The sequence below is a fragment of the Dipteris shenzhenensis genome, chromosome 4, assembly GCF_047967505.1.
Source record: "Dipteris shenzhenensis isolate YYH24624 ecotype China chromosome 4, Dip_SZ_1.0, whole genome shotgun sequence".
NCBI classification, from domain to species: Eukaryota; Viridiplantae; Streptophyta; class Polypodiopsida; order Gleicheniales; family Dipteridaceae; genus Dipteris; species Dipteris shenzhenensis.
In genome coordinates, this window is record NC_141599.1 from 10,648,800 (window position 1) to 10,937,157 (window position 288,358).

General features: G+C 45.1%; 3 protein-coding genes across 4 annotated transcripts; all 3 read right to left on the reverse strand.

Moving 5' to 3' along the window:
* Window positions 1-2,259: 2,259 nt before the first annotated feature.
* LOC147902444 (uncharacterized) lies at window positions 2,260-25,879 on the reverse strand. 2 transcript variants are annotated; one of them, XM_087373480.1, is made up of 3 exons: window positions 25,823-25,879; window positions 24,499-25,229; window positions 2,260-2,805 (listed from the first exon to the last, which is right to left on the reverse strand). In XM_087373480.1, exons 2-3 carry the CDS (start codon window positions 25,144-25,146, stop codon window positions 2,518-2,520), a joined length of 936 nt encoding a protein of 311 aa, XP_087229606.1. In that variant the 5' UTR covers window positions 25,147-25,229; window positions 25,823-25,879; the 3' UTR covers window positions 2,260-2,517. The 2 variants fall into 2 exon arrangements, with proteins under 2 accessions (XP_087229606.1, XP_087229605.1); XM_087373479.1 differs by lacking the exon at window positions 25,823-25,879 and adding an exon at window positions 25,434-25,712.
* Window positions 25,880-58,249: 32,370 nt separating this feature from the next.
* LOC147902445 (rop guanine nucleotide exchange factor 3-like) lies at window positions 58,250-62,767 on the reverse strand. Its single transcript, XM_087373142.1, has 8 exons — window positions 62,053-62,767; window positions 61,471-61,842; window positions 61,158-61,274; window positions 60,886-61,040; window positions 60,707-60,781; window positions 60,331-60,606; window positions 59,791-60,153; window positions 58,250-59,472 (listed from the first exon to the last, which is right to left on the reverse strand). Exons 1-8 carry the CDS (start codon window positions 62,156-62,158, stop codon window positions 59,002-59,004), a joined length of 1,935 nt encoding a protein of 644 aa, XP_087229268.1. The 5' UTR covers window positions 62,159-62,767; the 3' UTR covers window positions 58,250-59,001.
* A 42,014-nt stretch (window positions 62,768-104,781) lies between these two features.
* Window positions 104,782-239,410, reverse strand: LOC147902446 (uncharacterized). The gene is made up of 10 exons (XM_087373491.1): window positions 239,078-239,410; window positions 230,280-230,511; window positions 189,170-189,253; window positions 188,812-188,981; window positions 159,930-160,072; window positions 159,664-159,841; window positions 158,970-159,549; window positions 158,740-158,852; window positions 157,613-157,859; window positions 104,782-105,155 (listed from the first exon to the last, which is right to left on the reverse strand). The coding sequence occupies exons 1-10, from the start codon at window positions 239,197-239,199 to the stop codon at window positions 104,847-104,849; spliced, it is 2,178 nt and encodes a 725-aa protein (XP_087229617.1). The 5' UTR covers window positions 239,200-239,410; the 3' UTR covers window positions 104,782-104,846.
* Window positions 239,411-288,358: the final 48,948 nt, after the last annotated feature.

Genomic DNA, 288,358 nt, shown 5'->3' on the forward strand with positions numbered 1-288,358 from the left:
TCGCAAGAATTCGAACACACTGCACAAATGAAGTAAGAGCGCACAAGTTCTCCTTGTTTGCATATCTATCTAGATGGTTCCAAGAACATGCCCAAACTCATCATTTGAAAACACAACACAATCTGCGATATTGATTTCATGACAATTGACAACCACAAACTCCGTCACGCATAGCCCATCAACATTATTAGCATAGGCCATAAACATTATTTATCATCCGTGACAAAGGCTAGCACTTAACGAGATGGATGAATTCAAGCTAGAACAGCTTGTAAAACTCAGTTTAGTCTCTCCCAAACGAGCATTTCTAAGCAAAAAATGAATCTAGCTGAAAGGGCAATGCACCCCTTTAGATCGAAAGATTTTATTGCAATATCAGCAAGCCTAACATGGACGAAAACTTAAATTTGTATGTGCGCTAACACGGCACGAAGAGATATCTAGATGAATCCAAGCACATGCCCAAAGTCATTCTCTAAAAACACAACATAATGTAGCATTTCAATCTCATGACAATTGCTCACAAGGTAGAAAACTATACACTCCATCACACATGACAAGGACTAGCTACTATGTCATCCCCACCGACACCATTAGCACCCAAAAGTGGGTGTGTATTAAAATTTGGGGTGACTAATGGGGAAAGAATGTGGCATGGTTTCCACAACATGAAACCGATATATCCTCTACCAATGTTGGATCCATAACATCTTTAAAAACCCAAAACAATCACTCATATGATGTTCCAAATGCATCCATTTATTATGGGATTGATTATATAAGGATGATGATCTGAAAGTTGGATTCCAATTCTTTCAGGACTCTCTATGTGAGGCAGTGAAGCCTTTGAGGAAAGTTTGCATAAGCCAGAAAAAATTCCTAATCCATACCAAACCTACTTTGCACCTTTGGATCATCCATGGGAGTAACAAGACCAAAAAACCACCTTGAAACCCAAGACCAATCAAACAATTTCTACATCATCAAATTTGAGACCGAACAAATCAGCCTGTAATCCAGGACAGCATTGAGCGATTTCCAGAGGACCTGGTGTTCCACTATCAGTTAACATTGGAGGTTTTTGCCACATCATCGAGAAGCAGTACAAGGAGAAGCAAGATGTGTAGCTGTACAGTGCTTAATGCATGATCCATGGCAGCCTTGAATGCAGACCAGCAATGCTATCACTTGGGCAGCATCTTACTGCCACGGGCGGACTCAGAGGCATGACTTGGCTGCCACGTGAGCAGCAGCAGGCGAGCAGCACATGGGACTGACACATGGGCAGAACAGGAACCCAGCCAATGGGCCCAGAAAGCTTTGCATATAAGGCTTTATACTAGTCATAAGCCCTGGAAACAGACCCAATCAGGAGCCTGGATTGAGTGAGTAGAGATAGGAGCTTGTCGACCCATTTGGGGTCGGCCTTCTACAGACATCAGGTCGGTCGGCCAGATCTGAAGGGAGTCCTGGGGTTTTGGCTGGAGCCCTCATGGGCGTGCAGCAAGGAGAGAGAGTACAAAAGTTGGAGCAGATCTCGGTGCTCAGTGATTGCAACCTCTTGCCTGTAGGTAGGTCAGCCGTACACGTGGAGTATTTTGTGGGTCCCTTTTGTGACAGTTGTTCTAAGCCATGTCCATGTTTTGTGGAGCATGGTAAATGACAAATTTGAGGAAGATCAACAAAGAGACATAAACATTTCTGATGATTTTCTTAAACTTCAAAGGCAGATTTAAACTTGTGTACTTGCATTCCTTAGTTGCTAGGACTGAAGCGTTCATAAAAACTGGCAGTTGAAGCATTAAAACAATAGCAAAATACTTAACACAGCAGACAGCTTGAGACCACCTAAAACACAACTTTCGTGAAGAAAATCTTGTAATTCCAAAAGTTCTGACATACGACTTCTATATGACCACTTAACAAGCGAACTGGATAGAAAATGGAAGTGAACATTAAGTGGCTGTCTCTATGAAGACCAAAGTAAAAGAGCACCCTCAAACATCTCTACCTACTCCCATGCAAATATCCAAGAGTTACACAGCAAATATTACAAACTCCCAAAACCTTTGGAAATGCTCATATTAACAGTAAGGTTATTAAAACTTCTTACATGCATCCCTGCTCCACATGCCAGAAAACAAATTTCATGAGGACTGCAAAGTGGTCAATTAATGGATGCAGCAATGCTTTTGACACTAAATCTTGTTATCAAGAACAATGCGTTTCAACTTTACCAACATCATAACCTCCACGCAATTATAAATCTAAAAAAGACGTGGTAGTAGATGGTATTTGTGAGCACATTGTTCTGTAGAACTGAGAGGCCAACGGCCATTTAAGAAATGAATTGAAAACCATCCGCCGATCCTGTTATTTTTCAATGGCCATATAAAAGCTTACAACACACTCTTAAGAGCATTAAGAAACTATGCCAAAGTACTGTACTCATGATAAGACCTGAAGTTGTACTAAAAGCCATGACAAAAGCTCCTTGATACAGGCACATTGCCAAATCTATTCTTGTACCCAAATCTTGACAGTCTTATCATTCTCCAGAGCACCAGATGCTATCTTATTTTCGATTGGGTGACATGAGACCGACAACACTGTGTCAGTGTGACCCTCTAGCTTTTGGATGATGTTTCTAGACTGAAGATCCCAGAGATATATGCAGCAATCCTCTGAACCACTGACTATGTACTTCCCATTTGTCACAGAGAACGTAGAAAATAGACAGTACTTTCTATTTACGTGTCCTGTGTATATCTTCAAAAACTTCCCAGTGTTGTAATTCCATAGTCGCTGCACACAAACCAAAGACAAATCCATCAGCTCTAGCTCTGTACCTCCATCCCAAGGAGCATTAAAAGCTCAAAAAAAAAACTGGAAAAGAAACAACTTCATTGACGAGCACTCAATCACTGAAGCAGAGGTTAAATACCAACGCATTTGTGCCTGGCTTCCATATTTAGTTCAATCTTAATATTACATCTCCCCAGTCCCCTTGGTATAAATTCCAGGTGCAAAGATACAAAAGCCTCAGAAGAATCTGCCAGAGCCCCACACTTTACCAGCTAAAACAACTGAAAAAGTAAACCAGCTCTGGCCCATGTCGCCTTAGTTATGTTGACAAAACTTTAAATGTATTACTTGTTGAAAAGGTTACGATTAGGTGGAGGCCCAGCTGGGCTTTCCTTTCTGGCCCTTTTAACGCACAAAGTGCTGCTTGGCCTACCCCTTGAAGTAAGCATCCAGCGCTTGTGTGAGGTATCTACATGACGCTTTACACCATTTTCAGTTATTTTTTAGATAAAAATTGCCATTTCTGAGAGTTGGTGCAGCAAAAGGAAGCCCCAAGCTCCCATGTATATTTGCAGCGTCGAAGCTCCTCAACATCACACAATTCACTTTCCCTAAAAGCACTTGGGGTAAAGCAATCGCAATCTATTTGTAGAAAAGAGGTAGGTGGAGATTTTAAGAAGGGGATAGAACTAGCCAGAGGGAGAGAGCGGTGCCCATGTACTGGAGACAAGAACTGTAAGGGTGTGTTGAGTATGGCCAAGCATGTGGAGGAGAAGCCAATGGGGTTTGAGTATGTGGATTAGGGGATGAGAACCCCGGTCTATGTTTTTGTATAAGTACACACATTTGGCACGTGTGTGTGTGGAATGAGGTCCAATAGTTCTTGGTCTCTCTTGCTCTCTCAACCAGATTTCTTCTTATGAGCATCCTTCTTTGGGCTTTTACCATCATAGCATCTCTCTTTTGCACTCCCAAAGCCAGAGGATCATGGGAGTCTGTTATGTACAGGGGACTCTGTTTATCTGCTGAGCATCATGGAAATTTGTGAGAAGGGGCTCTGTTTCTTCACGCCTTACTGCCAGAAACTGGCTATTTATGCTGCTGAAGCCACGGTTTTTTGCTGGACATCTTCAACGTTTCAGGAGGAGCTCGTCATATAAATGCCATTGCCGTTCGTCAGTCCTCAAAAGGGTGGCGAAATGCATAGAAAGTGGGCTGGGCGAGACGCCTTTTATATGCAGCCTGAACCCCCTCCTGGTCTGCCACTAGGGCTGGGCAAACAACCCGACCAGCCCAGCCAACCAGCGAGCTCGCTGGTCGGCCAATTCAGGCTGGATGGGTCGGCCAAATGTGGGCCTTTCCAGCCCCTTTATAGAGAGGCTTTTCCCCCCCATTTCAGCATCCAGCTAGCAGCCTCCAGCAGCCCCTTTCAGCCATCCAATGGGCGAGGTTTGGGTGTCCTATTTCCGCAGCATTGCTCCATCTCCCGCATGTCCTAGTTAGGGGAGTGATCTCAGTGCAGTATGCCGATTTGGCAATCATGTATAGATAAAGCAGTATACTATAGTTAGGTAGATATCTGTTGTATTTTATGCTTCACTTCTTCCGTGTATGATTCATCTAATTTCCACAGAGCTAGTCCCCGCATGTTACAATGAGTGAGCTGACAGCTATGGAGGATGGAAGATGAGAGTGTGAGAGAGTATAAACCACGAACAAAACTTCTACTACTTTATTTACACGGAGAAAAGCTCATATATAGGCTTAATGTACAAAGCTACACATCTCTAGATCCACAATTATCTCCACCTTCCCATGAATATCTGAATTAGCACGAATTCCTCCACCCACCCATGAATCTCTCAATTAGCATGAATCCCTCCACCATCCTTATGAATCTGTGAATCAGCCTATTATTGGACCTGCAAGCAAGGCTGTGACCAGTAGCAACAGTGTGCGCAGAATCCAGAACCAGTTTGGAGTAAAGCTGCTGGTTGGATCAGCCAAAATGACCTTTCCAGCCCCTTTATAAAGAGGGTCCCCCTGCCCCCCCAACCCTTTCAGCATCCAGCTAGCAGCCTCCAGCAGCCCCTTTCAGCCATCCCATGGGCGAGGTTTGTGTTAGAAATCAACCAACAGAGGGTACGCACAGCCGAAGACTGATAGAATAGCGCAGGAGCTCACACAGTAATAAAGAAACCACCAAAATAATATATTTCCGTCCAAAGCCATGGACACACTACAAAAGAGATAGATCCAGAGTCCCACCACCGGTGTGGTCCTCTGATCTTACCACAAGGTCCTCCTCCTATCTGCTGTCCATCTCTAGACTCTAAAACCACATGCTCCACCTTGAGCGTCTGTAGACTCTGTCCAGAATGATCCTCTCCACCTTGTTGTCTGGAAACCAGCCTAGGTGGGAAGCACTCACTAGCTTAGTCTGCAGTTCTCTTTAGGTCTCCTTCACCTCCTGGGAATAGGCCCAAGGAAGCCCAAACTTCTACTCCTGTTTGCTGTAGATCTGCTGCTCCAAATGATGTCAAATGAGGGCCTGGAGGCCCTCCTTCTATAGCCCCCAAGGGCTGCTGACAAAAACCGACCAGGCAGACCTAATCTGGCCGACCAGGTCTGCCAGATTAGGTCCATCTCTAGACTCAAACCCACGTGCTCCACCTTGAGCGTCTGTAGACTTTCTGTCCAGAATGATCCTCTCCACCTTGTTGTCTGGAAACCAGCCTAGGTGGGAAGCACTCACTAGCTTAGTCTGCAGTTCTCTTTAGGTCTCCTTCACCTCCTGAAAATAGGCTCAAGGAAGCCCAAACTTCTACTCCTGTCTGCTGTAGATCTGCTGCTCCAAATGATGTCAAATGAGGGCCTGGAGACCCTCCTTCTATAGCCCCCAAGGGCTGCTGACAAAAACCGATCAGGCAGACCTAAACCGGCCGACCAGGTCTGCCATAAATGCCCCTTTGGGGCTCTCTTTTGCAGGGCCTTTTGGCCCACACTTCGAGGCAGGGGTACAGCCCCTATGCAGGCCTGCCTGGCTGTCATGTGTGGGCTATAAATATGCCACCCCAGGGTCAGTCCCTTGCAGCCCTCCTTGCTGCTGCTCCTGCCCACCTAGGTGGGTGCCCACTCTCCAGCCCAAAATCTGCTACACATCTGCGATTATCCATCCTGCACATCCCGCCATAATTGCACCTCTGCCAGGCCCTTCTCCAGCGCCATACAGAGCCATACACCCTGCAGTTACTAGGCTGCATATATTCTTGTTTATGCCTCTTTATGGCTGAGTGCTTTTGAGCCTTGGATCAGCCAGTTTATTTGGAGACCTGATTGGTCTGGACAACACTATATTTTTTTGTCTTGCACAAGAGAGACAGGGGTGAAAAAAATCTCTCGACTCAAAGCCACAAATGGTATCATCACAGAAAAAGACATGGAGGAGTTTGAAGAAATAGTCTCAAGGCTTAATAGCAAAGATGCTAATAGGGGGAGGAGATGAAACCAAAGAAATACTGAGAGTATATTCATCCACTAAATGTGGGAAAACTGAGCTCAAGGTGAGCACAAAACATCCCTCAAATCTAAGATAAACCCTACTTCCACAGCATTGCTCCATCTCCCGCATGTCGTAGTTAGGGGAGTGGTCTCAGCGCAGTTTTGTATGCCGATTTGGCTATCATGTATAAATAAAGCAGTGTACGGTAGTTAGGTGAATCTCTGGTGTCTTTTATGCTTGATTTCTTCCGTGCATGACTCATCTAATTTCCGCACAGCTAGTCCCTGCATGTTACAATGAGTGAGCCGATAGCTATGGAGGATGGAAGATGAGAGTGTAAGAGAGTATACACCACAAACAAAACTTCTACTACTTTATTTACATAGAGAGAGACTCATATATAGGCTAAATGTACAAAGCTACACATCTATAGATCCACAATTATCTCCACCTTCCCATGAATATCTGAATTAGCACGAATTCCTCCACCATCCCATGAATCTCTCAATTAGCATGAATCCCTCCACCATCCTATGAATCTCTCAATCGGCCTATTATTGGACCAGCAAGCAAGGCTGCGACCAGCAGCAACAGTCTGTGCAGAATCCAGAACCAGTTTGGAGAAGAACTGCTGGTTGGGGCAGAGGAGGAACTAGGCACAATCATCAGGGCTGCCATGCTGCAGCTAGGGGGCCCTTTGGGCCAGATAAAGTCTACAAGACTGTTGGCAGACTGTCTACATGCTGGTCGGGAATTTCAGAGGGCTTCCAAGACCTATAAAAGGGCCCCCAGCCCCTACTGGGGCCCATTCTATTCTACAAGGTCTCTATTCTGGGCTAACTACCAGGGCAGCAGAGAGAACAAGGATCACCCTGTAGATGATCTGCACAGTCTGCAGATAACCTACAGGTGAAAAGCAGTACCCTGCAATTAGGGCTTACAGGTTATCAGGTTGGCTGCAGGTCCAGAACTGCAAACAGATCTGAAGTTTGTGGATCACTCATCTACAGGTCTTCATCAGGAAGAGCAGCAGCAGCGAGTGTCCACGTAGCACCACTACCTGAAGCTCTAGGAGAGCATACAGGCTGAGAATGTTTTGAAAGTGCCACAAGAAGGTAGGAGAACAGTCCTAGAGTCGCAGGGATCCATCTCTAGGCTGCACCCTACTACTAGATATTGGCACAGGCGTGTGACATTCCCTCCTGCTTAAATTCTGGATGATGATAACTGTTGAGGGACTAAATGAATCTGCCAAGCGAACGTGATCTTGATAACCACAAACTGCTGCTCGAAACTTGATTGTCCTCCCAATGAGCTGGGGAATAACAGTCTGGCACTGGGACTGATCTGGTACCGCTCCAAGAGGCTGAGGAACAAATGCTCCACTATGATAACACGGCGGCTCAATAAAAACTCCTGAGAATCAGTATTGCCGCGAAGACTGGAAACCGAAGTATTGAGACTAGTCATCCCACCAGGCTACTACTGCGAACTCCTGATCCTCGAGTGGTATGGCACTCTGATAAGCTCCTAGAAATATGAACTGCATGCTAACCTCGTGAACTGACTGGGCTGCTGATGTGGAGGCACTGCACTCTGTAAGGAAAATGGGATCAAACTGGCTACTAACTGTTGGCATGCACTCTCCCCACTGTGGAAGATCCACTGACATAGAAATGCTGGTGCCACATCAGGAACTGCTGGGGTGATGATAAAGCCACTGAATCTAGGCAACCAAAACTAAAAATCAGGTAACTCCAGAAATTAGAATACTCACATGCACTCCTGGAAACTGTGATACTGTTGTCTGCATGAATGTGGAGAGGGAAAGCTGGAATACACCTGCCTCCTTTGCAAGTGTGATACCAGCTGACGGTGCCACCCTCCTAAAATCTGGAGCTGTGTATATAAATGTCTCCCGAAAAACCTGAGTGATGCCAGGAGCTGTTAAAACTGTAGATGTCTCTTTAAGAGACTCTGAGAGAGATGAAACTGTGGATGTCTCCCAAAGCAGCTGAGAGGCATCTGGCACTGCAGAGCACCCCTGTTGGAATGGTCACCTCCCCATCTATAAGCCCCCATATGAGGAGAGCATGGGGGAGGTAGACCTGGAGATATTGGGGCTGTCACATGGGCAGCACATGAGCTGCCATGTGGGCAGCTGTCAAAGCAAAAGACAGGCGTACGGCCTGCAACAGGGCCCTGTGAAGGGCGTGCTGATGTCAGCTGATGTACCGACCTGTACAGCCTGCACACGTGGCTGGAGAGAGCCTGGCAGAGGGCAGGAGCACATGGCGCAGCATGGCAGGGCAAGGGCACCTGCAAGAACGGCCTGTTGATGGCGGAACAGTTGTAGCCATCCATCCCTAGAAGGACTCAAGGGTAGGGCCCTATATGGGTTGCCCTTAGGGCCTGGCAGCAGCCCAAGAGAGCCGCCCCAGGTCGGCCAATCAAGGGCTGTCTGGAGGTCGGTTTATAGACTATAAAGTCAGGTAGGGAGGGGCAGTCTGGTCGGCCCATATTCCCCTACCAGGTCAGTTTTTTCCAGCCCCCTTGGGGCCTATATAAAGAGGCCATTGGGCCTCATTCATTCATCACTTGGAGCAGCCCTCAGGACAGCAGACCAGAGCAGCAAAGGGGGAGCCTTAGGCCTACATTCAGGAGGACAAGGTGACCTAGGCAAAGCTGCAGACTGAGCTAGAGTGGCAGCCCATGAAACTGTAAACTCTCGCTCTCATTTCTCTCAGAAATCTTACTCGTAAAGAACAGCAAAGACACTCTCTTTTCTCTCCCTCTCCCCCTCTCTCAACAGAAACACTAGGGCCCAAGACAATCGTCGGGCTGGACCCCCCCCAAAGGTTTTTATTACTTGAGAGAATACTGAGTACATGAGTTCAGCGTAGAAGCTGTACAGACAAATTCAAACGTGAATGAATCATTACATGAACTCTCAAGCTCTCCTTCTTGGCAACAAGCCACTTGTCTTTTTCTACTTTACTTTCCTAATTACATGCCACTAAGGGCAACTCTAAGGCCTTCGAAGCACTTGGTCACGCGAACCGCCTCCTAGACTCTTGTTAGGCTCCTGTAGCGCTTAGGAAAATAACTCTTCCTAGTACCTACAACAGTTAATTAAAGCACACCACCATGGCACCCATTAATTGTTAGCGCTTTGCATGAAAATAACACACTGTGGACTAATTCTGGGCGTCCCCATTGAACACATGTGCACACATAACAAATATAAAAATATATTTATTCTCGGGTCGACTGAAGTCAATGCTCTTGATCATAATTAAGGGCTTTGACCAAGGGTCGAGGCACCTTAATTATAGTCAAGTCTCTCCAACTAAAGTTGGCACAACTCTCCAACCGAAGTTGGCACATCTTGGTTAACCGTAGTTAACCCTCTTGGCGCATGCCAAGTCTCGTTGACCGAAGTCAACATTCTCTGACCGTAGTCAGCTCTGTAGTTCTCTGATTAACCGCACTTAACCCTCTTGGTAATAAACCAAGTCTCCCCGACCGAAGTCAGGTTTACTTGACCAGAGTCAAGTATCTTTGACCGTAGCCAATTTTTTGACCATTAAAAGAACTCTTTGACCATAATTAACACATATGAAAACTCTTTAATTATGATCAAATAAATGGTCAACTGTACTTTGACTTATGATATTTACATTGTGGTGACATGTAGTTAACCCTCTTGACGCATGCCAAGTCTTGTTGACCAAAGTCAACACTCTCTGACCATAGTCAGCTCTATAGTTCTCTGATTAACCGTAGTTAACCCTCTTGGTAATAAACCAAGTCTCCCCGACCGAAGTCAAATTTACTTGACTTCGGTCAGATTTACTTGACCAAAGTCAAGTATCTTTGACCGTAATCAATTCTTTGACCATTAAAAGAACTCTTTGACCATAATTAACACACATGAAAACTCTTTAATTATGATCAAATAAATGATCAACTGTACTTTGACTTGGGATATTTACATTGTGGTGACATCCCCTCGGCTTCTATTCAGTTGACCTCAATTGAAAAGCTTCCTTGTAAACATCCAAAAGCTGTGGATGATCGGATAACATGTCTTCATCCATCCACTTGGCATCTAATGCCGTATAATTCTTGAATTTTACAAGATACCTGTAAAGCTTCTTGCCCTGAGGGCCTTTGCGTACAGTATGGTACACAATCTGCTCTGGCTGAAGAACCTCCTCCAGCTCATCCACTTCTGGTGGATCCTCTGATACTGGCTCTGTAGGCTCTGGTCCCTGGAATTTCTTTAGGAGGCTCGCATGGAATGCATTGTGAATCCTCCAATGCTCTACCAATGCTAATCTGTATGCAACCTCATTTATTCTTTCCATCACCCTGAAAGGGCCATAGTACCTGGGAGATAACTTTGCATACACTTTATGTTTGCCTTTAAACTTGCGGAGCCTAGCTTTCTCAAACTTTAAAAGTACCCAATCCCCTTCCTTGAGATTTAACTGTCTCCTATGCTTGTCTGCAGCTCTTTTATGCTTCTCTTGAGACCTTTCAATTGCTGTCCAGACTTGACTATAAGCTGTCTCGAGGTCTCTCACAAACTGATCAACTACCAATATTTCATCCTTGGTCCTCAAGATAGGTGGCAGAATCACCTTCCCATAAATAACCTCAGCTTTCCCTGTAGAGCTGTGTATTGTATTATTGTAAGCAAACTCTACCAATGGTAGCTACTTTTCCCAGTCTGAACCTTGGTCACCCACATAGCATTTCAGCATATCCAATGCTGTCGAATTCGCTACTTCACTTTGATCATCTGTCTGGGGATATCAAGAAGAAGAAAAATTCAGATTCGTCTCCATGTTATCAAATAAAGCTCTCCAGAATAGACTAGTCATTTTGGGATCTCAATCATTGACAATGGACTTAGGCATACCATGATGCTTAAAGATCTGTGCCATGAAAAGCTTAGCCATATGATCTGCCTTTATGGTTTTGCGAACCGGAATGAAATGAGCTTGCTTGCTGAATCTATCAATGATAGTCCAAACTCCATCATTCCCTGACTTTGATCCTAGCTAATCAAAAATTAAGTCCATTGTAATACTTTCCCACGGTGCCTGAGACTCGGGAAGAGACATAAGTAGGCCAGGTGCCTTCTGTCTATCATACTTCACTTTTTGACACGTAAGACATTTAGTAACAAACTAATGTATATCTTTCCGCATCCCTGGCCAAAAGAAATACCTGCCACGTGCTAGAGTTGTTGCTGTAATTCCTCTATGTCCAACATAGGGAGGTGCATGGCATTCCTCCAAAATCTTTATCCTCATCTCTTGGGTGATGCATAGGCAGTCATCTTTCATTAGATACCCATCTTTCAGGGAATAGCGACTCGTGGACTGCCCCTCTTGCATTTGCTGTAAAATCTCGCCAAAATCTCCATCATTAGCATATTGCTCCCTCATGCCTTCCAGGTCTTGATGATAAGCAGTAGTAAGTAGTCACATTGTTGACCTGGGGTCTTCGGGACAAGGCATCTGCCACTCTATTCCGAATTCCAGGGGTATGGACAATCTGAAAATGATACATTGACAGCATATTTGCCCATTTCATATGCTTCTCTGAAAGTTTTGTCTGAATTAGAAAATATCTCAAACTTTTCTTTCTTTCTTTTTGTGGACAGTAACTAGATGAAGTAACCAGCTGGTTACTCTAGCCAGACTAACTGGCTCTGGTCTGGTTGGCTCTCAACTAGACCTCAACCATCTGTAGTCTAGTTAACCAATTATGGTCTGGTTAACTAAAACTAAGGTTAGTTGGTCACACCTGGTTTGACTAACCAATCTAGTTTGGTTAGACCAACTAACTGAACCTCTAGCCAAGGTTAACTAACCAAAGTTAGTCTAGCCAACTGGTTTGCCACCTCAGCAGTCCAGCTGGCTGCCACAAGTCAATGCCACTTCAGTTGTCTATCGGGCCTGCCACATCAGCACTTGCCACGTGTCAAGTGGCCAGGTCAGGGCCACGTCAACCACCTGCATGCATTGCCACGTCATCACCACATGTGTTGATGCCACGTCACCTGCTGACCTGCCACGTCACATGCTGCCTGGCTAGGCGCCACGTCAGCACAGTGCACTTGTCTGCCACGTCACAAAAGCCATGTCAGCTAAGGTGGCGGGTTTGGTTAGCGTCGGACATCGTCGGAACCTTCTACGTGCAGCGCAGAGAATCGAAGGCAAAGAAGGAAGAAGTTCCCTTCATAGCTCACCTCTGTCGTTGCACTATGACTCGCTGCTTTGCACCTTCTTCACAACAAACGCCTCAGAAGCTCTTCTCTTTTTATTCACCCCACGCTTACCAACCGTCAACGCACACGTCGGAACACTGCTTTGGGGTCTTCAACATAGCGTCACGTGAATAATTCACTTCACGGAGAGGCGTGTCGCTGCGTGGAGATCTTCGTCATCCAACTCTTCATCAGACGCACAGGCCCCTTGTGAAAGCGTATCTACAGCTTCACGACGACTGACTTCAGATTTGAACTCCCAAATCTCTACTTGTGTCACAATAGCTTTGCTGCCCATGCGATGGCTTGCGGTTCTTTTCCCCTTGATTACTCCCACCGTGGAAGGTAGGGAGATCCTTACGCTCTGATACCAATGAAACTGGAACCTCTCGCTCTCATTTCTCTCATAAATCTTACTCGTAAAGAACAGCAAAGACACTCTCTTTTCTCTCCCTCTCTCAACAGAAATACTAGGGCCCAAGACAATCGTCGGGCTATTACTTGAGAGAAAACCGAGTACATGAGTTCAGCATAGAAGCTATACATACAAATTCAAACGTGAATGAATCATTACATGAGCTCTCAAGCTCTCCTTCTTGGCAACAAGCCACTTGTCAATTTCTACTTTACTTTCCTAATTACATGCCACTAAGGGCAACTCTGGAGTCTTCGAAGCACTTGGTCACGCGAACCGCCTCCTAGACTCTTGTTAGGCTCCCGTAGCGCTTAGGAAAATAGCTCTTCCTAGTACTTGCAACAATTAATTAAAGCGCACCACCATGGCACCCATTAATTTTTAGCGCTTTGCATGCAAATAACAAACTGCGAACTAATTCTAGTCACCGTGGGCGTCCCTACTGAACACATGTGCACACATAACAAATATAAAAATATGTTTATTCTCGGGTTGACCGAAGTCAATGCTCTTGATCATAATTAAGGGCTTTGACCAAGGATCGAGGCGCCTTAATTATAGTCAAGTCTCTCCAACCGAAGTTGGCACAACTCTCCAACCGAGGTTGGTACATCTTGGTTAACCGTAGTTAACCCTCTTGGCGCATATGCCAAGTCTCGTTGACCGAAGTCAACACTCTCTGACCGAAGTCAATTCTCTGACCATTAAAAGAACTCTTTGACCATAATTAACACATATGAAAACTCTTTGATTATGATCAAATAAATGGTCAACTGTACTTTGACTTAAGATATTTACATTGTGGTGATAGCCCACCTAGGCTGGCTTCCAGACAGCAAGGTGGAAGGGATCTAGACAAAGAGTCTACATATGCTTGAGGTGGAGCACACGGGCTCAGCGATCTAGAAGTGTCAGGCTTATAGTAGAAGGACCTTTTGGTATTGTATCCTGTCCTACTTTGTGGACGGACGGAAATATAAAGAGTTGCTTCTATATTTGTCTCTGAGCATTGTTTATTTACTAGCTTGCACATCTATGCACATAAGTTAAGAAGTTTGTGATTCCACACCCCACATCACACTGTGTGAGCTCCTGGGCATTACTATCAGTCTTCCGTTGTGCGTACCCGCTGTTGGGTAATATCTAACCACCCCGCCAAAGGAGAAGACCATATTGGATGCTCCCCGAAGGAACAAAGGGGCTGCTGGGCACCCCTCTAATGAATCTACTGAAGGGGATGATGCTTGAAAGGCCTGTGAGATGTCTGGGACTGCAGAGAACACCTCAATTATAATAATTGATTGATATGCCACTCGAAGGAACTAAGAGATGGATGGCATGAACTGAGCCTGGTGCTGCAGAAGGACAAAGACTGATGAGCACACCTCTGATGTCTCAACCAAACTGCTGTCATCACCACGAGAACTGCCGGTGTAGACATTGGTCACTGCCACTGCTGGTGGCTCGCGTCTGATGAAGAGGAAACTGCATGAGGTTAGACCTCCCGCAATGGAGGACACAATGATGGGAAGGTGTTGTCATTCTCTCTGCTGACTAGTACTGCAATTGCTACCTCCCTAAAGAACTGAGGAAGGGGAATTGCAGAGGGAACTTCATTACTATCCTCCCGAACTACCAGGGAATCGTTAACCTACGTACTACTAATAGCTACACTTGCTCCTCCAACTACGAGCGTATTCCCTCCTACACTCGTCCGGCAACCTCTTGAAACGCCCTCTCCTTCTGAGCATCACGACCAACGGGACTGGAAACTGAGCCCACTAGTCCTGAGCACTCATTATGAGAAGGTGAAATGTGAGTCATGCCAACTAAAACTGATGCGGCCAACTGGGCTCCAAGGGTGGAGGAATTGACTGTAACTGATGAAGAGGCTCGATGGGTGGAAGACTCATCACACCTATCCGTTGCATCCCGAGCGTCCCCTTGGGTGGAAGTCCCAAGATGACTAGCTATGGGGAATAAACAACCCCCTCGGGTGGTGGACCCAAGAGGCTCATCTATGGCAACTGCTGATGGGTCTGACCTATCTCCAAGGATGGAAGACCCATCACTCATAGCTGTGAAAACCATATGCTCAAGTTGATCTAGCTGACTAAGCTCTCAGGGTAGAAGACCCAGTGAAACTAGCTGGGCATGATAAAGCTGTTGGACACGTAAAAGACCCATCAAATGTACTCGCATGAGTTGAATGATCCCCTCGGGTGGGGACCCCAAGAGAATAAGCTACTGAAGCTAGATGATCCCCATGGGTGGTAGACCCAAGAAGCTCATCATCTACTTATGCTCACTGAGCTAAGCTGGTCCCAAGGATGGAAGACCCCTAAGAGGTGGCTGTAGAAATGGCTAGTGCTACCACTAGTCCGGGGCAAGGACAAAATACAAAATTAGAAAGTATCCCAGCCATTCTCCCTCCTCTGCTAATTGAGTCCCCATTACTAAGTTTTGCTGCCAAAACTCCCTCCAACCTAATTCAGATCACAAGGACCGTATTGAAAAATGTAAAATGCGGGGACTAGTTGTGCGAAAATTAGATGAATCATAGAAGGAAGAACAAGTATGGTGTCTTTGAGATCTACCTAACTATATTACACTGGTTTATTTATACATGATTGCCAAACCGGCATACAAAACTGCACTGAAACCACTCCCCTAACTACAACATGTGGGCGATGGAGCTATGCTGCGGAAATAGGATACCCAAACAGCGCCCATGGGAGCTAGATGCTAAAATGGGGGCGGGGGGGGAGGGGACCCTGTTTATATATAGGGGCTGGGAAAGGCCTGTTTTGGCCAACCCAACCAGCCTGAACTGGCCTGGTCGGGCTGTTTGCCCAGGTTGAGGCTGCCTATAAAAGGCCCCTCCCCCGGCCCACTTTCTATGCATTTCACTGCCCTTTTGAGGCCCCAATCGTGCCAAATCTGCTGCGTAGGAGCTGCAATTGGCTGACAAGGTACCCAGTTGTCACTGCCACCTAGGCCCTGAAGCAAGTGATGTTAGAAAATACCCAACAGAGGGTACAAACAGCGGAAGATTGATAGTAATGCCCAGGAGCTCACACAGTGTGGTGTGGGTGTGGAATCACAAACTTCTTTACTTATGTGCATAAAATAGATGTGCAGACTCATCAATAGACAATGAACCAGCCAGATAGAGAAACCACCAAAATATATATTTCCGTCCAAAACTATGGACACAATACAAAATAGATAGATCCAGAGTCCCACCAATGGTATGGTCCTCTGATCTAACCACCAGGTCCTTCTCCAATCTGCTGGCTATCTCTAGACTCGAGCCCGCATGCTCCACCTCGAGCGTCTGTAGACTTTCCGTCCAGTGTGTTCTTCTCCACCTCACTGCCTGTGAATCAGCCTAGGTGGGCAGCCCCTGCCAAGCTATGTCTGCAGCACACAGGTCCCCTTGGTCCTCCTGAATGTAGGCCCCAAGATAACTGTTCCACTGCTCCAACCTGCTTGTGAATGCATGCTCCAAAAGATGATGATCTCAGCACCTTGCTGCCCTAGAAGACAGCCAAGGTCCAGCCCCTTCCTGGCTACGTCTGCAGCCCTTCAAGCACCCTCTCACCTCCTGGATATAGGTCCAGAGGGTGGCTTCCTGCTGCTCCTTTCTGCCTCCTGGAATGCTGGCTGCTGGATGATTTGTGAGGCATCAAGCCTCTCCTTTTATAGGCCCTAAGGCCTGCTGTAGAAAACCGACCAGCCAGCTTCATACTGGCCGACCAGTCTGCTGCTGGTCCAGCCCTTTAAGGGCTCACAAAACTAGGCCTTTATGGCCCACACTTTTAGGGCTTTTGGCCCTCCAATCTAGGCAAGGGCCCAGCCCCTAGGTCAGCCCTATATAAGGCCTGGTTGGCTGCCTCAAAGCAGCCACGTGGCACTGCACCACTGGCCCAGGCCATATGCACCCTATTGCAGCGTTCCTGCAGGCTCCAGCCTGCCCTGTTTGCAGCGCCATGATTGTGCCTCTCTGCTGCAGCATCCTTGCCTCCTGCCAGGTCTATACCAGCCCCGTACAACCACATATGCATCCCATACCTTCTCCGTACTAAAGCGCCGTCTGTCCTTGCTGGAAATCCCTGCGCAATCAGGCTGCTGCAGGTCCCTGATGTCCACATGTCTCTTCTCTGGGCATCTTCTACCCTAGGTCTCCCTCCCCCACGCTCTCCTCATTTGGGGGCTTACAAATGGGGAGGTGACCTTTCCAACACCCCCTCTCACAGACACATCTCGGCCCAATGCCAACACGTCGATGAAGATGCTCCAGTAACTCCCTGGTCGTAGTCCTCTGGAACCTTTCGGTGTCGAAATCTTTTCCTGGCTTTTCATCCAGTGGCTCCTGCTCCACCAGGTCCGGTTCCGCTTCCGCACACCATCCTGGTACATAGGTCCATCTCTGGTAGCACCTCCTTGCACCACCTCCTTCAGTCACGTTCCTGCCTTCGAACTCGAGCAACCCAGCCTCTACGATCTTCCAATTGTGCCCCTCATAATGAGTGAACAACCTGGAGTCTTCCAGGCACCATGCTCTGAGGGTCTATTTCAACCCGTCCTTCCTTTGGAAAGGTCTGCAACAAAAGTACATCTCCAGATAACCTAGACCGCGAACTTTAAACGCACCTGACTGAACCTAAGTCACCCTCCTTCTCGCAAGGACACAATCCTCCAGTCGTAGAAGTCGATTCCCAAGAGCTTCTGAATCAGGGTCGTCCTTCAACAAGGTCCCTACCTTCAGGTTCCCACACCTGTGAGCCTCCTACTTGGGCTCTGATACCATGTTAGAAATCAAGAGGGAATGAATCACGCAAACCTCCACCCAAGATCTCTGTCATCCTACTTCAACATGTATCCACTTGCTTGGTACTATTTCTTTTTGTTTTTCAATAGTATGCTTATTAAGAAATGAAATGTTTTCCTACTGTTCAGTTACGGACAATGGGGACTAGGTCTAGCATTTGAGGGTGGACCCTCTTGCTTGGGGTTATGGGCATTAGTGATCCACAAGAGTGATGGCCTCTCTTTGAGAGGGACATCTGGAAACCACACCCCACCTGAGTACCCAAACATGGGACCAATCAAATGCACAGATTGCAAACCAACCTAGGAACCATTCAAGAGAATGTTCCCTGAGCTTTGGGTGTGGGCCTGGCAGCATGCCAAGAGTGATGGAGATACAAGATAAGACAACAAACAAATAAGCTCAGTATGGCTCAATTATGACCTCAGAGTACGTCAATAGATAGTCTAAGCTGTTAGGAACCCGTGGGTGCGATCAGAATTGAATTCTGACAACTTTGAAATTTTAGGGTTTTTGGGAGTGACACGTGGCAAACTGCCACATGGAATCTGAGCTAGCAGGTCAGTCCACCTGTCCCACACATGTGGTAGCATGCATGGCAAGTGGCAGGGCATGCAGGCCAAGTGTTTGGCCCCAAATCTGGTAGATTTGGGACACGTTGTGGGCTGTCCTCTTTGGGACTACAGCCCACCAAAAATCTGGGACAAGTGTCTACCTTCCACTCTAGGCCTTGGGGGGCGGGGGGGCTGAGCCTATAAAAGAAGGCCTCTCCCCTTCATTCCTCACATGAAAATTTCGTCACTTTTCTTCTCCCTCCTTTTGGATGATGCCACAGAACCTCTCCAGCTCCTTGGGTGCAGCCAGCTTCTCCCCACGCCATTCTCTCACCTCAGCAGCACTTTCTCTCTCTACAACAGCACATGCTCTCTCTACAGTTCCAGCCCCTCCTCCTCAGAAATCTGCCACCTCTCAGCTCTTTTGGAACAGCAGCAACATCCTCTCTCCTTCTCCTAGCCTGGAGCAGCCACAGCCCCTTTCTCTCTCCTGCTGCAGTCTTTCTCTCTCTACTGCAAAATTTCTCTCTCTACTATTCCAGCCCATTTCCCTTGCAAAAATCTGCCTTTCTGTGCACCTCTGGAACAGCAGCAGCTCCTCTCTTACATCCCCTCCCTTGGACTCTCAACACTCTCCCCTCTTCATATTTTGTCACACCTATTACTTTGAGTTCTACCTAAAGTTTGAAGGTCAATCTAACACTGATATTTCAAGCTATTTTCTAAAGTTTTAAATAAATTGACCATACTTCTTACGTAGAATGAGTTTTCTTAGAGTTTTTAAGTCTAGAATCTAAGGATAACTATAACACATATGTTTATATTTCCTTGGAGCTTTCTCTCTCTAGCCTACGGGCTGTTTTTCTAAGCTGTTCTTATTCCAGCTCCATTTCCACACTCTCCTCACCCAAGGTAGCTTCAGAGGCATCAAGGACTTCATCTACAAAAGGGATCAAGTCACGAAGGGAGCCTGTATTGTCAAGTTTATCTCATTTACAGCACTATTTCATGTTGTTTCTACTATCTTTCTAGAAACTAGTGCTTGCCTCTAATGTTGGATGTAAGTGGTGATTGTTGCAGGCTTCTTCCTTGTGGATTGGGCAAGCCAAGAGTTGAAACCTGAGCTTGGAGTCCTCCTTTTTGTTGTCTACCCTACACATATGCTCTTGAGTCTTGTATCTAGGTCCTAGGTTTTCACTGAGTTCATCAGTTTGGAAGGTGCATTGCACCTTGGTCTTGTATCTCCATTTTCAAGAATAAAGTGAGCCTGGATAAGGGGGGGGGGGCCGTCTTGGCCCCTCAATCATATTGCATTTTCCAATGATGTCACTTTGTGTTTAAGCTGTATAAGTCTTAATTCCAGCTTAATTGCAAACTCTTAAGTTCAAGTATATGTGTTTGGCAACTCGCAATCATCTCATTCAAATGCCTCTGCAAAATCCGTTGTCTGAATTGATAGAAAGCACCGAGTAGTTTACAATCTCTCCACTCTTACACACACTCAACTCAGATAGATGGTCACAGATGCAACAAACACTCTCTCAGAAATAAATATGGATGGAGAGAGAAAGAGAGTATATTCATCCACCAGATGGTGGGCAGAAAAATAGCTCCAAAGGAGCAGTATAAAACACAGCAAAGTGCTAGAGAATATTGATGGACTCTCTCTCTCATCAACTGATCCAGTGCAAGACTGAAAGCCCCTCTCCAAGGCTGTGTTCAGCACTCAGATCTGGAGCAGTTGGTGAGAGAGAGAGTCCATCAATATTCTCCAGCACTTTGCTGTGTTTTGTACTGCTCCCTTGGAGCTATTTTTCTGCCCACCATCTGGTGGATGAATTTACGCTCTTTGTCTCTCCGTCCATATTTATTTCTGAGAGAGTGTTTGTTGCATCTGTGATCATCTATCTGAGTTGAGTGTGTGTAAGAGTCGGAGAGATCTTGGGTGGAGGTTTGAGTGATTCATTCCCTCTTGATTTCTCACAAGTGACACTCATCTCCATTTTTTAAATTTGGTATCAATAGAGAAGCGGCTTGAACAGGTGTCAAACCTCTGAGGTGACGTCTCCAACAGGGGTAGAACATCAATGTTGCTGCTGAAGCTCGGTGTAGACCGAGGCAATAGCTCACAATAGCAAATGAAGCTGTTAGAGCAAGGCAGCAGCTCAAAGAAGCAAATGATTGGCTGTAGAAGCAATGTAGCAGCTAACGACAAGCTCTAGAAGCAACGTAGCAGCTTACAGCTGCAGACGGCAAGCTGTAGAAGCAATGTAGCAGCTCAGTTGACAACACCGAGCTGTAGACAGCAAGGCAGCAGCTTACAGCTTCGAAATATGCGCTGCTGCAGCTGATATCACATGTAGAGGCTACTATCTCACTGGTGGAGCAGTGATGCAGCTGAGTAGATCAGAAGTCAGCTACTGTAGCACAATGTTGAGGTGGTGGCAGAGGCAGCAAACGAGATGATCTCAGGCATTTGTGGAGCATGGGCAGTGATTGATGCAGTAGATGAGGCAGCTCACAAATGATGAGATAAGCTCAAGGAGAGCTGTATTGGACATTGTTGCAGGGTAAAGGTGGTTCTGATACCAAATGTAAAAAATTGAGATGAGATGAGTGCTCCGTGAACTTATGCTGAAAGTAAAAGAGTAAAAACCACGAGCACAACTTCTACTCATTATTCCAAGGGAGCGAACCTCATACATCAGCTGAAGGTAAAAAGTTAGGCATCTGTAGATCCACAATTATCTCCAACTTCCCATGAATCTCTCAATCAGCTGATCATCTAACTCTTTAGCATTGATCGCATCACTTGGAGACATGGTGCCCCTTAATCACATAGATGACTAGGGACATTTCCAACAAGAACAAAGCCCTTGCTGCCAACAAGGTCATCCTTTGGAAATAAAACGACTAACAAGGGAGAGGCAAAGGAGGGAAGAAACGTACAAGAAAAAGGCCCCATACAAGCCCGAAGTGGGAGCCAGTCACAGCTTCCCCAAAAACGCACCAAAATTATCAATAAACTGCTCGCATATCTGCTCTTGTAGCCTTGATGATGCACCTATACGGTCTGATTTCGTGCTTTAACTTTCAAGCAAAGAGCTCATGACCCTGTCAGCATTCTCCAACCATATTGGGTAGCTGTGAGAGTATGTCAACGTCCATGACCATCCTACAAACTCACATAAATGTGGAATTGCCTTGGATACAACCACATAGACAAAATGAGCTTTGAAAGTAACAGGGAAAACACACTTGAGAAATGGAAAGGGGAGGTGGAATCTTGGCCTCAGAAGGAGAGCACGGAAGAAGTGGGCTGAAGCATAAGAGAGGAAGGAAGAATGCAAGGGGCTTAGACTAAGAGAGGGAAATTTTCTTTTGATACGCATTCTTCGTCTTGTGGAAGAGAGTAGAGAGAGAGGACATGAGAAACAAAGTGTGAAAACACCCGCTATGTTTTTCATGTCATATAAAAACCCGAGACAAAGGCAAGGGTAAGAATGTAAAATCATATAAAAGAAAGATGTGTGCATGCATATGAGGCTTGGTGTTTCTTTGCAGCTGCCCACTACCAAAGGCATTAACAGCTCACTAAATTGTTCATAAGACTAGACCATATGCAATCAAATTAGATTACAAAATGACAGCGCAATATACCTGATTAGTTACGAGTTTACTGCATCATTGATGTCAAAATGGCTTCCACTTAGTAACCCCTCCTTTACTCACACAATCGCTTGCAACTCTCAATCCCTTTGGAGCTAACCCATCCATCATGGATATCAAAATGTTAATTCCTAATTCCTCTTTCAAAAAAGCCAATAACCTCTCCCATCAGCATCAGAGTCATTACATGAAAGTGCTTACTGTTTCGCACAAAATTTATTAGCTTTAAGCAAACTTAGCATTCACAACAAATATACCCGGATGACTCCACGAACATTCCCAAACTCATCCTCTAAAACACAACATAGTGCAGTTTCAATCTCACAATAGTCACTCATAAGATTGAAAACCATAAACTAGGGACTAGCTACTATGACATCCCCACTGACGTCATCAGCACCCAACAGTGGGTGCAGACCATAGTATAAAAGATCCTTCAGAGCTGTGTTTTGCATCTGTAAGTGAATTGCATTTATAGTGCTCTCTCCCAATTGAGCATCTAATGTTTGAACCTTTACCCTGTAATTCTTGATTTTTCTTCTCTATGCCATCATATGCAGACATTTAAACACTTGTAGCTTGCATGGATGATACCAAATGTTGATTCCAAGCCTCCAACATTGCGATCCTTTTGTCTCTTTCATTAAGCAAAGATTGATATCTATTGGCTGTGAAGGCTACTTGCTCCATGACCAATCAACCTTCGACAATATCCTAACAAACATATATTGCTTTAAGCAAACATAGCATTCACAACAAATCCTGCAGCCAACACCCTGTCAACTTGGACTGATCTAAGCCTTGATGTTAGAACACATATAACCAATCCCCGCAATGCATCCTCAAGACAAACTCAATAGTAAGAATGCACAATCAATTGATTTGACCAAATAGAAGAAAGAAGAATGCACATGTATGAGGCTTGGTGTTTCTTTGTAACTGCCCGCTACCATGGGCATTAGATATCTGGAAATAGTCAATTTTCCTGACTGCAGATATCGCAATGGCTTTCACATGTGAATCCCTCCTTTACTGACATGAAATCACTTGCAGCTCTCACTCCCTACCATATCGATCATGGGTAACCCAAGGTTCACTGTTGAGACCTCTTTCAAACAAGCCACTAAGCTCTCGTTTTCATCACTCTAACATTGTTTTGCATCCTTATTCCTTCAAGCAGCCTCCGCATTCACAGTAAATCCTACCCTAGTGTCGAGGTAGTTTGAAGATGCAATTACTTCATCAATAGAGCGCACTTTAACAGAATAGAGGTCTGAACTAAGACCATTATAACATATTTGATCAACTAAAGCCATCCTTAAGTACCAAAATTACTTGTGGAATGTTTTGTCAATATTGGTCAAATGCACCTTTGACATTTGGTTTATTCTAGCTGGATTACCGAAAAACGGGGTTAGAAATAAATTTGTAAGACTAATATATATCTGGTGTTATCAATTTAGAACTCTTAGTCAAATGATGATAGAAAAGAAAGAAAAGAAAAAGAGAAAGAGGGCATGAGGAAACTCGCACTTCATAAATCATGCATATGTCGAGGAATAACCCACACAAACACTTTTTGTGTAACCAACAACAATTAACCATTCTTACCTCCATAAGGGCAAGAAGGCATAGAACAACCCAACGCTCAATACATGAAGCATAGGATAGGAATTGAACCCACCCATTAGATACAAAGAAGGCGGGAGCGGGGGGGGGGGGAGAGGTCTCGAGTGGCCTGAAAAAAAACTAAGAAACAGGAAAGAAAACCACTAGGTGACGAAGCTATTGTTGTGTTCTCTTAGTCCCACAACAAAGCTGCCACCTAGCTTTCAGACTATGTGGCCTCTTGTAGGCATGCTCAGAATTTCTTTAAACAACACGTGGTTTCAAAAAAAAAATTGTGCATGTAGGGATTGATAGTAAATTGTGGTTTAGTACTAAGGGCATGGGAATTGATATAACATCCACATAGAACTGTTTTTCCCATTATGCAATGCAGGTGTTAATCCTATATCAGCTTCCATCGAGGGCATCCAGTTTGTAAGCCCTGATTAAGAGGGATCTTGGAGACCAATATCCTCTAGGATAGAATAGTCTGTTTAAGGTACGGCATCATCAAGACGGAGTCCTGTCAATGGAACATATGGGTTAACAGCCTGGGGTGCACACGCTTTCTCAAAAACCTTCAAAGATCAATTAACAGGTTTCTGCTTGTTTCGAGTATCACTGACACCATAACGGCATGCTTGTTGATAACCTACCATTTATTGCAACCACTACGGGGAGGCACATCACATATAATATATTATGTCTCTTATGGACCATAGACCATTTGTGCGCCCCCCCCAATCTCTCTCTCTCTCTCTCTCTCTCTGGCTTTCATTCTTACCTCTGTAAGCACACAACAAACCATGCTTCAGAATGATTACTTACCAGTGTATCATCCAGTGTACCAGCAAGAATAAACTTCCCATTGGGTGAAAATTTCACAAAAGACACCGGAGGATTCTCATCATCAATCAGTGTCTTGAGGCAGTGTCCTGTGGCGGTGTCCCAGATTCTACAAAGACCATCGTAGCTGCTAGAAACGATCAGTGAGCCATCTCTGTTGAAATGCACTGCTGTCACAGGTTCTGAATGCGCTGGCAAGGTCTTCAAGCATTTCCCCGTTTTTACATCCCAGATTCTGACCGTTTCGTCAAACGAACCTGACACTATCAAGTTGGATTGGGGATTGAAGTTCACACAAAAAACAAAATTTGTATGTCCTTTCAAGGTCTTCACGCAATCTCCGGTCTGGACATCCCATATACGCAAAGTTTTGTCGTCTGAGGCAGAGCATATGTAACGTGAGTCTGAGGACCACGCAAAATCGGATATCCCTTCACTGTGTCCCTCCAGCTCCCTCCGAAAGGCTCCATCTGATGCACTCCATATCCTGACGGTCTTGTCAGCAGAGGAGCTACCTAGCAGTTTCCCATCCTGAGAGAACTTCACGCTGGACACGGCTTTTCTGTGCCCCGTTAAGGTGTGCTTCAATTTGTACGGTACATACTTCTTTTCCTCTTGAGGAGCTTGCATGGTTGAAACTTCCAAGCATCTAAGGTCCCGGACTGCAAATCGTTGCTCCTACCTTATGGCGTAAATGAAATCACAGGCGGAACCTGCACGAAAGGCATACTTTATTTAAAAGCGAAAGAAAAGAATGCTTCTCAGAAGATGGAAGAAACCTGCAAGGTAAGAACAGAGCAGGTAAGGGCTGCAGGAAAGAAGGCAAGCAGGGAAGCCGTCTTGCGGAAAAAGCAGAGAGATTGGGGAAAGAAAGGTGGGAAAGAAGTGAAGGAGGGAGGAAGGAGAGGGAGGATGACCTGCATGAGAAGCTCATTCGCTGTAAGATGAAGATGAAGTTGAAGCTGCTATTTCTGTTTTGATTTTGCTACACACACACACACAGAGACAGACTTCTTGGAAGCCTATTCAAACCCAGAGTTTTCATACCTCTGGTCTAACTATAACTTTTCTTTACCCTACATATCCCCTCCTCAGAAATGGATAAGTTTTCGGCGTCCTAATAGGGCCTCCCCCCGCAGGCCAGTAGGGCTTCGATAGCCCTACTTAGGTTATGTCGTCACTCTCTTAAAGACATCGTTTGGAGGAAGCTCGATATCTTTAGAACCCAAATCTCAATTCCATCCATAGAGTCCCAATACCATGTCAAATGCATCCATCACCCAAATGTGATTAGCAAACTTCCCACCTTCAATGGTTATGTTCATGATGACTCGTGAAGCAAAGTTGCCACCTACGTGTTGCTCCTCCCCATGCAAGTTTGTCAGTTCCTTTGCCTTCAAACATGGCGATCACTTTTCCAGGCACCAGGGCCTCCTCGAAGCCCTTCCCTACTCCATCAAGCCATATCACAATCACATAAGTTTAGCATTGGCATACTGTCCATGATTGCAACCATAGACTACAACAAAAGGATGTAGGTAATAGGCTTGGAACACATATTAATTTCAAGCTTTGTCTAAATTGTAAAGTCCACTTTAAATCACACTTGAAATGATATGTTCTTTGATGTTGTAAGTACTAAGCCCTTCTGGTATACGATACCCTTAATTTTAAACCTAGACTCGGCTTTAAAATACCAAGTGCAATGACATATCCTCGAGTTTTATAAGGCCCTTCCAATTCAAGTCTTTGGAACAATGTCATTAAGAGTAGAATTTATGCAGCCTTATCTTCAACCATATGCAATTTTAACATCTTCCTTCATGACAATCTCTAACAATCCACCATTAAACCTAGGGAACCAGCTAGACTCAAGGACTTATCTACATCAAAACCAACCTTCCATCACTATTTGATTCATGCACCTCCCATGAACCTAAAATTAGATGTAGTTCCTCTAAATGAAATCCTTTAAATGAGTGTGTGGATGCTTTTTAAATGTAATGTATATATTGGTTCTCTCGACTATCTTACTATTGTATTTTTAGATACCTTTTGCTTCATTGCAATTTAACTCAAGCGTGTTTTAGGCCACGAGCATGGCTACTTGTATCATCTACCTTTATTACAACAATCATTCCTTCATATATAGTTGAGATCGACCATTAAAACATGCATCCTTCTTTAAAGTTCCTAAATTTATGTTTGTTGCAACTTTTTTTTTTTTTGACTTCTTATATAAAGAAGCTAGGGTTTCCCACACCAAAATCACCATCAAGAAGCATTTGACATTTCTTTTTTTTGCAAGGGAAAATCAAAATTGTATTCAAACCAAAAAGAGTAAATACAATACAAAGAAAAATGCAATGTCCTATAGAAAGGATGATGTATAATTCAATTCAAAATGGCTATGAGTTGATAAAACAATTTATTTTTCTTCCCAAAGTGCCTGAGAGTCCTTAAAGGTCTTTCACAACCTACCCCTGCAGTAACATTAACCTCTGACCCTTCTTAAAAACAATAGCATTTCTGACTTCCCAAATGTGCATGATGATCACTGCCCTTATTAGCTACCATGCATTGTACAAGACCTCATTTAGCTTACCTTTATCACCCAAAATAGCAGTCCTCCACATAACCCGAATACCATGGAGAGGAAATCTAGCCATTTACGCATCTTGCACCAAAGGCACTTGACTTGAAAACATTCCCAAAATAGATGCAGAATGATTTCTTTCTTATACTTACATAGAGGACATGGAGATTCTGATCTTATAGGCAATTTACAATCAACTATCCTCCAAAGCAAAAAATTGAGTATCATTGATGGAGTCGCACTCCAAACCCTCAACAATCTACATCTCCATCCCACAAGGCTATCCATAGGGGCATATGGCTTCCACAAATCTTAGTCTCAAGGACTACCCATTGAGAAGGTTCCATTTTGAAATCCTTCATTGCATAATTCTGTAGAGGTTTACCAGATGCCATCACAAATCCCAGAAAGGCATCTTTCGTTTTAAAGACACTACTAGTGGGCCAGTCATTTTTAATTCTATTTAAAAGGAGTCTCATTAGTCCATACTTTCTGATAGGCAACTAATAAGCGATCTCAAGTAATTGAATAGAAGCCACCCACATGACTCTAAATCCCATATTTGCCTAAACTTTTTCAGTCCTTTGCGGAACAACTTCTTCACTAGCCTTGGATGAGTTGAGACAAGGGCTGTGGTCCTCCTCTAAAAGACCAATTAGATAGCCAGAGAGATCTATGAAGAGAGAACTATCCCGATATAAAGATCCTAGTCTCATCTAGTGGCAACTCTTATTTCTCATTTTCAAAATTTGAACAAACTTGGTAAGCAGTTAGACTAAGGATTTTTGACAAAGATATCTACAAATATAAGATCTTGCCAAGGACCATCAATGCCACAAGTTCCATTTTTATATATCCAATGCCTTACTAGTATAGCCCATGGCTTATTGTTGCAACCTAGCTTTAGAAGCCACTTAGAGCACAATACCTCACATATATCCCTCATATTTTCTAGACCTGCACCACCCTCTGATTTACGAGAGGATAAAAGATCCCAGGAACACACATGCCATTGTTCCTTCTAGATAAAGTCACACATTAAGCGATTCTTCACGACTATAATTCTTCAAAATCAAGGATAACTTATTTCCTTTCCACTCATCGTATTTATCGGAGAACTTTTAAGCATACAATTCATATTTTTCTTTAAGAGAAATACTAATTTCAATCGGGCAAACCAGATATCTCAGAATCACAGTTGAGAGTGCTCTCAACGGAAGCAAGAACGGGAGAAGGAGAGAGAGAGACAGAGAGCCACACAAGTTTGGTGGGTGCAGAACCACCCTAATCTTCTTTTTCATTCATTTATATATGTGTTTGAGTATTGTACATAACTGGGGTTAAGGCACAGTGACCTTTAACCCCCACAACCTCCCACTTAAAGGACAATGTGCCTTTAAGAGAGAACAACTAGTGAGCATACTATCCAATGCCCATCAATACACGACAATACTCAAACCGCTGACTAGGTAGACTCTTCGTCAGCATATCTGCAGGGTTATCATCTGTATGAACCTTGACAAGCTCTATGCGCTTGTCCTCAAGTACCTCCCTGATGAAATGGTACCTGACCTCAATGTTTTTGGTCTTTGCATGAAAGACCGGATTCCGTGCTAGCTGAATATAGCACTCATGGAATCACTATGCAATGTCGGTACACCTGTATGAATCCCCAAATCTCCCACTAGCCGATCAAGCCATATAGCCTCCTTGCAACCCTCTGTGGCTGCAACATACTCAGCCTCTGTGGTAGACAAAGCCACGCACTTCTGTGCGCGAGACATTCACGACACTGCACCACCTGCAAAGGTGAACACATAACCAGAAGTGGATCTCCTACTATCCACATGCCCTGCATAGTCTGAATCTGTGTACCCAAGTACACGCATGTCTCCTTTACCAAAGCAAATGCACATCTCCTTGGTACCCTTCATGTACCTCATGATGCACTTAACTGCCTCCCAATGCCTCTTTCCTGGATTAGCCATATACCGGCTAACAACTCCCACTGCAAATGCAATGTCTGGTCTAGTAGCTATCATAGCATACATAAGACTCCCAACTGCTGATGCATAAGGAACCTTGGCCATCATGGCCCTCTCCTCATCTGATTTGGGACTATCTGTATGACTTAGTTTCACATATGGAGGCAATGGAGTACTCACTGCCTTCCCCCCCTCCATATTGAAACGCTGCAATACTTTTGTAACATACTCTTTTTGTGAAAGCCAAAGGAGTTTCCTACTCCGATCATGCATGATGCGCATACCAAGAATATGACCTGCAAATCCCAAATCCTTCATATCAAAGGCCTCATGCAACTTGGCCTTTAATGCATCTAGCTCATAAGTATTCTTGCTAGCCAATAGCATATCATCCACATATAGTGCCAAGATTATCAGGCTATTATCCTTAGCCCTTTTAGTGTAGAGGCAGTGATCAATTTCACTCCTTCTAAAACTCTGGGACCGAATGAAAGCATCAAACTTCTGATACCATTCTCTAGGTGCTTGCTTAAGACCATAGAGACTCTTCTTCAGCTTGCAAACTAAATGCTCTTTGCCCTTTTCTTCAAAGCCTTCCGGCTGCACCATGTAAATTTCCTCATGCAAATCCCCATGCAAGAAAGCTGTCTTGACATCCATTTGCATAAGCTCCATATCCTCTACTGCCACTAGTCCAAGGATGCATCTAAGTGTGGTCATCTTCACAACCGGAGAGAATATCTCATCAAAGTCCACACCCTTCTCTTGCTTGAACCCTTTAGCAACCAAACGGGCCTTGTACCTAGGCACATCATCACCTGTGACCTTCATTTTGTAGACCCATTTACATGGCAATGCTTTCTTTCCATGTGGCAAAGAAACCAAGTCCCAAGTCTTATTCTTCATAAGTGAACTCATCTCTGATTGCATAGCATACTCCCACTTGCGTTGATCCTCACGCATCATAGCCTCTTTGTAGCAAGAAGGCTCCCCGCAATCAGTAAGCATCACATAGTCTACCCCTGGAACAAACCTATCAGGTGGTCTAGACACTCTAGATGATCTTCTCAAGGGCATTTCAGCTTGCTGTCCCACCTGCATATCAGCCACATTTGGCTCATCATTTCCACCAATAGATGATCCATCATCTACCCTTGATTATATACCTGTGGGAGTACTTGGTGGCACCATTTCTTGCACATTTGGTGCATGGACAGCTTGCTGTCTATCAACATATGCAAGTGGATTCACATCCTGGAAAGTGATTCTCCTCATTTCCACATCCCTCATGGGTGCCTTATGCATCTTCTTCTCATTGAAGACCACATCATGGCTGCGTATGATCTTCTTTGCTTCTGGATCCCAGAGACGATAGCCCATCTCTCCACTTTCACCATAACCCAGAAAGATGCATTTCCTAGACTTAGGATCTAGCTTCTTTCGAAGCTCTTTTGGCACATGTGCATATGCCTCACACCCAAATATACGCAAATGAGAGTAAGAGGGCTTCTTTCCACTCCATGCCTCTTCAGGAATACCACCATCCAAACTCTTACTAGGTGATCTATTAATCACATGCACTGCAGTCTTCATTGCCTCAGCCCAAAAACCACCAGAAAGACTTGCATTGGAAAGCATGCATTGCAACCTTTCTTGAATGGTACGATTCATCTTTTCTGCAATTGGATTTTGCTCTGGAGTACGAGGGGATGTGAGCTCCCTCTTAATCCCACGTGTATCACAGAAATGCTGAAAGTCATGAGAGAGATACTCTCCACCATTGTCAGTCCGTAGGCATTTAAGCATTCTACCTGACTGATTCTCAACCAAGGCCAGCCATTTCTGAAATACCTGGAATACATCACTCTTCCGAGCTATAGCATAAGCCCACACTTTCCTAGTTGCATCATCAATGAATGTCACATAGTATTCGGCCCCGCCTAATGACCATGTAGGCATGGGACCACATACGTCTGAATGCACCAAATCAAGCATTTCAAACTCTTTCTTTCCCCTTCTTTTATGGGCTGATTTAGTCTGCTTCCCATAGAGACAATGCTCACAAAATTCAAAATCAGAGAAACTCAAATGCGGTACATAACCCAAACGGCATAAGAGTTTCATTCCATTCTGGCTCATGTGCCCCAACCTGCAATGCCACAAAGAAGTGCTTGGCTGCTCGGTTATTGCAACAACATGATCAAATACCCCTGATACATGTAAGGGATACAAAGTCCCACACTTGGCACCCCTAGCCAAAAGCATAGAGCCCTTTTGAATTTTCCAACTTTGAAAGCCAAAAGTGGTGTGAAAACCAGCATCATCTAGCTGACCCACTGAAATAAGACTCTTGGTCAGCTTAGGCATATGTCTCACATGTTTCAAAACAAATGCAGACCCATTTGCAAAAGAAAACTTTATGTCACCTGCTCCCACTCTATGTCACATGCATAGTCATTTCCAAGATGCACACAACCTGTCTTTCCACTATCATAAGTGGAGAACCATTCCCTATGGGAGTAACATGGAATGAAGCACCAGAATCCAAAATCCAATCCTGGGAATATGCATCATCTGAAGTGGTAAGCAACTCTGCAGATAAACTAGACATGAAGAGAACATCATTGTCACTATCACGTGTGACTGCATTGATCTCCTCGATCTTCACTTTTCCTTTGTCCTCCCTTGGACTCTCTTCCTTTTGATTTGGACCCCAATTTGCATTCTTTTTCTTATCCTTTTGCTCTCTTTTCAACTTGTAGCAATCCTTTTTCATATGGCCCTTCTTGCCACAATGGTAACACTCAATGTTCCGTGCCCTGGATTTGCTACGAGACTTCCCTCTTTCTTGGGACTTCCCCCTGAACTGTGATCTGCCCCTTTGCACATTTAAGGCTGCATCTTGCTTGTTGCCATCCATAGACTTCCGTCTAATCTCCTCGGCCAACAAGCTACCCACAACATCATCAAATTTCAGTACTCCACCAGGTGCAGAGTTACTGACAGCTGTACGGAAGGTATCCCATGAGGATGGCAATGAACATAAGAGAAATATTGCCTTAGTCTCCGCATCAAAATTCATTTTCTGAGCCTGAAGCTGGCTGAAAATAATATTGAATTCATTTAAGTGAGAAGCAATGGAGACCCCTTCCTTCATCTGCAGCTCAAACAACCTCTTCATGAGGTAAACTTTATTAGAGGCAGTTTCCTTTTCATAAGTGGCACACAGTTTCTTCCACAAATCTTCCATAGTCTGCTCATTTACTACTGTGAAATAAACTGACTCTGCAAGATGAAGTCTAATAGTAGACTTTGCTAATGCATCCAACTCATTCCAATCATCCTCAGACATATTTGCAGGCTTAGCTTCAATCCCTGCCAAGGGTTTAATCTGCTTCTTTTGAATAAGCACATCCCTTATCTGTTCTTTCCACAAAGAAAAGTTTGTCCCATCAAACTTTTTAATGCTGAAAAACTCCTTTTCAGGCATGGAAGAGGATGCCATGATGCAAATAAAGCAAAATCCCAAATGCTAGTGCCTGCAAGAGAGAATCACACCAAATACCAGGTGCACCCAAATGTGTATGCCACAATAGACTGAAATATCACAAAAGACTCAAAGCTCAAAGCATCAAAAGATGCATCTGACTCATGTGCATATACTATGCATCCATATGAGCAAATCTGGCCCAAAAGAAAATGCCAATAAGTGCCAAATGACTCAAGCATAAACACTGTCCACTGGCATATGCATCAATAATATCTCATCCAAGAGAGCATAGCACTATCAGTGCATCACTTGCAATGTGTCAAAGCTGTCCCTCAGCTTAAAATAGCATCCATGTGCAAAGCGTCCATAAAAAATAGCATCCCACAAGGCAATTTGGGCCTATCAGCGCATCCAACAAGGACCGCAATGCATCCAAATGGCCTATAAATCATCCATTGCAACCCAATGCATACCACGAATGAGCGCACACTGCTCAAACTGCAACCAGAGTGATCTCCATAAGGTATGCTCAAGAAATCATAGTCCCACGGTAATGAGCGCTACTGAAAATAGAACCTGAGATGCTTCAAAACATGGGCGCCATTGCATAATCGGACTCAGCAAGAAAATCTGCAAATATCTCTCTTCTGCCAGAACTCCAAAATCCTAACCGATGAGTGAGAAATGGGAGTCAATACTTATCCACTGCCATGTGGCATAAATCTAAGGTTTCAAAACCTTAGTATGAAAAATGCATAACAGAGAGACGAAATCGAATACACACAGATTTATAACTCTGAAAATCCTCCACCGAATCGCGCAAGAACTGACAGGTAGGGGTTTTTGGGCGTCCGGAACGCAATGGGACAGACGGTTTTGGAAACCGTGGTCTCAATCACTGGGTCCAACACACGGACTGAAAAACGTTTTTGGAAACAGAGCTATCTGTAAACTCCACCGGAGTGCGAATGATGAGCAACATAGAAGTTTTAGGACCTCCTGAGTCCACCGGAACTGACAGATCTGCAAATGGTTGCTCCAAACTTGAGTTCCAACACCCGGGCAAAAAACGCAGGAACTGACACAGTGACTCAGAAATCCAATGAAATGATCCCAGATTCAGGAATGAAGGTGTTTCCAAGCTCCTGAAGTAATGTGGACACCAAAAGAAAGCAATAGTTGCCTCTACAAGTCAATATGGAGTCTCTGTCATCGAACGGAACAGGGAAAAGCTCAAAAAACGACTTTTTCTTTCAAACCACTTAACAGGCTCTCAAAACCACTTCGTAAAGCCAAAGTGACTTTTCCAAAGGTTTCTCCAAGGTCTCTGCACACTCGGATGCAAGTAAAGTCACCCACAAAGCTTCCCACAAAGCTTCTCCTTCCTCCCACAGAGATGCTGAGCTTCAAGCATTCACGCACGCTCAGCTAGATCACCCGGGCTCTGATACCAGTTGAGAGTGCTCTCAACGGAAGCAAGAACGGGAGAAGGAGAGAGAGAGACAGAGAGCCACACAAGTTTGGTGGGTGCAGAACCACCCTAATCTTCTTTTTCATTCATTTATATATGTGTTTGAGTATTGTACATAACTGGGGTTAAGGCACAGTGACCTTTAACCCCCACAACAGTCGTGTCTTGACCCATTTAAAACCAAATCTCCCATTCATATTTTTCTTTAAGAGAAATACTGATTCCAATTAGGCAACCTAAATATCTCAGAACTTGTCTTCATTCATTTAAAACCAAATCTACTAGACCAATCAATAGGGTTTTCCCAATACAACGAGGTTGCTGTCATTTTCAATGCATTAATTTTAGAATCTAACATAGTATCAAAGCCTTCAAAAACCTTAAGTACATATCTGATATTCTGGTCAATGCCCATTAGGAAGCTTGTGCTATCATCCACAAAAGCCTGTGAACAAAGCATAGTGTCATCTGGTAAAGGGAGGCCTCTCAAGACACCAAGTTTTTGAAGATAGTTAAGCTGACATAGAAGAGGTTTGGTTGCAACAGCAAATAAGAGTGGAGCAAGAGGGCAACCTTGCCGTATAGACCTTTGCAAATGAAAGCCCTTATAGTGATAACCATTCATCGAGGTCCGATAGTTTGGCAGAGGCAGTAGACAAAAGCATCTAAGTCATCCTACAAATCCCCTCTCTAAAGCTAAGTCTATTCATAGTCAAAAGAACAAATTGCCAACTAATTCTATCGCATGCTTTTTCTAGATCAAGATTTAACATAACAAACCTTCCATTTTGGGTGACTGTATAATCAATGGACAAGTGAGTATTAAGCATTGCATCATGTATGTCCTACCCTATAAGAATCCATATTGTCTTGGATGTATAATCCTTCCCAAGATGAATTTCACCCTGTTTGCCATAGCTTTCGCTACCACTCTGTAAACACAGTTGAAAAATTGGCCTCTATTGGCTAGGAGGCAATCTAATCTTCGACTTAGGAGTCAACTTAATAACTGCAACATTCAAGCTTCTAGGAATCTTACCTCTCTGTTGACATTTCTTAATGAAGGCAGTCATGTCCGTTCCACATACATTCTCTCTATTGACATTTGTTAATGAAGGTAGTCATATCTGTTCCACATACATCCCAATACTGTTGAAAAAAATTGATTGGAAAGCCATTTGCTCCTGGTGCTTTACCTTTCTCAATGCTCATCATTGTATACTTAATTTTAGATCTAGAAAAGGATCTTTGAAGTTGCAATGCTTTGTGTGGCATCAAGAATCTTTGAAGATTACCTACAAACTCCTCTAATCAATCCTTGAAATCAATTTGTATCTAAGGCTTCTAGCTAGCAATACTAGACAAGTGCTCAACAAATACTCTTAGTGATATTCTCATCTCAAACAACATGATTTCCATCACTATCGAGAATGACAGAGATATTTTCCGCGATCTTCTTCTCTTTAATTGTATGAAAGAAAAAGTTAGTGGGTCCATCACCTTCATCTATCCACATAAGTTGAGCTTGAATGTGCATAGCTACCAACTTACTATGTTCTTATCCCTTAAAAATAGCTCTGTGGTTTTAGAAATGTTGCTATGTGAGCGTCATCCATAGCTACCAACTTACTGTGTTCCTATACCCTTAAAAATAGCTCTGTGGTTTTAGAAATGCTGCTATGTGGGCGTCATATAGAGCAATACTCAGTGCTTCCAATAGGCAGTTCGAAGGTCCACTCCCAGTTAGCTAGTCCCTCCAATTGCTTCCTTCTCCTAGATTTAGCTCTTCTAAAGCCTTTTTCTATGCTGGTCACTATCTTCATGCAATACTTTCACCTTTGAAGCAAACAAGTATTTGCACGATCACCATGAATGATGTCTTGAACTTGAAAGAGATAGGGCCCTTGTCTTCAGAACAGAGAGCAATAAGCCCAAAATTCAACTAGTATGAAAAATAGTCCAAAGTGAAATAGTCAAAGAGAACCTTGCCTTTCATGACTGGCCTCAACTACCAAGAGCTCATAGTGAAGTAAAATCTATCAAGTCTCACAAGTCTCCAAGTGTTATCCCTAGTTTTTTAATGCCGTGTGAAAGCTCTAGCATCATTCAAGTTCCCAAAGCTCGACCAATCAACCAACAAACACCCATCGAAGAAATCATTCCAAACACTACGTTCTTAAGCATACATCTTGCTTCTTGCATGTGAGTGTTATCCCTGTGGCAACAAGGGCTAGAAGTGAAGTCTAGGAAAATAACTCTTAAAGCATTGTGTGTGTAGAGTAGCCAGCAAAGCTCCGCATGAAAGATGGTATGATAAATCTTAAAGGATGAGGATAGCCAAAATCCTCTCTAGAAAAGATCCAATCATACTTGCAAAATTAGGATCTAGAGAGAGAAATACTAAATATAGAGAGAGAGAGACTAAAAGCCTACACTTTCGGAGGTCCCTCCACTTTGTGTAGAGACCCAAAAAGTCCTTCCACTTTGTTTAGAGACCCAAAGGTCCCTCCACTTTGTGTAGAGACCCAAAAGGTCCCCCCAAAAAGTGGAGGGACTCCTATCCAAAAGGTCTCCTAGAAAAGGGGTCCCACCACGGAGGTACCTACGAATTGTGTAGAGACTAACATGTATAAATATCTCTCAATGGAATGAAGCTCCCACTCTTTAGGGTTCAGTGTTCAAGCTCACTATTGTGTTCATGCGATTTATCTCCATTGTGTCCATGCTCTCTTACACTATCGTGTTCTAGCATGCCCTTACCCTTGCACTCTCTACCCTTGTACTCCCTTCCTCCTCCCTCCTCCTTCTCCTCCCTCCTCCTCCTCCTCCCTCCTCCTCCTCCTCCTCCTCCTCCTCCATCTCTTCTCCTTCCTCCTCCTTCCTCCCTCCTCCTCCTCCTCCTCCTCCTCCTCCCCCCTCCTCCTCCTCCCTTCTCCTCCTCCTCCCTCCTCCTCCTTCTCCTCCCGCCTAATACACCTACTTCCACCCCACCTCTTCCCACCTAAAGTTCAACTAACCTAAATACACAACCTACTTCTACCCCGCTTCTTCTCGCTTGTGCAGCAGCGACCCCCCCCAACGCCCACTAGCTCGACCACTCTCTGTTGCCACCAGGCCTCTAAGGCCTTTGCCCTCTCTCCCTCCCTCCAAAACCTCCTACCCTCTAGCCCCCCCTCTCCATTCGTGCCCCCCAAAGGTCCCTCCACTTTGTGTAGAGACCCAAAAGGTCCCCCCAAAAAGTGGAGGGACTCCTATCCAAAAGGTCTCCTAGAAAAGGGGTCCCACCATGGAGGTACCTACGGATTGTGTAGAGACTAACATGTATAAATATCTCTCAATGGAATGAAGCTCCCACTCTTTAGGGTTCAGTGTTCAAGCTCACTATTGTGTTCATGCGATTTATCTCCATTGCGTCCATGCTCTCTTACACTATCGTGTTCTAGCATGCCCTTACCCTTGCACTCTCTACCCTTGTACTCCCTTCCTCCTCCCTCCTCCTTCTCCTCCCTCCTCCTCCTCCTCCCTCCTCCTCCTCCTCCTCCTTCTCCTCCTCCTCCATCTCTTCTCCTTCCTCCTCCTTCCTCCCTCCTCCTCCTCCTCCTCCTCCTCCTCCCCCCTCCTCCTCCTCCCTTCTCCTCCTCCTCCCTCCTCCTCCTTCTCCTCCCGCCTAATACACCTACTTCCACCCCACCTCTTCCCACCTAAAGTTCAACTAACCTAAATACACAACCTACTTCTGCCCCGCTTCTTCTCGCTCGTGCAGCAGCGACCCCCCCCCAATGCCCACTAGCTCGACCACTCTCTGTTGCCACTAGGCCTCTAAGGCCTTTGCCCTCTCTCCCTCCCTCCAAAACCTCCTGCCCTCTAGCCCCCCCTCTCCATTCGTGCCCCCCCCCCTCTTTGTTTGCATCCCCCTCCTCCTCCTGCATCTCCAAATCCATCGTCGTCCCCCCCCCCCTTATTATTATTATTTTTTTAAATAAATTAAATTAAAAAATTGAAAATTTTTATTATTAAAAAAAACTAACCCTAAAAATACTAACCGTATTTAGGTTAGGTTAACTTACCACTGGTTAGGCTAGTTGTCCATAGGTTAGGTTAATTGACCATAGGGTTATATTAAGTTAATTGTGGATCAGGTAATTAACTTTAGTTAGTTGGACTAACTACAGTCACACTAACTGATATAGTTAGATAAACTAGGTTAGGTTAAGGACCAGTTATAGTAACTGAGTTCAAACTAACTAGCAGTTAGTGCACAACCCTAGTTAGGTCAAAGGTCTAGGACCATTCACACTTGGCCCTAAAGAAAAAAGGGCCTCTAAAATCCCCTAACTTTGAGGGTCCATATCTTGCCCATTTGGGACTCGTTTGGGACTCGAATTGGACCCAGATTGAACCACAACTTCACACATGGAACCATTGAGCTATGGGAACTTTTTCCAGCCAATCCCACACCATTTAGGCATCCATAAAACATGTCAATTTGCACCCCCATGTGGGCCCCTTTTTCGCACTAATTTGCTCATAAGATTCTTCTGTGATCTTCGATTGACAATCCAGATTGACAATCCATCTACAATGCCACATCTTCCCACTCACGTGGAACAATCCTAAGCACATTTATAACACGACGGTCCCTACAACACTAATGCATCTCTAACCCCCCTAACAATTTTACTCCTTTAGAAACTCGTATCATGGCCGTTTGAAGACCAAATTGCACCCAATTGACGCCAAGATTCACTCATGCAACATCTAATCTCAAACGATAATTTTCAAGTCTTTTTACCATCATTTTTAATCTCGGTAGTTGCCATTACATAGGCACTGATTTTGACTCATCGATTGCATATTTTTTGCCATTATCAGCTATGAAGGTCGAAATCAATTGCGAATTTCAAAGTCAAAGGCACTCACTTAAAGGATACACTTAAGCATTGTGTATGTACCTCAGTTTTGGATGAAGACTAGCCCTTGCATACTTTCGCAAGCTTTCTTCGACCCTCGACGCTCTTTAAGGATTCAATCTCTCACCATCGACAAGCAGCATGGAGGAAATAACAATTGAAGAAGCAATAAGTAGCGACAATCAAAATCCTTCAGAACACCTTAAAGACAACCGCAACACAACATCGTCTGCAGACCGAACCATAACCCGAGACGGGTAATCAGATTGGTCTAAGGGAGTTGTTAACCTTGTGGCAACAAGGGCTAGAAGTACAGTCTAAGAAAACAACTATGAGAGCATTGGGTGTGTAGGGACCCAAAAAGTCTGTCCACTTTGTGTAGAGACCCAAAAGGTCCCCCAACTTTGTGTAGAGACCCAAAAGGTCCCCCCCAAAAGTGGAGGGACTCCTATCCAAAAGGTCTCCTACAAAACAGGTCCCACCACGAAGGTACCTACAGATTGTGTAGAGACCAACATGTATAAATATCTCTCAATGGAATGAAGCTCCCACTCTTTGAAGTTCAGTGTTCAAGCTCACTATTGTGTTCATGCGATTGATCTCCATTGTGTCCATGCTCTCTTACACTATCATGTTCTAGCATGCCCTTACCCTTGCACTCCTACCCTTGTGCTCCCTCCTCCTTCTCCTCCTCCTTCCTCCCTCCTTCCTCCCTCTCCTCCTCCTCCTCCTCCTCCTCCTCCTCCTTCCTCATCCTTCTACTACATCTCCTCCTCCTCCCTCCTCCTCCTCCTCCTCCTCCCTCCTCCTCCCTCCTCCTCCTCCTCCTCCCATCCTTCCTTCTCCTTCCTTCCTCCTCCTCCTCCTCCTCCTTCTCCTCCTCCTCCCTCCTCCTCCTTCCTCCCTCCTCCTCCTCCTCCCTCCCTCCCCATCCACTCTCCTCTCTCTTCCTCCTCCTTCCTTGCCCCTCCTCCTCAACCCTTACCCCTCGAATCCGTGAAGGAGACTAGCTCTCCACTCCTTAACCTTGGACTCCTCCTAAACCCTGCAACCCCCTCTAAACACTGAAACTCCTAACTAGCTCTCTCAACCCTGTCCCCCTTTCAAACCCTAAAATCCCCTTCTAAACCATTGAACTCCCATGGAGGTGACAGCCTCCATCAATCGTTATGATCAAGCCCTCTTTCTCATTCATGCGTGCATGAGATCTCCTTTCCACGCTTTAGCCTAAACCTCTCACTGAAACATGACCCCAGGAACTATGGTACACTTGTGAACACCTATGCTACAATGAGCAATGACACAACTATAGGTTACCAACACCCTCAGAACCTGCACTTGGGAGAACAGACTGCACTTCTGGCCCTTGTTGCCACAGGGTTAACAGTGAGTGATCTTCCGTGCTAGTCACACTATTCAAGTCACCCATGCAAATTGCCTATTTACCAGTGAATATAGCCTTCAATCTACTCTAGAGTGCATAGTTTGGTTAGGGGCATATACAAAAACAACAAAAACGTTAACTGCAGGCTTCAACCATAATAAACTCTCCCTCCTAATCCATAGTACATAGAGTTGATAACAAGCTCACATTTAATTAAAAGGGTGGTCCCTCCTCTTCCTGCATATGGGCAATTAATGAAGACCTGATAACCATCCATCTATAATCTTATAACATTAGCATTTCCCATCTTTAATTCCTGAATCATGCATGTGGCTTATAGAGTCTCATAATCTTTTTAACAATAGCCTACTTCCACCTTGAGCATACTCTCGTAACATTCCAAGTCATTACAACAACCAGATTGTAGCACACCTTTGAAACATTACTTTTCATCGTCAATGTCTCTTGGTCCATTTCTTTAGCCAAAGGAGTGAATAAATTAATGAAAGATTTCCCTTTCCATGCTTTCCTCTTGGGCATTCTAAGCAAAAGGCCTTTTGATAGTTTACCACCACCTTTATCATGTTGTCCACATCAACACTCAGACTGAGAGAAACATGATCAATTTGCATGTTTGCCACCTCTACTTGTAGGTTGTGAGGAACGGGGGGGTTAAATTTAGGACACTGTGCCTTAACCCCAGCTATGTACACAATACTCAACGTATATATATGAATAACATAGAAGGTAAGGGTGGTTCATCACCCACAAATCTGTGTGTTCCTCTCTGAGCATAGTGAAGAGATCGCGTGAGCTTTCCGGTTAGGCATTCATGAGGCAATGAGCCAAGAGCAGTTCTCGAAGCAATGCTGATATCCAGAGTTTGAGGCAAAATTTTGACCTGAAGTCTAGTAATGTTGTAGAGGACTTCAAAAGCTTCATTTTTTCTTTTTACTTTGTCTCGATCTAAGCTCTCTATCAAAAGATACAACTTCTGCAAAAACAAGCATGGAGAGGAGAAACGATGTGATCCGTGTGTTGGATCCGCACTTCTGTGGATCATCATTTTGTGATTCGTCTATTCCATCACATTCAGGACGGCCTAAAACCTCAGCTTGCAAATTTTCTCCCGATTCCGTGAAGTTTTGTAGCTGTGATGAACCTCTGTGTGTAGGCATCTTCCTCATTTCATTTTTTCTTCTTTTTGTGGGATCTCAAATTCTAGGCCACCATTCTCTAAACCGTTAGTTCCGTTGTATTCAAAGCGGTCCGAAACCTCTATCTGCAAATGCACTCTCAATTTTGTGCAGGATTGATGCCTTGGTGATTCTCTGAGTAATCGTTTCATCTCCTTTGTTACAAAAATTTCTCCAAAGTTCTCCAAGGATTTGGTTGACTGCCATGTGGCAGCAGATAAGGCTTCCCCCTTATGATTATTTGCCTAAGGTTATATTTGCAAGTCACATGCATGGTTTACAAGGTTGACTGGCTCTTACTCCCTCACGGGATGAGATTTTGGAGTTGCGACAAAAGGGAAAAGTGTGCAGATTGTGCCATTGAGTCTAGATATGCAGTGACATTCATCTTTTGAGCCATATCAAATTTGCTTTGCAGTATCAGCCATTGCCTTGAGGCCATGATTTTGGACATACTCTATGCAGATCACTCTTATTGTAGTTTGAGCCATGTGTGCTGATTCGTGGTTTGTATTGAGTTACAATGGATGCTTTATTGGCCATTTGGATGCATTGTAGTCCTTGTTGGATGCGCTAAAAGACCCAGATTACCTTGTGGGATGTTATTTTGATGGACGCTTTGCACATGGATACTTTTTTATGCTGAGCAAACTACCTCTAGTAAAGTTTACCTCATGAAGAGGTTCTTTGAGCTACAGTTGAAGAGAGGGGTCTCCATTGCTTCTCATTTGAATGAATTCAATATTATTTTCAGCTAGCTTTAGGCTCAGAAGCTGAATTTTGAAATGGAGACAAAGGCAATCTTTCTTTTATGTTCATTGCCATCTTCATGGGATCCCTTTCACATAGCTCTGCACTTGGCGAAGTGCTAAAGTTTGATGATGTTATGAGTAGCCTATTGGCCGAGGAGATTAGACAGAAGTCTATGGGAGACAACAAGCATGATGCAGCCTTAAATGTGCAAATGGTCACATCACAGTTTAGGGGGAAGTCCCAAGAAAGAGGGAAGTCTCGTAGCAAATCTAGGGCATGGAACATTGAGTGTTGGCAAGAAGGGCCACATGAAAAAGGATTGCTACAAGCTGAAAAGAGAGCAAAAGGATAAGAAAAAGAATGCAAATTGAGGTGCAAATAAGAAGAAAGAGAGTCCAAGGGAGGACAAGGAAAAGTGAAGATCGAGGAGATCAATGCAATCACTGATGATATGACAATGACATTCTCTTCATGTCTAGTCTACCTAAAGAGTTGCTTACCACTTCAAATGATGTATACTCCCAGGATTGGATTTTGGGTTCTAGTGCTTCATTCTATGTTACTTTCCATAGGGAATGGATGACAATGGAAAGACAAGTTGTGTGCATCTAGGAAATAAGTATGCATGTGACATAGTGGGAGTAGCTGACATAAAGTTTTCTTTTGCAAATGGGTCTGCATTTGTTTTGAAAAATGTGAGACATGTGCCTAAGAGCCTCATTTCAGTGGGTCAGCTAGATGATGCCGGTTTTCAAACCGTCTTTGGTTTTGGGAGTTGGAAAATTTAGAAGGGCTCTATGCTTTTGGCGAGGGGTGCCAAGTTGGGACTCTGTATCCCTTACATGTATCAGGGGTGTCTGATCATGTTGTTGCAATAACCGAGCAACCAAGTACTTCTTTGTGGCATTGCCGGTTGGGCCATATGAGCCTAAATGGAATGAAACTCTTATGTTGTTTGGGTTATGTACCGCATTTGAGTTTGAATTTTGTGAGCACTATCTTTATGGGAAGCAAACTAAAGTAGCCCATAAAAGAAGGGGAAAGTAAGAGCTTGAAAAGCTTGATTTGGTGCATTTAGATGTATGTGGTCCCATGCTTACACAGTTATTAGGCGGGGCTAAATACTATGTAACATTCATTGATGATGCAACTAGGAAAGTGTGGGCTTATGCTATGGCTCGGAAGAGCAATGTGCTTCATGTATTTTAGAAATGGTCGGCTTTGGTTGAAAATTAGTCGGGTAGAATGCTTAAATGCCTATGGACTGATAATGGTGGAGAGTATATCTCTCATGACTTTCAGCATTTCTGTGATACACGTGGGATCAAGAGGGAGCTCATGTCCCCTCATACTTTAGAGAAAAATCCTGTTGCAAAAAAGATGAACTACATCATTCAGGAAAGTATGCAGTGTATGCTTTCCAATGCAAGTCTTTTTGGTGGTTTTTGGGCTGAGGCAATGAAGACTGTCGTGCATGTGATTAATAGATCACCTAGTAAGAGTTTGGATGGTGGTATTCCTAAAGAGGCATAGAGTGGCAAGAAGCCCTCATACAATCATTTGCGGTGGATATTTGGGTGTGAGGCATATGCACATGTGCCAAGGAGATTTGGAAGAAGCTAGATCCTAAGTCTAGGAAATGCATCTTTTTAGGTTATGGTGAAAGTGGAGAGATGGGTTATCATCTCTGGGATCCAAAAGGCAAGAAGATCTTATGTAGCCACCATGATGCATAAGACACCCATCAAAGATGTTGAAATGAGAAAAGTCAAGTTCCAGAATGTAATTTCACCCACATATAATGGTAGATAGCAAGCTGTCCAAGCACCAAATGTGCAAGAAATGGTGCCATCGAGTACTCCCACAGGTACACAATCAAGGGCAGATGATAGGTCATCTATTGGTGGAATTGATGAGCCAAATGTGGTTGATATGTAGGTGGGACAACAAGCTGAAATGACCATCAGAAGATCAATTAGAGTGTCTAGACCGCTTGATAGGTTTGTTCCAGGGGCAACTATGTGATGCTTATTGGCTGCAGGGAGCCTTCTTGCTATAGAGAGGCTATGATGTGCAAGGATCAACACAAGTGGGAGTATGCTATGCAATTAGAGATGATTTCACTCATGAATAATAAGCCTTGGGACTTGGTTTCTTTGCCACATGGAAAGAAAGCATTGCCATGTAAATGGGTCTACAACATGAAGATCACAGGTGATGATGTGCCTAAGTACAACGTCCGTTTGGTTGGGTTCAAGCAAGAGAAGGGTGTGGACTTTGATGAGATCTTATCTCAGTTGTGAAGAAGACCACATAGATGCATACATGGACTTGTGGCAACAGAGGATATGGAGCTTATGTAGATGGATGCCAAGATAGCTTTCTGGCATGGGGATTTGCATGAGGAAATTTACATGGTGCAGCCAGAAGGCTTTGAAGAAAAGGGCAAACAACATTTGGTTTGCCAACTAAAAAAGAGTCTCTATGGCCTTAAACAAGCACCTAGGGAATGGTATCAGAAGTTTTACGCTTTTATTATGTCTCAAGGTTTCAAAAGGAGTGAAATTGATCACTGCTTCTCCATTAAAATGGCTAAGGATAATAGCTTGATCATCCTGGCTAGCAAGAACACTTATGAGCTAGATGCATTAAAGGACAAGTTGCATGAGGCCTTTGACGTGAATTATTTGGGACTTGTAGGTCATATTTTTGGTATGCGCATCACACATGACTAGAGTAGGAAACTCCTTTGGCTTTCACAAAAGGAGTATGTTTACAAATGTATTGCAGTGTTTCAATATGGAGAGGAACAAGGCACTCCATTGCCTCCATATGTGAAACTAAGTCAGGCAGATAGTCCCAAATCAGATGAGGAGAATGCCATGATGCCCAAGGTTCCTTATGCATCCGTGGCTGGGAGTCTTATGTATAATATGATAGCTACTACTAGATCGGACATTGCATTTGCACTGGGAGTTGTTAGCCGCTATATGGCTAATCTAGGAAAAAGGCATTGGGAGGCAGTTAAGTGCATCATGAGGTACCTGAAGGGTACCAAGGAGATGTGCATCTGCTTCGGTAGAGGAGAGATGCATGTATTTGGGTACACAGATTCATACAGGTGTACCGACATTGCATAATGATTTTATGAGTGCTATTCAACTAGCATGGAATCCGGTCTTTCATGCAAAGACCAAACACATTGAGGTCAAGTACCATTTCATTAGGGAGGTACTTGAGGACAAGTGCATAGAGCTTGTCAAGGTCCATATAGAGGATAACCCTACAGAGATGCTGACGAAGAGTCTACCTAGTCAACGGTTTGAGTATTGTCATGTCTTGATGGGCATTGGATAGTATCTCCACTAGTTGTTCTGCATATTGACCTTTAAGCGCGGTTATGGGGATTTAAGGACAGTGTGCCTTAACCCCAGTTATGTACAAAATACTCAACATATATATATGAATGACATGGAAGATAAGGGTGGTTCAGCACCAACAAATCTGTATGTTCCTCTCTGGCTCTCACTCTCTCTTGTTTTCCGCTTCTGTTGTGAACTCACAAGGAGCAGAGTTGCACCTCTTGCATCAACTTGTTTCTTGGTGCGACCTTGGGCTCTAACGAGACTAAAGATCTTATCTTAGCTTCACCGAGCTGCATTTTAGGATTTCTACCCCCTTGAGTATCCATCTCCATTTCCTTCCTTTTACATGACACATTCATCTACTCTTGCATATCCATGTGAGTCTCAGCATTGGTATCCTAGCAATTATTAGCAGTTGAGTCATGAACTCCTTTCTCATCCCCCAAAAATTCAATTGGAGAGGAGACCGCAGTGTCAGACCCTGTTCTATTTGGACACTCTCTCATAAAGTGGCCATTGCACTTGCACACATAGCAAGCATCGGGAAAAATACCAAATCTAACCTCCATGAACAAGTTCCATCCATTGGTGGAACCAGTTCCAAACCTTCCAGAGGCTCTTCCCTCCTATAGCAAATAACACATACCTTACGAGAGGATCTTTTAGCTTGTATAGGTGGCATGTAGAGGACTCTCCCCAATCGATAGGCAATCTTCTATAGCTCAAAGACCAATGGAAGAAAATGGAGAGGGAGAAGGAAGAAACTAGGAGGGGAGAAATATATTATCAAAATGAAAGGGGGGGTAAAGTGAGGGTTGAATGATGGGATAGAAATGAGAGAATAAAAGGTCACAGGTAGGAATAGAGAGGGAGGAGAGATTTGTGATGAGGAGGGGGTGGATGAAGTTCATGAGAAACACCTTTATGGGTAGGAATAGAGAGTGAGGATGAGAAGGAGGGCTGAATGTCACAGGGTAGGAATAGAGAAGTGGGATGAGCTAGGATAGAGAGGGAGGATAATTGATTTAGGATGAGGGGAGGATAAAGGTCACAAGGTAGGAATAGAGAGGGAGGCTAAGAGATTTGTGATTTTTTTTGGGGGGCGGATGAAGACCATGAGGCACACCTTCATGAGGTAGGAATGGAGAGGGAGGATGAGAGATTTGTGGTGATGAGGGGGGGATGAATGTCACAAGGTAGGAATAGAGCAAGGGATGAGAGATTTGTGGTGATGAGGGGCGATGAATGTCACAGGGTAGGAATAGAGCAAGGGATGAGAGATTTGTAGTGAGGGTGGATGAATGTCACAGGGTAGGAATAGGAAAGGTGGATGGGAGATTTATGGTCAGGGGGATGAATGTCACAGGGTAGGAATAGCAAAGGGGGATGGGAGATTTATGGTCAAGGGGATGAATGGAGTAAGGGGTGTGACTAGGTTTATTTACTTAGCGATGATTTACCACCAGTTAACTTAATTAATCACATGAAAACATCTAATCATTCATAACTTCACATGGTTAGGTCTCATTACTAAGCTATAAAATTAAAAAGCGCTCGAAATTTTGAGCTCTTTATCATTGTGCTTTTTTTAAAGGCAAAAAGTAGTGCTAGTTATATTGCTTGAAAACGAGAGTACAAGAGGGCCTAAAGGCTAGCGGGCTGCAATCGCAAAACGGATATAGCCCGAGTAACAAAATACTAATTACAAGCCTCTCAGGGCATAATCATCGGAGTGTGGACAAATAGCCACGGTGGGGGGGAGTAATGCCACTGAAGACTCTAAGCAGAGTGCTGGAAGAATAGCTTTCGATGGTCCCAGTCACGAAGGAAGTGCCATCTCTTCTCCTTCCCTGCCCGGGACTCCCCCTGAATCTGATCCCACTGACCCTTGAGCGTGTGAATGATCGTGCTCCAAATGTCCGCTAGGGTCTGGGTAGCAAAAGAAGCCTGATCTCCTAAGGTCTGCGCGCATCTGGAAGTCCAGATATGCCAGCCTGCAATACTCCCTATGATCTCCCAAACTGGGTGCCGAGTCATCGCTCCTGCATCTGTCTTTGTCAGATGCCAAGGGTAGCTGTCCATGTATGCCCAGGTGGCATGCGTGATGAAGAAGACTGGATCCTGCCTAGAGAACTCATAAGCCAAGTGATGTCCCATCTCGGTGCTGCACCAGCAAACGGCTCCCCAAGTGACCAGTCCTAGCTCGGGTGCAGCCCTCACTAAGATCCCCATGACTCCCTTCCACACTGTCTGAGCATGCGAGCAACTCCAAAGGCAGTGCTTCAGGGACTCCTCCTCCTGAAAACACATATGGCAGTGCCCCATCTGCCTCAGCCAGCTGCCAACTGGTAGCCCCTTGTGGGCTACCATCCAAAGAAAGTAAGAGATCTTCCTCGGCCGCCAGCTTGCCCAAAGAGTCTTCTAGAATGTGCGAAGAAAGACCAGAGATATCCCTTGGGCATACCAACTATGTGCCTGTGTGGGTAGCCCGTGCTGGAGAGCCCCAAGAGCATGCCTACCAGTACGCACACTGTAAGAGAAGAAGGGGGTAGGGTTCTCTGAGGTCTCCAATGGTGGCCAGCACCACTCCCCTAGGTCCCACTCCACCTCTATCAAGGAACGGCCCTCCCAGATCTAGAGTCTCCAGTCCTGGTCCTACATAATCAGGGGGTCTATATGCCACGTTTTCCCTTGCAACCCTATGATGCGAAGGTGCTACCAGGGAAGCTAGGGGTCGATCACGGCCTCTCTGCTCTGGAGACGGCTATCATCGGCGACAGAGAAGAAGTGAATCGAGGAGTCCGAGAAAAGGTCTGCAACCACCAAAGGAATGCCACGGGGTGTGAACTACCCTAGCCACCTCTCATCTCCCGGGAGGAGCTGTCTGGTGATCATGGGAATCCTCCAACCTGCAGGAATGGCAGCATCGATCTCCGCTCGTTGAGCTTGGATCCCACGTGCCGTACCTACTGCTGCTACCAGCTCGCCTGGGCTCAGCTGGCTGTAGACGTCCCTCTAAACCCAGAGCGAGCATGCGGGCCCATGCACCCAGAGCGCCCAAGGGATATGGGATCTCTCTCCAAGCTGGCGACCTGTATCATCTGTCACCTGGCTGCTCCAAATCAAGGGCTGTCTGTCTATCTCCTCTCGACAGCTAGGGGGAACCTGGGAGAGGCTGTGTCGCAACTTCCTCCAGACTGAGACGAGGCTACGGAGGAAGGGGGAACGGGGCCGAGTCAGTGGTGCAGAAGTGAAAATCCACCAGATAGACGGCTACCAATCACCCTCTCTCTAGGGGGTACACGCGCTAAGACCATGCTGAAGCAAGAGCTTCCACGTCTGCCCTCTTGGGGTCAGACCGTGGATGACTACTAACTTGCCAAGTAATGCTTGACTCCGCAGTTTTGGATCTATGATGCCAAGGCCGCCCTCTGTCTAGGGGAGAATGACCGTCTGCCAAGCGACCCGGGCTCTGGTGGTGCGCCGGAACCATCTGAGCCAGACCAAAGGAAGTTTCGCACTAGTTTCCTCAGCTGGGCTACACACGATCTCGAGAAACACCAGCAAGAGGCCACATACCAAGCGGTGGCAAGAAGGACCTGGTTGACCACAAGGGCCCTGCCTGCCAAGGATAGTCGAGCCGTGCTCCAGAAGGCTAGCTTCCATCGTATGGAGACTAGGACCGGTAAGAACTGCTGAGCCGGCGTGATATCCAGGCCTACCTCGAATCCCAGGTAACGTGTCATCTATCCTCTAGGGATCTAGCGAAACTCCAAGAAAATACCCCACTGTGAGCTGGCTCTCGGATCTGTAAGAAAACTGACTGACTTATGCCAATTGATTTTCGCCCCAGCGGCTAGGCAAAAAACCTGTAAGGATAGTCTCACTCGCTCCAGTGACTCGATATCATCCTGCATATACAGGGCTGTGTCATCTGCATACTCGGAGTCCGAAAGTTCTGCATCGTCCTGAATAGGGAGGCGCATCCCTCAAAGACCAGTGGTATGGGCTCGTAGAAAGTGAGTCATGGCCTCCGCAAAAAATAGGAAGACGTAGGGCACAAGCGGGCAGCCCTGATGCACTGAGCACTCGAGGGTGAATCTCTCCCCCATCCTGCCATTGATGATAACCTGGCTAGAGGCCGAGGACCTGTAGAGGCTAGCAATACCTCTGATCCACTCGTCCGGGAAACCGAACCGAGAGAGTGTACCTTCCAAGAAGGACCAGTCTACCCTATCGTACACCTTCTCAAAGTCAAGGAGTATGGCAAGCTGCTGGCCACTGTGCTGGGCCCACTTCGTCGCCTTTGAGAATGTGAAAATGTTGTCCAAAATGCTGCGATCTGGGACAAAAAACCAGTCTGGGTGTCATGGATCAAGTCATGTAGCAGGGGGCGGATGCGGCTACTGATCATCTTGGCGAGGATTTTGTAGGCAGTCAGGAGGAGGGTGAAAGGGCACCACTGTCTGATCTCCTAACAATCCCCCCCCTTTGGGGATGAGGCAAATCAAGCTTGTTGCAAGGCTCTCTGGCATCTATCTGCTGGAGAAGATATGTTGGAAGGCTGCGAGCAAGGGCTAGTGGACCTGCTCCCAGAAGGTGGTGAAGAAAGCTCTAGAGAGCCCATCCTCACCTAGGCATTTCTACCCATCAATAGCGCTCACCGCATCCTGCATCTCTGCCTCGGTGAAAGGGGCAAGAAGGGAATCACTCATGCTAGGCTGCACGAGCGACGGTGTATACCTCCACACCTCCTCTCTATAACGGCGGGCACGAGGGTCTAGGGGCTCCTGCTGGAACAGGGATCTATAGAAATCTACCACCAAGTCTCGGGATCTGTCCTGAAATACCATCCTACGCTCTAAGAGATCGGAGTTGTTCCCCTGCTGACCTCTGGCCATGAGTCCTAAAGAACTCTCTGCACATCCTGTCGCCTTTCCTAGCTTAAAAGGACTTGGAAGCATGAAACGAGAACTCTGAGCGTCGCAAGTTGATCTCCTCTAGCATGGCTCGGGCTCTAACCTCTTGTCGTCTGAGCTCCTCAGAGCCTGGAGAAGACTGCTGCATCTGATGTATCGAGGCAAGATCTCGTCTAAGACCCCTCTCCTTCGCCCACCACTACTGCCTGACTTGAATCACCTCCTGCTGACAGATGAGACTAGACTTGGCAAGAGCCTGAGCTACCTGTGCTACCATATCCCCCATGGGGTCCCAATCTTGCTCCCACAGGTCCACTATCCTGCTGCGAACCGCTGCTCTAGAGTAGATGGAGTCTGGGATTTGGCATGAGCGTGGAGGTAAGGAGTGAGAGGCTGAGTCCAGGACTAGGATGACTGGGGCATGGTCAGAGAGGGTCGTCCCTGGAACCACTCTTGACTCTCCACCTCTGCCTAGCACCCAATCGCTGACATAGAAACGGTCCAATCGCTCCATAGCTTTGCCTCCCTCCCTCCTGTAACCCCAAGAGAAGTCCAGACTCCCTGTCCATTTGCAAAAGGAAGGCTCCCTCCAGCTGTCCCAACCTCCCACAGCGAACATGGAGTCCCAATCTGCCTACTCCGCCTGAGCTATACCGAGGAACTCTGGGCCCCGTCCCTGCTGATCCTCTAAGGTCTCAAGGTTATTGAAGTCCCCTCCTACAATCCAAGAATCCATCTCTGGCAATAAGTCTGTCAAAGAGCTCCAAAAAGCGGCTCTCCGTCTGAGGTCGGTCGGGGCATAGATATTGAGGATGCCGATGCAGGATCCCTCAATATTCAAGCCCACCCAAAGCGCTCGTCTTGGGATCAGGGTGCCAAAACGACACACATGCTGAACTAGAGAAGCATCGATGGAGGTACAAACACCCCCGCTCCTCCCTTGCTCGCCAATCGAAGGTTCCCAGTAGGTGTGGGAGCGTCCTGTGAGGACCTTCCCACAATTACTAGTCTGAGAAGCCGAAAGCTTGTGTTCCTGCAATAGGAGCACATCTACCCTTCCCACCAAGGCTGGCTGGAGCTCCTATCTGAGCACCATCTTCCTAGGGCCATGGGTTCTTGATGAGTGGAACCCGTTGACGTTCCAAGAGATAATGCGTATACTCATGAAGAGGGGAGATGGGCCACAAACAGCTGTCTGCTTGCGGTCGATGTCGAGGTGGTCGGAGGATGTCCAGTGTGCAGACGAAGGCGCTTCTGTGAGGGTTTCGAAGGAGAAGCCGGATCATCGGACCCATCCTCTAAAACCTTCAACAGAGGGGAGAGGCCCTTCATCCCATGGTGGTAAGCTCTCTCTAACCAACTCGACGCCTCTGCCAAGGAAATACTGTAGAAGCCCGCTACCTCTGAGGTCCTCCACAGGCAGAGCCCTTCCGCGTAGACCCACTCCAGAGGCGGTCGAATAATGACCAAAAGGCGGAATTGTTTGGCGCTGTGGCGCCATCTCAGACGAACGTCACCCTCCTTCCACTGCTGCTGAAGAAGCTCCGCTGTGCTTTGCTACCGATCCAGTCCTGCATCTGCTCCTGGGACTAATCTCGAATCGTCTCCCAAACATTTTCATTCGTCCATTGCTCATTCCCGTCACTGGTGATAGTGAAGGAATACCTAGGACCATCGTGGGCGGCAAGGACGGACACCTTACCCTTCGCCCCCTTTCGGAGGAAGAAGATGGTGATGTCTAGGCATGCAGGGAAGGAGCCAATACCCACTGCATCCAAATAATCCCAAGGTCCTGCTCGGTAAAACTCCAAAGGTAGAGCTCTAGGAGCAGTCCTTGGGTGTGGGGACGAGGATGAGGAGTCTGAAACAGAGAGAGGGGTGCTGGCTATCGAACAAGCTTGAGTGGTGCTAGCCATCTACGGGGAAGGGCCTCTCCCCTCCATCGGGCCAGGAGGGATAGGTGCGGGGAGGTTTGTGCTGGCTTCGGGGCCGTAGGTGGCACAGGCGGAGGGGGGGGTTCCCTCGAGATCATGCTCGAGGGAGAGAGGGGGGCTGAAACCAATGGTGCTGGGGGGGATCTTGGAGGGGAGGAGGTAGGGGGACCGAGGAGGAGGGTGGAGGGGAGGGGGGGCGGGGTGAAGGATGAGGGGGAGACTGGCTGACCTTCTCCTTCCCTTTCTCCTTCCCCTTACCGGGTTGCTGCTGATTGGTGACCACAGGGGGCTCTTGCTGTAGATGGGAAGGATTTTTTGGTCCTGTTTTGTTTCCTTTCCGTTTTCTTTTGACTCAGTCCAGCCTTCCCCTTCGGAAGGGGGTGTCGATGCCTGGCGGGGGGGATCCTGAGTTGCCTGGATGGGGGCCTTCTGAAGTTCTGTCCTCGTGAAGCAAGGGCAGGAGCGCACCTGGTGCCCAAAGCCGTGGCATCTCAGACATTGATCTGGGTGACCAGTGACCATAATGCGCTGCATCACCACACCTGAGTCTGTCTCAATCTCGAACTCCGAGGGGATACTCTACGGATCTAGGACTGCCACTTTGACACGTGGCACCCCTTGGGCTGCCGCCGCATCAACGAAGGTGTCCTACATGAGCCAACCAAAGTGCGCCCCCAGGTCCTTGATGATTGGGCGAAGCTCGGTTGCGAGGCCTGGGAAAATGAGGGTAACTAGATGGTGAGGAATGCGGAAGCGGGCATCAAAGTCCGCTACACTGAAACCCCTATACCATGGGACCATAAGGATGATCTTCCCACCCACAGAAGTAGGGGACCGTTTGACCATATCACTCGCAGCCTGTGCTGAGGAGAGCTCAAGCCAGAAGATACCACGTCCCATGAGTGCAACCTCCTCAATGTGGCTGTCCTCAAGGTAGAGGGTGGACTGCAACCAGTTCCCTGATGTCTGCTCGTGAAGGGGCGTAGCCAATGACTCTCCCATAATCGGATGTCTGGGAGAAGTCCGTGGCGGCCTGCTTCACCAAGGAGACCTGATGCTCTATCAGTGTTATGCGGTAGGCTGATGGGAGGGGGGGGTCCGTCTGGGCCATCGGTTCCAGGCTCATGGCCGCCATACCACACCGACAAACTGTGAAGCTTCAAAAGGTGGGGGAATGAAAAGGAAATGGTAGAGACGAAGGAGGGGGCAGTGGTACGGAGGCAGGGGAGGAAAGAGGGAGGGATGGAGAGGTACGGGGAAGCGGGGGGGGGAGAGGTGGTGGAGAGGGAGCGAGTCGCGGAGGGGGAAGGAAGGAGGAGGGAGGGGGGGGGCAGCGCAGCACAGGGCGGGGAAGAGGAGGAGGGAAAGGGAGGGGGTGTGGTAGCGCAACGTGAGAGGGGGCGGGGAGGAGAGGTGAGGAAGGAGGGGAAGGGGGGGCAGCCTTGTGCAGCAGCGGGGAGGGGGAGGAGGGGGCGAGGGGGGGTGGTAGTGCAATGCGAGGGGGGGGAGGCGGGGAGAGGATGGAGGGGCGGAGAAGGGAGGAGAGGGGGGGGGATGGCGGGCGGAGAGGGAAGAGAGGGGGACGGAGGGGCGCGGTGGGAGGCGACAGAGAAGGAGGAGGGGGAGGGGAGACGGGAGCGGGGGAGGGGAGGGGGCATTTGCAGGAGCTTTCCTAAGGCAAAACTTTTATCATTGTGCTAAGATAGCAGCTTAGCTTGATAAAGAGGGTGTTTGACTAATTAGTGGAGTTTGGATATATTGGAAGCATTTTCTTACTCATTAATCTTGAGAGATTTATCAATGATACTTTTTCTATGGTTTCTTACTCACTCATACCTACACATAACCCAATTTCACTTTAGCATTAATATCCTTGATAACATTGCCAAAAGGTTGTCACGATTTCTTATTCATATGTATTCAAAGGTTTTAGTCACCTATAAGTGTTATGTTTCTTGTTGTAACTTTTGTGTTCACAATGTAGCATTAGGGACCTAAGTTATATTTTGTGAGATATAGTTGATTGAGAGTGGGAAAATAGGATTGTAAAAGTAAAATTGGGTCTAGAGTGAAGGGGGAGAGTAGATCTCAGAAATGGAGAGTAGGGACAGAGGGAGAATGCAAGGTTACAACATGCTTATCACTTGTTGATAATATGGAGAGTAGATTTTACAAATGAAGAAATCTACCCAAATGATGTCTTGAGAGTTTTGCACTAGACATTCCTCAATAATGTAAGTGGAGATATTTGCTACTCCACACACATAGTGATCTCATGTTTGTTGCACTTGGCTAATGATTTCACATAGGGCTAACACAAGGTTGGACGGGTTTTGGACATTGAACAAGAGCCTTTTAAGATAACACCCTTTATCTTAGTTTGACTTTTTCACTAATTATCGAAGTCTACTTTCACTTGGATTTAAGAGATGGACCTTGTGCTGTGAGCCTATTAACATTCATCTTTATGGACTCATGCACAAGGTTGGATGAGCTACTGATGTTGAACAATAAATTTTTGGTCAAGTCCAAATCCTTCATCATAGTCTTTGTCTTTTGCTACTAATTGTTAAAGACTACTTCCATGAATGGGACTATTTTCTAAAGTGTATTGCTAATAATCTACAATTTCATTCTTCAAGGGAGTTGGAAACTCCACTTGTGGTATGGGATTGAGATAGCCATTGACTTCTCTTGTGACTTTACACCCACTACTAATTTTTAGTTTATCTTAGAAGAATACTAAGATTTCTATAGTAGGAAGTTGCATCTCAGGGTTAAATTTTTTACTATTGTTTCTTTTGTGGAGCTATATTTCCTTTCTTTATGGGATCTTCACTTATGACAATTAGTGGCATGGGCTTAAGTTAGCCAATGATAGAGATGCTTTCTCTTGGGATTTTACACTGTTTCTAATTTATCTCTTGGGACTTCAAGAGTAGTAAGTTGCATCTCAAGGCCAACCATTTTAGTATTGGTTTTTTAAAAAATATTTACTTGGGAGGTGATTTATCCATCCTCTAATCTTTATAGTGCATTTCAATCCTACCCTAGCCTTCCATTGCCCATTTTCAATTCTTTAATAAACTTTGCTATAGAGATTCTCCTCGGTATTATTTTGAGGTATTGGTTTGGTGAGTTTACATAGTCCCATCCGGGTTGCTTCTTGCCTAGTTATTACACTTATAAGTGCGAATATCTTAGTCAACTAGTCATGCATCCTCTCTCGTAAATGCATGCTTAAGGCCATGGTTTATTTGAGGTCATTTTTCATGTGATTGCCTTTAATTTCTCCTTTAGTGACAAGAGGATAAAAAGCCCCAAAAAAATGCCCAAGTCCATAATCAAGACAAAGTTGTGGGACTATTATGCCTTGGATAAAGATTGGGTGTTTTGCCACCTTATAGGAGTCCTTCACAGTCAAATAATCTTGTTCTCATTCTTGTATTTCAATTATAAGTTGTGAGGACAACTAAGTTTACAGCTCTACTTTAAACTAACACCTAGTTTTCCAATGCGATCATGCTAATAATACAATGCAAATTCTTGTAACTTACTATTAATATCTCCTTTCTTATGATGCCCCTTAGATGTAGTCAAGTCTACTATAAATACTAACAAGTTACTCTTAACTGTAGTTGAGAGAGCAAAGGAGGTGATGGAAATCATAGAGGAAGAAGCCCAAAATTCATGATCTATGATGAGTACCTTCCTAGATCTTAAGTTCATTAATGGTAGAGCATTAATGGTAGAGCTAATCCCTATCAAAACATGGTCGTGAATCCACTAGAAGACATTAGGTTTAAAGAGTGTGATGGATTTATCGAGCAAGATCCTACCTCCCTTTGATTGACATATCAAAGGCAAAGGGGACTTATATCATACACACTATGAAGGTGAATCTAGGACATCCACAAATTGTTGAATAGCCACCACAATAGGTATTGAGGAAATTTTACAAGTGGTCGTTTGTTGTTTTAAGTTTGGATTATGATTATCCAAATATACTCACATGGAATCATGTTTTGCTAGGTAACATCGAGGGCTTCACCTCATACCATGTAAGTTTAGTAAACGATGCATGGCATATAGCCCTTACAACAGGCAAGGTTGGTCAAATTATCATCCAAGCAAGAGACTTGGATTCATATGCCAAGGTACTTAGCAAATGGTGCATGGCACAATCCTTGGAGCAATTTGGAAGTTGAGATGTTGGATAATATTCCCATCAAGGAGCATGACGAGACTATTTTCTAATCTATGCCAAAATACAATGCAAGTTGAATAATCTAATGATTAAGCCAAGTGGAAGAGAGTATCGAAGAAGTCTAGGATAGATGGAGAGCATCATGTAGATCTGAAACTTATGGATCTTCTATAGCTCTACCATAAGTAGAGATGGGCTACAATTTTAGATGTTATGGCAAGGTGGTGAGGTTTGGATACATACTATCACAATGCATTTGATCATTACCCTATTGTTTTGAGATCAACTAAGGCACATGGCATGGCCATAAGGTGCAATTACAACAAGGGAAATCACTTCTTGCATTAGGTGGAGTTTGAAGATACTACTTTTGTGCCAACATTGTGTAGAGCTAGCAAATTATACAAAGATATGAAAGAACATCATTTGTTGCTTCTCAAAGGATGAAGGTTGCTAGGAGGATTTTTAGAGTGTATGGTTTCATTCATCATCCATGTGGTATGGAATTTAGGAATACCTTTGTCACATCTTTACTCTGTTAAAGCTTCATGGGTAGTGGGGATAGATTAAGATCCTCTTAGAAGATCTACTTCCTTGGCTTTTATCATACTTTTGTTCATTTTTCAAAATGCAACATTTGGGAGGTGATATGGCAGGATATCAATCTTAGACGAGTTAAGCATGATTTTGTATGGTGAAACAATGGAGACCATTTTCAACTCATCACTTATAACGTCACGACAAGGCGGTGAGATTTGACTTGATACATTTCATTGTGTTACTGTTTCATTTTTTGGCCTACCATGAGGTAGGTCTAAGTGAATGGCAAGGTGGTGAGATTTGTCCTTATACATTTCATTGTGTTACCGTATCATTTTTGGGTCTACCATGAGGTAGGTCTAAGTGAAGGCAATTCAAAAGAAGCTTAATATCTCACCATTTTCAATTTTCAAAAAATCATTGTTTACTTTATGATCCACTTGCTACTTTCTTCTCTACAAATCCTCCATATTTTTAGACACTCTCTTCCTTCCCCCGCCCCCCCCCCCCTCTCTCTCTCTCTCTCTTTCATGAGCTATCAATTCATCATCTCTCCACCCTCTTTTCTCGCTACAAATCCAATTCATCTTCTTTTTGGTATTTTAGATTTTGGGCAGGCCTTATGAATGATTTATTATCATCACCTTGTTAAGACTTTATGAGCCAACTAAGGCATATAGCATAGTAGCATTCTAATCAAGGATGCAATGGATGGAAATGTTCTCTTCTCACATTTTCTCACCGCAGCACACCTCAAGGACATCATGCACAAGCCTAGCACCCACCCAAAAGGCAAGGAAGTGAAGGAAAATAATATGGTTTTCAGGTGACTAAAAATTCACAAAAAAAGTCGTGAAAATTTAAATGATGTGACTTTTCAGCATTTTCCCTAAAATTCAGAATCTAACTCTTTACAATGCTCTTAACATAAGGCTGCTCCTCTTTTGATCCGACTCAAAATGCTTTACATATCGAGTAACAGCATCAGTCTCAGGTATTCAGGGCATCAGCTTCAGAATGAGTCAGCTGCCAACTAATTTTCCAAAAGCACACTAAATTCCCTCTGTGCTAAGTTAAGCACATATCAATGAAAAGGCTGGGTTAATCCGCATACTTCTTATTAGAACCAAAACACATACCTGTTTTGACTACATTGCATGTCCACTCATAAAACTTCAAGCAAGAACTCTATTACATATAGCATGGACTGCAAACCATGAGAACCCTGCATTCATCAGCACAGAAAATTAGATGGAGGTCACATGTACAGGTCCAAGCACACTACATATTTATGCATTCAGCATGTTTTAAAAATCCTTTCTCAAACGGGTAAAGAGATATTAGCTGAAGGCCACATGCAGAAGTACAAGGAAACTATGCTATTCATGCATTCAGCATGTCACGAGCCTGTCCTCAAGAGGACAAGGGAAAACTCCACCAGAGGCTATGTCTTGACTCTTGAGAACGACCAAAACAGAAAATTGAAGCGATAGTCCACAGGAAAAGCTTCCTTCCATTGCTGCTTTGAAGACTGTAACCATAAGACTTGAGTTAACATCAAGCAAGCAGAGCGCTTGTCTCAATCCTAGGCTTGCCAAAAATCCTTTACAGGCCCAGCATTGAGAAAGCAGTTTTGCTGAAATCAACAGCTGCAAGCCAGAAGCTTACTACAGATAAGTCTGAAATTAGGAGGGTCTAAAATGTACATTTGATCTAGCAAAAAATGAAGAATTTCTCAATCCCTGCTTGGGGGGCTTCGCATGCCATTGATGTTGCCTGTGTATGACCACTTCTTATTTGAGCCCAGTGATGAGGGTACCTTGCCGGGATACACTAACTCTTGCTTTGTTTGTGCTGCAGGTGCCTTGACACTCCAGCCTATGAATTCAGAGATGGTCTTGTTTTGTAAAGATCGTGCAGGTGAAGAAGGCCTGCTGGCATGGGTACTCGAAGACTTTGAGAGACTCGGAAACTGTAATAGATGCACTGGATGTGCTGGAGCTCCACGTGGGCTGCCTACTTGCAGCGGGGCATACAAAGTAGAAGAGGCCCCTCTGTTTGTGGAAGGGTTTCTAGATAAATTGGAAGGCTGATTACCCTTGGTCACGTCGTCTACATGTACAACGTCATCGATCCGTGCCTTGATATTGAAAGCCAGACTCTCTAATACCCTTGAGTAACTCTCTAGTATTGATTGACCAACATCCTGTAGCAGACACCCAAGGCCAATCAGAACCAAGTGAAGATGAACATTCACTGATGCCTTCTCATGGTAAACTACAATTCTGTGCAACCGCATTGCACATTACAAAGCAAGACCAGGGTGCGTTCAAATCATGTTTGAGGAGTGCACAGTTCAGAGATTACGTTGGAAAACAGTTAATAAACAGTCACATGCATGGTTACATAGCACAATCAAACCGTGATAATCAACAGTAACTTGAATTAATCACACAAGGTGAGGTGCGCTGCAGATGTATGTGAACTAGTTCTGAGGCTGAAGGCATGGACACATTATTTATACCCTGTTGTATTGAATCTTAGACATATCGAGAATGGACTGGGGCAAGCCTGGAAACTTTTGTCTCAGCAGTAGCAGAAGGCTTTGAGCCCTTTCAGTAAGCCCCTCCTTTTTCTCCGAATCTATCACCACATCTTTGGGGAGTCCCCAAGAACCCTTTGAGCCTGCCTGAGTTTTTAACTGCATCTGCATTTGCATGGTTTGCAGTTTTCTTTGCCAGATATGCATAGCTGCTTCCACACGATTCACCAACTCTAAAACAGTATGCTCTTGAGTGGAATTGATTGAAGAAATCAGAACATCGGGGGAAAAATGCTCCCCAGTCATTGAACGATAAAGTGTCTCCCCTAGGCTCGATCTTCCATTCTACACACACAGTGAATTGGTAATCAGAAGACCAATAAACACAGAAACATATCTTCTTGTTCCAACTTCACTTGAAGCAAAAATGGCACCACACTGGAAGAAATGTCCTCTCCTATGGTCATCGCTTGGTAGTTACGATCCTGGTTAGCACACTGGTAGGTTTTGAGAGTTCCATACCTTAGGCAGGGAGTCCAAATAAACTGCAGGCACTTCCATCTCAGAGAGGACTTGAGCATTGATTGCTAATGCAGCTTTCAATATCTGGTTAACACATTCCCTTTGGTGCTGCAGATGTTTCCTTGCATCAAGGGATAGACCTTCCGCAGGAACTCTTACAGTGGGAAGCCACCATTTCTCCTCTTGTCTCTGAAGAGTGTTTGCGTCCTTCTCAGCCATGCCTAGTACTTGGTCGCTATACCAAAATTGTGTGTGACTGAATGTGTCTAGGGTCTCCTGTCAAAAGGCAGCCAACAGGGATGGTATTGAGCACACCCGTTTATTGTTCCCGTCGAGTGAATAGTGGTGCCCATCAGAACAAACTGCAAAAACTTACAAGTAACATTGCATCCAGTTTCCGCAGCGCTGGAAGATTAACGTGAAGATCTGGGCGAGGCTTTGTTACCATGACCTAGGTCACAACAGCCGTTTCAAAGTTGAAATTACGGGAGAGCCTGAGGGAATTAAAACTCGAGATCATAAAAATATGTATACGAGATGACTGCATGTTTCTACCTCCATAGTGCTTCCGTTAGGCAATGGCTGCGATGAAGGCACAAATTGAACAATGTAATCACAGACTGAGAGAAGTCCTGTCATCTCTCTTCGCCACCTTCCTTTTCGTTCTCGAGACAATGGCTCCAGCCGCCATAGCTCCCCAAAGACAGAAGCTGGGAGGCCGATGAAATGTCAGAGCATTGTTTCAATGCAGAGCACAAGGACACTGATTGATCTCATTTGATGGTTCAAAATAGAGTTAATCTTTAAAAATACAAGGCATGGATTACCAGAGAGATTTGTGATCGCATTAGAGATAGCAAGGGCAGTGGAAACTCCTTTCCCTCCGCCAGACAAGTCTTCTCCGAGCAAAAGTTTAGCGAACCTCTCTTTTATCATCTGTACTTCTGTTAAGAGCACAAATTTTTAGACAAACATGTAATCGACTCAAACATACGACTTGTAGTTGGGTCAAGAGTTTTCAGATGACGAAACAAAACATTGGTTTCGGAAGTGGCTCTGATACAAGGTTGGCTGAAATGCAAGTGCAGAACAATACCCACGAGCAGTGAACAAAGAATGTCCAAGCGCAGATAAGCTCACCCGAAAGCTCAGGATCCTCGGTCTTTTTCTCTTTTTTACCTTCCCATCCCGGAGTTTCTCCGCTATTGATAATCCTTGGGAGTGAATGCAGCTTTCCCAAGCGAGACCTGTTCCTTGTAGCAACCGGCCATTCAAACGGGGACGAGTCCGCAGAATTGCTAGCCGTGGACTCGTCTCCATCCTCGAATGAATCACGCGGGCTTCCCAGCAGCGATCCTTCACCGAGGATGTCTGAATACAATCGATCAAAACTTGCACTGGAGCTGGTTCCGTCAACACTCTCTTGCTCCGCAAGTCGCTCTGGAAGAGCATCGAGAGCTACTTTGTCTAGTTTCGGCATCGAAGAAGCGTGAAATTCTCTCATGAAGACATCTGTGAAGGGAGAGGCAAGAAGACGGTTCTAAGGCGCAACCTGGGCGAACTTGAGCATCTCTTGGCCCTCTATAAGCAACGTTCTACACGCTACAGCGGAGAGGGAAGCGGAAAAAACGTGAATGGTGCTGAGGGTGGAAGGAAGGAAGTGCGGGATGATTCAAACCAGTCGAGAATGAAATGCAAAGAGGAGGGGAAGAGAGCACAAACCGTTGAAGGATGCAGCAGCAGGACGTGCATAGGGAGGAATTAAAGAAGGCACTACGCGTACAGGAGTTCGGTATGCAACGATGCGACTTGCCAACGCCGACCGCATACCTGAGAGCTTCCAAATCCAGGCCAGTCCATTGCACTCCAATTTACTCTCACTTACTCACTTCCACTCCTGCATGCGCACCACGAAGAAAAGGGCAGCCCATGGGTTACATCAACGAGCTTGCCGTGCAACCGCAACAATCAACGAAACAATTGTTTCATCTTGCCCATTGCAGTTGGTCAAAATTGCTGTCTTTGTGTTCGCAATTGTTGTGCTAGGCAAGGCCTGCGTGAGGTGAATTCGGCAAGCTCACACGAAATGGGTGCTTGAATGTTGTTTTTCCTGCTGTTGCCCCTCAGTGCTCTCCATGATTCCTGCGCATCCTCAGCCTTTCCCCCGTCCCAAATTCAAGCACCCAATTGAAGATTCAAGCACCCATTTCGCAGGAAGCGAGGATGATGAAGGACCAGTGCATCCTCAGCCTTTCCCCGTCCCAAATGCAAGCACCCACTTGGAGATTCAAGCACCCATTTGGCAGGAAGCGTGGATGATGTCTAAGAACCAGTGCTGCAACAACGGCAGCAGCAGGGGCAAGAGCAGGACGAGACTGAAATAAAATACATTGTTCAAGCTATCCAATTGAAGATTCAAGCAGCCATTTCGCAGGAACAAGCGTGGATGATGAAGCAGGATCAGTACGGGAAGGCTGCAATGGCAGCAGCAGCAGCAGGATGAAAAATACAGTGCTGAACATTCCTCACACACAGAAATCGAAGCAGCGAAAGGCCCGATGTGTCATAAGTTGCGCAGCCGCTGCACTAGAGCTTCTGATAAATGCGTGGATCATCATCGATTCCTATCATCATTGTCAACCAAGGCTGCTCAAGCTTCCTTGAATGTTCCTCGCAGACTTTCTTCCTCACACACAGAAGAATTAGCGGCCCGTTTAAAGTCTCAAATTTTCCTCCATTCATCATAGATTTGTCCACATTCCACAGGATTCCTTAATTCAATGCCTCATCATTTTTCCCTATGAATCACTCTAGTATCTACCGCTTTTGCTTAGATTCAATCTAGCAACTTCAACTAAGGCAAATCAGTTTTACTAATCTTGGAGTTTAGACGATGCATACATTGAAATTTGCATAGATTCAATCTGGTCCTGGGTCGATACATTTACTGATCCATATCTCCCTCTCGTGCATGATGTAACTACCAAAAGCGAGTAAACCAAACTCAAGCTTCAAGATCTCAACATGAGAGCCATTCCATCATCGCCTTCCCACCAAGTCACTAGTTCCTCCTCCGCTCTCTCTACTTAGGTCGGTTACACATCAAACCCACCCCCGCCCAGAAAAATATATTTTAGTGATGGGCGGGGCGGGCCAGGTTACATACACATCACCATGTCTCAATGGATGAGTTGTTCAAATGTGTGGCAGGAGGTAATGGGTTCGGGCCACACCAAACCTACGCATTAAATTTTTGGGATAAAATAAATCCCCCACTCGGGCGGTTGGACAGGGGGTCTTGCCCGCCCAAAGTTGGACAGGGGCCTAAAAATACGAGACCAGTTGGATGACCAATTGGATGCCGCCATGTGGCGCTTTGCAATAAATCTTTTGGGCGGGCGGGCGGGCAACTGGCCAATGTGTAACCAGCCTTAACCTTCCGCTACATATCCGAGTCTCCATTGATAGGCAACTACATTGTGTCAATTGGTTGCTTGCCCATAGGTGCCTTAGCCAACCCCTTGAAGTCCCTCAAACAGGTGACAATCTCCAAGAGGAGTGTCTACCAAATGCATGTGTAGTTGGCTCGCTGGCTGGCTCGAAGACAAAACACGCACAACGTAGAAACTAACCACCCCCGCCCCCCCAAAATTGCCCCAACTCCAACCTTGAAGGCCTTAGAAAATTGTAAACCACTACGCCTCCAAAATACACAAGTCTTGATGGGCAATCGACTCCAATACTAGCTATTTCTAGTCATCCTCACTCAATGACTGTCCAGTGGCAATGCACTCTTACCCAATGGCAATTCACTCTATTGGAATAACCTTGGTGCCCTATCACATAAAAGAGCCAACTACCATGAAGACCTTTCATCTTGTACCGAGTTGTGTGTGCCCTCACTTGTGAATTCTAGCTCATAGCTCCAATGTGCTCTCATTGGTGGCTTGACCCCATAGAACCAAGCCACACACTCATCCTAGAGCACAACCCAAAAAAAGAGAGTGCACCCCTTACGTTTCTCATGAAACCCTGCATCAAGCAAGGGTCCAAGATGCAAAGCCAAGGCTTTTGTTGATGATGATGGCCAAAACCGGGTCTCCTATCTAGCCGTAACACTGCAAGAGGCGCCAAAGAGAGATGCTCTTAGGGGTCCTAGAATCTCCATGTGTAGCTCAATATGCTAAATAAGAAACATATACAAAATCACCTTGAGGTACCATGAGCTACCTCTATCTACCTATTGCACACCATGCCCACAATGGACAAATCAAGGCAAGAAGGTAGAGCTTAATCTTTGACTCACCCTTGAATATTGAAGGTTGTGAGTGCAAGTGTTGGATCTAGACAACCGATTGTCACCAAGTTATGGATGTACTCAGTAAAAATCCAATACATGGGGAGTTGCTCTTAATACAAGTATATAGATGGCCCTCCTATGGGGTTTTGAAGATTGGATCATTTCCAGTCTTCCTTAAGCACTCACATTTTCAATATAGACATCTACAAGTTTTAGGGTGAAATAAAGAATCCTATCCTATAATCTCAAGTTGAATTGGGTTCACACTCTTATTGGAGTGCCTCTAAGAGCAAAGCCTAGATACAATTAGACCTATCTACATAAATTCCAACAATGCCAACAAGTTTGTGTGTGGAATCCTATGACAAACTTAGGCATTACCTTTCTCTAAGCTAACTAGCGTTACCTTGAGAATTCAATTAACATTCCATGATAATGCATAGCTTATAATCCTTGCCCACCATAATGCCACAATAAAAGCATTGGCCATTCAAGGCATAGCATATTCACATGTGTTTTGGAGACTCAGGTACCTCAATTAAGCTAGCTCATGCGGCCTTTAAGCCCCATAAACGTTTTCACCAAGTAGATCCATAGCATGGCTAAAATGCAACAAGTCCTATAGAGCTTTATGCCCATGACCTAAAGCTTCTAGGGGGCCAAAACAACAACCATGTTATAAGTAGAACTGGTTATGCAAAATATTGATAAGTAAAAGACTACTCAAAGGAATAACACCTACTTGAAGTCAAGGAATAACACCTACTTGAAGTTGAAGCTATTAGATCCTTTTAGAATGAGATTTCCAAGCACTCCAAATAGTGGTCAAGCATGCTGCTCTAGCACCTCCATCCTTCACATGCTAATTCCTTTTGGTAGACATTAAGCAAGCTTTACACTTATTGTGGCAAGATTCGGGATATGTTGAGGGTTCACGAGTCTAGGAATTCTCATGGAACCCCATGTGTTTTAGGTGTAGAATAAATGTGAAGGGAGCGCACAATGGAAAGTAGAGGGATTTGGACATACCAACCTTGCTTGTTCATTCCTTACTAAATTCATAACTTCCAAAAGCCTCCTTCCTTTCTAACCATTGTAGCATGCAACACCCACAATTTATGCATTGCCTCTTTATCAAGAGGGTAGCTATCTACAAATCATTATGTGGCAAACCTTATGTTTCCCTACAAATTATCAAGCTCCCAACTATCTTCTACCTTTTTGCATAACCTCTTAACCAATATTATTCTTTCACCCCCAAAAAGAAAACTTTGATCGAGTGGATTGATGGAAAAGTGCCGTTGACATCCAACTAGGGCATTATACTTCATTTTGAAGCTAGTCTAAAAAGTAAGGCTAAAATATTGTATTGATGATGGGATCGTGTGCAAGTGGGTTTTGTAAAAAGCATGAAGCTTCGACAAGATGGAAACATCTCTAAGATGGCCTATGCCTTTCGATGTAGAATAGAATAAGGTTATATTGTTAAATATTCATTGACTGTTGTACTGAGCAAAATAACATATATGATTGATGAACTTAATGTTTTATATTATATATATTCATATGCTACCTTGCAACACACACACACACACACAGAGGCAAGGTAGCACATGAGTAGTCATTCATTTATTTTTTCAAACATATCCTTCTCAAGTTTTGGTATAAAGCAATTGAGAAGGACATGTTTGAAACAAATTCTACATGACTATTCGACTACTACCTTGTACAATATATTAGATACACTGTAAACACATCTTGAAAAGTATTAGTTGATATATGGGGCCTATAAAATAGTTGAACCTTAAATTTGCAAACTTTTATGGTAAGCTTGCACGTTTGCTCCAACATCTCTAAATAAGAATATCATCATTTCACAACCCCAAACACGTCTCACACTAACTATGGAGTTTTTTACTACTAAGCTCCCATGATGAGTTTCTTAATTTACTTGAATACTTTGACTTTACTTGTTTTGGAAATCATTCACATTTATTGAGACAATGAATTGCACAAAAATGCATATCGTCTTATATTCCTCAGGAAGACATTCTCTTAGATTCAATTATGATAGTGAATGTTTAAAGTTTTTGAATTAATGTTTTAAAGTGCATCTTTTCCTTTCTCATCAAAATTGGCCACCCAAATCCCAATGGACATGTCTAATCAATGGTCAAAGAGCAAACCTAAAGAAACCAAAATTATAGCTACATCAATTCTATGAATGCAACCTAGTCTTTCGTTCTTTCCTTCAGAGCTTGTTGGGAAGAGATGGTCCATTGCATAACACTCTTGATATAAAGTAGGCAACACTACGCACTATTAGCCAGAAAAGAAATCAGGACAAGTGTCTAGATACTAAGCATGGTGACGCTCAAGGGCCATAGAGGAAAGGAGAACGAGAGGGCAAAACGTTCACATAAATCAAGCCCCATATCTCAAGTCTATGATACTCCCTTGGTCTCTTCCCAATTTTATAATATGTTCAAACCTCTAGGAGGACAAGTGGAGGGTTGGCACAAGGAATCTTGCCACCTCATCCTACTTTCCCCATTATTTAACTTGAATTCTTGGAGCTTCTATACCTCCCCCACATGGGCCTATCCTATATGGATGGAATAACCCAATATAATATCCATCTCCACCTAATTTATATTACTTCTCCCATGGACTTTGAGCCATATCTCACTAAATGCACGCATGGGACCGCCTAGGTGGAGGGGTGGCACATGGAGGACCATGCCACCTTACATTTTATAATATTACTACCATGGATTATGTACAACACACCTTATGGGTCCTCTTACGTGGAAGGGTGGCACATGGTCATGCCTTGCCACCTCAACCCTGGGTCCTATGCACACCATATTTTATTATACTATTGCCACACATACAAACACACACACATATTAATGCCTTTTTGTGTTCTATGGCAGTCACATGGCGAAGGTGGTAGTAGCTAGTTGCGAAAAGGTCAGGGAAATCTCTGAACATTTCTAGGAACTCATCTTTCTCACTTGGAGTGAGGTCTGGGGAAAGCATAGATTCAAGCTGTTGAGGACTATCTGTTACCTTTTCTCCCCCCATCTAATCCTTCCATTGATTTAGACATCGAGGATGAGAGAGTATCACTGTCTTGCTCCTCTTCTTCTTCTGGTTCCGTGGCACCTGGTTGTACCAGGATCTTCTTCTTAGAAGCACCAAAAGACATGCGTCCTGTCTTCCAATAGCTAATTGCATCACTCTTTATCAACCATGGTCTCCCGAGTATGGCTGGGTAACTCTTGCCTGTATCTTCGATGTCCACTACATAGAAATTGACGGAAGTGGTCAACCCATTGACAGTGATGGGCAAATCCTCAATGACTCCCAGGGTGGCGAGTCATCGACCATCTGCTACCTTGATTCGAGTGGAGGAACGCCTTGTGCATTTCAAATTCAATTTCTTCATGATTCGGGGCACCATGATATTATATGCAGCTCCCCCATCAACACACACATTTTTGACACGGCAATTATCTATGATGACATCTACTGTATGTGGGTGCCGATCAATTTCTTCAGAGATAGAAGATACCTCTCGTACCTTTCCCTTTTTCTTGCTCCTCCTTATTGAGAGCCCTTGCTGCAGCTCACTTCTCACCTTAGGGCTTAATGTTATTAGTTGAGGGAGCGTGATGCTCAAAGACCGATGAGCAAGGTCCTGAACGACCGAATAATCCTCTTGCCCTAAGCCGATGGGAAAATCCGAGAGCGACCACTTACTCCTGCCAGATCTTTTAGTCTTCTCTGTTGGTGGGTCTGCCATCTCAGCATCTGAGGGCTCTGAGAAGGACACCTTCTTCCTGGGGCGGCCTGGTCCACAGTTTGGAGAGGGGTCTGAGGTGGTACGACTTCTTTTCCTGAGGTCAAGGATCTCTACGTCAGAATCCTCAGTGCCTGATTCACTTAGAAGATTCACCCTTGGAATATTGGGACATTCCATGCGATAATGACCCTTCTGGTGGCACTCGTAGCATACAACATTAGCACGGTCTCTTGGAGGGCGGTTGGCTTGATTTCTGATGCCCACCATCTCAAGCCGAAGATCATTCAGGGCCTTGGCTAGGTCATTGACTCCAGGTTCTATTGCAAGGGGGGCCGCTTTAGTTGGAGGGGCCGAGGGAGTAGAAAGGAGGGGGGCTCGTGGGCGAGGCTGGGGAAATCTTTGAGGCGGAGGGTGAGAATATACACCTTGTTGAGGGTAAGCATCTAAGGGAGGACCATACATTTGAGGTGGAGGCGGTGGATACATCCGTGATGAGGGGTGGGGGTATGCCCCTGAGTTAGACCCCCCAGGTGGTTGTTGCAAGAATTGAGGGGGTTGCAGAGGGACAATCGTCTTCTTTGAAGCGGGGTCAGACTGAACTTTATCAAACTTTTGAGCAATCTCATGTGCTAGCACCATAGTTTCTGGATTCTCCCATTTAAGCTTGAGGCGGAATTTATCACTTGCTCCTGCTACAAGGTAGCCCAACACATACTGAGTCATTACAGCTCAAAATCCGGTATTGTCCTCCTGCGTGGCAATTAAATGGTCCAGGAGCACGACCGCGCGATCCACATATCGACGTGCCGTCTCACCTTCTGACTGCTTCAAGTTTGCCACCTGCAGGTACACATTCTTCGACTCCTCTTCTTTGCTGAAATACTCAATCATCGCTGCTGTCAACCTTGGCCAGCTTTGGCAAACGTCTTCGGCCTACTTCTCATACCACACTTGAGCCAAACCCTCTAGAAATGTGGGAAGAACCAACAGCCATCTGTCTTCAGTAAGAAAGTTGAGAGAAACACAACGGCACTTGAAGGCCACAAGATACTCATTTGGATTTTCTTCCACCCATCCACAAAACACGGGAATGTCAGCCATGCTTGGAAGATGGAAAAGAGAGAGGCAAGACGAGGCTTATCTATGGACAAACAATAGAAAGAGGAAGCTTGAACTGAAAATCGAGTGAAGATACATCCACAAAGCACACATAGGCAGGGTAGGGTGTGACTAGTGTATTGTGAAATACTACACGGGAAGAATCTTCAGCATAGAATAGCACATAGACAATCTTAAAAGGACCAACCCTCATGATATCACATCCATCTTTACAAGCGAGGGTTAGAGACACGGCGCTGCATGAGGTTGTTCATCAAGGCAAACAAGAATGCCATGACAAATGTCAATAGTTGGAGAGCTTGCACATCACCTTAAGCTTCTTCCAGTTCTTGTAATCGCCATGCTATTTCTTCAAGGGGTGTGCGGTCTGGCATCCTTCTTTTGAGAAATGCCCTTGAGGACCTTTCTGATGATCTTCCAAAGTCGGTAAACTCGTATCAAATATGCCCAACACTTAGTTTCATGATGACCACAACCTTTGCATTCCTTACAAATGATCACCCTCATTCGTGGCTTGCAGCTTTGTTGGGGCGGTGCTTCCACTTGCTTCATGCATGATTGAAGTACAAGCTTGACGTGCTAAGAAATTAGCAACTAGATTTTGAGCTCGAGGGATATGCTGAATTTTTACCTCTTCAAATTGGTTGCAAAGTTCCAATGCTTGTTGATTTTTTGGAACCAAGCCTTTACTCCACACCTTCCACCTTCCACTAACTTGTTCACACACTAGTTGGGAATCTCCTTGCACCTCAAGTTGCTTGATGTGATGTTCTTGTGCCTTTTGTAGCCCAAAAATGAGTGCCGAGTACTCAGCTTGGTTGCAAGTACTTGCAGGTGCAGACTTGCTATAACAATACTCCTCACCACCTAGTGAAGTGAGCTTCACACCCATGCCAGTAGCCTTGGTCAAAGGTTTGTAAGCTCCATCAAATTGAAGGATCCAAGATGTCATCACACCAAGACTAAAATTCAGACATCCCAAGTTTCTCAGTAGTCCAAGATAGGTAGAAGGAGAGGGTGGGGAGAATTCAAGACTTGAGCCAAACATTCAGCACCAAATAAACTTGCAATCCTTTGTTGATAGTTTATCTTTAGACAAAAAAGAATTACAACTTGAAGGTCGAAATGAGGCACAAAAGGTTGATTAGGTACAAATGGATTCCTTGGTCGAAACATTACCAACCATAGCCGAGGCCTAGAAACCTTTGTAGTGAGATTGAGAATAAACCATTCAAGACGAGCTTATCCACATGAATTAACAAGCAGATGCGCCAAATCTCCCCCCAAGCTTGGGGAGCATCCCACCCTTCGATGAAGGACACCCTTTTAATTACCTCCGAAGTAGCTCGATCATCGCATAATGTGTAGAATTAAAATTAAAGTTCTCCCAGCGTATCAATAGTTTTTCACCTTGAATCAACCATGGTGTATCATCCCACCCGTTGTCTCCTTGAACAATGCACTGGGACAATCAGCCGTTGAAGGTCGACATGAAGATCAAGAAAGAGATCTCGCCAATAAGTAGCCGTAATGAGCGGAGGACTAGGCACCAAAACCTTAAACTCGTCGAGAAGTGACATAAATATCCACCCTCCTCGTGTGGCGTTCGTCTATGAAGTGGACATAAATATCCACCCTCCTCGTGTGTGCGCGCGATGTGTGCGCGCGATCTGTTACAGTTTTGCAGAAACTCAAAAAAAACTGTCCGTGACAAGAAGATGCAGGAACCCAGAAAACTATCGCGTGGGTGAACACAATGGACGCACGGACCCATAAAAACTATCTGCAACCAGAAGACGCAGGAACCCAAAAAACTATCGCGCAGGTGAAGCGCAGGTGAACACAGTAGATGCGCGAATGTGCACGCTGGAACTCAGAAGGAGCATAGATGTTATAGTTCTGCAGATGCGACTGGTACGAGTAGAAGATTCGTCAGCCAGAATACACATAGGAACCGCGAGTAGAGAGCAGGCAGACTGAAAGTGTAGAAGCAGGGAGGTTTTGCAGCTGTAGAGACAGAGAAGGCACACAGTTTGGAGGTGTAAAAATAGAGAACTGTGCACTGAAGAGGCTGCAGAGCCGCACCAAGTCATAGGAGTAACAAGTTTTACACCACTAGCCGTGGAGATTTCGATCCTAGTAGCCACACCAATTCTATTAGTCAAAAAAGAAATTAGGACAAGTGGCTAGATACTAAGCATGGTGACGCTCAAGGGCCATAGAGGAAAGGAGAACGAGAGGGTGAAACATTATCATGAGGGGGGAAAAGGGATTAGAAGGGGAGGGAATGAAGAGGGAGACTATGGCACAAGGGGAAAGGGAGAGGGGAAGAGAAGCATGTACATGATGGGAGGAAGAATGTAAAGATGGAGACATCAAGGGAAGAGGGCCATGCTTTATTTGAAAGGAAGGGAAGGGGGAAATCAAAGTACTAGCTAGGTGGCTTTACAAGAATGAGTATGTCTCATCAAGGAATAGCCCCCTCCTTTTATAGCCAAGAGAGGGGGTCTCTCCCAATAAATGCATCCTCCCACATGCATGGTGTGTGTGGAAAAGTCTCCCATGTGGGCTAGGCGGTTATGCACTCTCAATTGTGTGCGACAACACTTTGCCTCATTTTTCCACATAAATCAAGCCCCATATCTTAAGTCTATGATACTCCCTTGGTCTCTTCCCAATTTTATAATATGTTTAAACCTCTAGGAGGACAAGTGGAGGGTTGGCACAAGGAATCTTGTCACCTCATCCTACTTTCCCCATTATTTAACTTGCATTCTTGGACCTTCTATAGCTCCCCCACATGGGCTTATCCACCGATTTTATATTACTTCTCCCATGGACTTTGAGCCATATCTCACTAAATGCAGGCATGGGACTGCCTAGGTGGAGGGGTGGCACATGGAGGAGCCATGCCACCTTACATTTTATAATATTACTCATATGGATTATGTACAACACACCTTATGGGTCCTCTTACATGGAAGGGTGGCACATGGTCATGCCTTGCCACCTCAACCCTGGGCCCTATGCACACCATATTTTATTATACTATTGCCACACATACAAACACACACACATATTAATGCCTTTTTCCTTAGACAAATTTATCCATAATAGGACATACAAGAACTAAATGGAATCTTCCTTTTTATAAGTAAATTTGAGACTTTTTTAATCATAACTAAAAACACTATTGCAAAGTGTCACTATAAGAAAAAAGCCATGCAAAAAGAGGCCTAAATTTAAGGGTATTTTTCATAGCACTTTGGAAAATCACCAACATTTATGTCATTCTAAAAAACACAATACATAATAAAGAACACTATTGTATAATATCAAAAAAATCATGCAAAAAAGAGGACTAGATTTAAGAGTATTTTTCATATAAATTTTAAAAATTATAGACATTTACATAATTCTTAAAAACGCAACACATGTCCCTAACATCATCAAAGGAATTGAAAAGTTGGGCAATTTATTGGCACAATGATATTCCAAAAAGATGAACTTTTGGTATAGCTACACAACCAAAAGTGCATGTGCACTCTCTCACTCTATGAGTGCATCCTCTTCTATATCAACACTGATAGTTTCACCATTTCAGAATTGGATGAAGAATTGGATAATCCATACTCCTCATCAATATCAACACACACATTCTCTTCATCCCTGTGAAGACCTAACGCTCCTTTCACGTGCAACTGCGTCAATCTAGAGGAGGAGCTAACAACATGTGAGGCATTGGATTGAACCATCTCAAAGAGGATGTCTGTTGACTTCTTCATTAGGTTTCAATTATTTGTAAGTTGAAAATCATAAACGAGTGTGTCTTCTTCTTAAAGATTAAGAACACCCAATCGTTGGCTAGTTTTTGGTACCCCTCCTTGCCCTTTTATTCTTTGGACATGCAACTAATTCAGAAACATATTTCTCTTTCATTCAATGGATTAGAATGTGTAGTCCTACACCATTGCACAACAATGGAAGTCACTTGCCCATGCATATTAGAAGTGCATATTAGAACTTCTACCACTTTGCAATCTAGAATGGATGGTCTAGAGGGTCGGGTCCAACCTTTAAATCTTGTATGGAGCCTACCCACATTTTAGTGAGCCCTTCTCATCTTTGCCATGATCATCGTAAATCAAGGTACATCTTTTGTGCAAGTATGTTGATTGAAGCTTCTACCTCAAGAGGTTGCACTGGCTATCTTGAAGGAGGAGAAGATGTTGACCTTACAAATGAATTGTACGAAGTAGTAGGTTTAGTCTTGAACCGATCAAGGATGAGGACTTGGAATTGAAAAAAATTATTACACCACACTCCATTTTCTCCATTCTAGAGTATGTTTTTAATGCTCAAAGTTAGGCAAAGAATAGAAGAAATTGCTTGAAGAATTGCAATAAATGTCTTGGATCTTATGGATGGTATGGATCAAATGAGACCTATTAGCCACACTTAAAATGTGAGGAAAGAAATATTTTTGCAACTGGACCTTGTGGGATGCCTTTTGTATCACAAAGAGCTCCAAGCTATAACATTTTTAAACTATCCAAATTTGCACAATGATCCAAATCTATTAGCCAGGATAATTGATCACGTTATCACATCTCAGGAAGGCTCAATTCCAAGATTACCATATATCTAGCTCAACAATACAACAAGAGAAAATAAAAACCAGATATTTTTTGCATACATGTGTATGCTTTTAGAGAAGGAAAATTTTGATAAGATCAAATTTGGATTCCTCTAGGTTTGTCATACTCACAGACACAATCAAATAGATCAAATGTTCAGTACATTCCCCAAGGATCTTTGAAGAAGCAAGGAAAAAAATGCATTTTTGTATAATAAATGGCTAATCTCACCTACTTTCCTAATCAATATCATTTTGTAAACTTCTAATAAAACATCATACGTGCATTTTTGAACGTAAAAATACATTTAATTGAAGATCAGAGGTATGTAAGTCCATGTTAACTTGTATACAGTCCAGAAATACAAGGCTTGTCCTAGATTTAAAGTAGACACTGGGATATTAAATCAATTGTAGCTACCTCATTTTATGTCATATGATCACCTGAATTTATAGGAAGAAATCTCACAGTGTGTAGAGCCTACACCAATTCAGTGGTATTTTCTTGAAATTTACATAAAAAATCATTTTAAAGTGTTAAAAGAATAGAAAAATATGAACTTTTTGTCCACTAAATCAAAGGCTCTTGGACTATTATTTATAGAAGTTTGATTATACAAGGGGTTCATGGATACATAGGGTTTTGTACAATCTAATGGTCAGACCTTATGAGCTCTACTTTTAGTTTTTACCTCAACTTGTTTGAGGGTTAAGTGAAATTTTTAAAAAAGTACTATGTTTGTAAACAATTCCTAAGCATATTATACAAATTCACAAGGATAGTAGTCCTTGATGTGGTAAATCTATAGAAAAATATTTGGTGAAATTTTAACAAGGAAAGGATACTTTGTGCCCTTCCTACATGAAAAATACTCCATAAAATGTAAAAAGGCCATAGTAACCAAATACCAAGGCTACATAGGCTTGGTATTAGGCTTGGAAAGATAGATTTGAAAGAATATTGGGGAGAGACCAAGGGAGTATCATAGACTTGAGATACGGGGCTTGATTTATGTGGAAAAATGAGGCAAAGGGTTGTCGCACACAATTGAGAGCCCATAACTGCCTAGCCCACATGGGAGACTTTTCCACACACACTATGCATGTGGGAGGATGCATTTATTGGGAGAGACCCCCTCTCTTGGCTATAAAAGGAGGGGGCTATTACTTGATGAGATGCTCATTCTTGTAAAGCCACCTAGCAAGTACTTTGATATTTCCCTCTCATCCTTTCTTTCAAATAAAGCATGACCCTCTTCCCTTGATGTCTCCATCTCTACATTCCTCCTCCACCCATGTACATACTCCTCTTTCCCCTCTCCCTCTCCCCTTGTGCCATAGTCTCCCTCTTCTTTCCCTCCCTCTTAATCCCTTTTCCCCACCCATGATAACATTTCGCCCTCACATTCTCCTTTTCTCTATGGTCCTTGAGCGTCGCCATGCTTAGTGTCTAGCCTCTTGTTCTGATTTCTTTTCCGGCTAACAGAAATGGTGTGGCTGTTGGGATCGAAATCTCCACGGCTAGTGGTGTAAAATCTATTACTCCTACGACTAGGTGTGGCTCTGCGGTCTCTTCCGTGTGCAGTTCTCTACTTTTTGCACCTTCAAGCTATGTGCCTTCCCTATCTCTACAGCTGCAAAACCTCCCTGCTTCTGCACTTCCAGTCTACATGCTTTCTGCTCACGGTTCCTACGTGTATTCTAGCTGGCGAATCTTCTACTCGTACCAATTGCATCTGCATAATTGTAACATATGTGCTCTCTCTGAGCTCCTGCGTGCGTCCACTGTGTACACCCACGTGCATCGTGGATAGGATCACCACGGTTTTTTGGGCTCCTACGTCTTCTAGTCGCGGACAGTTTTTCTGGGTTTCTGCAAAACTGTAACAGATCCCGCGCCCCCCCTCCCTCTTCTCTTCCTCTACTTCTCTTCTCCTTCTCCTCTCCTCTCCTCTCCTTTTATTAAAGAGTGGGATTTGAACCCAAGACCTCCCCTTTCACAAAAGGGAGACTTATCATTGGGCCAACAAGTAGGAAGTTATGAAAATGTAATGATTTTTGCTTATATATTGAAATCTTGGGAACTATAACTCTCTAACCGTGGGGAGTTTACTCTTGCTGTAAAAAGCAAAAGTATTTCATGTCATGTGCTCTATTCACATATCCTATAGATCGCCAATTCGGAACTTTTCCAAGGTCACTTCATGGATGCACGCCACACGAGGAGGGTGGATATTTATGTCACTTCTCGACGAGTTTAAGGATTTGGTGCCTGGTCCTCCGCTCATTATGGCTATCAATTGGCGAGATCTCCTTCTTGATCTTCATGTCAACCTTCAACAGTTGATTGTCTAGTGCATTGTTCAAGGAGACGATGGGTGGGATGATACACCGTGGTTGATTCAAGGTGAAGAACTATTGATACGCTGGGAGAACTTTGATTTTAATTCTACTCATTGTGCGGTGATCGAGCTACTTGTTGCTACGGAAGTAATTAAAAGGGTGTCCTTCTTCGAAGAGTGGGATGCTCCCCAAGCTTGGGCGGAGATTTGGTGCATCTGCTTATTAATTCCTGTGGATAAGCTCATCTTGAATGGTTTATTCTCAATCTCACTACAAAAGTTTCTAGGCCTCGGCTATGGTTGGTAATGTTTCGACCAAGGAATCGATTTGTACCTAATCAACCTTTTGTGCCTCATTTCGAGCTTCAAGTTGTAATTCCTTTTGGTCTAAAGATAAACTATCAACAGAGGATTGCAAGTTTATTTGGTGCTGAATGTTTGGCTCAAGTATTGAATTCTCCCCACCCTCTCCTTCTACCTATCTTAGACCACTGAGAAACTTGGGACGTCCAGATTTTAGCTTGGTGTGATGACATCTTGGATCCTTCAATTTGATGGAGCTTACAAACCTTCGACCAAGGCTGCTCGCGTGGGTGTGAAGCTCACTTCATCGAGTGGTGAGGAGTATTGTTATAGCAAGTATGCACCTGCAAGTACTTGCGACCAAGTTGAGTATTCGGCACTCATTTTTGGGCTACAAAAGGCACAAGAACATCACATCAAGCAACTTGAGGTGCAAGGAGATTCCCAACTAGTGTGTGAACAAGTTAGTGGAAGGTGGAAGGTGCGGAGCAAAGGCTTGGTTCCATGACATCAACAAGCATTGGAACTTTGCAACCAATTTGAAGAGGTAAAAATTCAGCATATCCCTCGAGCTCAAAATCTAATTGCTGATTTCTTAGCACGTGAAGCTTGTACTACAATCACGCATGAAGTGAGTGGAAGCACTGCCCCAACAAAGCCGCAAGCCATGAATGAGGGTGATCATTTGTAAGGAATGCAAAGGTTGTGGTCATCATGAAACTAAGTGTTGGGCATATTTGATACGAGTTTACTGACTTCAGAAGATCATCAGAAAGGTCCTCAAGGACATTGCTCAAAGGAAGGATGCCAGAACGCACACCCCTTGAAGAAATAGCATGGCGATTACAAGAATTGGAAGAAGCTGAAGGTGATGTGCAAGCTCTCCAACTGTTGACATTTGTCATGGCATTCTTGTTTGCCTTGATGAACAACCTCATGTAGTGCCATGTCTCTAACCCTTGCTTGTAAAGATGGATGTGATATCATGAGGGTTGGTCCTTTTAAGATTGTCTATGTGCTATTCTATGTTGAATATTCTTACCGTGTAGTATTTCACAATACACTAGTCACACCCTACCCTGCCTATGTGTGCTTTGTGGATGTATCTTCACTCGATTTTCAGTTCAAGCTTCCTCTTTCTATTGTTTGTCCATAGATAAGCCTCGTCTTGCCTCTCTCTTTTCCATCTTCCAAGCATGGCTGACATTCCCGTGTTTTGTGGATGGGTGGAAGAAAATCCAAATGAGTATCTTGTGGCCTTCAAGTGCCGTTGTGTTTCTCTCAACTTTCTTACTGAAGACAGATGGCTGTTGGTTCTTCCCACATTTCTAGAGGGTTTGGCTCAAGTGTGGTATGAGAAGTAGGCCGAAGACGTTTGCCAAAGCTGGCCAAGGTTGACAGCAGCGATGATTGAGTATTTCAGCAAAGAAGAGGAGTCGAAGAATGTGTACCTGCAGGTGGCAAACTTGAAGCAGTCAGAAGGTGAGACGGCACGTCGATATGTGGATCGCGCGGTCGTGCTCCTGGACCATTTAATTGCCACGCAGGAGGACAATACCGGATTTTGAGCTGTAATGACTCAGTATGTGTTGGGCTACCTTGTAGCAGGAGCAAGTGATAAATTCCGCCTCAAGCTTAAATGGGAGAATCCAGAAACTATGGTGCTAGCACATGAGATTGCTCAAAAGTTTGATAAAGTTCAGTCTGACCCCACTTCAAAGAAGATGATTGTCCCTCTGCAACCCCCTCAATTCTTGCAACAACAACCTAGGGGGTCTAACTCAGGGGCATACCCCCACCCCTCATCAGGGATGTATCCACCACCTCAACCTCAAATGTATGGTCCTCCCTTAGATGCTTACCCTCAACAAGGAGTATATCCTCAACCTCTACCTAGAAGATTTCCCCAGCATCGCCCATGAGCCCCCCTCATTCCAACTCCCCTGACCCCTCCTGCTAAGGAACCTAGAGTCAAGGCCTTGAATGATCTTCAACTTGAGATGGTGGGCATCAGAAATCAAGCCAACTATCCTCCAAGAGACCGTGCTAATGTTGTATGCTACGAGTGCCACCAGAGGGGTCATTATCGCACGGAATGTCCCAATATTCAAGGGGTGAATCTTTTAAGCGAATCTCGCACTGAGGATTCTGATGTAGAGATACTTGACCTCGGGAAAAGAAGTCGTACCATCTCGAACCCCTCTCCAAACCATGGACCAGGCTGCCCCAAGAAGAAGGTGTCCTTCTCAGAGCCCTCAGATGCTGAGATGGCAGACCCACCAACAGAGAAGACTAAAAGATCTCGCAGGAGTAAGTGGTTGCCCTCGGATTTTCCCATCGGCTTGGGGCAAGAAGACTATTCGGTCGTTCAGGACATTGCTCATCATTCTTTGAGCATCACGCTCCCTCAACTAATAGCATTAAGCCCTAAGGTGAGACGTGAGTTGCAGCAAGGGCTCTCAACAAGGAGGAGCAAGAAAAAGGGAAAGGTACGAGAGGTATCTTCTATCTCTAAGGAAATTGATTGGCACCCACATATAGTAGATGTCATCATAGATAATTGCCATGTCAAAAATGTGTGTGTTGATGGGGGAGCTGCATGTAATATCATGGTGCCCTGAATCATGAAGAAATTGAACTTGAAATGCACAGGGCGTTCCTCCACTCGAATCAAGGTAGAGTTCCCAAAGTAGGTGACCAAAAAGTATTACCTAAAAGAATTTGATCTGATGCTGAGGAATCTCTAGCATCCAGTTTGAAATCTTATATGAAAAGAATGTCTATGCCATATGGATCTCCCTAGTAACACCTAAATGAAGTTGATTATTCTAGATTAGCTACCTACCACAACAATGTGGTACATGACCTAGGCCCTGGATGTTCCAACTAATAATCCTCATCGATGAGAGGAAGAGTGAAAGACCTTACTCGGCAGCCAGGTGGCAAAAATAAACCGTCCACATACCATGGGTCTCCTAAAGTAATGAAAAGTAGGGAAATCTAGAGGAGAAAGAACTCCCACTCCTATGGAAGATGACACTCTATTAATAGGAACACCAAGTACAACGTCATCAAAAGTAGATGGCACAAACTCAGTCTCTCTGAAATCAGTTGCCATCAGAGAGAAAGAGTTCCTTTGAGCCAAACATGACAACATAGTGTGTAATATCCCTTCCTAAAGCTTAGGTGATGAAGTTTGAAAAGCCTCCTTTCCTTTGGAAAAAGATGAAGACTAGAGAGCTGAGATAGAAGAAGGCTACTCTGATGAGTGATGAGAATCTGGAGAAGAATGTGGATCCAAAGTACCACTAGCCTCATCCAAAGTCACACCTAGGGGATCACCCTAATAGATGAGGGGGTAGAGGCAAGAGTAGAGGACTCCACATGATGTGAAGGTGATAGGACTACCACTATAACCACCACCCAACAGGGGCCAGTAGCTGCTAGGGATGCAGGTGGTCCAGCTAAATGTCTAGCTAGTACGGATTGCATGTTACGCATCATTGGAGTATGACAATGACGAGGTGTTGAGGGAATGGTACAACGAGGAGCTACACCATAGCCTTATAGGGTTTTTACTTCTTCCTTGGGCAATCTCTAGCAAAATGCCCAAAAATCTTATAAATCCTACACTAATCCTATCTCCCCTCAATCTTAACTCTCTCTGGTGAAAGACTAAGCCATCAAGATATTGAAGCATAATGTGGTCATTTGTGATGTTAGGGTTTAAAGACAATGACCCTAACTTAGGCACCCCATCAGAATTGATCGCCTCCATTGCAAAAGAGGGCAGATTAGGGAGGGGGGGAAATCTCTATGACTAGGCCAAATGTAGCTCCAATGGTAGCGAGAAGTCATAGACAAACCTATGGAAGATTAAGAAATCTAATAAAGAGAGAAGTGATTTATCTGTCCTCCTCTATAGAAAGATGGTGCTAGAGCCAAGTGCCAAGGGGTTAGCCTTGAGCATAGTATTGTGGTCTATAGAGAATCAAAAGCCACTTGGAAGAAGCCCCATCCCAATAATTAGATGTTGGAAAGGTGAGAAGCAAGGTCTTCAGGTAAGGCCATCAACATCAAGCCCCTGGCTTGTGATATGGAAGGTGGGACCCATGAATACATGCGAAAATGTGGGACCCATGAATAAATGCGAAAATGTGGGACCCATGAATATATGGAGGGTGGGACCAATGAATACATGAGAAAAGGGTGGTGGAGCTTTCCAGCTTTACATCCTATTTTAGCAGTTGCGAGAGGGGGAGAATAGCTGAGAGGATGAGAGGGACAAAATTCAAAGAACTCCTCAAAAAATGGACACATTATTGATTATTGCATGAGTGTCCAAAGTTCAACTTTTTGAAAGTGTATATGCTACAAGCATTTACTAGTTGATCTTGACTTTTCATAAGCACAAACCCATCTTGAATCTTCAAGAGATTGTATGCACACATCAAATTTCATTGTCTTTGTCTTAGCTATAGTGGTCATGCATTTAGTTTTAGTCTTGCTTCCAGGTTGTTCTTTGAGTGAGAATTGGTATAAAGTATTAGTTAAATCTTAGAGGCATGGCAGGCGGACCTTCACGATGAGATTTATAATCGTAATATAATGAGACAAAATGATATACTCTTTGATACATATCTATACATTGCTAAATGATTATTGCATGTTTGAAGATCCTTGGGACTAATCTTAGATCATTAAGAACGACAAGATTTAAGCACATAGACAAAAGTTTTAGGCTCAAGATAATAAAGACATTCTCAGCATAAAAATGGCACTTTCATCTCTCACAAAGTACATCTCAAGTGGAGAATGCCTATCAAATATTCTTACTTGCTTTTTTACTTTCAAGTGCCATGAGACAAGAGACCTTTTTTTTCTATCCCATCGACTTTTTCTTCTATTATACTTACATCATGGCTTGGGATGTAACCAACATCCTACTTGCTTTTTTACTTTCAAGTGCCATTAGACAAGAGATTTTTTTTTTGCTATCTAGTCGGCTTTTTCTTCTATTAGACTTACATCATGGCTTGGGACGTAAAGATCACCTTCCTCCTATGGTCTTGTTTCACATTGATCTTTATTTTCAAATTTCTTTTCCTCTAATGTCTCATCATTTTAAAAAAAAATAAAAAATAGAAGGGTTTTGAAGCGTTAGGGCATGATACAAAGTTTCTGACATCTAGCATGATTCTTCTATTGCCATCATTGATTCATAATCTTTTTCTTTATTTGCTTCTTATCATTTTAATAGAGTCTTAGTCTCTTGGATTATAAGTTCATCTTCAAAAAGATGCTACAGAAATTCTTGTGATCCTTGCACATTCATTTCCAATTTTTGTAAAGCATTACTAAAATCACTAGTTCTTCTTTGTACACTAGTTGTTCCCTTGTAATGTATGTTGCTCTATTTCTTTCTCCTTTTCCCTATCTAAATTTTTGCTCTTTAAATTTTTTCCACTTCTTTTTAACAAACACTAACTTAAATTTTTCAATAGTAAGGACCTGCACTAGCACAAGGATTAAATAAAGATCGTCAAACTTTGATTTTCTATTAAGGATTGACTGTAAAGACTTTTAGGAGTAGCAAGTATCTATACAACAAGAAGATAGACTAAAGAAACTTGAGAATAGAAGGATTATTTTTTTGTTATCATTATTATAAAATTTTTGTAGAGTCTTTATGTGCCATGCCATTGGGAACATCAAACCAGATTCACAAACATAAGGGAATAGTGATTTTAGACTTGGGATTAGTTTATCAATACATGGAGTCATGTGAGAAATAGTTAAATAGATAACTCATCATATTGAAGATTTATATTGTATGTAAAAAACATGTCAACTTTTTTAATTCATTTATTCAAATGACTCATTAATAATTTTTATGTAATACTTGTGTTGATATAATAAAGAATTAGAAGTTCTATCTTTATTTGTGTTGATATAGCATTTGTGAAATACTTTATTTCGCTCTCCTTTTCAACTAGAAGGGTAATCTTCAATAAATGCAATTAGCACATTAATTTGTTTGGCCATGGTTTTGGACATAGTGGGCACTCAAAAGAGCTACCATGAGGGAACGTTCTTCGATGATAGTATTTTCATCAATGATGGCATTTTGGGAAACAACTAATTTTCCCTTAATGGATCATAAAGTTTGTATCCGGTCATTAGATACTTATCAATTAGGCTAGACTTATGACACTTTGACCAACTTTCCATCTTCCACTTGATAGACCTTCACTCAAGTCTCAACTTTCCAACTTTCCATCTTTTACTTGATAGACCTTCACAAAGTCTCCTTATAGGTTCACTCAAGTCTCAAAGACTTCAAAGTGGCTTTGATACAACCATTGACTAATCACCACTTTTCAATCTAGATACTTTATTAAAAAAACTTACATAAAATATTGCATGAAATGAAGCAGCTCAAAGGTCATCAACATATATAGAAACATTACATAAAGCTCTTATATTAATGTATTCAAATACTTAGACAAAATATTGGCTTATTGTTGCAACGTCACAAACTTAAAAGATGAAAAAGAATCACAGCTAGATTCAAACTCAAAAGATATATGAAGCTTCCATGCCAACTATTTTGATAGAGAGGAAAGACGACTTTAGAAGATGTCCAAAAGTTGCCATAGTCTAGTCGACACTACCGCATGGAGAGAAGAAAATTTCCTTCACACAATTACTGCTTTAACTACATGGCATACTAGTGAGTGGCAAATACCTCTAGTATTCCAAACTTTACAAGACCCCGCTATGAGATTTACACAAAAGTCCCTCAATTTTTCCAAAAAGCTTTAGGTCATAGCAATTTAACATGATGATCTCATCCTTCAAGATGTACAATATGGGCTTTGAATTGGAGCATTATTATTTTTCATTCTATGTTTGAGCAACTTCTGTAACTAAAGCGTTGATGGACCATACACATTCTCAAGAGATTATGATATATTCAGAATTCTTGAATTTGGTACCAAATAATTTTTGAAGCATCTACCAGTCAACATGGTGGAAGTAATCCACACCAAGAGCCCAACCGAAGCCTAAAATTTTCACTTGGTTTCTTCTTAGATCCTAATGCATCTTCTCGAATCCCATTTTGAATGTGAGAACCAACCTGACAAAGAGTTACCATGAAAGAAGATTCTTAAAAAATGGTAGAACCGATTAGGCCAGAATTATTGAGCTCGTAGCCTCACAAGGATCAAATTATACTACATTGCTTATGAAAAGCTTCAATCCTTGGGATCGAGTATGCATGAGCCTATGGGATAATCCAAATTTGATCACTTGGATCAAATTAGCTTTAGGTTTCATGCTAATGCAAATCTAGGATCATAGTTTCTTCAAGAATGATATGTAGACTCTCCTTAGGCATCATGCTATGATGATCCACAAGATCCTTAGAGGCCACCTATTGATGGGGGCACTTCATGCTTCATAATGTGTCCTTTGTGTCAACCTATGAGGTGTTGAGATATCGAGCTCCACTCGTGATATGCTAGGGTGACTGTTGTGCATTTATGTCACCGACTTGTTAGCTGCAGATGCGGTTGGTACACCGCCCATGAATAATAGCTGGATGACAGCTATCCTTATGTACTCTAGTTCATGGCTCAGTTAGTATGCCACCTTAGTTAGCTGAGTTTGGTTTGAGACCCACATATAGAGTTCTTCTATTTCTTTATACTAGAGTTCTTTTGGCTTACACAACTAAGAAGAGAAAAATTGTTTTCAGCCTCCACCTTTGTGTGTATTCCCCCATTGTGTATGTGAGAAAGCCGCAAGTGAGACTCCTTCCTTCTCTCCCACTATCTTCACATGGTATCAGAGCCTAGTTCGTGGTAAGGAGCTCAAGAAAGCAAACCAAGTTCGCAGTGTCCTGGTAAGAGGACCAGTGTTGCTTTCCGTTTTCGAGTTGGAAGAGTACATTGTCTCAGATTGAGACGTCCTTCGCGGTGTGATGAGAGGGAAGTATATGCTGCGAGATAGGGCATTGCCCTGGGTGACTTTATTTTTCTGATTTGAGGCCATTTCGGGGCCCATTTTGGAGGCGAAAGTTCTTCATAAGCACTGAGAAAAAGGCCCCGTTTTTGCTATGCGACCACTACTCTGCAAGTCGGTGAAAAGTTGCCATAGAATTTGCATCGTATGCCTATGTGCAGAGATATTGGGAGTTACAGAATCATCCTTATTGCTTGTTGATGCAAAATCATCACTAAGAAGTGACTGTGTGGTCAAATACCACTTTTGTCAGTTTTGCAGATTTGCCCTTGTGAGGCAAAAGCTGTGTTTTTTGCAGTGAGAATATTTTACAGTGTTCTGTAATGGCGTCTGATTCTCTTTCACAGATTGTCACTGAAAAGCTTGACAAGAACAACTTCCAAGCATGGAAGTTTAGAATGACGAATTTCCTTATGGGAAAAGGCTATTGGGAGTTCATACAGGACATGAAGAAGAACTAGTTCTTCCTAATGTTCCCAATCAATAGGAAATGCAGGCATTTAAAGGATGGGATGAGAGAGCCAGAAAAGTTATGTACTGGCTGTCTATTAGTATTTCAGATTCTATGATTGTGCATATTCAAGATGCAAGTATGCCAAAGGAGGCATGGGATACTTTGGCAAAAATGTACATCAAAAATTTGCAAGCCAGGAAAATGCAGCTCAAGCAGGAGCACAATGTGCAGAGAGAAAATATGAGCATCAATGACTACCACATGAAGGTGAAGAAAATTACAGATGCACTTGCTTCCATTGGGTCACCAGTGGAAGATGATGATTTAGTTTCTGTAACCTTGAATGATCTAAGAAAGGATTATGCACAGTTTCGGACATCCATTGTCGTCCGTGAAAAATTTCCTGATTTTGAGGAGTTGATTGCTCTTCTAATTTCTGAAGAGCAGAGAAATGGTGGTGCATCTTGTTTAGGAGGAACTTCAAAATAAACTGTCTTCTACTCAAATGCTGGAAGAGGTAGAGGTAGAGGTAGAGCAGGCCGATCTGGAGGCCATGGTAGAAATTAGAATATGCAGCAAACTCAAGAAAATCAGTCCTATGGAGGAGGATGTGGTAACTCTAGAGGCAGGGGGAGGTCGTGGTGGATGGCAGAGATGCCAAAATGCAAACAGCAATGTTGAATGCTACTACTGTGGTAAAATGGGTCATATGGCTAAAGACTGCTATAAAAAGCAGAATGACATCATGAATGCAAAATTACAGCAAGGGAATTATGCATCTTCTAGTAGATAGGGTGATGACAAAAATGAGCATCTGTTTATGGTGCAGCACATGACCAATTTTGTGACAAGTGCAGAAGAAAGCAATGATGTGTGGTATGTTGACTCAGGTGCGTCAAACCACATGACAGGTCATGCAGAATGGATGCAAGATGCAAGGAAAATGGAAAGACCAAGATTTGTGGAGACTGGTGATGATCCTGCACATCCTATTGTGCAAATTGGTAAAATTCCTTTGTCTATGCAAGATGGGAAAAAGAAATACCTGTCTGATGTATTTCATGTCCCGAATATCACCAAGAACCTAGTTTCTGTTGGTCAAATGGTTGAGTAGGGCTTGCAGGTCAGATTTAATCCTCATGGATGCTTTGTTGAGGATATGAAAAATAACGGTTGCTTGATAGCAAAAGGAAAGAAGAAGGGTAGGATGTTTACGTTGGATGCGGACATGCCTGAATTGAGTACAGCAATGTTTGCATATGGGACCGGTGTAGTTGTAGATATTGATATCTAGCATAAACGCATTGGTCATGTTGATGTACAGCGACTTAAATCAATGCAGGCCCAAAATATTGTTGCAGGATTGCCTAAATTCAAGGTTGCAGAAATGCATAAGGTATGTGAAGCGGTCAATTTGGAAAACAGGCAAGGAAATCATTTCCTAGACATGTTCAAGAGAGTAAGAAGCCATTGGAATAAATCCACTCTGATGTGTAGACTACTAAAGCTACATCTATTGGAGGCTATCATTATTTTATCACTTTTATTGATGACTACAACAGAAAAGTTTGGGTGTATTTTATGAAAAAGAAAAGTGAAGTGTTTGGGCATTTCAAAGCTTTTAAAGCTATGGTTGAAAAAGAAACAGGCCTGCAAATAAAATACCTAAGGTCAGATGGAGGGGGAGAGTACCTCTCAAATGAGTTTGCAAGGTTCCTGCAGGAGCATGGCATAAAGTAGCAATATTCATGCAGTCATACCCCACAGCAAAATGGACTTGCAGAAAGGAAAAACACGCATATTGGAGAAGTATCTCGGGCCATGCTAAATGAAAAAGACCTACCAGATTATTATTGGGTTGAAGCAGTTGCTACAGCAGTTTACATAATGAATAGGACTCCCACTGCAGCAATACATGGCATGACGCCAGAGGAGATGTATACTGGTAGGAAACCAGATATTTCTCATTTGAAAATTTTTTGTTGCATTGCCTATGTTCATGTGCCAGATGAGTTGAGGTCCAAGTTGGATCCAAAAGTTGAGAAGTGCATCTTTATTGGTTATTCTCTGCAGCAGAAAGGGTATAGATGCTATAACCCTTCTACTCGTAAGTTTACAGTGAGAGCAAAGATGTTGTTTTTTATGAGATGAGCAGCTGGTATAAACCAGTAATTGTGATTGATGATGTAGATGCACAAAATGGTAATGCTGCACAGAATTCACAGCAGCAATCACAAAATATTAGTGGACCTGTAGTGTCCTCTAGCAATGGTTCACATACTTCTCCATGGACAAGCAAATTGAGATCAGGAGAATCTCCTCAAAGCAATGCAGATAGTGGTATGCAGGTATCACGAAAAGGAAAAGAGAAGGTAGATCAGCCCATGTTTGATGTGAATGCAGGTCACTCTTATGTGGATGGTAAATCCAGTGGCTCAGAACAGAGCATTGATGATGAGTTGGGTATTCCTTCTGTTGTTACACCTAAAGGAAAACCAGGGATGTGAGCCTATTTTGCACAAGTCTACCAGAGCTAGGTATCCTGTAGATAGGCTAAAATATGATGGATTTACAGCCATTCACTATGCCTATATGGTCAAAGTGATACAGGAATCAGAACCCACTTCTTTTGAGTAAGCTATGGGAAAAGAAAAATGGGAGAAAGCCATGGATGAAGAATGGATGCCTTGGAAGCAAATGCTACATGGGAATTGGTGCCTTTGCCAAAAGACAAGAATGCAATTGGCTGTAAGTGGGTTTATAAGGTGAAGCACAATGCAAATGATTCTGTGAACAGATACAAGGCAAGATTAGTTGTCAAGGGGTATGCACAGACATATGGCATTGATTATGAAGAAACATTCAGTCCGGTTGCAAGGATGGCAACCGTAAGAGCAGTCATTGCTATGGCTGCATCAAAGGGATGGTCTTTACATCTGATGGATGTAAAGAATGCCTTCTTGTATGGTGATTTGCAAGAAGAGGTCTTTATGGAGCAACCACTAGGTTATGTTTATGCTATTCATCCTGAGTTTGTTTACGGGTTGAAGAAAGTCTTGTATGGCTTGAAGCAAGCACCTAGAGCATGGTCTGACAAGATAGGACAGTATCTTGTGTTAGATATCAATGCTCCACTCTCTTGTAACTACGCGGGAACCAGCTAACTCTACTTGTAAGCCCCCCATATGAGGAGAAGGCATTTGAGTAGCTCGGTTATCCGGTGGGTCCTGGTTTGGACACCAGATGGGGGCCATGTGTGGCTTGATGGTGTGGGGGTTAAAGGTCACTGTGCCTTTACCCCAGTTATGTACAATACTCAAACACATATATAAATGAATGAAAAAGAAGATTAGGGTGGTTCTACACCCACCAAAAACTTGTGGCTCTCTCTCTCTCTCTCTCTCTCCTTCTTCCATTCTTGCTTCCGTTGAGAGCACTCCCAACTAGTATCAGAGCCCGAGTGATCTAGCTGAGCGTGCGTGAATGCTTAGAAGCTCAGCAGCTCTGTGGGAGGAAGAAGAAGCTCTGTGGGAAGCTTTGTGGGCGACTTTACTTGCATCCGAGTGTGCAGAGACCTTGGAGGAACCTTTGGAAAAGTCACTTTGGCTTTGCAAAGTGGTTTTGAGAGCCTGTTAAGTGTTTTCAAAGAAAAAAGTCGTTTTTTGAGCTTTTCCCTGTTCCGTTCGATGATAGAGACTCCGTATTGACTTGTAGAGGCAACTATTGCTTGCTTTTGGTGTCCACTTCACTTCAGGAGCTTGGAAACACCTTCATTCTTGAATCTGGGATCATTTCATTGGATTTCTGACTCACTGTGTCAGTTTTTGCGTTTTTTGTCCGGGTGTTGGAGCTCAAGTTTGGAGCAATCATTTGTAGATCTGTCAGTTCTGGTGGACTCAGGAGGTTCTAAAACTTCTACGTTGCTCATCATTCGCACTCCGGTGGAGTTTACAAATAGCTCTGTTTTCAAAAACGTTTTTCAATCCGTGTGTTGGACCCAGTGATTGAGACCACGGTTTCCAGAACCATCCGTCCCATTGCGTTCCGGACGCCCAAAAACCCCTACCTGTCAGTTCTTGCGCAATTCGGTGGAGGATTTTCAGAGTTATAGATCTCTGTGTATTCGATTTCGTCTCTCTGTTATGCATTTTTCATTCTAAGGTTTTGAAACCTTAGATTTATGCCACATGGCAGTGGATAAGTGTTGACTCCCATTTCTCACTCATCGGTTGGGATTTTGGAGTTCTGGCAGAGGAGAGATATTTGCAGATTTTCTTGCTGATTCCAATTATGCAATGGTGCCCATGTTTTGAGGCATCTTAGGTATTATTTTCAGCAGCGGTCATTACCATGGGACTATGATTTCTTGAACATACCTTATGCAGATCACTCTGGTTGCAGTTTGAGCAGTGTGCGCTCATTCGTGGTGTGCATTGGGTTGCAGTGGATGATTTGTAGGCCATTTGGATGCATTGCGGTCCTTATTGGATGCGTTGATAGGCCCAAATTGCCTTGTGGGATGCTATTTTTTATGGACGCTTTGCACATGGATGCTATTTTATGCTGAGGGACAGCTTTGACACATTGCAAGTGATGCACTGATAGTGTTATGCTCTCTTGGATGAGATATTATTGATGCATATGCCAGTGGACAGTGTTTATGCTTGAGTCATTTGGCACTTATTGGCATTTTGGATTGCCATTGCAGTTGGCATTTTCTTTTGGGCCAGATTTGCTCATATGGATGCATAGTATATGCACATGAGTCAGATGCTTTGAGACATGAGTTTTGGTGATATTTCACTTTATTGTGGCATACACATTTGGGTGCACCTGGTATTTGGTGTGATTCTCTCTTGTATGCACTAGCATTTGGGATTTTGTTTTATTTGCATTATGGCATCCTCTTCCATGTCTGAAGAGGAGTTCTTTAACATTAAAAAGTTTGATGGGACAAACTTTTCTTTGTGGAAAGAACAGATAAGGGATGTGCTTATTCAAAAGAAGCAGATTAAATCCTTGGCAGGGATTGAAGCTAAGCCTGCAAATATGTATGAGGATGATTGGAATGAGTTGGATGCATTAGCAAAGTCTACTATTAGACTTCATCTTGCAGAGTCAGTTTATTTCACAGTAGTAAATGAGTAGACTACGGAAGATTTGTGGAAGAAATTGTGTGCCACTTATGAGAAGGAAACTGCCTCTAATAAAGTTTACCTCATGAAGAGGTTGTTTGAGCTGCAGATGAAGGAAGGGGTCTCCATTGCTTCTCACTTAAATGAATTCAATATTATTTTCAGCCAGCTTCAGGCTTAGAAAATGAATTTTGATGCGGAGACTAAGGCAATATTTCTCTTATGTTCATTGCCATCCTCATGGGATACCTTCCGTACAGCTGTCAGTAACTCTGCACCTCGTGGAGTACTGAAATTTGATGATGTTGTGGGTATCTTGTTGGCCGAGGAGATTAGACGAAAGTCTATGGATGGCAACAAGTAGGATGCAGCCTTAAATGTGCAAAGGGGCAGTTCAGGGGGAAGTCCCAAGAAAGAGGGAAGTCTCATAGCAAATCAAGGGCACGGAACATTGAGTGTTACCATTGTGGCAAGAAGGGCTCTATGCTTTTGGCTAGGGGTGCCAAGTGTGGGACTTTGTATCCTTTACATGTATCAGGGGTATTTGATCATGTTGTTGCAATAACTGAGCAGCCAAGCACTTCTTTGTGGCATTGCAGGTTGGGGCACATGAGCCAGAATGGAATGAAACTCTTATGCCGTTTGGGTTATGTACCGCATTTGAGTTTCTCTGATTTTGAATTTTGTGAGCATTGTCTCTATGGGAAGCAAACTAAATCAGCCCATAAAAGAAGGGGAAAGAAAGAGTTTGAAAAGCTTGATTTGGTGCATTCACACGTATGTGGTCCCATGCCTACATGGTCATTAGGCGGGACTGAATACTATGTGCATTGATGATGCAACTAGGAAAGTGTGGGCTTATGCTATAGCTCGGAAGAGTGATGTGTTCCAGGTATTTCAGAAATGGCTGGCCTTGGTTGAGAATCAGTCAGGTAAAATGCTTAAATGCCTACGGACTGACAATGGTGGAGAGTATCTTTCTCATGACTTTCAGCATTTCTGTGATACACGTGGGATTAAGAGGGAGCTCACATCCCCTCGTACTCCAGAGCAAAATCCAGTTGCAGAAAAGATGAACCGTACCATTCAAGAAAGGTTGCAATGCATGCTTTCCAATGCAAGTCTTTCTGGTGGTTTTTGGGCTGAGGCAATGAAGACTGCAGTGCATGTGATCAATAGATCACCTAGTAAGAGTTTGGATGGTGGTATTCCTGAAGAGGCATGGAGTGGCAAGAAGCCCTCTTACTCTCATTTGCGTATATTTGGGTGTGAGGCATATGCACATGTGCCAAAAGAGCTTCTAGATCCTAAGTCTAGGAAATGCATCTTTCTGGGTTATGGTGAAAGTGGAGAGATGGGCTATCGTCTCTAAGATCCAGAAGCAAAGAAGATCATACACAGCCATGATGTGGTCTTCAATGAGAAGAAGATGCATAAGCACCCATGAGGGATGTGGAAATGAGGAGAATCACTTTCCAGGATGTGAATCCACCTGCATATGTTGATAGACAGCAAGCTGTCCATGCACCAAATGTGCAAGAAATGGTACCACCAAGTACTCCCACAGGTATACAATCAAGGGTAGATGATGGATCATCTATTGGTGGAAATGATGAGCCAAATGTGGCTGATATGCAGGTGGGACAGCAAGCTGAAATGCCCTTGAGAAGATCATCTAGAGTGTCTAGACCGCCTGATAGGTTTGTTCCAGGGGTAGACTATGTGATGCTTACTGATTGCCGGGAGCCTTCTTGCTACAGAGAGGCTATGATGCATGAGGATCAACGCAAGTGGGAGTATGCTATGCAATCAGAGATGAGTTCACTTATGAAGAATAAGACTTGGGACTTGGTTTCTTTGCCACATGGAAAGAAAGCATTGCCATGTAAATGGGTCTACAAAATGAAGGTCACAGGTGATGATGTGCCTAGGTACAAGGCCCGTTTGGTTGCTAAAGGATTCAAGCAAGAGAAGGGTGTGGACTTTGATGAGATATTCTCTCCGGTTGTGAAGATGACCACACTTAGATGTATGCTTGGACTAGTGGCATCAGAGGATATGGAGCTTATGCAAATGGATGTCAAGACAGCTTTCTTGCATGGGGATTTGCATGAGGAAATTTACATGGTGCAGCCGGAAGGCTTTGAAGAAAAGGGCAAAGAGCATTTAGTTTGCAAGCTGAAGAAGAGTCTTTATGGTCTTAAGCAAGCGCCTAGAGAATGGTATCAGAAGTTTGATGCTTTCATTCGGTCCCAGGGTTTTAGAAGGAGTGAAATTGCTACACTAAACGGGCTAAGGATAATAGCCTGATAATCCTGGCACTATATGTGGATGATATGCTATTGGCTAGCAAGAATACTTATGAGCTAGATGCATTAAAGGCCAAGTTGCATGAGGCCTTTGATATGAAGGATTTGGGACTTGCAGGTCATATTCTTGGTATGCGCATCACGCGTGATCAGAGTAGGAAACTCCTTTGGCTTTCACAGAAGGAGTATGTTACAAAAGTATTGCAGCGTTTCAATATGGAGGGGGGGAAGGCAGTGAGTACTCCATTGCCTCCATATGTGAAACTGAGTCATACAGATAGTCCCAAATTAGATGAGAAGAGGGCCATGATGGCCAAGGTTCCTTATGCATCAACGGTTGGAAGTCTTATGTATGCTATGATAGCTACTAGACCAGACATTGCATTTGCAGTGGTAGTTGTTAGCCGGTATATGGCTAATCCAGGAAAGAGGCATTGGGAGGTAGTTAAGTGCATCATGAGGTACATGAAAGGTACCAAGGAGATGTGCATTTGCTTTGGTAAAGGAGACATGCGTGTACTTGGGTACACAGCTTCAGACTATGCAGGGCATGTGGATAGTAGGAGATCCACTTCTGGTTATGTGTTCACCTTTGCAGGTGGTGCAGTGTCGTGGATGTCTCGCGCACAGAAGTGCGTTGCTTTGTCTACCATAGAGGCTGAGTATGTTGCAGCCATAGAGGGTTGCAAGGAGGCTATATGGCTTGATCGGCTAGTGGGAGATTTGGGGATTCATATAGGTGTACCGACATTGCATAGTGATTCCATGAGTGCTATTCAGCTAGCACGGAATCCGGTCTTTCATGCAAAGACCAAACACATTGAGGTCATGTACCATTTCATCAGGGAGGTACTTGAGGACAAGCGCATAGAGCTTGTCAAGGTTCATACAGATGATAACCCTGCAGATATGCTGACGAAGAGTCTACCTAGTCAGCGGTTTGAGTATTGTCGTGTATTGATGGGCATTGGATAGTATGCCCACTGGTTGTTCTCCCTTAAAGGCACATTGTCCTTTAAGTGGGAGGTTGTGGGGGTTAAAGGTCACTGTGCCTTTACCCCAGTTATGTACAATACTCAAACACATATATAAATGAATGAAAAAGAAGATTAGGGTGGTTCTGCACCCACCAAAAACTTGTGGCTCTCTCTCTCTCTCTCTCTCCTTCTTCCATTCTTGCTTCCATTGAGAGCACTCTCAGATGGCTGGACGGCTTCAGATAGAGTTGGCACACCGCCAACTAGGCTACATGCAAGTGCGGGAAGGCATCCCGTGACAAACCTCACTGAGGGTAGACGGAGCATTTCTCAGGGCAACCCACTCTCGGGTTGCGGGGCCCGTTTGGAGCCTCAGATGATCCCGGATGGCTCTAGGCCGAATGGACTCCGTAGGTTAGTTGCTCTGATTTGCACACCAGTTCTATCGTATGGTCGGTGGCCTCCAGTCGACCATTTTGGGTAGACTGGGTCGGTCACCCAATTGAGCCTAACCGACTACGACTAGTGGCTATATAAGAGCAAGCCTGTGAAGCCCATTTCATCACTGGCTACAGTGACCCTGATTCCTTAGCATCCAGCCTCCGTCTTCTACTGTCTCCAGCTTGCCATCGAAGCTTCTTTCACAGGAGCGCACGGTTGGGAGGTAGCGCCATCTATTGTATCAGTTCTACAGTAATCAAATTTTTGATTCTCCATACTATCTTGTTTTCTCTCTTGCGTACGAGACCCTGTTATCTGTTGAGCATAGACGTTGTATTATTTTCTTACATGGTATCAGAGCCTAGACTCTAGCAAGAAGATTTGGTAGTGTGTTTCTGTTTGCGAGCAGATTGTGAGAGATGACCCAGCCTGCAAGACTGCGAATCCCACCGTTCGGCGAAAGCGAAAAGTTGGACGGCTCTAACTATCCACTCTGGAAGTTCAAGATGAAGACCATCCTAAGCGCATATGAGCTTTGGGACACTGCTACTGGGGTGGACGTGAGGCCGGTTTCGAGACCGGATCCAGCCAATGTAGGACAACAGATAGTACCAACTACAGATGAGATTCTCGCATGGACAAGAAGAAATGCAGATGCGCTGTGTTCTATTGTCTGCAGTGTTAGTGATTCCATCATGGCGTTAATTCAACATGTCATCACAGCGGAGGAGGCATGGATGGTCTTGAAAAATCAATACGAGACCACGAATTAGACGCGGATTCAGAATCTAGAGACTCAACTCACGAACGAGAAGTTGTCTGAGTCTGAAGCGGTAGAGAAGTTCATCACCAGGGTGAAGAATCTGTGCGATCAGATGACTGCAATCGGCATCACCATCACTAGCGAGAATCTAGCACGAAGGTGCATACGGATTCTCCCACCAAAGTACAACGATCTTGTTACGGTGCTGAATACGCAAAACAAAAATCTGCCCCTCAACTTTGAGGATTTCAGCGCGATGCTTCTGGAGGAGGAGATGCATCAAAAGACGAGGACTGGAGAAGATTCGGCTTTTTGGACCGGATCAAAGAAAGGTAATGGTAAGGACTCTGGTAACCCATCTTCTTCTGATGATAAAAAGAGAAAGAAGAAGATCAAGTGCTTCTATTGCAACAAGGCAGGGCACAAGCATAATAAGAGCCAAAAAAAGATTGCAAATGAGGAGAACGGAGTAAAGAAAGAGTCCAGCAAGAGCGCACAGGCATTACCAGTAGAGCTATTCGTCACAATTGAGGAGATTTGCATGGACGCAGTTCATGTACTTGCGGATGAACCGTGGATCATTGACAGTGGTGCATCGTGCCACATGACCAGTCAGAAGGATTGGTATACCTCTCTACAGCCGGTAGGGAATGACAACTTGGTAGCAGTTGGCAATGATGCAAAATGTCCAGCAAAAGAAAAAGGTACGATTGCTCTCAAGTCAGATGGAGTTGTAAAACAATTGTCCGATGTTCTTTATGTGCCAGATATCAAGAGGAACTTGTTATCTATTTTTGCGATCACGGATCGGGACCTCAAAGTTCAATTCGATAAGAATGGTGCACAGATCCTGGATCTTCAAGGAAAGGTCGTTGGTAAAGGTACACAGCGCAACAACATTTACGAACTCTCAGCTTTCAGTGCTCGAGTGGATGTGAAGAAAACTAAGCTGTGGCATGAGAGGTTTGGTCATCTAAACCTTAGTTCTTTGAAGGAGATGCATAAAAGTAGAATGATTGCAGACCTACCAGAAATTTCAGATCTGCCCGATGTATGTGAAGCTTGCATGATGGGCAAGCAGCATCGGCAGCCCTTTCCTAAAGAGGCCATCAGGGCAAAGGCTCCTCTAGAGCTCGTACACACGGACCTCTACGGAAAGATGGAGACGGAAGCTTTGGGTGGTTCCTACTACTTCATGACGCTAATTGACGACTACACTAGAAGGATATGGATATACTTCCTGAAGACTAAAGACGAGGCTTTTAGTAGGTTCAAGGAATGGCATGTAATGGTCGAGAAAGAATCGGGGAGAAAGGTGAAGAAGTTGAGATCAGATAGAGGTGGAGAGTTCACATCGACTAAATTCAAAAGTTACTGCAAAAGTCACGGGATCAAGAGGCAAAAACCCCCACCACATACATCACAGCAAAATGGAGTAGCAGAACGCAAGATGCGCGTCATCTATGAAATAGGCCGGAATATGATGAAAGGGAAAGATTTGCCAAAGTCTTTCTAGGCTGAAGCATGTAACACTGTAGTTTACATCCTGAATCGTAGCTACACGAAGGCTGTGTGAACGGGATGACTCCATTGCAAGCCTTTTCTAGTAAGAAACCTTCAGCTGCACATTTCAAAGTTTTTGGATGTGACTGTTTTGTGCATGTCCCTGATGCTACCAGGACCAAATGGGAACCGAAGAGCCGGAAGTGTATTTTCTTGGGCTACAGTGAAGAGGCGAAGGGTTACCATCTCTATAACCCTGTTACCAAGAAGGTAATTGTAAGTCACGATGTGGTCTTCTCAGAATAGCCGCATCAATTGGAGGAGGATGCTTCCTTCCCAGACAACCAGGACCAGGATATCCATCCAGTATCACCACCAACAGCAGACCGAACTCCCCCAACGGTGCTTGGGAGGATTCAAGATAAAGAAGACGAAGAAGAGCCTGCAAAACCACAACGGCAAGGGCCATTCCCGAAGTGGGTAAAGCAGCTTTTGGACGGCAGAGAACCTCCAGCCATTGAGGAGGAACCATCCGAACACCGCCGGTCCAAGAGATTAGAGGAGCAAAGAAGGGCGCAGGAACACTTGGTCAACTATGCTTTGATGACAGAAGTGATCCATGCTGATGAACCTAAGTGTCTTGAAGAGGTACAAGGCAATGATAGGTGGACGGAGGCTATGCAGTCGGAGTATGGCTCCATAATGAAGAACAACACTTAGGACCTTGTGGATCGACCACCAAAACGCAAGGTAATCAGAACCAAGTGGGTGTACAAGACCAAGTACAAGTCCGCGACGGCACGTTGGATAAGTACAAGGCTCGGCTCGTGGCAAAAGGATTTGCATAGGTACATGGTTTTGATTATCAAGATACTTTTGCTCCCACAGCTTGACTAACCACAATTCGCAGTGTTTTGGCTTTAGCTGCCTAGGGAAGTTGGCCCGTGTTTCAGATGGATGTGAAATCTGCCTTTCTGAATGGAGATCTCAAGGAGGAGGTATACGTGGAACAACCACCAGGTTTTGAGATCCCCGGTTGAGAAGATAAAGTCTGCAAATTGAAGAAGGCACTTTACGGGCTGAAACAGGCCCCACGAGCATGGTACCAGCGAATTGATGCCTACTTTCTGCAAAACGGGTTCAGGAGGAGCCCATCTGATGCAAATTTGTATATCTTCAGAGAAGGAGGCAAGTGTATGATCGTAGTCCTTTATGTGGACGACCTTGTCATAACAGGGAACCATGAAGAGAAGATCTCCAGACGAAGCATTTACTAGGAAATGACAGATCTCGGACTGATGCATTTATGTTTGGGGATTGAAGTTTGGCAGGAGCCGAAACAGATCTTCATTTCACAGCTGAAGTATGCTGGAGAGATACTGAAGGCATTTGGCATGGCTGAGTGCAAGACAGTTGGTACCCCTATGGAGGTTGACGCGAAGCTCTCAAACGAGGATTCATCACCATTGGTGGACGAAGCGAAGTACAGCAGGCTTGTGGGCAGCTTGATTTACCTGTGCAACACATGGTCGGACATCAGTTTTGTGACTGGTGTACTAAGCAGGTTTTCCAATAAGCCCCGAGAGAACCATTAGAGGGCAGGGATGCGGGTGCTGAAATACATCAAAGGCACACTTGATTATGGCATCACCTATACCAAGGGCAACATCTTGACCGGATTCTGTGACTCGGATTGGGCAGGAGACGTGGATAGCAGGAGATTAGTGACAGGGTACTATTTCTCACTTGGATCTGGAGTTGTGTCATGGGTCAGCAAGAAGCAACCCACAGTTGCTCTTTCTTCTACTGAGGCCGAGTACAAATCTGCATGCTTTGCTTCTTGCGAGGCAGTGTGGTTGAGGAGGATTTTGGGAGACATGTGCGCAGTGTAGAACAAGCCTACGCAGTTATCATGTGACAATCAGAGTTGCATGGCGATTGCAAAGAACCCTGTGTTCCACGCTCGCATAAAACACATTGAGATTCAATATCACTTTGTACGCGAGTTCATCATGGATAGAGAGGTCGACTTGGTGTACTGTCTGACTACAGAGAATGCTCACGAAGGCTCTTGGAAGAGACTTGCTGGAGAGGCATCTTCATCGACTTGGCATTGGGCCGAAAAAGTAAGTTCACTTGCAGGTGGACATTGAGGGGGGGTGTTAGATATCAATGCTCCACTCTCGTGTAACTACACGAGAACCAACTAACTCTACTTGTAATCCCCCCATATGAGGAGAAGGCATTTGAGTAGCTTGGTTATCCGGTAGGTCTTGGTTTGGACACCAGATGGGGGCCATGTGTGGCCTGATGGCTGGACGGCTTCAGATAGAGTTGGCACACCGCCAACTAGGCTACGTGCAAGTGCGGGAAGGCATCCCTTGACTGACCGCACTGAGGGTAGATGGAGTATTTCTCGGGGCAGCCCACTCTCGGGTTGCGGGGCCCGTTTGGAGCCTCAGATGATCCCGGATGGCTCTGGGCCGAACGGAGTCCGTAGGTTAGTTGCTCTGTTTTGCGCACCGGTTCTATCGTATGGTCGGTGGCCTATTTCGGGACCGACCCCCAGTCGACCGTTTTGGGCGAACTGGGTCGGTCACCCAATTGAGCCTAACCGACTACGACTGGTGGCTATATAAGAGCAAGCCCGTGAAGCCCATTTCATCACTGGCTACAGCAACCCTGATTCCTTAGCATCCAGCCTCCATCTTCTAGTGTTTCCAGCTTGCCATCGAAGCTTCTTTCACAGGAGCACACGGTTGGGAGGCAGCGCCATCTATTGTATGCCTTTCATGCACGGGAATCCTTTTGGATTCAGATGGGTGGCAGGGTCAACAAACACTTTTTCTCTACTCAAGGGCCCAAACATAGTAGAGATAGTGTTTCGCAGCTTGTTGACTTAGACGGGGTATTACAGTCAGATCCTGATGCTGTCATGCGTGTAGCTTCAGATTTTTTTGCATCCCTTCTTACTGCAGATCCAGGCACACAGGCCATTGATGATGCCAGAGAGGTTATTTGGCAATGTATCCCTGTATTGGTGAAGGATGAGATGTATGTTTCTCTGGATGCACCTTTCACCAATGCACAATTCAAGACTGCATTACTTGCCCTTCACAAGGGCAAGTGCCCAAGTTCAGATGGACTTACCCCCTCCTTTTTTATTACTTTTTGGGAGCAGATTGGTGATCACATTACATCAGCCCTGCAGGGCGTGTGGGACTCTGGTGAGATGCCGGACTCACTTACAGATGGTCTCATTCATCTCATCCCAAAGGGGGGTAATAGGAATCTTGTGTCTCAATGGAGACCCATAACTCTATTGGGCATTTTTTACAAGATTCTGGCAAAAGCCATTAGTCTGCGGCTAAAATTTTTTCTTCCAGATTTGATTCATGACACGCAGACAGGGTTTGTGCATGGCAGAAGTATTTTTTATAATATTTTCTCATTTTGGGAGGCCTCAGAATGGGCCATGCGGAGCCGCCAGAGATTGGCCATTCTACTCTTGGACTTTGAGAAAGCTTACGACAGAGTAGACTGGGATTTTTTAGAGGGTACTCTATCTCGCTTTGGTTTTTCATATGCATGGATTAGAGGAGTATCCTCTCTCTACAGATCAGCCCATAGCCAGTTGCTCATTGGGGGGGTAAGAGGGGACAGGTTTCAGATTTCCAGATCCGTCCGCCAGGGATGTCCTCTTGCCCTGTTTCTTTTTTTGTTTGTGGCGGAAGCTATGAGTATCTACATTAGATCTCAAGCTGATATTTATGGGCTGAGGCTTCCTATCCGCCAGGAAGAAGAGCTCCTGGATAGTGAGTTGGCAGATGACACGGCTGTTTTTTTGGATGCCTCCCCTAGGACACTCACTTCCTTCCGGACAGCCTTTGATTTGTTTTGCACGGCTGCAGGTGCACACATTAATTGGCATAAATCCAGTGGTTTTTGGATTTGCGAGGATGACACCCCGGATTGGGGTAATGATATTGGCTTCACTTGGGTACAGAGGGGCGTCCCATTTGGGCTGCCCGGTTGGGGTGGGCATCTCTCCTTCACAACAGTTTGCTCCGTTGTTGGAAAGCATCAGAAGAAAGCTCCTTTTCTGGAGCTCAGCCAAACTTGACTTGGCCTCCAGGGTGGTGGTGGTTAACCAGGTTCTTCTAGCCACACCATGGTTTGTATTCTCTTGTTGGTGCCACTCTAGGGATTGTATCACTCAGCTTAAGAGGCCTGTACGAAACTTTTTATAGAGTGGTCTAGATGGCACAACTGATGTTACAGCCACGGTGGCTTGGGAGACCTTGATTCTTCCTACAAGAGAAGGGGGTTTGAATATCATCGACCCAGATCTACAGTGCAGAGCTTTACTCTGCAAGCTTGTTGTGAGAGGGCTTATGCCAGGGCAAGAGCCTTGGAAGGATTTTTTTATCAGATGCATACAGTCTCGCACGCCCACTTCCGGAGAGGATTGGACACACAGTACTAGATGGGTTTTCACTACAGCCCACCTCAGGTCTCCCTCTTCCCCTCTTATGGTTGCTATCCTGAAAGCATGGGCCAGCTTCAGGAGTACTCAGGTGTGCCTAGATTCCCGAGACGTCACAAGAGACTTGCTACAGGTTGGGTTTCTACTTCTAGGTTACAGGATCTTTTTGTTTCCCTTTCAACTGGGCTTTGACCCAATTGAAGAGGACAAGTAGGGAGTTTCTGTTTTCATCAAGTTCCCTGGTCTCCCCTTGATTTATCACTAGCTTCTTTCAGTTATTGGCGAGAGGTTTGGTGTGGTAGCAGAGATCCCCCCTCTTCCTGGTTGGCGAGCCCTCTTCGGCTGCTGAGGCAGTCAAGATGGATGGGGTACCTAGGGCTAGGGTCATTGTCTAGGACCCTAATATTTCAGATGACCACATCATGCTACAACGACCCGATGGGTCATTCTTTCGCAAAGATTTGAGGTTGCAGGTCGGTAGGACCAGTACAGGATTTGCAGATCCTCGGGGCACTTCGCCAGAGATTGCCCAAAGAAGAAAAAGAGGCCCAGAAAGCAACCAGCTCGTACTAGCTTATGACAGAGAGTAGGAGTAGGACCTACCGCTCCATAGGCACTGCCTTAGACACGGGCTCCCCCTCCTCCTAGGGTTGCTCAAGTCCCTCCTGCACCCGCACCACCTCTGGCCCACGGTGGGTTATGCCCTCTACTTTAGATCATACTTCCACTGCTTTGGAGGCTACCCCCTAGTGCGACATTGCCTTTGGGACTACAGTCAGGCAAGGATTGTTTGGGGTTGCTCGGATACTCAACATTTTTCATACTTCCCCTTTCTTCATGGCTTGGTGCTCCATTGCATGGTTATCCCTTACTAGGCCCCAGGTGTTTTATGAGGGTGAGCCTTCTTCTTGGGCACTCTCGGTCTGCCGGCAGGTGATAGAGCCCTGCTCTCTTCAGGATGTACCATTTACTCCCTTCAGAGCTTCTCATGCTTCAATGGACACCTCTTGGGAGATTTTGGCTAGCATTTCCTCTTGGCACATTTGGAGAGCCAGATGTATAGAGGCCTTGGATGGCACCCAGATACACCCATCATAGGTGTTCACAGGTATTTGGACTGACACGGTTCACACTTTGATAGCCATATGGGCTAGCATGCAGGGCCCTTCACGGGCAGCCTCTTCTAGAAGGACTGTTTTTCTTCAAGTTTGGAGGGGTTCTCCCTTTTTCTCGGAGGTTTCTACCAGATTGAGATGGCACTATCAGCCCCAATCCTTTCTTTTTGGCTCTTGAGCATTTCATGCATTGCATGGTGTATCCCGTATGGAGCTTGCTCTAACGGTTTTCTTTAATACTTAATAGAAGTCTCTTTTTGCCAAAAAAAAAAAGCTCATTGCTCAGAACTTTGAATAACTCCAGAGACTTGCCCGGCATTGTGAGGTGCATTTCCTGATTGGGAGTCCTTCCATTGGACTTGGTAAACATACTTTCTTGAAGTGATCTTGATGTGAACTACAGTTACTTCTCCGATTACCTCTTCGAGGGCTTGTTGTGCCCATAATCCACATTGATTGGCTTCTCAAAGTGTTTGTGACACCTCTGGCATCTATCTTGACATCGGTGACCCTCACTCATCCATTTTGAGAGTCACCATGTGAGTGCTCCATGTAGCTACCCCATGGACTTCACCGACACATATTTTGGGGCATCTATGCCTAGTGCTTCATTGACTCACAGGGATGTGCACACATATGCATTAGCTACTTGGAGGACATCATCTCTTACTCCTAAGAGATCTATTTTTATTATTCCTACAGGTTGATGTATTTTGGAGTCCTCTGTCTTAGGTAGTCCCCCTAAAATGATATGTATTGAGTGTTTGGTTTTCATTGAGTCTAAAGGTCCTCTGCCTTGGATAGTCCTCCTAAAAGGATGCATTGCTTTTCCTACTTTTTTGGTGTGTGGCTTCCTAACATGTCCTGCTATGAAGCCAAGGGGGGATGTATTGTGGGAGCCATATGTATTAGCTTTGATAGGTCTATTTGTTTATCAGGCCTGGCTTGAGAGTTCTAGGATGTTTGTGCATTGGTCTCCTAGACCTCTGAGTTGGTCATGCATCCATGCATGATGAGCCTCTGAGCCATGCTAGATGAGATTTCTATGTTATGCTCACTAGCCTCTAAGCCATGCTCACTTGCCTCTGAGATTGTTTGGGAACCATATCTAGTTCTAGATTGGCATGCACAGTTTTGATGACCATCATTGTCTTGGTTCCATTCCAGCAGTCTCTCACCTTGCCTTCATGGGGGGGTGTTGGAATATGAAGCCAAAGTGAGTCAAAAATGAGTGTACTAGGTGTCTAGGGGGTGTTTTATAGTCTAGTGAGTCCTAGACATGCCACGTGTCATATTGGGAGTTATCCCATATACACTATGGCTTTCTAGAGTCTAGTGTCACACTATATAGTGTTGTACTTGTCTTGAGTCATTCACATCAGTCAACATCAAGCTTTATATCATGTGAATATTTTGGTTATCATTGCCTAGCACTTGTTCTTTCATTTTCTTTCCATTTTGCCATTATGCTTTCCATATTTCCATTCCGTTCCTAGTTAGCTTGGCATTCTCCTACTGCCATGTCTCTTCATATGATTCACAAGATAATGTGGCTACCCCGGATTATCTAATAGTCAAAGTTGCATTGCCACTGTGGAAAATTGCATCTTTCATGCTTGCATAAAGCACATTTAAATCATCATCAATACATTCGATGATGGCTTCATAGACCTCATCCTATCCATCTATAGACAAAAATGTCAAGGGGGATAGTAAAATGACTGTTTCTATGTGCTTGGGTTACTCCCATAGGTGCTATATCCCTTTAGGATGAATTTGTGCAACTAGCTACACTTGAGACGTTTCTATGGGTACTTAATACATAACATTGAGGGGGGAGTTGTAAGGATATTTACAATGGTATGTTAGTCACCTAAATGTTTCACTTTTTATGGGTTTCCTATACAACCCAATTCTTCCTCGTATATTAGTTTTTGGAGCATTGTGGAAAACACACTTTTGTGTCTTGCATTTTTCACTTGTTTACTACCTTGCACTTTCCAAGAAAATACAAGATGGAATTTGTTAAGCAAAAGCGTAAGATAGCGTTGCAACCCCTCAACAGTAGTTGAACAGTAAGCATCCAGCAGAAGATGTGTTTCATGAAGGTAGAGATGCTCAAATACAAGGAAGTTTCTCCATGAATGTTGGAGCAGGGGATGTAGAAGAAGAAAATTTTCAATGCAATACTCAAAACAACTACAGGATAGGCTGTCTTTTACTCAGGACAAACTGCAACCTGAAAAAAGATTTGCAACAAACAAAGGTAAATGCACGGTTTGGATTACTTTGGACTCTCAAGAGGCTACTTAGTCCACTGTTCTGGAATCCAACTCAGCAGATGGTAATCATGGAAGCACAAATTGACAAAAGGATGACAGGCTGTGAGTGGAAGGGAGGAGGTGCTGGGTAGAGAGGATAAGGGGGGGAGGGTAGAGAGGATACAGGGGGAGAGGTATTCAGACATGACTCAGGGAAAATGCTGGAGGGAAAGAAAGAGCAGCACGAGGGCTGCTGCACTAAAGGGGCTACCAAGAAAAAAAAACAAGTTGACTACAGCAGTATATACATGAAAACCATTATGTTAAGGATGTCACATCCATAAAATCATATGGCATGACTTCAAGTCGGTGACAATTAGCAGGAATGAGAAATGCGGGAATTCTACATATGATAAAAGCATGAGAAGATTCTTTGCAACTTGTGGTAAAATCTCTGGATGGATGCTCCAATATTTATTCCAGGTCATAACGGGCATGTTCAGTGGGAATATAAGTACAAGATATCAAACCCATGATCACATTTTATTACAAAAGTTAGCATATGCAATGTGCTCTTCCATAGCATTTGAGGTTCTGTAAAAAGTCGAGTCATCTGAAAGGACTTTCTTAATGCCATTCCCTTGATTTACAAAATGGATTGGAGCAACAGGTACACGAAACCACCATTCTTTCAACCTCCTCATGTAGCTTTCTGTGATCTCTTGATGAAGAGGCAAGTGCCTGGTGAACGTGGCCCAGAATATTACAACTAAAATAAGCTTGCCTGGGAGAATGGCTAACAGAGATGCCAAAATAATGAGAGATAAGATAACCTGATCTGTAGCCTGCAAGGGTAGAAATACAGAAAAGGAGGATCATATAACATTCCCTTCCACACAGGAGATGTTCAAATTTTGCAAGATACACGAGAGTTCATTACAGATTGTCAGTGGATCTATTTTATTTTGCAGTTAGGAAAACATCATATTTCAAATAAAAACACAAAGGAAAAAAATCCAAAAGATAAGTCTCAACCTAAAACAACATAGAGCTGCACCCATCCTGAAGGAACTGATAGAACCAAATGAAAACAAACAAGAAAAAAGACCAAAAGTTCCGACACAAGTGGAGCAGCTTGGGCTTCAACTGCTCACCATATGTGTATGTCTTCCAGGACCATGAAATCAAAACCAAACTTTAGAAGCATCTTATGTATCAAATCACTTTGAAGATGGGAGCACGATAGCATTAGTGAAAGTCTTCATTACATATCACACAAAGTGTGACTCCAACATTGAGCTTGCTTTGAGGGTCTATGGAGCGACTATAATCAAGCAGCTCTGTAGGCTTACATACAATGCTAAAGACAGCAGGATGATGGTGGACCAGGAGAGCTTACAACCATGTTAGCACATTCCGAGATACCACAGAAGACAATATCAATAACCAAAACCTACAGGTGCAAGACCAACACCTATAGGTGACTCATAATGGGATCAAATGGTGTTATATAGATGTACACCAAGAGCAATAAGGAAAAATGCAGGGCTGCACAAGTCAAGCCAAAAGCTAAGCATGAACTCTATACAAAGATGGGAGCTTAAAAATCTGATCTTTTAAGGTGACATAATGATGATAGAGAATAGAAACGTGACCTACAGGTGCAAGGCCAACACCTAGAGGTGAGTGGTAATGAGATCAAACAGTATTATGTAAGTGGTCACCAGCAGCAATAAGGAAAAACTGCAGGCCTGCAAGTCCTTTTTTTAAAAAGGAACCTTCTATTAATGCTTGAAAGATTTCATACAAGACAGCAGCCCCAAAGGTGCTGAGTATGGAAAAAACCGGAAAAGGCTGAAAGAAAGAAAGCGGCCTGTTCTAGAGAAACCCAGCTCACTGCCTAGGGGATCTCTAAAACTGGGGCTAACAGCCAAGTGGGAGGACTATACAGCCAGTGAATCCCTCGCAGAGTGAAGATGTAGAAAACACCTACAAGCCAAGCCTTGCAGAAACGAGCATGCCTCTCAATAGTCGCCCTAGAGCCTGGAGTCCCACACTCCTAGGTGGACCGTAGAGTGTAGATGATATCCTGCCAAATGGCAACTAAGGTAGCCGAGGGTGGAACCGGGTGCTCTCCCATCACAAGACTGCAGCGAGCCACCACCCAAATGTTCCAAACCGTGATGCTGGCTACCACCTCCCAAACACTGTCTTCCCTAGGAGGAGGAGCTAGGGTGTTAATGGGGACTGCCTCGTGGAGTGCAATCCACTGAATGCTCTAACCCTGTATCCGGTCAGCTGGGGAGATCTCATTGATTTGAAACGCGTGTCCTCCCTCTGTCAACCAAGCCACCATCCCCTAAGTGTGGTCTCTATGCAGACTCTGCATATGTGTCATGATCCTGAGGGCTCTCATCCAGATCCTCATTGCGCTATGATAGCTCCATAGGCAATGCGGGATAGTCTCCAAGACACCATCAGAGCAACAATGGCACTGCCCCTCCACTCGCATCTGCTCCAACCATGGGCCGATGGGCAGTCCTTCGTGGGCTGCCAGCCAGAAGAAGTATGAGATCTTCCTCGGCCGCAAGCTGGACCACAACAACCGCGTCCACAACCTAGAGCGAACATCCCTGGGCACTCTCTGGGTCACCTAGCGTCTCTCCCTTGAGGGGGTCCACCTCGCCGAGTCCATCTGAAGTCTCCTACCAATCCATGTGGTGTAGGAAAAGAAGGACACCTCATCCACCGTCTCAGCTCGGCCGCCCCTAGAGGGCCAGAACCACTCTCTCGGATCCCACTGGACCTCCCTCAGGGGTCTACCCTCCCATAGCCAAAGGCGCCATCTAGAGGCGTCCTGCTTTGAGATACTGGGAGGATCAATGTGCCACTCCTTCCCCAAGCGTCCTACCACTCTAATCATCTTCCAGTGTATCCCATCAAGACTCCCATCCATCTCAGGGTCGCTCCCAGTGCGGGGCTGAAGTAGGCCTCCAAGTCCTACACGGAAGAAGCCAGGGTGCGTGCTGCCGTGCTGCATCAATATCCTCAAGGGAACACCAGTACGGGAAAACTGCCCCAACCATCTGCTGTCTCTCCAAATGTGAAGTCCTTCCCACCAAGACTTAGGAATGGCTAAGTCAATCTCGCCCATCCGCTGCCCTGCCCCTCGCAGATGCGCTAGGGCATCAGGCCTCGCCTCTGCCTTCATAGGTAGTCTTCTCCAGCGACCAAAAGACGCTGCTGGACCACTGTCCCACTGTGCCCAACCAATGTGATTTCGCTGCCCGAGCATACATCCCTCCTGATCTCTGACCTCTGGGTGCCACATCAGGGGCTAGCACTCAAACTCCTCTCTGCATCTGGGCGGAGCACATATGAGACCCCCTGCTAGTCTCTGCCAAACCTTGTGAAGACTCCTCATCAGGGGGGAGGCCTTCCCCGTAAGGGTGGCCTCTAAAAAGATCCATCTATGTGAAGGCCCCCAGTGCGTGGGGTGTTCCTCAGAAGCCCTCGCTACTGTAAGAGGAGCTTCCAAGGCTATGCACCTGGGGTGAGGCCACGAACCACTAACTTGCCCAAAAGGGCTCTGCTCTACATCTCCGGATCAATGATACCCAAGCCTCCCAATGCCTGTGGCATGATCACTGTCTGCCAAGCTACTCAGACCCTAGTGTTTCTCGTGCCGTTTGTGACACAACTTAATCTATTTGCTCCTAACTGATTCTTGATTCACGGGCATAGGCACCTCAATTTTCCTCCCAGCCAACCTTGGTGGTAGCAAGCTCTCAGCAAAATCAACAGTTATGTGAAGCTCCTGCCTACTAAATTCCACCAAGCCCCAAAATTCTCTAGATGGATCTAGTATGCCACATGTCTTCATTTTAGGGTCCTTCCTTAATGCATCATTTACCCCTCTCTTGGGATATCATTGAAACCATTTGCCCCTAGGCACATTTAATGCATTTAGGTCCCTTTAGTCTTAGGTTCACCTAGTCTAGTGCCATATCACCCTCACCAAGGACCTTGACCTTTATTCCTTTTTTATCATTTACATGAAGCCCAAACAAATATAATACAAACATTGATCCTTTAAAGGAAAATGCCGACTGACCCTTCCGAGGTAATGTTACCTCGACTTGAGCATAACATTCCTTCCCTCTTTAGGCATCAACTTCCTCGATGATAAAGTATGGGAACACTCTCCGTAACTGGTATACGGATTCCCAGGTAGCTTCTGATAGAGGTAGACCATGCCATATAACCAACACCGTGGGTATCTTCCGATTGCGCACTTGCATTGTTCCTCGGTCCAGGATTCCTATTGGTTTGCGTCTTGCATTATCCTCTATCTCCTGAAACAAAACAACACCCTCGATTAGTGAGTCACCTATATGCACAAATTTCTTTAAACGAGAAACGTGAAACACTGGGTGCACCTTACAACCCTGTGGTAATTCTAATTTATAGGCTACCTTGCCTATTCTTTTTAGAATTAACCATGGCCCACAATATTGAGGTGATAATTTAGCACACTCTCCTGCAAAAGTGCGAAGGAACTCTGAGAAAAACTTTTTCTCCTTCCTTAAATTCTCTAGCGGATCGGTTTCATCCGCATACGCCTTAGCTCTATCCATAGCTCGGCGGATGTTAGCTCTCGCAAACGCTAGCATATCTCGCATCTGAACCACAAAGTTCGCGGCACTAGGCACTTTCTGAGGTATTCCAACTATAGTTGGATTCGCTGGTCTATAACCATAGTTCAGTTCAAAAGAACTGAATCCTGTAGAGGAATGTTTTCTATCATTGTAGGCAAATTCTAACAGTGGCAACCACTTGTCCCATGTATGTTGCCTCAATGACACATATGCTCTAAGCATATCCTTTAAAAATTGGTTGATTCTTTCCGTCTGACCATCCGTTTCTGGATGATCCCCACTACTCATTCCCAACTCAGTCCTTAGTGTCTCAAACACTGCAGTCCAAAAATGACCGGTAAATTTGACATCTCTGTCTGACACTATGGATTTGGGTAATCCATGCAAACGAAATATGTCTAATTAAAAAATCCGCCACTTGTGGGGCACTATCAGACTCTCTACTTGGAATGAAGTGAGCCATCTTGGTAAGACGATCAACCACCACAAGGATAGAATCATATCACAAGGATAGAATCATATCCACCTTGTGTCGTAGGCAGACCTAAAATAAAGTCCATGGAAATGCTCTCCCACTTACCTAGCGGTATCTCCAAGGGTTGTAAAAGTCCGGGTGTCTTCACCCGATCTGCCTTACTTACTTGACACGAAAAACAGCGTGTCACATATTCATGAATATGCTTTTTCATCTTTGGCCAAAAGAAATCTCGTCTCACGAGATCATATGTCTTCTCGACTCCTGGATGTCCCGCACATGGGTTATCATGGCATTGTTGAATGACTCTCTGCCTGAGATCATTCTGATTAGGTGTACTACTGCCTTGCCATTTCTTTTCAGCATACCATCCCTTATGGCATATCTTGCATAAGTTTGGCCTTTTCTGGATGCCAGGTCATCCTTTTCCCCGGTTTTTAATACATGAGACTTAGGCCAAAGGCTCTGGACGAACTCGTCCACCTTTTGAGTTTCTCTAATCTCGGTCATTAGAGCACTGTCTAATACCGTGAAACTCATATTATGCATAATGCGTGACAACGCATCAGCAACTGTATTATCCTTCCCTCTTCGGTACCAAATCGTCAAGTTAAACACCTGCATGAGTTCTGCCCACCTAGCTTGGCGGCCTCTCAAGTCAGGTTGTTTACAAAAATATTTCAGAGTATCGTGATCAACATCAACATAAAACTCTGACCCATACAAATAATGTGTCCATGTTTTCAGAGCATGGACAACAACATACAACTCTAACTCATGAGCTGGCCAATTTTGTTGAGAGGGAGAAAGCTTCTTGCTTTCAAAGGCTACTGGCCTTCCCTCTTGAAGGAGAACTGCTTCTGCCAATGCCACTTGCATCGGTTTCAAGGAAAAACGGTTTCTGGGGATCAACTATTTTTAACACCGGTCCTGAGACCACAGCTTGTTTTATGGTGTTAAAACTATCCTGTTGATTCTACCCCCATATAAAAGGTACTTTATCTGAGGTTAGATCAGTCAATGGGGATACTATATCCTTTGATATGCCTTCGATAAAATTGAACAAATCCCAAGAATGATCGCAAAGTGGTCAAACTCTGAGGGATTGGCCAAGTCAGTATCGCAGCCACTTTCTTTGGATCCATTTCTACCCCCACAAGAGTAATTATGAATCCTAAATATTCAAGTTTTACCATGCACAGTATAGTTTTCTTTTTATTTACATATAAGATTGGCTTTCCTCAAAGTACTGAACACTATTCTTAAGTGTTCATAATGCTCAGTAATACTCTTACTGAATACCAGAATATCGTCAATAAAATGTACTACAAACTTTCCAATATACGGACGTAGTAAATTGTTCATAAGCATGACGAATGTAGCTGGAGCATTGGTAAGTCCAAAGGGCATTACCAAAAACTCATAATGTCCAAACCTACTTCTAGAAGTGGTTTTATGCACATCCTCGGCTCTAATACGGATCTGATGGTAGCCACACTTAAGATCTATCTTACTGAAAATTATGGCCCCATGTAATGCATCTAGCAAATCATCGATCCAAGCCATCGGATACCTGTGCTTAATAGTGATATTATTCAATGCTCTGTAATCTATACAGAGGCGAAAAGTATCATCTTTCTTCTTCTTTAATATCACTGGCAAAGCAAAAGGTGAGAAACTTGGTTGAATCTGCTCCAACTTGAGGTATTCTTCCAGTTGTCTTCGCACCTCCGCCTCTTCAGTAAAACTCAACCTATAGGGAGGTCTATTTACAGGTTCTGCCCCCGGGATTAGTTCAATCTTATGCTGAACATTCCGCTCTGGAGGTAACCCATAAGGTAGCTCATCCCTAAAACAATCAGAGAACTCCTCTATTATTTGATCAGCCAGCTTGGCCATCTCTTCATTTTGGACAACATCAGTGCCAACCGAAGAATCATCAACCGGCTCTACCGATGCTGTACAAAGAAACAAAAACTCTTCTTGAGCTTTTTGAATTTCCATCACGGAAACCAATGGTCCTTGAGGTATATCCTTTTCACCTCGTAAGACATACAACACATCATTCATCTTTTTTTTTTTTTCAAAAAAGAGACTTCTATTAAGTAAGAAAGAAACCCGCTAGAGCAAGCTCTGTGCAGAAATACACCATGCTAAGCATGTAATAAAAAACACCTCAGAGGAATGAGGTAGAAAGAAACCAAGGCTGAGGCTGAAAATGCCATCTCAACCCTGTAGAAGTATCAGCAAAGAAGGGAGAGTCTCTCCAATCTCTGAGAAAAGTAACTCTCCTGGAGGAGGCTGCTCGAGATGATCCCTGCATGGTCGCCCAAATGGCCATCAGAGTGTGTATCATATCTATCCAAGTACTGGACAAGATCCGAGAAGGGTGAACCTGAGAACCCTCCAAAGCCTCAGTGCATTTGGCTCTCCAAATGTGCCATGCTGCAATGCTAGCTAGCATCTCCCATAGGAGTGAGCAGCCCTGAAAAGAGTGGCCGGAACATCCTCTAGAGAGCATGACTCCACAAGGTGTCATCGGATGTGAAGAGCCCAAGAGGAATCAAGTCTCCCAAAAAATACTTGGGGCCCTGAAAGAGCAATCCAAGCCACTGATCCCCAGGTCATATAGAAAGGTAGGCGAACAAAAGTGCTGAAAAGTCTTGCAATCCCCTTCCATATGATTCTCGCTTGTCTGCAATCCCAAAGGCAGTGTTGTATTGTCTCCAAAGCAAAAAGGCAGCGAGGGCAAGAAGGGTCAGCTTCGAGAACCTGGATCTCCAATGGTTTACTGCTATCCCACCATGAATAGAAAGCCAAAAGAAGAGAGTGAGTTTTCTATTCCGGTGGGATTTCCAGAGTCTCTGCCAAAAAGTTTTTTGCAAGTCAGCAGGAATCTGAAAGTTCTCCCAATGATGAGCTTTGGTGGGCCTCCAACCCCTACAGCTGAGCTAGAATTTCCTGGCATTACTGACCGTGTAACGAAAGAAGGGGAAGCCCTTCTCTCGGTGCCCTTCATCTATCCATTCCCAGGAGCTGACCCTTCTTGCCCTCACTGCCTTTCTGCTTTGGAGACAATACAACATTGCCTATGGGATTGCAGACAGGTGAGAATAAGATGGAAGGGGATTGCAAGAGTTTTCAGCACTTTGGTTCGCCTACCTTTCTATATGACCTGGGGATCAGTGGCTTGGCTTACTCTTTCAGGGCCCCAGGTATTTTTTGAGAGACTTGATTCCTCTTCGGGTTTTCACATCCGACGACACCTTGTGGAGTTGTGCTCTTTAGAGGATGTTCCGGCCACTCTTTTCAGGGCTGCTCACTCCTCGGTCGACTCTCCATGGGAGATCCTATTGCAGCATGGCACATTTGCATTGCCAGATGCACCGAGGCTTTGGAGGGTTCTCAGGTTCACCCTTCTCAGATCTTGACCAGTACTTGGACAGATACGATACACACTCTGATGGCCATTTGGGCGACCATGCAAGGATCATCTCGAGCAGCCTCCTCCAGGAGAGTCACTTTTCTCAGAGATTGGAGAGACTCTCCCTTCTTTGCTGAGACGTCTACAGGGTTGAGATGGCATTTTCAGCCTCAGCCTTGGTTTCTTTCTACCTCTGAGGTGTTTTTTATTACATGCTTAGCATGGTGTATTTCCGCACAGAGCTTGCTCTAGCGGGTTTCTTTCTTACTTAATAGAAGTCTCTTTTTTGAAAAAAAAAAAAAAAAGAATGGTATTTCACCTTATAAATCCATTTCGTGCCAACACATTTTCCCCAATGGGCACATCAACCAAGTCCCACATGGCATTCTTGTCAATGGATTTAATCTCAGCTTCCATAGCTTTCTGCCATGCCGGATTATGTAGAGCATCCTTGAAGCTCTGAGGCTCATTTTCAGCTTCCATCATTGAGGTCATCAAAGCAAAATTGACCTTTTCCTGATTTTTCTGACTGCTGGCCCTGGTTTTCCTCAAAGTAGGCTGATCTTTAGCATCTTGAATGGTCAACCTTGCCCAACGTGGAATAGATTTCTCTGCTGTACCACTCGGAGCTGCATCAACATCTTTAGTGGCCTCATGACGTTGATAATACCTCCAACTGTCTATTCTCATTAATTGGCTGCAAATCTGAAACATTTGAGGGAGAGCCATCCTCAACATGTGGCAAGCCATATGAACTATGAGAAGTAGGGAAGCATCAGGAGACTCCATCTCATCATCCTCAAACTGAATGATGTCCAAAGAGGTGTCATCGTATGGTGGCAAGTCTGCACTAGCGGGCTGCATGCACTCATTCTCAACAAAGAGAACATCTCTGCTGATTATTACCTTCTTGGTAGCGGGATTATAAAGCCTAAATCCCCTGCTTTCAGTGCTATACCCCACGAAAATGCATTTGACACTCTTGTCATCAAGCTTTGTCCCATGTGCATTTGGAACCAAAGCATATGCCACTGAGCCAAAAATTCTGAAATGACTAACCTTTGGCGTAAAGCCATACAAAGCCTCAAATGAAGTCACATTAACCAAACCTTGGATAGGGCATCTGTTTTGAATATAAGTGGCTGTCACAATTGCTTCTCCCCAAAAAGCCTTTGAGACTCTCTTGCATTCCAGCATGCATCTCGTCATTTCCATGAGAGTACTGTGACACCAAAAATTGATATTCTTTAGTTGGCATTGGTATTGTTTTCTTCTATGTTTGATAAGAGCTTGAGTATCAAGTGAAAGCCTAGCGGCTCTCACTTATTTCTATTTTCTAAGATATTGTATGGTATTGAGAGGATGAGTGGAATGGATCATTGTAAATACCATGTGTATGAATGATAGATACCTTGGTATTGATTCCTCTTGGGCTCTTCACATCCGACGACACCTTGTGGAGTCGTGCTCTCTAGAGGATGTTCCGGCCACTCTTTTCAGGGCTGCTCACTCCTTGGTCGACTCTCCATGGGAGATCCTAGCTAGCATTGTAGCATGGCATATTTGGAGAGCCAGATGCACCGAGGCTTTGGAGGGTTCTCAGGTTCACCCTTCTCAGATCTTGGCCAGTACTTGGACAGATACGATACACACTCTGATGGCCATTTGGGCGACCATGCAAGGATCATCTCGAGCAGCCTCCTCTAGGAGAGTTACTTTTCTCAGAGATTGGAGAGACTCTCCCTTCTTTGCTGAGACTTCTACAGGGTTGAGATGGCATTTTCAGCCTCAGCCTTGGTTTCTTTCTACCTCATTCCTCTGAGCTGTTTTTTATTACATGCTTAGCATGGTGTATTTCTGCACAGAGCTTGCTCTAGCGGGTTTCTTTCTTACTTAATAGAAGTCACTTTTTTGGGGGGGAAAAAAAAAAACCTTGGTATGGGGTGAGAGTTATTTGTGTATGGGATATTATGGGGTTTTTAGAAAATAGGAAGAGTGAGTCATATAAAGAGGTGGGCTCATGTCCATGTGTTCCAATAATATAAGAGAGGCCACATGCCAAGCATGTGGAAGGCATGTGGAGGAGTGTGGAGTCAAGAGGATTCCTTTTAGAATTCCTATGTGGACTAAGGAGGATGTGGACATATGGAAAAGAGAGGGTCCCTATGGGCTCCATGTGGGGAGACTCTTGACTTTCTCAATATTTTAAGAGTCTTGAGCATCTTTTGATGGGACACATGGCAAGATTAGCCAAAAAGGACATGGATGGTGACATACGGGCTTATGTGATTGATGGGGAAAGGAATCTACAGGCAGCAATTGTAAATGGGTGAAGGAGGGTGACAAAATCTCTATAAAAGGAGCCCTCCTCTCCCTTGTTCATCATCTCTTCCACCATTAGGCCTCATGTTGCTGTAGCTCTAGTTTCCTCAAGCCTCTTCCATGAGCCTTCGCTCCCTCTTGTAGAAGATATTCTCTTAGGTAGACTCTTGAGTCCATCTCTCTCTAGTTCATTCTCTCTTTATGAGTAGTCTTGGAGCTTCCGCTCCCTCTTGTACGTATGAAACCTCTTCTTCTCCCTTGTGTTTGTAGTATTTAGTCTCACTATATTGGTGATGAAGGTGACTTCAGGTTCTCTCTCTTGAGTGTCCCTTCCCTTTTTCCATTGATTTCTCTTCCAAAGTGCTCAGAAGTGTTGTCTATTCGATCGCTCATTGCGCATACATGGTTTATCTATTTCCCAAGCCACAAAGGGGGCTCTTCCTTACCTCCTAGGCAATGTCTATGGGACTTGGATCATTGATTAAGTCTAATCATGGAGGTAGTATTCTCCCAAGTCGGCACCAGTAGAAGGAGTAGGTGTTTTTCATGACAGTCTGACCCCCTGTCAGTATTTTGCTCATAACTTTTCGCTCGGTGGTCCGATTTGGACGAAACTTATATCAGCGTGAATCTCTCTTCAAGAAGCATCATCATATGTCTTCATTTATTGTATTGTATGTCAAAAAAAAAATCTATGACTCTGTGTGTGTGACTGTTTCTTTTTTAGACAGTTTTTACACCCGTCCAATAAACTGCCCATATATTTCCAACCGCTTCTCTGTTTCTTACGAAACTTATATCAGAGCGAAGCCCAATTTAAGGTGCATCTCCATATGTGATTGAATATTTTATATCATGGCTTTCATGAAAGTTATGGGTCTCTGTGTCTTATGACAGTTTGGAGAGTGTTTTGAGCTAAGTGTAAAGGTGTCTTTGAAGGAGGTGCAATGTTTCCTCAGAACCTACCCATCCGACCCAATCAGCCCCTTCAAACTCCTTGATATATATCAGTTCATGTCATGTTGAACCGCAAGATCTTCTTTCAACAACGTATCGCTCTTCTCTTTGGCGTAGACTCGGCTTGCTGAGATTATGGGCTCTACTGATCCTTTCCTTCTCCCTATGCTTGAGTACAATATCACTTGGGATGTTACCATCTTCATTCTCATCTAAGGGAGGATAGTATGGTGTGGTCTCTTGGTATAAGCTTATTTTTAATGTCCCTTTTCAAATAATGAATATGTCTATCACCTAGTTCAAAAGCAGTAGGAAGTGAAGAGGTGCGTAAAGTTATTACCCCCAACTCATGTCACAATACGATTCTTCCTCTCAGGGAGTGGATTCTGCTGTGGCGTGTAAGGGCATGTCAAGCGATGTTTAATCCCATGTTGCTTCAAACATCCCTGGAATGCATGTGACATATACTCTCCCCCTCTATCTGAGTTGAGTGTTCCAATTCTAGAATTGGTTTGGTTCTCAGCCATAGCTTTGAACTCCTGAAACCAATAGAACACCTCAGATTTTTCCTTCATGAGAAAAAGCCATGTGGACCTTGAGAAGTCATCTGTAAAGGTCACAAAGTACCTTGCTCCTCTATGAGTGGGAATAGTCATGGGGCCACATACATCACTGTGCACTATCTGCAACACTCTGGTTGCCTTGACCTAATTCTTGCCTTGTTTACTGAATGGCAAGCGATGCAATTTGCCAAGTGCACACCCCTCACACACTTCCCTGAGTCATATTATTATTGTACAAGTAGGACAATGCCTTGTGATGGACATGTCCAAACCTGGCATGCCATAAATCAGCCTAGGAAGTGTTTGCTACAGCCAATACCTTCTGATCATAAGGCTGAGTATCAAGCTTGTATATGCCTCTGTCATATGTGCCTGTTGCTACAACCTCATACCCTTTCTTTGGATCCTTGATCCTGCATTGGTTAATAGAAGGGATCGTGGTAATACACGATAGATGATACCACGGGTCCTCCATGAACCACGGAATAATGGAAAGCTTTTCGACCAACATATGTTGATCATGGGCAATGTTTGAAATTGAAATTAGATTTTTCCTCAAATCTGGAATATACCAAACATCTCGGATATACTTAACTTTCCCATTATCAAGCTGAATAGGAATGTGCCCAACTCTGATGATGTCTTGAGAAGCATCATTGGCACACGTAACTTGTATGCTATGAACAGGTGTGATGCTCTCAAACCACTCCTGGCGAGGAGTCATGTGCTTACTAGCACCACTGTCGATATACCATGTATCACTTGCAACGAGATGCTTGCTTCAGTCCATATAGAGCCTTCCTGAGCTTGCATACCTTGTGCTCTTGTCCCTTCACCTCCAAACCTTGGGGCTGATGTACATAGACCTCCTCTTTAAGATCTCCATTGAGGAATGCGGTCTTGACATCGATCTGGTACACTGACCAACCATAAAACACAGCAAGAGAGATGACAGAACGAATGGTGGTCATCTTGGCCACTGGAGCAAAAGTCTCCTCATAATCTATCCCCTCCTCTTGTGCATACCCCTTGGCAATCAAACGGGCTTTGTATTTCTCAATTGTGCCATTTGAATGGTATTTCACCTCATAATCCATTTCGTGCCAACCACATTTTTCCCAATGGGCGCATCAACCAAGTCCCATGTGGCATTCTTCTCAATGGATTTATTAATCTCAGCTTCCATAGCTTTCTACCATGCTAGATTATGCTGAGCATCCTTGAAGCTATGAAGCTCATTTTCAGCTTCCATCACTGAGGTCATGAAAGCAAAATTGACCTTTCTCTGATTTTTCTGAGTGCTGGCCCTGGTTTTCCCCAAAGTAGGCTGATCCTTAGCATCTTGAATGGTCAACCTTACCCAACGTGGAATAGATTTCTCTGCTGTACCACTCGGGGCTGCATCAACATCTTTAGTGGCCTCACGACGTCGATAATGCCTCCAAACATGAGGCTGTCTATTCTCATCAATTGGTTGCAAATCTGAAACTTTTTTTTTTCCCCCAAAAAAGAGACTTCTATTAAGAAAGAAACCCGCTAGAGCAAGCTCTGTGCGGAAATACACCATGCTAAGCATGTAATAAAAACACCTCAGAGGAATGAGGTAGAAAGAAACCAAGGCTGAGGCTGAAAATGCCATCTCAACCCTGTAGAAGTCTCAGCAAAGGAGGGAGAATCTCTCCAATCTCTGAGAAAAGTAACTCTCCTGGAGGGAGAGCCATCCTCAAATCTGAAACATTTGAGGGAGAGCCATCCTCAACATGTGGCAAGCCATCTGAACTATGAGAAGTAGAAGGGGAGTCCCTCTCATCATCCTCAAACTGGATGATGATGTCCAAAGAGGTGTCATCGTATGGTGGCAAGTTTGAACTAGCAAGCTGCATGCACTCATTCTCCTCCTCCCTTCTCCTTCTCCTCCTCCTCACCCCTCCTCCTCCTCCTCCCTCCTTCTCTCCCTCCTTTCAGCAAAGAGAACATCTGTGCTGATTATTACCTTCCTGGTAGCGGGATTATAAAGCCTAAATCCCCTGCTTTCAGTGCTATACCCCACAAAAATGTATTTGAAACTCGTCATCAAGCTTTGTCCCATGTGCATCTGGAACCAAAGCAATCTCACTGAGCCAAAAACTCTGAAATGACTAACCTTTGGCTTAAAGCCATACAAAGCCTCAAATGGAGTCACATTAACCAAATCTTTGGTAGGGCATCTCTTTTGAATATAAGTGGCATGCAGCAAAAATCAGAATTGGTCATGTTGGTACTATATGTGGATGACATCATACTCACTCACTGGCAATGATTTGCAGCAAATTACAGCAGTGCAGTCCGCTTTATGTCACAACTTTGACATGACAGATTTGGGTCTATTGCACTATTGTCTTGGCATTGGGTTTTGGCAGACCCATGATAGTATTTCTATGTCACAGACAAAGTATTCGAAGCGGTTGTTGCAGAAATTTAAAATGGAGAACTGTAAGCCTGTGGCTACTCCATTGGAAAAGCGACTCAAGCTGAGTAAGCATGATGCTGCTGAAAAGTTTGATGGCACTTTGTACAAGCAGTTGGTTGGCAGTTTGATATATCTATGCTCCACATGGCCTGATTTTGCCTATGCCACAGGGCTTTTGAGCCAGTTCATGGATTGTCCCACGATCACACATTGGAATGCAGGAAAGAGGGTTCTCAGATATGTCCATGGCACTCTCTCTCTTGGCTTGCATTATGCTTCAGATTGTGATCTAAAGCTGAGTGGTTTCATAGATTGGTCAGGGGACATTGACGACAGACGATCCACTACTGGCTATTGCTTCTCATTGGGTTCAGCCTGTATCTCATGGCTCAGTAAGAAGCAAGAGCGAGTCTCTCTTTCCCCCGGTGAAGCAGAGTACAAGGCTGCAAATTCAGCCACTATGGAGTTAATGTGGTTAAGGAAGCTTTTGCATGACTTGCATCATGCACAGGATGGCGAAGCAAACTCTATCTCATGGCTCAGTAAGAAGCAAGAGCGAGTCTCTCTTTCCCCCAGTGAAGTAGAGTACAAGGCTGCAAATTCAGCCACTATGGAGTTAATGTGATTAAGGAAGCTTTTGCATTACTTGCATCATGCACAGGATGGCGAAGCAAACTCTATCTTCTGTGACAGCCAGAGTTGCATTGCCATAGCCAACAATCTTGTCTTTCATGCTTGCATGAAACACATTGAAAATCATTATCATTATGTACGGGATTGTATTTCTGATGGCTTCATTGATCTCATCTATTGTGCACCTGAGGACAATGTGGCGGATATCTTCACCAAAGCCCTGTCAACAGATCTTTTCTTATGACTCAACATGGCTTGGGGATCAGAGACATTCTCACAATGTCAAGGGGGGTTGTGAAGTGATTCACAATGACATTGTTTTCATGTACTCCCATAGGTTGCATATCCATCTGGATGAATTTGTGCAACCATGGTACTTTAGGTAATGTAGGGTACACCTGAGATATTTCCAGGGTACTTTGAGTCATATCTTTGAGGGGGGATTTGTAAAAGATTACAAAGATATGGTGTTGTAGGCATAAAGTCAACCCTATGGTTGACCAATAGTACTTGGGTACTATATATACCAAGTACTTGTATTGTTTCATTTGAACATTTCTATTGGAGCTTTCTTGTGTGTGCACTCTTGCTCACTTGTGTTCACAACCTGTCTCCACTTTGTTCCTACACTTGCTGGCCTCATCTCATCCCCACTAACAATATCCCACAAGCCCTTACCAACAAAGATGTTCTTAAGCATGAATGACCAGAAGGCATAGTTTGGTCCATCCAACTTGTCACCCTTGGACAAATTGCCAAAACTGTATGAAAGAGTTGACATGATGCAAAATGGGATACCCACAAGTTGCAAATGTACTCGCAAAAAGAACTGCAAGTCCCAAAAGTGCAACTGGCTGCAAATTTGCCTGCAAATCCCAAACTAATACTAGCTGCAAATGCAAAGTACAAGTGGCTGCTCTGAAATGCCACTGACTGCATAATGCAATCACTGCAAAAATTGCATCAACCAATCACTACACTCTACTGCAATCTGAAGTGCAATCCCAAACTGAAAATGCACAACCCAAATCTGAAAGAGCGCACCCACGAGTGCTCAAATGCATCCAACGGAGCTCAAAAGCATCCACAACTTTGAAGTAACTGCAAATGCGCCCGACAATGCAGAGTATCTACAAATGCACCTAAGATTGCAAGAGTATGGGCTGCAAAAACAGTCCCGAAGCGAAATACACAGCTCAAAACACTTACTGAAAGTGCACCTTGGCCCGGAATGCCTGCAAAACAGTCCACTGACTGTGTGGGCAAGCTGGAGATGAAAAAGGAGTTGAAATGAGTTGTTTGGAGTTGAATGCAGTTGTCGGGAGTACTTCTGAACACAATACACGTGTAGAGAAGAGCTTGGAGAAGTATGGAGATGCCTGGAGCTGCTGGAACACACCCGAGAGAGATTGGAGCTGAGAAAAGGTCTTGATCTAAGTAGAAACGCCCAAAAACAGCCGAAAACTGCTCGAATCGCCTTCTAACAAGTCGTACGGGTTCAAAATCAGGTTCCGACAAGTCATACAGACTTGCGGCACTGTCGCGCAATTGTACAGACAGATCCGTACGGACTGTACGGATGGGGGAAAAAGACAGGATTTTTTTTCCCCCGCCTAAAATGATGTGGGACAGGCTCTTTTTTTTTTTCCAAGAAAGAGACTTCTATTAAGTAAGAGAAAAAACCCACGAGAGCAAGCTCAAAGCAGAATACATCATGAAATCATGAGGATAAATAAAACCTCCTCAAAGTGAGGTGGAAAAAAACCAAGGCTGAGGCTGGAAGTGCCACCTCAACCCTAGAGGAGTCTCAGAGAAGAAAGGAGAATCCTTCCATTCCCTGGCTTGTTTTTTTTCAAGAAAGAGACTTCTATTAAGTAAGAGAAAAAACCCGCGAGAGCAAGCTCAAAGCGGAGTACATCATGAAATAATGAGGATAAATAAAAATCCCCTCAGAGTGAGGTGGAAAAAAACCAAGGCTGAGGCTGAAAGTGCCACCTCAACCCTATAGTAGCCTCAGAGAAGAAAGGAGAATCCTTCCATTCCTTGAAGAAAGAAGCTCTCCTAGCTGAGGCTGCACGGGAGTCTCCCTGCATACCCGTCCATACGGCCATCAAAGTATGTACGGTGTCTCTCTAGATACTAGCCAATGTGCGCGAGGGATGAACCTGAGTACCCTCCAAAGCCTCTGTGCATCTGGCTCTCCAGATATGCCAGGATGCTATGCTCGCTAGAATCTCCCAGGAAGTATCCACAGAGGCATGTACAGCTGTAAAAGGAAGGTGTGGTACCACATCCAACGAACAGGACTCAATCCGATGACGTCGAACCGAAATGGCCCGAGAGGAGTCAAATCTCTCATAGAAAACCTGAGGTCCTGTAAGAGAAAGCCAAGCCACTAAGCCCCATGTCATAAAAAATGGGGAGTGGGCAAAGTGACTGAAAATCTTGGCTACCCCCATCCAAATCATCCTCGCCTATCTACAATCCCATAAGCAACGCTGAATAGTCTCCGAAGCAGAGAGGCATCGAGGGCAAGTAGGGTCGGCTCTGAACCTGGACCTCCAAAGGTTCACTGCAATCCCACCATGGATAGAAAGCCAAAAGAAGATAGTGATCTTTCTATTCTTGTGGGATTTCCAGAGTCTCCTCCAGAAGCACCTCTGCAGATCCACAGTGATATCAAATGTCTCCCAATGAGGAACTCTGGAAGGTCTCCAACCTCTACTACTGAGCTGAAATCTCCTGGCATTACTGACCGTGTAACGAAAGAAGGGGATGCTCTTCTCTCGATGCCCTGCATCAATCCACTCCCACTCTCTGGGGTCCCACTGCAAATACCTGATGGGAACTCCCCCATAGAGCCAGAGCCTCCAAGACCCGGTGGAGAGTAGCCGGGGGCATCTCTTCCAACATGCCATATCACTTAAACTGTGTCTACCCAAAGCTCTGGAAGGGCTGCCTCAATCTGCAAGATCCTCCCTACACTCCCTCTGAGATGTCCTGTCAACCTTGATTTGGTCTCCTCTGGAAGCCTGCAGAAAGCTTTCCAAGACCCCGTAGATGATGCAGGTCCCCTCTCCCACCTGGACCACTGCATGTAGAGGAGGCACCTAGTGGTCTGCCATGATCATCTAAAATACTTGCATTCCACATGATGGGTTGCCTATCAATCTCTTCACGAGAGGAAGGAGGAATCCTCCCAAGAGTGCTTCTGAAACTGGCCCAAGCTTTCAGAATGGCAACCATGAGAGGGGACGAAGGTGATCTGAGGTGTGCTGTGGTGAAGATCCACCTAACACTGCTCATCCAGTCTCCTCCTGAAGAAGGTGTGCACCTCTGTATGCTGCTGATAAGAAAGTCCTTCCACGGTTCTTGCCCTCGCATAAGTCCCCGCACCACCATCTTGCAAAGTAAAGCTCTGCACTATAAATCTGGATCAATAATATTGAGACCCCCTTCCTGTGTAGGGAGGATGAGGGTCTCCCCAGCCACCCTGGCTAAGGCATCTGCTGTGCCATCAAGCCCACTCCAGAGAAAGTTTCTGATTGGTCTTCTGAGCTGAATAATGGAGTCGCTAGAACGGCACCAGCATGAACAAACAAACCAGGCCGTGGCCAAGAGGACCTGGTTGACCACCACAACTCTAGAGGCAAGATCTAGCTTGGCTGAGCTCCAAAAAAGAAGCTTCCTTCTGATGCTCTCCAAAACAGGAGCAAAATGCTGCGTGGTAGAAATATCCAAGCCGACGTGGCAGCCCAAATACCCGATAGGCTCACCCCTCTGAACCCAAGTGAATCCTATGTCAAGCCCCCAAACTGGAGTGTGCTCATCACTGATCCAAAAGCCATTGGATTTATGCCAATTTATCTGCGCCCCTGCCGCCAAGAAAAATAAATCCAATGCTGTCCTGAAAGAAGTGAGCGTCTGTGGAGTGGCATCCAAGTAAACTGCTATGTCATCTGCCAACTCACTGTGAAGTAGCTCCTCTTCCTTTCTGATAGGAAGTCTCAGCCCAAAGATGTCAGCTTGAGATCTAACATAGATACTCATAGCTTCAGTCACGAACAAAAAAACGAAAGGAGCAAGGGGGCATCCCTGACGGACTGATCTCGAAATCTGAAATCTCTCACCCCTTACCCCACCAATAAGTACCTGGCTGTGGGCTGATCTGTACAAAGAGGAAACACCTCTAATCCAAGCATCAATAAAGCCAAAGCGTAGAAGGGTGCCCTCTAAAAAACCCCAATCTACTCTGTCATAAGCTTTTTCAAAATCCAAAAGTAGAATGGCAAGATTCTGGCCACTCTATATGGCCCACTCTGAAGCTTCCCAGAAAGAGAAAATGTTATCAAAAATGCTTCTGCCATGCACAAATCCCGTCCGAGTGTCATGAATAAGATCAGGGAGAAGGGGCTGCAATCGGAGGCAGGGTGGCATAGAAATCTGAAGCTATGCGTAAGACATCATCAGGCTCTGTCTGTAAAACCCCATGTGAGTCAATAAGCTGGGATACACTCTCTCTACTATGTCTAGGGCCAAGAGTAGAGAAAAAGTGTTTATTGACTCTACCACCCATCTGAATCCAGGAGGACTCCCATGCATGAAAGGCATACTCTGCTCTCTGATCAAGCAATAACTGCTGATGAGCCCTTGCTGCAGCAAGGCGCTCCTGAATCCAAGCATCTGAAGGCCGTTTCTACTCTTCCCTCTGCAAAGCTGCCAACTGCTGGCGAACACCAATCTCACGTCTGAGAATATCTCGTCTCTTGGTATAAGCAACTGAGCGATAAAAGTCGCTAATACCAGAAAGGGCAGCGGCTACATGTGATGGATATGGCTGCCCACCCTGGACATGAGAAACCCATATCTGCAGGGCTGCCTTTGTAAGGTCCTCCTCTGTGTAAAAGGCATCTGGAATCCTGATGCTGGCAGGCCGGCCTCTCAAGTGAGGCTTTGAGATAGCCAGCACAACAGGAAAGTGGTCTGAAGTGGAAACCCCAGCAGCAATGCATACTGATCCACCTCTGTCTAGTGCCCAGTCATCTACATAGAATCTGTCAATGTGTGCATGAATAGGCATCTGCTGTCTCCTGTTCGACCAAGAGAATAGGAGGGACTGTGGCTGAATAAGAAAGGCATCATCCCACCAAGTATCTCTGCCACAGAAGTGAAAAAGGAAGGCATCCCAAGCTGCTCTCTCCAAAGAGTGCAGTCCGCCTTCTCTACCCCCTTTTTTGTCTGACGGTAACTCGACCATGTTAAAGTCACCTCCAATCACCCATGAATCCACAATGGGGGCCCAGGAGAGCAAAGTCTTCCACATAAGGACACGTTCCCCTCTAATGTTGGAGGCATACAGGTTAAGGAAACCAACCTTACGCCCTCCAATCAAAAGAATAATCCACTGAGCTCTAGAGGGAATAATGACTCTGTGTCCAACAACTAAGGGGAGAACTGACTACAAAACTGAAATAGAAGTGTCCCCCCTGGTGCCCAAGGCAGGCGACCAAAAAGTATGGCCAGAAAGCAACTTGCCTGACTTGGCACAATCTCTAGAATCCAGCTTGTGCTCTTGAATAAATAAGATATCAATGGAACCCCCAGTAACACCTGGATGAAGCTGATCCTGAATCAGCTGTCTACGGCGGCGATGTGGGACGCCACCTAGGCCCTGTATGTTCCAACTAATAATCCTCATCGACGGGAGGATGTAGAGTGGAACACCTCACCCGACCTAGTGGTGGAAACAAACCCCTCAACAGGGGAAGACCTCTTGCTCGAGGAGGGAGGGATGGAACCAAGTGGCGGAAAATCAACAAGGGAAAGAACCCTGCCACCTGAAGAAGAAGCCCTGTCAACAGGAAACCCAATCACTGGCTCCCCAAAAGTAGCGGGCACAAACTCCTCCTCTGGGAAATCTGAACCATCTGCTAGGGCTGAAAACGAGTTCCTGTGAAGCAAGCCAGACACCGGAGTGCGAAGGATCCCTTTTGAGGGAAGAGGATCAATAGTATAAACCATCCCCTTCCCCCTATCCAAGGGAGGAAGTGAGGACTGCTCTCTATCATGTGTCTGCCCAGCCGCGGAGACCTCTACTGCCTCAAGAAGAGCGTCTGGCACCGCTGGATCTAGGGAAGAAGCTACAACCAGGGAGGAGGTCGAAGCTTCAGTGTCTCGAACTGTGCGAGGTGAGACTGGAGGGATAGCTCGAGGTGGAGCAGAGTCCACTAATGTACCCTCGTGAACTGAAGGAGGGATCTACACACATGCCGGAACCCACTGGAGAGCATCGCGTGCCCCTGAGGTAGGTGGGGATCAAGGAGCAGGTGATGGATCTATACCACCCCCCTGTCAAGGCCGAGGAGCAGGTGTTGGACCTGTACCACCACCACCCTGAGGAGGACCGCCATGCGAAGGTCGAGGAGCAGGTGCTGGACCTGTACCACCCCTCTGTCAAGGCCAAGGAGCAAGTGCTGGACCTATACCACCCCCCTGTCCCCCTTGTCGAGGCCATGGGGCGGTAGCTGTACCAGAGTGCTTCTTGGGCCTTTTCTTCTTCCTGGGGCAATCCCTGGCAAAGTGTCCACCAATGGTCCTGCATATCCTGCACTGGTCTTGTCTGCCTGAAATCTCTACTCTCTGGCGAAAAAAGGAACCATCCGGGCGTTGGATCATAACATGATCCATCTTGAGGTTAGGATCCTTACAGAGGACCCTAACTCTAGGTACCCCATCAGCCTTGGTTGCCTCTGCTACAGTCAATGGCAACCCAAGGAGGGGTGGGATCTCAGCAACTGCACCAAAATGCTCTCCAATAACAGAAAGAAGTCGATGGTAAACCTGGGGAAGCCCGGGGAATCTGATGAAGAGTGAAAAGATTTCCTTATCTGCCTCCACTGGGTCGAAACCAATATGAAAGGCTTCAAAGAAGATCTTCCTGTGTCCCAGGTGTAAAAACTCAGCCTTGAGCATAGTGCTCGCAGCCTCTGGAGTGTCAAAAATAACCTAGAAAAAACCTCGTCCCAGAAGACGAACATCTAACAATCGTGGAGTGAGGTCTGGGGGGAGAGCCGCAAGCATCCAGGGGATCTGGAGGGGTGAGACCCAAAGATGCGTGCTAGCAACGTGGTAGACATTCAATCTCTACATCCTTCTTGAGTTGCTGCAACTCGTCTTTAGAAAAGGTAATAGTTTTCGCGGCCGGTGGAGGTGGAGTAGGATTGGCTGACGGAGTAACCATCGCCAATCGAGGTGAGGAGGCCGACTCTGACAATTTGAAGGCTCCTTCCGCTCCAAAAAAAAGCTGCGGGAGATAAGGGGGTAGAAAACAGGGAAAGGAGGTGAGGAGGGAGAGGGGGGAAGGGGCGAGGAGGGGAGGGGTAAAGGGGAGAGGCTGAGAGGCTGAAGGGGATGGGCTGAGGGGCAGGGAGGGGGCTGGCTGAGAGGGAGAGGAGAGGGAGAGGAAGGAGAGGGAGGGGCAGGGAGGGGGCAGTGCAGGCTGAGAGGCAGGGAGGGGGCTGTTACCTTATCACACGACCACCTGTCGACAGGCGTCGACCACATGACGACATCTGTTGACCACATGTTGACCATGTGTCAACACAAGTTAGCCACGCGATCACACGGGTTCATCCAGGAGTACTGTCCGAGGCTGTCAACCACAGGTCGACACATGTTAACCACAGGTCGACACATGTCAACCACAGGTCGACACAGGTCAACCAGGAGTACCGTGTCCAAAGTGATCTCATCAAGAGCTACGCACATGGAGAGTGAGCTTAGCACATGGAGTAGTCAGGAGTATTTATATTACACAGTGGTTCAGTGATACAGTGGTGCAGTGGTGCAGTGAACCAACTCACCTGCACATGGAGAATTTACACCATTGGGCTGGCGAGTCAGGGAGTCAGAAAGTCGCCGAAGCCATCAAGAGGTGCGGTGAACCAGCTCACCTGCACATGGAGAATTTATACCATCAGGTTGGCAAGTCAGGGAGTCAGGAAGTCACCGAAGCCATCAAGAGAGCCAGCGGCGCAACGGCTATCCTCAACAGCTAAGGCGATAAGAGGATGACCAATGGGAAGAAAGGGGGGGATTCTCAGCGAAGAAGGGACCCTCTAAGGCGGGGGATGAGGATGAAGGAGAAGAGAGAGAGAAAAGGAGGCATTCGGCATTCGGCACGAGAGCGAAAGAGAGGAGAGTGAGGAGAGATAGAGGCTAGAGCTACGAGCTCGCCAAGGAGAGAATGTGGAGAGACTTGTGTGTACCTTTTGTCTACTATGGGGATAGACCTGTGTATTCTGGTGATTTGCGACTTGTGTATTCTTGTGACTTGCGACTTGTGACCTGGGGACACGTCCAGTGATATGTACATTGGCCAACTCGGTCACTCTCGCATCTCTCTTGTCTCTTCCGGATATGGGGATTGTTCACCAGTGTAGGATTTTCTTATTTTGCTTATGTTGTGGAGTTCACCGGTGATTGTCATTTAGCATAGTGCACTCGTACGACGTCGTCGTTCACTGCAGTATAGCATACGACACTCGCACACTACTGCACGGTGCACTCTGCACGATCCATTGCATTAGAGCCTTGCAAAACTCATGCTTCTCACGCCAGTGGCCTTTGGCCTCCGGTAACACCTCCGGAAGGATAGGAACCCCTCCCCTCAAGCAGTTTATGGCGATCACGGTGGGACACTACTGGTATTGAGTAGCACGAGTGAAGTGGTGATCTAGGGTCCTAGAGAGAGGTCTTATGCCGAGTAGTTCTGAAACCTTTGAAGGAGCTAGTGAGAGAACTAGGAGGTACTTGAGGAGAGTGGAGAAAAGACTTCCGGCAGACCAAACTAGGTACAAGAAGCATTACGTGCGACGTAAGTTTGCGAAGCCCTCAACTCGAGCACAAAGTGAGCCCACTGGAGCAGTAGCCCGAGCAAGTAACTTCATCGACACTCTCATTGACTTGGATCAACAGGAACCCTGGTGGTCTGATCCAGACTCCGGAGAAGAAGAAGTGCAAAGCGGAGAACAGGTGAAAGAAGAGGGTACTAAGGACGAGGGCTCCTCAAGGACTCATCAAGGTCAAGGCAGCCCCTCTCCTCCTCCTGCAACAATGTCTTCATCAACCACCTCTTCTACCGGAGTGGTGACTCCATCTGCTCCCGCCTCAACCTCTTGTGGACAAGCTGCTACCTCATCTGTTATGCATAGCTCCGGGCTCCTAGCTAATCCTTCTTCTACATCTATTCCATTGGGGGGTACTTTTGCTCCGGCCATGCCTTTACCTGCTATGATGGTTTCATCTCCCTTTCCATCCACACCGGTGTTGCCTTTTCCACCACCTCCTTCCTTCCCTTCTGCCTACTCATCCATGACTTCAGCTCCGTCCGTCTCTTTCCCAAATGCTCTCCCATCCTCTTTCACCCCCACATCTTCCATGTTCTCACCCTTTCCCTCTGCAACACCGAGACCCCCCACTTACGCGCTACCATCTGGGTACGCTCCCTCTATGACTACATCAGTAGTGACTTCCCCATTGTGGTCCTCCACAGGAGGAGTTGTCGGGGTGGTCTCCTCCTTGGGAACACCAACACTCATTACAGCCCCATCGGGACTCCCTCCAACTCTTGCATCTTCTCCAACCTCTCGGGTGGGGATGGCCGTTCTCAGTCCCCCAGACAGAGCTAGACTTCTTGAGCTACTCAACAAGGTCCACGTGAAGACTCAAAAGTTCAAAGGCCACCTCCATGAGGATGCGGAAGCTCATGTGAGGAAGTTCCTCACAGCATGTAAAGCTAAAGGTGTGGAGAATGAGCATGCGTTCCTCCACATCTTTCCTTCGTCATTGGAGGATGCAGCGGATGTATGGTACAGTCAATTTCCTCCGGACCACTTCTAGACGTGGACAGACCTAAGGGAGGAATTCTTACGCACTTTCAAGTTGGAAAAATTCGAACACATGATTGTCCAAGAGTTGTCCCCACTGACACCATGAAGCCTGGAGAAAGCATCTCTGAGATGTACACAAGGATGAGGGTCTTGGCGGCAAAGATGTCTGTGCCACCTAATGATGCTGTTATGAAGGGATGGTTTTTGAAAGCATTACCCCCTTCCATTGCTATAAGGTTGGTGGATAAACTCCCTGAACATGCCTCACTTCAAGACATCCTAAAAGAAGCTGTCAAGATGGAACGGTCACAGTTAAGCTTTGCCTCATCAACGAATACGATCACCCAACTCCCAAGAGAGGAGGGATCATCCGCATGGCAGCAACTCAAGAAGGAGTTAGAAGAAATCAAAGAAGGCCTGAAAGATAGAATAAAGGTGGATGGCCAATCGTCCTTTGAGGCCCAAATTCGAAGTGGCCTTTGGTGCACCAAATGCAAGGGTTCTAACCATGGTTACTGGGAGTGCCCCTCCAAGCGAAAGGTACCTACTTCTACCTCATTTTGTACATTTTGTGAGATCCATGGACATGATGCCTCTGAGTGTAGGTACCTCAAAGGATTAAGGAAGCTTCTTCCAGAGTATACCTCGGGGGAACCTCTAGTTGCTGCAGTCAACAGAACGGTACCCATAACTTCTGGTCCAGCAGAAGTATCTTCTGCTCCCCCCCTTGCACGAGCATCTGAGCCACCTCCTCCTCCTGTCATGCCACCTCCATTGCTTCCGACTCCCCCTTTGCTCCAAGCTCCTGCCCCCAATTCAATTGGTTCCCCTTATTTCTATCCTCAGCCATACTATGCCCCATACCAACCACCTATGTCAGGAGGTGGCTATGGACCCTCTTATCAACGCGGTCGAAGGGGTGGTTTCAGAGGTGGACGCGGAGGTGCAGGAAGAGGTACAAACTTTAGAAGACCCATCATGTGTTACAGATGTGGCGAGTACGGCCACTACCAAGATGATTGCACACAGCCGTTCGGGGGACCCTCTTGTACACAGTGCAACACAAACGACCACTACACCAGAGATTGTCCCAATAGAAGAGTGGAACCCGCATCCCAAGTGAATATGGTTGATGTAGTAGTGGTGGGGGAGGGCAACAATCCCCATTTGATTGGCGCAGTGTTGGGCGCTGTGACACGGTCACATACAAAAGGTGACAAATGTAAGGGTGACTCAGAGTCAGCACCGGAGACCTCAGCACCAATGAGTTCGACAAGTGTTCCCCCACGGAGGTCATTCTCCTCCTCCAAGGTACACAGTACGCCCAGGAATAGACCACCCATGCTGGCTTCTGATAGTGATTCAGAAACAAACTCGAAGGGCCCACAGCCATTAAGGTCAACCACTAACTCTGGGAGTGCCTCATCCTCGGGGGATCACTCTATGCCTTTGAGGTATCAGGAGGTGGTAAAGGGTGTCACGAGAGATCTTCAAACAAGTTCTGAAGATGAAGGTAGCACACCTCAGCTTCCATCCCGCAAGTCCAGAACTGTGAGGTTTGCAACAGAAGTGACAACCCTCGGACAGTACCGGGATAAGGAGGCACGAGTAGGTCCTCCCACTTTGTCCCCAACAGCACTCAACAGAGAAGAGGCTATGGGGACAAGACCTAGTTCTGCCCAGGAAAAAGGGAAAGGAGTAATGGAAGAGAAACCACTGGAGACAATGACTCACAGTTCAGACCTACATCCACATCCTTGTGTAAGCTTCGACCCTCGGCCAGAGGCTAGGAGGATGAAGTTGCAAAAGGCTAATGCTAGTGTCCACCACTACTCCTTGTTTGAAGATCTTATGAGTTTCAAACCCAACCTCACTCTACGATAACTTTGTCTATTGTCCCCCCAAATCAAGCATCAGACTATTACATTTCTGAATCGCCTCCCAGGAGGTCGACACAAGGGATCTACTCCGAGTGGGCCACCACCAGAGACATTACCGGCTCAGCATGGGTCTACACCGGACCACTTCTCTGCCTACGCTGCCCTCACTTGTGAACAAAGTCCCAAGCTCACCGTGGAGATCCATGGAGTGGAGCTGAAGGACGTCTTCCTCGATGGTGGGGTGGCTGTGAACATTATGCCAAAAGGTACACTCCAAAAACTAGGATTGAAGTTGACAAGTGATGTTCACTTTCAGGTACGCATGGCTGATCAACCCAGAGTAAAACCAATGGGTGCAGTCAAAGGTGTTCACATGAAGATTGGCGGAGTAACTTTTCTCTCCAATTTTGTTGTCCTTGATATGACCGAAAATGAACAAACTTACCCTCTACTTCTTGGTCGGCCATGGTTGCGGTCTTCAAAAGCCATTCAAGATTGGTCAACTGATGAAGTTCGATTGCCCCTGGGATCGACATCCCTCGAAATAGATATGGTCACAGGGCAGGCAAGGCACATACCAATAGAACTAGGAGAGGAGGATTTTGAAGAACAAGCCGGAGTCGAAGAGGAGCATTGGGCCTGTGGTGACCAAGGTATCAATGAGGAGACAACCCTAGAAGGATTTGAAAGTTTGACCTACTTGTTGGATCGAGCTGATCAAGAAGACGAGGAGGCTGTCATTTTGGATTGGATGGGAGCCCTGGGCTCATTAGCGGTCAACATGGTGGAACTATGCCAACAAGAAGATCAAGAAGAACACCTACTTGCAGTATCAGAAATCCACCCAGAACGACAGGGTCTGGCTGAACTAGTTTACGAAAGGATGCCCTTTGGACTTTGCAATAGTCCACACATGTATAAGAGAATGGTCACTAGGGGTACTACAGTGGACACCACAGATCGTACTGAGGACAATGATGGTACTGCAGTAAACATTGAGGATCGTCTAGTGGATGACATGGAGGACATTGGTCAAAATGATGCTGACAATACTATAGGATACAATGAAGGATCTACTAGGGACGAGGCTAGTGGGGCACAACCCACCAATGGTACTTCAGAGTACAATCATGGTATTACGGTGCACAACCATGGTACTACGGTGTACAACCATGGTACTGCTAAGTGCAATGATGGTGATAGAGAAAACAGGAACACTAATGAAGACGAGACTGATGATGATAGTGATTTAGAAGAAAGTGACATAGACATTGCTGAACTTGAGGAGAATCACCACCAACAGCTTGAGGTCTTGGGCAGACCCAGGGTGCATACCGGATACAGAGATGAGGACATGGCTGATCTCACTTTGCTTGACCTTTTCTTATCAGAAGCCGACCACCCCTCAATTCAAGACCTTCCGGAAACCACTTATGAGGTGGAAGGCTTACCTTACCGGGGCATGCTGAAACAATCACCGAGGCATCGAAGGCACACAACATCTACAACATCTACTGATTCTACATCTCAGTCAATGCCTGAGAACCCCCCCAGTTACTTACCCCTCATCTTGGTTGAGAGAAGTGGAGGGGGACTTTCCCCTTGAAGATACTCCAGCACATACAGGACTGAGAATGGGTGAACCAAGTACCTCAACATCCCAATGCATTGCCCCTGTTGATGAGGCACGGAACTGGCGGTATCTCAACATTGGAAGTCAGGACCAACCCAGGCATTTGAAGTTAGCCACTTGGGTCTGGGAACATGACTATCTTCTAGCTGCAGTCACCGACCTTTTTAAAGAATTTGTGGATGTCTTTGCTTGGTCCTACAAGGATCTGAAGGGGGTGCCCGCTGATTTCATGGAGCATAGCATCGACTTATATCCCGATGCAGACCCTGTGATTAAAGGTCCATACCGCATGAATCCCAACTACGGCAAGGCAGTCCAAACAGATATACAGAAAATGGAGCAAGCAGGATTAATCTACCCAATGGATTACTCCAATTGGGTCAGTGGAATTGTCATTGTACCCAAAAGAGAGACCGGCAAACTTAGAATATGTGTTGACTATCGGAGTTTGAATGCTGCAACACGACGTGATAGGTTCCCCCTTCCCTTCACAGATAGAGTGTTGGAGACAGTGGCAGGACATGCTTTATACTCATTCATGGATGGATATAGCGGGTACAACCAAGTTCGAGTGAAAGAACAGGATCAGCCCAAGACTACCTTTGTCACTCAATGGGGAACATACGCCTACCGAATGATGCCCTTTGGACTATGTAATGCCCCGGCAACCTTTCAACGACTTGTAACCAAACTCTTTCAAGAGAATATCGGCAAGTTTCTTGAGGTATTTCTAGATGACTTCTCTGTTTTTAATGGCAAATCGGCCTCCCATCTTGATCCGGCCATACAAAATGATCATCTACATAAGTTGAGATGGGTCTTTGATAAGTGCAGAGAAGTGCGCTTGTGTTTGAACCCTGACAAATGTTTCTTTCTCGCACTCCGAGGTGTTCTCCTTGGTCATATTGTTTCTGCTGAGGGCATGACCACGGATCCTGCAAAGGTAGAGGTGATCATCTCATTGCCCATTCCTCGTACACCCAAAGAGGTGAAGTCCTTCTTAGGGCATGTAGGATATTACCGAAGGTTCATACGTTTCTATGCCGACATTGCTATTGCACTGACAGAACTCCTACATCAAGACCGATCGTTTGTTTGGGCCACCCCACAACAACTAGCCTTTGATGATCTGAAGCATCGCCTCGTGAAGGCCCCCATCCTCAGGCAGCCCGATTGGGATGTAATTTTTCATGTCCATGTGGATGCTAGTGGGTGGGCAGTAGGTGCTATACTGGCTCAACCTAACCAGGATACTAAGATTGATTTGCCCATCTACTTCGCGAGTCGACAACTCAATGGAGCAGAACGCAATTACAGTACCACAGAAAGGGAGGGCCTCGGCATGGTTTATGCCATGACCAAGTATCGTCCTTGGGCAACAAGTTTGTGATCATCACTGATCATCAAGCTCTTAAGTATTTATTGAATAAGCCTACTCTTGGTGGCCGGATAAGCAGATGGATTCTTCTTTTTCAAGAATTTGAATTCGACATTGTGGTGAGGGCTGGGAGACTGCATCAACCTACAGACCACTTGTCCAGGTTACATTCCGGGGAACCAGCCAGTGGTATCACCGATGACTTACCCGATGCGGGCTTGTTTGGAATAACAGCACTACCTGATGAATGCCTATTTGCGGTGGACTGCTTCCCACCATGGTATGCCAACATAGTACACCTCTTGTCTACAGGTGGCTTTCCTCCAGGATTAACTCCAATAGAGAAACGCAAACGGATCCTTCAAGCTGCTCCTTTTAAGTTGATTGCAGGTCAATTGTACAAGCTTGGGAAGGATCAGATCTTGAGACGGTGTGTGCTTCCGCAGTGTGCTTCCGCCCGCACGAGACACAATCCATTCTTAAAGAGGCACATGCTGGCATAGGTGGAGGGCATATGGCCTCAGATGCTACTGCTCGTAAGATCATGCAAGCAGGGTTCTGGTGGACCAAGCTCTTCCGCGACTGCCATGTTCATGTGACCAGATGTGATTCATGTCAACGAGGGGCCCCAAGCCTACGAGGCGTGAGTACCTCCCTCTCAAACCATCCACTCCGGTGCCTCCCTTCTATCGCTGGGGATTGGATTTCATTGGACCCATCTCTCCTGCCACACGCCGAGGGAATAAGTATGCTCTGCTTGCCACCGACTATGGAACCAAATGGGTCGAAGCCAAAAGGCAGTCAAGAACTGTACAGCCCAAGTAGTAGCCACATTTCTATATGACCAGATCATCTCTCGGTTTGGTTGTCCTGTTGAGTTGATAAGTGATAGAGGATCTCACTTCCTAAATGACACCATTGCTGCACTAGTTCACCTGCTTCAAATAGTTCACAAATTTTCATCTCCCTATTACCCACGTGCCAATGGTCTAGCTGAGAGCTCAAATCGCACAATGTGCGGGATCGTGCATCGACTTTGCCTAAATTCTCTAGCCGATTGGGACGACGTACTTCCAGCTGCTTTATTCGCCTATCGAACGACTTACAAGGCGAGTACTAGGTATTCACCCTTCGAGCTGGTCTATGGACTGGAGGCCGTTATGCCTTATGAATTTCATCTTGACACTCACAGGATTCTTCCAGACAAAAATGACAACCTTGAAGCCTGCACAATGGAACGCTTGTGGGATTTGGAAGCACTGGCAGAGCATCGACGTGAAGCAGTTTTCGCTCAAGAAGTTTGGCAGAAGCGACAAAAAGCTTGGCATGACCGGAACCTCAGAAAAAGGAATTTCAAAGTCGGAGATTTAGTACTCTTGTATTCCAGTAAGTTTCTCAAACACAAACCTAAGTTTGTGAGTGGTTGGACAGGTCCATTTCTCATTACCAAGCTTATCCCAAGTGGCGGAGTCTATTTGGCCACTTTAGAAGGCAGACTTCTACCTGCCCCGGTGAATGGGTCACGCATCAAGAGGTACCATGATCAATGAGAAAACACCCTCCTATTCCTTCTCCTTCCTGGTGACATCTTCTCCCTCTGAGTGAGGGCCACTTTCTCTTTCTACAAGGGTCCTCCTCTCTGCCCCTAGTGCCACTTTCTCTCTCTACATGGCTCCTCCTCTCTCCCCTTGGTGCCAATTTTTCTCTCTAAATGGGTCCTTCTCTTTCCACCCGAGTGTCACTTTCTCTCTCTAAGTGAGCCCTCCATTTTTCACCCCGAGCCACTTTCTCTCTCTAAGTGTGACCACCTTTTTTCATCCCGTGCCACTATCTCTCTCTAAATGACCACCCTTAAAATGCGGCCTCCCTTTTTCACTCTGTGTCACTTTCTCTTTCTAACTACGGCCTCCCCTTTTCATCCTGTTTTACAAACTCCTTCTCCTTCTACCTTCTCTCCAACTTCCACCTCTCTCTTACAAAAACCTTCTCTTTCCACCCTCTGTCCAACTCCCTACCTCTCTCTTACAAACACCTTCTCTTTCCACCCTCTGTCCAACTCCTACCTCTCTCTTACCAAAACCTTCTCTTTCCACCCTATGTCCAATTCCTACTACCTCTCTCTTACAAAAACCTTCTCTTTCCACCCTATGTCCAACTCCTACCTCTCTCTTACAAAAACCTTCTCTTTCCACCCTATGTCCAACTCCTACCTTTCTCTTACAAAAACCTTCTCTTTCCACCCTCTGTCCAACTCCCTACCTCTCTCTTACAAACACCTTCTCTTTCCACCCTCTGTCCAACTTCCACCTCCCTCTTACAGACATCTTCTCTTTCCACCCTCTGTCCAACTCCTACGTCTCTCTTACCAAAACCTTCTCTTTCCACCCTATGTCCAACTCCTTCCTCTCTCTTACAAAAACCTTCTCTTTCCACCCTATGTCCAACTTCTACCTCTCTCTTACAAAAACCTTCTCTTTCCACCCTATGTCCAACTTCTACCTCTCTCTTACAAAAACCTTCTCTCTCCACCCTCTGTCCAACTTCTACCTCTCTCTTACCAAAACCTTCTCTTTCCACCCTATGTCCAACTCCTATCTCTCTCTTACCAAAACCTTCTCTTTCCACCCTATGTCCAACTCCTACCTCTCTCTTACAAAAACCTTCTCTTTCCACCCTGTGTCCAACTCCCTACCTCTCTCTTACAAACACCTTCTCTTTCCACCCTCTGTCCAACTTCCACCTCCCTCTTACAGACATCTTCTCTTTCCACCCTCTGTCCAACTCCTACCTCTCTCTTACAAACACCTTCTCTTTCCACCCTTTGAACAGCCCCCCTCTCCCCCTTTACCCACCACTCTCCCCCCCTCCTCCTCTCCTGCACAACAGCCCCCTCTCCCCCTTTACCACCACTCTCCCCCCATCCTCCTCTCTTGCACAACAGCCCCCCTCTCCCCCTTTACCACCACCCTCCCCCCCTCCTCCTCTCCTGCACACCAGCCCCCCCCCCTCTCCCCCTTTACCCCCCACCCTTCCCCCCCTCCTCTCTCCTACGCCACAGCCCCCCCCTCTCCCCCTTTACCCACCACCTGTCCCCCCCTCTCCTCTTCTACGCCACAGCGCCCCCCCCCCTCTCCCCCTTTACCCCCCTCCCTTCCCCTCTCCTCTCTCCTACGCCACAGCCCCCCCCCCTCTCCCCCTTTACCCACCACCTGTCCCCCCCTCTCCTCTTCTACGCCACAGCCCCCCCCCTCTCCCCCTTTACCCCCCTCCCTTCCCCTCTCCTCTCTCCTACGCCACAGCCCCCCCCCCCTCTCCCCCTTTACCCACCACCTGTCCCCCCCCCTCCTCTTCTACGCCACAGCCCCCCCCCCTCTCCCCCTTTACCCCCCTCCCTTCCCCTCTCCTCTTCTACGCCACAGCCCCCCCCCTCTCCCCCTTTACCCCCCTCCCTTCCCCTCTCCTCTCTCCTACGCCACAGCCCCCCCCCTCTCCCCCTTTACCCCCCTCCCTTCCCCTCTCCTCTTCTACGCCACAGCCCCCCCCCTCTCCCCCTTTACCCCCCTCCCTTCCCCTCTCCTCTCTCCTACGCCACAGCCCCCCCCCTCTCCCCCTTTACCCCCCTCCCTTCCCCTCTCCTCTTCTACGCCACAGTCCCCCCCCTCTCCCCCTTTACCCCCCTCCCTTCCCCTCTCCTCTCTCCTACGCCACAGCCCCCCCCCCTCTCCCCCTTTACCCCCCTCCCTTCCCCTCTCCTCTTCTACGCCACAGCCCCCCCCCTCTCCCCCTTTACCCCCCTCCCTTCCCCTCTCCTCTCTCCTACGCCACAGCCCCCCCCTCCCCCTTTACCCCCCTCCCTTCCCCTCTCCTCTCTCCTACGCCACAGCCCCCCCCTCTCCCTCTTTACCCCCCTCCCTTCCCCTCTCCCCCTCTCCTGCGCTACAGCCCTCTCCCCCTCTCCTGCGCTACAGTCCCCTCCCCCTCTCCTGCGCAACAGCCCTCTCCCCCTCTCCTGCACTACAGCCCTCTCCCCCTCTCCTGCGCAACAGCCCTCTCCCCCTCTCCTGCGCTACAGTCCCCTCCCCCTCTTCTGCGCAACAGGCCCCCCCCCCCCTCTTCCCCTTTACCCACCACCTTTCCCCTCTCCCCCTCTCCTGCGCAACAGGCCCCCCCCCCCCTCTTCCCCTTTACCCACCACCTTTCCCCTCTCCCCCTCTCCTGCGCAACAGTCCCCTCCCTCTCTCTTGCGCAACAGCCCCTCCCCGCTCTCCCTTTACCCACCACCCTGCCCCTCCCCCTCTCTCCTGCGCAGCCCCCCTCTATCTGCCTACGTCCCCCTCTCTGGAGCCACTCTCCCCCTTCTCCTCCCTACACCCTCTGCATCACCTCCCCTCCTAGCTCCAGCCCCCCTCCTCCCCCCTAGTCTACATCCATCCTTTTACTCTCCCTCTCCACCGACACCCCTTCCTCACTCTTTTCCTCTCCATCGAAGCATGGGCCTGCACTGGTGGCTCTGTTAAAGTATTCTGTCGTAGCAGATTCCGGGCTTAACCTCGACATCAACACCTCCTCCTCCCTCCTTGCCTCTCCAGACCTCGACATCGACACCCCCTCCGTACTCTTTTCCTCTCCATACGACGCCATCGTTCATGCCTACCCATGCCTCTCGCCACAAGTACAAACCCAGATTACCCCGCGATACTTTATTCGTTGACTTCCATCGGGCTCGAGCAGGCCACACGACAGGATCGGGACCATCTTCCATGGCATCACTTGGCAAACGCACCACTGATGACCTGGGTGCCGGGTCTACACCACAGAGCACTTCGAAACGACCTCGAGCAGCTGCAGATTCACCTCCCTCCAACAGGATCACTATCATATCGGATGAGGAGCTATCCCCCTTTTCGAGTTCCTCTGATTCAGATCATGGAGGCTCTGACTATCTGCCCCCCACAGGTACAATCAAAACACCATCCAAGGCATCCAGTGGGCACAGTGGTCACAGTAACGGTGGCGGTGATTTGGCCCCACAAAGTACGGCTTGTGATCTTCCACCCCCAGCTTCATCCTCCTCAATCATTCGGGTGGTTTTCAAACCTTTCCTTGATCCCACACTCAAGCTGTCTAGCATCTTGTCACCTGATGAGATAGCCCGCATGTCTCTCGTGGAGTTTGATGATGTCACACTTCCCCAGGTGGACGTCCAAATGTGTATTGCGTTCATTCAGTCTTATGACTTTGCAACAGACACATTCGGATTCTTGAATTCCCGTCACATGTTCACTCCTAGTCTCGTATCCACATATCTCCATCTTCCCACACTTCCCTTTTTGCCACCTCACACTGGCTCACCCACATTCCTGTCCTTCTTGTCTACTTGTAAAACTCATCGCAGAGGACATGAGTGCAAGAAAGTTCTCGAGGGAAACAGCCGAGAGGCGCTTCTAGCGAGGTATTTGTTCACACACTTCTACTCTGCCCCAGGCCACTTCTTCATCACCAAGGTGATCCATTCTGCCTTAGACTCCATTCTCTCGGTCACTCCCTATGATTTCGCCTCACTCTTCTACTCTGCCTTTCGTAACACAGTTCGCAAGCGTCGGGGCACATATACATGTACTTGTGGGCCCCACCTCACCTTCTTACTTCATCAGTGGAAGGCCAACCCTCCTCCCATTGTCACAGGTTGCCTCCCTTCATCATCTCTCTCCCCTCCTGTCACCCCCTCTTCCACATCGTTCACTGTCCCTTCCAGTGTTCCTTCCTCTGGGACTGCCTCTTCTCCTCTTTCGCTTAGGAGGACACCTCGGCGAGCGCCACCTCATGAAGTCTGCACTGGAGCTTCTTTAATATATTCTGTTACCGGTGCCACAGGGTTACCATCAGTGACATGTCTTGTATCTCCATCAGTCGTGCCCGTGCCACGACTTGCCTCTCCATCAGTCACACTTGTCCAGGCTTCTCCAACGATCTCCAGACTTTCAATGGGAGGGATTGCACCAGGTACACCTCCTATTGTACCAGTGACGACGATTGTTGTACCCGGGACTTCCTCGACAGGTGTATTGTTACGCAGGACTGCAGCTGTTTCGTCTTCACTCCCTACCACTTTCACCGATGCAGTCATCACCACAGTTCAGGCGACCTCTGACCATGTTTTGGACCAGGTGTTGGACCTGAATCTTAAACTGGAACCCGACTCCCACTCCCACGGGCTTTCTCAGGAGATGTCATCCCAGGGTGTACTTCACATTTTGGCCTCCCCAGGCAGAGACAGGATTAGAGACGGGAGTGGGAGCCCCTCTCGCGGAGATGCTCCATCAGCCACTTCAGCATCAGAGGAGGTATTTGAGGGAGGGATTCTGCCCAAATCTGTGGATTGCCCACCCCTTCATGAGAATGATATGTTCACAGCTTACATAGCTGCTTCATCGGGCCCACCTCTTTCAAATATTTCCCTGGTGGAAAAACAGAATGAAGATTACAGCCAACTACTATCTGTCCTTCACAAAAAACGCTCACCAGTATGTGGGGAAAAGGAGGATCTCACTCAAATCTTCACCATTCCCTTGCAGGACTGCCTCGCACAGAACAAAAAGATCTCCAGGGCCCCGACATGTTTTGTGCACTTGGACAAATTGGCACCTGCAGGAAACCTGTCAACAGAGGAAGAGGGAGCTCTCCCTGACATGTTTGAGGAATTGGGGGACGTCATTAATTTGGCAGACAAGATGAATTACAACGACAGGTATGCGTGGATGAAAAGGTCCCTGCATCTTGCTCAGCGTATCATGGACGACACCTTCACGCAGCTTGGGACAGCGGCCTTCAATTCCACAGGTTATGCTCATAAGCTCCTCTCTCAACAGCAACATTTAAAGTTAGAATTTGAGAGAGCTCAGGCAGCCCAGCAGCGCGCCACTAGCGTGACACTTTGACAACAGGAGGAAAGGTGGCAGAAAGAGAAGGACTCAGCAATACATGAGCGTGACATCGCTTGAATATTTAGAGGGCTGCCCTTGAGGATCGCTTCCATAATCACACGCAGGAATGGGAAGCAGCAATGACATCTTTACGCAGCCAACATGCTGCAGCTTTGGCAACTTTGCACAGCCAGCATGTCACAGAGGTGACCAGATTTCACCAGGAGATTACCAAGTTAAAAGAATCTTTGTCTTCCTCCGAGATTGCCAAAGAAAAATCAGAATCCAGAGTGGCTGAATTGGAAAAGAAGCGTTCATCCATGAAGGAAGAATTCACAGCTCTTCGGATGCAGTTGGCCACCCTCCAGACTTCCCAGTCCACCTTGCAAGAGCAAAAGGATCATTACTACCGGCGATACCACCGATATAAAGACAAGTATGAAAATTTGAGAAATGTGATGGACATGCTTGAGTGTGAGGAGGAAGCACCCCATCCACAGATACCTATGACTGAGCCAAAGCAAAGGGATGCGCAAAAAGCCACAGAGCCAAATACGAAGGCGGAAGAGGAGAAGGCAGAGGAACAGGCTACTGTTTACCACCCTCCGTAATCTCATAGAAGGGTTGATACATGGCTGTTGGTGTTTGGGTTTTTTTTTGCACTGTTAGATTTTGCCAAGCTGTTTGGCCCTCACTGTAAATATCAGTGTTTTACCTCAAGATGTACTCAGTTTTTTCTGCAATTTTCCATGCTGTCCCTTCTCATGCAGCAGTTTATTTTTCACGTTTCAACTTAATACAAATCTTGGATTACTCCCACGGCCAACCACATGGTCTGTACTCTTTCCTTTTCCCACTCCATCACCATATCAATGGTTTGTAAGTTCATTTTTATTTTTCTTTGACGGATTCGTCCTCCCTTTCTATTCACCGGGACGGTGAATGATCGTGGCGGGGGAAACTGTTACCTTATCACACGACCACCTGTCGACAGGCGTTGACCACATGACGACATCTGTTGACCACATGTTGACCATGTGTCAACACAAGTTAGCCACGCGATCACACGGGTTCATCCAGGAGTACTGTCCGAGGCTGTCAACCACAGGTCGACACATGTTAACCACAGGTCGACACATGTCAACCACAGGTCGACACAGGTCAACCACAGGTCGACACAGGTCAACCAGGAGTACCGTGTCCAAAGTGATCTCATCAAGAGCTGCGCACATGGAGAGTGAGCTTAGCACATGGAGTAGTCAGGAGTATTTATATTACACAGTGGTTCAGTGATACAGTGGTGCAGTGGTGTGGTGAACCAGCTCACCTGCACATGGAGAATTTACACCATTGGGCTGGCGAGTCAGGGAGTCAGAAAGTCGCCGAAGCCATCAAGAGGTGCGGTGAACCAGCTCACCTGCACATGGAGAATTTATACCATCAGGCTGGCGAGTCAGGGAGTCAGGAAGTCGCCGAAGCCATCAAGAGAGCCAGCGGCGCAACGGCTATCCTCAACAGCTAAGGCGATAAGAGGATGACCAATGGGAAGAAAGGGGGGGATTCTCAGCGAAGAAGGCACCCTCTAAGGCGGGGGATGAGGATGAAGGAGAAGAGAGAGAGAAAAGGAGGCATTTGGCATTCGGCACGAGAGCGAAGAGAGGAGAGTGAGGAGAGATAGAGGCTAGAGCTACGAGCTCGCCAAGGAGAGAATGTGGAGAGACTTGTGTGTACCTTTTGTCTACTATGGGGATAGACCTGTGTATTCTGGTGATTTGCGACTTGTGTATTCTTGTGACTTGCGACTTGTGACCTGGGGACACGTCCAGTGATATGTACATTGGCCAACTCGGTCACTTTCGCATCTCTCTTGTCTCTTCCGGATATGGGGATTGTTCATCAGTGTAGGATTTTATTATTTTGCTTATGTTGTGGAGTTCACCGGTGATTTTCATTTAGCATAGCGTCGTCGTTCACTGCAGTATAGCATACGACACTCGCACACTACTGCACAGTGCACTCTGCACGATCCATTGCATTAGAGCATTGCAAAACTCATGCTTCTCACGCCAGTGGCCTTTGGCCTCCGGTAACACCTCCGGAAGGATAGGAACCCCTCCCCTCAAACAGGGGTGGAGGAGCAGGCTGAGAGGGGGAGGAGAGGCTGAGAGGGGGCGGAGAGGCAGGGAGGGGGCGGGGGAGCAGGCAGGGAGGGGGAGGAGAGGCAAGGAGGGGGCAGGGGAGCAGGGGGCGGGCTGAGAGGCAGGGAGGGGGCGGAGAGGCAGGGAGGGGGCGAGGGAGCAGGCAGGGAGGGGGCGGGGGAGCAGGCAGGGAGGGGGTGGAGGAGCAGGCTGAGAGGAAAGGAGAGGGAGCGGGCTCGAAGGGGGCGGGCTGAAGGGGAGGAGGAGAAGGGAGGGAGGGGCTGAGGGAGAGGGAGGGGCTGAGGGCAAGGGAGAGAGGGAGGGATAGGATGAGGGAGAGGGTGCAGCAAGGGAGCGGGGAGGAGCAACAGCTCACTGGAGGGATGCACACATGTCCCTGGCTTGTTTGAATGCGGGCAGCTCTGAAATTTGAAAAAACGTCGAAATCGGACCTCAAAAGGTCAAAAAACAACCACTGGACTGTTGGAGCTCCCTCAAGCAAAAGCTGGAGAGCTGAATGTGAGAACCAGGAACGCGCACTGGAGCACCAAGCTTGCGGGAGTTTGGAAGCAAGCACAGGAATGGGCTCTAGAGACGGAAGCGCTTTGATACCAAATGTAGGAACAAAGTGGAGACAGGTTGTGAACACAAGTGAGCAAGAGTGCACACATAAGAAAGCTCCAATAGAAATGTTCAAATGAAACAATACAAGTACTTGGTATATATAGTACCCAAGTACTATTGGTCAACCATAGGGTTGAGTTTATGCCTACAACACCATATCTTTGTAATCTCTTACAGATTGAGCTCCCTTCCACTCCTTTCTCCCCATCTTGTCCTCTTCTCCTACCTTAGCCTCACCTTCGGAAGCTATGGAGCTTGGTTTGCTACCCACGTGAAAAGGAGAAACTCGGTCACCATTCTTGTGGGCATTAGTGGTCATCTTTGTAGAGAAAAAGGCTAGCTTGTTTTTTGCTAAAAAACAGCTCGTTTTTGCTGTTTTGGGGGTGGTTTTGTGAAGAAAATAGCTGCTTGCTGTTGTGGAGATGTTTCTACTATTGGTTGCCCTAAAAAAGACCTCATTTGGAGCCCATTTTTGAAGAAACGACCTACTTGAAAAGAGCTGCTACATCAACCACTTTTAGTGTCATTATGCATGCCATTGCTGCTCATTACCTCTTCTCCTCCACGTGAGATGAGCTATCTCCATTTTTCCCACAAAGTGCTGCTCCATGTCCTACATGATGACATCTCTATCCTCTACCTCTTTTGCCTTCAGTTCTAGCACTTAGTTTCATCTCTTTTCTCGCTCCTAGAGTATTGAAGACCAAAGTCGCCATTTCCCGAGGTACACAATGAGTTCTCTCTCTTCAAACTTATTGCTCATGGAGAAGTTCAAGGGGGAAGGATTCCCTACTTGGCAAACTAAGGTTCAATTTCTCTATCCTCTACCTCTTTTGCCTTCAGTTCTAGCACTTAGTTTCATCTCTTTTCTCGCTCCTAGAGTATTGAAGACCAAAGTCGCCATTTCCCGAGGTACACAATGAGTTCTCTCTCTTCAAACTTATTGCTCATGGAGAAGTTCAAGGGGGAAGGATTCCCTACTTGCCAAACTAAGGTTCAATTTCTCCTCATGAAAGAAAATGTATGGGATGCTATTGAGGATGATGCTCCCACAACGGATCCTCAACAACTCAAGACATTGAAGCAACACAACTCAAAAGCTATTGCTATCATCGGACTTTGCCTCGATGATACTTTGATTCATCACATCAACTTCAAATAACCAGTTAAGGTGATATGGGCATGTCTTGATAATATTTTTGGTAACAAAATCATAAACTCCAAGGGTTTCTTGAATTTGCAAATTTATAAATTGAAAATGGATGATAGTGATACCTTGAGTGCACATTTAGCAAAAATGCAATCTCTTGTGCAGCAACTTTCTAGCCTGAAGTGTTCCCCTGACTACGAGGATAAAATGGTTATCCTCATGAAAAGTATGGAAGGAGTCACTCGTTTTGAGCATACTCTTAAAATACTTAGGCTTGCCATGACTACCTTTGATAATATGGTGACTCTTCTTCTTGAAAAAGAGCACCAGGACAAAGAATGTCCGATCTCTTCTTCAGATACTACAGAGGCTCTTGCCTCCACCAGCATATGAAAACCCAGGCCTACACTAGCACATGAAAAGACAAAGCCATTCAAGCCTCTCAAGTGCACTTTTTGTAACAAGCTTGGTCATATGGAGGACAGATGCTACCAGAAGCGTGCCAAACAGCAAACTAAGGACCATGCCAGTTGGGTTGTAGCCGCCACGAGTGATAGTGAAGATGACACCCTCCGACACAAGTTCATGGTCTTACTACTGAATCCGACATCTCTCTTTGCCTCCAAAGGACAATGGAGATGATGAACCATATATTTTCTAGGCATGTTCTATTTGGGTACTTTGCCCTGGGATGTTTTCCAAAAATGAATGCAATAAATCATGTGTGTTGAGTCAATAAAGGTCCTCTGCCTTGGATAGTGTCCTAAACTAATGTATTTATTGGTTTATTTTCTTGTGTGTGGCTCCATGTCCCTCATTAGTCCCTGGAGCCAAGAGAGAGATGTACTGTGGAAGTTAGGTTTTTTTTTTTTTCCAAGAAAATTACTTCATTAAGTATGAATGAAAACCGCGAGAGCAAGCTCAAATGCGGGAGTACATCATGCAATGCATGAAGAAAAAACAGCTCAAAGTGAGCTAATAAAGAACCAAGGTGGAGGCTGAAAATGCCATCTCAACCCTGAAGGAAACTCAAAGAAGAAAGGAGATCCCCTCCAAACTCTGAAAAAAGTAACTCTCCTGGCACTGGCTGCTCTGGAGGATCCCTGCATGCTCGCCCAAATGGCCATCAGAGTGTATACAGTGTCAATCCAAATATTGACCATAGTCTGGAAAGGGTGAACCTGGATACCCTCCATCACCTCTGTACACTTGGCTCTCCAAATATGCCAAGCTACAATGCTATCCAAAATCTCCCAAGACATGTCTACTGAGGCATGAGTAGCTCTGAAAGGAGTGTGGGGAACATCCTGGAGGGAACAAGACTCCACTGAATGTCGCCGTATAATGAAAGTTGGATCTGGATCATGTCCCTCGAAAAACCCCTGTGGGCCAGTAAGAGATAACCAAGCCACTGAACCCCAGGTCATAGAGAAAGGTGTTGTATGAAAGATGCGGAAAATCCTAGCAACACCTTTCTACCTCATTCCTCTGAGGTGTTTTTTATTCCGTGCTTAGCATGGTGTATTTCCGCACAGAGCTTGCTCTAGCGGCTGGCTTTCTTACTTAATAGAAGTCTCTTAATAGAAGTCTCTTTTATGAAAAAAAAAAAAGATGCTGAAAATCCTAGCAACACCTTAATGGTTTGGATTCATACCATAATGTTGTGAATGAGCTAGGGATTCTTATTTCATCCCTTGTATGCGAGCAACCTTTGCAACCCAAATTGGTCCCCCGTGGTCATCCAACTCTGATTCTGGATTTGGATCTGCTCCACAAACTGTAGGAACAAAGTGGAGACAGAGGTTGTGAACACAAGTGAGCAAGAGTGCACACACAAGAAAGCTCCAATAGAAATACTCAAATGAAACAATACAAGTACTTGGTATATATAGTACCCAAGTACTACTGGTCAACCATAGAGTTGACTTTATGCCTACAACACCATATCTTTGTAATCTCTTACGAATCCCCCCTCAAAGATATGGCTGAAAGTACCCTGAAAACATCTCAAGTGTACCCTGCAGTACCTAAAGTACCATGGTTGCACAAATTCATCCAGATGGATATGCAACCTATGGGAGTACATGAAAACAATGTCATTGTGAATCACTTCACAAACCCCCTTGACATTGTGAGAATGTCTCTGATCCCCAAGCCATGTCGATGTCGTAAGAAAAGATCTATTGACAGGGCTTTGGTGAAGATATCCGCCACATTGTCCTCAGATGGACAATCAATCAGATCAATGAAGCCATCAGAAATACAATCCCGTACATAATGATAATGATTTTCAATGTGTTTCATGCGAGCATGAAAGATAGGATTGTTGGCTATGGCAATGCAACTCTGCCTGTCACAGAAGATAGAGTTTGCTTCGCCATCCTGTGCATGATGCAAGTCATGCAAAAGCTTCATTAACCACATTAACTCCGTAGTGGCTGAATTTGCAGCTTTGTACTCTGCTTCACTGGAGGAAAGAGAGACTCGCTCTCGCTTCTTACCAAGCCAAGAGATACAGGCTGAACCCAATGAGAAGCAATAGCTAGTAGTGGACCGTCTGTCGTCAATGTCCCCTGACCAATCTGAGTCGGTGAAACCACTCAGCTTTAGATCACAATCTGAAGCATAATGCAAGCCAAGAAAGAGAGTGCCATGGACATATCTGAGAACCCTCTTTGTTGCATTCCAATGTGTGATCGTGAGACAATGCATGAACTGGCTCAAAAGCCCTGTGGCGTAGGCAATATCAGGCCGTGTGAAGCATAGATATATCAAATTGCTAACCAACTGCCTGTACAAAGTGCCATCAAACTTTTCAGCAATATCATGCTTACTCAGCTTGAGTCCCTTTTCCAATGGAGTACCACAAGCTTACAGATCTCCATTTTAAATTTCTGCAACAACCGCTTCCAATACTTTGTATGTGACATAGAGATCCCATCATGGGTCTGCCAAAACTCAATGCCAAGACAATAGTGCAATAGGCCCAAATCTGTCATGTCAAAGTTGTGACATAAAGCAGACTGCACTATTGTAATTTGCTGCAAATCACTGCCAGTGAGTATAATGTCATCCACATATAGTACCAACATGATCAATTCTGATTTTTGCTGCAGAACATACAGATTTGGCTCTGTATGAGTGTTTACGAAGCCCTGGGACAGCAAAAACTGATGCATCTTTTGATACCACGCACGAGGTGCTTGCTTCAGCCCATATAGAGCCTTCTTGAGCTTGCTTACCTTGTGCTCTTGTCCCTTCACCTCAAAACCTTGGGGCTGATGTACATAGACCTCCTCTTTAAGATCTCCATTAAGAAAAGCGGTCTTGACATCCATCTAGTACACTGACCAACCATAAAACGCAACAAGAGAGATGACAGAACGAATGGTGGTCATCTTGGTCACTGGAGCAAAAGTCTCCTCATAATCTATCCCCTCATCTTGTGCATACCCGTTGGCAACCAAACGGGCTTTGTATTTCTCAACTGTGCCATTTGAATGGTATTTCACCTTATAAATCCATTTCGTGCCAACACATTTTTCCCAATGGGCGCATCAACCAAGTCCCATGTGGCATTCTTCTCAATGGATTTAATCTCAAATTCCATATGTGCCATGCCAGATTATGCTGAACATTCTTGAAGCTATGAGGCTCATTTTCAGCTTCCATCACTGAGGTCATCAAAGCAAAATTGACCTTTTGCTGATTTTTCTGAGTGCTGGCCCTGGTTTTCCTCAAAGTAGGCGGATCCTTAGCATCTTGAATGGTCATCCTCAACATGTGGCAAGCCATCTGAACTATGAGAAGTTGGAAGGGAAAGCATTAGGAGACTCCATCTCATCATCCTCAAACTGGATGATGTCCAAAGAGGTGTCATCGTATGGAGGCAAGTCTGCACTAGCGGGCTGCATGCACTCATTCTCAGCAAAGAGAACATCTCTGCTGATTATTACCTTCCTGGTAATGGGATTATAAAGCCTAAATCCCCTGCTTTCAGTGCTATATCCCATGAAAATGCATTTGACACTCTTGTCATCAAGCTTTGTCCGATGTGCATCTATAACCAAAGCATATGCCACTGAGCCAAAAATTCTGAAATGACTAACCGTTGGCTTAAAGCCATACAAAGCCTCAAATGGAGTCACATTAACCAAAGCTTTGGTAGGGCATCTGTTCTGAATATGAGTGACTGTCACAACTGCTTCTCCCCAAAAAGCCTTTGAGACTCTCTTGAATTTCAGCATGCATCTCATCATTTCGATGAAAGTATGATTCTTGCTCTTAGGGAGTGGATTCTGTTGTGGTATGTAAGGGCATGTCAACTGATGTTTAATCGCATGTATGCTGCTTCAAAAATACCTGGAATGCATGTGACATGTACTCTCCCCCTCTATCTAGAACCACTAGAAAATGATCGAAAGTGGACACCCCAGCTGCAATGTAAATAGTACCACTTCTGTCAAGAGCCCAATCATCCACATAAAATCTGCCAATCCATGCATGTATAGGCATTTGGAATCTCCTGTTCGACCGAGAAAACAAGAGAGCATGTGGCTGAGTGTGAAAAGCATCATCATGCCAAGCATCCCTACCGGTGTACTGAAAAGGAAAGGCATCCCATGGTGCTCTCTCTAGGGAGTGAAGGCCACCTTTCCTACCACCCCTTTTGTATGAGGGCATTTAAACCATGTTGAAATCGCCCCCTATAATCCAAGCATCTGCAATATGTGACCAAGAAAGCAGTTCCTTCTAAAAAAGAACACGATCCCCTCTAGAATTGGGTGCACAAAGGTTTAAGAGACCAACCTTATGCCCATCAATCAAAAGTATAATCCATTGAGCTCTGGAAGGGACTATGATCTTGTGTAAGAAGGAACAAAAGTGCAAGTACCTCCCCTGGTGCCCAAGGCAGGTGTGGCCTAAAAGAAGCTTACCCGACTTGGAGCAATACGTTGCATCTAATTTGTGTTCCTGAATTATCAGAATGTCCATGGGACCCCCAGTAACACCTGGATGAAGTTGGTTACGAATCAGCTTCCTATGGCGGCGGTGAGATACACCCCCGAGGCCTTGAACGTTACAACTGGCAATCCTCATCTGCAAGAGGAGGAGGCCCGGATGAAAGATCCTACCTGACTTGGTAGCGGAGAAAGCCCTCTGTTGCGAAAAATTCCTCCTATCAAGAGGAGGGAAGTCAACTGGGGAAATCACACTAGCCCCTGCTGAGGGGGAAACTCTATCGTAGACGATATGCTCCCGAAGCATGGAGGATACAAACTCCTCCTATGCTTCAAACTCAGCCAAGTCTGCCAGAACTGAAAATGAATTCTTGCGAAGTACCTCTAGTGCAGGAGTGCGAAGGAGCCCTACGGAAGGAGTGGTGGAACCAATAACCCCCTTACCTCTGTCAGGTGTAGGCAGACATGGCAACATCTGCCTGACCCCTCAGCCACAATTTTGTCACCCTCCTCAAGTAAAGCACGGGCCTCTGCAGAAAGGTTCTCCCTAGATGAGTGCTCCTGCATTTGAACAAGGTCATTAGTAGTCTCATCTGCACATGGAGCCAGGACAGGGATGTCTCCTACCTGAAGAGATGGGTCTGTGGCCCCGTCAGTGGTAGCCTAAATTGATGGCTCACCAACTCTAATAGGCACCCAATGGGCAACGACCGAAGCAGGACGTGTTGTCTGTCCTGTCCGCGCTATAGAAGTACCAGGACGAGAGGCCGATGGTCCTGGCTGTGAAGTCGAAGGTCTAGCAGCGCATGAGGTGGTAGGAACTGGTCGTGAAGAAGGTCCAGGTCGGGTGATACTATGAGATGCACCCGTGGATCTTTTTGGTCTTTTCTTTTTCCTTGGGAAATCTCTGGCAAAGTGTCCAAGGGTCCTGCAAATCCTACACTGATCTTGTCTCTCTGCAATCTCGACTCTCTATCTGAAGAAGGAGCCATCTGGACGCTGAAGCATAATGTGGTCATCCAAGATGTTAGGGTTAGAGACAATGACCCTAACACGTGGTACCCCATCGGACCTGACTACCTCTGCTGCTGAAGTAGGCATCTTAGGGAGAGGGGGGATCTCAGTAACCACTCCACAGGCGGCTCCAATGGAATGTAGCAGTCAATGGTACACCTGAGGAAGGCCTAGAATTCTATTGAAGAGTGACGTTGTCCAACTATCTTCCTCGACAAGATCAAACCCCAAAGAAAAAGGGGTCAAAAAAATCCTCCAAGAGCCCAGTGCTAACGGGCTAGCCTGCAGCACTGTACGAACTACCTCCGAGGAGTCAAAAACAATCTGGAAGGAAAATGACCAAGCAGACGAACATCTGTAAGGTGCCTTGGAGTTCTCCAGGTAGAGTGGCGAGCATCCAGTCCCTGGCCTGTAACCTGGAAGGGTGGGACCCATGGATGCAAGCAAAGAGCGATGTCAAGCTCTCTTGCTCAGTATCTTTTTTGAGCTGCTGCAACTCATCTTTTGAGAAAACAACTATTTTCGCGGCCAGTGGGAGTGGACGGAGATTGGCTGAAGGCAGAGCCATTGCCAATCGAGGTGGGTGAGGCCGACTCGAACACGATAAGGTTCCTTCCGCAATAAGCTTCCCGGGAGAGAAAGAAAGAAAGAAAGAAAGTGTATTATTGTCCACTAGAGGCCAAAATGGGCCCATGGGACATCAAGAACTCTGCATACAAGATAGCACAAAATCAACGTGCCCCAAAGAAGAGGAGGCATCGTCGAATATCATCTAAGTGCTACGCAATATAATGCAAGTGAAAGTGAAAGTACATAATGTCAAATCTGAGCCTAAATACAGAGTAAACTAGATGCAAGGAAACTGCCCCCGGGTGCAAAATGGGGGGGATGAGCACAATATGCCAATGCAAAGATACAAGTCCAGGTGTCACGGAGTCTGAGAACCAAAATAATACTGGAAATCCTGTCCATAAACTCTGCCTCCTGCTATGAGAGTACAAATCTGGGCAAAGGTGAGGTGAGCGGCTGGTGGGGCGAGATCTCCATGAGTAAGTCTCCTCCGAAATGCTGCCATCATCCTGGATCGTCTGGAGATGAAGCGGCGAGTACGTCCCCTATGTAACAAGATCCTGCGGCGTCTACAAACCATCTCATATGTACATCCACATGGTGGAGGCATGTGTCCTGTGTGGGCTCTGCCGTCCTCGTGCTCCTCCTGGTCTCTGTCCTCTGGTATGGCGTGTGCCTGAGCTCTATGAGGCTGGGCTCTATCACGCTCCGGTCTGTGCTCTCTGAGGTAGTCTCGCCGAAGCATAGTGGCCTCCCTGACATAAAGGGCTAGGCAATGCTGATCCTCGTAGTCCATCACTCGTGAGAGAGGTCCAAAGCCATCCGTGAAGAGACAGTGGAATCTACCTCTGATCTCATAATATAGCGGGCATCTGCAAATGAAGTGCTCCTCTGACTCCACCTCTCCCATGGTGCAACAAGGGCAGATCCTGGTCTCTCGACCTGGTCGCCGTCCATGCTCCATGCGTCGCATCCTACCAGCCTCTATCTCGAGCTGATGCGAAGAGACTCTAAGCTGGCCGAGGGCAATCCTCAGTGAGTGGGACATGTGGGTACCTGTATAGCCTGGTGGGATGACAAATCCATCCTCTGAGATCCGAAGGAAGTGGTCACGATATGTGGCCATCTTCACCGGAAGCTGCGTGGGATAAATCCAAGTGCGATACGTATGAAGCTGCAGCAAGTCTGCTCTCGTGACCTGGCTAAGCTCGTGGCGAGTCAACTCGAGATGAGGGGCATCTATGCTGTATCGGAACGGAGGCAGTCTATCCATGTCTAGTCCAAGGGATGTGAGCCACCTAGTGAGTCTGAAGTACCAGCAGTATCGGGTTCCTGATCGTGCCAACTCCATAGAAGATGCAAGTGCTAACCATGGCAACCGAGCTCTGCCTGCTGCTGAGTCTCCAAACTCCCTGACCCTGTGCAGATACATGACCGACTGAAACGCTGCATCCAATGCAAGGGAAGTAGCTCCAAACTCTGCTAGCATGATCTCGTGCGGAACTGTAGCCTTGGCCCTAATGAGCCGAGAGAACATGATGATCTGTAACCTCTCTACTCGTCTCCAATCTGCAGCGCCGAGGTCTCCTGCCCAGAAAGGAGCTGCATACATCGCAGCTGGTCTCACCACTGTATCAAAAAGCAAGGATTTCGTATCGGGATGCTGAAAGTGGGACTGAAAACACTGACGCTCAAGATGAGCCAACGAAGCATACCCTTTACTAATCCTATCTCGTGCTGCATATGTCATGGTGAAGACCGGTCCCCTGAAAACTGCCCCCAAATAAGTGTACTCTCTAACAAGCTCAATGGGCTGTCCGTCATAAGTGAAGCAAAACTCATCCGTGCTGTAAATACGATCAGAGGTGTTGAAAACCATAACCTTGGTCTTGCCAAGGTTTACGGTCAACCCCCTGTCCTGGCAAAACCTGTGGAGTGCCTCAATATGTGCCTGGAGGCCCTGAGCAGTAGAGGAAATGAGAACCACATCGTCCGCATACAGGAGGATAGGAATGGAGGATCCTGAGAGAGTAGAGCCCACACCGCCTGTCATCTGTACAAACATCTCTAGCTCATCAATATATAATCCAAAGAGAGTAGGAGAGAGCGGGCAGCCCTGCTTCACCCCAATCGTGCTGCATACCTCCTCTGAGAGCCCCTCACGTGTCCGAGCCCGACCAGTGACCCTCTCATACAAAGCCATGATAGCCCACTGTATCTCTCCACTAAAGCCCATCTGGCGAATCCTCTGAAACAATCTGAATCGCGGAACTGTGTCAAATGCCTTCCTGAAGTCCACGAAGCAACAATAAAGCCGTTGCCTTCGTGACTTCGCCTCCTCCACCAGTGCCCTAAGTGTGAGGATGTGGTCAAGTGTCGAATGATCCCTACGAAATCCAGCCTGCCCTCTGGCTCTGAGTCCTGTCGTCTCGGCATGGTCATTTATACGGCTTTCCAAAACTGATGCAAAGATCTTGGCCATAACGTGGCCGATCATGATGGTCCTGTAATTCGACGGCTCCATAGGGTCCCCCGACTTGTGGATAGGTACTATGGTATTGCCTAACCAGGACTGTGGTAGGCCTGTACAAACAGACTCATTGAAGAGACGGGAAAGAACAAAATCTAAGGCATCAATCCCATGGATTACATACTCCGCTTGCAATCCATCATGATCCTTAGCTCTCCCGTTCTTCAATCGGTGGACTGCTGCACGGACACTCTCTGGTGTGAAAAGAATAGATGAAGCTGGCCTAGGGGAATGGGATAAATCGATGGCTGGCTGATCTGGAACATCGTATAGAGCTGAAGTATATGCAGACCAGACACGTGGATCTGTAAGGGGGCTCTGAGACTTCGAGCGTAGGAATTTTCTCCAGAATTCCTTGGAGTCACAGCTGAAAAGCAAGCTTCTCAGCTCCTCCTCATTCTGGGCTAGAAATTGGCGTTTCTTGCGCCTAACCAACCACTTGTAGTCTCTCTTGGTTTCGGTAAGGAGGGGAGACTTCTCCTTGGTCTCAAGGTGAAGTTTCCTGCGGAGTTCCTTACACTCCTCGTCATACCAACCGTTGCAAGGAACAAGACCAACCGGTGGGGGACTAGACGAATGACACGTGGCAGGGAAGGACATGTGGGCGGCAGAAACGAGTGAAGAATGTACAAGTTCCCACCGGTCTTGCGTGGATGGTAGAGCATCTAATAGATGAGGACGGAGTAGGCGGCTGAGGTTCTGGCTATATACATCATCGAACTGGTGGTCGAAATGAACCTCATAATAGGATTGGCGGTCGTGATGACGAGGGGGGGGTGGGTCATGGGAGATATGAGTCAAAGTAAAGTGGATGAGTGCATGGTCGGTAGAGGAGGGCATGAAGGGGCTAACAGTAAGGCTATGGATGGAAGGGACTAGAGTCGGGGGACCTATGATGTAGTCGATCACGCTAGTGCCACGCCCAGAAGCAGAAGAGAATGTAGGCATGGAAGACTGTGGCCACCTGGACAAGCCGTTATAAATGACCATACTGTGCGAGGTGAGGAGCTCCAGTAACTGACGTCCCTGATCTGTGGGCTGTACTGTGCAGTCTGATGAAGTCCGACAGAGGCTATCATTGTGAGATGCCGGAAGTATGACCGGATCCTCCATGAAGTCATAAGTGAGGGCCTGTCTGTTTGAGGTCCTCGCGTTGAAGTCTCCTAAGAGGATGACTTCTCCGCGATGTGAAAAATCTGCAATGTCCGCTGAGAGATCCTCAAATATGGACTGGCCTGGTCCAGTGGAAGAATAAAACGACTGCGCCGGGGGGAAGTAGCAAACTGCAATAAAGAGATCTCGCTGAGGGGCTCTGCGGTGGATGCGTACCCACAAGAATCGGGCATGTGAATCCGCTCTCTCCACTGTGATGATCCGATCGAGATGCTCTCTGTACAAAATGGCCACTCCTCCAGATCCTCTCACTCCAAATGTTCGAGTGTGCTGTCTGAAGGCAGATCTCCATGTATATCCTGTCACTCGTGGCAAAGGTCTCTCTGGACTCTCGTGTGTCTCTGTGAAAAAGATGATATCTCTCCCAAAGAAAGCCCCCCGTAGATTGCCTGGCTGTGCTGTAAAAGAACCATTGCAGTTCCATACAGCGATGCGTAGACTATCTGACAGGTGGTGTGTCCCATGAGCCCTGTCCCGTCAGGCGGTCGGAGCAGGAGGTGGAGGTGGGGCCATATCTGCTGGTCTGTCATCCCTAGGCACTGTGGGAGCACGCCTCAAGGTGCCTGTGATGAGTCGGCCATCCCTGATCACTGCCCACTTGCCCTGAGCTCGGGCTACGTCTCTCTGAGGCATGAGCGCCTTGCGCTCCTCAACCTGTATCTGAGTCAGATCCTCGTCCATGGAAATCTGTGGGTGGTCTCTGAGTGTCCCTCTCCTCCTGAGGGCAGCTAGACGTGCCTGGGCATCTCTGAATCTGATAATGAGGGGCTGCTCTCTAGTACGATCTCTCCCGACTCTATATGCTCCTACTATGCCATGATCCTGTACTCCCAATGTCTGAGAGACAAAGGTCACAGCCTGTGTCATCGTGGACTTTGTCTCCGAGGGCAAGATACCATGAATGCGAATGTTGAGGGCCTTTGTGGCCCTCTGCTGTGACTCGGCCAATGTAGCTGATACAGTCGATCTCTGAGGCTGTGATGGCTGACGGCGGACGACATCCACCCACTCTGTGGCTCTCTGGACCTCTGTCTGTCAAACGCTCCTCAACCGCTGCTACTGCTGTAGTGGGAGATGTGTCTATGTGCTGAACGCGAGTCTTGATCTGTTGCACTCGCTCTGTGTGTCCATGAATCTCTCCAGCAAGAGTCCTATGAGTCGCCTGTAAGACCTGAAGATCTGTTCTAATAGACAAGATCTCCCGGTCCTGCTGTGTCACTCGATCAGTAAGAGATGCAACCTGAGCTGTAAGTAGAGCAATGGTCTCGTCCTTCCTGTGAAGCATCTGAAGGGCATCTCGGAGGTGGGTCTGAAAGTGCTGAAGCTCTGGTAGGATGTGCTGAAGGAGGAGGAAGGTGAGCTGAGGAGGATGAGGAGGAGGGGGGGGAGGATGAGGAAGAGGAGGAGGAGGAGGGAGAAGGCGGAGAAGGGGTAGGAAGAGAGGAGGGAAGGGCTGAGGCAAGGGTAGAAGGGGCGGGGGGGGGAGGTAGAGGAGGCAGGGGAAGGGCTGAGGCACAAACAAGGTTAAACAGTTTGAAGGGAGTGAGCTGGGAAGCTAGACGAGAGACAAGATAGAATGCCGGGGTAAGGTAGAGAGGCTGAGGACTAGACCAATTGAGAAAGATGTGAACTGCAAGGGATTGAGGTGAGCGAGGAGATGCAGGGTGGGATGCAGGGCTGTAGCATGGAGGAGGAGGTTAGGGGTAGGAGGGGCAAGCTTGCTGTGGAATAGTCATGAAAAAGAGCCTTCTGGCAGTTCATTATTGGTGGTATCAAGCTGCAGATGATAAAGCACTCCCTGAAGATATACAAAGAAAATTTAACAACTCCTAATCCATAAAGGCTCACACATGGAAACTCTCCAAAGAAACAACTGTACAAATCAAAATTGTTGTGTCATATCTAGTAGAACCCCATTGATGCATAGAAATGGTGTGGTGGTCAAAAGTAAAACTACCTGAGGAAGCACAGAGTAAAGCAATGCACGGATCTTCAGGAGAACCATGTTACTGGCCCATAACAGCTTCTCTAGTTGAGAAAGCGCTTGCTGCAGTTCTAATACCTGTTCAACACTATTCTGGATGGATTGTTGAGACTTAACCTTCACTTCCCCAGATAAAGGTCCTTCTCCAGCTTGCTTGAAAACAATTAAAAACACTGCGAAACCCAGAACTAAGAGAGAAAAGAGATACTGGATCAAGTCCCTGAAAGGACAGTAAAATTGTCAATCCAGCCAGCATATACTAACAAATTTTATACAAAATAGCGGGATAGAATTTATAAACAAGCATCTCCCCAAAAAACGGAATTTGTTTAAATCATTTCTAGACGTCAGTGGAAAAAGGCATACTCATTTCACACTGTTGTCGTCATTTTGTCATACTCATTTCTGTAGAGGAAGCTTGTATTATACAGAGATTCATAAAACTATATAGTATGGCGAGTTACATACACAATCACTAAGTATCCAAAGAGAACTATCTTGGGCCAGGATCAGAGGGCTTAATGACTGCTTTTGTAGCTAGAAACTCTACAAATCCTCCCCATTGGCCCCTAAGAGAATTTGTTTGGACTTCTGATTAGAACAACCCCAAAAAAGGAAACTTTCCTAGAAAAAGGATAACAGTCTGCTTCTGGATGCTTCAATAGAATAAACAGATAAGACAAACTAAGTTTTTTCCCCCCAAAAGAAAATAACATTCTATTAATAAACTCCTTAGTGACACGGGCACCAAGGAAAATACAAGTCCCCAACGAAAGCTACAATAGAAAAAAGACAAGGATATACTCCTGGCTGGCCGCTCTATGGGGGATTACCTCTTACAAAGGGCTAAACAAATAGCCACTCGGTCCTTTATAATGGCATACATATATTACCACCATATGTGAGAGGAAGGAAAGGGCCTGGATCCTATACACTGATGATAAAAGCTTCCCTCTTGCGCCTAGCGTGATCTAAATCTCTCTGGAGTCTACCTCTAAGAGTATGAATGATATCTAAGTTTTTAACCTGTTTCAGAAAGTAAAGAAACTCAAATGGCAAAAACCCTACAACCCAGAGTTGAAATTTTATAACTTTGGTACCTTATAATGATGGATGACCCAAGTAAGATGAACAATATTGTCTTCACAGGCTCGTTCCATGATTGCAAAATGTTGATCCATAGCACAATTCGCTTTAGGGGACCTAAGAGGACCTGAAAAAAAATTTGAGTCTGCAATCTAAGACGGAAAAAATCTCTTGATATATCTATTCATATGTCCATAAGAACCACATATTCCAATTTTGTCAAAATAATATGTGCCATGGATACCTTCATTATCGCAACGTTCGTGCTAAGGCTGTCAAACTTTACTTGATTAATGATTGCCTGCTGAGAATAATACACCTGCTGGAATTTCTTGCATGATTGTTCAACTGCGTTCTTCATGGGCATGGCATCCTCAATGGAAAGCCCTCCAACAAGAAGAACTGTATCACTAAAGTTCCCCATCGAATGTGGGCTGAAAAATCCTACATTATACATGGTAGACATGGCTGACCTAGCATACGTGCAACTCCTTTTAATTCTATCAGTACATCTTGCTACATCTGACTGCAGTTTTTCTGCCAGAACCTCCTGAAGTAGATCCCCACTTGGTGATTCTTTGGCCATAGAGAAACAGAGAAGCAACTCTGGTTGGGCAGGGAATGCACGAAGTGCCTCCCATGTAGCTCGAAGTCGTGCAATTCCTAAAACAGATCTACATATTGCCTCTGCACGACCAGCACCTTCAAGTTTAAACCTCCTTATGAATTGATGCGCAGAGATGACCTCTTGAATGATTAAAAGCCAGTAATCACGACGTGAACAGCCTGCAAATTCTGGAAACTCCAAAACTACCTGTTCAGGACTGCATTGATGACTGTAATGAGTGATGCTTATATTCTGAGCCTAAAATACAGACCAAAAATACAACAGACCATGGTTATGTGTGCTATGTATGCTGAGCTATGTCAAAACTTACATGGCAACCGAGTTGTAAGAAATAGCCTTATCAAACAGGCACACACCCCAGGGACCAGTCATGGTTGGTTTCACAGATTGCTGCAAGTCAGCTGCTAAATCAAACTTCTGCCACTTGTCATATGATATCACTCCACTAGATTCAAAAAGGAAAGAATGATCTGTCAATATGATTCGTCCTGCAGGATAACACATCAGATCAACAAATAAATATTTTCTTGATTAAAATTGATAACATATAAGAAACTATGGTTATTCGAAGCCTACCAGGGAAAGTTGAAGCTCCAACATGTTGAAGGACTGGTTGATTTGGCACAGTTCCATCAACTTCAATTACATTTTCTCCCTTTATCAAATGCAACTTATTGTATAAGGACTTTGTTGCTTGATTCTTAATGTCTTCAATAGCACTAAAACAGAACATACAGACCAGATGATGGTAAGACAGAATCTAAAAGTAGCTCTCTCTCTCTCTCTCTCTCTCTATATATATATATATATATATATATATATATGTATACATATATGTACATATATACATCTATGTACATATATACATATATGTACATAATACATATATGTGTACATATATGTATAGATATATCTGCATATATGTATAGATATATGTAGATATATCTATATACATACATACATACATACATACATACATGTATGTATATGTGTGTGTATATATATATACACACACATATACATACATGTATGTATGTATGTATGTATGTATGTATGTATGTATGTATATAGATATATATACATATATATGTATGTATGTTATTAGCCGGAAAAGAAATTAGGACTAGAGGCTAGAGGCTAAGCATGGCGACGCTCGAGGGCCATAGAGGAAAGGAGAACGTGAGGGCGAAGCGTTATCATGGGAGGGGAAAAGGAATTAGAAGGGGAGGGAACAAGAGGGAGACTATGACACAAGGGGAAATGGAGCGGGGGAAGAGAAGCATGTACATGATGGGAGGAGGAATGTAAAGATGGAGACATCAAGGGAAAAGGACCATGCTTTATTTTGAAAGGAAGGGAAGGGAAAAATCAAAGTACTAGCTAGGTGGCTTTACAAGAATGAGCGTGTCTCATCAAGGAATAGCCCCCTCCTTGAAAAGTCTCCCATGTGGGCTAGGCGGTTACGCACTCTCAATTGTGTGTGACAACCCTTTGCCTCATTTTTCCACATAAATCAAGCCCCATATCTCAAGTCTATGATACTTCCTTGGTCTCTCCCCAATTTTATAATATGTTCAAACCTCTAGGAGGACAAGTGGAGGGTTGGCACAAGGAATCTAGCCACCTCATCCTACTTTCCCCATTATTTAACTTGCTCTCTTGGACCTTCTATACCTCCCCCACATGAGCCTATCCTATATGGAGGGAATAACACAATATAATATCCATCTCTACCTATTTTATATTACTTCTCCCATGGACTTTGAGCCATATCTCACTAAATGCAGCCTAGGTGGAGGGGTGGCACATGGAGGAGCCATGCCATCTTACATTTTATAATATTACTACCATGGATTATGTACATCACACCTTATGGGTCCTCTTACGTGGAAGGGTGGCACATGGTCATGCCCTGCCACCTCAACCCTAGGCCCTATGCACACCATATTTTATTATACTATTTCCACACATACAAACACACACACATATTAATGCCTTTTTCCTTAGATAATTTTATCCATAACAGTTTCCCCCCCCAGGTAGGGAATGCACATCATTTCCATGCCTGGGTCCATCACGCACAAAGAAGGGCTTGAGATAACGCTTGTTGATCACCTTCCTGCCATATGGCTCATGCAGCTCCTGAACTTGTACAGACCCATTGCTACGTTCCTTGATGACTTTGTATGGACCGGTCCACAGTGGCAGAAACTTCTTATCCATTTGGTGGTCCAATCTGTTACCAAAGCATAGCACAACATCCCCCCAACAAAGCATCTTTCCCAACCCTTGCGAATCTTGGCATCCAAGCGGGCCTTTTGTCAATTCTTTTGGATCTCTGTTTGGTGTAGTGCAAGGCGTCGGGTTTCATCTAGCTTCTCAAGTTGCACCAATCTGGCCTCTACATGTTCATCTTCTGTCATCCTCTGTTCTTGTGCCAAAATCTCAAGGCCAGAATCTCTATCTCTAGTGGTAAAACTGCCTCAGTTCCATATACCAACTCAAAAGGAGTGTGACCTGTAGATGTTTTATGAGTGATGTTGTAAGCCCACACGGCTTCTGTGACCTTCTAATCCCACTGGCTCCTGTTCCCTGTGGCCCTTTTTCCCATGGTTTTACAAAGGAGGCCATTGGTCCGCTCCGTTTGACCCATGGATGCTGGATAATAGATGCTAGAAGTGCAATGATCAATACCCATGCGATCCATGAGTAACATCACTGCTTCATTTAAGAATGGACTCCCATGGTCGGAGACTATTTCCATGGGTGTCCCCCAAACCTGATACGTTCAAATATGAAATTTGAAACTGCCTTACCATTTGCAGCGGGGAGGGTGATAGGTTCAGCCCACTTAGTGACATACTGAGTGGCTACCAAAAGATACTTCTTTTTGCGGGCAGTCATGGGCAAGGGCCCGATAAAATCTATTCCCCACTTCTGAAACGGATGGATGGACATCACTGGGTGATGTTGCCCAGGACGCAAATCCTTCCTACCAAAGAATTGACACGGTTCACAGGTTTTGCAAAACAAAGTGACATCCTTGAACAAGGTCAGCCAATAGTATCCAGCATGTAAAATCTTCTTATCTGTATAGTCACTGGCATAGTGGCCTCCACAAAATCCATCATGATAATACTTCAATACCTTAGGCACTTCATCTGCATCAATGGCCCGTCTTAGTACCCCATCCATGCCTTGACGGTACAACACCCCATCAAGGAGGGTGTAGCACCTACTATCTCTATGGATCTTCTTTCTCTCATAGCTAGTACTTTCTGGAGGAAAGGAGAAAGCAGTCAAAAACCTATAGATACCACCATACCATGGATCCCCAACTTCCATGGCCGCTACAAGGGTTACATCAAGGCACTCCTCTAAATCAATCAAAGTATTCTTCAAGTTGGAACAACCCCCTTTTACAATTTTGAAAGAAAAATCATATTCTTGTAGAACTGCCAACCATTTGGCCAACCGACCCATGGGATTTGGTGATTGAAGAACTTGCTTTGCAAGACCAGTGCTAGTGAGTATAATGAAGGACTTTCCAGCCACATAATGCTTAAATTTCTCAATGCAGAACACCAAAGACAAGGCATGCTTGTCAGCCTCTGAATAGCGTCGCTCAGTGTCGAGCAATTGTCGAGAAGCAAATCGAACGGGATACATGAACCGATCCTCCCCTTGCTGGAGAAGAATACCTGCCAGAGTGTGCTCACCAAACCCAGGATTGATATAGAAAGCCTTTGACCAATCAGGATTGCGTAGAATGGGTTCTGAAGCCAGAGCATTCTTGATTTGTGCAAACCCATGATCACAATCCTCATCCCAAGAGAAATCAACCCCATCTTTTAATAGCATAGTCATGGGTCGTGTCAAAGCAGCATATTGATCAATGAAGCGGCGATCGTATCCTGCTAGATTGACAAATGAGCGTACCTGACGTTTGGTTGTTGGTGGGGAGAGCTTGAGGATGGCTTCTACCTTCTCGAGGTTAGGCTTGATACCCTCGGATTAGACAATATGTCCCAGTAACCTCCCTTGAGTGGCTCCAATGGTGCATTTCTCTGGGTTGAGACTGCCATTCGCATCATTGACCCTTTGGAAGGCCAACCTAACCTTCATGACGTGCTCCTTACGTGACGAGAATATAAAAAAAATCATCTAAAAACACCTCCAAGAAATCCCCCAAATAAGGAGCAAACACCATTTGCATAAATCTTTGAAAGGTAGCAAGAGCATTAGTGAGGCCAAATGGCATTACTTTGAATGCAAATGTCCCCCAGGGTGTGGCAAATGTGGTTTTAAGTACATCTTCTTCGGCAATTCTGATTTGATAAAACCCAGAGTAACCATCACAGAAAGTATACATCACACGAAGAGGATGATGGTCCCTCTTGGTGGCTGCATTGAGTTTCTTATAGTCGATGCAGACCCGCCACTTGTTGTTTTTCTTTGGGGTGACTACCACTGGTGAAACCCATTCAGTATTGTGAACCGGAACAATAAACCTAGATTCTACAAGTTTCTGCAACTCCGAGCGCAAAGCATCGGTCTGTAGGGGCCCTAATCTCCGATACTTCTGAGCCACAGGCTTCGCATTAGGCTTCAGCTCTATGTTGTGCTCTATGGCAGTCACATGGCAAAGGTGGTGGTAGCTAGTTGCAAAGAGATCAGGGAAATCTTTGAACATTTCTATGGCAGGGTCGGAGACACCTTCATCATGTAAACTTCCTCCTCTGAGAACTCCTCCCCCCCGTCTGATTCTTCCATCGATTCAGACACCGAGGATGAGAGAGTATCATTGTCTTGCTCCTCTTCTTCTTCTGGTTCCATGGCACCTGGTTGCACCGGGATCTTCTCCTTAGAAGCACCAAAAGACATGTGTCCCGTCTTTCAATAGCTGACTGCATCACTCTTTCTCAACCATGGTCTCCCAAGTATGGTTGGATAACTCCTACCTGTATCTTTTTTTTTTTCCATGAAAACGACTTCTATTAAGTAAGAACAAAAACCCGCGAGAGCAAGCTCAAAGCGGAATACATCATGAAATAATGAGGATAAATAAAGAACCCCTCAGAGTGAGGTGGAAAAAAGCCAAGGCTGAGGCTGAAAGTGCCATCTCAACCCTATAGTAGTTTCAGAGAAGAAAGGAGAATCCTTCCATTCCCTGAAGAAAGAAGCCCTCCTAGCTGAGGCTGCACGGGAGTCCCCCTGCATACCCGTCCATACGGCCATCAGAGTGTGTACGATGTCTGTCCAGATATACTGTCCAGATACTAGCCAATGTGTGCGAGGGATGAACCTGAGTACCCTCCATAGCCTCTGTGCATCTGGCTCTCCAGATATGCCACGCTGCTATGCTCGCTAGAATCTCCCAAGAAGTATCCAAAGAGGCATGTACAGCTGTAAAATAATGGTGTGGTACCACATCCAACGAACAGGACTCAATCCGATGACGTCGAACCGAAATGGCCCGAGAGGAGTCAACTCCCTCATAGAAAACTTGAGGTCCTATAAGAGAAAGCCAAGCCACCGAGCCCCAAGTCATAAAAAGTGGGGAATGGGCAAAGTGACTGAAAATCCTGGCTATCCCCATCCAAATCAATCTCGCCTGTCTGCAATCCCATAAGCAATGCTGAATAGACTCCGAAGCAGAAAGGCATCGAGGGCAAGTAGGGTCGGCTCCGAATCTAGACCTCCAAAGGTTCACTGCAATCCCTCCATGGATAGAAAGCCAAAAGAAGATAGTGATCTTTCTATTCCTGTGGGATTTCCAGAGCCTCCTCCAGAAGCACCTCTGCTGATCCACAGTAATCCCAAAAGTCTCCCAATGAGGAACTCTGAAGGAGTCTCCAACCTCTACTACTGAGCTGAAATCTCCTGGCATTACTGATCGTGTAACAAAAGAAGGGGATGCTCTTCTCTCGATGCCCTGCGTCAATCCACTCCCACTCTCCGGGGTCCCACTGTAAATACCTGATGGGAACTCCCCCATAGAGCCAGAGCCTCCAAGACCTGGTGGAGAGTAGCCGAGGGTAAGGGTCTAAGAACCACTCTGAATCTGATCCCTACATCAAAAGACCTACAACCTTGATAGGCTGAAAAGCAGACTCAAGCAAGATGTCCTCTCTGGATTTGAGCAATCTGCCACCATCCTGGACACTAAAAACCAAAGCATCCTCCTGTGCATCTCGGAAAGCTAAGACCTGAAGCGGAACCCCGCCTCTCGAGAAAGTACCTGCCCAAGTGGAGGAAGTGAGTGGCATATCATCTGTGTCTATCCAAACCTCTGGAAGGGCTGCCTCAATCTGCAAGATCCTCCCTGCACTCCCTCTGAGATGTCCTGTCAACCTTGATTTGGTTTCCTTGGAAGCCTACGGAAAGCTTTCCAAGACCCCAAAGAAGAAGCAGGTCCCCTCTCCCACCTGGTGCACTGCATGTAGAGTGAGGCACCCAGTGGCCTGCCAAGATCATCTAAAATACTGTCATTCCACATGAGGGGTTGCCTATCAATCTCTTCCCGGGAGGAAGGAGGAATCCTCCGAAGAGTGCTTCTGAAACTGGCCCAAGCTTTCAGAATGGCAACCATGAGAGGGGACGAAGGTGACCTGAGGTGTGCTGTGGTGAAGATCCATCTAACACTGCTCATCCAGTCTCCTCCTAAGGAAGATGTGCACCTCTGTATGCTGCTGATAAGAAAGTCCTTCCATGGTTCCTGTCCTGGCATAAGTCCTCGCACCATCAACTTGCAAAGTAAAGCTCTGCACTGTAAATCTGGATCAATAATATTGAGACCCCTATCCTGCGTAGGGAGGATGAGGGTCTCCCAAGCCACCCTGGCTAAGGCATCTGCTGTGCCATCAAGCCCACTCCAGAGAAAGCTCCTGATCGGTCTTCTGAGCTGAATGATGCAGTCCCTAGAACGGCACCAACATGAACATACAAACCAGGCTGTGGCCAAGAGGACCTGGTTGACCACCACAACTCTAGAGGCAAGATCCAGCTTGGCTGAGCTCCAAAAGAGAAGCTTCCTTCTGATGCTCTCCAAAACGGAAGCAAACTGCTGCGTGGTAGAAATACCCAAGCCGACCTAGCAGCCCAAATACCTGATAGGCACACCCCTCTGAACCCAAGTGAACCCTATGTCAAGCCCCCAAACTGGAGTGTCCTCATCACTGATCCAAAAGCCATTGGATTTATGCCAATTTATCTGCGCCCCTGCCGCCAAGCAAAATAAATCCAATGCTGTCCTGAAAGAAGTGAGCGTCTGTGGAGAGGCATCCAAATAAATTGCTGTGTCATCAGCCAACTCACTGTCAAGTAGCTCCTCTTCCCTTCTGATGGGAAGTCTTAGCCCAAAGATGTCAGCTTGAGATCTAACATAGATACTCATAGCTTTGGCCACGAACAAAAAAACTAAAGGAGCAAGGGGGCATCCCTGACGGACTGATCTCGAAATCTGAAATCTCTCACCCCTTACCCCACTAATAAGTACCTGGCTATGGGCTGATCTGTACAAAGAGGAAACACCTCTGATCCAAACATCAGTAAATCCAAAGCGTAGAAGGGTGCCTTGCAAAAAACCCCAATCTACTCTGTCATAAGCTTTTTCAAAATCCAATAGTAGAATGGCAAGATTTTGGCCACTCTGCATGGCCCACTCTGAAGCTTCCCAGAAAGAAAAAATGTTATCAAAAATACTTCTGCCATGCACAAATCCCGTCTGAGTGTCATGAATAAGATCAGGGAGAAGTGGCTGCAATCGGAGGCTGATAGCCTTGGCCAGAATCTTGTAACAAGTCCCCAGAAGTGTGATAGGCCTCCACTGGGACACTAAATTTCTGCCACCTCCTTTTGGGATAAGGTGGATGAGACCCTCTGTAAGCGACCCAGGCATCTCGCCAGAGTCCGAAATGGCCTGCATGGCTGAAGTAATATAGTCTCCAATCATATCCCAAAATGCAATGAAAAAAGATGGGGTGAGGCCATCTGAACCTGGGCACTTGCCCTTGTGAAGGGCTGAAAGTGCAGTCTTGAACTCTGTGTTGGTGAAAGGTGCGTCGAGTAGAACATGCATATCCGGATTCACCAACACAGGGATACTCTGCCAAATAGCCTGTCTAGCATCCTCTCTATCGTGTGTCTCAGGATCAGCAGTAAGGAGGGTGGCATAGAAATCTGAAGCTATGCGTAAGACGTCATCAGGCTCTGTCTGTAAAACCCCATGTGAGTCAATAAGCTGGGATACACTCTCTCTACTATGTCTAGGGCCAAGAGTAGAGATAAAGTGTTTATTGACTCTACCACCCATCTGAATCCAGAAGGACTCCCGTGCATGAAAGGCATACTCTGCTCTCTGATCAAGCAATAACTGCTGATGAGCCCAGTCATCTACATAGAATCTGTCAATGCGTGCATGAATAGGCATCTATTGCCTCTTGTTCGACCAAGAGAACAGGAGGGACTGTGGCTGAATAAGAAAGGCATCATCACACCAAGTATCTCTGCCATGGAAATGGAAAAGGAAGGCATCCCAAGCTGCTCTTACCTGTATCTTTTTTTTTTTTCCATGAAAAAGACTTCTATTAAGTAAGAACAAAAACCTGCGAGAGTAAGCTCAAAGCGGAATACATGAGGATAATTAAAAACCCCTCAGAGTGAGGTGGAAAGAAGCCAAGGCTGAGGCTGAAAGTGCCATCTCAACCCTGTAGTAGATTCAGAGAAGAAAGGAGAATCCTTCCATTCCCTGAAGAAAGAAGCCCTCCTAGCTGAGGTTGCACGGGAGTCCCCCTGCATACCCGTCCATACGGCCATCAGAGTGTGTACGATGTCTGTCCAGATACTAGCCAATGTGTGAGAGGGATGAACCTGAGTACCCTCCATAGCCTCTGTGCATCTGGCTCTCCAGATAGGCTGCTATGCTCGCTATAATCTCCCAAGAAGTATCCACAGAGGCATGTACAGCTGTAAAAGGACGGTGTGGAACCACATCCAACGAGCAGAACTCAACCCGATGACGTCGAACTGAAATGGCCCGAGAGGAGTCAAGTCCCTCATAAAAAACCTGAGCTCCTGTAAGAGAAAGCCAAGCCACCGAGCTTCAAGTCATAAAAAGTGGGGAATGGGCAAAGTGACTGAAGATCTTGGCTATCCCCATCCAAATCAATCTCGCCTGTCTGCAATCCCATAAGCAATGCTGAATAGACTCCGAAGCAGAAAGGCAACGAGGGCAAGTAGGGTCGGCTCCGAATCTGGACCTCCAAAGGTTCACTGCAATCCCTCCATGGATAGAAAGCCAAAAGAAGATAGTGATCTTTCTATTCCTGTGGGATTTCCAGAGCCTCCTCCAGAAGTACCTCTGCTGATCCGCAGTAATACCAAAAGTCTCCCAATGAGGAACTCTGGAGGGTCTCCAGCCTCTACTACTGAGCTGAAATCTCTTGGCATTACTGACCGTGTAACGAAAGAAGGGGATGGTCTTCTCTCGATGCCCCGCGTCAATCCACTCCCACTCTCCGGGGTCCCACTGTAAATACCTGATGGGAACTCCTCCATAGAGCCAGAGCCTCCAAGACCCGGTGGAGAGTAACTGGGGGTCAGGGTCTAAGAACCACTCTGAATCTGATCCCTGCATCAAAAGGCCTACAACCCTGATAGGCTGAAAAGCAGACTCAAGCAAGATGTCCTCTGTAGATCTGAGCAATCTGCCACCATTGTGGACACTGAAAGCCAAAGCATCCTCCTGTGCATCTCGAAAGGCTAAGACCTGAAGTGGAACCCCGCCTCTCGAGAAAGTACCTGCCCAAGTGGAGGAAGTGAGAGGCATATCATCTGTGTCTATCCAAGCCTCTGGAAGGGCTGTCTCAATCTGCAAGATCCTCCCTGCACTCCCTCTGAGATGTCCTGTCAACCTTGATTTGGTTTCCTCTGGAAGCCTACGGAAAGCTTTCCAAGATCCCAAAGAAGAAGCAGGTCCCCTCTCCCACCTGGCCCACTGCATGTAGAGTGAGGCACCCAGTGGCCTGCCACGATCATCTAAAATACTGTCGTTCCACATGATGGGCTGCCTATCAATCTCTTCCCGGGAGGAAGGAGGAATCCTCCGAAGAGAGCTTCTGAAACTAGCCCAAGCTTTCAGAATGGCAACCATGAGAGGGGATGAAGGTGATCTGAGGTGTGCTGTGGTGAAGATCCATCTAACACTGCTCATCCAGTCTCCTCCTGAGGAAGGTGTGCACCTCTGTATGCTGCTGATAAGAAAGTCCTTCCACGGTTCCTGTCCTGGCGTAAGTCCTCGCACCACTATCTTGCAAAGCAAAGCTCTGCACTGTAAATCTGGATCAATAATATTGAGACCCCCATCCTGTGTAGGGAGGATGAGGGTCTCCCAAGCCACTCTGGCTAAGGCATCTGCTGTGCCATCAAGCCCACTCCAGAGAAAGTTCTTGATCGGTCTTCTGAGCTGAATGATGCAGTCCCTAGAACGGCACCAACATGAACAAATAAACCAGGCAGTGGCCAAGAGGACCTGGTTGACCACCACAACTCTAGAGGCAAGATCCAGCTTGGCTGAGCTCCAAAAGAGAAGCTTCCTTCTGATGCTCTCCAACACGGGAGCAAAGTGCTGCGTGGTAGAAATACCCAAGCCGACCTGGCAGCCCAAATACCTGATAGGCACACCCCTCTGAACCCAAGTGAACCCTATGTCAAGCCCCCAAACTGGAGTGTCCTCATCACTGATCCAAAAGCCATTGGATTTATGCCAATTTATCTGCGCCCCTGCCGCCAAGCAAAATAAATGCTGTCCTGAAAGAAGTGAGCGTCTGTGGAGAGGCATCCAAATAAATCGCTGTGTCATCAGCCAACTCACTGTCAAGCAGCTCCTCTTCTCTTCTGATGGGAAGTCTCAGCCCAAAGATGTCAGCTTGAGATCTAACATAGATGCTCATAGCTTCGGCCACGAATAAAAAAAGGAAAGGAGCAAGGGGGCATCCCTGACGGACTGATCTCGAAATCTGAAATCTCTCACCCCTTACCCCACCAATAAGTACCTGGCTATGGGCTGATCTGTACAAAGAGGAAACACCTCTGATCCAAACATCAGTGAATCCAAAGCGTAGAAGGGTGCCCTCCAAAAAACTCCAATCTACTCTGTCATAAGCTTTTTCAAAATCCAATAGTAGAATGGCAAGATTCTGGCCACTCTGCATGGCCCACTCTGAAGCTTCCCAGAAAGAAAAAATGTTATCAAAAATACTTCTGCCATGCACAAATCCCGTCTGAGTGTCATGAATAAGATCAGGGAGAAGTGGCTGCAATCGGAGGCTGATAGCCTTGGCCAGAATCTTGTAACAAGTCCCCAGAAGTGTGATAGGCCTCCACTGGGACAATAAATTTTTGCTACCTCCTTTTGGGATAAGGTGGATGAGGCCCTCTGTAAGCGACTCAGGCATCTCGCCAGAGTCCCAAATGGCCTGCATGGCTGAAGTAATATAGTCTCCAATCATATCCCAAAATGCAATGAAAAAAGACAGGGTGAGGCCATCTAAACCTGGGCACTTGCCCTTGTGAAGGGCTGAAAGTGCAGTCCTGAAGTCTGTGTTGGTGAAAGGTGCGTCAAGTAGAACATGCATATCCGGATTCACCAACACTGGGATACTCTGCCAAATAGCCTGTCTAGCATCCTCTATATCGTGTGTCTCAGGATCAGCAGTAAGGAGGGTGGCATAGAAATCTGAAGCTATGCGTAAGACGTCATCTGGCTCTGTCTGTAAAACCCCATGTGAGTCAATAAGCTGAGATACACTCTCTCTACTATGTCTAGGGCCAAGAGTAGAGAAAAAGTGTTTATTGACTCTACCACCCATCTGAATCCAGAAGGACTCCCGTGCATGAAAGGCATACTCTGCTCTCTGATCAAGCAATAACTGCAGATGAGCCCTCGCTGCAGCAAGGCGCTCCTGAATCCAAGCATCTGAAGGCCGTTTCTGCTCTTCCCTCTGCAAAACTGCCAACTGCTGGCGAACACCAATCTCACGTCTGAGAATATCTCGTCTCCTGGTAGAAGTACCTGAGTAGTAAAAGTCGCTAATACCAGAGAGGGCAGCGGCTAAATGTGATGGATGTGGCTGCCCACACTGGACATGAGCAAACCATATCCGTAGGGCTGCCTCCGTAAGGTCCTCCTCTATGTAAAAGGCATCTGGAATCCTGATGCTGGCAGATCGGCCTCTCAAGTGAGGCTCTGAGATAGCCAGAACAACAGGGAAGTGGTCTGAAGTGGAAACCCCCGCAGCAATGCATACCGATCCACCTCTGTCTAGTGCCCAGTCATCTACATAAAATCTGTCAATGCGTGCATGAATAGGCATCTGTTGCCTCCTGTTCGACCAAGAGAACAGGAGGGACTGTGGCTGAATAAGAAAGGCATCATTACACCAAGTATCTCTGCCACAGAAATGGAAAAGGAAGGCATCCCAAGCTGCTCTCTCCAAAGAGTGAAGTCCGCCTTCTCTACCCCCTTTTTTGTCTGAAGGTAACTCGACCATGTTAAAGTCACCTCCAATCACCCAAGAATCCACAATGGGGGCCCAGGAGAGCAAAGTCTTCCACATAAGGACACGTTCCCCTCTAATGTTGGAGGCATATAGGTTGAGGAAGCCAACCTTACGCCCTCCAATCAAAAGAATAATCCACTGAGCTCTAGAGGGGATAATGACTCCGTGCCCAACAACTAAGGGGAGAACCAACTGCGAAACTGAAATAGAAGTGCCTCCCCTAGTGCCCAAGGCAGGCGACCAAAAAGTATGGCCAGAAAGCAACTTGCCTAACTTGGCACAATCTCTATAATCCAGCTTGTGCTCTTGAATAAATAATATATCAATAGAACCCCCAGTAACACCTGGATGAAGCTGATCCCGGATCAGCTGTCTACGGCGGCGATGTGGGACGCCACCTAGGCCCTGTATGTTCCAACTGATAATCCTCATCGACGGGAGGATGTAGAGTGGAACACCTTACCCGACCTAGTGGCGGAAACAAACCCCTCAATAGGGGAAGACCTCCTGCTCGAGGAGGGAGGGAAGGAACCCAGTGGTGGAAAATCAATAGGGGAAAGAATCCTGGCACCTGAAGAAGAAGCCCTGTCAATAGGAAACCCAACCACTGGCTCCCCAAAAGTAGCGGGCACAAACTCCTCCTCTGGGAAATCTGAACTCTCTGCCAAGGCTGAAAACGAGTTCCTGTGGAGCAATCCAGACACCGGAGTACGAAGGATCCCTTGTGAGGGAAGAGGATCAACAGTGTAAGCTATCCCCTTCCCCCTATCCAAGGGAGGGAGTGAGGAATGCTCTCTATCCTGTGTCTGCCCAGCCGCGGAGATCTCTCCGTCCTCAAGAGGAACATCTGGCACTGCTGGATCTAAGGAAGAAGCTACAACTGGGGAGGAGGTCGAAGATTCAGCGTCTCGGACTGTGCAAGGTGAGACAGGAGGGACAGCTCGAGGTGAAGCAGAGTCTACTAATGTACCCTCGTGAACTAAAGGAGGGACCTGCACACGTACTGGAACCCACTGTAAAGCGTCGCGTGTGCCTGAGGGAGGTGGGGGTCGAGGAGCAGGTGAAGGACCTGTACCACCCCCCTGTCGAGGCCGAGGAATAGGTATTGGACCTGTACCACCACCTGACTGAGCAGGACCACCACGTGAAGAACGAGGAGCAGGAGCTGGACCTGTACCACCCCTCTGTCAAGGTCGAGGGGCAAGTGCCGGGTCTAATCCCCCCCCTGTCCCCCCTGTCGATGCCCTGAGGCGGTAGCTGTACCAGAGGGCTTCTTAGGCCTTTTCTTCTTCCTGGGGCAATCCCTGGCAAAGTGTCCCGAGGTCCTGCAAATCTTGCACTGGTCCTGCCTGCCTGAAATCTCCACTCTCTGGCGAAAAAAGGAACCATTCGGGCGCTGGATCATGACGTGGTCCATCTTGAGGTTAGGATCCTTGCAAAGGACCCTAACTCTAGGAACCCCATCAGCCTTGGTTGCCTCTGCTGCAGTCAATGGCAACCCAGGGAGGGGTGGGATCTCAGCAACTGCGCCAAAATGCTCCCCAATAACAGAAAGAAGTCGATGGTAAACCTGGGGAAGCCCGGGGAACCTGATGAAGAGCGAGAAGATTTTCTTATTTGCCTCTACTGGGTCGAAACCAATGTGAAAGGCTTCAAAGAAGATCTTCCTGTGTCCCAGGTGTAAAAACTCGGCCTTGAGCACAGTGCTCGCAGCCTCTAGAGTGTCAAAAACAACCTGGAAAAAACCTCGTCCCAGAAGGCGAACATCTAACAATCGAGGAGTGAGGTCTGGGGGGAGAGCCGCAAGCATCCAGTCTCTGGCTTGGGATCTGGAGGGGTGAGACCCGAAGATGCGTGCTAGCAATGTGGTAGAGCATTCAATCTCTACATCCTTCTTGAGCTGCTGCAACTCGTCTTTAGAGAAAGTGATAGTTTTCGCGGCCGGTGGAGGTGGAGTAGGATTGGCTGATGGGATATCCATCGCCAATCAAGGTGAGGAGACCGACTCTAACAAAATAAAGGCTCCTTCCGTTCCAAAAGAGCTGCGGGAGAAAAGGGGGCAGACGAGGGGAAAAGGAGGCAAGGAGGAAGCAGGGGGGAAGGGGAGGAAAGGAGGAGAGGGGCTGGGGCTGATGAGAGGGGAGAGGGGCAAGCTGAGAGGGAGGGAGGGGGCGTTGGAGGGGAGGGCTAAGAGGGAAAGGAGAGGAGAAGAAGGAGAGGGGAAGGAGAGAAGGGAAGGACAGGAGAGGGGGGGGGGGGGAGGGGGCGGAGAAGCAGGGAGGAGGCGGGGGGAGCAGGCTGAGAGGTAGGGAGAGGACTGACAGGAAGAGAGGGGGCGGGAGAGCAGGCAGGGAGGGGGCGGGACAGCAGGGGGGAGGCGAAGGGCAAGCAAGGGAGGGGGCGGGACAGGGGGAAGGGGCAGAACAGCAGGGGGGAGGGGGCGGAGGCAGGGAGAGGGGGCGGAACAGCAGGGGGGAGGGGGCGGAGGCAGGGAGAGGGGGCGGAATAGCAGGGGGGAGGGGGCGGAAGCAGGGAGAGGGGGCGGAAGGGCAGGGGGAGGGAACGAGGGAAAGGTAGGGGGAGGGGGCGGAGCAGCAGGGGGGGAGGGGGGGGAGCAGCAGGGAGGGGGCGAGGGACAGGCTGAGGGGAGAGAGAGAGGGACGGGCTGAGGGAGGGGGAGCAGCAGGGGAACGGGGAGGAGCAGCAGCTCCAGCAGTGAGTGGTATCCCTTACCTGTATCTTCAATGTCCACTACATAGAAATTGACGGTGGTGGTCAACCCATTGACAGTGATGGGGAAATCCTCAATGACTCCTAGGGTGGCGAGTCGTCAACCATCTGCTACCTTGATTTGAGTGGAGGAATGCCTTGTACATTTCAAATTCAATTTCTTCATGATTCGGGGCACCATGATATTACATGCAGCTCCCCCATCAACACACATATTTTTGACACGGCAATTATCTATGATGACATCGATTGTATGTGGCTGCCGATTAATTTCTTCAGAGATAGAAGATACCTCTCGTACCTTTCCCTTTTTCTTGTTCCTCCTTGTTGACAGCCCTTGCTGCAGCTCACGTCTTACCTTAGGGCTTAATGCTATTAGTTGAGGGAGCGTGATGCTCAAAGACCGATGAGCAAGGTCCTGTACGACCGAATAGTTCTCTTGCACTGAGCCGATGGGAAAATCCGAGGGCAACCACTTACTCCTGTGGGATCTTTTAGTCTTCTCTGTTGGTGGGTCTGCCATCTCAGCATCTGAGGGCTCTGAGAAGGACACCTTCTTCCTGGGGTGGCCTGGTCCACGGTTTGGAGAGGGGTCCGAGGTGGTACGACTTCTTTTCCCAAGGTCAAGGATCTCTACATCAGAATCCTCAATGCCTGATTCACTTAGAAGATTCATCCTTGGAATATTGGGACATTCTGTGCGATAATGACCCTTCTGGTGGCACTTGTAGCATACAACATTGCACGGTCTCTAGGAGGGCGGTTGGCTTGATTTCTGATGCCCACCATCTCAAGCCGAAGATCATTCAGGGCCTTGGCTAGGTCATTGACTCTAGGTTCTGTTGTAGGAGGGGCCTCTTTAGCTGGAGGGGCCGAGGGAGAAGAAAGGAGGGGGGCTCGTGGGCGAGGCTGGGGAAATCTTCGAGGGGAAGGGTAAGAATATACACCTTGTTGAGGGTAAGCATCTAAGGGAGGACCATACATTTGAGGTGGAGGCGGTGGATACATCCCTCATGAGGGATGAGGGTATGCCCCTGAGTTAGACCCCCCAGGTCATTATTGCAGGAATTGAGGGGGTTGCGGAGGGACAATCGTCTTCTTTGAAGCGGGGTCAGACTGAACTTTATCAAACTTTTGAGCAATCTCATGTGCTAGCACCATAGTTTCGGGATTCTCCTATTTAAGCTTGAGGCGGAATTCGTCACTTGCTCCTCCTACAAGGTAGCCCAACACATGGTGAGTGATTCCAGCTCGAAATCCGGCATTGTCCTCCTGCGTGGCAATTAAACGGTCCAGGAGCACGGCCGCTCGATCCACATATCGACGCGCCGTCTCACCTTCTGACTGCTTCAAGTTTGCCACCTGCAGATACACATTCTCCGGTTCCTCTTCTTTGCCGAAATACTCAATCATCGCTGATGTCAACCTTGGCCAGCTTTGGCGAACGTCTTCGGCCTGCTTCTCATACCACACTTGAGCAAAACTGTCTAGAAATGTGGGAAGAACCAACAGCCATCTGTCTTCAGTAAGAAACTTGAGAGAAACACAACAGCGCTTGAAGGCCACAAGATACTCATTCTGTCCACAAAACACGGGCATGTCAGCCATGCTTAGAAGATGGAAAAGAGAGAGGCAAGACGAGGCTTATCTATGGACAAACAATAGAAAGAGGAAGCTTGAACTGAAAATCAGGTGAAGATACATCCACAAAGCACACATAGGCGGGGTAGGGTGTGACTGGTGTATTGTGAAATACTACACGGGAAGAATCTTCAGCATAGAATAGCACATAAACAATCTTTAAAGGACCAACCCTCATGATATCACATCCATCTTTACAAGCGAGGGTTAGAGACACGGCGCTGCATGAGGTTGTTCATCAAGGCAAACAAGAATGCCATGACAAATGTCAACAGTTGGAGAGCTTGCACATCACCTTCAGCTTCTTCTAGTTCTTGTAGTCGCCATGCTATTTCTTCAAGGGGTGTGCGGTCTGGCATCCTTCTTTTGAGAAATGTCCTTGAGGACCTTTTTGATGATCTTCCGAAGTTGGTAAAATCGTATCAAATATGCCCAACACTTAGTTTCATGATGACCACAACCTTTGCATTCCTTACAAATGATCACCCTCCTTCGTGGCTTGCGACTTTGTTGGAGTAGTGCTTTCACTCGCGTGATGTGTGATTGAAGTAGTACAAGCTTCACATGCCAAGAAATTAGCAACTAGATTTCGAGCTCGAGGGTTATGCTGAATTTTAACCTCTTCAAATTGGTTGCAAAGTTCCAATGCTTATTGATGTCGTGAAACCAAGCCTTTGCTCCGCACCTTCCACCTTCCACTAACTTGTTCACACACTAGTTGAGAATCTCCTTGCACCTCAAGTTGCTTGACGTGATGTTCTTGTGCCTTTTGTAGCCAAAAAATGAGCGCCGAGTACTCAGCTTTATTGCAAGTACTTGCAGGTGTAGACTTGCTATAACAATACTCCTCACCACCCGGTGAAGTGAGCTTCACACCCACGCCAGTAGCCTTGGTTGAAGGTTTCTAAGCTCCATCAAATTGAAGGATCCAGGATGTCATCACACCAAGACTAAAATTCGAACATCCCAAGTTTCTCGGTAGTCCAAGATAGGTAGAAGGAGAGGGTGGGGAGAATTCAACACTTGAGCCAAACGTTCAGCACCAAATAAACTTGCAATCCTTTGTTGATAGTTTATCTTTAGACGAAAAAGAATTACAACTTGAAGGTCGAAATGAGGCACAAAAGGTTGATTAGGTACAAATGGATTCCTTGGTTGAAACATTACCAACCATAGCCGAGGCCTAGAAACCTTTGTAGTGAGATTGAGAATAAACCATTCAAGATGAGCTTATCCACAGGAATTAACAAGCAGATACACCAAATATGCCCCCAAGCTTAGGGAGCATCCAACCCTTCAATGAAGGATACCCTTTTAATTACCTCCGAAGCAGCAAGTAGCTCGATCACTGCACAATGAGTAGAATTAAAATCAAAGTTCTCCCAGCGTATCAATAGTTCTTCGCCTTGAACCAACCACGGTGTATCATCCCATCCGCCATCTCCTTGAACAATGCACTGGACAATCAGCCGTTGAAGGTCGACGTGAAGATCAAGAAAGAGATCTCGCCAATTGGTAGCCGTAATGAGTGGAGGACCAGGCACCAAATCCTTAAACTCGTCGAGAAGTGACATAAATATCCACCCTCCTCATGTGGCGTGCGTCCGTGAAGTGAACTTGGAAAAGTTTCGAATCGGCGATCTAGCAGGAGATGTGAATAGAGCACATGAAATGAAGTACTTTTGCTTTTTACAGCAAAAGTAAACTCCCCACGGTTAGAGAGTTACAGTTTCCGAGATTTCAATATATAAACAAAAATCATTACATTTTCATCACTTCCAACTTGTTGGCCCAATGATAAGGGGGGTGGTACAGGTCCTTCACCTGCTCCTCGACCCCCACCTACCTCAGGTACACGCGACGCTCTACAGTGGGTTCCGGTACGTGTGCAGATCCCTCCTTCAGTTCACGAGGGTACCTTAGTGGACTCTGCTTCACCTCGAGCTGTCCCTCCAGTCTCACCATGCACAGTCCGAGATGCTGAAGCTTCGACCTCCTCCCCGGTTGCAGCTTCTTCCTTAGATCCAGCGGTGCCAGATGCTCTTCCTGAGGAAGGAGAGGTCTCCGCGGCTGGGCAGACACAGGATAGAGAGCATTTCTCACTTCCTCCCTTGGATAGGGGGAAGGGGATAGCTTACACTATTGATCCTCTTCCCTCACAAGGGATCCTTCGCACTCCGGTGTCTGGCTTGCTCCACAGGAACTCGTTTTCAGCCTTGGCAGAGGGTTCAGATTTCCCAGAAGAGGAGTTTGTGCCCGCTACTTTTAGGGAGCCAGTGATTGGGTTTCCTGTTGATAGGGCTTCTTCTTCAGGTGCCAGGATTCTTTCCCCTGTCGATTTTCCACCACTTGGTTCCATCCCTCCCCCCTCGAGCAGGAGGTCTTCCCCTGTTGAGGGGTTTGTTTCCACCACTAGGTTGGGTAAGGTGTTCCACTCTACATCCTCCCGTCGATGAGGATTATTAGTTGGAACATACAGGGCCCACATCGCCGCCGTAGACAGCTGATCCGGGATCAGCTTCAGCCAGGTGTTACTGGGGGTTCCATTGATATATTATTTATTCAAGAGCACAAGCTGGATTCTAGAGATTGTGCCAAGTCAGGTAAGTTGCTTTCTGGCCATACTTTTTGGTCGCCTGCCTTGGGCACCAGGGGGGGTACTTCTATTTCTGTTTCGCAGTCGGTTCTCCCCTTAGTTGTTGGGCACGGAGTCATTATTCCCTCTAGAGCTCAGTGGATTATTCTTTTGATTGGAGGGCGTAAGGTTGGTTTCCTTAACCTATATGCCTCCAACATTAGAGGGGAACGTGTCCTTATGTGGAAGACTTTGCTCTCCTGGGCCCCCATTGTGGATTCATGGGTGATTGGAGGTGACTTTAACATGGTCGAGTTACCATCAGACAAAAAAGGGGGTAGAGAAGGCGGACTTCACTCTTTGGAGAGAGCAGCTTGGGATGCCTTCCTTTTCCATTTCTGTGGCAGAGATACTTGGTGTGATGATGCCTTTCTTATTCAGCCACAGTCCCTCCTGTTCTCTTGGTCGAACAAGAGGCAACAGATGCCTATTCATGCACGCATTGACAGATTCTATGTAGATGACTAGGCACTAGATAGAGGTGGATCGGTTTGCATTGCTGCTAGGGTTTTCACTTCAGACCACTTCCCTGTTGTGCTGGCTATCTCAGAGCCTCACTTGAGAGGCCGGTCTGTCAGCATCAGGATTCCAGATGCCTTTTACACAGAGGAGGACCTTACAGAGGCAGCCCTGCAGATATGGTTTGCTCATGTCCAGGGTGGGCAGCCATATCCATCTCATGTAGCCGCTGCCCTTTCTGGTATTAGCGACTTCTACCGCTCAGTTGCTTGTACCAGGAGACGAGATATTCTCAGACGTGAGATTGGTGTTCACCAGCAGTTGGCAGCTTTGCAGAGGGAACAGCAGAAACGGCCTTCAGATGCTTGGATACAGGAGCGCCTTGCTGCAGCAAGGGCTCATCTGCAGTTATTGCTTGATCAGAGAGCAAAGTATGCCTTTCATGCACGGGAGTCCTTCTGGATTCAGATGGGTGGTAGAGTCAATAAACACTTTTTCTCTACTCTTGGCCCTAGACATAATAGAGAGAGTGTATCCCAGCTTATTGACTCACATGGGGTTTTACAGACAGAGCCTGATGATGTCTTACGCATAGCTTCATATTTCTATGCCACCCTTCTTACTGCTGATCCTGAGACACACGATAGAGAGGATGCTAGACAGGCTATTTGGCAAAGTATCCCTATGTTGGTGAATCCGGGCATGCATGTTCTACTCGATGCAACTTTCACCAACACAGAGTTCAGGACTGCACTTTCAGCCCTTCACAAGGGCAAGTGCCCAGGTTCAGATGGCCTCACCCCATCTTTTTTCATTGCATTTTGGGATATGATTGGAGACTATATTACTTCAGCCCTGCAGGCCATTTGGGACTCTGGCGAGATGCTTGGGTCGCTTACAGAGGGTCTCATCCACCTTATCCCAAAAGGAGGTAGCAGAAATTTAGTGTCCCAGTGGAGGCCTATCACACTTCTCGGGACTTGTTACAAGATTCTGGCCAAGGCTATCAGCCTCCGATTGCAGCCACTTCTCCCTGATCTCATTCATGACACTCAGACGGCATTTGTGCATGGCAGAAGCATTTTTTATAACATTTTTTCTTTCTGGGAAGCTTCAGAGTGGGCCATGCAGAGTGGCCAGAATCTTGCCATTCTACTTTTGGATTTTGAAAAAGCTTATGACAGAGTAGATTGGGGTTTTTTGGAGGGCACCCTTCTATGCTTTGGCTTCACAGATGCTTGGATCAGAGGTGTTTCCTCTTTGTACAGATCAGCCCACAGCCAGGTACTTATTGGTGGGGTAAGGGGTGAGAGATTTCAGATTTCGAGATCAGTCCATCAGGGATGCCCCCTTGCTCCTTTCGTTTTTTTGTTCGTGGCCAAAGCTATGAGTATCTATGTTAGATCTCAAGCTGACATCTTTGGGCTAAGACTTCCCATCAGAAGGGAAGAGGAGCTACTTGACAGTGAGTTGGCTGATGACACAGCAATTTATTTGGATGCCTCTCCACAGACGCTCACTTCTTTCAGGACAGCATTGGATTTATTTTGCTTGGCGGCAGGGGCGCAGATAAATTGGCATAAATCCAATGGCTTTTGGATCAGTGATGAGGACACTCCAGTTTGGGGGCTTGACATAGGGTTCACTTGGGTTCAGAGGGGTGTGCCTATCAGGTATTTGGGCTGCTAGGTCGGCTTGGGTATTTCTACCACGCAGCAGTTTGCTTCCGTTTTGGAGAGCATCAGAAGGAAGCTTCTCTTTTGGAGCTCAGCCAAGCTGGATCTTGCCTCTAGAGTTGTGGTGGTCAACCAGGTCCTCTTGGCCACAGCCTGGTTTGTATGTTCATGTTGGTGCCGTTCTAGGGACTGCATCATTCAGCTCAGAAGACCGATCAGGAACTTTCTCTGGAGTGGGCTTGATGGCACAGCAGATGCCTTAGCCAGGGTGGCTTGGGAGACCCTCATCCTCCCTACGCAGGATAGGGGTCTCAATATTATTGATCCAGATTTACAGTGCAGAGCTTTACTTTGCAAGTTGATGGTGCGAGGACTTATGCCACGTGGAAGGACTTTCTTATCAGCAGCATACAGAGGTGCACACCTTCCTTAGGAGGAGACTGGATGAGCAGTGTTAGATGGATCTTCACCACAGCACACCTCAGGTCACCTTCGTCCCCTCTCATGGTTGCCATTCTGAAAGCTTGGGCCAGTTTCAGAAGCACTCTTCGGAGGATTCCTCCTTCCTCCCGGGAAGAGATTGATAGGCAACCCCTCATGTGGAATGACAGTATTTTAGATGATCTTGGCAGGCCACTGGGTGCCTCACTCTACATGCAGTGCGCCAGGTGGGAGAGGGGACCTGCTTCTTCTATGGGGTCTTGGAAAGCTTTCCGTAGGCTTCCAAGGAAACCAAATCAAGGTTGACAGGACATCTCAGAGGGAGTGCAGGGAGGATCTTGCAGATTGAGGCAGCCCTTCCAGAGGTTTGGATAGACACACATGATATGCCACTCACTTCCTCCACTTGGGCAGGTACTTTCTCGAGAGGCGGGGTTCCGCTTCAGGTTTTGGCCTTCCGAGATGCACAGGAGGATGCTTTGGTTTTTAGTGTCCAGGATGGTGGTAGACTTCTCAGGTCCACAGAGGACATCTTGCTTGAGTCTGCTTTTCAGCCTATCAGGGTTGTAGGTCTTTTGATGCAGGGATCAGATTCAGAGTGGTTCCTAGACCCAGACCCCCGGCTACTCTCCACCGGGTCTTGGAGGCTCTAGCTCTATGGGGGAGTTCCCATCAAGTATTTACAGTGGGACCCCGGAGAGTGGGAGTGGATTGACGCAGGGCATCGAGAGAAGAGCATTCCCTTCTTTCGTTACACGGTCAGTAATGCCAAGAGATTTCAGCTCAGTAGTAGAGGTTGGAGACCCTCCAGAGTTCCTCATTGGGAGACTTTTGGTATTGCTGCGGATCAGCAGAGGTGCTTCTGGAGGAGGCTCTAGAAGTCCCATACGATTAGAAAGATCATTATCTTCTTTTGGCTTTCTATCCATGGAGGGATTGCAGTGAACCTTTGGAGATCCAGGTTCGGAGCCGACCCTACATGCCCTCGGTGCCTTTTTGCTTCGGAGTCTATTCAGCATTGCTTATGGGATTGCAGACAGGCGAGGTTGATTTGGATGGGGGTAGCCAGGATTTTCAGTCACTTTGCCCATTCCCCACTTTTTATGACATGGGGCTCGGTGGCTTGGCTTTCTCTTACAGGACCTCAGGTTTTCTACGAGGGAGTTGACTCCTCTCAGGCCATTTCGGTTCGACGTCATCGGATTGAGTCCTGTTCGTTGGATGTGGTACCACACCTTCCTTTTACAGCTATACATGCCTCTGTGGATACTTCTTGGGAGATTCTAGCGAGCATAGCAGCCTGGCATATTTGGAGAGCCAGATGCACAGAGGCTATGGAGGGTACTCAGGTTCATCCCTCGCACACATCTAGTATCTGGACAGACATCGTACATACTTTGATGGCCGTATGGACGGGTATGCAGGGGGACTCCCGCGCAGCCTCAGCTAGGAGGGCTTCTTTCTTCAGGGAATGGAAGGATTCTCCTTTCTTCTCTGAAACTACTATAGGGTTGAGATGGCACTTTCAGCCTCAGCCGTGGTTGTTTTCCACCTCACTCTGAGGGATTTTTTATTTATCCTCATGATTTCATGATGTATTCCGCTTTGAGCTTGCTCTCGCGGGTTTTTTTCTTACTTAATAGAAGTCTTTTTCTTGGAAAAAAAATGCAGCCTAGGTGGAGGGGTGGCACATGGAGGAGCCATGCCACCTTACATTTTATAATATGACTACCATGGATTATGTACATCACACCTTATGGGTCCTCTTACGTGGAAGGGTGGCACATGGTCATGCCCTGCCACCTCAACCCTGGGCCCTATGCACACCATATTTTATTATACTATCGCCACAGATACAAACACACACACATATTAATGCCTTTTTCCTTAGACAATTTTATCCATAACAATGTATGTATGTATGTATGTATATATATATGTATGTATGTTTGTATGTATCAGAAGGGAGTTTACTCGCGAAAGTAGAGACTCAATCTACGGCCAAAGAATCATACCATTTTGGGGAGTCTATGCCCAAAGCATCCCAACAAAGTCCATGAGTGGAAGTAGAGACTCATTCTATGCCACGGGCATCACACCCTCCCAAGGATTCTATGGAATCACCATCTACCCCACACTCAAAGGTAGAGATTTAATATATGCCCGAGGAATCAAAACCTCCACTAGATTCTATGCCTAAACCATCACAACGGAGTCCACACTTGGAAGTAGAAAAATTCTATGCACGAAGGAAGAGTCCATATATGCCCAAAGCATCAAAGCCTCGAGATATAGAGTCTAATTCCAAAACATCACAATGGAGTCCATAGGAAGCATCAAAATCCACTTCATTGTGAAGCTTTATGATGGGGTTTAGCATGTATATGAGTTATTTTTTGAAGTAGAAAAACTTTGTTGGCAAGTGATGCATGTAAAAGTGCAAAGTCGCAAAACTTTTTATTTGTGATTTAGTTGCTCATAATGTTATTTTGGTTGATTGTATCAAATGTGAATACATAAAAGGCATTCATCATGGATACATATTAAATGTGTGACTTGTTTTCCTTCTCTCACAATGTTATTTTGGTTGATTTTATTAAATATGTGAATATATAAGGGGCATTCTCTCATGGATACACAAGGGACATTTATCATGGATACACTTGATGAGAATTTGCGACTCAAAACAATAAGATTACTCAAATCATACTATAGCGTCAAAGTTTATAACATTATAGACTCATAAGAGCCACACTGCATGAGGATTTCCTACTAAAAAATAAATTGTATTAGCAATTCTAATATGATCAGCTCAGCCCTACTAGGCTTATTGTGGAGAATAAAAAATAAGATTAACGACTATTACAGTCCACACTAGAAGATCTCATCATTAGTATCTCTTATCTTGTCAACAACCCAATCTTCCATGGACTCCGTGTTCGTATCCTCAACATAATTACAATGAAGGAAGAAATTCAAGCAATCACAGATTGTTTCTTTATAATCTCTTTGGGAGGCCCTTATTGTTCTTTCAACATCTGCATCAAATAGACTCGTTATTAAATATTTCCACCCCAGGAAGCGAAAGCCATTTGGAATAAACAAAGTGCTATAGAGGAGAAAATTTATAATTCCTTACTTCTCTTTAGTAGTTTTAATTACATCGATGATGATGAGATGAACTCAGTCCTTGAATGGGTTGAATCTAGGATTTCAAGAGAAAATAGATTTGCCTTCCACTAAGAGGCTTATTGTAACTTTTGGTGTTTGTCAACACCTTTATAAATATTGTGAGAGTTTGCTACGTCCAGTTGTAACTTTACATATACATACATACATACATACATATATATATATATATATATATATACATATGTGTATATATATACATATATATATATATATATACATACATACATACATACATACAGACTCTCTCTTTTTCTTTGAGGGGGTGAAATCTATTTGTTCTTATGTTACAAAAATAGTCCCCCAAGAAGGAGACATGCAGCTACGACATCAGATGATCTTGTTATATGACAAGAAAGCAGGATAATCAAGATCCTGCGCATACAACATCGAAGAAGGATTGCCACAGAGATGCTGGGAAGAAGCGATACTTGGCTAGGGACGGACCACCAAAGACTCTATGGTTTCAAGCCTTCCAAAGAGTGCATAGTGTCCAATAACAAGCTCAATGAAAGAAACAATCATACCCTGCCTGATAGGATCAATCCCCAATCGACAAAAAAGCTCGCCAAAGTCCGGACACATGCACACACACATATATGTAAGTGTTTTCTTTTTTTTCCTCCAAAAAAGAGACTTCTATTGAGTATGAAAGAACCTTTGAATGGAAATATACATCATGCGAAGCATGAGAGAATAAATCCAAATAAAATCAAGCTCTTATAATAGAGCGAGAAAATAACCAAGCTGATGGAATTAGATAGGAGGCATGCTATGCTAGGCTAGATAGCAAACATAATGAAATGGAAATGGAAAGCAAATGAAATGCTTAGAAATAAATGAACAACCAAAGGAAAGTACTTACATAACCAAAAAGGCTTTAGGCTTGATTGATTTGAGAAGCTAAAGTACAATGCCTTTATAGGATAGACACACACACTCTAAGCACCAAATGTATATGGGATAACTCACAATATGGCATGTGGCACTCCTAGATATAAAATAGTCTAGAACTCACTCTAGGACTCAACAAAACACACTTAGAAGTCACTCAAATTGACTCCATTTCCTAACAAACCCCCATGGAGGAAGGGTGAGGGACTACTGGATTGGAGCCAAGAACAGAACATGACAATGACAAGACTACTAATCTGTGCACCCTATGTAACTCAGAGGCTAAAGTTTGATCTTGTTCAGAGGTTGATCCAAGCACTCCCATGGCTTGAGACTCAACATGCTCAGAGGCTCATGTCTTAGCATGGCTACATGACTAGCTCATAGGTCTAGGGAATACACCAACATCCTGGAGACCCTATCAAAGCCAATACATAGCTCCCACAGTACATCCCCCTCCTTGCTCTAGGGACTAATTAGGGACATGGAGCCACACACCATAGATATAAAAAGCAATACATCATTTCAGGATACAGAGAACCTTTATTAACCCAACACACATCATGATTTCATTCATTTTTTGGAAATAACCCAAGGCAAAGTACCCAAATACATCAGGCTCAGAATATATACGCATCATCCTCGTCTACCTCTAGAAGGAGAGAGAGATTGCAGATTTCAGTGGGAAGTGCTTGTTCTGGAGTGTCATCCTCTTCGTCCTCATTGGTGGCATCATGCACCAAGTGGGCATGCTCCTTTGATTGTTGCTTTGCTAGAGTCTTTTTCCAAAAATATTACTTCATTAAGTATGAATGAAAGCCACAAGAGCAAGCTCAAATGCGGGAGTACATCATGTCAAGCATGAGAGAAAAAACAGCTCAAAAGGAGCTAACAGAAATCCAAGGTGGAGGCTGAAAATGCCACCTCAACCCTGAAGAAGACTCAGAGAAGAATGGAAATCCTCCCCAAACTTGAGAAAAAAATCTCTCTTGGCTGTAGCTGCTCTGGAGGATCCCTGCATGCTCGCCCACATGGCCATCAGTGTGTGTATAGTATCAGTCCATATACTGGCCATAGACTGGGAAGGGTGAACTTGTGATTCCTCCATCGCCTCCGTATATCTGGCCCTCTAAATATGCCAAGCTGTAAATGCTAGCCAGAATCTTCCAAGTTGTGTCTACCACCCACTTTCTTTTAAAAAACATCATACCTCTGTGCACTAGTATTATCAAGCATAGGAAAAGAAACATTTGTGTCTATATCAACACGATCATCTACTGAATACTTGTTAAAATCCCTGTCAATCAACTCATCCAAATAGTGGTTCCAGGCATCATCCCCTTCATAGACACAAAGGCAGCACAAATATGCAAATAAGCATGCCTCAAAGACACTAGCAATCTGCACATCCAACTCACAATCCTCAAGCAACAAACATCGATCAACATCATGCACCTCATGAACTCCAGCTTGCACATTTATCAGCATATCCTCATCACATAAATGCATATCCAAATGCCTACCTGGTATAATTCATGGCTTGTAAGTATAGAAGAATCCCTCAACACCGCATCATGGTTATCCGACTCATAGGGCATCCCTACTTGCACAGGCACCCACAAGGATCCTCCAGCCTCTCATCTACAGTGGATCCCTGACTCATCCCCAATGGCACACCCGTTGTAGCGTAGTCCTCATCCTCAATGACATCCCATACATTTTATTTCATGAGGAGCAGCTGCACTTTAGTTTGCCAAGTAGAAAATCCTTCGCCCGTGAACTTATCGACAATGAGGGCAGCTCCAAATAGAAGGAAGCGTCAAGAGGAGGTAGCGGGCAGCACGAGCTGTAGAAGAGGCAATGGGTAGCGGGCAGAAGAGAGCCACCATGTAGCGGGTAGGAAGCAGCAGTAGTAAGAGGTGGAACGAGCAGCAGCAACAGGCAGAATGAGCAGCACCAAGAGGCAGGAATTCCAAGGTAGCAGCTCCGCGAATCAACAGTAGCAGGTCCATGAATCAGCAGCACATGGAGAGGCTAAGGAAGGAGAGGGAAGGGCTGCGCTTTGGGAGAAGATAGCTTCCATTTCCAGGCTACCTCACTCCTAAGGTTTGCCCAAGGAAGGGAAAGCTAGAAGGGGACATGGCTCTGATACCACATGAAGGAACTGGAAGAAGGAGGAAAGGAGACAAGGGAACTAGAAGGAAGGAAGCATAACTTGAACTGGAAATAAAATGAAATGGATGGAAAGGCAAGAATCAAAAGGAAAATCACTTACATGACCAAAAGCTCCACTGAGTTGATTGATGTGACAAGTGAAGGTACAACACTCATATAGAGTGGACACACACACTCAAGTACCATATGTATATGGGATAACTCCCAATATGCCACATGGCACTGTCTCACACAAAGACTCATAAAACTAGTTTCTAGTAACACTAGAACACACTCTTAACTTAATCACTCTACCCCCCACATGGGCCTTATCTTAATCACTCTACCCCCCACATGGGAACTTGACCCTACACAATCACATTCCTCCGTTACCCGATCGACATGAAACGGGTCTCATTTGAAAGCCTGCTTGACACCCCACCTCCCTCTAGACTCCATAGCGGAGGTGGACTTACAAGACAACCCAACACAACCTCCTACACAGTGTCACTAAAACCCACTAACCACCCCTAGTAGAAACAAAATAAAATTTCACATAACAATAGCATTGGAGATACTATAGGACAGGAGTGTCGGATAGTAGGTGGGAGATTGTGGAGTGGAGGATCTAGAAATGAGAGGAAGCGGCAGGCAACATTGACGGGGGGATAGAAGATGACCTACCACGATTGGAGGAGGAGCTGCATGCCACTGATGCAAAGAAATGGGTGAGATGTGGGCCACAAGTGCAGTTGTGTGTTCCCCTATGTTTACGTACAATGTTGTATTTATGAAAAGTAGATAAAGTGATCAAGCTGGCCTACCAGTCAGATCTATACGAGGGGACTGACCTTAGTCATTCAGCAATTCAATATCCAAAACCTTCCCTCTTGATGTTCGAGGACAGTATCAAGATATGACTTTGGTCCCTAGAATCCAGCCTCCTCTAGTTTGTGACAAGCCTTCTCGTTTTGGTACTTCAAAGTTTACATACAAGACATTTGAGACTAATTCAACAATGCTATAAAGAAAGATGTAGTTTTTTACATACAAATTAAAGGAGAGACTAAAGTACACACTTGTCTAGTTCTATCAAGTACTTGTCATATACAGTAAATGGTAAGCGTCCTCCACTTGGTCGAGCCAATGCATCAAACTGGTTTTGTACATTTATTACATCAGCAACACCAGATATAGCAGGACTTAAACATGTAAAAGCTGGCTTTGCAACTGTGCTTTCAAAATCAACCTGCCATAAATCAGTTTGTATATACTGTCAGGGGATCATTATGAGATAGGCTTTATTCTTTCCTTTTTTTGGCAAGATAGCTGAAAATTTGATAATCTCATCTGAGGAAAAAGAATTTTGAGAGACAGTAATATGAAAGGTTAAATTCACAATATTAAACAAAAGAATGGGAAATATATTTTCCATACCAATAGAGGCATCAATGCAGAGTAAAAAAGAGTAGACTCCTCTTCTTCAAAACCCTTTCCTGTGTTCTCTTTCACTTGAGCTTTCTATTAAAAACCCACATGTCCAAACTATGTTAGCAAACAATTCCACATTAAATCAATAATCGGATAGCTGAATAATCTTTACTACACAAAGAAGCAAAATTTTCCATTAAAATTAAAAATTGAGCTGTAGAATATAAGGATTGCTGTCTTTCCTCCTCTCCCTTCAAAATAACAGTGTTTACCTGCATAATGTTTTTAAAGTAGTTTTTTTTGGGGGGGTGAAACAGACTCTATTAAGCATGAAAGAAACAGCCAAGAAAAGAAAATCAAGGCAGAAATACAGCATGAATATCTGGTGGTAAAATATCACTGAAATGGAAAACTAGATAAAAACCAAGACTATGACTGGAAATGCCACATGATGGTGTTAGAAGGGAATTTCATCCTAGACCAAATAGCCATGAGAGTGTGTATAGTATCTGCCCAAATGCAAGTCAGGTATGAACAATGTAGACTTGGGTGCCATCAATAGCCTCTGAACATCTAGAGCTCCAAACCCTCTAGGAAATGATGCTTGCTATAATCTCCCAACAAGTATCCACTAAAGCATGTGCAGGCCTGTTTTGAGATGAAGGGACAGCCTGAAGCACATCCCGGCCACGTCAAGATGGCCCAAGAGGATTCCTAAATATCATAAAAGATATGAGGCGCAATAAGGGAGACCCAGGCCATAGAAACCCAAATAAGGAAGAAAGGGGATGGGGAAGTTTTGCATAGCACATTTGCGATCCCAGTCCAAATGATCCTAGATTTGCGATCCCAGTCCAAATGATCCTAACCTGTCTACTCCCAAAGGCATTTCTTAACAAAATCAGGAGTTGAAGAGCACCGAGCATGAGCAATCAGCTCCAAAAATACTCCTCCACTAGTTCACTGCAATGTAGAGATATCTATAATGATATGGTGTTGTAGGTCATAAGTCAACTATATGGTTGACTAGTACATGGGTACTATATATACCAAGTACTTGTAAGAAAATAATACAACGTCTGTGCTCAACAGATAACCTCCCAACCGTGCGCTCCTATGAAAGAAGCTTCGATGGCGTGCCGAAAACAGTAGAAGACGGAGGCTGGATGCTAAGGAATCAGGGTTGCTGTAGCCAGTGATGAAATGGGCTTCACGGGCTTGCTCTTATATAGCCACCAGTCATAGTCGGTTAGGCTTAATTGGGTGGCCGACCCAGTCCGCCCAAAACCGTCGACTGGGGGTCGGTCCCGAAATAGGCCACCGACCATACGCTAGAACCGGTGTGCAAAACAGAGCAACGGACCTATGGTTGCCGTTCGGCCCACAGCCATCCGGGATCATCTCAGGCTCCAAACGGGCCCCGCAACCCGAGAGTGGGCTGCCCCGAGAAATGCTCCGTCTATCCTCAGTGCGGTCAGTCAAGGGATGCCTTCCCACACTTGTATGTAGCCTAGTTGGCGGTGTGCCAACTCTATCTGAAGCCGTCCAGCCATCAGGCCACACATGGCCCCCATTTGGTGTCCAAACCAGGACCTACCGGATAACCGAGCTACTCAAATGCCTTCTCTTCATATGGGGGGCTTACAAGTAGAGTTAGCTGGCTCCCGCGTAGTTACACGCGTAGTTACACGAGAGTGGAGCATTGATATCTAACACCCTCCCTCAATGTCCACCCGCAAGTGAACTTACTTTTTCGGCCCAATGCCAAGTCGATGAAGATGCCTCTCCAGCAAGTCTCTTCCAAGAGCCTTCGTGAAGATGTCCGCGGCATTCTCTGTAGTCGGACAGTACACCAAGTCGACCTATCCATCCATGATGAGCTCGCGTACAAAGTGATATTGAATCTCAATGTGTTTTGTGCGAGCGTGGAACACCGGGTTCTTTGTAATCGCCATGCAACTCTGATTATCCCATGATAACTGCGTAGGCTTGTTCTGCACTGCACCAATGTCTCCCAAAATCCTCCTCAACCACATTGCCTCGCAAGAAGCAAAGCATGCAGATTTGTACTCGGCCTCGCGGTAGAAGAAAGAGCAACTGTGGGTTGCTTCTTGCTGACCCATGACACAACTCCAGATCCAAGTGAGAAACAGTACCCTGTCACTGATCTCCTGCTGTCCACGTCTCCTGCCTAATCCGAGTCACATAATCCGGTCAAGATGTTGCCCTTGGTATAGGTGATGCCATAATCAAGTGTGCCTTTGATGTATTTCAGCACCCACATCCCTGCCCTCCAATGGTTCTCCCGGGGCTTATTGGAAAACCTGCTTAGTACACCAGTCGCAAAACTGATGTCCGACCGTGTGTTGCACAGGTAGATCAAGCTGCCCACAAGCCTTCTGTACTTCGCTTCGTCCACCAGTGGTGATGAATCCTCGTTTGAGAGCTTCGCGTCAACCTCCATAGGGGTACCAACTGTCTTGCACTCAGCCATGCCAAATGCCTTCAGTATCTCTCCAGCATACTTCAGCTGTGAAATGAAGATCTATTTCGGCTCCTGCCAAACTTCAATCCCCAAACAAAAATGCATCAGTCCGAGGTCTGTCATTTCAAACTCTCTTCCTAGCAAATGCTTCGTCTCCGAGATCTTCTCTTCATGGTTCCCTGTTATGACAAGGTCGTCCACATAAAGGACCACGATCATACACCTGCCTCCTTCTCTGAAGATATACAAATTTGCATCAGATGGGCTCCTCCTGAACCCGTTTTGCAGAAAGTAGGCATCAATTCGCTAGTACTACGCTCGTGGGGCCTGTTTCAGCCCGTAAAGTGCCTTCTTCAGTTTGCAGACTTTACCTTCTGAACCGGGAATCTCAAAACCTGATGGTTGTTCCACGTATACCTCCTCCTTGAGATCTCCATTCAGAAAGGTGGATTTCACATCCATCTGAAACACGGGCCAACTTCCCTGGGCAGCTAAAGCCAAAACACTGCGAATTGTGGTTAGTCGAGCTGTGGGAGCAAAAGTATATTGATAATCAAAACCATGTACCTGTGCAAATCCTTTTGCCATGAGCCGAGCCTTGTACTTATCCAACGTGCCGTCGGACTTGTACTTAGTCTTGTACACCCACTTGGATCCAATTACCTTGCGTTTTGGTGGTCGATCCACAAGGTCCCAAGTGTTGTTCTTCATTATGGAGCCATACTCCGACTGCATAGCCTCCATCCACCTATCATCACCCTGTGCTTCTTCAAGACACTTGGAGGAGGATCTTTCTTTTACCCTACACCTTGGGCTTTGATCTGATCGAGGAGGACAGGCAGGTCACATCACTGTTCATTAGATTTCCTAGTCTTCCTCAGGTCTGCTGTGACGCCAAAAATTGATATTTTTATTTGGCATTGGTATTGTTTTCTTCTATGTTTGATAAGAGTTTAAGTATATCAAGTGCAGCCTAGCGGCTCTCACTTATTTCTCTTTTTTGAGATATTGTATAGGATTGAGAGGATGAGTGGAATAAATCAATGTAAATACCATGGGTATGAATTGTAAATACCTTGGTATTGGGTGAGAGTTATTTGTGTATGGGATATTATGGGGTTTTTAGAAAATAGGAAGAGTGAGTCATATAAAGAGGTGGCCTCATGTCCATGTGTTCCAATAATATAAGAGCAATCACATGCCAAGCGTGTGGAAGGCATGTGGAGGAGTGTGAAGTCAAGAGAAATCCTTCTAGAATTCCTATGTGGAATAAGGAGGATGTGGACATGTGGAAAAGAGAGGGTTCCTATGGGCTCCATGTGGCGAGACTCTTGACTTTCTCAATATTTTAAGAGTCTTGAGCATCTTGTGATGGGACACATGGCAAGAGTAGCAAAAAAGGACATGGATGGTGACATATGGGCTTATGCGATTGATGGAAAAAAGAATCTATAGGCAGCAATTGTAAATGGGTGAAGGAGGGTGACAAAATCTCTATAAAAGGAGCCCTCCTCTCCCTTGTTCATCAATATCTTCCACCATTAGGACTCATGTTGCTGTAGCTCTAGTCTCCTCAAGCCTCTTCCATGAGCCTTCTCTCACTCTTGTAGATATTCTCTTATATAGATTCTTGAGTCCATCTCTCTCTAGTCCATTTTCTCTCTATGAGTAGTCTTGAAGCTTCTGCTCCCTCTTGTACATATGAAACCTCTTCTTCTCCCTTGTGTTTTTAGTGTTTTGAGTTGCATTGAAGTGGAGTCTCACTCTATTGGTAATGAAGGTCACTTCAGGTTCTCTCTCTCTTGAGTGCCTCTTCCCTTTTCTTTCTTTCAAAGCCTTAAAAGTTCTTTCTATTCGGCCACTCACTGTGCACACATGGTCCATCTGTTTCCCGAGCCACCATGCAAACTTCTTTCCCTCTTCTAGGCGAAATCTATGAAAGGGTGGATTGTTGATAAAGGTGGAGTCTTGAGGGAGCATCCTGCTCAGGCGAAATTAGCATGGGTGGAGGGCAGTTTTCATGACAGTTTGACCCCCTACTAGTATTTTGCTCATAGCTTTCTGCTCGATAGTCTGATTTTAATGAAATTTATATCAGCGCAAAGCTCTTTTTAAGACGCATGTTTCTATGTGATCAGATCCTGAATCAAATTCTGCTGCAAAAAGTTATGAGTCTCTGTGTCTGAGAGTCTGTTTTCATGACAGTTTTTACCCCCGTCTAGTAAACTGTCCATAACTTTTTGGCAGCTTATCTGTTTTTTATGAAAAATATATCAGCGCGAAGCTCTCTTTAAGGCGCATGTCCCTATGTGCTTAGATCTTGAATCAGATATTGCTGCAAAATGTTATGAGTCTCTGTGTCTGACAGTCTGTTTTCATGACAGTTTTTACTCCCTTCCAGTAAACTGTCCATATCTCTTCAACCATCTATCTGTTTTCAATGAAACTTATATCAGCGCGAAGCCCATATCAAGGAGCATCTCTTTCTGTGTTTGAATCTCTGATATCATGGCTTTACTGAAAGTTATAGGCCTTTGTGTCGAATGACAGTTTGTAGAGTGTTTTGAGCTAAGCGTAAAGGTGTCTATGAAGGAGGTGCAAAGTTTCCTTCTACCCATCCGACCCATTCAGCCCCTTCAAACTCCTTGATATATATCAGTTCATGTCATGTTGAGCCGCAAGATCTTCTTTCAACAACGCATCGCTCTTCTCTTTGGCGTAGACCAGCTCGCTGAGATTATGGCCTCTGCTGATCCTTTCCTTCTCCCTATGCTTGATTACAATATCACTTGGGATGTTACCATCTTCATTCTCATCTGAGGGAGGAAAGTATTTTTTTTTGCCGAAAAAACAGTGCTAATTATATTACTTCGAGAACAAGATACAAAAGGTCAGCTGTAGTTGACGCGGGCTGCGTTCACAAATCGGACACAGCCCTAAAAGGTAACACAATAAATCACTCTCTCACGTCGGGATAAGGCGAGTGTGAATGAACAGCCATCGGGGTGGTGAGTAGCGCCACCGAAGGCCCTGCGAAGTCTGCTCGAAGAAGAGGCCCTGAGTGTTCCAAGCCCGGAGGAAGCGTCTCCGCTTCTCTTGACCGGACCGGGAATCTCCCTGAATCTGGTCCCACTGGCCTCTGAGGATATGAATAATCTCGCACCAAATATCAGTCATGATCTGGGCAGTCGATAAGGAGGTGCCATCGAGGATCTGCGCGCAATGCGAGGTCCAAATGTGCCACCTTGCTATGCTGCTAATAATCTCCCAGACTGGCTGCCTCTCCTGGACTCCTGTATCCGCCTCTGCTAGGTGCTGCGGGATACCCTCGAGCGGCCCCCATGTACCCTACGTGATAAGGAAAGTGGGGTCCTGCTGGCATGCCTCGAATAAGTGATGTAGACCAGGTGCGGTGCTGCACCAATAGAACGCGCCCCACGTGATCAAGCCTAGCTCTGGTGCTGCGCGAGTGAGAATCCCGAAAGTCCACCTCCACACTTCCTGGGCGCGAGTGCAGCTCCACAGGCAGTGTTTTGGTGACTCCTCAACCTCATGGCAGATCTGACAGCGTCCGTCCTAGCCTATCTGTCTCAACCAGCTCCCCACCGGAAGACCTTCGTGGGCGAGAAGCCACAGGAAGTAGGAGATCTTCCGCGGCCGCCAGCTCTCCCACAAGGCCTTCCAGAAGGCCTGCAAAAAGAATCTGGAAATACCCTGTGCATACCAACTGGGCCGCTGGGTGGGGGGGCGGCGGCTCTGCATCCTCCCAAGAACTCGCCTGCCCAAAGTCGTGCTGCAGGCAAAGAAGGAGGTCGGCCCCTGTCCTGTCACAACCTCTGGCCAGCTCCACTCTCCTGGGTCCCAATCAAGCTCTGACAAGGCCCGCCCCTCCCAGAGCAGAGTCGCCAAAGCTGCAGCTGATCCTGCTCAATGCTAGGATCGGTACGCCAGACCTTCCCCAAAAGGCCTACGATCCGAACCCTCTGCCATGGGAGTAGGGGGTCGATGAGTGCATCCTCACTCCTGAGTCGTCCATCCCCCATAACCGCGAAGAAAGAAATAGAGGAGTCGTCCATACGTCCTGCGACCACCAGTGGGATGCCACGGGGGGTGAACTGTCCCAGCCAACGGTCGTCACCAGGCAAGAGGATCTGAGGCTCAGGTGGATTCAACCAATCAGCTGGGATCGTGCCGTCGATCTCCGTGCGTCTCGCCTGGGCTGCGTCTCGCCTGGGCTCCACGTGCACCTCCAGCTGCGTCTGCGAGATCAGCCGTCTCCAAATGTCTGTATGTGTCCCTCCAAACTCGAAGGGACCGGGCTGGCCCCCTCATCCAACCATCCCACCTGATATGTGATCTCTCCCCCAACTGAAGGCCCTCGGCATCTCTGACCTGATCATTCCAGATAAGCGGCTGGCGATCGATCTCCTCCTGACAGCGGGGAGGGGACTGAATGAGACTGAGGAGCCGCCTCCAAACCATGAGGAGGCTACGAACGAGTGGGGAACGGGGCTGAGTAAGCGGGGCGGAAGTGAAGATCCACCTGAGGGACGGGAGCCACTCTCCACCTCGGCGCGGGACACAAGAACCGACCCCCTGCTGAAGAAGCATCTTCCACATCTGCCCCCCCGGGGTCAAACCGCGGATGACTAACTTGCCTAACAAGGCCTGACTCTGCAGCTCTGGATCGATGACTCCCAGGCCTCCCTCAGCCTGCGGAAGAATAACTGTCTGCCAAGCAACCCTGGCTCTGGTATCTCTGAGGCCATCCTCCCCGGACCAAAGGAAGTTCCGAACTAGCCTCCTAAGCTGTGCCACACTGGATCTCGAGAAACACCAACAGGAAGCCACATACCAAGCCGTGGCAAGGAGGACTTGGTTGACTACCAAGGCACGACCTGCAAGGGAAAGCTTAGCAGTGCTCCAGAAAGCCAGCTTCCGTCGGATGGAATCTAGCACCGGGAGAAACTGCTGAGCTGGCGTCATGTCCAGGCCGACCTGAAAACCCAGGTATCTAGCTGTCTGTCCCTGCGGGATCCACCTGAAACCCAAAAACCTCCCCCACTGAGAACGCGCCCCGGGGTCTGTGAGGAAACCAACTGATTTGTTACAGTTGATTTTCGCACCAGCAGTCGAGCAGAAGACCTCCAGGGCCATCCTCACCCTCTCCAGCATCAACTCATCGTCCTGGACATACAGGGCTGTGTCATCCGCGTACTCCGAGTCCAAGAGCTCCGTGTCCTCCCGGAGGGGAAGGCGAACACCCCTGATCCCTGTAGACCTCGCCCGGAGGTAGTAGGTCATAGCCTCGACGAAGAAGAGAAACAGGTAAGGAGCAAGGGGGCAGCCCTGACGCACTGATCTCTCCAAGCTAAAACGCTCACCCATCCTGCCTCCAATGATGACTCTGCTAGAAGCTGTCCTATACAAAGCTGAAATACCCTGAATCCAACCTGCTGGGAAACCTAGCCGCTCCAGAGTCCCTTCAAGAAAGGACCAGTCCACCCGATCGTAGGCCTTCTCAAAGTCGAGAAGTAGGATGGCAAGGTGTGATCCGCTGTGCTGAGCCCACTCCGCCGCCTCTGAAAAGGTGAAGACATTATCCAGGATACTGCGATCCTGGACAAAGCCTATCTGAGTGTCATGAATGAGGTCTGGAAGTAGAGGCCGAACTCTGGCGCTGATCATCTTGGCTAGGATTTTGTAGGCAGTGGTGAGGAGAGTGATCGGGCGCCACTGACGGATCTCCTGTCTATCTCCTCCCTTCGGGATGAGGCAAATCAGTCCCGAGGAGAGGCTCTTTGGCATATAACCGCTACTGAAAATCCTCTGAAGAGCTGCTAGGAGGGGCTGATGGATCTGGTCCCAGAAGGAGGTGAAGAATGCCCGGGATAGCCCATCCTCACCTGGGCACTTCTGTCCATCGATGGCCATCAAGGCCTCCAACATCTCATCCGTGGTAAACGGTGCCAACAGCGTCGCCTGCATGCTAGGCTGGACCAAGGAAGGAGTGTGTCTCCACACCTCCTCACGGGCACGACGAGTACGAGGAGCAAGCGGCTCCTGCTGGAAAAGGGTCCTGTAGAAGTCGGTGGCCAATCCCAAGACCTCTCCCGGATCCGTAACGATGTGTCCCTCCGCTGTCCTGAGACTCCGAAGCTGATCACTTGCAGCTCTCTGGCCATGTGTCCTGAAGAACTCCCTGCACATCCGGTCACCCTTCCGAGCCCAGAAGGAGAGAGAGGCGTGATAGAAAAACTCTGAGCGACGCTGGAGTGTCTTCTCAAGAAGGGCTCTGGCTCGAAGGGCCTAGATCCGAAGCTCCTCCGAGCCCGGGGATGCCTGCTGGAGCCGCTGAATGGAGGCGAGGTCCCTCCGAAGAGCTCTCTCTCTACCCCACCACTCCTGTCGAACCTATAGGGCTGCGAGCTGGCAGATCTGGCTGGACTCCTGCAAAGCCTGCGCCACCAAATCAACCAAATCCGCGCACTCGTCTCAGTCTCTATCCCAAAGACTGCAAATACTGCTGCGCACGTCCTCCCTCGAGAAAATGGAGTCGGGGATCCGGCATGAGCGGGGGGGAAGGGCTTGAGCTGCCGAATCTAATGATAAGAGCACAGGCGCATGGTTGGAGAGTGTCATCCCTGGAACTATACCGGCCTGACCGCCTCTGCTGATGGCCCAATCACTAACATAAAATCTATCCAGCCTCTCCAGGAGTCTGCCTCCTTCCCTGCGGAAACCCCACGAGAAGTCCAAGCTCTCGTGCCAACGCCGGAAGGACGGGTCTCGCCAACAGTCCCTTCCTCCTGTCGCAAAGATAAAAGAGTCCCAAGCGGACTGCTCTGCCTGAGACATACTTGTAAACTCCGGTCCTCTGCCTTGCTGGTCCTCCAAGGTCTCCAAATTGTTGAAGTCACCTCCAACAATCCAGGAATCCATGTCTGGGAGAATCCCTGTAAGTGTCCTCCAGAAGGTGGCTCTACAACGGAGATCTGTGGGAGCATAAATGTTGAGAATTCCAACTCTGGAGCCCTCCAATTCCAGGCCTACCCAAAGGGCACGACCTGGAATCAACGTGCCATGACCAAAAACTCCCTGGGCTAGCTGCTCTCCCACGGAAGTACAGACACCACCACTCCTCCCCAGTGCGCCGATCGAGGGCTCCCAATAAGTGTGAGAGCGACCAAGGAGGATCTTACCGCATCTACGGGAGTGAGCCGCCGAAAGCTTGTGTTCCTGGAGCAGAAGTACATCCAAACGTCCAATCACTGCTGGCTGAAGTTCCTGTCTCAAAATGAGCTTCCTAGGACCACGGGTGCCAGAAGAGTGAAACCCGTTCACATTCCAGGATACGAGGTGTAGGCTCATGGTGAGGACTGGGAGGCAGCGAACAACTGTCTGCTCGCGGTCGAGGTCGAAGAAGAAGCTGACATTTCGGAGTGGAGGCGCTGGCGCTTATGGGAAGGTTTGGAGAGGGAGGCGGGGTCGTCCTGCCCGTCCTTCAACACCTTCAGCAAAGGCGAGAGGCCTTTGGTACCATGAACGAAGGCTTTCTCGAGCCAGCTCGAGATCTCTAAGGTGGACATCCCGTAGAAGACACGGAGTTTCTGAGGCGTCCAGGCTCTGACATCTTGGGGGAGGGGCCAAGACAGGGGGGGCCTGAGGATCACAATCAGTCTGAATCGTTTGGCGGCGCAGCGCCACCGCAGGTGCACGTCACCCTCGGACCACTGAGTCTCGAGAAGCTGCCCACCGGACGGGCCTATCCAGGAGCAAATCTGAGCATGCGTCTGCTCCCTGAGAGCCTCTCAGACCGAGTCGTCTGTCCAGGTCTCGGTGCCGTCGCTGAGGAACGTGAAAGCAAAGCTAGGGCCATCCCTAGGGGCCAAGGCGGCTATCTTCCCATCCGCCCCTTTGCGGAGCAGGAAGATACTGATGTCGAGCCAAGCAGGGAAGGTCGCGAGGGGTCGGCCACATCCAAGTAGTCCCAGGGGCCAGATCTGTAAAAGTCGCGGCGGAGCTCTCTCTCCTGAAGCTGAGGCCCGTCAGAGTCTGCCACTGAGGGGCTAGCGGACGGAGAAGCCTGCTCCGGTGGTGGTGTAGACTCAAGGTGTCCTGCCAGCGGAGGGGGAGGGGGAGGAGGCTCGGAAATAGGCAGCTCAGACTCCTCAGGGGCGGCTAGCGGAGGAGAAGAAGGAGGGGGAGCGGGGGCTGCCCTCGGCTGAGGAACCGTCGGAGCAGCTAGCTCTGCGGGAGAGCTGAAAGAGGCCGGGGGGGGGGGGGGAGGGATGGGGCTGCATCTGGAACTGGGGCTGAGAAGGAGGGGGAGAAGACTGAGGAGGACGAGGGGGCTGAAGCTGCGGGTCGGGAGACAAGGGGTGCAGTTGGGGGATGGGCTGGGGCTGGATGGGAAGAGGCTGGGGAGAGGAAGAGAGGGGGACCTGAGGCTGTGGAGGGCGGGCTACCGTCGAAGAAGAAGCTCTCCCATGTCCCTGGGGCGGCTGCCTGTCGGGTCTCTGAGGTGCAGCTACAGGCGGGGTAACCTCTGCCTCCTTGCCTTTATCAGAAATCTTCTTGTTCTTTCCTCTTTTCCTTCTAACCTCAGTCCAGCCGCCAGCTATCTTGGTCCGCCTCTGCTCCTCCTGGCGTGGCTGCCCGGAGGGGGGGGGAGGGGGCGGAGAGGGGGGAGGCGGGGGAGGCCGAGAAGAGATGGCGAAACGTGGGCAAACAGCCGCCAGGTGCCCAAAGCCGTGACACCTCAGACACTGTCCTGGCTGTCCGGTGACTACCATGCTCTGGGTGATGCTGCCGGCACCTGTCACGATCTCGATCACTGCCGGGAGAGTCGCAGGATCCGCCACAGCCACACGGACTCGGGGGGCTCCTGCCGTAGTCACCGCATCGGCGAAAGTATCGTGCATAACCCAGCCGAAGTGGGAGCCCAGGTCCCTAACAATCGGCCGCAGCTCAGCAGCAAGACCAGGAAAAACTAGCGTCACTGGACAGCGAGGTATACGGAACCGGGCATCAAAATCTGCTGCGCTGAATCCACGGTACCATGGGACTATCATGATAATCTTTCCATCCACTGACGTGGGGGAGCCAGCAATCAGGTTGCTCGCAGCTTTCGCACTGGAGAGTTTAAGCCAGAAGATGCCCCTTCCCATAAGGGCCACCTCCTCAATATGGCCGTCCTCTAGCATGAGAGTAGTCCCTGATGGCTGATCTGGAGGGGGAATGTCCAATGACTCTGCCATAGACAGAGGTAAGAGCAAAGTCATTGGCAACCTCCTGAACTCGAGATGATTGCTGCTCTGTCAGGATGACGCGGTAGGCATCTGGAGAGGGAGGGACCGTCTGGGCCTCCGGTTCCGGGCAAGGAGCCGCCATACCGCCAAGACAAACTGCGAGGCTTCCGATGAGGAAGAGGCTGCCACCCAAAAAAGGGGGGGGGGGGTAGAAGCGGGAGGGTGGAGCTTGGGTGTGGCGGGAACGGAGGTGGCGCGAGGTGGAGGCGTGGAGGCGGGGAACGGGTGAGGTGGGGCGGCGAGAGCGGAAGCGGGGGCGGGGGAGAGGCGGAGCGGGGACGAGGGGGCGGACGGGGGGCGGGGGGAATGGAGGGACGGAGGGGGCGGGGTGGAGCGAATGGACGGGGGGGGCGGGGGTGAAGGCGGGAGGGGAAGGCGGGGGTGGAACGGGAGGGCGGAGAGGTGGGAGGGGGCGGGGCGGGAGGCGAGGGGTGAGGGGGCGGAATGGGCGGCGGGGGGGAGCGGAACGGAGGAGGGCGGAGGCGTGGAGCGAGGGGGTAGCGGGGTGGAGCGGAGGGGGCGGCGGGGTGGAGCGGAGCGGGGCGAAGGCGTGGAGCGAGGGGGTAGCGGGGTGGAGCGAGGGGGTAGCGGGGTGGAGCGGAGCGGGGCGGGGGTAGCGGGGCGGGGGTGAGCGGAGGGGGTAGCGGGGCGGGGGTGAGCGGAGGGGGTAGCGGGGCGGGAGGCGTGGAGCGAGGGGGTAGCGGGGTGGAGCGGAGGGGGTAGCGGGGCGGGGGTGAGCGGAGGGGGTAGCGGGCGGGGGTGGAGCGTGGCGAGGGGGGGCGGAGCGAGGCGGGGGTGAGGGGGGAGGTGAGGGCGGAGGAGTAGGGGCGGGAGAGGGTGAGGCAAGGAGGGGCTAGGGGGAGGTAGAGGTACGGCGGGGGAGGGGAAGCTCGCAGGAGCGTTACGGGAGTTCTTTGAGGGAGGAAAGTATGGTGTGGTATCTTGGCATAAAATCTTCTTTTCAATGTCCCATTCTCAATGATAAATATCTTTGTCAGTCAATTCGAAAGCAGCAGGAAGCGAAGAGGTGCGTGAAGTTTATTACCCCAAACTTCATGTCACACTACCATCAACTGCTTGCCGCTATCGGAGCCACATTTGGAGTGGTCACTGAGATCCCCTTCCTTCCTGGCATGCCTTCTTCCTCGGCAGAGGTAGTCAGTGCAGATGGGGTGCCTCGTGTAACGGTCATTGTCTTTGACCCTAACATCTCAGATGACCACATTATGCTTCAGCATCCAGACGGCTCTCTCTTCCGACAGAGAGTCGAGATTTCAGGTAGACAGGACCAGTGCAGGATTGCAGGACCCTTGGGCACTTTGCTAGAGACTGCCCAAGGAAGAGAAAAAGACCCAAGAGGTCTTCTGGTGCGGCTCCTTCATGTACTACCACGACTGCACCTCTCTAGTACCCTATACCACGCACTCCAGGACCACCAAGAGCAACAGGGTGCCCTGCTTTGCACACCCCAGGACCACTAGGGGCAGCAGGGTGCCCAATGCCCATAGCACACCTAGTATCACAATGGAGAGCTATCAGAGCGGCTCCCTTACCTCAGGAGGAGACTTTTGATCCTGTTCAGACAGACGCGTTCCAGACTCCAGAGGTGGATGTTGCTGCAGCCCCAGACACTACAGTTCCACATCAAGAGGGGCCTTTAGATCCACTAGTCCCAGTCACTTTGGTTTCTGACCCCTTGGTTTCTGACCACGAGAGGGCTATAGGTACTTCTTCTCTGCAGACTGTTGCTGCCACAGTCAGGACAACCGAGAAAGTGCAGGCACAGATGAGGGCTTCTAATTCCTCTTCACCCCAGCCACAGGCCTCCTCAACCCCCAGCTCCAGTTCTGCTGATAGAGGCCTGGCAGGTCCTTCTCCTCCATCTTCCACGGGTGCAGGTCTTCTTTGCACTCCTCGGCCAGACTTGCTTATCAAGATTTCTTTTTCGGCACTGGCAGATTCAGCGACTTTCATGGATGATGAGGAGTTTCTGCCCTCCACCTTTGGGGTCTCGGTCACTGGGATTCCTTCTGACAGGGCCTCCCTTTCAGTAGGTGTGGGGATCCTTTCACCTGTTAAGTTTCCTGCCCTCAGCAGGAGTGTTTCGGCCCAGGGGAAGCTGGTCTCCTCTACTAGGTCAAGTAAGCCTTTCCATCCAGCATCCTCCTGTCGATGAGGATAGTCAGCTAGAACATATAGGGCCTAGGTGGAGTTCCACACCATCGCCGTAGGCAGCTGATCCGGAACCAGCTTCATCCAGGTGTCACTGGAGGTGCTATTGATATCATTTTTATCCAGGAACACAAGCTGGATGCCATTGATTGCTCTAAGTCTGGCAAACTGCTTTCAGGGCATACCTTCTGGTCGCCTGCTATGGGCACAAGGGGAGGTACTTGCATTTCGGTCTCTCTTTCTATTCTCCCCTTGGTTGTTGGTCATGGTATTATCTCCCCTTCTAGAGCTCAATGGATCATTATTTTGATTGGAGGGCGTAAGATTGGTCTTCTCAATCTTTATGCTCCCAACAATAGAGGGGAGCAGATCTCCTTTTGGAAGGAGTTACTCTCTTGGGCCCCCATTGCAGATTCTTGGATCATTGGTGGCGACTTCAACATGGTTGAGTTGCCTTCAGACAAAAAGGGAGGCAGACAGGTGGAATTCATTCTTTGGAGAGGGCAGCCTGGGATGCCTTCCTCTTTCAGTTCAGTGGCAGGGACACTTGGTTGGATGATGCCTTTTATATTATGCCACAGTCACTTCTGTACTCTTGGTCGAACAGGAGAATACACATGCCCATTCATGCACGGATTGATAGATTTTATGTAGACGATTGGGCACTTGATAGAGGAGGATCTATATGCATTTCTATTGGGGTTTCCACCTCATATCATTTTCCAGTGGTGTTGCAGATTCTTGAGCCTCATCAAAGAGGATGATCTACCAGTGTCAGGATTCCGGATGCTTTTTATGAAGAGGAGAGCCTCACTGAGGATATTTTACAGATTTGGGTTTCTCACATACAGGGTGGAGCTGTCCACCCAGCTCAGGTAGTTGCAGCCTTATCCGGAATTAGTGACTATTATCATACAGTCGCTGATTCTAGGAGACGTGAGATTCTCAGATGTGAGATTGGTATATGCTAGTAGTTAGTGTCCCTTCAGAGGGAAGAGCAAAAGAGGCCCACAGATGCTTGGATTCAGGAGCGCCTTGCTGTAGCAAGGGCTCATTTGCAGACATTGTTGGATCAGAGAGCAGAATATGCCTTTCATGCACGGGAATCCTTTTGGATTCAGATGGGTGGCAGGGTCAACAAACACTTTTTCTCTACTCATGGGCCCAGACATAGTAGAGATAGTGTTTTGCAGCTTGTTGACTCAGACGGGGTGTTACAGTCAGATCCTGATGCTGTCATGCATGTAGCTTCAGATTTTTTTGCATCCCTTCTTACTGCAGATCCAGGCACACAGGCCATTGATGATTGCAGAGAGGTTATTTAGCAGTGTATCCCTGTATTGGTGAAGGATGAGATGTATGTTTCTCTGAATGCACCTTTCACCAATGCAGAATTCAAGACTGCATTACTTACCCTTCACAAGGGCAAGTGCCCAGGTTCAGATGGACTTACCCCCTCCTTTTTTATTTCTTTTTGGGAGCAGATTGGTGATCACATTACATCAGCCCTGCAGGGCGTGTGGGACTCTGGTGAGATGCCGGAATCACTTACAGATGGTCTCATTCATCTCATCCCAAAGGAAGGTAATAGGAATCTTGTGTCTCAATGGAGACCCATCACTCTATTGGTCACTTTTTACAAGATTCTGGCGAAAGCCATCAGTCTGTGGCTACAGGTTTTTCTTCCAGATTTGATTCATGACACGGAGACAGGGTTTGTGCATGGCAAAAGTATTTTTGATAGTATTTTCTCATTTTGGGAGGCCTCAGAATGGGCCATGCAGAGCCGCCAGAGATTGGCCATTCTACTCTTAGACTTTGAGAAAGCTCACAACAGAGTAGATTGGGATTTTTTAGAGGGTACTCTATCTCGCTTTGGTTTTTCAGATGCATGGATTAGAGGAGTATCCTCTCTCTACAGATCAGCCCATAGCCAGTTGCTCATTGGGGGGGTAAGAGGGGACAGGTTTTCAGATTTCCAGATCCGTCCGCCAGGGATGTCCTCTTCCCCCGTTTCTTTTTCTGTTTGTGGCGGAAGCTATCAGTATCTACATTAGATCTCAAGCTGATATTTATGGGCTGAGGCTTCCTATCCGTCGGGAAGAAGAGCTCCTGGATAGTGAGTTGGCAGATGACACGGCTGTTTTTTTGGACGCCTCCCCCATGACACTCACTTCCTTCCGAACAGCCTTGGATTGGTTTTGCACGGCTGCAGGTGCACACATTAATTGGCATAAATCTAGTGGTTTTTGGATTTGCGAGGATGACACCCCGGATTGGGGTAATGATATTGGCTTCACTTGGGTACAGAGGGGTGTCTCCGTCAGATATTTGGGCTGCCAGGTTGGGGTGGACATCTCTCCTTCACAACAGTTTGCTCCGGTGTTGGAAAGCATCAGAAGAAAGCTCCTTTTTTGGAGCTCAGCCAAACTTGACTTGGCCTCCAGGGTGGTGGTGGTTAACCAGGTTCTTCTAGCCACATCATGGTTTGTATGCTCTTGTTGGTGCCACTCTAGGGATTGTATCACTCAGCTTAAGAGGCCTGTACAAAACTTTTTATGGAGTGGTCTAGATGGCACAACTGATGTTACAGCCAGGGTGGCTTGGGAGATCTTGATTCTTCCTACAAGAGAAGAGGGTTTGAATATCATCAACCCAGATCTACAGTGCAGAGATTTACTCTGCAAGTTCGTTGTGAGAGGGCTTATGCCAGGGCAAGAGCCTTGGAAGGATTTTTTTATCAGATGCATACAGTTTCGCATGTCCACTTCAAGAGAGGATTGGACACACAGTACTAGATGGGTTTTCACCATAGCCCCCACCTCAGGTCTCCCTCTTCCCCTCTTATGGTTGCTATCCTGAAAGCATGGGCCAGCTTTAGGAGTACTCTTCGCAGGATTCCCCCATCCACCCGTGAAGACATTGAAAGGCAGCCTATCATGTGGAATGACAAGATTTTGGATGAGCTTGACAGACCACTTGGAGCTTCTCCTTACATGTAGTGGCCAAGATGGGAGATGGGCCCTGCATCTACAGTGGGAGCATGGAAAGCCTTCAAGAAGCTTCCTGCAGACCGACAGGCCCAGATGGTTCTTAATGTCAAAGGGAGTGCAGGGAGAGTCCAATAGATTGATGCAGCCTTGCCCTTGGATTGGGTGGACACAGATGACATGCCTATTACTTGCTCCACCTGGATGGGGGCATTTTCCAGATTGGGAGTTCCTTTATAGGTGATTGCTTTTCTTGACACACATGAGGATGCCTTAGTTTTTTATGTTTCTTCGGGGGGCAGGCTGTCAAGATCCACAGACGATATCTTGTTGGAGGTACCGTTTCAGCCAGTCAGGATAGTGGGCTTCATGGAGCATGGCTCTCTTTCATAGTGGTACTTGGATCCTGACCCGCTTTTCCTTGCCCTTGGCTCATGGAGGCTGTGGCTCTATGGAGGTGTCCCAATTAAGTTTTTGCAGTGGGACCCTGGGGAATGGGAATGGATAGATGAAGGGCACCGAGAGAAGGGCATCCCCTTCTTTCGTTACACGGTCAGTAATGCCAGGAAATTCCAGCTCAGCTGTAGGGGTTGGAGGCCCACCAGAGCTCATCATTGGGAGAACTTTCAGATTCCTGCTGACTTGCAGAATTTTTTTTGGCAGAGACTCTGGAAATCCCACCGGAATAGAAAAATCACTCTCTTCTTTTGGCTTTCTATTCATGGTGGGATAGCAGTAAACCATTGGAGATCCAGGTTCGGAGCTGACCCTTCTTGCCCTCGCTCCCTTTCTGCTTTGGAGACAATACAACACTGCCTTTGGGATTGCAAACAGGCGAGAATCATATGGAAGGGGATTGCAAGACTTTTCAGCACTTTTGTTCGCCTACCTTTCTATATGACCTGGGGATCAGTGGCTTGCCTTACTCTTTCAGGGCCCCAGGTATTTTTTGAGAGACTTGATTCCTCTTGGACTCTTCACATCCGACGACACCTTGTGGAGTCGTGCTCTCTAGACGATGTTCCGACCACCCTTTTCAGGACTGCTCACTCCTCGGTCGAACTCTCCATGGGTGATCCTAGCTAGCATTGCAGCATGGCACATTTGGAGAGCCACATGCACTGAGGCTTTGGAGGGTTTGTGGGGGTTAAAGGTCACTGTGCCTTTACCCCGGTCATGTACAATACTCAAACACATATATAAATGAATGAAAAAGAAGATTAGGGTGGTTCTGCACCCACCAAAACTTGTGTGGCTCTCTGTTTCTCTCTCTCCCTCTTCCGTTCTTGCTTCCGTTGAGAGCACTCTCAACTGGTACAGAGCCTGGGTGATCTAGCTGAGCGTGCGTGAATGCTTGAAGCTCAGCAGCTCTGTGGGAGGAAGGAGAAGCTCTGTGGGAAGCTTTGTGGGTGATGTTACTTGCATCCGAGTGTGCAGAGACCTTGGAGGAACCTTTGGAAAAGTCACTTTGGTTTTGCGAAGTGGTTTTGAGAGCCTCTTAAGTGTTTTCAAAGAAAAAGTCGTTTTTTGAGCTTTTCCATGTTCCGTTCGATGACAGAGACTCCATATTGACTTGTAGAGGCAACTATTGCTTGCTTTTGGTGTCCACTTCACTTCAGGAGCTTGGAAACACCTTCACTCTTGAATCTGGGATCATTTCATTGGATTTTTGACTCACTGTGTCAGTTTCTGCGTTTTTTGCCCGGGTGTTGGAACTCAAGTTTGGAGCAACCATTTGCAGATCTGTCAGTTCCGGTGGACTCAGGAGGTCCTAAAACTTCTATGTTGCTCATCATTCACACTCCGGTGGAGTTTACAAACAGCTCTGTTTCCAAAAACGTTTTTCAATCCATGTGTTGGACCCAGTGATTGAGACCATGGTTTCCAAAACCGTCTGTCCCATTGCGTTCCGGACGCCCAAAAACCCCTACCTATCAATTCATGCGCGATTCGGTGGAGGATTTTCAGAGTTATAGATCTCTGTGTATTCGATTTCGTCTCTCTGTTATGGATTTTTCATTCTAAGGTTTTGAAACCTTAGATTTATGCCACATGGCAGTGGATAAGTATTGACTCCCATTTCTCACTCATCGGTTGGGATTTTGGAGTTCCGGCAGAAGAGAGATACTTGCAGATTTTCTTGCTGAGTCTGATTATGCAATGGCGCCCATGTTTTGAGGCATCTCAGGTTCTATTTTCACTAGCGGTCATTACCGTGGGACTATGATTTCTTGAGCATACCTTATGCAGATCACTCTGGTTGCAGTTTGAGCAGTGTGCGCTCATTCGTGGTATGCATTGGATTGCAGTGGATGATTTATAGGCCATTTGGATGCATTGCGGTCCTTGTTGGATGCGCTGATAGGCCCAAATTGCCTTGTGGGATGCTATTTTTTATGGATGCTTTGCACAAGGCTGCTATTTTATGCTGAGGGATAGCTTTGACACATTGTAGGTGATGCACTGATAGTGCTATGCTCTCTTGGATGAGATATTATTGATGCATATGCCAGTGGACGGTGTTTATGCTTGAGTCATTTGGAACTTATTGGCATTTTCTTTTGGGCCAGATTTGCTCATATGAATGCATAGTATATGCACATGAGTCAGATGCATCTTTCGATGCTTTGAGCTTTGAGTTTTGGTGATATTTCACTCTATTGTGGCATACACATTTGGGTGCACCTGGTATTTGGTGTGATTCTCTCTTGCAGGCACTAGCATTTGGGATTTTGTTTCATTTGCATCATGGCATCCTCTTCCATGTCTGAAAAGGAGTTTTTCAGCATTAAAAAGTTTGATGGGACAAACTTTTCTTTGTGGAAAGAACAAATAAGGGATGTGCTTATTCAAAAGAAGCAGATTAAACCCTTGGCAAGGATTGAAGCTAAGCCTGCAAATATGTCTGAGGATGATTGGAATGAGTTGGATGCATTAGTAAAGTCTACTATTAGACTTCATCTTGCAAAGTCAGTTTATTTCACAGTAGTAAATGAGCAGACTACGGAAGATTTGTGGAAGAAACTGTGTGCCACTTATGAGAAGGAAACTGCCTCTAATAAAGTTTACCTCATGAAGAGGTTGTTTGAGCTGCAGATGAAGGAAGGGGTCTCCATTGCTTCTCACTTGAATGAATTCAATATTATTTTCAGCCAACTTCAGGCTCAGAAGATGAATTTTGATGTGGAGACTAAGGCAATATTTCTCTTATGTTCATTGCCATCCTCATGGGATACCTTTCGTACAACTGTCAGTAACTCTGCACCTGGTGGAGTATTGAAATTTGATGATGTTGTGGGTAGCTTGTTGGCCGAGGAGATTAGACGGAAGTCTATGGATGGCAACAAGCAGGATGCAGCCTTAAATGTGCAAAGGGGCAGATCACAGTTCAGGGGAAAGTCCCAAGAAAGAGGGAAGTCTCGTAGCAAATCCAAGGCACGGAACATTGAGTGTTACCACTGTGGCAAGAAGGGCCATATGAAAAAGGATTGCTACAAGCTAAAAAGAGAGCAAAAGGATATAAAAAAGAATGCAAATTGGCGTGCAAATCAAAAGGAAGAGAGTCCAAGGGAGGACAAAGGAAAAGTGAAGATCGAGGAGATCAATGCAGTCACACATGATAGTGACAATGACGTTCTCTTCATGTCTAGTTTATCTGCAGAGTTGCTTACCACTTCAGATGATGCATAATCCCAGGATTGGATTTTGGATTCTGGTGCTTCATTCCATGTTACTCCCCATAGGGAATGGTTCTCCACTTATGACAGTGGAAAGACAGATTGTGTGCATCTTGGAAATGACTATGCATGTGACATAGTGGGAGCAGGTGACATAAATTTTTCTTTTGCAAATGGGTCTGCATTTGTTTTGAAACATGTGAGACATGTGCCTAAGCTGACCAAGAGTCTTATTTCAGTGGGTCAGCTAGATGATGCTGGTTTTCACACCACTTTTGGCTTTCAGAGTTGGAAAATTCAAAAGGGCTCTATGCTTTTGGCCAGGGGTGCCAAGTGTGGGACTTTGTATCCCTTACATGTATCAGGGGTATTTGATCATGTTGTTGCAATAACGGAGCAGCCAAGCACTTCTTTGTGGCATTGCAGGTTGGGGCACATGAGCCAGAATGGAATGAAATTCTTATGCCGTTTGGGTTATGTACCGCATTTGAGTTTCTCTGATCTTGAATTTTGTGAGCACTGTCTCTATGGGAAGCAGACTAAATCAGCCCATAAAAGAAGGGGAAAGAAAGAGTTTGAAAAGCTTGATTTGGTGCATTCAGACGTATGTGGTCCCATGCCTACACGGTCATTAGGCGGGGCTGAATACCATGTGACATTCATTGATGATGCAACTAGGAAAGTGTGGGCTTATGCTATAGCTCGGAAGAGTGATGTGTTCCAGGTATTTCAGAAATGGTTGGCCTTGGTTGAGAATCAGTCAGGTAGAACGCTTAAATGCCTACGGACTGACAATGGTGGAGAGTATCTCTCTCATGACTTTCAGCATTTCTGTGATACACGTGGGATTAAGAGGGAGCTCACATCCCCTCGTACTCTACAGCAAAATCCAGTTGCAGAAAAGATGAACGGCACCATTCAAGAAAGGTTGCAATGCATGCTTCCAATGCAAGTCTTTCTGGTGGTTTTTGGGCTGAGGCAATGAAGACTGCAGTACATGTGATCAATAGAATGTGATCAATAGATCACCTAGTAAGAGTTTGGATGGTGGTATTCCTGAAGAGGCATGGAGTGGCAAGAAGCCCTCTTACTCTCATTTGCGTATATTTGGGTGTGAGGCATATGCACATGTGCCAAAAGAGCTTCGAAAGAAGCTAGATCCTAAGTCTAGGAAATGCATCTTTCTAGGTTATGGTGAAAGTGGAGAGATGGGCTATCATCTCTAGGATCCAGAAGCAAAAAAGATCATACGCAGCCATGATGTAGTCTTCAATGAGAAGAAGATGCATAAGGCACCCATGAGGGATGTGGAAATGATGAGAATCACTTTCCAGGATGTGAATCCACCTGCATATGTTGATAGACAGCAAGCTGTCCATGCACCAAATGTGTAAGAAATGGTATCACCAAGTACTCCCACAGGTATACAATCAAGGGTAGATGATGGATCATCTATTGGTGGAAATGATGAGCCAAATGTGGCTGATATGCAGGTGGGACAGCAGGCTGAAATGCCCTTGAGAAGATCTTCTAGAGTGTCTAGACCGCCTGATAAGTTTGTTCCAGGGGTAGACTATGTGATGCTTACTGATTGCGGGGAGCCTTCTTGCTACAGAGAGGCTATGATGCGTGAGGATCAATGCAAGTGGGAGTATGCTATGCAATCAGAGATGAGTTCACTTATGAAGAATAAGACTTGGGACTTGGTTTCTTTGCCAAATGGAAAGAAAGCATTGCCATGTAAATGGGTCTACAAGATGAAGGTCACAAGTGATGATGTGCCTAGGTACAAGGCCCATTTGGTTGCTAAAGGGTTCAAGCAAGAGAAGGGTGTGGACTTTGATGAGATATTCTCTCCGATTGTGAAGATGACCACACTTAGATGCATGCTTGGACTAGTGGCAGTAGAGGATATGGAGCTTATGCAGATGGATGTGAAGACAGCTTTCTTGCATGGGGATTTGCATGAAGAAATTTACATGGTGCAGCCGGAAGGCTTTGAAGAAAAGGGCAAAGAGCATTTGGTTTGCAAGCTGAAGAAGAGTCTCTATGGTCTTAAGCAAGCGCCTAGAGAATGGTATTAGAAGTTTGATGCTTTCATTCGGTCCCAAGGTTTTAGAAGGAGTGAAATTGATCACTGCCTCTACACTAAAAGGGCTAAGGATAATAGCCTCATAATCCTGGCACTATATGTGGATGATATGCTATTGGCTAGCAAGAATACTTATGAGCTAGATGCATTAAAGGCCAAGTTGCATGAGGCCTTTGATATGAACGATTTGGGACTTGCAGGTCATATTGTTGGTATGCGCATCACGCGTGATCGGAGTAGGAAACTCCTTTGGCTTTCACAGAAGGAGTATGTTACAAAAGTATTACAGCATTTCAATATGGAGGGGGGGAAGGCAATGAGTACTCCATTGCCTCCATATGTGAAACTGAGTCATACAGATAGTCCCAAATCAGATGAGGAAAGGGCCATGATGGCCAAGGTTCCTTATGCATCAGCGGTTGGGAGTCTTATGTATGCTATGATAGCTACTAGACCAGACATTGCATTTGCAGTGGGAGTTGTAAGCCGGTATATGGCTAATCCAGGAAAGAGGCATTGGGAGGCAGTTAAGTGCATCATGAGGTACATGAAGGGTACCAAGGAGATGTGCATCTGCTTTAGTAGAGGAGACATGCGTGTACTTGGGTACACAGATTCAGACTATGTAGGGCATGTGGATAATAGGAGATCCACTTCTGGTTATGTGTTCACCTTTGCAGGTGGTGCAGTGTCGTGGATGTCTCGCGCACAGAAGTGCGTTGCTTTGTCTACCACAGAGGTTGAGTATGTTGCAGCCACAAAGGGTTGCAAGGAGGCTATATGGCTTGATCGGCTAGTGGGAGATTTGGGGATTCATACAGGTGTACCGACATTGCATAGTGATTCCATGAGTGCTATTCAGCTAGCACGGAATCCGGTCTTTCATGCAAAGACCAAACACATTGAGGTCAGGTACCATTTCATCAGGGAGGTACTTGAGGACAAGCGCATAGAGCTTGTCAAGGTTCATACAGATGATAACCCTGCAGATATGCTGACGAAGAGTCTACCTAGTCAGCGGTTTGAGTATTGTCGTGTATTGATGGGCATTGGATAGTATGCTCACTAATTGTTCTCCCTTAAAGGCACATTGTCCTTTAAGTGGGAGGTTGTGGGGGTTAAAGGTCACTGTGCCTTTACCCCGGTTATGTACAATACTCAAACACATATATAAATGAATGAAGAAGAAGATTAGGGTGGTGGTTCTGCACCCACCCAAACTTGTGTGGCTCTCTGTTTCTCTCTCTCCCTCTTCCGTTCTTGCTTCCATTGAGAGCACTCTCAGGGTTCTCAGGTTCACCCTTCTCAGATGTTGGCCAGTACTTGGACAGATACGATACACACTCTGATGGCCATTTGGGCGACCATGTAGGGATCATCTCGAGCAACCTCCTCCAAGAGAGTTACTTTTCTCAGAGATTGGAGAGACTCTCCCTTCTTTGTTGAGACTTGTACAGGGTTGAGATGGCATTTTTAGCCTCAAAGCCTTGGTTTCTTTCTATCTCATTTCTCTGAGGTGTTTTTTATTACATGCTTAGCATGGTGTATTTCTGCATAGAGCTTGCTCTAGCGGGTTTCTTTCTTACTTAATAAAAGTCTCTTTTTTGGGGAAAAGAAAAGAAAAGGGAAGAGAGACTTAAGAGAGGGAATATGAAGTGATCTTCATTATCCAATAGAGTGAGACTCCACTCCCATGCAACTCAAAATACTACAAACACAAGGGAGAAGAAGAGGTTTCATACATACAAGAGGGAGCAAAAGCTCCAAGACTACTCATAGAGAGAGAATGAACTAGAGAGAGATGGACTCAAGAGTTTACATAAGAGAATATCTACAAGAGGGAGAGAAAGCTCATAGAAGAGGCTTGAGGAGACTAGAGCTACAGCCAGCAGGGTGTGATTTTTTGGTGAGCTTTTTGTCATGAGCTTTTTTTCAATTTTCATGAATATTGTGAGCTTTTCATTCACCTGAGAGAGAGAGAGGGGGAGGGGGGGGTTCATGGAGTGGGGTGGGTGGAAAGTTTGGGTTATGGTTGTAGTTAAGAGGAGAGAGGAGGGAGAGGGGAGATAAAGGAAAAGGGGAGGGATGGTCGCATGGGTAAAGTGGCATGGAGAAGGGAGGGGAGGGGAGTTGGAACATATATTCGTTATCATAGTTAGAGGGGGAACTTATAAGGTATGCAAAGAGGAGTGCAAGGAGGAGAGAGAGGATGAGGAATGTGAAACTTATGTTCATCTCCTAAATGTAAAGGGGAAGGGAGAGCATATGGGAAATTTGTTCATTTTCAAAGTGTATAATTTGATAGATTTGACCTCATATTTGGATTCCTCGTCGAATTCCGGTCATTTTGAGTACCAACATGACCATATTTCGATAAAAATTGAAAAAATGGTGTTTTTGTCATTTTGGCCTGTTTTGGGCCTATTTTGAGAATGGATTAAGAAATGTATTAGTCCTAATGAAAGGGCCAAGGTAGGTCCCAAAAAGTCCTAACCCCCCCTCACCTATGTGGGTTAAGCCCACAAGTGACCCCACCTCTTACACCTCTTACACAACTCTTACTCCTAGGTGGGAACCAAAAAATTCAAAATTCAAAAATTTGAATTTTTAATTCCCTCCCTCCTCTCTCCTCCCTCCCTCCTTCCCTCTCCTCCCTCGAGCGCTCGGTGCGTCAGGGCTGCCCGCTTGCGCCCTACCTCTTCCTAGCATTGTTTGTAGTCGGACAGTACACCAAGTCGACCTCTCCATCCATGATGAGCTTGCGTACAAAGTGATATTGAATCTCAATGTGTTTGTCACTTCCAGCACCTCCTGCTCAATAAACCACAACTTTGCTCCTATGCAAAATGCACTGGATATCTATGTTCTATGGGTGCATACATCCTGTATGATCCAGTTGATCTTCAGCTGAGTCATACATAAACAAGGGGGTGTCATAGTGCACTTGATCTCCCGGAGATCCATTGCCCACAAAGCGCACTAGAGATTACGCCATCCAAGATTATTGGTTGTCCTTCAAAGGTAGACTTTGTGGGCGCAACGTTGACATGGGGAAGAAGACAAGCCCCACCCCTGCCCGCAAGAGTCCCTGAAAGAAGGAAGCCGGAGAGTGCAGACTCAAAATAGGCCCAAAACAGGCCAAAATGACAAAAACACCATTTTTTCAATTTTTATCGGAATATGGTCATGTTGGTACTCAAAATGACCAGAATTCGACGAGGAATCCAAATATGAGGTCAAAAGTTTCAAATTATACACTTTTAAAATGAACATATCTCCCATAGTTCCTCCCTTCTACTTTAAATATGGACATATCTTCCATAATTTTTTGCCTCCTACTGTCACTCATATCCACCCCCCCTTGTGCATAGTATACACTCTTCCACCCCTTCCACATGCTATGAAAATGAACATATCCTATATCCTCTCCCCCTCTTTCTAACCTCCCTAGCTTTCTTATAACAAAAACATGTATGGATTTCTAAAAAAAGCTCGCAAAAACAAAGGAAATGGTAAAAAAGCTCACATTAAAAAGCTCGCCAAAAAATTTTTCCCCAGCAACATGAGGCCTAATGGTGGAAGAGATGATGAACAAGGGAGAGGAGGGCTCCTTTTATAGAGATTTTGTCACCCTTCTTCACACATTTACAATTGCTGCCTGTAGATTCCTTTTGCCATCAATCACATAAGCCCGTATGTCACCATTCATGTCCTTTTTGGCTACTCTTGCCATGTGTCACGTCAAAAGATGCTCAAGACTCTTAAAATATTGAGAAAGTCAAGAGTCTCCCTACATGGAGCCCATAGGGACCCTCTCTTTTCCATATGTCCACATCCTCCTTATTCCACATAGGAATTCTAGAAGGATTCCTCTTGACTCCACACTTTTCCACATGCCTTCCACATGCTTGGCATGTGATTGCTCTTATATTATTGAAACACATGGACATGAGGCCACCTCTTTATATAACTCACTCTTCCTATTTTCTAAAAACCCCATAATATCCCATACACAAATAACTCTCACCCTATACCAAGGTATTTATAATTCATACCTATGGTATTCACAATGCTCCATTCCACTCATCCTCTCAATCCCATACAATATCTTAGAAAATAGAAATAAGTGAGGGCCGCTAGGCTATCACTTGATACTCAAACTCTTATCAAACATAGAGAAAAACAATACCAATGCCAAATTAAAAATATCAATTTTTGGCATCACATCTTCCCCCCCCCAGCAGATCCTCTGTAGTAATAGAGAGGGTCTGTTGGCCTTGAAGGTGGTCAAGCATAGAAGAACTTAAGGCGATACTCATTGGTGCGTCTAGGTATCACCATGCCGTCAACATCCTCAAGCTGATAGGTTCCATTCGGTTCCATTCGTGAGCTTCTTTTTGACTCGATATGGTCCCTCCCATCGGCTGATAAACTTTTTGTCTAGTCGCTTGTCTAGACGGCTATCAAATCTCATGACCAAATCTCCTTCTGCAATATCTTTCTTCTTACGTAATTTGGTGTCAAAATGGGCCTTGCGCCTTTTTTGAGAAGCTTCCAAGTTTTGTAAGGCCTGTAATCTGCATTCATCCAAGGCTTCTAGCTATACCAAGCGTTGAGCATAGGCATCCTCCTGTCCTTCTTTTCTTGCAACAGCAGTGCGAAGACTATGTATCTCCAATTCAATGGGAAAAATGGCTTCTATTCCATACACAAGTTGGAGTGGTGTAAACCCAATAGGCTAACTCATCTGCCCTTTGATTTTCTTTTCTGTTTATATGAACAAACTTGCAAAAATCAAATTGACTACATAGTGCCATAGCCTTTGATTAAGCTCCTTCAAATGAGGACTTGTCCTATAATGCCCTTGCATTTGCTTTATAATAAGCTGAGAATCTCCTCTTACTTCCAATTCTTTAACTTGACTTTGAAGACAACCCTCCAAACCAAGAATCAAAGCATTGGAAGCTCTTGTCCTCTTGCCCACACCTCCTGACCTTCAGAATTCATCAAGAGTATCCCCTTGGCTCCTTGTTGGCATGAAGGACTAAAAGCCCCATCAAAATACAAAACAAAAGCTGTTGGTGATGTCTCCCTTTCATCATTAATGTCCTCCTTATATTTATTTTCTTCTCTTAGATCCTACCGTCCTGTGAGCAAATCTGCCATAGTGGACCTAGTGGTATTTTCAGTGTGACAAAAGAGAAAGAGAACTCTTGAAGCTCTGACAACCATTTTGCAAATCTCCTCCCAAGATTAGGCTTGCGAACTAGATATGCTAATACAGACTGAGAGGTAAGGAAGAAAAATAGCCGAGGTAATAAATAGAAGCGAAACTTTCTGACTAAAAACACCAAAGAGAGGGCTTGCTGCTCCATTTCTTCATACCTTGTTTCCACTTCTTTAAGTTGTCGAGTGGCATAATAGATGGGTTGCATTCTACCTGCCTCTCCTTTTTGTAGCAATACATCACCAACTGAATGCAAAGATACACTTGGATTTACATAAAAGTTTAGAGACCAATCAAGAGGCTTCAATATTGGGCCCTTACTCATGGCCTCCTTAAGTTACTGAAAAGACTCTTGTTGCTCGACACCCCATTGGAAAGAAACTCCTTTTCTTGTCAACAAGTTCATGGAATGCACTATCTCTGTGAAATCATCACAAAAGCATTGATAATACTTGCTCTTTCCTAGAATTCTGCGAACACCAGTGACACTCTCAGGACTTGGCAAAGCCATGATTGCTTGAACCTTGTCAGGATCCATTTGCAGGCCTTCTTTAGACACAATATGCCCCAACAAGACTACTTTTGTTTGTGCCAAATGACACTTGCTAGGATTTAGAGACCCTTTTGCTTCATCAATCCTAGCTAAGGCCATCTTTAACTTCTCCATGTGATCTATGTGCCGAGAATAAATGCAAAAATCATCCAAAAATACCCTTATGAACTTTTCCAAGTAAGGCTCAAGCACTTGACTCATGAACCTTTAAAATGTAGCTAGTGCATTGGTCAACCCAAAAGGCATCACTCTGTAAGCAAAAACTCCCCCAGGTGTGACAAATGATGTTTTCTTTTGATCTTCCTCTCGAATACGAATTTGAAAGTACCCAGAATACCCATCACATACAGAATATATCTCATGCCTTGGTACTTGGTCTAGTATTTCGACTTGGAATGGCAAAGAAAAATGATCCCTCTTAGTGCATGCATTCAAAGGACGAAAGTCCACACAAACCCGCTACTTATTTCCTTTCTTTGGTGTGACAACTACAGGAGATATCCATTCTGAATCATCAACAGGAAAGATGAATCCCACCTCAAGTAGTTGTGTTACCTCTTTCTTTAGTGCCTCAGCTTGGATCACCCCTAATCGCCTTAAGTGTTGCACAATTGGCTTGCTTTCTAGCTTCAACTCAATCTTGTGCTCCATAAGAGAGATTGGTCGAACTTGTGAATAGCTTGTTGCAAAGAGACATGGAAAATCATCTAACATATCCAAGTACTGGAGCTTCTCACTACCTGATAGAGAATCACTAAGAAGCTCTTCATTGCGTTGGCATCGTTTAGTGTGCTCCACATCCTCCACATAAAGTGTCTCTATAAGATCTTCTTGTACCACCACCTTGTTCCCTCCTAACTCATCCCGATCAGCACCAAGACAAAGACCAAAGGCCACTCCTTCCACCTCACCCTCTGAGCTGGACTCCTCGGAGCTACACCCTGTCTCTTCTTCTTTATCGATTAGGAACTCTCTGATGTTGAAGACTCCTACTCAACAACTTCCTTTTTGCGGCTTCTGATGTTGTAGCGCACCTTCTTATCATTTCCCTATAAAATTAATTCTCCAGTATCCCACTTTTGGACAGCCTTCACCTTGCATAGCCAAGGCCTTCCCAAAATCAATGGATAGGCACGTGCATCTGGCTTGGTAGGGATCACCTGAAAAGTAGTTGGCACATAAATTCCAATACATCCACTTCTAGATTCTTCACCACTCCCAAGGTCTTTACCCTAGTGTTGTCAGCCAATTTGATGCGATAAGGAAAGGTAGTACTAGAGTATTTTAAATCAACATCTATCATGGTCTTCTCACTCATGACATTAATCGATGCACCTCCATCAATGTACACATTAGAAATCACTTGACCATCAATGATCACATCAACCGCAGGTACATCATCACCAACATCTATATCTACCTTTTGAACAATAGGAATGGCACTTTTCTTCTTTTTATTCTTTGACACTCTTGTCCTTGCTAGCTTTCCCCATTCTTTCCGTAGTTTTGGAGACAAAGTAAGTAATTGACCAAAGGTGATATGAGCTTCCTTTTCTTTAAGGTCAGACAACAAGTCATAGCTTTCAATGCCTTGTCCTAAAGAAAAGTCTAACTGGCTAATTCTCCTTCTAGATGCCCTCTTTTTCTTAATACAGCGTTCCTCTTCTTGATATTCCTCATCTACTTCTTCCTTGCTTTCTTCTTCTTCTTTTGCTTTACCACGCCCCCATTTAGCCATCATTACCTCTCTTTCCTCATCCCCTAAGAAGCTTCTAATAAGGATACTTGTTTTTCTTCTTTCTTTCTCAATCTAGGATACTCAGGGCGATAGTGACCTTTTTCATTACATTCATAGCAAGTGACCCTACTCTTATCTCGAGGCCTATCCTCAATCTTTGGTGCTCTAGGTTGTCGTGCGTTAACCAAATGCACTTTCAAATCAGCAAACTCTGCCATCAAATGGGAGATATTATGACCTAACTCAGAGGACTTTGGTACTTGAGGAGTGCCCATTACCTCCACCTTAGAAGTTGAAGCTGTTGCCTCCATGTATGTTATTGGATCTTTACTCATTACTTTTGAGCGAAGACAAGGCTCCAAAGCCATAATAAATTTGCTCATCTTTAAGTGCTCCATCCCTGAGAGACTTTGAGGGGCCGATGATGCATATGCCACAGCTCGCAAAGCTACCCTTTCATACTTTGTGCATAAAGTTTCATATCAGATTGCCAATGCAGAGACCATCTCACCCTCTCCTTAATAGAACCGGTCCAACTGCAACATCAAAGCATTTGGCGACTCCATTGTCCCAAATCTCTGCTTCATTGCCGCCACCACTTGGTCCGAGTCCTCCTTGGTAGAGTCCGGCAAGGCCTCATGCCAACTCAAGGCTACATCTTGAAGAAAATCAGGCAAAATCTCCGCCCGATCCTTCATGGACCATCCAAAAAGCCGGCATCCTCGAACAAAATCCCGAAGATAAGACTCTGGGTCTTCCCCTTGGGTCCCTCGAAACACTGGAATCTTCACCATGATGAAACACAAAAAGGAAACACCAAGATCTAAATAATATCCCAAAACAAGATTCAAACAAGATCCCACAGAGCCTTAGTATACCAAGACCAACTTATTATGCATAACCACTGGTTGAAAACCCTCCAAAATGTGATCCTCAATAAAATCTTCAAAAATAAGTGACTAACCAGCACCATGAAAACATTGTGTATACATGCATTCAAGAATCACCCTTCTCACAATTGGAAGCGCACATAATAGCTTCAAGATATTGTACTCTTCATCATTTGCATAGTAAAAGAAGTTGAAAGCATTGAGAATCACCACTCCATTGTTATAGTCAAAAACTACCTAAAGACTCAACTCTTCTTCACACCAAGCTACTAGTGCATGAAACAATCCCCAATCTATCATTGTGCCTGCTGCTGACATTGTCGATTCACCAACATATTCAAGAGTGCAAACATAAAGAATATGATCATAATGACTGTGTGAATAGCTTGAGCATCACCTTCACAATCTTCTAGTTCTCTTAAACGGGCTGCAATCTTTTCTAATGGAGTTCTTCCAAGCATCACATTAGAAAGCACATGCCTATACTAGGAATAACATGCAATCAAGTACACCCAAGATCATTTAGTAAGGTGGGATGAATCCAATACCAAACGTACCCAGCGTCTCCACCAAAAGATGTGACATGAAGTTGGGGGTAATAAACTTCACGCACCTCTTCACTTCCTACTGCTTTTGAACTGAGTGACAAAGATATTTATCATTGAGAAAGGGACATTAAAAAGACGCTTTTATGCCCAGATAACACACCATAATTTCCTCCCTTAGATGAGAATGAATATGGTAACATCCCAAGTGATGTTGTACTCAAGCATAGGGAGAAGGAAAGGATCAGCAGAGGCCATAATCTCAGCAAGCCGGTCTGCACCAAAGAGAAGAGCAATACGTTGTTGAAAGAAGATCTTGCAGCTCAACATGACATGAACTGATATATATCAAGGAGCTTGAAGGGGCCGATTGGGTCGGATGGGTAGGTTCCGAGGAAACATTGCACCTCCTTCATAGATACCTTTACACTTAGCTCAAAACACTCTCCAAACTGTCATTAGACATAGAGGCCTATAACTTTTGGTAGAGACATGATACCAAAGATTCAAACACATATAGAGATGCATATTGAGATGGGCTTCGCGTTGATATAAGTTTTGTAAGAAATAAAGAAGCGGCCAGAAAGTTATGGGCAGTTTACTAGACCGGGGTAAAAACTTTCATGAAAATAAACTGTCAAACACAGAGACTCATAACTTTTTGCTGTAGTATTTGATTCAATATCCAACAACAAAGAGACATTAGCCTTGAAGAGAGCTTTGTGTTAATATAAGTTTCATCAAAATCGGACTAACGAGCGGAAAGTTATGAGCAAAACACTAACAAAAGGTCAAACTGTCATGAAAACTGCCCTCCACCCAGGCTAATTTCGCCTGAGCAGGATGCTCCCTCAAGACTCCACCTTCATCAATGATCCACCACTCATAGAGTTTTCCTAGAATAGGGTGAGTAACTCCATTAGTGTCTCGGGAAATGGATGGACCATGTGTGTGCAATGAGCAGCCGAATAGAAAGAACTTTTAAGGCTTTGAAAGAAAGAAAAGGGAAGAGAGACTCAAGAGAGGGAATACGAAGTGATCTTCACTGTCAATAGAGTGAGACTCCACTCCAATGCAACTCAAAATACTACAAACACAAGGGAGAAGAAGAGGTTTCATACATACGAGAGGGAGCGGAAGCTCCAAGACTACTCATAGAGAGAGGATGAACTAGAGAGAGATGGACTCAAGAGTCTAGATAAGAGAATATCTACAAGAGGGAGAGAAGGCTCATGGAAGAGGCTTGAGGGGAATAGAGCTACAGCAACATGAGGCCTAATGGTGAAATAGATGAGAACAAGGGAGAGAAGGACTCCTTTTATAGAGATTTTGTCACCCTTCTTCACCCATTTATAATTGTTGCCTGTAGATTCCTTTCCCCATCGATCACATAAGCCCGTATGTCACCATCCATGTCCTTTTTGGCTACTCTTGCCATGTGTCCCATCAAAAGATTCTCAAGACTCTTAAAATATTGAGAAAGTCAAGAGTCTCCCCACATGGAGCCCATAGGGACCCTCTCTTTTCCATATGTCCACATCCTCCTTATTCCACATAGGAATTCTAGAAGGATTCCTCTTGACTCCACACTCCTCTACATGCCTTCCACATGCTTGGCATGTGATTGCTCTTATATTATCGGAACACATGGACATGAGGCCACCTCTTTATATGACTCACTCTTCCTATTTTCTAAAAACCCCATAATATCCCATACACAAATAACTCTCACCCCATACCAAGGTATTTATAATTCATATCTATGGTATTCACAATGATCCATTCCACTCATCCTCTCAATCCCATAAAAAATAGAAATAAGTGAGAGCCGCTAGGCTATCACTTGATACTCAAACTCTTATTAAACATAGAGAAAAACAATACCAATGCCAAATTAAAAATATTAATTTTTGGCATCACAGTACCCTCCATCGCCTCTATACACCTAGCTCTCCAAATATGCCAAGCTGCAATGCTAGCAAGAATCTCCCAATTTACTGATATGTTTGTTACTTCCTTGACTATTACGTTCAGGGCTGCTCCACTCAGTTTTGAGAAGTTAGTTGGCTTGCTCTTACGAGAAGAAATGTGGACTTCCAAATCAGCCCGTTCGTGGAGCAAGCACTTGCTACTCATGGAAAGGGTAAATTTCAGAAAAAGACCAGCCATGCTTATCAGCCTAGGAAGGAGGGGAATGCAAACACAAATGCAAGGAATGAAGATAAAGGTGCAAAGGTGAGTAACGGCAAATGCAATTATTGCAAGAAGCCTGGTCATTACATTGCAGAGTGCCATTAAAGGATTGCCAATGAGAAAAAGAGGCAATGCACAAGTAGTAATCATATGGCACCAGCTGAAAATTCCAATGCTTTACTATCTCATACGCACTTTGCACAAGAGGGAAAGGATTATGTGTTTTTTACATTTCAGGACAGCTTTGGTGCTAGGGGGGATTTAGTTGCACATGATGCCTCTCTTGCTTCATTTGGGGATTCTTCATTTGCTACCATAGATACTTTGTATCTAGATAGTGGTGCATCGAAGCACATGACTCACAGGAAAGAGTGGTTTGAATAAATCAAACCTGTTCATGGCAAACATGTTACTTGTGCCAATGATGCCACTCTGGACATCAAGGAGTGAGATGTTCCCATCCTTCTGGATTCAAGAAAGAAAAAGTACCATGATGTTTGGTATGTTCCTGACTTGAGGAAACATTTTGTTTCCATTCCATCCCTGGCTCATGATCAGCACATGCTTGTGGAATTCCAGGACGATCAATGCAGGATCAAGGATCCAAAGAAAGGGTATGAGATTGTGGTTATAGGTTCTTATGAGGCCAGCATGGGTCTTTACAAGCTTGATGCTCACCCCTATAATCAACACGCTATGGCTGTCTCTTCTTCTACTCCAGATGATTTATGGCATGCCAGGTTTGGTCATGCACATCACAGAGCTTTGGCATATTTGCATAATCATAATATGGTTGAAGGATTGCCAAAATTACAGCAATCCGCTCAAGAGGTGTGTAAAGCTTGTTCTCTTGGAAAGTTGCATCGCTTACCGTTTCAAGAGAATGGTCCAGGTTCAGTAAGAGCACAATGGGTCTTGCAGATTGTGCATAGTGATGTATGTGGACCAATGAATGTCGCAACTCATAGAGGGTATCGGTATTTTGTAACATTCATTGATGATTATTCAAGGTTCACTTATCTCTTTCTCATGAAAAACAAATCTGAAGTGTTCAATTGGTTTAAGGAGTTCAAAGCATTGCCTGAGAACCAAACCAATTCTAGAATTGGAACACTTAATTCTGACAATGCGGGAGAGTATACTTCACATGCTTTTAAGGGATACTTGAAAGAGCATGGGATAAGGCATTGCAAGATAGTGCCATACACACCTCAGCATAATCCGATTGCATAGAGGAAGAACAGAACTCTCGTGGAGATGACGTGTATGCTGAAATTTAAGAGAATGTCAAAGGCATTTTGGGGTGAAGCAATTGTTACAGCCACATATATTCAGAATCGCTGCCCTACACAAGCATTGGTTGACAGGACGCCTTTTGAGGCATTTTATGGGTACAAGCCCAAGGTGAATCACTTCAGAGTGTTTGGGTCTGTTGAATATGATTTGATACCAGCTGAAAATCGATCCAAGCTTGATGATAAAAGTATTAAATGCATCTTTGTGGGGTATATCTCTGAAAGACGAGGCTTTAGGCTTTATCATCCAGCCATAAGGAAAGTAGTCATAAGCAGGAATGTTTTGTTTGCAGAGCATGATAGCATGCAGTCTTACCTCGATATGATGATACAGCTTTGAACATCATTCAGTTTGAGGATGATGCTGATTTGGGTTCTCCAGTTGATGTTCCCTCTACCTCTCACACTCCAGTAGGGTTGCCACATGTTGAGGGTTCTTTTCCCTCAAATGTTTCTTCAGATTTGCAGCCAGCTCATGGGGAGGGACAGCCCAATATTTGGAAGCATTATCAGCACTGTGCAAATAATCTTACTCCATATTCACTTATAGATGCTATTCAGCGCTGTGCAAATAATCTTACTCCATATTCACTTATAGTGGGACAACTGAGATTTCAGTTCCTAGATGGGCTAGGTTGAGACTTGCAGATGCTAAAGATCAGCCTATATTGGGGAGAACTAGGGCCGCACTCAGAATGCTAAGAAGCATGTGAATTTTGCTCTGATGACCCAAGTGATGGAAGCTGAACTGAGCCTCAATGCTTTGAGGATGCCCAAGGAAATCCAGCATGGCAGAAAGCCATGGAAGCTGAGATTAGATCCATTCTTGTTCCTGCATTATCTTTAGATGGTGACATTTCTCTGTGTGGCTTTACAGATCAGATTGGTCAAGGGACATAGATAATTGCAGGTCCACTTCCGGCTATTGCGTCTCATTGAACTCAATATGTATCTCATGGTAGTAAGGAGCAAGACCGAGTGTCTCTCTCCAGCAGTGAAGTAGAGTACAAAGCTACGAATTCATAGCCAACAATCCTGTCTTTCATGCTCGCATGAAACACATTGAAAATCATTATCATTATGTACTGGATTGTATTTCTGATGGCTTCATTGATCTCATCTATTGTCCACCTGAGGACAATGTGGTGGATAGCTTCACCAAAGCCCTGTCAATAGATCTTTCCTTACGACATCGACATGGCTTGGGGATCAAAGACATTCTCACAATGTCAAGGGGGGTTGTGAAGTGATTCACAATGACATTGTTTTCATGTACTCCCATAGGTTGCATATCCATCTGGATGAATTTGTGCAACCATGTACTTTGGGTATTGCAGGGTATACCTGAGATGTTTCTAGGATACTTTCAGCCATATCTTTGAGGGGGGATTTGTAAGAGATTACAAAGATATGGTGTTGTAGGCATAAAGTCAACCCTATGGTTAACTAGTAGTACTTGGGTACTATACCAAGTACTTGCATTGTTTCATTTGAACATTTCTATCGGAGCTTTCTTGTGTGTGCACTCTTGCTCACTTGTGTTCACAACGTGCCTCCACTTTGTTCCTACATCTTACTCTCAATGTACAGGGTCTCTGTGATCCCAGGAAATGGAAGTTGGTTTGGGGTTATCTACATCTTGACAGAACGAATGGTGGTCATCTTGGCCACTGGAGTACATCTTGGACCACATTTTTGCCAACGGGCACATCAACAAAGTCCCATGTGGCATTCTTCTCAATGGATTTAATCTCAGCTTCCATAGCTTTCTGCCATACCGGATTATGCTGAGCATCCTTAAAGCTCTGAGGCTCATTTTCAGCTTCCATCACTGAGGTCATCAAAGCAAAATTGACCTTTTTCTGATTTTTCTGAGTGCCTGGCCCTGGTTTTCCCCAAAGTAGGCTGATCCTTAGCATCTTGAATGGTGAACCTTGCCCAACGTGGAATAGATTTCTCTACTGTACCACTCGGGGCTGCATCAACATCTTTAGTGGCCTCACAATGTTGATAATGCCTTCAAACATGAGGCTGTCTATTCTCATTAATTGCCTGCAAATCTGAAACAGTTGAGGGAGAGCCATCCTCAACATGTGGCAAGCCATCTGAACTATGAGAAGTAGAAGGGGAATCATCAAGAGACTCCGTCTCATCATCCTCAAACTGGATGATGTCCAAAGGGGTGTCATCGTATGGTGGCAAGTCTGCACTAGCGGGCTGCATGCACTCATTCTCAGCAAAGGGAACATCTCTGCTGATTATTACCTTTCTGGTAGCAGGATTATAAAGCCTAAATCCCCTGCTTTCAGTGCTATACCCCACAAAAATGCATTTGACACTCTTGTCATCAAGCTTTGTCTGATGTGCATCTGGAACCAAAGCATATGCCACTGAGCCAAAAAGTTTGAAATGACTAACCTTTGGCTTAAAGCCATACAAATCCTCAAATGGAGTCACATTAACCAAAGCTTTGGTAGGGCATCTATTCTGAATATAAGTGGCTGTTACAACTGCTTCTCCCTAAAAAGCCTTTGAGACTCTCTTTAATTTCAAGATGCATCTTGTCATTTCCATGAGAGTACAATTCTCTCTCTCAAAGATTGGATTATGTTGTGTTGTGTAAGGGCATGTCAAGTGATGTTTAATCCCATGTTCCTTCAAAAATCCTTGGAATGCATGTGACATGTACTCTCTCCCTCTATCTGAGTTGAGTGTTTCAATTCTAGAATTGGTTTGGTTCTCATCCATAGCTTTGAACTCCTGAAACCAATAGAACACCTTAGGTTTTTCCTTCATGAGAAAAAGCCATGTGAACCTGGAGAAGTCATCCATAAAGGTCACAAAGTACCTTGCTCCTCTATGCGTGGGAATAGTCATGGGCCACATACATCACTGTGCAACACTCTGGTTGCCTTGACTCATTTGCTGGTTGCTGTAATTTTGGCATTCCCTGAGTCATATTATTGTTATACAAGTAGGACAATGCCCTGTGATGGACATGTACAAACCTGACATGCCATAAATCAGCCTGGGAAGTGTTTGCTACAGCCAATACCTTCTGATCATAAGGCTAAGCATCAAGCTTGTATAAGCCATTGTCATATGTGCCTGTTGCTACAACCTCATACCCTTTCTTTGGATCCTTGATCCTGCATTGGTTATCTTGAAATTCAACCAACATATGTTGATCATGGGCAATTTTTGAAACTGAAATCAGATTTTGCCTCAACTCTGGAACATACCAAACATCTCGGATATACTTAACTTTTCCATTATCAAGCTGAATGGGAATGTGCCCAACTCCGTCCCGAAGCAAAATACACAGCTCAAAACACTTACTGGAAGTGCAACTTGGCCAGAACCACCTGCAAAACAGTCAACTGACTGTGTGGGCAAGCCGGAGATGACAAAGGAGCTGAAGTGAGCTATTTGGAGCTAAATGAAGCTGTCGGGAGTACTTCTGAATACAACACACATGTAGAGAAGAGCCTGGAGCTGCTGGAACACACCCGAGAGAGGTTGGAGCTGAAAAGAGTCTAGATCTGAGCAAAACCGCCGAAAAACAACCGAAAACTGATTGAATCGCCTTCTAACAAGTCGTATGGACTCGAAATCAGTAAGTTTTACGGACTCGTAGCAGTGTCGCGCAACTGTACGAACAGGTCTGTACGGACTATACGGACGTTCGTACAACTAGACCGAAATTTTTTTCTTCTTTTTTCCCCCTAAAATGTTGCGAGATAGATTTGTTTGTATGCGGGTAGCTCCGAAATTTCAAAAAACATCAAAATCGGATCTAAAAAGGTCAAAAAAGAGCCACTGGACCGTTGGAGCTACCTCAAAAGAAAGCTTGAGAGCTGAATGTGAGAACCAGAAACGCGCATTGGAGCACCAAACTTGCTGGAGTCTGGAAGCAAGCGCGGGAATGGGCTCTAGAGACGGAAGCGCTTTGATACCAAATGTAGGAACAAAGTGGAGACAGGTTGTGAACACAAGTGAGCAAGAGTGCACACACAAGAAAGCTCCAATAGAAATGTTCCAATGGAACAATACAAGTACTTGGTATATATAGTAACCAAGTACTACTGGTCAACCATAGGGTTGACTTTATGCCTACAACACCATATCTTTGTAATCTCTTATATCTACTGAGGCATGAGCAGCTTTGAAAGGAGTGAAGGGAACATCTTGAAGGGAACAAGACTCCATTGAGTGTCGCCGTACAAGGAGAGCTAGATCTGGATCATGTCCCTCAAAAAACACCTGAGCAAAGCCTCACTTGTTGCTAATTCTACCTTGTTATATGAGCAAGTTAATAGAATAGGTTAGTTAGAAGGTTTGCCAATGTGTGAAGAGAAAGAAGTGGAGTCACCAATCTGTGCAACGATTCGCATAGATAATTGGGGTAGAGTTAGCTTCTACGCATGACAGGCTGGCCAAACCATCAAGGGGGGCTATGTTGGACTCGAGGCTGACTCGAGGCTGCCCTAAGCCCCTCGCACGATGTCATGAGCACAGTTGCATCAATCTCCTCAAGCACTCCTCATGTGTGCCACCGCCTGAACCTCCTTCTACATTTGTAGAAGGAGGCAGCACCAAACTCCCACACAGTAGGCAGGTCTCCTACTGCACTGTGTCCAACTAATGTGAGTGTGATGTCCCCAACATGTGCCCCTCCTAATCACAAACCTCTAGATGCTAAATCACAGGTGTTCACGGGTATTTGGACTGACACGGTTCACACTTTGATAGCTATATGGGCTAGCACGCAGGGCCCTTCACGGGCAGCCTCTTCTAGAAGGACTATATTTCTTCGAGTTTGGAGTCAACACTTGGATGCTCCTCCTCTCTTTGAGCAAGGATGGCTTCATTCAATAGACACCCGGGTACATCTAGACTCACGTCTCTCATGTAGTATGGATCACCAAGGGCCAGGTCATCAAAGGTTTTAGATAGAGTCTTGAGGCTTTAGATATCGTTTGATACACATGAGGTAAAGATAGAGGAGAATGTCTTGAAGCGATGCCCCAATACATGAGATTTAGGGGAGGTGTCATTGCCTGTCTTTCCATGGATACACAGCTATGAGTAGTGTCATTGACTACCCTGACTGATGTGCTGCACTCTTTGTATATGAGGTCACCCAGACTGGACATAGGCCCTATGAGAACCGTTCCATTATGGGGACAGTCATTGCAACATCTATGAGATAGGCAGCCTTACATTGTCCCCGAGTATTTCCCTACAGAGAGGAGTTAAGAATGGCAAAAACTAATCTCAAACATGCTCTAGAGACACCAAAACTCCCGATGGCACCCTAGTCGGGCCCACATGGGCTCAGACTACTCATGACAGACACTTAATTCATGGTACATGTTAGGACATCATAGGGACTGCTCTCGTCGAATGGAGTCTTTCCTATCGTTCCTATGTTCACCAATACTTATTTTATCTTTTGTTTTTGGGGTGTGGTAGACACCTATAGTTCCTCCCATGGAGATGTACCTTCAATTTCTATCTCTGCATATATGTCCTTCCTCATACCCCTTTCCCTTTGGAGCTTTCTCTGGAATCCTCCCACCTTGCTCTGTTCCTACCATGTGGGCTGTCCTTGAAAAGACAAATGTCCTTCATTGGACTCTATCACCTTTATGCCCTCTCTAGGTGTCCCCTAACACTTTAGCACCTTTATGCTCTCTCTAGGTGTCCCCTATGCAAACATTCACTTGTTATCCTTAGGTTGCTATGGGCCTGCTGGCCAAGAGATGTGCAAACACTTCTTGGTGTCTTTTGATACTTTTCTTACTTAATAAGAAAAACACTTCTTGGTGCCTTTTAATAAGAAGGATCCCCACCAAAAAGGGAAAACCATAAGGGCTGCAGGAAAGGAAAATCCTATAATTCAAATAAATTCATCCAAAAATTTACAAAACTTTCCATAAAATTACCTTACAATGCTTTTCTGCTGCATCAGGAGCCTGCCAAGCAAGCATCATGTCAAAACTCAGGCGTCTGAAATGCTTATCACTCAAATAGCCTCTATTTCGGGTTACCACTTCCAGAGCTTTGAAGCAGCAATACTGCAATAAATTCCGTGCATAAATATTTGGATCTTTGGCAGAATCTGAAACTTCCTTTTCAAACTGTTTTTGCAGTTCCTCAACAGAGTTATCAAGAATCCTGCCAGAGACAAAAGCACTGTCAGAAGTCTGATGATCCTCACCCCTTTTATTCCCCCCAAAAATAGAAAATTTACAAGCATATATACATTGCAACATAGCCCAATTTAACCTCTTTTACACCATTCAACCATGCAAGGCTAAATTACTGGGTTTAATACATGAAACATCTAAAAACCTTTGTAGATGGAAATATGCAACTTATATGGCTGATTTTCTCCTTTTTGATAATTTAACCCAGGAAGATTTATTTTTGTAATCTGGTTGAGGACAATGGTTCTCACAGAATCTGCTTCAAAGCAATGTGCTTGCTATAAACACTTTTGACAGGCATGGTGTGTGCATGCTGCCTAAGACATTGGGGAAAACGTGTAATGACAGCAGAACAATGAATCAGCTGTACTCAAACCTACAACATGCACTGCAATCAACTAAACCAGAATCAGAGGAGTTAGATTTTAGACGCCATGCATGGAAGGCACACAATTCTTGCATACATTAGATTGCAGAGGGCACATTCCCTCACCACTATTACTACTACTCTCAGCGTCTGATCACAAAAACCAATGCTTTAGACATCAACTAACCTTTCCTTCCATCCTACAATCACTGAGCCAGAACTTTTTACCAGCCCCACTATGTTCCAATACTTCATAGTATTTTCTTCACTCATAAAACATATTAACTTCCACATGATATCCCTCATATTGCAGAATTAAAATGTTCATGTTCTCACTAAATTGCTCATTTGAACTATTCCTCTCCTCACTGAATTGGTCATTTGGCCATAAATTTGTATGTGCTTCATTCTCCAGTATCTCTTTTGGATTTTCTCGACTATGACTCATCCTTATTATCTTTAAATATTGCTCCTCTGTACATTTGGCTTCTTATGTATTCCTTGTCAATTTCGCTTAGAGATTCCTTTTGATATGGTATCAGAGTTTTGGAGACTCTAGCTCAAACTCATTGCTCATTAGAGAGTTGTGGCTGTTGCTCAAGATTCTTTATGTGAACTGTTGAAGGACAGATACAAAATTGTAAACCTTTTGATATCTAGAAAGCTTCTTGTGGGCCTAAAGTGTTCAGGATGGCTGGACTCCTTGTAGATCTTGGAAAAATGTAACTTTAAATCCAAAAATTTTTGGAAATAGAGTTCTCCAGGAAAAACTTATCCTCCTTTCAGTTTTTTTTTCCCCCAAGAAAGAGACTTCTATTAAGTAAGAGAAAAAACCCGCGAGAGCAAGCTCAAAGCGGAATACATCATGAAATATTGAGGTTAAATAAACCCCCTCAAAGTGAGGTGGAAAACAACCAAGGCCGAGGCTGAAAGTGCCACCTCAACTCTGTAGGAGTCTCAGAGAAGAAAGGAGAATCCTTCCATTCCTTGAAGAAAGAAGCCCTCCTAGCTAAGGTTGCACGGGAGTCTCCCTGCATACTCGTCCATACAGCCATCAAGGTATGTATGGTGTCTGTCCAGATACTAGCCAATGTGTGCGCGGGATGAACCTGAGTTCCCTCCAATGCCTCTATGCATCTGGCTCTCTAGATATGCCAGGCTGCTATGCTCGCTAGAATCTTCCAAGAGGTATCCACAGAGGCATGTACAGCTGTAAAAGGAAGGTGTGGTATTACATCCAAAGAACAGGACTCAACCTGATGACGTCGAATCGAAATGGCCCGAGAGGATTCAAGTCTCTCGTAGAATACCTGAGGCCCTGTAAGAGAAAGCCAAGCCACTGAGCCCCATGTCATAAAGAATGGGGAGTAGGCAAAGTGACTGATAATCCTAGCTACTACCCCCATCCAAATCATCCTCGCCTGTCTGCAATCCCATAAGCAATGCTGAATAGTCTCCAAAGCAGAGAGGCAACGAGGGCAAGTAGGGTCGTCGGCTCTGAACTTGGATTTCCAAAGGTTCACTGCAATCCCACCATGGATAGAAAGCCAAAAGAAAAGAGTGATCTTTCTATTCCTATGGGATTTCCAGAGTCTCTTCCAGAAGCACCTCTGCAAATCCGCAGTGATATCAAATGACTCCCAATGAGGAACTTTGGAAGGTCTCCAACCTCTACTACTGAGGTCGAATCTCCTGGCATTACTGACCGTATAATGAAAGAAGAGGATGCTCTTCTCTCGACGCCCTACGTCAATCCATTCCCACTCTCCAGGGTCCCACTGCAAATACCTAATGGGAAGAGCCAAAGCCTCCAAGATCCGGTGGAGAGAAGTTGGGGGTCTGGGTCGAGGAACCACTCTGAATCTGATCCCTGCACCAAAAGACCTACAACCCTGATAGGCTGAAAAGCAGACTTAAGCAAGATGTCCTTTGTGGACCTGAGCAATCTATCACCATCATGCACACTAAAAACCAAAGCATCCTCATGTGCATCTCGAAAGGCCAAAACCTGAAGAGGAACACCGCCTCTCGTAAAAGTACCTACCCAAGTGGAGCAAGTGAGTGGCATATCATCTGTGTCTACCCAATCTGCTGGAAGAGTTGCCTCAATCTGCAAGATCCTCCCTGCACTCCCTCTGAGATATCCTGTCAACTGAGATTTGGTCTCCTCTGGAAGCCTGCAGAAAGCTTTCCATGAACCCAATGATGAGGCGGGTCCCCTCTCCCACCTGGACCACTACATGTAGAGTGAGGCACCAAGTGGTCTGCCATGATCATCCAATATACTGTCATTCCACATGATCGGTTGCCTATCAATCTCTTCACGAGAGGAAGGAGGAATCCTCCGAAGCGTGCTCCTGAAACTGGCCCATGCTTTCAGAATGGCAACCATGAGAGGGGACGAAGGTGATCTGCTCATCCAATCTCCTCCTGAAGAAGGTGTGCACGTCTATATGCTACTAATAGAAAAGGCCTTCCACGGCTCCTGCCCTGGCATAAGTCCCCGCACCACCATCTTGCAGAGTAAAGCTTTGCACTGTAAATCTGGATCAATAATATTGAGACCCCCTTCCTGTGTAGGGAGGATGAGGGTCTCCCAAGCCACCCTGGCTAACGCATCTGTTGTGCCATCAAGCCCACTCCAAAGAAAATTTTTGATCGGTCTCGTGAGCTAAGTGATGTAGTCCCTAGAATGGCACCAGCATGAACAAACAAACCAGGCCGTGGCCAAGAGGACCTGGTTGACCCCACCACAACTCTAGAGGCAAGATCTAGCTTGGTTGAGCTCCAAAAAAGGAGCTTCCTCCTAATGCTCTCTGACACGGGAGCAAACTGCTATGTGGAAGAAATATCCAAGCCGACCTGGCAGCCCAAATACCTGACTAGCACATCCCTTTGAACCCAAGTGAATCTTATGTCAAGCCCCCAAACTGGAGTGTCCTCATCACTGATCCAAAAGCCATTGGATTTATGCCAATTTATCTACGCCCCCGCCGCCAAGCAAAATAAATTCAATGCTATCCTGAAAGAAGTGAGCGTCTGTGGTGTGGCATCCAAGTAAACTACTGTGTCATTTGCCAACTCACTGTCAAGTAGCTCCACTTCCCTTCTGATGTGAAGTCTCAGCCCGAAGATGTCAGCATGAGATCTAACATAGATACTCATAGCTTCAGCCACGAACAAAAAAAGAAAAGGAGCAAGGGGGCATCCTTGACGGACTGATCTGAAAATATGAAATCTCTCACCCCTTACCCCACCAATAAGTACCTGGATGTGGGCTGATCTGTACAAAGAGGAAACACCTCTAATCCAAGCATCAGTAAAGCCAAAACGTAGAAGGGTGCCCTCCAAAAAACCCCAATCTAGTTTGTCATCTGGGAGAAGGGGCTGCAATCGGAGGCTGATTGCCTTTGCTAGAATCTTGTGACCATAGGGTTGACTTTATACCTACAACACCATATCTTTGTAATCTCTTACATGCCTTGGCTAGAATCTTGTAACAAGTCCCCAGAAGTGTGATAGGCCTCCACTGGGACACTAGATTTCTGCAACCTCCTTTCGGGATAAGGTGGATGAGACCCTCTATGAGCGACCTGGGCATCTCGCCAGAGTCCCAAATGCCCTGCAGGGCTGATGTAAGGGCTGATGTAATGTAGTCTCCAATCATATCCCAAAATGCAATGAAAAAAGAAGGGGTGAGGCCATCCGAACTTGGGCACTTGCCCTTGTGAAGGGCTGAAAGTGCAGTCTTGAACTCTCTGTTGGTGAAAGGTGCATCCAGCAAAACATGCATATCCGATTTCACCAACAAAGGGATGCTCTGCCAAATAACCTGTCTAGCATCCTCTCTATCCCGTGTGTCAGGATCAGCAGTAAGAAGGGCGGCATAAAATTTTGAAGCTATGCGCATGACATCATCTGGATCTTCTGTCAGGATAAAGAATGATTTCATGCTGATAGACATTGTTTGCCCAAAGAGTTTTTTGAGAGAATGTGTTTATACTCGAGGATACCAAAGATTTCAAGACGTTATGTACAGGATTGGTCAAATATTTATCCTTTAGGTGCTATGGACCCTTCTTCTTCTCTAAAAAGATTAATGAGGTTGCATATAGACTAGAATTGACTCCACATGTAAAACTTTACCTAGTTTTTCATGTTAGTAGACTGAAGAGGTGTTGGAGGCTAGAGGCAGTCTTGTTTCACTCCAAGAACTTGTGGAATTTGAGGATTTGACCTATGTTCCACATGAACCTGAAAGAGTCATTAATTTAGGAAAAGGAAACTTACGAATAAGTTAATTCCAGAGTTCAAAGTTAAGTGGAAGGATAAGTCTGAGGACTCAACTTGGGAGCTGATGGGTAGTTTGCATAATAACATTCCCAATTTCGCTTAAACATAAATACTTAAAAAGAGGGAAAGAATGTTATGTACCTGGAAGCTAATCCTTGGATGAATGGACATAAACCAATAGGGTTAGGGGGGCACGGAGAAGCAGGCTCACACGGTCTAGAACATTAGCAAAGGGCCAATTGGCAATATTTAGGCACGATGCTTTTTGGAAAGCAGGATGCTTTTTGGAAAGCAGGATGCTTTTCTCTATAAGGGTGGTCAAGGCTATTGTGTTTGTATTCAGTGTGTACACACCACTAGATGGTTTGGTCTAGATCATGAGCCTAGAGTCCTATCTTCTACATGGCAGATCACTAGATACCATGATGAAGGTTCCTTTGGACAGTTCCGGTGGTATGGGGTGCTGTGACGGGAATGGCCTTGTGGGAGTCTGAACTCTAGCCCACATGCTAGGGGGCTGGGAGGTGAATGGCCTGCTAATCTTTATTTTGTTTTTTTAATTGTGTTTGGACTGTCTTTAAAGTTAGACCCTTAGTACCAGCTTTTGCTATAGGAAGATCTCATTCTTAATTTGGCTTGTGGCCCACAAAGGCTTGCCCAGATCAGGGCTGGTGTAAAGGAGTATAAACGGGATCTGCTATTGTTGTGCAGCAAGGGGACACGAGACGATTGCTACCCCAATGATCCCTCAATATTGTCGCCAAGATGTGGAGGATGAAACAGGTCTGCACCTGGGGTGCTATGGTAGCATGGCTGATAGAGGCATGTTATGCTTTCCCCACTGAGATGTCTCTCCGGTCTACAAGATAAGTGGATTGAGTGTCGTCTACCTCCAGGACATTCCAAATTCTATCCTGCCATCCTGGCAGCACCCCTAGAGGGGCTCTTGCCAGAGGATAGTGTCTAGGAGACGGTAACCAGCATCACTGCCTAGAACATCTGTATAGCATGTTGTAGCCTAGTGATGGAGGGAAAACAGGGGCAGCCTGCAGTTACTCTTGTCAATATCTAGCACAATATCATCTATACCCCACAAGCTATTTGGGGGCAGGGTACAGGGGGTCTTAGAAAGACTGCCAAATGGCAGGACAAGCCCAAAAATCAAGGAAATGTGTCTCCTCTACAAGCTCCATAGGCAGTGAGTCTGCAATGGGGGGTAATACCAAATCTTTCCCAATGCGCTCTCCTGGTGGGAAACCACTGTAAATCCTAAATCTGGGATCTCTTTGTGCTCCAAACAATGTAGTCAAAGCAGCTCTGGGGGGTACTGAAACGGTCCCACTCACTTTTGTCCCATGATAAATGCTGAAGGGGCAGTCACCTCACAACCAAAGTCACCATGAGATACCCTTGCCAAGAGAAGAATGGGGTCAATAAACCAGCATCCATCACTGTATCCAGTAACTAATTGTACGAAGAATGACATTCTAGATGGGTTCCTGAATTGGTAGCCTGACTGATTCTCCTGAACTGCATGAATAACTGTGTCACCTCCATGATCCCAAAGAATGCGAATGGCCTACAGGGGAACACTATACCAAAAAAGACACCCAGCCAATGGATACCTCTTCCTGTCCCTATCTATGTGGCACCATCTAACCAGCCAAAGGAATGGTTGTATTGATCTGCACAATGCACCTGTGGCACCTCTAAAATACTGTGTAATGACCTCTCTAGTGAAGGAAGCTGTTTGAATGCTCTCCAGGCTCCAACTGTGCTGGCCCTCTCTCCCATCTAGACCTGCATGTACCCTGAATAACCTAGAGGCTGGTCATTGAATATGGCATCATTCCAATGATGGCTATCTGTCAACCTCATTCTGAGTTTGTGGTGTGATTCCTATAAAGTGAGCAACCTATCCAGCACCTAGCTCTCACAATTGCTACCAGCAGAGGAAATGAGGGAAGTCTGTGATTTAAAAATTTTATGACAATGTGAATTGAATCTTAACATTCTCTATAGTTGATTCCCCCTTGCAACGTGTTTGCCTCTCTGTTTGAGTCCAACCCTTTAGTCACTTTCTGCAGTCCTCGAATATTGTTATCCCTTTAACAGATTCAGAAATTAGAACAAACATGCTAATGTGGGCTGGAATTTTCATCTGCCTTGAAATCAGTACTTGTCTTGTCCTCACAACTGTGTCCTCATTTTTGCAGATTATTCAAAACTTTTCACAAGCATACACTAGAATAAAGTCTATCACTTCTTGGGTTACTTTTAAAATAATAATCCATTATCATGGGGCACCCTCTAATGGAAACTCAAAATGATATTGCAAAGAGCAAAAAAGAATTTCACACATGCTTGCTCCAAAGGATCTTTTTAAATATGTGAGAGTGATCCTTGAAAATGATGGAGGATTCAGTAGAAAACTGGCAAGTTTAAAACATTCTGGAATTCTTAAATAATGCCCATTTAACATTGGACCCTTTGCTCAAATCCACCATCTCCATCATCAATAATCACCAAACTGTCCCAAACAGATGTAAGATCATGAATCCCAATTTTCTGAAAGCCATGATGATTCATGCATATATATCTCGCCTTCTTGCAAGCTAAATAGCACTGCAAAAAAACTCAGGGCCCAAACCGTCTGGATACTCACCTGTTGTTTCTATGTGTAAGATGGCATTTCTTTTAAAAACTAAGAAGCCCATTGTAGAGCACGCCTTCTTAACAAGGATCTTATTTCTATTCTGTCGTGGGAATAAAAAACAATGATATTCTTACACATATGTACTAACACTAATCCTTGGAGATATACTCGGTGTGGGAATAGAAAATGATGATATTCTTACACATGTACTAACACTAGGGAGATATACTCGGCCCACCAACTTTGTCTCTACCTTTGTCTCAGTACTCTCCTCATATGGGGGCTTTGATCCTAATTTCCAACACATTCAAGCATCTGCACACAATGTTCTTGCATCGTTCGAGGATATTTTAAATACTTCCAAATTAGATCTGATACCTCCAGGTGCCTTCAACTATGCCTGTCATTATGGGCAACCATTTTGCAGAGCAATATTAATGTTGACTTGCCCAAATTGATCATGCCATAATTAGTCACTGTCAGCTCTGACCCTTGACTGTTCTTCAGTAAGAAAATCCTCTCCTTAAAAATGGTACATCCTATCCTACATCTTTGTCTTCTTGAAGACCAGACACGGGACAGGTTCCTGACCATAGTACCAACCTTTGAGCCTACTGCTTGACTCACCCAATCTAAATGCTTCAGCATGCCAGTTGCATCTGGCTGAGTGGGACATCTCCTATCCCAGTTTATTTGCCTACCCTCGTACTTAGTAAAGAAAGCCTGTCCTTAAATGGTTCATCCTATCTATACAAATCACCTGACCTTCGCTTTGCACCATATTCTCCTTCTTGGCTATAAGACATGTTTCTTACCATATTGCCAACCTTTGAGCCTTCTGCTTGACTGACACTTCAACATCCCAGGCGAGACACAGGATCGTCTACCCTCCGGGATACTTCTAATAAGAGTTAAGAGGTTTTGCAACCAGTAGTTCTTTGCCATGCGACACACCTGTGACTCCGATTGTTTTATTTGACGACCACCCTTTGCCTGCTCTGATCAGCTTCTTATGTTTGGCATACAAGGAAGTTTCCAAAATCTGTGAAGAATGCGTAATTTGTGCTCCTGTCCGCGTGTAACCGTTCTGACGCTGTGTTTCGACACTATATCCGAGTTCAATTGTTACCATAAACTAGTTATCCATTTCGTGGAATGCGAGAAAGCAACGGAACTACAAACGATGCGGTAGAAAGAGTGTTCATTGCTCCAACACACCTTGAACAACGCGCTACGACCACGTTCCCCAGTGACGAAAGGTCCCTTAGCCACTTGCTGGTAGCAGGGTTGCTCATATTGTCCTTGCTTTCTTGTAGCCTAGCTCCAGATAGCTTCTTCATCGGCTAGTCAACATTTTCACAGTTCTCGTTCTCAACAGACGATGAGGCAGGTGGGCATTCCGCTTCTGCTTTTGGTATACGTGCAAATCTAGTTTCGGTTGATGAGCCTTGACGATCACGTCGAGGATTATGACTCCATTCGTTGTGTATTTGTTCTACTCTCAACAGGAAGCCGGTGCGGCGAGGCAAGTACTTGATGGGCGGATTGTCGACAGAGCGACGGCGAGAAGACGTGTGATGAGTAGGCTGTGATGAGAGGTGCGTATATTGAAAGCAGGATCACGCTTTCCAACCGACGAGTCGTGTGCGATTGCTTACTGAGTGACAAAAGTGGTCGAAAGGTGGCAACACACAGAGCTCACACTGCATGGCGCTCTCACACGTCGGCAACCATCCTTCATTTCTTTTCCCTTTTTTTTTCCACCCTTAGAGAATCTTCAACGTGTGCACTTCATCTTCCTGAAGGCCTTGGTTCCTCGGACTCACCATCGTTACCTTCGTGAACATGAATGCTAAACTCGTCAATAGCTCATGAGTCAATAATAGCTAAAATGGGAAAATTCCCAATTCCCATAAGAAATAATGGAGTCCGGTGAACCTCTATAAGATTTTGTCAAAACCCCCTCATGTGACATATCCTTGGAAAGATATCAAAGAGTAGAGTCTAAACCTTCAATCTCTTGCAAATTTGGAGTTTGTATGTTTGATATATAGCAAGGATAAGATTAAAGTTTCATTCCCAGAATGAATGTTGGAGTTTGTATGTTTGATTTATAGCAAGAATAAGATTAAAGTTTCATTCCCAAAATGCAAAATTCTTCCCACTTTATCTAATATTGACTTAGATTGTGCTATCCTAGTCACGAGCTCATTGAGACCAAGATGCAGATGACTTAATGGCTGGTTGACTCAATGTGAGGGTTGATTTCAATGGCTATACTAGTCAAAACTCATTGAGAGCATCTTTCATGGAGACCAAGATGCTAATGCTGGGCTATACTAGTCAGGAGCTCATTGAGACCAAGATGCACATGGGGACCATGACTAGGCATGATGGCTCTTGAGACCGAGATGCTAATGCTGGGCTATACTAGTCAAGAGCTCATTGAGATCAAGGTGTAGATGGGAACCAGGACTAGCTATGACTAGCCATGATGGCTACTGGTTGACTCAATGAGAACAGAAAGAGGGTTGATTTCAATAAGGGAACACACCCACGCCACACACACATGGCCATCTACGGGGGGCACATCTACCCGTGGCCTACACTGAATAGGCAACTGGGGTATGGGCATCCTGAGGGATTTAAGCATGGCAGCCAGCTCAGGTGCGCAAATGCCCAACTGCTTGAGCTATTACTTCTTCACAATGCTTCATTTTCTTTAACCCCCTTTTTGGTTTTATATACCTTACATATGGGTAAGCACACGATTATCCCCCCCCCCCCCCCAAAGAAAAAAAAAACCAAACAAACAGACAAAGAAAATAAAGAAGAACAAAGCGATGCCTACTCTACAACAACACATTGACTAAGAGACAATTATAAACCACATGATGAACTTGCTTTCCTTTAACCATAACTACATATACTTTTTCAAGGGTTTGAAAGTTCCATCCTCCCTCTGAGGGGCACCTTTGTATTTGAGGTAAGAAGAACTCTAATGATTATACTGGCCAAATCGTAACTCGGAACTGCTATGATGACACAATACTTGCTCGCTTTGGGAACTGGATTCTTAAAAAAAGACTAAGGCCAACACAAATAGATCTTAGAACGAACCTTTAGCTAAACCCTAACTTAATAAAGAGTAATCGAGAGGTGGGTTTAGTTAAATGAAAAGGTTAAATGGAAACAACAAGAGTATGCCTCATTCCACCTCACATGCATAGGTAAATGCCCCAGTATGTACTAACTAGTCAAAAGACAAATCACCCTTTCTTGAGTTTCACACCTTGGTATATACAATTTTAGATTTGAAGTCCACTTAGATGATGAATTATTCTCTATTGAGAAGGACTTGTGTGATTGGATATGGAACTAAAGTGCAAGTTTCTATAAAAGCAATCTCAAAGTATGAAATAAATCCCCTTTTGGGGCCACCCTTTAAATTATGGGTAGGATCCTTTTCCTAGAGGATCACCTTTGAGATATAGCTATTCATACTTTTTCATTTCCTTTATATCAAAAGCATGATATATAACATTTTAGGTGTTAAAAAATGCCTTGATAAAAAGAGCATCTGCCTCTCATGATACCAAACACTCATCATTGCAACTCCTCAACTGAGTACCTTTCTTTTCGTTTGACACAATCTGGATTTCAATGTGCAAAGACATTGATGATGGGAAGCATAATTGTTCATGGATTTTCCTTCCAAGCCCAACATAGCGTGAATTCTAATTTAACCTCTTAAATAAAAATTAAATAAAGTGGGTTTTAAAAGTATAATGTGTGCTTTTATTGGAAAGGTCAATATTTAAAATAATCTTTGAGTAATTGAGAAAAAGGAAGGAATGAGACATAAAACTCTTGCTTTAAAATTATGTAAAAAGGCACTAGATATCAAGAAACTATGGACTTTGAACATTTGTGAACCCCCTAGAAACCCATCCAGGTAACTACAAAATTCAATTCAAAGTGTTGAAATATAACATTAAGATATAATGATTACTACCTTTTAAAGCCTAAATTATTAGAATTTATTTTTTGAAGCATCAATCAAGTTGCTTTATGTTTTGAATTTAAAAAATCAATTGATCTCTCATAACAATTACGCATAAAATTTTCAATATAAAATTTAACATACACTACATATATTTTCCTACCTCCAAAGGCCTTGAAAACTCCACATATAAAAAATCATATAAAGATCATATGATTTTAATTCATTTTTCTTAAAAATTTATTGGGTATAGAAAAGTCCTTTAAGGTTTTTTGAATATCTTGCATATAAGTAACTGATAAGAGTCATAACTTATAAATTCTTTTGTAAATTATAACAAACTTGATGTCTAAACAAGTTCACACATTCCACACCTTAAAATAGGGCAACAAATGAACCTAATCCTAAAATAGGGCAACAAATGAACCTAATCCTAAAATAGCTACAAGAACTATTTTGATATAGAAGCATTGTTCTTGGATTGTATAGAACATTAGAGTTTTCTATAAAACGTTGGTCATTTATTATGCACACATATGCAAGTGAGTACTTTTTAGAACATTGTTAATAGAGCTACTCCCTTGCAATGCTAGGTGTACATAGTATATAATGCTTGATGCTAACAAAGACGTGGGAGCAAAGTTAAGCTCAGACAGTATTTAAGTATAGTTGGCATCTAGAGAGCCCCAACCATCCTTCAAGGTGAAGAATCTAAGTTGGTAGTCTAGCTATAATAGCCAACAATAGAACACAAAGTGGTGGATCCTCAACTGAGGAGCAACAAGTCTATTGATGATGAGAAACTTCTAGATGTTTAGAGCTACATTTCTCTATGAGATAAATGACAAAATTTGTCTATATACATTTGATTAGTATGATTTCTCCTTCCTTTTTTTCATTGTCATTACATTCAAGTTTTTTGCAATACTTAGTCAATCATTATTGTTTTACTTTGATCTTAACAAATTTAAAATATAAAAGTGAAAATTTTATCCATTGATATATTAAGTGACTAAGATTTAATTTAACTTACTTTGTACTTTTAAAAATTTGAATTAATTAAAAAAGGATGTTTATCCATTGATATCTTTATACTTTCATATCATCTTGTTTATCATTTTTCACACATCAATAGTTGCAAAAGTAGGAGGTTTCTTGTAACAAAAGTGTAACATGATTTGATGCCTTGAGGTTTAGCACACATAATTAATAGATCAAGTTGAATGAAGGGTGTGTAGAATATGTATTATCCCTTTTGTTTTTTAATATTTATCTTGACATCCAAATGTCATTGATAATCACACATAAATTTCATATGTATATACAATTTTGGTCTATCTCATGACAAGTCTTCCCATATGGTTAGGAGCAAAAAACTGGTAGTGTCATCAATGCAACTGCATGACATTGCCACCTATGAAACCTTACTTTTAATATATGTGGGCACTTTGAAAGTGGAACATGCAATTTCAAAAGCTAAAACAAAAATTGAACTCATGTAGTTCACACCTTGGTCTATATAGTTCATATCATTTGAGGGAAAAGAGATGAAAGTAGTGAACTAGACATTCAAGGAAAGTCATTAAGGGGACTATAAATTCAAGGAAAGTCATTAAGGGGGAATTTAGGGCTTTTCATCTCAAGAGAGTCTCCCCTTGGAAGTATTTGTATATTGACATTTTTTGTAGTTGCAAACATTCTATATTCTTTATAGTGTTTTTCCCAACTTGTATAACTGTAGCTCATGAATTCCATGAAAATAAGTGTTTTCAATCAAAGAATAATTGTTGTCTAGCCAAAATTATAAAAATGAATCTATAATAAACAAAGATGCATCAAAAAGGGTATCTTATCAAAATTCATGTCTCTAAACTATATGTAGAGTGCTTAATGTGAATTGTAAAAGGACTATTACACCCTACCATGTTTAGTTTTGTATCCTAGTTACATAGAAGACTACCAATATTTACCTAACGAGTCTTATATAAAAAGGTTCTTGATAATTTCAAATCCCATTTTTGCTTGTATAGACTCTAAACAAAGGAATCTACAACCTTCTTCCCATATAAAGATCAAAATCAAGGTTCAAGGGGCTAGGGGGCATGTGGTTCAACCGTTTAGACATTTTTTCTATAGATGAAAGATTAGAATTACCAATTGAAAGCCCAAAGAAACAAATTCTCAATAAAAATAGCAAAATAAGGTGCAAGGCATATGCATTGCATGAGCTTACTGCAGAATACCAATTCTGGATTAATGAGCAAAGATTTTAAAAGTGACAAAACTTCTAGCCAAAAATTATTCTATCCATGTTTTGCCAATGATGTGTCCTCAACTGGGTTATCTTATTTGAATGCACAAAGGAGAATTTAAATGATTAACGTAGAGGAAATGGAAGAACATCCAATCCTTATAAGGGCTTTTATAAAAGAAATGTTTATAGTTTCTACATTCTAGATCCATGTGCCATAGTAGGAGAAGCGCTGTCAATTATTTGTAAATCTTCCTATAGTCCTACCTTTTAACAGAAGCTAAATTCCTTTGATAGTATTCAACTTCCATTACCCCAACATCTTTTGGAAAACTTTGCCAAGGCTGCCTACAATTCTAAAGGGATGGGTGCTATGATAGCTAAATTATCCAAGCTCCAAAGCTTATGCTCGTAGTCACTAGAATTCAACCTAATCTATCAGCTCGAAAGAAAGCGAAGGCCTTTGGCAAGCTGTGAGGTCACATCATTTTATAAATGTAACATACAGACCTCAAGAATATCTTGAAATTTTTGAACTAAATATTCAACTTTAGGATCATCATAAGAAAGTCTATGAGAATCCTACTAGAATGACTAGGAGACTTAGAAAAGCTACGATATTGTTTGCATAGATATTTAAGATATTATGTTGGGTACAATTCCTTGTTGCATTGCCACTACTCGATCTAATAGTTTTTGTACCTAATTGCATCACTAAATCTCCTTTTTCTCATAGGAGTCTTGTAGTTTCTTGATGGCATGTTCAACTATACACTTGTTAGAAGCACCCATCCAAGTATGATATATATCATCATGTGGCTTACCAAGGCAACAACATTTTTCTTCACATCTTTATAAGGATCAAATCTCTCTCTTTGGGGCTTATCGTAGGCTAAGTGACATTGAAGGTCATCACGGCCCAAAGACTTAGGATCTTTCCTTGTCTCATTTGCATTATTCAACATGCTATTGTTGCATTGCCTCCTCGAATAAAATGGATGGAAAAGTTCTTATTGAGCCATAACAGGATTCTAAATTGAAAATATCATTTTTTCCTAATAAAATTGGATAAATATGGGTTTTATATGACCTATCTACTTTTTCATCATTTTTCGAGACAGTCCAACTCCTCTAGTACTTCACACACTTATTTATAAGGATAGTACAAAATCTTTTCCATGTAAATAGTCATGCAATGGAATGGATTTTGGTTGTTCTATTTGAGAGCATTGCTCTATTGTTTGCATCACTGCCATATCTATATACCACTAACTAGGAAGCATTGCATCAACTTTGGATGCAATACATATTGGAACTTTGGATTCCCATCACTAAGGTAGAAACAAAATTGCAATGGTTTGGAGATACCTACCATTATTCTTTCCCATAATGAAATGGTTTGGAGTGCCCTACCATTGTCTTTCCCATCATACAAATCCCTTGAAATCAAGAATTTCATGTAGAAATTGGTGCATAACAAGGAACTAAAAATCATTGAATGCTTGCAACAAATGTGGCAATGTGAATACGTAATTTGTCCAAAGTCTCTCAAGGAATACACTAAAATATGTGTCAATGTCCACATGTTTATAACCAACCACTAAGAGGCCTAATTACACCATTTGAAAAAATTACAACAAGCAATGGTAAATAAGCAAGTAGACATCTTGTCATGACTTAGGGTCCAAGTCTCTAAGCCCAAATCGAGGTCATTATCCAAAATTTCCCATTTATCTTTGGTTGTGTTGTCTAGCGGAGACACACGTGTCGTGGGGATGCTGGATGTGTGCTGACAGAGCTCCTTACTCTCGTAGTACTCCTTGTGGGAGGTTTGCATAGTGGAGCCTTCACTCGTGTCACTCGAGTGCCTACTACTGGATCATTGCTATGGGGTTTCCACTAAGAAGAAGAAGGTGAGAAAGAGAGAGAGGAGGGGGAGGGAAGAAGGGAAGGGGATGGATAAGGAGACGAAGGTGAAGGAGAATCATGGCAAACACCAAAGGCAAACAAGGAGAGCAAGCAAACCTTAATCTCAACACATGACCAAGAAGAGAGCTTGTATTTCTCAAAGGTTACATACAACAATGAAGACCAAAGTCAACTACTTGGCCTTTTATACAAGTCACATTTTGAAGGGAGGGCCAACCCTATTCCTTGTACCACTCTCTCCTCCCCCCCCCCCCCCTCTCTCTCTCTCTCTCTCTCTCTCTCTCTCTCTCTCTTTACAACCACTTGGGCCCATATGGCGCCAAGGCATATGCTGATTCTCACAACCTTCCCTCTTTCTTCAAATGGCTCTTGTGTTATCCATATATGGGATCCAAATGGCTCTCGTGTTATCCTTGCCAATTTGAGTGATCCCCCGGCGACTGCCTCGATCTTGAGCCATTTGTGGCTCAAGACCCATAGGGTTTGGACGAGCCGAATTCGTCAACATGCTCAATGGCTATTAAGATGCCCCCCTTCCTATTATTGAGCCCGTCCTTGAATCAACCGAATTGTAGTAAGTTAGTGGAGAGGACCATGTGGAGTACTACATAGTGGTCCAATTATCGGGGAGTGATCCATGTGAAATAAGGTCGGTACTTCTAGAAGTGGGTGGCATGTATGTCCTCGAACATTCAAATGTGATAGCCATGGAGATTTTGGACCTGAAGGTATAGGCGCAAGTCTTGGAACTAGGAGGGGCCAATGTCAAGGTCGAAGACAATCTGGTTGTTGAGATAGTGAAGTTTATTGTCGATTGGACCACTATGCACGGGGGAACTTAGAGCAGCATGAGGATAAGGTAGTTGAAGTGCACCACTGCTACCACCACGAGGTCAAGTACTGAGACGTAAGTATCGTTGAATGACTGAAGGCAAAAGCGAAATCCTTCTTGTGTCATTTCCTTGCGAAAGTTGTACTTAGGGAAGTTGTATATAAAGTTTTGATCCTTCTTTTACAGGTCCCTAAAGTGGGCCTAGGACCACCGTTGTTCCATGGGCATATAGAGGGGATGGATTCGAGGGGTGCACTACAATAATAGTGCCAACATTGCACCTACTTAAAAAATTAGATGTGCCAGTGGGGTTGGAGGCCTACGTCCATGTCGATGAGGGGAAGAGGTGCATCTAGAGCTAAGTTGTAGCCCCCGCGTGTGTGTTTTGGCCTCCAGTCATCGTTGAAGGACTGAGTGCTAAAAGTAGTGAGCGGGCGAATTTCCATTATTTCATAAAGATAAGGCGGGAGCCTTCAAGCTGGGCCTTCTATTGATGCATGAGAGCACTGTCCGGTTAAGTCTTGGAAGGACTGGAGGTCAAGCCGCCATTGTACATCTTCTGATGGGTGTTGGAGGAACATCATCATCAACATTTGGCATGGGGTCCTCCTCTGCATGCCCTGTGGTCAAAATGTCAATCGGTCTATCAACTAGACTGGCTAGCCGCAGTAAGGTATTAGGGCTTCGTCTAGTAGGTTGATAAGAGCATTGGATGAGATGGACAGGGAGGTCTCATTCTATGCAGTGCTAGTGTTGAAGGCATTGGAGTACTCGAGCTGGTTTGTGCGGGGAAGGGGAGGCAGGATAGGATTGATGGGTGGCTGAGAGGTGTGTGCGGGATTTGTGGGGTGTGTGAGATTGGGGTTAGGAAAATCCGTGGGTGCGTCGAAGTGCATTTGTAGATTTTGGGGGATTTGAGCTGTGTGGAGACCTCCCTATACATAGTGAAATCTTGTTGCTCCCTATCTTCCAGTGTGGACTGCACTGTGCATTCAGAGGTACAAAGCTACTTATTTTCAGTCTAAAAGGTGATGGTGAGGGTTTGCTCCTGTGAGAAGAGGCCTTAGAGCATCTGGATGTAGCACACATCCCTCCATGTGTCTTGCGTACATTTCCTCGACGTGTGTCCCTTGTTCTTCCACGATTCTGAGGCCCGATTCTGCCTTGTCTAATTGGTCCATCATGGTTTGAACCAGGAAGCTCATCCTTGAGCTTTGTAATGGTCACTTTCAGATCCTCGTTCGACCTCGGCCTTGTACTCCTTTGCTCTATCTAGGGTAGTTTTCTTGGTAGCCTGTGCGGCGATCATGAGTGTGTGGCTCTCACATGCCCTGACTTGAGCCTATAGTATAGAGGAGGGTGGCGTGCTCTTTCCTCTAGTACAAAATTTTGCAAAGTGCTTGAGGGAGTTGGGCCATGGCATCCAATAATTGGAGCTCCATATTGTTTGCCTTTGACAATTGTTCGACAGACATCATGCTGTAACCTCCTTGCAATTGGTACTAAGGTGCACTGCAAAAATGTAAGGCTTCTGTGAGCCTTGCCCATGGAGAGGAAGAGGAGTTGGTGACAAAGGAAGATGGCTCTTAGGCCTGTATGGGGTTGGTGGCTATAGTTTAGGGGGCGGAGGAGGTGGGAGGAACCAATTATGCCCAAGTGTGGAGGCTAATATATATTTTTTCAAGAGAATTACTTCATTAAGTATGAATGAAAACCGTGAGATCAAGCTCAAATGCGGGAGTACATCATGCAATGCATGAGGAAAAAACAACTCAAAATGAGCTAATGAAGAACCGAGGAAGAGGCTGAAAATGCCATCTCAACCTTGAGGGAGACTCAGAGAAGAAAGGAGATCCTCTCCAAACTCTGGAAAAAGTCACGCTCAAAATATTGGCCATAGCCTAGGAAGGGTGAACCTAGATACCCTCCATCACCTTTGTACACCTGGCTCTCCAAATATGCCAAGCTGTAATGCTAGCCAAAATCTCCCAAGATGTGTCCACTGAGGCATGAGCAGCATTGAAAGGAGTGAAGAGAGCATCCTGGAGGGAACAAGACTCCACTGAGTGTCACCGTATAGTGAGAGCTCTCGATCTGGATCATGTCCCTCAAAAAATACCTGAGGGCCAGTAAGGGATAACCAAGCCATTGAACCCCAAGTCAGATAGAAAGGTGTTGTATGAAAGATGTTGAAAATCCTAGCAACACCTTTTCAGATCATCCTCACCTATCTGCACTCTCGAAGGCAATGCTGTACAACTGCCATGTGACAACAAGGACAAGTAGAGTCAGCCCTGAACTTGGATCTCCACAGGTTCACTACAATCCCTCCATGAATAGAAAGCCGAAAGAAAAGAGTGATCTTTCTATTCCTGAGGGATTTCCAGAGCCTACACCAAAAGTTCTTCCGCACAACTATGGAAATCTGAAAACTATCCTAATGTGGTGCTCTAGATAGCCTCCAACCTCTACTATTGAGCTGAAACCTCTGGGCATTTCTAACTGTGTAGCGAAAGAAGGGGAAGCTCTTCTCTCGATGCCCCTCATCAATCCATTCCCACTTCCCTGGGTCCCACTGTAAGAATCTAATAAGGGAACCACCATATATCCAGAGTCTCCAAGACCCCAACGTAAGGAGAATAGGATCAGGGTCAAGATACCTTCTGATCTAATAAGTCTGCCTCCCAACTGAACATCAAAGACAAGGGTATCCTCATGTGCATCCTGCAGTGCAATAATCTGTAACGGAATGGCCGTCCTTGAAAATGCTCCCCACCAAGTGGACTCTATGTGCAGCATGTTATCTGTGTCAATCCACTCTGGCGGACTGGCTGCTTGTATCTACTATATCTTGAGTGCACTCCCTCTGAGGTGGCTGACTGCTAAAAGTATTAGATCCTCTGGAAGTCTCATAAAGTCCTGCCAAGTGCCTACAGTAGAAGTAGGTCCCCTCTCCCATCTAGATGACTGCATATAATGTGACACTCCAAGTGGCCTACCATGGTCATAAAAAATTGAGTCATTCCACGACTGGCTGCCTTTGAATTTCTTCATGAGAGGTGGGTGGAACTCTGCAAAGTGTGTTTCTGAAATAGCCCCAAGCTTTCAGAATAACAGCCATGAGAGGGGAAGGGGGAGATTTGAGATGGGCTAAAGTAAAGATCCATATGCTGCTGTCCAACCAATCTCCCCCATGAGAAGGGGTACAAGACTGAATGCTACATGAGAAAAAATCCTTCTAGGGCTCTTGTCGAATCATCAATCCACGTACTACCCTTGCAGAGCAAGGCCATACATTGCAAGTTTGGGTCAATAATATTGAGACCTCCTTCTCCTGTGGGGAGAATGAGGGTCTCCCAAGCCACCCTGGCTATGAAGGCTGGATGCTAGGGAATCAGGTTTGCTGTAGCCAGTGATGAAATGGGCTTCACGGGCTTGCTCTTATATAGCCACCAGTCGTAGTCAGTTAGAGCCAATTGGGTGACCGACCCAGTCCGCCCAAAACGGTCGACTGGGGGTCAGTCCCAAAATAGGCCACCGACCACACGATAGAACTGATGCGTAAAATAGAGCAATTAACCTATGGTATCCGTTCGGCCCAGAGCCATCCGAGATCATCTGAGGCTCCAAACGGGCCCCACAACCTGAGAGTGGGCTGCCCCCGGAAATGCTCACCCTCAGTGCGGTCAGTCATGGGATGCCTTCCCGCACTTGCATGTAGCCTAGTTGGCAGTGTGCCAACTCTATCTGAAGCCGCCCCTATCTGGTGTCCAAACCAGGACGTACCGGTATAGCGCATACGGTTGAGAGGCTTGCCTGTGGGGCTGATAAATCCTTTGAAGTCCCATGCTCCTCTAAACAGATTACTTGTTGGCCAATTGGTCTTGATTCAGAGTGGAGCATTGATATCTAACACAATTCACATGTGCAGATACTCCTCAGCAAAATGCAAGAACTGAAAGGAAGAATGGGACTTTAGCAGACAGTGCTAGAGCAATGCTTAGTGAAAAGCATCTTCCAAATCAGTATTGGGCAGAAGCAATAGCTACAGCTAACTATTTGCTTAATCGGCTTCCTACCGAACCGATACAAGGTATGACTCCTTATGAAGCATTCACTAGACACAAGCCACACATTGGGCATCTCCACATGTTTGGTTGCATAGCATATGCCCACATACATGATGATCATCACAAGAAATTGGATGCAAACTCACGCAAATGCATCATGGTTGGCTACAGTGAAGAAAGCAAAGCATACAAATTGTATGATCCCATCAACTGCAAGGTCATTATCTCCAAAGATGTAATCTTTGATGAGGAATCAGAATGGAAAACCTCATCTACACAGGAGATAGAAGCATCGACTTCACAGTCATCTATAGAATAGGTTGATGAAGAAGAGCAAGAATTGCCAGCAACACCCCAAGTAGAGCCACAGCAGCTCAGACGGTCTACTAGGGAAAGCAAACCACCAGCCAGATTGATATATGCTCAAAAAGGCAAAGCAATTCAGGTGGAAACCACCAACTATGCTCTTATGACTACCATCATGGCTACAAAAGAGCCATTGTACTTCGAAGATGCAGTAGACAAGCCAGAATGGCAAACTGCTATGAATGAAGAAATGGATGCTTTGTATAAGAATAATACTTGGGAATTATGCGACCTTCCACCAGGAAAGAAGGCCATAGCAAACAAATGGGTATACAAAGTGAAGTACAATCCAGATGGAAGTATTCAGAGATACAAAGCCAGACTAGTTGCAAAAGGATTTGCACAACAATATGGTCAAGACTATGATGAGACTTATGCTCCAGTAGCACAGATGGATTCCATATGGTTCTTGATATCACTAGCGACACTTAGCAAATGGAATGTGTACCAGCTCGATGTCAAGAATGCATTTCTCAATGTATCTAGATGAGGAAGTCTACATGCAACAACCATCCGGTTATGTTGAACCAGGAAAGGAGAATAAGGTTTGCCATCTCAACAAAAGTCTCTATGGCTTAAAACAAGCACCTTGAAGTTGGTACAGTAGAATCGACAACAAGTATTTTGCTGATCTGGGATACATGAAGTCCAATGCAGATCATACTCTCTACTACAAAGTTCAAGGGCTAGACATTACTATTGCACTTTTGTACTTGTACGTAGATGATCTGATTGTGATAAGAAGCAAGGATAGCTTCATCAGAAAACTAAAACAAGACTTATCTGCAGAGTTTGACATGAAAGATCTTGGACTTATGCACTATTGTCTTGGAATTGAATTCTGGAGAGACTCAAATAGCACATTCATAAGTCAGCTCAAGTATGTTGACAGTCTCCTGAAGAAGTTTCATATGGCAGATTGCAAGATTGCAGCCACTCCCATGGAACTGAGTTTAAAACTTACTAAAGATTCAAAAAAGCCTACAGTCAATGACAGATACTATAGGCAGCGCATCGGATCTCTTATATATCTGACAATCACACGGCCAGATATTTGTTATGCAGTAAGCTCACTAGCACAGTTTATGGCAAATCCAAAACAGTCTCATTGGAATGCAGCCAAAAGAGTCTTGAGATACATCAGAGGTACACGACAGTTTGGGATAGAATACAGAGGAAGTCATCCACGGTTGCATGGATACTGTGATAGTGACTATGACAAAGATCATGAGACCAGGAGATCGACACAGGGATATGCATTTTTCCTTGGTCAAGGTGCTATATCATGGTTATCAAACAAACAGCCAATTGTTTCTTTGTCTTCGACTGAAGCAGAATATAGAGCACTCACTACAGGTGCATGTGAGGCTATATGGCTCAGAAGACTATTGTCATAAATAGATTACTTTGATGAGTCAAAGCCAACAACAATATACTGTGATAATCAATCGGCTCAAGCATTGGCCAAGAATCCAATATATCACTCTAGGACAAAGCACACTGATGTCAGAGAGCACTTCATCAGAGAAAGAGTGTTACTTGGTGACGTCACACTGCAGCATTGTGATAGCAAAGAAAATGTTGCAGACATCTTTACCAAACCACTCAATAAATAGCTATTCAAGAAACACTGACTAGCTCTTGGTTTGATGCAGAGGAAGGACATTCCCATTAAAGGGGTGTGATGGAAAGTAATGCTTAGTCCTTCTTCAATTCCCCAAAATCATAATCTTGAGGGAAGACCTACTTCATGATGTTGATCTTGAGGGAAGGTGTTGAGAGTTCACGCTCAACATCATGTGATCATGTGTGCATAGCACCATCAGTGCTCATATGTGCATAGCACTAACCTTATAGAGTGCTATAAAGGAAAGGGTTAGATCCCCTAACCCTAACCCTAAATGGGTTTGTATATATTCTATTTTTTCAACTAAATCTAGTGTATAGTTAGTCATTTGTGGTGTGCTCTCTAGCTGTGCCCTCTCTCCTCATCTCCACTCTTCTCCTCTCCCCTGTTCATATTTTGTCAATTGGATTTGTTTTGCATTGCGGCAGGTGCACACATTAATTGGAACAAATCCAAAGGTTTTTGGATTAGTGATGAGGACACTCCAATCTGGGGGATTGACATAGGGTTCACTTGGATTCAGAGGGGAGTATCCGTCAGGTATCTGGGATGCCAAGTTGGGGTGGGCATCTCTCCAGCACAGTAGTTCGCTCACGTGTTGGAGAGTATTAGGAGGAAACTCATCTTTTGGAGTTCAGCCAGAATTGACCTTGCATCTAGAGTTGTGGTTGTGAACCAAGTATTATTGGCCACTGCCTAGTTTGTTTGCTCATGTTGGTGCAAATCTAGAGGTTGTATCGCTCAACTCATGAGACCTATTTTCTCTCTTGCGTATGAGATCCTGTTATTTGTTGAGCACAGGCGTATTGTTTTCTTACAAATTGTCTTCATATGCCGTGACTTTTGCAAAAGTTCATGAATGCTGAAGACATGTATTCACCTCCTCTATTTGATCTCATGACCTTGATCTTTCTGCTTGTCTGGTTTTCTACCATGGCTTTGAATTCTTGAAATCTGGAAAACACTTCAGATTTCTCTTTTAGAAAGTAGATCCAATAATATCTGCTATAGTCATCAATGAAAGTCAAGTAGTAAAGTGAACCATTGATGCTGTGGGTCTGGGCATAACCCCATACATCTGTATGTATCAAATCAAGAATACCTCGTGCACGAGAGGTACTTCTGACAAAGTTGGTTCGCTTTTGTTTTCCGAAGCAGCATGCTTCACAAACTTTTCCAAGAAACTGTAGCTTTGGAATCCCAATCGCCATATTCTGATTCCTGAGATCTAACAAGTACTTGAAGTTGATATGACCATATCTCTTATGCCATTTTGCAGATAGTGGCATCTGTTGTGGTTGAGCTGACATGGCATGCTTATCTGGTACTGTTGCTAGCATTCTGTATAAGCGTCCTTCTTTGAAACCTTTTGCTACTAGCTGACATCTTTTGGACTTGTCTCTGATAGTGCATTTATCACTATCAAAGATGACTTTGTAGTTGTGTTTTGTCATTTGACCTACTGACAAAAGGTTCTTGCTGAGCTTCGGAACATAGATCACCAATCCTTTTGTACCAGTGAAATTGTTCATAGGGATAACACCTGTCCCTTGAACTGGATTCGGTGTATTGTCTGCTATGTGGATGAAATTTTTCTATCCTTCTAATGGTTTCATCTTAGTGAACCATTCCTGATGATTTGTCATGTGAGATGACACACTGCTGTCGATATACCAAGGATCCTGTTCCACTTGGTCGACTTGATAGCTGTAATCCTCTTTGGGATTGAAATCAGTGTCTAGGTACATTGTATCAGTCTGATGCAATTTCTCGCTTGCAAGAAACATATTTCCATGTTCATTTGCAAAATGACTGTGACTAGAATGTCCACCACGATGATTTCCTCTACCTCGGGAATTCCCTCGATTACTGCTGGATTGATTGCCTTGGTCGTACTGCTTCTTGTGGCAATCTCTTTCATAGTGTCCAAACTTGTGACAGTAGTTACACTGAATGTTTGACATATTGGTGGATGCATTCCCTTGTCCTTGGAATCTTCCTCGATTGAAATGATTTCCTCTTTGCTGATTCTGATGTTGTTGAGGATGATGCTGATGTTGATGCTGATTCTTTGATTTTGTTAATGATGACCACTTTTCTGGTATGATCTACCTCTACCTCTGCCTTTGCTTCTGTCTGAAGCTGTGAATTCCTGATCATTAGAATGACCTTTACGTGCTTGAATCGCCTGGGCCTTGAGTTCTTCACCAAGTAGGACTGATTGAAGTTCTTCCAGTGTCGAAATTTGCCGTTGGATGGTAATACTCTAGACTAGATTCTCGTATCCCTCTCCTAGTCCATTTAGGATTACTTGAACCATTTCTGTCTCTCCTGCTGCTGCAAGTTGATTATTGTAGTCTTTTATGCAGAGTACATAAGCATGACCGGTTTCACTACTGTTGCAGAAACTCTAATTGATCTGGTTTCTTAGGGTGAGAATCCTGGATGTGTTCTTGGACTTGTAGAGAGCTGCAAACATATCCCATGCTTCTTTTGATGTCTTGACTATGTTGAGTTGTCCTAGCATGATATCTTGCACATTCTGCTTGATCAGGTGATAGGCATACTTGTCTTTCTTATCCCATTCTGCTTGAGCTCGGGCAATGGCAGGATCTGCTATTGGTGCGGAAACTGTTTGTGTAGATGTAGATCTCGATGTAGATCCCGTTGCTGGTGCTGTGACAATAGATGGAGTAGAGCTAATTGTGGCTAGATCATCCAATGGTCTAGGTGTAGACCCATCAACATACTCCCATTTGTCCTGAAGCACAAGAATGGTCTCCATTCGGTATTTCCATGTATCATAATTGGAGTTGTCTAACTTCGCAGATGCCTCCAGATTGAGGTTGCTAGTCAACATGGTGCAAGAAATGTACTCAAAAGTGTCGTGAAGATCTCTGTATGAATCAACTATAAATACACTGACTATGCCAAGTGAAATCTCTCTACCGTCGGTGAAGATAGAACTGCAGTATATAAATTCTGATCTGTGTGGGGGTTAAAGGTCACTGTGCCTTTACCCCGGTTATGTACAATACTCAAACACATATATAAATGAATGAAAAAGAAGATTAGGGTGTTATGCACCCACTAAAACTTGTGTGGCTCTTTGTTTCTCTCTCTCCCTCTTCCATTCTTGCTTCCGTTGAGAGCACTCTCAACTGGTATCAGAGCCCGGGTGATCTAGCTGAGCGTACATGAATGCCTAGAAGCTTAGCACCTCTGTGGGAGGAAGGAGAAGCTCTATGGGAAGCTTTGTGGGTGACTTTACTTGCATCGGAGTGTGCAGAGACCTTGGAGGAACCTTTGGAAAAGTCACTTTGGCTTTGCGAAGTGGTTTTGAGAGCCTGTTAAGTGTTTTCAAAGAAAAATCGTTTTTTAAGCTTTTCCCTGTTCCGTTCGACGACAGAGACTTCGTATCGACTTGTAGAGGCAACTATTGTGTGCTTTTAGTGTCCACTTCACTTCAAGACTTGGAAACACCTTCATTCTTGAATCTGGGATCATTTCAGTGGATTTCTGACTCACTGTGTTAGTTCTTACGTTTTTCTGCCCGGGTGTTAAAACTCAAGTTTGGAGCAACCATTTGCAGATCTATCAGTTCCACTGGACTTAGGAGGTCCTAAAACTTCCTTCTTACTCATCATTCGCACTCCGGTGGAGTTTACAAATAGTTTTGTTTCCAAAAACGTTTTTCAGTCCGTGTATTGGACCCAGTGATTAAGACCACGGTTTTCAAAACCGTCTATCCCATTGCGTTCCGGACGTCCAAAAACCCCTACCTGTCAGTTCTTGCATGATTTGATGGAGTATTTTCAGAGTTATAGATCTTTGTGTATTCAATTTCGTCTCTCTATTATGCATTTTTCATTCTAAGGTTTTGAAACCTTAGATTTATGCCACATGGTAGTGGATAAGTATTGACTCCCATTTCTCTCATCAGTTGGGATTTTGGAGTTCCGGTAGAAGAGAGATATTTGCAGATTTTCTTGCTGAGCCCGATTATGCAATGGCGCCCATGTTTTAAGGCATCTCAGGTTCTATTTTCAGTAGCGGTCTTTTTCGTGGGACCATGATTTCTTGAGCATACCTTATGCAGATCACTCTGGTTGCAATTTGAGCCATGTGCGCTCATTCGTGGTGTGCATTGGTTGCATTGGATGATTTATAGGCCATTTGGATGCATTGCGATCCTTATTGGATGCGCTGATAGGCCCAGATTGCCTTGTGGGATGCTATTTTTATGGACGCTTTGCACATGGATGCTATTTTATGCTGAGGGACAACTTTGACACATTGCAGGTGATGCACTGATAGTGTTATGCTCTCTTAGATGAGATATTATTGATGTATATGCCCATGGACAGTGTTTATGCTTGAGCCATTTGGCACTTATTGGCATTTTCGATTGCCATTACAGTTGGCATTTTCTTTTGGGCCAGATTTATTGATATGGATGCATAGTACATGCACATGAGTCAGCTGGATCTTTTGATGCTTTGAGCTTTGAGTTTTGGTGACATTTCACTCTATTGTGGCATACACATTTGGGTGCACATGGTATTTGGTGTGATTCTCTCTTGTAGGCACTAGCATTTGGGATTTTGCTTTATTTGCATCATGGCATCCTCTTCCATGTCTGAAAAGGAGTTTTTCAACATTAAAAAGTTTGATGGGACAAACTTTTCTTTATGGAAAGAACAGAAAGGGATGTGCTTATTCAAAAGAAGCAGATTAATCCCTTGGCAGGGATTGAAGCTAAGCCTGCAAATATGTCTGAGGATGATTGGAATGAGTTGGATGCATTAGCAAAGTCTACTATTAGACTTCATCTAGCAGAGTCAGTTTATTTCATAGTAGTAAATGAGCAGACTACGGAAGATTTGTGGAAGAAACTGTGTGCCACTCATGAGAAGGAAACTGTCTCTAATAAAGTTTACCTCATGAAGAGGTTGTTTGAGCTGCAGATGAAGGAAGGGGTCTCCATTGCTTCTCACTTGAATGGATTCAATATTATTTTCAGCCAGCTTTAGGCTTAGAAGATGAATTTTGATGCGGAGACTAAGGCAATATTTCTCTTATGTTCATTGCCATCCTCATGGGATACCTTCCATATAGCTGTTAGTAACTCTGCACCTAGTGGAGTACTGAAATTTGATGATGTTGTGGGTAGCTTGTTGGCCGAGGAGATTAGACGGAAGTCTATGGATGGCAACAAGCAGGACGCAGCCTTAAATATGCAAAGGGGCAGATCATAGTTCAAGGGGAAGTCCCAAGAAAGAGGGAAGTCTCATAGCAAATCCAGGGCATGGAACATTGAGTATTACCACTGTGGCAAGAAGGGCCATATGAAAAAGGATTGCTACAAGCTGAAACGAGAGCAAAAGGATAAGAAAAAGAATACAAATTGGGGTGCAAATCATAAGGAAGAGAGTCCAAGGGAGGACAAAGGAAAAGTGAAGATCGAGAAGATCAATGCAATCACACATGATAGTGACAATGATGTTCTCTTCATGTCTAGTTTATCTGCAGAGTTGCTTACCACTTCAGATGATGCATATTCCCAGGATTGGATTTTGGATTCTGGTGCTTCATTCCATGTTACTCCCCATAGGGAATGGTTCTCCACTTATGACAGTGGAAAGACAGGTTGTGTGTGCATCTTGGAAATGACTATGCATGTGACATAGTGGGAGTAGGTGACATAAAGTTTTCTTTTGCAAATGGGTCTGCATTTGTTTTGAAACATGTGAGACATGTGCCTAAGTTGACCAAGAGTCTTATTTCAGTGGGTCAGCTAGATGATGCTGGTTTTCACACCACTTTTGGCTTTCAGAGTTGGAAAATTCAGAAGGGCTCTATGCTTTTGGCCAGGGGTGCCAAGTGTGGGACTTTGTATCCCTTACATGTATCAAGGGTATTTGATCATGTTGTTACAATAACTGAGCAGCCAAGCACTTCTTTGTGGCATTGCAGGTTGGGGCACATGAGCCAGAATGGAATGAAACTCTTATGCCGTTTGGGTTATGTACCGCATTTGAGTTTCTCTGATTTTGAATTTTGTGAGCACTGTCTCTATGGGAAGCAGACTAAATCAGCCCATAAAAGAAGGGGAAATAAAGAGTTTGAAAAGCTTGATTTGGTGCATTCAGACATATGTGGTCCCATGCCTACACGGTCATTAAGCGCGGGGCTGAATACTATGTGACATTCATTGATGATGCAACTAGGAAAGTGTGGGCTTATGCTATAGCTCGAAAGAGTGATGTGTTCCAGGTATTTTAGAAATGGCTGGGCTTGGTTGAGAATCAGTCAGGTAGAACGCTTAAATGCCTATGGACTGACAATGGTGGAGAGTATCTCTCTCATGACTTTCAGCATTTCTGTGATACACGTGGGATTAAGAGGGAGCTCACATCCCCTCGTACTCCAAAGCAAAATTCAGTTGTAGAAAAGATGAACCGTACCATTCAAGAAAGGTTGAAATGCATGCTTTCCAATGCAATTCTTTCTAGTGGTTTTTGGGCTGAGGCAATGAAGACTGCAGTGCATGTAATCAATAGATCACCTAGTAAGAGTTTGGATGGTGGTATTCTTGAAGAGGCATGGAGTGGCAAGAAGCCCTCTTACTCTCATTTGCATATATTTGGGTGTGAGGCATATGCACATGTGCCGAAAGAGCTTCGAAAGAAGTTGGATCCTAAGTCTAGGAAATGCATCTTTCTGGGTTATGGTGAAAGTGGAGAGATGGGCTATCATCTTTGGGATCCAGAAGCAAAGAAGATCATACACAGCCATGATGTAGTCTTCAATGAGAAGAAGATGCATAAGGCACCCATGAGGGACGTGGAAATGAGGAGAATCACTTTCTTGGATGTGAGTCCACTTGCATATGTTGATAGACAGCAAGTTGTCCATGCACCAAATGTGCAAGAAATGGTACCACCAAGTACTCCCACAGGTATACAATCAAGGGTAGATGATGGATCATCTATTGGTGGAAATGATGAGCCAAATGTGGCTGATATGCAGGTGGGACCGCAAGCTAAAATGCCCTTGAGAAGATCATCTAGAGTATCTAGACCGCCTGATAGGTTTGTTCCAGGTGTAGACTATGTGATGCTTACTGATTGTGGGGAGCCTTCTTGCTATAGAGAGAGGCTATGATGTGCAAGGATCAACACAAGTGGGAGTATGCTATGCAATCAGAGATGAGTTCACTTATGAAAAATAAGACTTGGGACTTGGTTTCTTTACCACATGGAAAGAAAACATTGCCATGTAAATGGGTCTACAAGATGAAGGTCACAGGTGATGATGTGCCTAGGTACAAGGCCTGTTTCGTCACTAAAGGGTTCAAGCAAGAGAAGGGTGTGGACTTTGATGAGATATTCTCTCCGGTTGTGAAGATGACCACACTTAGATGCATGCTTGGACTAGTGGCAGTAGAGGATATGGAGCTTTCACTGGAATTGAGGAACTACCTCATGCCAAGGTAGCTATTCAGTGCCAGGGAGAGGGGGGTGCCTCAAAATTATGGCAACATGGGGCTGTCATTTCATCATACCAATAGGGCTACACCAGCCCTACTAGCCGATGCGAGGAGCTCCTCTTAGTGTCCTTGTTTGGACTTCGATGGAAAAAAGAATCCCTTGAGGCCTCTAGAGATTTGTTTGGACACCTGGGGTGCCAAACTGCCATCGTACCTATCTTTCACAGGAATATGATATACTTGTTTGAGTCCCATAGGTCAATATTATTCGACCTCCAATGGACGTTGAAACAATGATGGTCTCTCTCTCTCTCTCTCTCTCTCACACACACACACACACACACACACACACACACACATGCATGCATGCATGCACACACACACACAGGCACGTGTGCATGTGTGTGTGTGAGAGAGAGATTTCAGCCCAAAATGTGTCTATGTGTGTGTGTGTGTGTGTGTGTGTGAGAGAGAGAGAGAGAGAGAGAGAGAGAGAGAGCAATGTCTCTGAGCTAGATTCCCTGAGCTAGATTCCCTATTGCTTTGGCATATTTGGAATTATCCATCGAGGCAGTAGTTTCATCTTTTCTTCACATGGGTTTGATATTGGAGCCTCTGGACTCTATGGAAGGAAAAAAATCATAGTATCTTTGGAGATTCCACTTTTTCCAAGTTTTCCTTTTTTTGGATGTCACTAAGGCAGTCTTTATGCCAAGCAGCCTAGAGGGAAGTTTTTTCTTTCCGAGTCCTCATTAAGCCACGTGTCTAAGTCTGACATTGATCTTCAATGATCTAAGGGTCTCAATCATGTTTTTGAAGCTCAAAGCAATCTCGGCATCTCCCTTTGCTACCACATTTGTAGCAATCTAACACTTCCATGCAAAAAAGCTCCCAAATTTCTGCAATGCACAAATACATCTTGTAAATGAAGTTGAAGAGCGATTAGTAGGAGGAAACACAACATTCTCAAGATGAAGGATTGAGAGACTTACACACAAAAATGGGGCATTCTTCTTGGCAATTCAGGGGCTGTGGTTGGCACAAAAAGCACAATATATGAACTGGCCAACTCTTGAAAAAGGGGCAAAGGGTCCAAACAACATAATTCGAGGTAGTGCAATTACTAGAGAGGATCCATGAGACTCCCATGGAAGAGGATTGAATCCTCAAGGCATACAATGTTGGGAGAGACACAAAAGCATACTCCGGCTCGCTTATAAAGAATCGGTTCATGTCTCTCGACATGACCAAGGTTCTGAGAGTGTTAGAAAGCCATGGATGATCAGTATGGGCTATGTTGTGAGGTTTCTTAACTAACACTCCTAGCACCTGCTTGTTGCCAGAGGCCCTGGCCATGATCTCGATGCTATCTTCCTTACACACATCCATTTCGACCATGTCATCAACCTCTTCCAGCTTATCATCTCCTCTTAGCATCAAGGTCGTAACAAACTACACAAGGTCTAGGGACCTCCTAGGACTTAGCGCTTTGTCAATGACCTCTTGGCTGCTTGGGCGCACTGAACCTTGCGCAACACATCATGTTTGAAAATCACTGTTCCACACTAGGGCTTGAAGACTAGGTCCGAGAGATCCAAGTCGATGATGTACTCTGGGCAGGTAGTGGGCTAATGGATTACACTCCGTGCCATCGATGCACCCATCCAGTATGCCTTAGGATTCATCTTTAAGGCTGATGGGCAATGCTTGGTGTTTAGCAGCATTGTCTAGCTCTAATCGATGCCACCCAAGATGCAGATGTCCTCATCGATGAGTGCTTTATTCATCGGGAGTTTCACTTGGCTCCAGGCAAGGATGCGCAACATCATGTCCTACCACACCCTATCCTTCGAGGTGGAAAAGGTTGTTGCCACGGGAGCTACAGTGAAGTGTTTGGTGCTGATCTATTTTGTTCCGGTGGGGTTTGATTGATCGAAGCTATTGGTGGAGGGTAAGGGTTGGTTGAAAGGCTAGAATCGACCTCCACAAAACTCAAAGATGGATATTGAAGTTGAAACCCAAGAGTCCAATCCTTGATGACACTCAGATAAGAGTGTTTCCCAAGTGTCAAGTGGATATTGAAGTTGAAACCCAGGAGTACAGTCCTTGAGAGGACTCAAATAAGAGCGTTTCCCAAGTGTCAAGTGAGTGGTGCAGGTCCAATCTCCTAAATGCTAGAGCCACCAAGTGTTCTACTATTAGAATCCTAGAAGGATGTTAAAATTGTCTACTAATCATTTGGGGGAAGTGAGAATCCTTCGTGGGAGCAGCCAATCATCCAGTTCATTCAAGCACTTGGTTTGAGCTTCTAGTCATTTATGCCTGGAGCTATCCTTTAAAATTTGAAGGTGACCATTTAAACAAGAGTGAGAGTTTGGTGGTGGAGTCGAACAAAGATGATATGGATGTGGAGACTTTTTACAACTTGGGGAGGGCGAGGTGGCTCCTACAGGGGATGCCATTAGAATTCTCATTGATAACGAGGAGGAGTTGCATGAAGCATGATCCAAAGCAGTAGCTGATGGAGGCAAGAGAAGAGTCGCCACCGAGGCAAGAGAATCGTTGCCACCCCTTATGCCAAAGAACTCACCAAGGTAGATCTTGTCACTATCATCAAAATTGGCCCTATTGTGGTTTTCTCTTCCAAGTGGTGCTATCCCTTTTGAGGTAGGACCTTTTTGATTGCACACTACATGTGCTCTCTTTGGCTTGGTTCATACCACCCGCCCGCGGCTAGGGTGGTGTGAAAAAAAATAGGACATGTCTATGATTCCTCTAATAATAGTTGCCTTTTTGTGCCATGCACAATCTACTAAACCATATGAGAATGTTGAAATCATCCTGCTCAAAGACACATGCAGATCGTCTCATGCTCACATTGGCAAGTTTTTGGGATATTGTCTCTAAGATCAAAGAAATCACCAAAAGACTATTAGAATTTGAATTTTGCCTAGGGTTGCTCATAGCAATTTTACTAACGTTCGATTATGATTATGACTATTGACATTCAGGTAATATGCCAGTATCTTATCCATTCGTGATACTTATCCTTGGAACTAATATTCTCGATATTATCTAGTCACCCAAGGAAGGGCCCGTTCGCTCGGATTATAACCCTTTGGGGAAGGAAGTGCACCACCTCCCTGCTCACACTATGTGTGGTTATGATAAATATATATTATATATTATCATGTAAATATTTTCAATTGCTCGTCCATTCAAAATTACTATATCGACTTACTCATGTATTCATTAGACTTTAGCTTCCAAAATATGGACATCGCGAAATCAGTAAAAAATTACCACCGCTGACATTTGCAGGGAGGATCAGGTTCTAATGAACCCTGTGTCGTGTCTCATGTCTACCATATTAACCATTCGCTTTTTTCCTTAAAACTTGATAAAATCCTAAGATTCAAGTTCAATTTAAGTTAGTTACGTTCTCCAAGACAAAAAGGCTGCCTGCTGCCGCAAATCTAGTTTTATGATTGACTTAGTGCTCATCACATAGATTCCTCTATTTACTTGTCTTATATTGAGATCTTCAGACGTTTTGTAATGGCAGGTTCCCTCTTTGGAAACTACTTCTTGTAATACAAACAAATATTGATTTCACCCCAAAAAAAATTATGTGAGTGTGTGTGTGTGGTGTGTGTGTGTGTCTGTGTGTGTGTGTGTGTGTGTGTGTGTGTGAAAGAGAGAGAAAGAGAGAGAGAGAGAGAGAGAGAGAGATTGTTTCAATGTCCATACATATTAGAGATCAGCCATGAGTTAATCCTGATAACCATTTCCAAGTTATAGTTTAGGCATACCCACCAGTCGTGGTCCAATCCCCTTCACACGGAGTACTTGGCATTTTGCGAAAAGAGATAAAGTTGAAATTACTATCCTTGAATGCCATCATAATCACTTCAATTATGACATTAACCAGACCATGCCTCCTATAAAGAGGAATACGAGATAGCATTGTGCTATGTCGGCAGAAAATATACTAAATATTTTGCTAGGAAGATTAAGAGTTTAGTCATAAAGGGACTCAATCCCCCACCAACAAGAACATTTAAGTCCTCCTCTTAGAAAGAGTTCATGTTACAGTTTAGCACACTTGTTCTTGAGCTGTAAGACACGTATTTAAAATGCATGTATTGATAAGTCCAATTTCATATTGTGACAGTGGTTAAAAGCTTTGATAACACCGTTAAACTTCTTTTTGTAGTCATCATATTGCGACTCATCATTGGATATGATTTTACCAATGACTCTAGAGAGCTTCTATATGGTGCACCAAAAGGGCATTTTTTGAAGACTTTGCTAAAAGTTCCCAAATATGGCACGAGTCTGTAATGCTTAATTGGATCAATAGAAGTTGTTGGTTTTTTGGATCTAGGGAAAGTAAACATCCATCATGCTATTGGATGAACTTATGAATTTCCTTGCAAGATATAATGGATAGAAATCCTTGGACTCTAATGGAAGGAGTTGGTAGGGGATCCATATACCCCATTTTCATAAGATACCCATGCCATATATAGTCCTATGAAATTGGAAAAAAGGAAAAGACAAAGAAAAAGAATGGAAAAATGTTATGGATGGCAATAGATGAGGGTTATCCTCCCTTCTCCATCCCCCATGTGTGTGTGCAGACATTTCAAGACAAACATTTTCCATGTTAATCCTTTCTTTAAAGCAGCAAGATAAATTTTATAAAGAAGGGATAACACAATTTTACAAAAATTGAACAACTTTTGCCATATAAATACCGAATGATATTGAAGGAGCTTCAAAGCACAGCTCCACTTGTTATTAATGTCACAACATCATAAGCCATTTACAATGGTAAACTGTGTCAACCTTGGGTGGTGCATCGTGTGGCACCTCAACATTTGAGTCATAGGTATCCAGATGCTCCATGTGTATTCACTCTTTTTGAGCTATCATTTAACCAATTCCCCCAAGTAGGGGGTCATAAGAGAACTTCACATCATATATAGTATGGTGCCCTTTCCCAAGAAAAATGGTCAACATGCCAGTAATTCAAGAAAGAAAACTACGATCATGACATTATAGGCTTAAGTTCCTATGTGGAAGTCATAGTTGTCTTTTCTTAAATGCTTTTCTTAAATGCCTCCATATACTAAGGTAGTTGTTTCATTACCTTCATAAAGGCAAGAAGACAAAGACTTGTCTAAGTCATCCATGCTTTATACCACACACATATAACATCTCATACTAAAAGAACAATAGGATAAATTTCCCATATACGAGATGCTCCATCGCCAATATTTTAAGGGATGGTAAGATAGATCATAAAGTAAATGTCAACAAAATGCCACATATTGATGTCTATAGAAAGTGATTTAATAAATAAAATCACACCCTTTGTGAAGTAGATCTGAACACTCGTAATTAACCCAATTTTGCTTAGCATGCAAAGTCCTTCACCTCGTGCTGTTAATAGTGTGAGTATGCAAGCACTGATAATTGCCCATCCACAAAATGAAGCTTGTAAGCTTGTGAACTGCCTTCCATGATGTATGTCACAATTAGAAGGAGCGACTGATGTCAGAGTAACAACTATCTACTTTAGTCCCATATTTATTAGTCATAGCAAGAGCCTTTAGTTATAAGAAACATAGCTATAAGAGCCGGTATTTAATTATGTTGAAAGGTCTTACCCTCAAAAATCCAATTATTAATTGTACTCCTAGCCTGTTGAATCCTTTGCTAGTACCAATAGGTGATGACTCAGTAGTCTATGGTGGTACCTCGCCCTTCTGCATATTCTCAATTTGGATAGTATCACGTATTGGTAGACATGTAAGAATTCCAACTTTATTATTGGCGCCAAGTGTAGAGGCGTTAGTCAATCAAATTGGCTCTATATCAGTAGTCAATAGCATAGAATCTCCAAGAAATGCAACTACCAGTGATTATTCTCACAGTGGTAATCACAATGAAAGTGGAGACCACTAAAAGTCTTACTCAAGTATAGTCAGTGATAAAAATGCTTGTGAGTCTGATGGTATACGCTCAATCTGAGACGTACCTGTGGCTCGAAAGCTACCCACTGGTATTGTCACCGCCTCCTACAATACGCGCTTCTTTAGTTAGCTCACCCAAGCCTTTGGAACTAAGCTGGTAATATCAGCCAGTCACGCGTGATATTTAGGTGTGCCTTCAGATCGTGGGAGAAACCTCCCAATAACTAAGAGCAGCCATTAAGCTTTGGAAGTAGACATCAAAGCCAGCACTTAGTCGATCTAGTAAAAGCAGTGAGAGTTTGACTATGAGTTTGCTGCTCCATGAAGGACGTTAGTAGCATGCTTACGTATTGGCACCAAGTCATCTACGTACACAGTTCAACACCTATTTCTACACATGGGAGGGCAACAAGATTGCCTCAAGGAGCCTATTGGATGTGGCTTAGGGCAACGAGGCGAGTCATATCAAGCTCTAGCTCAGGAGGAAGAAAGTGTGCTTTGACCTGTCTACCCAAATGTAACTATGATGTTCTTTACACCTAGTTTGTTTGGATGGTGGCAACAGGTAAGTGGACCCTGACCTCAGAACCTGGACTACCTGAGCATTCGACATCTTTTTTCAATATTGAGTTTGTCAAACTCAATATTATTATAATTTCTTAATTTTGGTGGAAATCTTTATAAAGTCTAGTGGTTGCATTTTTCAACCTAGATGTCTCAAACATTATTTCCTTATATGTTTCCCTTTTTTTTACTTTTTATCGAATTGAAGGAATTAATTGTATGGATCAATTATTGATGGGACTTTTTAATCTACACACACACACAGAGAAAAATTAGCCTTGGCTGATGCTGAGAGGAACACCCTTGACCCTACCCCTTGATCCTAAGGCCGATGCTGAGAGGAACACCCTTGACCCTACCCCTTGATCCTAAGGCTGATGCTGAGAGAAAAATTTTCCTTGGCTGATGCTGACTAAGGGTTCTTGATGGGCATAATCCTTTGTATTGAAGCAACTATAGGAAAACTATGCATATATATACATATAAATATAGATATGTATATGTATATGTGTGTGTGTGTGTGTGTGTGTGTGTGGTCGGGGTCCACTTACCTTCCACCATCCAAACAAACTAGGTGTTAGAACATCATAGTTACATTTGGGTAGACAAGTAATGCTTGTTTTCCCTAGCTTGTTATCGCTTTACCTAGGAATATAGACAACCATATGGATTCTTAAGTGAAGTTTAAGTCACAAATGGAGTAAGGAGCAAAGGAGCGCATGGGTTAAGAAGGGATTAGAGAAGGTGTGGGACGATTGATGGGCTTGGTATGTGGGGTGGTTAAAAAGAAAGTGTAAAGATAAGATTTCACAGAGTACATAAAAGAATAATTCATAGTTAGGGAAGTATTCATGTGTGTGTGAGTGTGAAGAAATAAGCATCTCTGTGTGTGAGATAAATTTACTAATCAAATTTATTGTGTGTGTGTGTGTGCGCATGTGTGGCCCACCCCCAACCCAAAGGGTAAGACCACATGGTGGGGAGTAAGCCCACCATGTGGAACTTACTCTCCACCTACTGATAATAAGTGAATAAAAGTGGGTCTATATGATAAGTGTCAAAAGGAAAAAATAATGCCAATAGTAAATGCGTAAACCACTTCTGCAAAATAGATATAAAAGTTAGTAAAAAATAAGTTGGATCACAACATGACTAGGGATTATCCATGCTAAAGAATTATCCAATGGATGTGAATTAATTGTATGGCACTAGCCCAACCAAAGGCTAGTTGGGAAATCAAAGTGTGTGTTTAGATTAAAAAGCCCCATCAATAATTGAGCCATACAATTAATTCCATCAATTGCATAAAAAGTTAAGAAAAGGGAAACATATAAGGAAAAATTGTTTGAGACATCTAAGTTGAAAAATGCAACTAGAGTTCGCAAAAAATTCAATCAAAATTATTATTATTTAAATAATATTGAGTTTGACAAACATAATGTTGAAAAAAGATGTTGAATTCTTACGCAGTCCAGGTTCCGAGGTCGGGGTCCACTTACCTACCACCATCCAAACAAACTAGGTATTAAAACATCATAGACTATAGGTGATGCAGTTAGATAGGGTTTTGGCTTTTGAGCATTATGCCAGAGTGCAAATGCGAAGGTAAGAGTTGGAGAATGAAAAAATTAAGGAAAAGTGAATTGAAGATGGAGACTTGGTCCTCAAATACAATAGTAAACTGGATAGTACGTTTCATACTACTTTCCATAATAAATGGGAAGGTCCATTGTACATACAGAGTGGAGAAGAAATTTGAGAATGGCACTTATCAGCTGGCTGATTTAGATGGCAAAAGACATAAGAAGAGAATCAATGGTATCCATTTGAAGAAGTATTTTGCATGGTTGATGATAGCACTAAAAGAGAAAGATCATGAAGATAATGAGCTATGGCAAAAGTGATAGAAGTGTGCAAAGTGAAGAAGAAGAGAATCTAAATATATCATCTCTTTTTGACTCACTGCTGGACATGAATGTCACACCAGAAGAAAGGGGTTGCTAGAGATGTGTGGATAAAATTGTAAATACTTTTTTCATTTGTTGCATGCTTGTGGGTAGGCACATAGTCTGGCACACAGTCGGATAGTTTTGATTTTGGGCTCTATGAGCACCCTTCTATCAAAAGGATCTTCTTTGATGTAAAAAAAACTCTCAAGTTTATGAATGGTTTTTTGTAGGGTCTCTGTGGGAAATGATGACCCAAGGTGTGGATGCACTAGGCACTCTAGAGCATGGTATCTAGTGCAACAGTGTGTTTGTTGTGGGATGACATATGTCTTTCATGGTTGTCTTGAGTCATATGTGTATGAGGGCATGAGATCTTTTTGTCATGGGTGTCTTGTAAATCTGCTGTGTGTCGAGATTGTGTTCATCATATGTGTTAGTATGTGAGCGACTAAGCACTACATGTTGGTGGAAAGCATTTGTGTGCACTAAGTCTATGGTGTGGGCATTAATACCTTGGTATTAAGTTTGAAGGGAGGATGGGAGAGTGGTAAAAATAATGTGATGATGTGGCTCATATCAAGGAATGCATGCATGCATGTGGCTACATGAGGGAGAAGAAGAGCTTCTAGATGATGGGTTGGCATGTACATGAAGGTGAAGGTTGGGAAGCAGGTCTGGGGGCTTGCTGGAAGGATTGATAGAGAGATTGGGAACCTTCTTGTAGAGAAGGGGATCATGACTGCAGGTGAAGGAGGACCGGTGTGACACAAAGAGGAAGAGAGCTCTATGAGCAAGAGGACGATTGTGGAGACGGGAGCTTTGGTGGTCTTGGATATGGTGTGGCTAATGTGTGGGGAGGGAGAGCCTTGGAAGAGCTGTGTTACATAGTCTGTGGCACGTTCGTCATTGACACAGATGTGGCGAATGTGGAGTGCATGGTAGCAGGCTTATCTAGGGATGTTTGTGTGTCTAATCAATCGGATATGCTGTCCAATTGAGCCTAATCATGAATGGTGTAATCTCCCTTATGCAACAACCAAGTACCAATTATGGTTTTGAATGGGTTGTGCCACATTAATAACATGAGGGTGCCAGGACCACCAGCCCAAAAGCAAGCAAGCTTCTCTAACGAGTGGGGAACGTGCAAATTCTAAAAAATATTGAAGTACATGCTTTGAGCCTTGGGAGACTTAGTCACTACAGGCTGGCATGAAGAAACGAGCACTTGAGATAAGCAACTAATTAACAATTGAAACTCTCAATGGCTACACAAACTACTGTGGAGGTGCAGCATAGGACATACGAGTTCTAGGAGCATGTTACCCAAGCCCTTACACTTTTCAAAGCACTAAACTCACACAAATAAGCTACTTGTAAGAATTTACTCATGGCAGGAGCTCTCAGTGCATTGGATTCCACACAAGTAAGTCAGCCCTTTTGAGACTAAGGTGCGAACTCGATGAAGGGATACTAATAAGATGCAGAGCCACTCCACAATTTCAATTGACTTCAGGATTGAGCCGGGTAGTAGCATGAAGGCTATGATGCTTTCTTACATGGTATCAGAGCTTGGGCTCTAGCAAGAAGATTTGGTAGTGTGTTTTTGTTTGCGAGCAGATTGTGAGAGATGGCCCAGCCCGCAAGATTGCGAATCCCACCGTTCGGCAAAAGCGAAAAGTTGGACGACACTAATTATCCACTCTGGAAGTTCAAGATGAAGACCATCCTAAGCGCATACGAGTTTTGGGATACTGCTACTAGGGAGGACCTGAAGCCGATTGCGAGACCGAATCCAGCAATGCAGCACAACAGATAGTACTAACTGCAGATGAGATTCTCGCATGGACAAGAAGAAATGCAGATGCGCTGTGTTCTATTGTCTGCAATGTAAGTGATTCTATCATGGTGTTGATTCAACATGTCACCACAGTGGAGGAGGCATGGATAGTCTTGAAAAATCAGTACGAGACCACGAATCAAATGCAGATTCAGAATCTAGAGGCTCAACTCGCGAACGAGAAATTGCCTGAGTTTGAAATGGCAAAGAAGTTCATCACCAGGGTGAAGAATCTATGCGATCAGATGACTGCGATTGGCATCACCATCACAAGCGAGAATCTAGAACGAATGTGCATACGGATTCTCCCACCAAAGTACGATTGTCTTGTTATGGCACTGAATACATAGAACAAAAACCTGCCCCTCAACTTTGAGGATTTCAGCGCAATGTTTCTGGAGGAGGAGATGCGTCAAAAGACGAGGACTGCTGGAGAAGATTCGGCTTTCTATGATGGATCAAAGAAAGGTAAGGGTAAGGACTTTGGTAACCCATCTTCTTCTGATGATAAAAAGAGAAAGAAGAAGATTAAGTGCTTCTTGCAGGGCACAAGCAGAATGAGTGCTAGAAGAAGATTGTAGATGAGAAGAACAGAGTAAAGAAAGAGTCTAGCAACAGCGCACAGGCAGTACCAATAGAGTTGTTCGTAGCAATTGAGGAGATTTTCACAAAGGCAGTTCATGTACCTGTGGATGAACCTTGGATTATTGACAGTGGTGCATCGTGCCACATGACCAGTTGGAAGGATTGGTATACCTCTCTACATCCGGTAGGGAATGACATCCTGGTAGTAGTCGGCAATGATGCGAAATGTCCAGCAAAAGGAAAAGGTACGATTGCTCTCAAGTCAAATGGAGTTGTAAAACAGTTGTCCAATGTTCTTTGTGTGCCAGATATCAAGAGGAATTTGTTGTCCGTTTCTGTGATCATGGATCCGGACCTCAAAGTTCAATTCGATAAGAATGGTGCATAGATTTTGGATCTTCAAGGGAAGGTCGTTGGTAAAGGTACACGTCGCAACAACATCTATGAACTCTCAGCTTTCAGTGCTCGAGCCGATGTGAAGAACACTAAGCTATGGCATGAGAGGTTTGGTCATCTAAACCTTAGGTCTTTAAAGGAGATGCATAAAAGTGGAATGATTGCAAACCTACCAGAAATTACAGATTTGCCCGATGTATGTGAAGCTTGCATGATGGGCAAGCAGCATCGGTAGCCCTTTCCTAAAGAGGCTAGTAGGGCAAATGCTCCTCTAGAGCTCGTTCACACGAACCTCTGTGGAAAGATGGAGACGGAAGCTTTGGGTGGTTCCTACTACTTCATGACGCTGATCGACGAGTATAGTAGAAGGATATGGATATGCTTCTTGAAGACTAAAGATGAGGCTTTTAGTAAGTTCAAAGAATGGCATGTGATGATTGAGAAAGAAACAGGAAAGAAGGTGAAGAAGTTGAGATCAAACAGAGGTGGAGAGTTCACATCAAGTGAATTCGAAAGTGCAAAAGTCACGGGATCAAGAGGTAGAAACCCCCGCCACATACACCACAGCAAAATGGAGTAGCAGAGCGCAAGATGCGCATCATCTGCGAAATGGGCAGGAGTATGATGAAAGGGAAATACTTGCCAAAGACTTTCTGGGCTGAAGCATGTAACACGGTAGTTTACATTCTGAAGCATAGCTACACGAAGGCTGTGAACAGGATGACTCCACTGTAGGCCTTTTCTGGTAAGAAACCTTTAGCTGCACATTTCAGAGTTTTTGGATGTGACTGTTTTGTGCATGTCCCTGATGCTAATAGGACCAAATGGGAACCAAAGAGCCAGAAGTGTATTTTCTTGGGCTACAGTGAAGAGGCGAAGGGTCGCCGTCTCTATAACCCTGTTACTAAGAAGGTAATAGTAAGTTGCGATGTGGTCTTCTTAGAACAGCTGCATCAATTGGAGGAGGATGCTTCCTTCCCAGACAACCAGGACCAGGATATCCATCCAATACAACCACCAATAGTAGACCGAACTCCCCCAACGGTGCTTGGGAGGATTCAAGATAAAGAAGAGGAAGAAGAGCCTGCAGAACCATAATGGCAACGGCCATTCCTGAAGTGGGTAAAGCAGGTTTTGGATGGCAGAGAACCTCCAGCAATTGAGGAGGAACCATCCAAACACCGCCAGTCCAAGAGATTAGAGGAGCAAAGAAGGGCGCATGAACACTTGGTCAACTACGCTTTGATGATAGAGGTGATCCGTGCTGAAGAACCCGTGTCTTGAAGAGGCACAGGGCGATGATAGGTGGATGGAGGCTATGCAGTCGGAGTATGGCTCCATAATGAAGAACAACACTTGGGACCTTGTGAATCGACCACCAAAATGCAAGGTCATCGACACCAAGTGGGTGTACAAGACCAAGTACAAGTCCGATGGCACGTTGGATAAGTACAAGGCTCGGCTCATGGCAAAAGGATTCCATGGTTTTGATTATCAGGATACTTTTGCTTCCACAACTCGACTAACCACAATTCGCAGTGTTTTGGCTTTAGCAGCACAGGGAAGTTGGCCCATGTTTCAGATGGATGTAAAATCCGCCTTTCTAAATGGAGATCTCAAGGAGGAGGTATACGTGGAACAACCACCAGGTTTTGTGATCCCCAGTTCCAAAGGTAAAGTCTGTAAACTGAAGAAGGCACTTTATGGGCTGAAACAGACCCCACGAGCATGGTACCAGTGGATTGATGCCTACTTTATGCAAAATGGGTTCAAGAGGAGCCCATTTGATGCAAATTTGTATATCTTTAGAGAAGGAGGCAGGTGTATGATCGTGGTCCTTTATGTGGACGACCTTGTCATAACAGGGAACCATGAAGAGAAGATCTCGCAGACAAAGCATTTGCTAGGGAGAGAGTTTGAAATGATAGACCTCGATGCATTTTGGTTTGGGGATTGAAGTTTGGCAAGAGCCAAAATAGTTCTTCATCTCACAACTGAAGTATGCTAGAGAGATATTGAAGGCATTTGGCATGGCTGAGTGCAAGACAGCTGGCACCCCTATGGAGGTTGACGTGAAGCTCTCAAACGAGGATTCATCACCAATGGTGGACGAAGCGAAGTACAGAAGGATTGTGGGCAGTTTGATTTACTTGTGCAACATGCGGCCGGACATTAGCTTTGCGACTAGTGTACTAAGTAGGTTTTCCAATAAGCCCCGGGAGAACCATTAGAGGGTAGGGATGCGGGTGCTGAAATACATCAAAGGCACACTTGATTATGGCATCACCTATACCAAGGGCAACATCTTGATCGGATTCTGTGACTCGGATTGGGCAGGAGACGTGGACAGCAAGAGATCAGTGACAGGTTACTGTTTCTCACTTGGATCTGGAGCTGTGTCATGGGTCAGCAAGAAGCAACCTACAGTTGCTCTTTCTTTTACCGAGGCTGAGTACAAATCAGCATGTTTTGCTTCTTGTGAGGTAGTGTGGTTGAGGAGGATTTTAGGGGACATGGGTGCAGTCCAGAACAAGCCTACGCAGTTATCATGTGACAATCAGAGTTGCATGGTGATTGCAAAGAACCCTGTGTTCCACGCTCGCACAAAACACATTGAGATTCAATATCACTTTGTACGTGAGCTCATCATGGATGGAGAGATTGACTTGGTGTACTGTCCGACTACAGAGAATGCTGCGGACATCTTCACGAAGGCTCTTGGAAAAGACTTGCTGGAGAGGCATCTTCATCGACTTGGCATTGGACCGAAAAAGTAAGTTCACTTGCGGGTGGACATTGAGGGGGGGTGTTAGATATCAATGCTCCACTCTCGTGTAACTATGCGGGAACCAGCTAACTCTACTTGTAAGCCCCCCATATGAGGAGAAGGCATTTGAGTAGCTCAGTTATCCGGTAGGTCCTGGTTTGGACACCAGATGGGGGCCATGTGTGGCCTGATGGCTAGACGGTTTCAGATAGAGTTGGCACACTGCCAACTAGGCTACATGCAAGTGCGGGAAGACATCCCATGACTGACCGCACTGAGGGTAGACGGAGCATTTCCCAAGGCAGCCCACTCTCGGGTTGCGAGGCCCGTTTGGAGCCCCAGATGATCCCGGATGGCTTTGGGCCGAACGGAGACCGTAGATTAGTTGCTCACTTTTGTGCCACGGTTCTATCATGTGGACGGTGGCCTATTTTGAGACCCCAGTCGGCCGTTTTGGGCGGATTGGGTCAGTCACCCAATTGGGTCTAACCAACTATGACTATATAAGAGCAAGCCCACGAAGCCCATTTTATCATTGGCTACAACAACCCTAATTCCTTAGCATCCAGCCTTCATCCTCTATTGTTTCTAGCATGCCATCGAAGCTTCACACAGGAGCACACGGCTGGGAGGCAGTGCCATCTATTGTATCAGTTTTACAGTAATCAAATGTTTGATTCTCCATACTATCTGTTGTTCTCTCTTGCATACGAGATCCTGTTATCTGTTGAGCACATATGTTGTATTGTTTTCTTACATTTCTAAGTGAAACTATGTTTTGTTCTGAACTATTTTTGCCATTTTTTTACATAGTTGGAAGCTTTTTTTTTCCCTCGCTTGGACGCTCGGAAGATTTTGCTCGAAAAATACTCATCCCCAAAAGATCATTTGGCACATGCAACACACATGCAACAAGACTTGCAACACATATGCAACAAGACATGCGATAAAAGACCGTATGGCACATGAAACTTACATGGAACAACACATGCAACAGTTAGGCAACAGAAGACTAAGGGTCAAGACGTGGAGCAGAAACCAAACATCACAAATGCATACACCCTTGTTAATATGTTGAGTTGGTAGAACTCGGTCGAAGTCACGGATGAACACAAGCCCTGACACCTCAAGGCTAGGAACTTAACATGCCAAACAAATTTTTTGAAAAAATAAGAAGAAGTTTGTGGCATGATGCAACGAGGCAAAAATTCATGTTTTGTCATGCTAAAAACACGCACCTCCATCCCAATAACAAAAGAAATGAACAAATAAAAGTGCGAACGTCTTAGAAAAGAAATACACCTAAATTTTGGGTTTTGAAATCCCAAGAGGAAAAATTCAAAAAAATACTATAGCCTTCCCCACAGAGGTTAGGCCAAAAACATGCGAACTGGAATAGATTGTGGTGTGGCCAGACAAGGTCGATGGTGATATAGAGACTGGATTGCCCTCCCTTCTCAAATTTGTCCAAGTGTAATTATTGGGGCTGTAAGGGAGATCAAAGAAGTAGTGGATGTAATAGAAGCACTTCAGCATGATTGCCCTTGCCTAATTGAGGCATCTGCCTAGTGCATCAATCGTAAGCTCAAGGGGTGCCAGCTCACTTGCTTGCATTCAAGGTTCCATCTCTTTTGCTTCTTAGATTGGTTCCATGGTGGGCAATGAGAAGAGTAATCACAAGTGTCAAGGCTATGGATAAGAAGCTGATGCGGTAGTGGAGACCTCAAGTGGTGAGTGGAGAACCCAATAGAGGAGAACCATGGAGAGGATACAATCAAGAGTGCAATTAGCAATAATCCAAGGCTGTGTAGTGGAGTGCATCTTTGTCTACCACATCCACCAATGTTGTCAGCAAGTGCAAATCTTCGAGATCATATGACTAAGCATCCACCGAATTCATGAGGGGGTGATCCATGTAAGAAGTGCAATGCATATCATCCATGTCCAATTCATGAGCTCATCTTGAGGGATCTTCAGTGGAAGCACATTAACCCGCTCAAAAAGATATGTCCATGGACAATTGCTAAGAAGCACGATTGAAAAGCACATTTTGGCTTTGTTTGTAAGTGAGCATAATGTTAATTTGCAGTTACACTCAGCCCATACATGGAGTGTCTCTCTCTTCTGAATTTGAATTGTAGTTGCAACCCTCTCTTCTCTCTCTCTCTCTCTCTCTCTCTCTCTCTCTCTCTCTCTCTCTCTCTCTCTCTCTCTCTCTCTCTCTCTCTCTTGTTCTCACTCTCACATGCATAGAGGTGCAGTCTTCGTCCTACCTGCTCCATCACCAGCTCTCTCTCTCTAAGAGAGGTGCAATCTTCCTCTTGCTTGTTTCATTGCCAAGAATTGTTGTCCTCCCTCTCAGTCACTTTGTTACTATTGCAGGTGACATTGCAACGCCTAGACTGCACACACTCACACATAGGCACAAGCTTCCTCTTGCCTACTCCATGATCAAGAATTCTTGTTGAGGCAAATTATTGTCTCATGTGGAGACTCTCTCTCTTCAATGACACATATCATTTCAGACTACACTGAAGGGGCTACCACAATCTTGTCAGGATCTCCTTACAATCAAGCTTTCTTGAAGCTTTGGTAAGCATGCTCACCACAGTCACCAGATCAGATGCTTCCACTCTTTGCATTATGGAGCTGATGTAGAAAGTTTTATGGATTCTTGGTTTATATTGTTCATCATTTAGAGCCTGCACTAAATTGCAGGTTTTGGGGGGTTCACATTTGAGCTGCCAACAAGGTGAGCCAATGAAAGGAAACATGGGAAGATCCATTGAACCAACAGTACAGGACAATGTCAAAAGGGATTATGAAGCTAGAAAGAAAAGAGAGAAGTGCGCAAGAGACAAACATAGGAGGGAGGTTACTATTCATGGAATTGATTGATTGGCAGAAGCGAAGGATTGTTAACAAAACTATGAACATTTTTGATAGCATGATGACTGGCATGGGTACAGAAGCCAGAACTGAACTTGCCCCAATAGTCTTCTAGTCATGCAAATGGGACTTGATGGCCATGATACTTTGCAAGGGACTTAAAATAAACTAGATTGAGGCCATTGAAAAATAAGGAGTTCATAGAGGCACACAAGGAAATTGGAAGAGGGATAGCCTCATCCATGGAGTAGGTAGCCAATGCCTTGAATAGGATTGCAGAACACTTTTGAGTTCTATGTACTTCAATTGCATACTTTTATTGCACTACTTTTTGAGATCTAGGTGTTTCATTGCATAGTACATACTTTTATTACAACACTTTTTGAGATCTAAGTACTTCATTGCATACTTTTATTGCAAAGCTTTTTGAGATCTATGAGCTTCATTGCATACTTTTATTGCAAAGCTTTTTGAGATCTATGAGCTGCATTGCATACTTTTATTGCAAAGGTTTTTGAGATCTATGAGCTTCATTGCATACTTTTGTTGCAATATTGAGGCCATCGGATCCCATTGCTATGATGTATTGTGAGGTTTTCATTGAATTGAGGAGAAGAAAGTGTCCATTTGTCTGTTGAGGCTTGCATTTGGGATGAGTTTTGTGCACCTATCAAAGCAATTCGGGTGTGGTCGGTCCACAGCATCTAGGTTTGTGTTGCAATTTGTGAAAGCCATTCGACAACATTATTCACGCGCCATTTGTTGGCTGGTGATAGAATACAAAATGGAGGAGGTAAAGAGTGGATTTGAGGCACTTCGAGGTCTCCCTAATGTGTGCGGATCTATTGATTGTACACATATTCTCCTTGAATTACCCTCAAAGGAAGATAGCACTCATTGGTATGACAAGGACAAAGATTACTGCATGATTTTGCAAGAGTTGTAGATTCCAACATGAGGTTTATGGACGTAAACATCAGATGGCCGGGCTCTTGTAATGACAAATGAGTGCTTCGGAACACAAGTTTCTATCGCAATCTGTCATCCACTCGCATTGTTGTTTTGCGAGAACTTTTGGACGACTAAAGGCTGCATGGGGTATCCTTGCTCGGTCCATAAAGAATCCAAATTTGCACCATCTTCCACGACTCATCCATGCATGTTGTATCTTACACAACATGGCCCTTGACTATGATGATAGTAGGGATGATGATGAGGACATTAACATAAATGATGCCTCGATTGAGAACCATGTGGCTCGGTATGGTGGGGAGGAAGACATGCCAGAGGAAACAGAACTAAGAAACTCAATGGTGCAGTATTTGAAGACGTTGGATCCAAATCGTTGATTTATCATATTGTAGAGGCTTTGCAACTTCGAAGTAGAGGCTTTGCAACTTCGGATTTTGTAATTTTGAATTTGGAATGAGCCCAACATCTCACTTTTTAAACTCTCTTTCTTGTTTTTTATAAAATTTCCTATTTTTCCTAGCAAAAGTCTTAAGGTTGCATTAATCTTGAACTTCAGGATGTCGTGCTTAAATTATTTGGAATGTATATGTGGTTTTAATTAATTGGAAAGGAGGGGTTTGGTGGGGGATGAATGTATGTGATAGTTTTAATTTATTTGAAAGGGGGGTGGCGGGGGTGGGGAGGTATAAGTTATAACGTTAATTGAAGGAGGAGGGGGCCCAAGTCAAATGGTGGGTGAATGCAATGTGGCACGCATGTAAAACAGGAACTTCCGGTTGCTGGTGGTGCAACCGGGATCGTCTCTCTCGTCACACGGTCTACCACACACGTGGGGATGCGAATCCACTCGTGGAGCCCGCCGCCGAGTGAGTTGTCTCCTCGGCGTCTGGCGCGGACGCGGAGAGCTCCTCTAACTGGCAAGGTGCCCGTCCGGACACCTAGCGTGCACGCACCATGGCTGTGCAGGTTTATCCAGGGGCTTACGTTGACGATAACCTAAAATGCTTTAGGTTTATCTTTGAACTGCTTTATGAGAGCCCTAAGAACGTTCTGTATCATTTACTAATGAGATCACGCTCTCCCTCAGGTTTGTATCGACTACCTTTCTCTTTGAACGATTTGCATACGCTGGTCGTCCCTGAACGCTGAGATGGCAGTCAATCCTCCTTCCGTTTCATTTGACAACTCACATGTAGGTTGGTGGTTCAGTACTCTATTGTAGTTTGTATGTATTGCTGTAAATGGCAAATTATGTAGACGGTCACGTCCAGGTGCATGCTTTTCTCGGTCTGTTTATGGGTAGATTTTGTAGCTCTTTGTTGGTTCTCTTTTACTTCGCTGCGGTATGCATTGTTGTTTATATACAATTGCTGTTGCTGACAGAATTGAGTTATTTGATTGTTTATGTCAGCACGTGAAGATTCCAAGCTTCTTCAGATTGGGTGGGAGACCAGGGAAGGCCACCAAGGGAAGAGATGGCCTTGACTGGTCTGCCACCCAAATCTAAAGGAGCTTGGAATCTTCAAGAACTGAGCTTGAGAGGATGCATGCTCCCACGAGCAGGAGATTTCCAGATCAGTGAGCTAACGGAGCTCAGTCTGTACGTATGCTTGCGCTCTCTAGGCTCGAGAGACTTGATGGAACTGTCAACTATTTATTGTGTGGAGGCAGCTTCATATTTGAGGTTTTATTCTTGTATATACACACAGGGTGATCTATTCAGCTTTTACAAACATAGCATGTCTTCACGTCCAAGCGGAGGAGCTTCAAATAAGGGGTTGCAGGGCCTTGGAGAGAGAGGTTAACAGATCTGAGCTCTAAGGTGGGTTTATTCTGTCTTGAAGGAAATGTATTCAGCTTTTAAGGCATAGCATGTCTTCATCCAAAAGCTGAGGAGCTTCCAAGAAGGGGTTGCAGGTCCTTGGAAATGGAGGTTATCAGATTTGAGCTTTGTGGTGGGTTTAAAGTCTTTATGGCTTGGCCCATCGTGAAGCCTTAAAGAAATGACACTTGTACGCTTCAATTCAAAGGAATTCAAAATCCAGAGGTGCTTGAGCTTGACTATGTTCACCAATGTCGGCTCTCTTACTGCATTGGAGAATTTGCCCCGGAGTCATGTGAGGGCTTGCTTACGTTGCATTAAAGGTCTACATATGACAGATTGTAATGGATAAAAAAGTTGAGAGAGAGAGAGAGAGAGAGAGAGTGTTGTATTCTATGTTTTGCATTTGAAGTTTCACATGTAATGAAGATTGATTAGCATATTGATATTGAAGTATTGTGTGTAATTAGAATATCAAGTGGAAATCTAAAATGGTTCTAGTGGAGAGGTCAACTAGAAGCTATGCTGTTGCATAATGGACACTCTAAGCTAGTAAGTGGAATTCTAAAAAATGTGCCATTTTCACTATTGTGAAGAGGTAGCCACAAGTGACGGTTTAGAGGTAACATGCTTTAGTTTGGTGCCCAACATATTGCCTTTGCAATTGCTTGACACCCATGGGCTGGTTGGAGTTGAGAGCAAGTACCACACAATCACACCTAATGTACCTCGTAATGGGCACTCTAAAGGCTATGTTTAGAAGGTGTTAATTGGTAACATATTGCCTTTGCAATGGAGTGAGACCCTTGGGCAAGCTGACTTGAACACCAGAAAAGTTTCGTCCGTCGCTATGCAAAGGCTTGGAAGGGGGAAGGGAAGATAAGGCCAGGAAAGGGAAAGCGGGAGAAAGCTAGGGACTGCCCAAGGGCAGCAAAGGAAAGCTGCCTATTGTAGAGGCTGCGAATTGCAGCAAGGGAGGAGGGAGCTACCAAGCAGCTTGGAACGACTGCAAAATGCAGCTAGGACGAGGGAGAGAACTGAGTGGCAGCCCAACGGGCTGTCCACTGTAGAGGCAGCTGCGAATTGCAGCAAAGAGGGACAGGGTTGCGTGGCAGTCTATTGGGGTTGCAGCTCTGTTTGATTTGTTGCCCTGGGTTAGTGAGCCTTGAAAGAGCGACTTTTTGCACCTCCCTTTTGGTGATGCCCACTTGCTAGCTCCAAATTGCTGGTGCAATTGGGAGTGATTGACTTGGAGCAAGCTCCCACAATGGATTGTGACAACATGTATTTGACGCCGCTAATCAAGTTTAACATTTGCTACAAGGATTATGTTTTCTTGTATGTTCGGGGGTGTTCTCATTCTCTTAACAGTCTTCTCTGTCATCGTGTTGGCATCTTGCAAGTTGCTCCTCTACAAATGATCTAGCCCCTTGAAGGAGTTTCAAGAGTTGATATAATCTCTCGTCGCTTTTGATGTTTCGGTAAAGTAGTCACTAGGGGATCTCAATGAAGGACCTTATGTGCCAGTAGTGGAATGCAAAGCAATGTTACGTAAATATGTTATTGGAATGAGAAGATGTTGCACGATGACGTATTGCTTTATGACTAGGACCCTTCATTGTAACGGTTGGGGTAGATGAGGCATGAAAGGAGGTAGAGGTAGGCCCTTACAAAGAAAGGGAAGAGGAGATCCACCAATGTACCAAGCCATTGGCAAAGAAGATGACGATGAAGGCAACGAGTAGCAGCTCGATTGTCTTATGGATCTCATCATTCTCTTGGAGCGACCTCATCCATGGCCCTTCCCTTGTGCTCTCCTTTCGGGTGCCCATTGCAAGCGACCTTGGACATGGTGCAATTTCTCCGTGAACCTAGACCAGAATCTAGGTTGCTAACAAGGTTCTCGCTCAATATCTTAACAAAGAGGAGGAAGAGATCTTGAATTATATGTTATTCACCTTGTTTTTTTCAGTTTATCATTTATAGGTAATAAAAAAATGTGAAATTTTATAAGAAAGTGAGTTTTAAGCAAAGTAAATTTTCATTCATAATTTTAGTAAAAGTTAATTTTGCAGTTATTAAACTTATTATAAATAAATATTGTAATTATTATTTAAGTTATATTCTATTCAACTAAAAAAATTTTACATGTATTCCAATTTGTTTCTTTTTGGCTTGCTACTTTTAAAGTGGAAGCCTAAGTAACAGTGTCTCACCTCATGAAAGAGAAAATGGTTGTTTTATTTATTTCATGAAAATTAGAATTGCACGCCACAGGGCTTCTGAACCAGTTCATGCATTGTCCCACGATCACACATTGCAATGCAGCAAAGAGGGTTCTGAGATATGTTGTCCCTTCTTTGTAGTCCAAGTGCCACCCATGTATCCTCTCGTTCTCTCTCTCAACTTGAAGCTAAATTTCTATTTATGTCCCCATCATTTTCTCCCCCTTTCTCTCTCTCTCTTCTTCTTTCAATTTGCCGCGACAGGCCTCTTGAATGTATTCAACTTGTTTTAAATATTGATAGGTATTCATTAGTTTGCATGTCTTCTAGGATCATGTTATGTTCATATCTAGTAGAAAAGGTTAATATATATTTTTTAAGTAGGATAGAAAGGAATATAGCTTTTCTATAGGTTGTTACATAATTTGCAACCTACTTTATTATCATTTTTTGGGAATAAGAGGTTATCACTATCATCATAACCTATAAAAAGCATTCATAGATACGAACGAAATAATAATTCCTTATTGGGATTTAGGTTTATTATTTAGGTTTTTAGTAAAAAGGAACATTCATTTTTTTTCGAGGAACAAAATTGTATTAAATAAGAGAGAAAAAGATACAAAAGAGAAGAGCAGCCTCTTGTGTCAGGTAGGCTAAGTACTAAACTCTTTACGTATTCTTGCTTGCAATAGCCAAGCGAGCCTGATGAAATGCCAGACTCTTTTTAGCAAGATGTCTCATTGTAGTCCAAACAGTCTCCACAACTTCATACAGAGACGCATTACCATGTACTTTGTTGAAAACTACTTTATTGCAAAATTTCCAAATGACCTCAATAGTCAAGACAAACTTTTAGGATAGCATCATTCAATAGCACACGTCCAAGAGAGATGGGAGAGGACAACATTATCATTAAGCCATATAGAAAGCTTTCTCCAAACTGATTCACCTCGATGCATTCCCATAAACATGATGAGTAGATTCTTTTTTAGTCCTGCGCAAAGGGCATAAAGGCAAAGCCTTAGGATTCCACTTTGAAATCCTTTCTCTAATAGGTAATTTACCACTGATAACTTTCCACAAAAAACATTTTGATTTTTAGAGAGTTATTGCCTTCCTAACTTTGCATATTTTTCTTTTCCATGTTGAAGTACTGTCATGAGAGGCATATGAGAACCTGATTTTTAGAATAGCCTATGTGGTGTCACACTGACTCTTCTCTTTCACATCATCAATAGAGCATTTATGTACAACTTACCATTCTCAGCATCACGCCTATACACTTTGCTTGCAGGCCATTCCGGCCTCAAATTACTCATAATTTCCTATAGAAAACTTTGTTCACCATGGGTTGATTGATATCCAGCTTACATAATATCATTAGGCATCCTATCACAGGAATTTGGATCCCACTAATCGTTCCATATCCCAATTCCTTTTTTGTATATCCTCTTAGCCAACCTCGGCCTAATCCTTAAACAAAGGAGGACCATCTAAAATGGCCCAGGCGGACAGCCATATAGATCTTCCCAAAGTCACATCACCAGACAGAACAAACAAACACCTCCAGTAGTAGTTTGCAAACACGGCTTTCTAGATCTGAACCAATAATTTTGATTGAGGGATTTGACTCGAAATTTTGATCGCATAAGATCTTGCCAAGGAGCATTGTGTACACTTATACCTCCATCCCATTATAACAAATCTAGTGACGAGCTAAACAGGCCCATGGTTGCAAACAGCCCAGTCTCAGAAAACATCTAGCACAAAGTTTGTTACACGTTTCCACGAAATAATATGCCATTGATTTTTCCACAAGAATTCTTGAATTAAGGCATCGCTTATACCCGTATAGATATCGTCAATGACATAAATCATGAGGTAAATAAATTACCATTGAGATTAAATAAATCATTATGGCCCGCCTGGGCAAATATTTTACTATGTGGTTCTCACCATGCCGTCGCTTATATCTACTACTACACGAACTCACTGCAGGTATTCTTATATTGAAGCTTGGTAGCCTTGTGCAGCCTGGTCTCTACTAATCCCTTTAAATCAGCCAGGTATTTACTGGCAGCTAGTGCTCTTTTTGTGCTCTCAGACAACGAGCCGTGTAGGATAGCTTTGACCCTGAACTCTAAAAAGAATGGATTCTCCTTCACGTGTTCACCTGGTCCAACCAGCTTATTTTGAGCCAATCGAGTGGCCTCTATTTTATTCAAAGCAAAATCCGTGCTATGAAATGTTGCTAGGGCCAGCAAAGGCTTGTCAAGTTTTCTCTGAGCTCCAACCAAGACATTCACACAATTCCATATGTGAGCTCACTTGTACTTGTTGGTAAGATGCCAGTCTCTTATGCGCATAATTCTATAAGCTTTGGAAGCCTAGATTGAGAGGAAGAAAGATCATGTAGAGGGGCGATAACTACATGAAAAACACATGTACACAGAGCATAGAATACGGTGAAGCTATGACTCAAAGCTGTACTTTGGAATGGTTGAGTCTTGGGAAGGATACACGAATCGAGAATTCAGGAATTTGGCAACAAGGTTGATAATATGTTGCTTTCTATTGAGTGGTTGATGTTTGATGACTTGGAACATAATCTGGTAGGTCAAGAAACAAAGAGCCAGAGATTTACGTGGTAGCCCAACGAGTGGCTCCTATGTATTACATGGCTTACACTTGTTCCTTTTGGAAAAAAGTTCGTGACTTATTGACTTATAGGAAAGAAATGTGGACTTATGGACTTAGTGAAAATCATCTTAGCATAACAAAGAACTAAGGACCTTGCCTAACGCGTTAGGACAACTATACATTAGGGGATAACCTCTTTAAGCTTAGATAATTTTAAAGGTGAAGGGCACTGTGACATGAAGTTGGGGGTAATAAACTTCACGCACCTCTTCACTTCCTGCTACTTTCGAACTGACTAACAAAGATATTTATCATTGAGAATGGGACATTAGAAAGAAGCTTTTATGCCAAGATACCAAACCATACTTTCCTCCCTCAGATGAGAATGAAGATGGTAACATCCCAAGTGATGTTGTAATCAAGCATAGGGAGAAGGAAAGGATCAGCAGAGGCCATAATCTCAATGAGTCGGTCTGTGCCAAAGAGAAGAGCGATACGTTGTTGAAAGAAGATCTTGCGGCTCAACATGACATGAACTGATATATATCGAGGAGTTTGAAGGAGCTGATTAGGTCGGATGGGTAGATTCTGAGGAAACATTGCACCTCCTTCATAGACACCTTTACACTTAGCTTAAAACACTCTACAAACTGTCATTAGACACAGAGGCCTATAACTTTCAGTAGAGACATGATATCAGAGATTCAAGCACACAAAGGGATACGCCTTAATATGGCTTCGCGCTGATATAAGTTTCATTGAAAACAGACAGACGGTTGAAGAGATATGGACAATTTACTATTAGGGGTAAAAACTATCATGAAAACAGACTGTCAGACACAGAGACTCATAACATTTTACAGCAGTATCTGATTTAACATCGAAGCACCTACAAACATGCGCCTTGAAGAGAGCTTCGCGCTGATATATGTTTCATAAGAAACAGAGAAGCAGCCAAAAAGTTATGGACAGTTTACTAGACGGGGGTAAAAACTATCATGAAAACAGACTGTCAGACACAAAGAATCATAAATTTTTGCAGCAGTATCTGATTCAAGATTTGATAACATATAAACATGCGGCTTAAAGAGAGCTTCGCACTGATATAAATATCATTAAAATCGGACTATCGAGCAGAAAGTTATGAGCAAAATACTAACAGGGGGTCAAACTGTCATGAAAACTACCCTCCACCCATGCTAATTTTGCCTAAGCGGGATGCTCCCTCAAGACTCCACCTTCATCAACGATCCACCCCTCGTAGATTTTGCCTAGAAGAGAGGAAGAAGTTTGCATGGTGGCTCGGGAAATAGATGGACCATGTGTGCACAGTGAGCAGCCGAATAGAAAGAACTTTTAAGGCTTTGAAAGAAAGAAAAGGGAAAAGAGAGAGAGAACCTGAACTAACCTTCATTACAAATAGAGTGAGAATCCACTCCAACACTACAAACACAAGGGAGAAGAAGAGGTTTCATACATATAAGAGGGAGCGGAAGCTCCAAGACTACTCATAGAGAGAGAATAAACTAGAGAGAGATGGACTCAAGAGTCTACATAAGAGAATATCTACAAGAGGGAGAGAAGGCTCATGGAAGAGGCTTGGGGAGATTAGAGCTACAGCAACATGAGGCCTAATGGTGGAAGAGATTCATGAACAAGGGAGAGGAGGGCTCCTTTTATAGAGATTTTGTTACCCTCCTTCACCCATTTACAATTGCTGCCTGTAGATTCCTTTCCCCATCAATCACATAAGCACGTATGTCACCATCTATGTCCTTTTTGGCTACTCTTGCCATGTGTCCCATCACAAGATGCTCAAGACTCTTAAAATATTGAGAAAGTCAAGAGCATTCTCACATGGAGCCCATAGGGACGCTCTCTTTTCCACATGTCCACATCCTCCTTATTCCACATAGGAGTTCTAGAAGGATTCCTCTTGACTTCACACTCCTCCACATGCCTTTCACACGCTTGGCATGTGGCCTCTGTTATATTATTGGAACACATGGACATGAGCCCACCTCTTTATATGACTCACTCTCCCTATTTTCTAAAAAACTCCATAATATCCCATACACAAATAACCCTCACCCCATACCAAGGTATTTATAATTCATACCTATGGTATTTGCAATGAGCCATTCCACTCATCCTCTCCATCCCATACAATATCATAGAAAATAGAAATAAGTGAGAGCCGCTAGGCTATCACTTGATACTCAAACTCTTATCAAACATAGAGAAAAACAATACCAATGCCAAATTAAAAATATCAATTTTCGGCGTCACATCTTTCCCCCCCCAGTCGATCCTCTCTAGTACAGAGAGGGTCTACTGGCCCTCAAGGTGGTCGAGCATAGAAGAATTGAAGGCGATACTCATTGGTGCGTCCGGGTATCACCATGCCATTAACCTCCTCAAGTTGATAGGTTCCATTCGTGAACTTCTTTTTCACTCGATATGGTCCCTCCCATCGACCGATAAACTTTTTGTCTAGCTGCTTGTCCAGACGGCTATCAAATCTCATTACCAAATCTCCTTCTGTAATATCTTTCTTCTTGCATAATTTGGTGTCAAAACGGTGGGCCTTGCGCCTTTTTTGAGAAGATTCCAAGTTTTGTAAGGCCTGTAATCTGCATTCATCCAAGCTTCTAGCTGTACTAAGCATTGAGCATAGGTATCCTCCTGTCCTTCTATTCTTGCAACAGCTGTGCGAAGACTATGTATCTCCAATTCAATGGGTAAAATGGCTTCTATTCCATACAGTAGTTGGAATGGTGTAAACCCAATAGCTAGCTTGTGTGTGATTCTGTAAGCCCATAAAACTTCTGCCAATTGCCTATCCCAATGCCTTTTCTTGGTGTCAACAAGGTTTCCCATTAAATTGCACAACAATCCATTTGTTTTCTCAACCAAGCCATTACATCGGGGATAGTATGGCATGGACATGCTATGATTTATCTTTAGCTTATGCACCACATCTTCAATTAGTTCATTTCTAAAAGAGGTTCCTCCATTAGTGAGAATTTCCAAAGGACAACCAAAGCGTGAACAAATTTGATCAAAGAGAAATTTTGCAACTGTGCTTGCCTTGCTATTGACTGTGGCCTTGGCCTCTGCCCATCGAGTCGCATAATCTGTGGCCACCAATAAATAATGCTTACCTTGAGATGAGCGAGGGAGTGGTCCCACAAAGTCCAACCCCTAGCTCTTAAATGGTCCATATGCTGGAATAGGCTTCAAGGGCCCAGGATTCAACTGTTGCCTTCCAAACTTTTGGCATACTTTACAACTTCGAC

Bases quoted from the DNA above. Each gene is read 5' to 3' on its own strand.
- LOC147902446 (XM_087373491.1), bottom strand. From the start codon at position 239,199: ATGAAGAAGCTATCTGGAGCTAGGCTACAAGAAAGCAAGGACAATATG. The intron at 159,842-159,929 runs GTAGGCTTCGAA...GTTATCCTGCAG, and splicing joins TGGAGCTTCAACTTTCCCTG to GACGAATCATATTGACAGAT. The intron at 105,156-157,612 runs GTAGTTTTACTT...CTACCCTTGCAG, and splicing joins TTTACTCTGTGCTTCCTCAG to GCTACAGATCAGGTTATCTT.
- LOC147902445 (XM_087373142.1), bottom strand. From the start codon at position 62,158: ATGCGGTCGGCGTTGGCAAGTCGCATCGTTGCATACCGAACTCCTGTA. The intron at 61,843-62,052 runs GTTTGTGCTCTC...CTCCCTTCACAG, and splicing joins TGCTGCTGCATCCTTCAACG to ATGTCTTCATGAGAGAATTT. The intron at 60,154-60,330 runs GTATGGAACTCT...CTGTGTGTGTAG, and splicing joins ATTTGGACTCCCTGCCTAAG to AATGGAAGATCGAGCCTAGG.
- LOC147902444 (XM_087373480.1), bottom strand. From the start codon at position 25,146: ATGCAAGCTCCTCAAGAGGAAAAGAAGTATGTACCGTACAAATTGAAG. The intron at 2,806-24,498 runs GTAAGTAATCAT...GTTTGTGTGCAG, and splicing joins GTACACTGGATGATACACTG to CGACTATGGAATTACAACAC.